The sequence below is a fragment of the Glycine max genome, chromosome 3, assembly GCF_000004515.6.
Source record: "Glycine max cultivar Williams 82 chromosome 3, Glycine_max_v4.0, whole genome shotgun sequence".
In the NCBI taxonomy this organism is placed as follows: domain Eukaryota; kingdom Viridiplantae; phylum Streptophyta; class Magnoliopsida; order Fabales; family Fabaceae; genus Glycine; species Glycine max.
In genome coordinates, this window is record NC_016090.4 from 36249716 (window position 1) to 36538073 (window position 288358).

General features: G+C 32.9%; 15 protein-coding genes, 5 long non-coding RNA genes, 1 other non-coding gene and 4 pseudogenes across 39 annotated transcripts in view; 8 read left to right on the top strand and 17 right to left on the bottom strand.

Annotated features, from left to right (window-relative positions):
- Nucleotides 1-6042: 6042 nt before the first annotated feature.
- Nucleotides 6043-10136, bottom strand: LOC102669561 (uncharacterized). Of its 2 annotated transcripts, none has more exons than XR_001387513.2 (9): nt 10018-10136; nt 9839-9914; nt 9492-9539; nt 8994-9078; nt 8502-8600; nt 8225-8292; nt 7402-7948; nt 6767-6904; nt 6043-6340 (listed from the first exon to the last, which is right to left on the bottom strand). It is a non-coding gene; the product is annotated as an uncharacterized lncRNA (long non-coding RNA). The 2 variants fall into 2 exon arrangements; XR_001387511.2 differs by having other exon boundaries at nt 8994-9362.
- A 1414-nt stretch (nt 10137-11550) lies between these two features.
- Nucleotides 11551-19261, top strand: LOC100802207 (ABC transporter G family member 15). The gene is made up of 9 exons (XM_003521122.5): nt 11551-11896; nt 13432-13511; nt 15110-15571; nt 16275-16397; nt 16489-16611; nt 16926-17210; nt 17303-17575; nt 18279-18386; nt 18517-19261. The coding sequence occupies exons 1-9, from the start codon at nt 11722-11724 to the stop codon at nt 18871-18873; spliced, it is 1986 nt and encodes a 661-aa protein (XP_003521170.1). The 5' UTR covers nt 11551-11721; the 3' UTR covers nt 18874-19261.
- A 4548-nt stretch (nt 19262-23809) lies between these two features.
- LOC121174597 (uncharacterized) lies at nt 23810-25190 on the bottom strand. The gene is made up of 2 exons (XR_005890748.1): nt 24495-25190; nt 23810-24183 (listed from the first exon to the last, which is right to left on the bottom strand). It is a non-coding gene; the product is annotated as an uncharacterized lncRNA (long non-coding RNA).
- A 7617-nt stretch (nt 25191-32807) lies between these two features.
- Nucleotides 32808-40709, top strand: LOC100813572 (ABC transporter G family member 15-like; annotated as a pseudogene).
- Nucleotides 40710-43228: 2519 nt separating this feature from the next.
- Nucleotides 43229-48370, top strand: LOC102659519 (ABC transporter G family member 15-like). 4 transcript variants are annotated; one of them, XM_041013819.1, is made up of 10 exons: nt 43229-43541; nt 44864-44943; nt 45653-46114; nt 46193-46306; nt 46429-46560; nt 46788-47066; nt 47177-47449; nt 47532-47639; nt 47896-47965; nt 48060-48370. In XM_041013819.1, exons 1-10 carry the CDS (start codon nt 43319-43321, stop codon nt 48158-48160), a joined length of 1842 nt encoding a protein of 613 aa, XP_040869753.1. In that variant the 5' UTR covers nt 43229-43318; the 3' UTR covers nt 48161-48370.
- Nucleotides 48371-51604: 3234 nt separating this feature from the next.
- On the bottom strand, nt 51605-55720 carry LOC106798087 (uncharacterized). Of its 2 annotated transcripts, XR_001387518.2 has the most exons (3): nt 54361-55720; nt 52355-54220; nt 51605-51921 (listed from the first exon to the last, which is right to left on the bottom strand). It is a non-coding gene; the product is annotated as an uncharacterized lncRNA (long non-coding RNA). The 2 variants fall into 2 exon arrangements; XR_001387517.2 differs by having other exon boundaries at nt 51605-54220.
- Nucleotides 55721-57860: 2140 nt separating this feature from the next.
- Nucleotides 57861-61356, top strand: HSF-06 (heat stress transcription factor 6). The gene is made up of 2 exons (NM_001353424.1): nt 57861-58412; nt 60620-61356. The coding sequence occupies exons 1-2, from the start codon at nt 58176-58178 to the stop codon at nt 61076-61078; spliced, it is 696 nt and encodes a 231-aa protein (NP_001340353.1). The 5' UTR covers nt 57861-58175; the 3' UTR covers nt 61079-61356.
- Nucleotides 61357-63349: 1993 nt separating this feature from the next.
- LOC106798256 (disease resistance protein RGA2-like) lies at nt 63350-65582 on the bottom strand (annotated as a pseudogene).
- Nucleotides 64395-67383, bottom strand: LOC106798088 (putative disease resistance RPP13-like protein 1; annotated as a pseudogene).
- A 1132-nt stretch (nt 67384-68515) lies between these two features.
- Nucleotides 68516-73450, bottom strand: LOC106798089 (uncharacterized). Its single transcript, XR_001387519.3, has 2 exons — nt 70911-73450; nt 68516-70842 (listed from the first exon to the last, which is right to left on the bottom strand). It is a non-coding gene; the product is annotated as an uncharacterized lncRNA (long non-coding RNA).
- A 1715-nt stretch (nt 73451-75165) lies between these two features.
- Nucleotides 75166-132098, bottom strand: LOC100803263 (ABC transporter A family member 1). 2 transcript variants are annotated; one of them, XM_003521124.5, is made up of 40 exons: nt 131762-132081; nt 131208-131287; nt 130776-130944; nt 129017-129099; nt 122818-123034; nt 121575-121804; nt 121420-121480; nt 120565-120651; nt 118010-118242; nt 117805-117919; nt 117627-117716; nt 116964-117184; nt 116775-116887; nt 115999-116105; nt 112817-112879; nt 111292-111378; nt 110334-110432; nt 110073-110257; nt 109899-109953; nt 109716-109787; nt 107128-107835; nt 106823-107001; nt 105935-106145; nt 105520-105603; nt 105167-105208; nt 104979-105075; nt 98796-98923; nt 98617-98721; nt 94830-94976; nt 94280-94537; nt 94035-94170; nt 83870-83949; nt 83666-83773; nt 81769-81919; nt 81134-81270; nt 80961-81035; nt 80552-80855; nt 78065-78198; nt 75552-75610; nt 75166-75470 (listed from the first exon to the last, which is right to left on the bottom strand). In XM_003521124.5, exons 1-40 carry the CDS (start codon nt 131846-131848, stop codon nt 75389-75391), a joined length of 5679 nt encoding a protein of 1892 aa, XP_003521172.1. In that variant the 5' UTR covers nt 131849-132081; the 3' UTR covers nt 75166-75388. The 2 variants fall into 2 exon arrangements, 1 of the variants encoding a protein (XP_003521172.1); XR_001387520.3 differs by lacking the exons at nt 75166-75470; nt 75552-75610; nt 78065-78198; ... (2 more) ...; nt 83666-83773; nt 83870-83949 and having other exon boundaries at nt 131762-132098.
- MIR10415 (microRNA MIR10415) lies at nt 76902-77069 on the bottom strand. Its single transcript, NR_161679.1, has one exon. It is a non-coding gene; the product is annotated as a microRNA MIR10415 (primary transcript).
- A 4227-nt stretch (nt 132099-136325) lies between the features above and the next one.
- LOC100814117 (AP2-like ethylene-responsive transcription factor At2g41710) lies at nt 136326-140081 on the bottom strand. 3 transcript variants are annotated; one of them, XR_413610.4, is made up of 10 exons: nt 139725-140081; nt 139469-139551; nt 139303-139311; nt 138867-138955; nt 138566-138639; nt 138445-138495; nt 138151-138212; nt 137343-137977; nt 136717-136822; nt 136326-136645 (listed from the first exon to the last, which is right to left on the bottom strand). XR_413610.4 is itself a non-coding variant. In XM_006576754.4 (9 exons), exons 1-9 carry the CDS (start codon nt 139925-139927, stop codon nt 136580-136582), a joined length of 1266 nt encoding a protein of 421 aa, XP_006576817.1. In that variant the 5' UTR covers nt 139928-140081; the 3' UTR covers nt 136326-136579. The 3 variants fall into 3 exon arrangements, 2 of the variants coding, with proteins under 2 accessions (XP_006576817.1, XP_006576818.1); XM_006576754.4 differs by lacking the exon at nt 136717-136822 and having other exon boundaries at nt 137343-137971; XM_006576755.4 differs by lacking the exon at nt 136717-136822 and having other exon boundaries at nt 139725-140080.
- Nucleotides 140082-142526: 2445 nt separating this feature from the next.
- On the bottom strand, nt 142527-149756 carry LOC100814643 (pentatricopeptide repeat-containing protein At2g41720). The gene is made up of 10 exons (XM_003520468.4): nt 149259-149756; nt 148989-149161; nt 148399-148504; nt 146608-147717; nt 146401-146506; nt 146118-146322; nt 145285-145417; nt 145063-145167; nt 143877-143997; nt 142527-142896 (listed from the first exon to the last, which is right to left on the bottom strand). Exons 1-10 carry the CDS (start codon nt 149625-149627, stop codon nt 142811-142813), a joined length of 2514 nt encoding a protein of 837 aa, XP_003520516.2. The 5' UTR covers nt 149628-149756; the 3' UTR covers nt 142527-142810.
- A 16002-nt stretch (nt 149757-165758) lies between these two features.
- Nucleotides 165759-167855, top strand: LOC100815168 (uncharacterized). The gene has a single exon (XM_003520469.5). It carries the CDS (start codon nt 165975-165977, stop codon nt 167328-167330), a length of 1356 nt encoding a protein of 451 aa, XP_003520517.3. The 5' UTR covers nt 165759-165974; the 3' UTR covers nt 167331-167855.
- Nucleotides 177197-179850, bottom strand: LOC100815698 (putative disease resistance protein RGA3-like; annotated as a pseudogene).
- Nucleotides 183268-196505, bottom strand: LOC100803795 (villin-3). Of its 4 annotated transcripts, none has more exons than XM_006576757.4 (26): nt 196087-196505; nt 195930-195966; nt 195518-195573; nt 193974-194071; nt 193332-193431; nt 192820-192888; nt 192359-192595; nt 192097-192274; nt 191838-191970; nt 191103-191262; nt 190875-191025; nt 190689-190789; nt 190449-190607; nt 189305-189373; nt 189165-189233; nt 188939-189076; nt 188705-188833; nt 187986-188133; nt 187846-187856; nt 187600-187740; nt 187396-187521; nt 186883-186945; nt 185725-185832; nt 184447-184699; nt 184121-184362; nt 183268-183826 (listed from the first exon to the last, which is right to left on the bottom strand). In XM_006576757.4, the coding sequence occupies exons 4-26, from the start codon at nt 194027-194029 to the stop codon at nt 183713-183715; spliced, it is 2955 nt and encodes a 984-aa protein (XP_006576820.1). In that variant the 5' UTR covers nt 194030-194071; nt 195518-195573; nt 195930-195966; nt 196087-196505; the 3' UTR covers nt 183268-183712. The 4 variants fall into 4 exon arrangements, with proteins under 4 accessions (XP_006576820.1, XP_040869967.1, XP_006576821.1 ...); XM_041014033.1 differs by having other exon boundaries at nt 195490-195573; XM_006576758.4 differs by lacking the exon at nt 195518-195573.
- A 10997-nt stretch (nt 196506-207502) lies between these two features.
- LOC100816233 (tRNA-uridine aminocarboxypropyltransferase 2) lies at nt 207503-210346 on the bottom strand. Of its 7 annotated transcripts, XR_005890750.1 has the most exons (4): nt 209424-210346; nt 208802-208910; nt 208637-208687; nt 208306-208461 (listed from the first exon to the last, which is right to left on the bottom strand). XR_005890750.1 is itself a non-coding variant. In XM_041014035.1 (3 exons), the coding sequence occupies exons 1-3, from the start codon at nt 210139-210141 to the stop codon at nt 207518-207520; spliced, it is 783 nt and encodes a 260-aa protein (XP_040869969.1). In that variant the 5' UTR covers nt 210142-210346; the 3' UTR covers nt 207503-207517. The 7 variants fall into 7 exon arrangements, 4 of the variants coding, with proteins under 4 accessions (XP_040869969.1, XP_040869968.1, XP_006576822.1 ...); XM_041014035.1 differs by lacking the exons at nt 208306-208461; nt 208802-208910 and adding an exon at nt 207503-207531; XR_005890749.1 differs by lacking the exon at nt 208306-208461 and adding an exon at nt 207515-207531 and having other exon boundaries at nt 208637-208910.
- A 6589-nt stretch (nt 210347-216935) lies between these two features.
- LOC102660547 (protein FAR1-RELATED SEQUENCE 6) lies at nt 216936-220124 on the bottom strand. Its single transcript, XM_006576760.4, has 2 exons — nt 219967-220124; nt 216936-219430 (listed from the first exon to the last, which is right to left on the bottom strand). Exon 2 carries the CDS (start codon nt 219425-219427, stop codon nt 217457-217459), a length of 1971 nt encoding a protein of 656 aa, XP_006576823.1. The 5' UTR covers nt 219428-219430; nt 219967-220124; the 3' UTR covers nt 216936-217456.
- Nucleotides 220125-221724: 1600 nt separating this feature from the next.
- On the bottom strand, nt 221725-225493 carry LOC100804325 (cytoplasmic tRNA 2-thiolation protein 2). The gene is made up of 7 exons (XM_003521126.5): nt 225086-225493; nt 224600-224948; nt 224402-224488; nt 223932-224053; nt 223668-223746; nt 222759-223153; nt 221725-222117 (listed from the first exon to the last, which is right to left on the bottom strand). Exons 1-7 carry the CDS (start codon nt 225379-225381, stop codon nt 222069-222071), a joined length of 1377 nt encoding a protein of 458 aa, XP_003521174.1. The 5' UTR covers nt 225382-225493; the 3' UTR covers nt 221725-222068.
- Nucleotides 225494-227071: 1578 nt separating this feature from the next.
- CHLH (magnesium chelatase subunit) lies at nt 227072-233638 on the top strand. The gene is made up of 5 exons (NM_001250974.2): nt 227072-228666; nt 228960-229042; nt 230029-231831; nt 232188-232664; nt 233059-233638. The coding sequence occupies exons 1-5, from the start codon at nt 227253-227255 to the stop codon at nt 233434-233436; spliced, it is 4155 nt and encodes a 1384-aa protein (NP_001237903.2). The 5' UTR covers nt 227072-227252; the 3' UTR covers nt 233437-233638.
- Nucleotides 233639-234521: 883 nt separating this feature from the next.
- LOC100816752 (uncharacterized) lies at nt 234522-237368 on the bottom strand. 2 transcript variants are annotated; one of them, XR_005890751.1, is made up of 4 exons: nt 237037-237300; nt 236578-236627; nt 235459-235794; nt 234522-235069 (listed from the first exon to the last, which is right to left on the bottom strand). It is a non-coding gene; the product is annotated as an uncharacterized lncRNA (long non-coding RNA). The 2 variants fall into 2 exon arrangements; XR_001387521.3 differs by lacking the exon at nt 234522-235069 and having other exon boundaries at nt 235480-235794; nt 237037-237368.
- A 3494-nt stretch (nt 237369-240862) lies between these two features.
- Nucleotides 240863-257749, bottom strand: LOC100804856 (insulin-degrading enzyme-like 1, peroxisomal). Its single transcript, XM_003521127.5, has 26 exons — nt 257346-257749; nt 257135-257210; nt 255998-256065; nt 254079-254170; nt 253929-254002; nt 253795-253838; nt 249133-249184; nt 248029-248151; nt 247822-247934; nt 247567-247729; nt 247020-247112; nt 246740-246825; nt 246384-246470; nt 246185-246288; nt 245903-246005; nt 245719-245814; nt 245449-245638; nt 245272-245333; nt 244971-245075; nt 244106-244307; nt 243823-244031; nt 243019-243143; nt 242883-242934; nt 242706-242792; nt 241638-241760; nt 240863-241470 (listed from the first exon to the last, which is right to left on the bottom strand). The coding sequence occupies exons 1-26, from the start codon at nt 257466-257468 to the stop codon at nt 241228-241230; spliced, it is 2895 nt and encodes a 964-aa protein (XP_003521175.1). The 5' UTR covers nt 257469-257749; the 3' UTR covers nt 240863-241227.
- Nucleotides 257750-273740: 15991 nt separating this feature from the next.
- Nucleotides 273741-279194, top strand: LOC100805394 (disease resistance protein RGA2). The gene is made up of 2 exons (XM_006576761.4): nt 273741-276284; nt 278765-279194. The coding sequence occupies exons 1-2, from the start codon at nt 273915-273917 to the stop codon at nt 278969-278971; spliced, it is 2577 nt and encodes an 858-aa protein (XP_006576824.2). The 5' UTR covers nt 273741-273914; the 3' UTR covers nt 278972-279194.
- A 7806-nt stretch (nt 279195-287000) lies between these two features.
- LOC100805933 (leucine-rich repeat receptor-like tyrosine-protein kinase PXC3) overlaps nt 287001-288358 on the top strand; it is a 4134-nt gene continuing 2776 nt past the window's right edge. The window contains exons 1-2 of the mRNA XM_003521129.5: nt 287001-287294; nt 287505-288358. The exon at nt 287505-288358 is cut by the window's right edge and continues 1751 nt beyond it. Coding sequence (XP_003521177.1) covers nt 287769-288358 — 590 coding nt within the window. The 5' untranslated portion in view covers nt 287001-287294; nt 287505-287768. The remainder of the gene's footprint in view (nt 287295-287504) is intronic.

The window sequence follows — 288358 nt, forward strand, 5'->3', positions numbered from 1 at the left end:
TTATTTCCAGCATTATATTTATCTTTATGTCTTGCATTTTTTATTTATTTTTAGCATCATGTTTATTTTATGTCTTGCATTTTTATTTTCTTTTATTTTATTTCCAGCATTATATTTATCTTTATGTCTTGCATTTTTTATTTATTTTTAGCATCATGTTTATTTTATGTCTTGCATTTTTATTTTCTTTTATTTATTTCCAGCATTATATTTATTTTTATGTCTTGCATTTTATTTTCTTTATTTTATGCACCATATGTATTTATTGTTTTGTATTTCAGGCATTTTATTATTTCTTCTAGCATATTTATTTTAAGGCATTTGCAATTTTTATTTATTATTGTCAATTAGAATGTACCTAGGTCCAATGTAAATAAAAAAAATGAGAATCTGCACCGACACTCACATTTATTTTTATGTTTTCCGCCGAGGACGATCATGTGATTTGAACCGTATCCGAGGAAAAGGGACCCTCACTTGATCCAACGTCATTTTAAGGGATCCGGCGCGTTTAGAATTATCTTTGCATAACAAAAAAAAAAAAAAAAAAGTCAAAACCCAAAAACTTTCCATAATCAAAATTTCAAAAAAGGGTCAATCTTTATTTTTCTTTCTTAATCAAATCTTTAATCAATCTTTAATCAATCAAAACATTTTTTTCTAATTTAAAATCAATCGAACTCACTTCTTTTATTTCTTCTATGTCTTTTCGGCCTCTTACCTTGCCTAAACTCTTCCTTTTTCGAACTTTAAAATCAATCAAAACCAACCGCTCGACTTTCTACCCCGAACTACATGATTTTGATCCCATTCGGGTATGTAGGCAAAAGACTTTGTCTTTCCAAATCAATAAAAATAACAAAAACATTTCTTCTCTTTTCTTTCAAACCTATCTCTTTAATCTTTCTACACTTGAGCATTTATTTCCAAACAAATAATTAATTTAGCATAAAGATAAAATAAGCAAGAGGTTCCTATAGAGTACTATAGACGTTTAGGGTGCTAGTACCTTCCCTTTGCGTAACCAACCCCCGGACCTTTGATCTCTTAAAAAATAGGGTTTTTTCGAGCTTTCTCCCTTTTCTTCGGAAAAATAAAAGATCGGTGGTGATCTAAAAAATGCGAGTCAATGCTAATCAATAGCTTGATATCCAAAAATCACCGCGACAGAAATGAAAATGTGAGTCTTCCACTTCTAAAGGCTTCACTTTTATATAGGTTAAGTGTGGAAGGCAAGAGGAAGATCCACCCACCACGAGTCTTCCACTTGTAATAATTCTCCCATCTAAAGCTTTGATTGAGTCAAATCATATCTTTGTTCCATTCCTTCTTCTTTATCACTTCATGTTGCTTATGTTTCTTATATATAGGCCATAAGAGAATTTGACACCATATCATATTGTGAGTGTTAACTGACTATGTCATAACATCTACTTAGTTGTCTTTGGTGTAAATCTTATTCATACTTTCCTCTAATACTACTTCTCGAATAAAGTGATATTATATAAACCTATATGTTTTGTCCTAGAATGAAAGGTTAGATTCCTTATAATGTGCAAGATTGACCATATCTATAGTTGCTCGTGCCTAAGTTCTTTGTTTAGTCATTAATTCAAATAGCTTTCTTGCATACTTGGGTAACCACCATTTATTTAGTTTCTATAATAGATAGAGCTACAACATTTTGTAATTTGGATCCAACTTACTACACCCTTATAAGTGTAAACACATATTTAATAGGAGATTTCATTTTATCAAGATGATTGCAAAAATTTAATATATATATATATATATATATACCTTGGCAACAAATTATTATCATTCATAACATAATGTAACACATGAGGTTCCTTTAATGTGTACAAAGATCCTCTTAACAATATTCCAATGCTTTCAAGACCTGGATTTTTCATGACTATACTAATCGCTTCCACTGTTTGTTCACTATAGTCTTGTACAAATAATGGCACATATAAGGCTTCCCATTGTTATTGCATAGGCTCAACAAGATATTTCCATCCTTTCTATTAGGGATGACAAAAAAAATCTTTACTTACGAGTATTCATGGGTAAAATCCACCACGGATAAAAACAAGTATCTAAATGGGTATCTGCAGATAATTAAAAAATGGTTAAAGTGATTATTTTCCATAATTCTTTAATTTATAAAATAATAATGATATTTGCGACGCTTGTCTGTTTGAAAGCTCACAAAATAATTTTGTTGATTATTTTTTACTTTTTTGAAATTTTTTTAGGAGTCCATGGATTTTCTTGAATTAATATATATCCACATATATCTAAAAAATTTGGGAGTAATTTCTAAACAGGTACCTGTGAGAGTAACATGACAAGTTCTAACAGTGTTAATTGGCCTGTCTCATTGTCATTCTTACTCTTCACTTCATTTCACTTCATTGCTAGGACTCATTCTTTAGGATAATTTATAATTGACAAGACGTATGATAGAAATAGTTTACAATCCTGCTTATTAATGCCATTACCGATCAATCATTGAACAAATATTTCACTCACTTAACATCCCTTGACATGTCAATAAAAGCAACCAATATAAGGTAAACTGAAAAATTTCAGAGGAATGAGAGTAAATTGTAAAAAACAAAACTAGAAGAATGGTGGAAACGAAAGAATTGCATTTTGGCCTCTCTATATCAAAAAATTATTAATTGATCTTAAACTATCACTTAATTTATAGTCCCGATTAATCTCTAATGATACACAATCAAGTGTTTTTATTATTTTTCTTAAATTAAAAACTTAAATGTATTACATAAATATTATTTGAGACCAGAAACACCTACTGATTTACTAATAATTAATAATTATTTCTCTATAACACCATTCTCACCTTTGGAGGAGGGAATGGAGGACTTTTTTTACTATACATTTATTTTTTTTATTTCATTATATTTCACTGTTTTTACTTTATTTTCCATTTATCATTAATTCATTTGTCACATTTATCAATTATATCTTCTTTTCTTTTATCTACTTACTAGTCGGTAACCCGTGCATACGCACGGGTCGTTTCGCTAAATGATTTTCAATGAAAGAATTAAAAAAAGGTATTATAAAAAAAAGCAAAAACACTAACATTCATATATTATTATTATTATTATCATCATGTGGGCTTTGAGTTCCTTAAAAAAAGGATGCACTTTGGGACTTTATTCTTCAACTGAATCCTATTGTTGCAACCCTTGCATGGACAAAGCACCATCACCTTCAACACCGTCGTTGTTACTGTAGGCTGTTCCAAAAATCAAATCACAAAAAAACAGTCAAAACAAGTAAACAGAATGAAGATCAGAAGAGAACTCTATCATAAACAGAAAATCCAACACACACAATACATTTCGATTTTCAAAGCAAACTCACTCATTTGATATTGTGATTCTCTTGCTCCATTGCACCCGCCAAAGATGCAACACACTTGTTGGGAATAATAACCGTGCCTATTTATTTACGAAAATAGAATTAAAATATCAAAATAACGAAAATAGAAGATGGATGAAAGTCGGAGAAAGAAAATATTAACGAAAAGAGAGAGTAATAAGGAAGAAAAAGAGATAAATGGAAGAAGAGAAGATTCAAGATTTGAGCCAGATTATTAAGCGAAATTAAATGAGAAGTTGAAATCCGCCAATTGGAGAATGACACACACCGGGAATCTCAAAGAAAAATCTCAATGTTCACTCCGGACATTACAACATAAAAAAGAGCCTTCAGCCAGAACATAATAATAATAATAATAATAATAATAATAATAACAACAACAACAACAACAACAACAACAACAACAAAATTAAATAGAATCATAATCCAGCTTCCTGCAACAACAATAAATTTTATGATTTAAAATGTAAAATTGCAGTATAATATAAACAGTATAAATAACAACATACTTTTGGAGGCTCCAATAATTGTTAATAATAATAATAATAAATCATTTCATGTATGGGCACAACAGGTACATCTCTTTTGTTAGATAGTTTGTTGCAGGAAGCTGGATTAGGATTCTATTTAATTTTATTGTTGTTGTTGTTATTATTATTATTATAATGATAATAATAATAATAATAATTATATTAATTTTCATTTTATATAATGTACGTGTTGTGCATGAACATTTTTGTTTTTGTGATTCTGATGGTTGTGTGATTATTTGTTTAAAAGGCTGCATTAGGTTCTCTTGAGGACGGCATCACGACTCGCGAGCTCCGAGCCTCACCTTTTCAGAGACGGAGGTGGTGAGATTCCGACAAAGCGATGAGAGAGAAAATTGAAGTTGCGCTTTTTAGAGAGAGAAGTTTTGTTTTGGTTTTAGAGAAGGAAGAATACGCTTCTGAAGAAGGAATATGTAAACGATAATACAAAAAAATGGGTTTTCAGACATGGGAGGAAGCGTAATGGGGAGTTAAAAATCCACCAATCAAGGAGTCACATGTGGTTGGGGCAATAGGAAAAAAATGGTGTAAAAAATGGATGTAAAACAAAGTTATTATTTATAGTATTTATTTTAGGAAAAGATATAGTATTAGAATTATAAGTTATTTTTTTATAATATTATATATATTTTAGTATTGTTATATATTTATTGTTTTTTAGTATTTAATAGTTAATATTATTAATATATATGAATAAGATAATATTAATAAATAAAACTAAGTTGTATTAGTATAAATAACTTATTTAGTAGTAATAAATATATGCCTTTCTAAAAAATTAGTCATTAATAAAATTGATTAATATTTTATACTAATGCAATGTTATGGTGACTAAAAAACTAAAAAAAATTAAAACATCTCTATTTTTAAAATTATTGTATAAAATAGATTAAAAAAACAAAAACACAATCAAACATGTCTTGAAATTGCATTTTTTAAAAAAATTGATGTAAAACCATTTGAAAGTGAGGTAAAATTAATGTAACTCAATTTTGGTCAAATTTGCTTTGTTTTTAAATTTTAATTTGTAACTATTCTGAAAAATAGATCGATAATAATTAATTGAATTTGTGAAGATTTTAAATAGAAAATTAGAATTTAGAATTCTAGATAGAAAAACACCACAAAACTAAATCTGCTTCATTTTAAAAATAAGTGAACTAAATTAGTTAAATAAATTTGAGGTTATACTTTTTCTTTAAAAAAATATTCAAGAGGTTATACTTTTCCTTTTTAAAAAAAAACTCAAGAGGTTATACTTTTCCTTTTAAAAAAAAACTGACGAGGTTATACTTTTATGTTGCACTATGAGCAAGGAACGTACTTAAGATAATATACTTAACACTTTGTGAATTATTTTAATTATTCTTATATCGATTAGATAAGTAGCTATCTCTTGTCTTGAAGGTACACGCTTAACACAATTTCAGTTGAATATTTTCCACAATTTATATTATTCATACAATACTGTTAAAAACACTTATTTGCCTCTCTTTTTGTTATCTTTATTGCATCGCTCATCACAAACTTTTCTTTCTTTTCTTCTCGTCTCTCTTTTCTTTTATACAGAAGTTGTACAAAAACAAACTACGGTTACCATTTCTCATTTTCAGCATATTTGTGTTACTGTGGTGCGATGGAAATGCGGCTTACTACCTTTTCCTTTTATATAATTCATACTAATGTGAATTATTGACTTTATCTACGTGAAATCATGAAAAACATTATAACTTCCATGAATAGTAGCTAGACTTAGCAAGACTTTTTGGTTTAGGAATGGCAGTGATGTAGTCTATATCTAACTTTCTCTAATTTGATTTTAGTAATTTCTTGATTTTTAAAAAAACTGCGGGAAACTCGTTCGTTTCCTCTGCTTTGATTTTGATTTGATCACTTATGTTTCTAGATAAAGTGAGCATAGCTCAAGTTTCTTAAAGGAATATATTACTGGTAATGAATAATTAGTCCTGATTCATATGTTGTCAAGTAAAAGGTAGAGGCAGACTTTTAGAAACAATAACATAGAAACAAATACTTTTCATGCATTTTAGGAATAGAACAAACAACAATACTTCTATCCCAATTCCTGAAAATATAAAAACGCGGACAAATTTCTTTGCGTGAAAATGACACTCACACCATACACTCCCATTGAGAAATCAGAACATAATGCATCAAACATTTCAAGCATTAAGAGTCTCATCATCATCATCTTCAATGTCCCAGCTCAAGTCTTCCTCTTGTTCCGTAGCGCTAAGCCGCTTCTGCAAATCAACTTTTCTTGCGCCACCACCACTCTACTGCCTTGTTTTATTTTCATCAATACTGCTAAGATCCTCAATGTCATCCCAGCGAAGGTCCTCCTCCTCCTCCTATTATGAGAAAATAATCGCTTTGTTGTAAAATGTTTTTTCTGGATTATTAGTCTCCTAATGCAATGTTTGACAAAATGAGAAACATAACATTAAAAAATATGGTGTTTTGACCAGTATATTCACGATATTGATTCAGAAATCAGTACTTGAAAAAAAAAATTAAAAACCAAGTTAGAGCATTTGATATCCTTGGTTTAATTGTCATTCACTTAAAATAATAATAATAAACAATATAAATACTAACCTGCCACAAACCCAGACAAAACTTTAATGTCCAAACTCCAAACCCCCAAATAAAAAGATTTTAGATAAATACAACAACTCCTTACAATAACTTTGAGAGATACTCGGAGAATAAATTAATTTCATTATCTAATTTTAAAAGTAAGAGGGCTCTATAAGAAATTAACATGTTAGTTTTACCTGGCCAAGCATTGCAGCTTCTGCTTTTATTCCACCAACTCCCCATCTAGCAACACCAAGACCATCAATCATAGTTGTGTGTGAATCAGTTCCCGCCATTTGTGTTGAACACAACTCTACCAAGGTATTCTAAATTAACTTGCAAAATTAAAATCACAAAACTTGATTCAGAAGACAAATTTGAATCACAGGATGATTTTTTTTTCATTGTATGTAAAATTAAAATTATTCTAAATATAAAAGTATCGCCAACTCTTTCACCTTCACAAATTCTTCGGCCATATTGGAAAAGGCTCGCAGAGAAAAGGAAGGTTGAATTTTTTTTAATAAAAAAATAGATACCAAGCTGCAGTGAAAGAAAAAGAAAAAGAAGCACGTACATCATATAAAATATCGGAAAATGCTCGCAGAGAGAAAAGGAAGGTTCAAAAAAATAATTTAAAATCAAATACTAAGCTGCAGTGAAAGAAAAAGAAACACGTACATCATATAAAATGAAAATTAATCCAAGACAAATTTTCATCTCTTCACATAAAAAAATATATATTATGCAGAAAAATATTAACTTGCCAAGTCTTCACAGCACGGTCAGTGATTTCATATGAGTTGTAGAAAAAGAAAAAGAAAATAAATACCTTTGGGGCGATCGAGGGTTATGACAGCGACGCCATTTTGATGAACAGAGCCCTTCACAAATTCTTCGGCCATAGCGGAAAATGCTCGCAGACAAAAGGAAGGTCGAAAAAAAAGTTTGAAAAATTAGATACCAAGCTGCAATGAAAGAAAAAGAAAAAGAAGCATGTACATCATATAAAATAACGGAAAATGCTCACAGAGAAAAGGAAGGTTGAAAAAATATATTTAAAAATTAGATACCAAGCTACAGTGAAAGAAAAAGAAAAAGAAGCACGTATATCATATAAAATGAAAATTAATCCAAGACAAATTTTCATCTCTTCAGATAAAAAAAATATATTATGCAGAAAAATACTAACTTGCGAAGTCTTCACAGCACTGTTGATGACTTCATATGAGTCGCAGAAAAAGAAAAGAAAGAAAATACCTTTGGGGCAATGCCGTTTTGATGAACAGAGCCCTTCACAAATTCTTTAGCCATAGCGGAAAATGCTCACGGAGAAAAGGGGGATTGATTTTTTTTTTTTAAAAAAATTAGATACCAAGCTGCAATGAGAGAAAAGGAAAAAGAAGCACGTACATCATATAAAATAGCGGAAAATGCTAGCAAAGAAAAAGGAAGGTTGAAAAACAGTCATGGTCACTTGACTTGAGTAATAATAATAATAATAATAATAATAACAACAACAACAACAACAACAACAACAACAACAACAACAAAATTAAATAGAATCATAATCCAGTTTCCTGGAACAACAATAAACTTTATAATTTAAAAAGTAAAATTGCAGTATGAAATAAACAGTATAAATAGCATCATACTTTTGGAGGCTCCAATAATTGTGTCCTCAGTTTTGCTAGTTTTGCCTTGAGCTGCCCGAGATGATACTCTGCACAAAATTTATGATTTAAAAGAAAAAGAAAAAGATAAAGAAAGAAGGAAATACCTAAATAGGTTTATTGTTATCAAAGCAAGCATGATGAAATTCTAGGCATTATTCTGAAAGTCATTATTCTATTATGTGCATTCACACAAATATCAAAATAAACATTTCCAACAAAATATAAAATTAAAACTTAAAAGTATACAACAACTTACTCCTCCATTGGCCAAAGCAATGGCCATGATTGTTGCAGCTTCCATGACCCATGAAAGAGGATTCCACATAAATCCTAAAAACTTCAAAACCTTAATCTTCTGCAAAATTCATACAAAAGCTCAGCATAGAAACTAAAACCTGGAAGTAGAAACCAACTTTCAATTAAGACAAGAATAACTCTCTTTCAAAGTTCTCCTTCAAAGGAAAAAAACAATTCTTTCTTATTAACCAAGAGTTCATAATATCATATCATGCCTGTGTCAGATTTTGATAACCTCCCTTTCTCTCTCTCTCAAGTCTCGCCTTCTTTTTCTGTTTTTTTTTCCTTTCTATCTTTCTTTTCCTTTCACCCCCTCAAAATGGCTGTACTTTACATTTTCCCATCAAATAATAGAGAAAATGGTATGTTTCACATCTGCTAATTCAAAGCATCTTTCCACACTGAAGAGTGAAAAAAGAAAAAGAAAAAGGAAAAAATTGAAGGGAAAGACCTTCTTCTCCTCAAGTTTGTGGTGGCCAAAGATGATCAGCCTCTCCTCAGTAGATTCTGAAAAACTTCCTCAAGTGGCACGATTTCTTGCAAAGAGATTAAAAGGAAAAAAATAATAAAAAAGAACAAAATAAAAAATACAACCGTAATCCACACAAAAACTGAGGAAATTTGCCAAAAAACAGAACAAAACTTAAAACTTCCAACACCAGGAACATAAAAACAAAACCCAGAAACACTCATCAATCCCATGCTTACTACTCTTATTTTTCAACTGCAAAAAAAAAAAGGTAGACATGAATGATATGGCGGCAAGAAACACATCATTGACCAGTGAAGCAGAACGTAGTAATATCTTGGAACATAATACCTGCCGTAGCAAAAAAATAAAGTAAAAAACATTAGCTACCAAGCTGCAGTGAAAATGTTCATATCCTTTTTATTGTTATGCTAGAAAAAAACAGCAATAGTAACGCTTTTTTCCTTATTGTTTTTTTACCTGCAACAACAAAAAGCAATAGAGTAGTAATGCCTTGGAACATAATACCTGTTGTAGCAAAAAATAAAATAAAAAACATTAGAAAAGCAAACATGCATGAGAACGAAAACCAAAGATCCATGAGAACATCAAAAACACCAAACAAACAACCATGAATTACCAGGAAAACATCAATAACAGGAAGCAAAAGTCAAAACTTCTCCACTCAACAAAAAATGGACAACAACAAAGGGACCAAAAACACAGAAAAATGAGAAGTTAACATGGATGAGAACAAAAATAAAACATGCATGAGAACAGCAGGGAAAGAAAAAAAAACTCATACTGTCAACAAATCATTTCCTTACAGCTTCAATGCAAAGGGAAAACCATCTTGGCCCTTTAACAAATGGGAATGGAAGCTCCTAAAATTATCCTCAGAACCTGATCAAGCAAAAAAAAAACTCGTATTGCCAACAAATCTAAAAGAACCTGAAGAAGCAGAAAAATAAAAAAAAGATTCGAAGAAGCAGAATGCTAGAAATACCTTGGCAGCTTTGGTTGTAGCTCTAGACCAACGGGAAATGACAGTTGAGGGAAATAAAAAACAAAACAAATATGAAATACAGTTACGATTGAGGAAGAGAAGGAGAAGATTGAGGAAGAAAGAGTAATGTGGAGAAGATTGAGGAAGAGAAAAAGAAATGTGGCGGACGGAGAGAGAAGATAATTCCGATTATTAAGTGAAATTAAATGGAGAGTTGAAATCCACCAATCAGAAAACGACACATAATTGTGACAACAAAAAAAATGATACCAAAAAAGAGAGGGGCAATATGACCAAAAAACCCAAAAAAGTGACACGTATCAAAATTTTAAATAGAAACACAACAAACTTTTCGAGATACTTCTCTTCTATTAGATAAGTATATAGAAGTATATAGATATAGATTCTTTTCATTCACATATACTTCATTTTTTAGGCATACGTTAAGTATATATTTTTGCAAAACCCACTTTTCATCTTCACTTTATCCTTCTAATTTTAATTTTTGTCAAATCTCATATCAATCTCTTCAATCAGATATTATAATTAGGTGCTTATATGATATGGAGTGAAGGAATCAAAACCTTGCACCCTGCATGGATTGCTGGTTGAGAGATCTTAAATAGCCTGACAACCAATAAAGACGATCCAGGTGGGCAACTGTCTTTATACATGCAAATTACAAACCCATACTGACTTATCGTACCTGGCAGCATTTACGTGTATAAATTATTGGTCCCATTACTCTTTTGTCTTGTAGCTTTTAGAAAACCACTTACTAAATTCTCTCTTCTAAATAACATAATATTTTTCAATTATCAGTATTTTAATTTACACTAGTATATTATTTTGTATAAGTAAACATAGAAAAAGAATATTATGATTTCCTAAATCTTCTTTTAATATATTATGATATCATATAAGAGAAATGTATGAAGTAATTAAGAAAATTAAATCTAAATCATATAATTAAACGTAAATGATTAAGATTTAAAAATAATTCAAAGAATTGTTCATAAATCTGAACCATGTATAATGAAATATAAGAAAAAATATTTTATATAAAAAAATATCTTATAAAAATAAAATAATTAAATCTGAGTCGTATCATGAAGGGTTAATTTTTAATATTAAAAAATCATATAACATTTTTAAAAATTTATCAAAATTTTGGACACCACATAATTTTAAACAATCCATCAACATTTCTCATTTTTTATTTATTTTTCTTCTAATCACATCATATAATCTATTATATCTATATTTTTCTATTTTTTTAATCTCTCCCTATGTTAACTAGCTAGCAATATTTGGGGTATCGTCCACAAATATTTTTCCACAAAATTAGTATACTCATTGCAGTTAAATGTTAAGCTATAATTAATATGTTTGACCGTACAAAAATTATTACACTGTCAATATTTAATTATATTATTCATATAGGTACAGTTAGATGTTACGCTATAATTAATATGTTTGACCGGATGGTGCTTTAATTTAAATTCGGACCTCTTGCCCATCGTAAAAGGAATTAAACACAATGTACAGGTAAAAAGCTTGTTATGCATAATATATAGAATACGAGAGCAGTACACAGAAGTGAGTAAGTGAGAGCGGAGAGAGAAGAAAACATATATATCAACACTCTCACATATATATACAAGTAGTAGTAGTAGTAGTATAGTATAGACCAATACAGAAGCTATGGTGATGATATGGGAAGATGTAACAGTTGAGAGGCCTGAAAGTTTTGGAGAACACAATAACAATAAGAAGTTAATGCTGAATGGAATCACTGGTTTTGCTGAACCTGCTAGGATTATGGCTGTTATGGGTCCTTCTGGCTGCGGCAAAACTACCTTTCTTGACTCTTTCACTGGTCTCTCTCTTTGTCTCTCTCTCTCTGTTTATATATGTATGTATTAATGTATATGGTTTTGGAAATTAGTTTCATAAAATTTTGATTCTGAAAACTGAAGGCCTTTTATATATCTATTGCCTTTTATATGTATATGACCATGTAGTTGCTGCATGTTATGCGATGGATACTGTATAGTTTATACTAAAAATGTATATTGCCTTTTAGTTACTATATTTAGTAGTTTTTGGAAAAATTATTAAATAAGACAAGGACAGAAGTTTGCACAGTAGTGTTAATTCACCTTGTCTCATATGTGTGAGAGAAATGGTTTAACATCACACTTTTTAATATGAAAAATTATTAAGGTAGTTCTGAATTGTCATGTGCCAACCGTCTCAGTCAATTTATGTAGTAATAGTCAAGTTTTTTAATTTATAAGAAAGAATTAATTATAACACTTTTTTTATATGCTTAATTAATAATACTTGGTTAGTTTAACTTAACCACACAAAATAGCTTGTAAGAGGTGAGTTTCTTCAAATTTAATGATTCTAGAAAATATATTAATATTATCTTAGATTTAGGTTTAGGGTGGAACTCAGTTCCACAAAATCAACTTATAAGAAAAATTCAAATTTTATAAATTTTATTTAAGTCATATCTTTAAACCATGGAAGACTAAGTCACCGCCTTGATATTACAATAAAAACAACTCTCAAAGAAACCAAAATTAAGACCGGCTAACTATTTGAAGATGGTTAAGATTAAACTTTAGTTAGTAGTCATATCACTAAATTAAAAAAGTCACATGTTATTTATTTTATAATCTTGTCAATTTTTTTTTATATTCATTATATATCCTCGTTTGTCATCATAACAAATGTTTTCAGTTCGGGATTCTTTCATTTATATAAATATAAGAAAACATAGTTTTCTTTTTCATCTTATTTTTTTCTTTCAAAGTATACAAATAGTAGTGCAACAACAGTGCTGTGTAATTAACAAAATTAAGTGATCTAGAGTACAATTCATACATTATATGCTAATTATTAATTCATTCTCTCAGTTACTAAAATAAAAAAATAGATTTTCTAATAGTTTTAAAAACTTAAAAACCATGTAAAATATTTGCTTTACTTACGAGAGAAATGTTACTGATGTCTGATTAATTGTTTAGTGTCACTTGATAGACTTCCTTTCACATTGATTAGTGGTGTTTACATTTTTTTTTTAATTTTAAAAAACCACTTCTAACAATAGAATAATAACGTTTCTCTCTTTTCTTGTCTGTGTAAAAATCAAAATATCTTATGAAATCGTGCATTAAAATTAGATACCAACGCTAATTAATTATGTAACCAGAGAGGATAACTTAGCACTCAACTAATGAGTTCGCATTTAATTAACTGTTATGAACTGATAATGGTTTAATTTGTTATTGAGGGTCTGATCCATTCAGCGAGTAGACAAGTGTTATCAACTGATGATAGGTGTTTGGTGTCTTTTCCTAGTGTTATTGGTGACCGGCAATAAGTGTTCACTTTTTTGTACAGGAAAACTTGCTGCAAATGTTGTAGTAACCGGCAACATTCTAATCAATGGGAAGAAGAAAAGCTTTTATTCCAAAGAAGTGGTAAGATAGCCAGATCATGCTATGCCATAGTAATAGTTTTATACTTTTATTCTTTCTTTTTGTTTTCTTTAAACTAGCTAAGGTGCCCGTAAATTCTCACAGATTTTCCATTGTAATACATGTGAAAAATACATCTATTCATAAAATTAGATATTTTTGTTGAAATAAACATAATTAACTAATAAAGCTCTCCAAAATGGATTTGTTTTAATAATAATCACACATAAATTTATAATTTTATTTATAAAATTTATTTTTTATTTATGGGAACATAATATCATAAGGTTTACAATAACTCAGTCATCCTATTTAATTAACAGAGCTAAAAGATTTATAAAATTACATGAGAAAATTATTATGTATTAAAATTTAAAAGTGATTTAAGTTTAAATTTATATATTTTAAAATTTAAACTATGAAATAATAAAATATTCTAATTATTTTACAGTTATCTTATAAATAAATAAATAAATTAAATTTATAACATTAAAATTGATAAAAAAAATATTTTAAATTTAAAAATTAATTAAATTAAATGCAAACTATTGAAATTAATATTAGAAAATAAATTTTAATTTTAATCTCAAATAGAAAATTTATATTTCATTTAGACTTTGGTAGGATGTGTTATTATAGGTGTTTAACATTACCTTTGTTCCTTAAAAAAAATGTATTAAGTTACTAACTATTAAGTTCTCTAATATAGTTATAACTATATTATTATAACAATATTAATTATAGAGAAAAATGATTATATGTCAAAAGTGTAAAATTTTTTACGCATTCATCGAATCATATTCTATCATGTATTGTAAGTTTATTAATTTTTAAAATAATTATTTTAAAATAATTAAAATGATAATTTATGATTAAATAATCATATAAAACTATTTTACAATGTCAATACATAAACATTAAACATTAAGCTCTTAGTTATAACTATCAAAAGACTAATATTTTTCTCCAATAATTTTTTTTTATCAAATTTTCATTAAGGAATAATAATACTATATGTCTTAAGTATATTAAAAATTACAATATAAAATAAAGATACTTTCAAAATAATTTTTTTATATAAAATTATTAAACATAGAATCAAAATATTATTTAGTAATAATATATTAATTAATTAAATTTAAATTATTGTTTAGTATAAAATAAAATTAACGTTATTCAACACAAAATGTTATTTATGATCAACCACAAAACATCAAACTTATCAATTTTTTAGCTGGTCCAATTTTGTAAGATCAACCGTCTATTCTTCGCTTAAAATAATAGTAGAATATCCATATGACTTTTATATAAAAAAATCCATGTGACATGGGTGGCCATCTGTATTTTTTTAAATAGTAAGATACCTGTGAATTCACTCCATTATTGATACATATTTGAAATATATTTGTTTTATGAAATTAAATTATTGTATTAAGTTTTTAATATTAAAAAAATGAGTGTTTAAACAAAAAAAAAGTATACTTAGTTATAGTCTCACAAACATTTCTCATTTTATTTAAAATATTTACAAAATTGTATTGAAAATTGATACTTAAAAATTTAAAAGAAATTTAACTTATGTATATTTCTTGAATTTTCAGTCCTACGTGGCACAAGAGGAACTTTTCTTGGGTACTTTGACTGTAAAAGAGACCCTCACATACTCAGCAAACATAAGGCTTCCTTCTAAAATGACCAAAGAAGAGATAAACAAAGTGGTGGAAAATACCATAATGGAAATGGGTCTGGAAGATTGTGCAGATACTAGGATTGGAAATTGGCATTGTAGGGGTATTAGTAATGGTGAAAAGAAGAGACTTAGCATTGGACTTGAAATTCTGACACAACCATATGTCTTACTTCTTGATGAACCTACTACTGGACTTGATAGTGCCTCAGCTTTCTATGTGGTTCAATCTCTATGCCACATTGCTCACAGTGGAAAGATAGTTATCTGTTCTATTCACCAGCCCAGTAGTGAGATTTTTAGTCTGTTTGATGATTTGCTTTTGCTCTCTAGTGGGGAAACTGTTTATTTTGGAGAAGCAAAGATGGCTCTAAAGGTAAACAGTTTGACTTTAACTATGCATGCAAAGTTGGATTCTAATTTTATTAGGGATAAGATATTTTAGTTGTTTATGTTTTTAATTATATTTAGTTTGGTCTTTTATCTCTTAAAAAAACTAGTTATTTATCTTTTTAAAGTGAATCAAAACGTGCTTTTGAAATAATGATTTTTTGATTTTGGTATATGACTTTGAATTATGTTTGGACTAATTCAAGAATAAAACTTGTCCAGTTAAATTCACTTACATGAAAACTATGGATCTCTAGTAATGTTTGAACAAAAAGAACATAAATATAATAAAAATTACCTAAAAAATGAGTTTAATGAATAATCAGGAAAAAAATCGATAATAGATTTTTTTTTTTAATTTTTCGATTGCTTATTAGTTTCACTTTTGATGTAATTTTCGTCATGTTTATAGTTCTTTTTATAATTGGAGATTTAATAGTTTTCATATACCTAAATTTAATGACAAAATTTTCACATTTTGAATTAATAAAAAGAGTGTCAAATAAAAAAATATCATTATTTTAGAAGAATCATTTTGACACTGTTAAAAAAAAAAATACAAATGACTAAATTGAACTTTTTATAAGACAAAACATCAAACTAAATATAATTGAAAACACAAAAAAGTAAAAGTATATTTTAACCTAAAATTAGCTGAAACTTTGTCTCTAATTGAATTTTGGGAGAAGTTTTTTGCCGATGCAGGTTTCCCCTGCCCTACTAGAAGAAATCCTTCAGATCATTTCCTTATGTGTATTAATTTGGACTTTGAGTTGATTACTGAAGCACTACAGAGGACACAGTTAAATTTGGTATGTATGGGATGTTGGAACCTTTTTTTCCTTACTTTTGTTTTTGATTAACAATGCTTTTGAATGTGAATTTTATTGTCCTCATTGACAGATACCAACAAATTCAACAATTGGAATGAGAACATCAGAGATCAGAAGGATACTTATTCAGAGTTACAAAAGTTCAAAGCTAATGATCGATGCAAGAAAAAGAATTGAACAACTGAAACCCAATGTAATAATTTGTTAGTCAGTGTTTATCATTCATACCTTAGTTATCTCGTATTTATCTGCATCTGAAAACCAGTTTACTGTTTGAGTACAAGATCACTTAATATAAAGCATAGAAAATTTTTGTTGCTTCATGAATCCTGGGTTGAACATCCTTTTGGAGAAAAATTGAAGAACTAACCCATTTAATAAAATTCATTAATCCATTTTGAGCAACAGACAATTTAAAGAAAAAAAAACTATATTTCCCCTTTCTTATCTTGTTTTCATTAAAAAATTGTTCTATATCTTACTGATCTCAGAGATGCAAATATGTAGGAAGAGCAAGAAATTAAGCCCTACATAGGTAGCAGTACCACATGGAGGAAGCAATTATATACATTGACTGAGAGATCTTTCCTAAACATGACTAGGGACATTGGTTACTACTGGCTGAGGATTGTATTCTACATACTGGTAGGAATTACTATTGGCACCCTCTTTTTTCATATTGGCACAGGAAACAACTCAATCTTGGCTAGAGGAAAGTGTGTATCATTCATCTATGGGTTCATGATTTGTTTGTCATGTGGAGGATTACCATTTTTCATTGAAGAATTGAAGGTAAAAATATAATGGTTCCTTTTACTCAAAAAGATATAATACAAGATTCATACTTTCCATTCTCTTTTGTATCTAATCACAATGAAAATCAGGTTTTCTATGGTGAAAGGTCCAAAGGACATTATGGAGAGGCTGCATTTGTAGTGTCAAACATCATATCTTCATTCCCTTTCCTTGTTCTAACATCACTCTCCTCCGGAATAATCATTTACTTCATGGTGCAATTTCATCCGGGTTTATCTAATTGTGCATTTTTCTGTATCAACTTGTTCTGCTGCCTATCTGTTGTTGAGTGCTGCATCATGATTGTTGCCTCAGTGGTCCCCAATGTGCTGATGGGCATAGGAACAGGAACTGGTGTAATTGTAAGCAAACCATTTTTCTCAGCTTCTGAAATAATAACATTTAGGTTAAACTATTGATTTGGTCTCTATAATTGTTCTCACTTTAAGTCTTTAACAAGAAAACTACAAGTTTTAGTCCCTACACATGCATAAAAATTAAGTTTTGATCCTTATTGCTAACACCAAATAGCATTTTCTAACCATGTGAAAAATCACTACAACAACTTTTTGGCAGTGATAAATTGTCACAAAAAACTGTGTAGGGACTAAATCTTACAACTTTTTTGTAGGTTAAATTGATCTTTAGGTCCCTGAGAAAGGTGTTCGTAGAATGGATTGGATCGGTTTTGAAGAGAAAAACCATGCTATCCAATCATTTCGATTTTGTTGATTTATCATCCAATTGATTTAATATAAAATTTTATTATGATCCGATCCAATTTAAAGTGGTTTTTTGAATCGATTTTTTCTGTCCACATTGGATTAGATCAGTTTATGAACACCCCTAGTCCTTGAAAATACAAATACAAATTCAGGAATCGGATTGAAAAAAATAATTCAGGAACTTAACTTAGTTAAAAATGATCAAATATTTCAGAGACCTGTAGATTAATTTAATTTAACCTTTCTTATATAGAGACTAAAACATAAAATGAAGGCAACTATAAAGACCGAGTGAATAGTTTAACAAGTTGATGATCAATTTATTTGATTATGGTTGCAGGTCTTCATGATGATGCCCTCTCAAATATTCAGATCATTACCTGACATTCCAAAGTTCTTCTGGCGCTATCCCATGTCCTACCTCAGTTTTGCTGCTTGGGCAGTTCAGGTACAACATGTTAACTGTTTTGGGAATTAAATCAAAACTAAGGCAAAATTAAGAATACACTAGTACACATAATTAACATAACATTGTGCTTTCTACAATTAATACCTTGTCATGTTGTTTTCAACTACAGGGACAATACAAGAATGACATGCTGGGGGTTGAATTTGATCCTTTGCTGCCAGGAGATGTTAAAGTTAGTGGAGAACAAGTGCTATCATTGGTATTTGGTGTTCCATTGGATCATAACAAATGGTGGGACTTAACAGCATTGGCTACCTTATTATTAGTTCACAGATTGGTTCTTTACTTGGTGCTTCGGTTTGTCAAAAGAGCTCAATCACCTAAACTGTGGTTCTATGCCAAGAAAAGTTTACACTTTGCAGGAAGATGTTTCTTCAGTAAGAAGCCATCTATCTCTTCCAGGAAACAAGCTCAGCATCCATTATCATCTCAAGAGGGTCTAATGTCCCCAAACCTTGCAATATAATACTTTAATATGGTGATGTTAGTCAACTGTCAGAATTTTAATGATATGAAGTGCCATTAAGCATCTCTGATTTAAATCTTTAAATCAGTTAATTTTATTTTAAGCAAAAGAGGCTATGAGAGCATCAAAGTGGATAGACTCATTCCAACTAGGTTGACACCAGGACATCTACTAATCCTCTGCTAAAAAAAGGTGAAAAAGATAAGCTCATAACATGAACAAGAGATGAGGATTGATTTGTATTTTGTAATATTTTTTTTAATCCATAGGAAATCGAAAATAACTAGTATCAAGAAATTTACAATGATTCACACACCTTATTTAGACACTTGAGTTAGATCCTTTTAGTAGTGTTTTGTAAGCAATATTTAAAATACTCTTTGAAGTTGTATAAAAAAGATCTTGGCAACAAATGAATGCATATTGTCTACATAATAGACTAAGACGATACAAAAATTACTTCATAAAATACTTAGTTTTCAATTAAAGATTTTTCATAATTATCAAATTCCACTTGCTGCTAGTAAATGGATAAAAGACCTAGGAAAAGAAATATCAACTTATAGACTTTTAATATTGATTCAACAACAATCCTGGGCTAGGTTTAATGTTTGACATTCAGATAATATATTTTTCACTACCATGAAATGGTTATACAAAAGGTAATTTAATCCTTACAGATCAAGTATTCTTTAATTAGTTTCTCCGAATTCAATTTCATGTATTTTTAATATGTCACAAAGTTAGATGGATGCTTAAGAGATGAAAATTTTGTATGTATATATTGATGCTCTAAAAAGATATGGTCCCTCATAAATATTAATGAAAGATACATTTTACAAAGGTTTTTTTCTTGATAACGCTATCTTATTAGTTGAAAGTTTTTTTTAAAGAAATTAGTTGAAAGTTAAGATGCGGTCTATTGTGAGAAAAACTATCTATCTTTCACGGTAAAAAAGAAATATTGACCGTCAGAATAATTTATTTTTTTAACAAATGGATAAGATTAATCCAGAGAGAACCGGTGCTTGACTGTCAACAAAATTAATTTTCGAAAATTTATAAAAGATAACATAATTGCCATGTGACAATTTTCTTAATTGGAGAAACACGTATTTATTTTACAATGATCTCAGTTATCTTCTCCAAGGTACCCGATCCTAAACAGTGATTTTTCTTTTTATGCTTCAATTTTCCATAATAGACGTGCAGCTATACTTAGCTTTGTGATCAAATAAGCGTGATGTATAGATATGACAAGCCAAAATGATAACATACATGACTCACTCTCACTTATGAATCAACATTTACCATAAACAAAATCTTTCCCACAATCGATATTGTTACCCATTTTTACCTGAGGATAACGGTCATCGACTTTGTCGTACGACACAATGGGTATAACCAGGGACTGAACTAGAAAAGTTTATGAGAGGGGCAAAAAATTAAACCCATAAATTTCAAATTCCTACTTTGATAATCTTATTTTCTTTCTATCTCTCTTCTTATCAAATCATATCACATATTATACTTATTCTTCTTTCTATTTTCTCAATGTATACCTCTCTTCCTATCAAATCATATCACATATTATACCTATTCTTCTCTCTATTCTCTCAATGTGTCAACTACCTTTGGTTGTCAAAAATCTTTTCCCCAAAAATAACACATGAATCAACAATAAATCATAATTAAAATTAAATTTTCTTATATAAATTAAATTAATTTATCTATCAAATAAATTTTTTTTTAAAACCTAACATATAAATGAGAAAATCTTTTTAAATGCAAGTAATATAATTGAAACTTTGCCAAAAAAAAACTGCATGATTAAACGAAATTAACGTATAATTTCTGAAATTATATAGTAGATAAAAAATTAGTGTTGCTATAATTAATATAAGAAAATAAAATACTTTATATAGCAATTAACTTAAAAGAAAATAATTATAGACATAATTAATATATTTGAACAATAAAAAGCAACTGTAGCAATATCATATACTCTATCTTTCTAATGTATAGTTTTATCAATTAACCCAAATATGATTTAATTAAAAATGACACATGTCCAATATATATATATATATATATATATATATATATATATATATATATATATATATATATATATATATTTGGGGGTTAATATAAAACGTTTGAAGAAATTAATATACTGTCCTACGAGTAAGATTTTGTGTGGTGGGGGAACATGCAGATATGTTAAGGAGAATTTGGAATTGAGCCCCCTTAGCTTACAACCCGGTTCCATACCTGGGTATAACAAGGCAAAAAAGGGTCGAACCCCAAAAACACCTTTTAGGATCTGGTGTCTTGGAGAAGATAACTAAAAAAAATAAAATCCGTTTCTCCAAATATAACCATTGCCATGTAGCAATTATGTCACCTTTTGGAAATTTTTGAAAATTAACACTTACAGATCTTCAAGCACCGACTGTCAGGATTTATCCTATCCATCTATTCAAAAATCAATTAATCAAACAGTCAGTAATTCTTTCCAACGTGTAGGTCAATTTATAGAATAAGTTAAAGTTATTAAACTCTCTTATTGAATAACCTCATACTAAATATAAAAAGTAAGTCAAAATATTAAAACTTAAAGGTATGTGGGCCAATCCTAACCCACATGACTTTATGAGTTTTTTAGTTACGTGAAATTCTTTCTCTCTCTCTATATATAATATATGTGTGTCATGGATTAGGTTCAAGCCCCAAGAGGTCGGACAAATTGACCGCTCTAGAGAACTAAATAAGGGTATATAATCACTTTTATCTCTGAATGTGTAATTTATTGATAAATATATTTTTTAAAAATAAAAAATATAAAATTTAGTTCTCGAAAGTTTAAAAAGTGTGATAAATATATCCGACCGTTAATTTTCGTCTGTCATCGTTAATAAAGTAACTTACATGGTATAAAAGGATAAATTTGTCACTAAAATGATTGCATATCATCTCTAATTATCAACATAGAAACATATATGTCATATAATATTTTTTGAATTTCTATCTTTCACTTTGCTAACAAATAAATTGCTAAAAGATGAAAATACAAAATTTAGTTCCTCAAAGTGTAAAAAGTACGACAAATATATCCGGACGTTAATAGTAGATTATGAATAATTATTATAATTTTAAAAAATTTATAATGATTGCGACAAAATATTATCAATGCGAATTTTTATTGCTTTGACGAGTTCTTCTTATTTTTCTTCAACTACAAAAAAAATCAATCCTTTGGTTGTTAACTCTTGAATAAATGTTATCGACATAGAAAAAAGAATTATTGTAAAACAATAAGAAAATCATTGTTTTTGTTTAATCAAAAACTATTTATTTAATTATTCTTTTTTTATAATAAAATATGAATGTCTATTAGTATATGGAATGACATCAAATTACAAATTATAATAAAAATTTGTTGATTTTTAAATTTTTTTTATATCATACACAATTATTTTTTATTGACTGATCATTTAAAAAATCATAACCTAAAAAAATCATTTCAAGGAGGTGAGTGTTTTTTACAAATTAAAATTGTCATTGCAATTTTTCCTAAAAATTATGTATGTATCTAATTTAACTATAATGCTTTACAATAAATATTTTGTTTTTACTTAAACCTTTCATCAAGCATAAGAGTATAAAAAAGTTATTTACGAGTTTATAAAACTAGTATTTTTTTTCTTTTAGACTCAATTTAATTTACGAGTTTGTTAAAAGTAAAATTTTGTCACAATCAGTATAAATTTTTCCAAATTATAATAATTAGTCACAATCTACTACTTTTAACGTCCGGATATATTTGTCACACTTTTGGAGATTAAATTTTATATTTTCATCTTTCAGGGACGTATTTGTCAGCGGAGTGAAAAAACGAAAAGTCAAAAAAATATTATGTAACAAATATGTCCCTATGCTGACAATTCGATATGACCTCGTTGATAATCATTTCAGTGATAAATTTGTCCATATGTGTAACGTAGGCTATTCTGTTAACGGTGACGGATGAAAGTTAATAACAGGATATATTTATCGTACTTTTTACACTTTCGGGAACTAAATTTTTGTATTTTCATTTTTAAGAAATACATTTATTAACGAATTACACATTAAGAAACAAAAGTAACTATTTACCTAAGATATAAAGTGTAAATGTAAAAAAGAGAGAAACAGGAGAAAATAGAATGGAAGAAGAATAGGAAGAGTGTTCAATTGACATAATAGACTTGGCAAAGATCATAGCAAATTAGAGGTTCTTTAGAGAAAACTCATCTCACCGCTTAGCGACATAATGAAAAAGCTGAGTAAGTTTGGATATTCATATTATAACCTGCTGTCTCTTCATATCTCACAATTTCAATCTTATTTCTCCTGCTTCTCATCGTGGGAAATTTTTTATATAATACCCATTTACTTTAAATTTCTTTCGTTGATGTTTCTTTTTTGTTAAACACATGCTCAATTTCAAACTTTTTCTCTATTTCCTTTCTCTTCTCTCAAACTACTATTTCCATTAATTGCTCCGACCAAACAAAATGTTTGTCTTAACTCAAATTTTATCTTTCAATCTTTTAGATCACTGGAGTGTTATTGTATAAGGTTTCAATTTCCGCATGCACGTCAGCTCAACCATATATATATCTTGTTGTTAGGCAATAGGATACATCATAGTACATCTGTCTTATATTATTTGATTTTTGAAGTTAAATATTTTTTCATTAAAAATATTAATTATAAAATCACGATAATAAATTTTTTTAAATACCTTTATTAAAAATTTACTGCTAGATTTATATTTATTTATTTTAAACTATAAAAAATATTTGTTTATTCATATTATAAGTAGTTAATATTTATTTATTTTAAATAAACTAAACCCCCTAAAAACACATATAATAAAAGACGTACGATAGAGACTATAACTAAAGATATATTAAATGCTACTTTATGAAGTTTAAAAGAAAATGCTACTTTATGAATAAAAGGTACCCTTTTCCAACTACTAGTACTCTAGTCTAGGATTAAATACTTGCCTAATATATAATAATATATGGCAAAATATCATTGAATTGTCCAAGATCTGAACTAAAAACAGGTGTATGATGTGATATCTGGAATGCTCAGAGTTTACCCGTACGTACTGGTATGTGGATGGGGAGCATAGTACACCACTCTTGAATTCCCAACTTCATCATTCATTTATTTCGTTTAATTGCGGTTGGTTTCATGCTTCAAACTACACTAATTGCTTGAAACCTTCAAATACATATACGGGCATGCATGGCTCTGCGGAATAATACATTGTATTAAACGCCCCTTTATACAAATAAGTCGCGTTTACTTGGCCATGTCCGTGTAATAAATTCTAAATTTACTCACTTTAATAAAATTTTAAAAATATCTCTTATTGGGGGAAAAAGCCGAACTATGCAATTATACAACTTTAGTTTCAGTAACAAAGAAAACGTATTACGTGAATGGAGAAGATGGAGATTGTTATGAATGAAGACACAGATGCAGCAAAAGAGCATGAGGGAGAAGCAAGAGAAGAAGAAGAGCACAAAAGGTCAAAAAGGAAAATTAGTAAGTCACAGTACCTTAAGGATTATGCAACAAAATGAGGCTGAGCTGACAATGATATTCTAGAAGCAGAATTGTGCCGTTATGGCTTGTCTCCATGGTAGCGCAATATTCAAATTCCTCCAAGGCATACAATGCCAAAATCTGTTAGAATTTGTATATAGAATTTGCACTAGAACATCTATATATATGAAAGATATGTAATTCTAATGGATAACAATAAAACAGTTTCCTTTTCCTTACCTTATTTCGGAGGTTCTAGGCCTCGAATCCTAGACTCTTTTTGTAGTCTACAACAACTTGGTGCTTTCATTGATTTTCATGGCAAAATCAACCTGCTTTAACTCTAACATGGAGCGATTAGAGGAGTTTATGGCCAAACTGGCTTCAAACCACCTCCCTGTCACTGAAAAGCTCGATGACTTGTTGCAACGAGTAGCTGCACTAGAAACCACTGTCCATCATTCACCTACACCTTCTTCCTCCTCCGCCATACCTATACCAAACACACACACTATTAATCCCCATAGATTGAAACTCGATGTTCCCAGATTTGATGGTTCAGTCCCCTCGGGCTGGGTATTCAAAATCACTCAATTCTTTGAATACCATGCAACCCCAGAATCTAACAGACTGACCATAGCTTCTTTTTATATGGAGGGGCCGACCTTAGCATGGTTCCAGTGGATTATGCGAAATCATGAACTCACCACCTGGCCTAGCTTTCTACAAGCTATTGAAACCCGATTTGCCCATTCACCATATAAGGACCCTACTGGTCTTTTGTGCAAACTCACACATACGGGTTTCGTGAAAGATTACCTTAATCAATTTGAAGCCCTTGCCAACACGATTGTCGGATTGTTGCCCTCTTTTCTTCTGAGTTGTTTCGTCTCCGGTCTCGACCCGAATATTTGTCGGGAGGTACAAGCACTTTAACCCTTCACTCTTGTGGATGTCGTCGGGCTCGCCCGCCTCCAAGAGGAAAAACTCTTTGAATCCCGCAGGAACCCTCGCCTTTGACCACCAATTTTTCCCCACCCTTACCAGCTATTGTTCTTGCACCCACCCCCACTCTTCCCCTATTACCCTCACCAGCCAAGCCCCCACCCCTTCCATTAAAACGCCTTATCCCTGAAGAATTAGCAAGCCGTAGGGAGCGCGACTTATGTTTTTATTACGACGAGAGGTTCACGAGGGGGCACCGTTGTGCCTCGCGATTTTTCCTTCTCGTCGCAGATGAGGAACAAGGCAATGACACTCCAAGCCCTAATATAGCCAACCTTTTCCCCAATTCTGATGACATGGTCGACCTCAAAACCCAACTTAACCCGCAACTTACCCAACATCCACTCGAACCGCCCCAAGCCCAAATTAGTTTACATGCTTTAGCAGGCCAAACCGCCCCAGAAACATTACGCATGGTGGGTCAGATCTTTCACCGGAACGTCGTGATCTTGGTGGACGGCGGTAGCACGCACAATTTCGTGCAACAACGCCTGGTGAAATCCTTGGGCCTTCAAGCTGAAACCACTCCTACCTTGTGCATGCTGGTCGGCAATGGTAATGAAGTGGAATGTTGCTTCTTATGTAGGGACCTCAACGTGCATGTGCAGGGCCACGCCTTCACGGTGGACCTCCATGTACTTCCTTTGTGCAACATCGATGTCATTTTGGGCGTCCAGTGGCTCAAAGCTCTCAGACCGGTGTTAACCGATTATAATGATTTGACCATAAAGTTTGTTCTTAACTACAACCTAATTGAACTCAAAGGAAATTCCGACAAAGCCTTGCTAGCAATTACCCCTCCTCAACTCCGGCGACTAACCCAAACCCATAGTGCTAGTGAATACTTCCATATTCGCCTTTGTTCCTCAGCTTCACCCTCTCCAACCACTCATCCCGCTATCCTTACCTTGACCCACCAATTTTCCTCCCTTTTCCAAACACCAACTGATTTACCACCCTCACGCACCACCAACCACTCGATCCATCTCTCACCCTATTCATCTCTGGTTAATGTTCGCCCATACAGGTACCCTCATTTTCAGAAACAGGAAATTGAATCCCAAGTTTCATGCATGCTCCAACACAGCATCATCAGCCCAAGCACCAACCCCCTTTCCTCACCAGTTTTATTAGACAAGAACCAGGATGGATCCTAGCGATTCTGCATGGACTACAGAGCCCTCAATTCGATCACCATCAAGGATCGCTTCCCGATTCCGACAATCGACGAACTGCTCGATGAACATGGCGGTGCACGTTGGTTCTCGAAACTGGATTTACTGAAAGGCTATCACCAAATCCTCATGGCTTCGGCAGATGTGAGCAAAACTGCATTGAGGACTCATCATGGTCACTATGAGTTCCTGGTTATGCCCTTTGGCCTTTGTAACACACCTTCTTCATTCCAGGCCACAATGAACACGACCTTTGTTCCTTATTTGCGTAAATTTATCATCGTCTTTTTTTATGATATTTTAATTTACAGCAAATCTTTCTCCGAACACCTCACACACTTGAATTTAGCTTTTCAGACACTTCGCGATTATAGCTTCTTTCTCAAATTATCCAAATGTTCCCTTGCCACTCAACAGGTCGAATGTTTGGGTCATTTTGTTTCGGAACGCGGGGTGGAACCTGTTCTGCCAAGGTGGAAGTTGTCCTTCAATGGCCGATACCACAGTCAGTCAGAGCCTTACATGGGTTTTTAGGCCTTTCGTGCTTTTACCGCCGCTTCATCCAAGGCTATGCCACCCTGGTTGTGCCACTCACGACCCTGTTGACCAAAGATTCGTTTCAATGGTTAAACACCGTTGACCAAGCTTTTCTCTGGTTGAAAGAGGCCTGTGTAAGGCTCTGGTTTTGAGACTATCGAACTTCTCCTTGCCCTTTGTGGTAGGGACTGACGCCTCTGGAATCGGTATGGGAGCGATTTTATCCCAACAACATCACCCTATAGCCTATTTCAGCAAGCCTTTTTGTCCAAAGCTACTCCACGCATCCACCTATGTTCGAGAACTAGCGACGATCATGGCGGCAATCAAAAAGTGGCGTCAGTACCTACTGGGCCACCAATTCACAATCCTCACAGACCACAAAAGTCTTAAGGAACTCATGGCACAAGCAATCCAAACTCCGGAGCAACAGACATACCTCGCGCGCTTAATGGGTTATGATTATACGATTCAATATTGCGCCAGCAAGACAAATTTGGTAGCGGATGCCTTCTCCCGACGACCGGAGATCACTTCCGGGAGTTTTTTGATACTAACAATCCCAAATTGCATGTTTTTGCAAAACTTGAAGGCAGAGCTATCAACCAATCTAGTGTTTCGGAGGTACCACCAGAAGATCTTTGACGAACCCTACAATCACTCCAACTGTCTTTTCTGGCAAGATTTAATTTTGCAGAAGGGGCACATCTGGCTACTACAGGGAGCTCCGTCCATCTCGACTATCCTTGTCGAATTTCACTCAACACCCACCGCAGGACACATGGGGGTCATGAAGACATTAACACGGGTTCGCGAGAACTTTACCTGGGCAAATATGAAAAACGGCGTTCGCCAATATGTTGCCAACTGCATTTCATGTCAACAATCAAAGTATGATCACCGACACTCTCCAGGATTATTATGTCCTTTGCCTATTCCGACGCGGCCGTGGGAAGACCTTTCCCTAGACTTTATTGTGGGACTACCAAACTTTCAGGGTCATTCGACCATTCTGGTCGTTGTAGACCACTTCTCGAAAGGAGTTCATTTGGGCATGTTACCGACACAGTACTCAGCTTCCGGCGTGGCAAGGATGTTCATGGACATCGTCGGCAAAATCCACAGCATGCCTCGAAGTTTGGTTTTAGATAGGGATCCCCCTCTTTGTGAGTCATTTTTGGTACAAGCTAAGCGGCACGAAGCTCCGCATGGGCTCAGCATACCACCCTCAGACCGACGGACAGACAGAGGTCATGAACCGTGTCATCGAGCAGTACCTCAGAGCCTTTGTCCATTAGAGACCATCCACATGGGAGCGATTCTTGATATGGGCGGAGTGGTAGTATAACACCTCTGTGCACTCTGCAACTGGAATGTCCCTATATGAGATAACCTTCGGCAAGAAACCTCCAAGCTTACTTCAATACCTGGAGGAAACTTCAAATGTGGAAGCAGTTGATGAATGACTTAAGCAACGGGATCAAGTTCTTACTAGTCTAGCAAGGAAGTTGGCAAAGGCACAACAATGAATGAAATAGTTTGCCGATAAACAACATCGTGATATGAATTTCGAAGTAGGAGGCTGGGTGTTGGTCAAATTACGACCCCGCCGGCAGACGACCGTCACCGGAAGCAAATATTCTAAACTCGCGAAAAGATTCTATGATCCCTTTCAAGTTATCCAATGAATCGGGGTAGTTGCGTACAAGCTGGAATTGCCGCCAACTTCAAAGATTCATCCAGTGTTCCATTGTTGCTTATTAAAACCATTCCAATTTCAATCCACCACAACAGACCCTAGCCTGGAGTTGCCAGCTTTATTAGAGGATAATCAACCCCTCACAATCCTCGACACAAAATGGGAACAGACAGCTTCGGGAAGACAATTACTTGTCCTAGTTCAATGGACAGGATTACTTCCAGAAGACACTTCATGGGAGAAGTGGGAGAACCTTAAAAAGGATTACAACCTTGAGGACAAGGTTGTTTTGGAAGCTCGGAGGGATGTTATGAATGAAGACACAGAGCAAGATGCAACAACAGAGCATGAGGCAGAAGCAAGAGAAGAAGGTCAAAAAGGGAAATTAGTAAGCCCCAGTACCTTAAGGATTATGCAACAAAATGAGGCTAAGCTGGCAATGATCTTCTAGAAGCAGAATCCACGAATCCTCTGTGTCGTTGTGCCATTACAGGTTGTCTCCATGGTAGCGCAATATTCAAATTCCTCCAAGACATACAATGCCAAAATCTGTTAGAATTTGTATCTAGAATTTATAGCAGAACGTCTATATATATGAAGGATATGTAATTCTAATGGATAACAATAAAATAGTTTCCCTTTCCTTACCTTATTCTGGAGGTTCTAGGCCTCGAATCCTAGACTCTTTCTGTAGTCCACAACAGAGACCTAAAAGAATGTTAGAAAAAATCATCAAGGGAGACTAGCTAAAGAATATCTCTGAAATTTATCTGTGACAAATGATATTATATTATTCACGTAGTTGACCTCACTCACTCAGTAAAATAAGACTTTATTATTATACTAGAATCGGTATATATAGATAATGGAGTTGCTGCCTTGCAGGCTAATGCAGTTACATGGTGGCATCAAAATGTTAGTAACAATACTTAAAGGAAACTGTTAGAACTTAAAAGGGCTAATTAAGTGGTTAGGCAGAACCCTATAAATATAACAAATCAATGTATATTATATTGCAAGGTTTGGGGACCTAAGACCCTCTAGAGATGATAATGGATGCTGAGCTTGTTTATTGGAAGAAATAGGTCCCTTGTTATTCAATAAACATCTTTCTGCAGAGTGTAGACTTTTCTTGGCATAAAACCACAACTTAGGTGAATTAGATCTTTTGGCAAACCGAAGCACTAAGTAGAGAACCAATCTTTGAACTAATAATAAGGTAACCAATGCTGTGAACTAAAGTCAAACTCTCTCTAAGTCTTTAATATGTATGTGCGTTTTAGCCTTTTCTCATTTCATATAAATATAAATATACATCCTTTGTTTAATCTCACTTCCATTTTTTATTTTTATTTTGTGTTTGTCATAACATTACTTATTAAATCTATTACTTTTTTTTCTTTATTTCTTTTCCTATATATATATATATATATCCATTATATTCATCCCAAAATGGAATGGAGGCTTACAACTTTCCTTTAATTTGGCTCCTGTCCATCTCACCAATCCTTATCTTCATTCAATTTTGTCTCCTCTTCTCTTTAGTGTCGGCAACTATATCCAAACGTGCATGAATATTGACTTCTTGGTTTACATTTTAAATCACATACGTGTGGATCAATCAATCCGTATGCCATTGCTGGTGGTGGTGGTGGTGTGGGGTTGTTACTTCAGATCACTAGGTTGCAATGGGTTTGATTATGAGGCAACGTAGAATTTTCTTATATATTAGTTTTCTACTTTGTTTTTTCCGTGCTGATTTTTGGATCAAGGAATTGATATTGATACCAGCTTCTCCAAGCAAGTTGCAACCATTCCTTTCCATTTGTTTGCCACCTTACATGAAACTGTTTTATATAACTAGCTATATTAAACTGTTTTATATACTTTATGATTAAAAGTGACGCTTTCCAACAGTTAGTCTAGTCTAGGATTAAATACTTTTCCCATAATATAAGAAAGTGTTGAAAGAAGGGTGTATGTATATCATGCATGCTACAGATTGATTGGAGTGTTGTTAGGTGCACCCAACACCATTACTTGTGCATCCAATAATTTAAGTGAAATGACAAAAATATCCTTTACTTAAATTTTAAAAATGAGGCTCCCTTGTTTCTGTTTGTACGATGCCGCCACAAATCAAGCTTCTTCCTCCTCCATCTGTGTCTGTTCTCTACCATGCCATCGCTGTCCTCAACTTCCATTGTCGCTGTTGAGGCAGTCTCCACCACCGTTGTGTCGTTTCCACTGTCGAGGTAAGCGTTTTTGTTTCTGCCATGTCATTTGTCATTTAATATGTCGCATTTCGAATCCATATAAGGCATACTAATTTGGTAATTCGTATGAGTTATATGAATTACTTAATCCGTATATCTTATACGGATTGACAATCCGTAAGTTATATAAAACTTATAAATTAATGAACTTGTAAGATTTATATAATTTATGAATTCTTTAATTCGTATTTTATACAGAAAATAAAAAAAACAAATAACACCGACGTACCTCCGTTAACAACTAAATCAACTACCACTAATATATTTCTGTAACACTTTCACCTCGATCGAAATGATATAATACACCTCTTACGACAATAAAAAAATCAAGACAAATCAAGAAACAAACAAATAAATGCATTACCGTAAAAAAATAAACTTAAAAGAAAGAAAAAAACACGAAGGAATATTTTTAGAATACTCATTTATTGTTGTTGGGTGCACAAATAACATGACTCGTGGAGGCAACACCCCACATTGGAATGCTCAGAATTTGCAGTGTGTACACCACTCTTGAACTTCATCATTCATTTATTTCATTTAATTGCGGTTGGTTTCATTTCATGCTTCAAAACTGCATTAATTGCTTCAAAACACTCCACGTTGTGGTATGACTCAACTACTAACTGCAATACTGCATAATTTCTGCTCATCACGTACGAGAAGTGAATTGTCCGTAGGATTTAATTATTGCAATAAACCTCACATGAAACTGATCACCTACTAATAATTACTAATGAATGCACTATGAAAATTCATGTTATTAATTACCATTTCTTTATATTATATCATCACATCTAAAAAAATTGCAAGTCTATAAGTCTACCTTTATGATATCATCGTACAAGCTAAAAATTTGAAATCCAACTAATAAAATAATTTGTTTTTAAATAAAATGAAACTAAGTTATAGCCACGACCTTAGGTTTATTTTATTATTTTAATTATATAAAATATTAAATAAATGGAACAGTATAATTAAATTATATTTTATATATAAAAAATAATTTGCTTTTAAATAAAATGAAACTAAGTTATAGCCGCGACCTTAGTTTTATTTTAATTAATTTTCTTTAAAAAATATTAAATTAAATAATATAAAATATTAAATAAAACTAAAAATATTAATTTAAATAAAATTATTTATAACTTAGTAGTAAATAATTTATGAATTTTATAAAAAACATATAAAAAAATATATGACTTTAAAGTTGTGTTTAAACAAATGAAGAAATCGTAAACTTTTTTATCACTTCAATAAAAAAGAAAAAAAAAGTTGTAAAATGATTTACAATTTTGAACTCAAAATTGTAGAATATTTTATAATTTATTCCTTTATGAGTATTTATTTAATTTTTTTTCCATTTGATAATTTAGAAAAAAAATTATACCTAAATGATGGTTTTGCCGTTCAAGGGGACAAAATCTTGAACATTGACAAACAACCAGTTAGGAAAAGTCAGATTTTCTTGTTTCTAGTTCTTTGCCTTTTACTTATCACATAATCGTGTACGTACGTACAAAGCCATTATTAATTATGTAATATAACATGCGTTGTAACTTGTAAGTACCGATATATATATAGAAAACGAGGGAGAGAAGAAAATTATACAACATACATAATACTCCTCCCATATATATAATTAATTTGTAGTAAGGCTATACTATCATATATACGGTGATGGTGATGTTATGGGAAGATATAACGGTTTCTGTAGCAGACAAGAAGTTGCTGAGTGGAATCACAGGTATTGCTGAAGCTGGTAGGATCATGGCTGTCATAGGTCCTTCTGGCTCTGGCAAAACCACCCTCCTCGACTCATTGGCTGCTCTGATCTCTCTCTTACTCTCTTATATATACTATCTTTCTATTGAAAACTGAATTCTTCTACGTACTACCAGAATATATGTTGTAGTTTGTTTTCAACGGGTTGCAGCCCAATATATATACAAGTATATAATCAAATACAATTATGAAATTGATACATAAAAGATATGAAAGATATTTGGCTGATTTGAAATATAATTTCCTGTTCATCAATGCTAGCAAATCACAAATATCTTGGAGGATAAATGTCAGCTGATCACATATGATCTGTTGATTGAGTAATGCTAGCTAATCACACCAACACATTACATATTTTTTCTTATTAGATCCTTAATCATTTATTATAGAAAATAAAAAATACTCAAAAAGTATATATAGACGAGAGATACTCTAATTAATATGAAAGAAAAATAATATATAAAAAATTGCAAAATAATTTTTATTAAATCTAAAATAATAAATGTGTTTCTTAGTTTTTGTTCTAAAACCTTGAAAGTAAAAAAACTAAAAAACGGGATGGAAGAAGTATATTAGTTAAAATATGCTGAAAACTACTCTCTTGGTCACTTTTATAAGACTCGATTACTAATTTAGGATTAAAAATTTAGTTAGTAGTATTAAATTGATTGTAAGTATATATATATATATATATATATATATATATATATATATATATATATATATATATATATATATATATATTAAATTACTCCTAATATTAATGAGACATATTTTTATTATTTTTCAAATATTTATGTTAATTTTTATTCTTTTAATCTCTCTCCATTAATATACTTAGTTGCTTTAAATTTTTTTGGTGTAAAACAATGACACTCAGATTTGAACTTATGACTTCATCATATTATCCCAAATTGCTATCATCAAGCTGACCTTGATTTTTTTAAAGATAAATAGTTATTTTGGTATCCAAATGTGTAATTCGCTAATAAATTCATTCTTAAAAGATTAAAATTTTAAATTTAGTCTCTGAAAGTGAAAAAAGTACGATAAATTTATCTGATATTAACTTCCATCCATTACTATTAATAAAATAGCATATATGACATAGAGGAACAAAGATGTCACAAAATTGATTGTTAACGTGATCATGCTGAATAGATTGGATGAAAATATAAGTTACTATTATTGGACCTAAATGTCAGTAATTTTTTGTTAGACAAAAATGTCAATAATTTTTTTTTGGAGGAAAATGTTAATAATTATTATTTTTGGATCAAAAAGTCTGTACACTTTTATTGAATCAAAATGTTAGTAAATTACGATTATTGAACCAAAATGTCAGCAAATTACTAACATTTACGTTCAATAAAAAATTATTAACATTTTGGTCCAATAATGGTAACTTAGTGACATTTTTGGTCCAATGAAAATATATTGATATTTTTCTTCAAAAAAATTACTGATATTTTCGTTCAACAAAAAATTACTTACTTTTAGGTATACTAATGATAACTCATTGACATTTTCAACTAATCTATTCAGCATGATGACGTTGACAATCGATTTGTGACAATTTTGTGTCTCCTTGTGTCACGTAGGCTATTTCATTAACGGTAAGAGACGAAAGTTAACGGTTGGATAAATTTATCACATTTTTTACACTTTCAGAGACTAAATTTAAAATTTTAATCTTTCAGGAACGAATTTATCAGCAAATTAATTATACATTTAAGGAAAAAATGACTATTTACCCTTTTTATTATGCATTTGAATAGTTAAAGTAAGATTCTCAAAATGGTCTTTATATATATAACAAAAATATTAATGTATTTCACTTACTATTGAACTTATAAATTAAAATAACTTATATTTAGGGATATATTTTTGTAAAAAGGATCAAGTCAAACATCTTTTTAGCTCTTATAAAGAGGACTGAAGAGAGTACAAAGTTAAGAGAGATTCATTAAATATAAGTTAACGGTCACACAATTTTATAATTTTCAACAATTTTGAATAAATAATGTAGAGTGTGCTAGTGGAAAAATGCGTAATTGAGTGTTAACTATTTTTTCATAAATTATAAATTTTAGTTATATTTTGTTTGGAGATGGATGAATTAGTTGGAACCATGAATATGTGGTGATCCAAAATTATTTAATAATTTATCTAGTTAAAAAGTGTGTAATTAACATATTTCTTATCTTGTTCTCCATAACCTTCAAATTTTTGGGAGCATAAAATAATTTATTGTTTTAAAAAAAAGCTTTGTAGCAAATTTTAGCAAATGTCTCAAACAAATTGATTATTTTTTAAACAGTTTTTTTTTTGCAACAATATAATAGCTGAAATTAAGAAATTTTAGGCTCCCTTTTCACCATAAAAAAGTGTTCAAACAAAAACGAATTTGAAAAAAATGAGAAAAACAAATTATAACCAATTTATATGTATTGGTTAAATTGAAACGTTAATTGTGAAGCCCTAATGTGTTTCTGGCTTTGGGTGTAGTGTTTGGATCTTATGCAGTGATACTGCCTCTGTAGCATTGTTCTTAGTCATTGGATTTAAATTTTTTTTGTAGGAAGACTTCCTGTAAATGTTGTAGTAACCGGGGACATTCTAATTAATGGGAAGAGAAGCTTGTATTCCAGAGAAGTGGTAAGAACACTAGATGATACTAAAAACAAGACATATGATAGTAATAGCTTTATGATTTATCCTTTCTCTCTGTTAACCTTAAAATATCCACGAGAGGACATATCTGGCTCAGTATATTTCTTGAATTTTCAGTCCTACGTTGCACAAGAGGAACTTTTCTTGGGAACTTTAACTGTAAAAGAGACCCTCACATACTCAGCAAACATGAGGCTTCCTTCTAAAATGACCAAAGAAGAGATAGACAAAGTGGTGGAAGAAACCATAGTGGAAATGGGTCTGGAAGATTGTGCAGATACTAGGATTGGAAATTGGCATTGTAGGGGTATTAGTAATGGTGAAAAGAAAAGACTTAGCATTGGCCTTGAGATTCTGACACAACCATATGTCTTACTTCTTGATGAACCTACTACTGGACTTGATAGTGCCTCAGCTTTCTATGTGATTCAATCTCTGTGCCACAATGCTCACAATGGAAAGATAGTTATCTGTTCCATTCACCAGCCAAGTAGTGAAACTTTTAATATATTTGATGATTTGCTTTTGCTTTCAAGTGGGGAAACTGTTTATTTTGGAGAAGCCAATATGGCTCTAAAGGTAAACAACTTGGTCACATAAACAAAAAGAGTTGAATGAAGTTAGTTGAAAATTTTGAGTCACTAAATGAAGTTTTTGGAATAGTTTTTTGCTGATGCAGGGTTACCCTGTCCTTCTAGAAGAAATCCTTCAGATCATTTTCTTCTTTGTATCAATTTGGACTTTGACTTGGTTACTTCAGCTCTAGCAAGAGCACAATTAGATTTGGTTTGAATTTTGGAGCCTTTTTATTTCAACTCTTTTTTTTTTTTAAATGACAATGCTTCTAAATGTGAATTTCAATATCCTGATTGCCAGCTATCTTCATCTAATTCAGCACTGGGAGCGAAAAAAGCCGAGATTAGAGAGACACTCATTCGAAGTTATGAAGGTTCAAGGCTAATGATCAATGCGAGAAGAAGAATTCAACAACTGAAAGCTAATGTAACAATTTCTTAGTCTAGCATTTATTATTCATAGTATAACTTTCTTTTTAAAACAAATTCTACCTTGATTATATTGTTTACCAATTACATGATCAGTTAGAATGAAGCATAGGAAAATTGTTCTATGTGATACTGATCTAGGAGATGCAAATGTGTAGGAAGAGCAAGAAATTAAGGCCAAGATAGGTAGCAGTGCCACGTGGTGGAAGCAGATGTGCACATTGACCAAGCGATCTTTCCTAAACATGACTAGGGACATTGGTTACTACTGGCTGAGGATAGTATTCTACATACTGGTAGGAAATCACTCTCGGCGCCCTCTATTTCCATATTGGCACAGGCAACAACTCAATATTGGATAGAGGAAAGTGTGTATCATTCATCTATGGGTTCAATATTTGTTTGTCAGGTGGAGGATTACCATTTTTCATTGAAGAATTGAAGGTAGGTAAAATAATGGTTTTAATTATTTGGAGGTCATCGTAATTTTACCAATTTTTCAATTGGTTCTTTAAACCTTAAATTGGGTCCTTGAACTTTTTTTTTTTAATTGGCTCCTCCAGACTAATTGCCGTTGTTAAAAATTAATGCAAATATCTAATTAGAGATATAGACAATGGACTGGTATTTTCAGAATGTGTTATGAGTCAACTCTAAGAGTTTTCGACATATTTTTAATCTTCAGAATCAAATAATTATCTAAGAATACTTTAGTTGAATTGACTTACGAATGTTAAAACTTTACAAAAATCTCTTGTAATGAAATTAGTTATGTTTACAACACATTATATAGAAGTATCAATTCACTATTTGTATCTCTATTTAGGTGTTTCTGGTTAATTTTTCATGATACCAATTAGATGAGAGATCCAATTGAAAAAAATAAAAGTTGACAAACCCAACTAAAAGAAAAAAAATTCAGGACCTAATTAAAAATTTGATACAAATATAGGGACCCACAGATCAATTTAACGTTCGTTTTACTCCAAAAGATACCAAATTCATGCAATATATATTCTTTGTATCTAATCAAAACAAAAATCAGGTGTTCTATGGTGAAAGGTCCAAAGGGCATTATGGAGAGGCTGCATTCGTAGTATCAAACATCATATCATCATTTCCTTTCATTGTTCTAACATCGCTCTCCTCCGGATTAATCATTTACTTCATGGTGCAACTTCATCCGGGTTTAGTTAATTTTGCATTTTTTTGTATCAACTTATTCTGCTGCCTATCCGTTGTTGAGTGCTGCATGATGATTGTAGCCTCAGTGGTCCCCAATGTGCTGATGGGCTTAGGAACAGGAACTGGTGTAATTGTGAGCAAATGGTTTTCTATGTTCTTCGTATGAGAGTGATTGTAACTAGTAAGAACTGGATCGTTATTTTAATTGAATTGTTTGCTGTAGCTTTTCATGATGATGTCCTCCCAATTAGTCAGACCACTGCATGACATTCCAAAGATCTTTTGGCGCTACCCCATGTCATACCTCAGTTTTACTACATGGGCAGTGCAGGTACAATGTGTTTCCCCATTTATTTTAAATTAGTTTAACGTTTTTATTCCTAAAAAATACTCAAATTTTGTGATTGATTTTTAATTTTTTTTTTCTTCGTGATTGCTCCCTACAATTAATTTTTTATTTTTTTTTGTCTTTACTCCCTTTCGTCAGGTTCCATCAAATAGTTATGTTACCACAGATTCCATCAAATAGTTATATTTATAACTGACGTAGAAAAATATAATTATGGTTGTTGATGTAGAATAATAATGATTTTTACCTCATTTATAAATATAATCGATTTAAAAAGTTGAAAACAATGCATTTTGCATCAACATGATGTGTGCCTTTAAATTTAAAATATAATCCATTTGATACAACTTGAAGGTAAGGAGCACAGACAAACAAATTTAAATTATAGGGAGCAATTACAAATAATTTTTTTTAGGAAGCAATCACAAAATTTGAGTATTTTTTAGATACCAAAAATATATTTAAACTTTTTTAATTTAACGATTAGACGGTTTGTTTTAATAAGAAGCTTGGATAGATAACTATTTTGATATATGCATGAGTAAATCACTAATTATTTAGTCTCTAAAAAAATAAATTATTATTTAATTTCTGAATATGTAAAAAGTACAATAATTCTTATTTTAATCTCACAAAATTTAACAAATATAATTGTGTCATACTTTTTATACAGAGTAAGTCAAAATTTTCTCTCAAACTAAATTATCACCCATTTACACAATCATAAATTAAAATGATCATTTAGCTAAGAAAGTTTTTTTTTTAATGTTATTTGTTGTTTGTCTTAATAATAATATCATAACATAGTCCATGCACTCACACTGGTTTTAATCATAAATTCACGTATGGTATAAGTTCACTAACTTTTACACTAATTTCTTTAAAATATATACTTATATTAGTTGATAATGTAAATTTTTTTACCATGTGACCTGAAATATACGTGAATTTCACAAATGATCCTTAAAATTTTTTTACTTCTGGTTGGGTTCTTTAAACTTCATTTTGTGGGAGATCCTTGTAGTTACATGTATGTTAGTTTGACATGTAAGCCATACATGTGCCAAGCCACATCAAACGTCCAAATGCATGAACTAGAATGTCGCCCCCTCAAAAAAAACAAACAAAACCCATTATTCCAAATCCAAAAAGATCAAAACTTTAATTTCACGTTTCAATTTCTCAACCTCCATACCATGGAATCAGGGGTGCTAGTTTCTTCAGAGCTAAAACAGGACAGAGCCTTATCCAACGAAGGAGCTGAGAGATCCGACATGGTCCTCTGGAATCTTGGCAGCAGGGGAGGCAACCCAGAGCCTCTCTCCGGCGGCAAGGATTGCTCCGGCTCTGATGCTGATGCCGAAGGGGTGTAGGGGTTGGAGACGCAGCGATAGAGGACGAGGAAAGAGTCGCGCTTGTTGACGAGGTAGTTGATGTTGAGGGGAATGGGAATGGTGGAGAAGCCTTAGTGAGTGGGATCCTCTTGGTCCCAGAAGAGCTTCTTGGTGCAGGGCTCGCCGGAGGAGGAGGAGGAAGATGACAACGATTGGTGTCGAGGCTATGGAAAAAATGAAGCAGGCCACCGTTAGTTGCGCATATTCAACTTTATTTTCTTTTTTTAATAAAATATTTTATTGAATTAATTAAATATAAAAATAAAAAAAAATCCAGATGATATGTCATTGATACCTATGACTTAACACATGTACCCTTGATGTGTACAACTAATGAACACATTCTTATATTTGGACAAAGATTTCTCCCAAAACTTTAAGTTTCACATACTAATGAGAAACAAAAAATTTCAAAGATTTTAAAAAATTTAGATATATTTTTAGGAATTTCTAACATATTTAAGTCAAAATTAAGCTCTAACCATTAACAATATCACCATTTCTTTATTTTGTAATTATTATTCAAAATAGGAAATCTAATCATAATTTTTTCATATTCAAACAAAATATAAAACACCCTAGAATGTAACATTGTATTCCTAATGTATACCTTCTCACCAGGATTGTGTCCTCTAAAGCATGGGATGTACAAAGTAAGAAAGTAAAAAATTAGTTCTAATTGTTTATAATAGTTTCTCTCCTTTTTTTTTTATCAGTATTGCTTATCGTGTCTGTTTGGATACAAGTTATAAATTTTTTTGAGAGCTTTTCTACTTAAAATATACTTTATATCTCAAATATCCAAATAGGTCTCTAATAGTCTAATACTCTTAACTCGGAGTTGATTATCAAATCCCTTATAAAACCCTTCCATGCTCATCTACAGGGACAGTTCAAGAATGACATGCTGGGGGTTGAATTTGATCCTCTTCTACCCGGTGACCCAAAAGTCACAGGGGAAAAAGTCCTAACATTGTTATTTGGTGTCCCGTTGAATCATGGCAAATGGTTGGACTTAACAGCATTGGTTATTTTGTTATTAGTTCACAGATTGCTTCTCTTCTTGGTGCTTCGGTATAACAAAAGATCATCGATATCACCCGTGTTGTGGTTTCATCGATGCCGAGGAAAGTCTACAACTCAATAAACATTGATAGAAGAATTAAAAAAAATCAATTTTCTCTCAATAATTTATCTTATTTTTAAAAAAAATTATCTAATTTCTTCTTAAACTTAGGATATATAAATTATTTAATTTGAGAGAAATGTAATTTATTTCACTTTCTTAGTTGTTTATTTTCTTATTCAAAAGTATTTGTTGAAAAGTTTGTCCACGCAAATACTTGAATAATGACCGATTAGCAAGAAGCTCAAGCATCCATATCGTCTCAAGACAACAAATTTGCAATATAATATTGTATACATAATGATGTAAACTTGGTTTTAGAATTGTAACAATATGATCTGTTATTCACATCAAGCTAATTTTTTCGCATCTCAGATTTTCGTTTGGGGATCAGATCAAATCATTAAGCATATAATTAACTATATAAGAATCACAAATCTTTATGTCCGATAAATTTATTAACTTTTACAATAATAATTTTATAAGTTATATTAACAGTAATTTTTATTATTTGATTACATAAAATTGTTTTATACTTACAATGCTTAATTATTAAATTTTATAAGAAATATATTTAGAAATTGAGGCAAAAGACTGCTTTATATTTTATATCCCAGTGATATTACATATATTTTTATCTTCTTTTGGAAGTTACTCAACTTAAAGGAAAACATGTTTAGTATATTTCCAAGGATTGTAATATCAGCGACTATGTTTAATATAAACTAAAGTGTGAATATGTTAAAATATCAATTATTAATTTTTTTCCATCAACGACAGATATTATTTATTTTATTTTCTAAAAAGAATAACTCATTTAAAGAAAGAAAATCCGAAACATCCAATCAAAGACTGAGCAAGTAATTAGCTATGTTAGATGTTAGGTTAGATTGTAATTTTGATTTTTTATTTTCACAAAGTTTTTATTTTGGTCCCCTGAGACATCTTCACCCGTTAGGGGTCTCCAATTTTCTTTATTTATTTATTTATAATTAATTTATACTTAATTTAATTAACCAATAATTATATTTATGTTTAAATAAACTCATCGTAAATGTCATGTCATCTAATAAACATTCAACTATAATAGTTAATGTTAAAAATTGACGGAGCATAAAAATTACAAAATTTAAAAATCAGGAACCAAATATTACAATAAATTTTTAGAATTTAGCCTAAGTATCAATGCTACATGATTAAACATTAAAATTCTAGCCTAGGATTAAATAGTTTTCCAATTAATAAAATGTTGAATTGTGCAAGATCTGGACCGAAAGCAGTATCAAAAGTTCATGTCACAGATTGGAATGGCCAGAATTTACTAGTACATGTGCGTGGACGTGGTGCATTCTGCACCACTTTGAACTTCATCGTTCATTATTTCATTTAATTGCGATTGGTTTCCTGCTTCAATCAACACTAAAAACCTTCACGTTGTGATAGTCATGCATAGCTGCGTAGGTCAACTAACTCTATAATTGCTACATATGCACCACTGTCAGTACGATTCCTGTATGATCTCTATCTACCTCGAAGTGCACACTTCCTCTGTTTGTGTTCTCTTCTTTATTTTCTATTCTTTTTGTGTACTCTGTTTGAGCTTTGAGTTATACTATCCACCGTCAAAATATATTGATAAAATGTATTATACACTAAAATTAGTATAACCTTATCAAATGAATGGTGTGTACTTTGTGGTGGGAAGACATATTTTTCTTCTAGTGAATAAAAGAATATCTAGTATTTAATTTTCATCAAGACATCAAGTTGACAAATTGCATTATCAACTCATGAATACTTTGTTCAAATCACGATTATAAATAAATTGTACTCTCAAGGACTTTCATTCAATTTCTGTAATTATTGTTAATCATACACAATTTTGTTTGAATCTAAGTATTTAAATAACTGTATAAATAAAATTTAAATTTAAGATTTTTAATTAAGTTAAAATAATTTCACGATGATTAATTCATGTGCTTGATAAAATATCCAATAATCAATTTGTATAAATTATTAAAAAATTACAAAAACACTCTTTGACCCATTTTTTATAATTTTTTTTTTTATTATTGGATAAATTGTATACGTGTCCTACTAAAGAATGTACTATGAAAAAATATCATCATCTTTAAATTATATCACATCAACAGCGTTGGAAGTCTATAAATCTATCTTTATGATATCATGGTACAAAATGAAATTTTTAAATCCAATTAACTTTATAAGTTCTTATATTTTAATATTGAAGTTATGAACACTTATATAACTTAATAACCTCCATATATAACTTTTATCATTTAATTATATAAGATACCATTTTATAGTTTAGCATACTCACTGTCCACTTCTGAAACATCTACAATTACAAATAATGTATGGAGATGTGAATTTCTGCCAAACATATCCAATTTCAGAAAAAAAAAAACCCTGTGATTATCCATTTAGATGAAATACAAAGTGCTCTTCAATAACTGCTATGACAAAACCTTCAACAAACATTGACGTGTTCATACGGTGCCATAATGAACTATGCAATTAATTATATATAAAACCCTAGCTAGTTCTAATAAATAAAATAAAAAATATATATTACTTGATAGATATATACGCATACGGAGGCAGAGAATATGTTTCCTACCAAAATGGATTTGCTGGCTAATGTTGCAGTGGAGAATAAGAGGAGAGTGTGTCTGGTTTGGGAAGATTTGACAGTGGTGGCATCAAGTGTTAACAATAGTCCAAAAAGGGAATTGTTAAAAGGGTTAAGTGGTTATGCAGAACCTAACCGGATTATGGCACTCATTGGTCCTTCAGGATCCGGGAAATCTACTGTACTTGCTGCACTGGCTGGTACATATTTCTCTCCCTCTCTTCACTCAAACAAAAATATACCACATACTTGGTTTAAATTTTGGATTGGCTAATGTACTAGCTCAGAATATTAAACAAAAATAGTCTAACTAGTGCATGAATCATGATCCTAATGATTTTTTGTATTTTTTTTTAAATGATAGCAACAATGTTAATTTGAACCTAAAATATTGTGTTGAGCCTGTTTAGCTAAGCTTATCTAAAAACACTTATAAGATTCAAAAAAAGAAAAAAAAATGAAATAAACTTCTCTATAAACTCAAATTAACTTATGCACATGCTATAGAAGCTCTTTTATCTTTTAAAAAAAAATTATATTAGAGAACTTTTATAAATTATGATATGCATAAACTAATTTTAACTTTTAAAGAAACTCAATTTATTTTTGTTCTTCTTATCTTTTTTTTTTCTTAAAATTGCTTCTAAATAAACTTACTCATTCAAACTATAGCAAATCTTCCACTACTGGAACATGATTTAGTTAGTGACAAACTTGTAAAGTTTTTTTTTTTTTTATAAAGGAAAAAACTTGTGTAGTCTTTACTTAGTGCATGATTTCATTAATGATTCGTTAGTAAAATATTTTTCTACTCATTTGGTTTGTGTTTTCAGTGTTTCAAATTACTTAGTCTCTTTAGAATCAAGAAAGTATTAATTATTTTTTTCTAATAATATCCTCAAGAATCATATTCTTTGCCTCTACCTGTGAAAATTAATGGTTGATTTATGAAAGACCTGTCTTGGACACTATGCCAACTACTTTATTTTAATAAATAGAAGGGTTTTTTTTATTAAAAATTACACTAAGGGTAAGAGTGTATTAAAAAATTACAATGTATGGTGCATTAATAATATTTGTTTATAAGAAATTTCTAGTTCAATTGCTTAACTAGTATTTTTTTTTGTTACAAAGTTTGTTATAGAGAGAGGTCATCTTCCAAATTCTTGGCCACTTATGTTGACACTCTAACCGATAGTGTTATGAAATATCTATAAAAAATTAACAAACTAACAATTTGATAAAAAAAAACAATAATAATAATAATAATAATAATAATAAATTTTTTTACTCTTTTTAATCGTTGGCCAAACTTTAACAGCCACAGATGGAGTTATTGTACACATAAAAAAATGCATCAATTCACTTGTTCCAAAATTTCTCACAGCATAAATTAAAATTTCCCATATGCTTTCTGGAGTTTTCAGCACACAGAAGCAAACATTTCAAAACAGAATTATGTTATATTTCCTTCGCCAATATTTTATTTTGTGGTGACCATATTCTATTCGGCTTCCAACAGGGATACTTCCCACCAATGTTAGCATGACAGGAAATGTACTACTCAACGGGACTACCAGAAGTACCGGCTGCAGAGATATTGTAAGTTTAGCAACAGAAAAGTGCCTAAAGAAAAGATCAAATGAAGATTTAAAAAAACAAACTTAAAACATGTTTGAAATTTTAGGAAAACTAATTAGGTTGAATGAAATTCTAGAAGGTACTTATCATTATTTGACACTACATGAATAATAAATCCTTATGTTTTTTAATCCTGTGCATTGTTTGATGCACAATGGACAATACAAATAAAATAATGTGAAATTTATTATGATATCTTTTTTAATATTATATATAACGATAATAGTGATAATAACGACCTCCAAGGTTTTAAATATTGATCGTGTGATTCTATTGTGGTTTTATCGTGTTTGTTGATATTACAGACAAATGTGATCGATGTGATTTCGATTGTGGTCCCAGACAATTAAACAATCTTGATGTTGCAGTCATCCAAATCATGGTTGTGTACCGTTTTTTAAAACTTTGACAATAACAATGGTAACAACAACAACAATGATGGTGTTGGTAGCGGCAACAACATTAATAATTAATGTTGACTTTTAATACTAATCTTTATTACATGGATTACAAGGTTAAACTCTATTTTTAATTGGAGAATATCACAAAAAAAAACACATAAGAAACTGCATCTAAGCTTTATCAATTGCAATCACTACATCTTATGCATAAATACAATTCTGGTTGATAGACTGTGTAAGCACTGACTAAATTTCTGACGTCATTGCAGTCTTATGTTACTCAAGAAGATTATTTTTTGGGAACTCTAACAGTGAAGGAAACCCTGACTTATGCAGCTCATTTGAGACTTCCTGCTGATATGACTAAAAATGAGATTGATAAGGTTGTAACCAAGATATTGGCTGAAATGGGTCTGCAAGATAGTGCAGATAGCAGACTTGGGAATTGGCATTTGAGAGGCATAAGTAGTGGAGAGAAAAGAAGGCTTAGCATAGGCATTGAGATCTTAACTCAACCTCATGTAATGTTTCTGGATGAACCCACTAGTGGGTTGGATAGTGCAGCTGCTTTCTATGTGATTTCTTCTCTGTCAAACATTGCACATGATGGAAGAATAGTTATATGCTCCATTCACCAGCCAAGTGGTGAAGTTTTCAACCTTTTCGATGATCTGGTCCTCCTTGCAGGAGGTGAATCTGTATATTTTGGAGAAGCAACTATGGCTGTAAAGGTAGAAAATAGTTATATGGCTGTAAAAAGAATAACTATTTTATGAAAGTTACTAAATAATTCCCTTCTTCCTGTTCAGTTCTTTGCTGATGCAGGGTTCCCTTGTCCAACAAGAAAGAATCCTCCTGAGCATTTCCTTCGTTGCGTTAACTCGGAGTTTGATAGTGTTGCAGCCTTAATGCAGTCCAAAAAGGTCAGTGTTAGTCATACATAAAACTCATGCAGTAGTTTGTTTCAATATTTCCAGCATTTCTTCAACATGGTTTTGTGGCTTCTTGTTGCTTATATATATTGCGGGTGAATTTTGGGTTTTAGGAAGCCTCATCTTCATGGAATTCTCTAATGAAGATGACAACAGAAGAGATTAAATCAGAACTCATAAAGTACTACAGGAATTCCATTCAGTCAGAAAATGCAAGGAAAAAAATCAGAGAAATCAAACAAAGTGTAAGTCAATTTGTATAAGGCCACATATTAAACTTTCTCACCTTTCTGTTGGTCCTGTTCCCTATTTATGACTTTTAGGCACATGCCAAAAAGATGGAAATGACTATTACAACATTGGCCATATTTTACTTTGACCCCTTTTTCTTTTCTTTTGGTCTTTCTTTCCTTCAGTGCAATTCACTCAGGTAACCATACTGATTGAAGGTCTATATGTTGCTATGTTACAGGAAGAACCTTTAGTTGAGAAGATATATGATACCAGCAGGCTGAAGCAGCTATGCACATTGACAAATAGATCAATTCTAAATATGACCAGAGACATTGGTTACTATTGGTTAAGGATTGTATTCTATATCTTGATATCAGTGAGTGCTGGTTTTCTTCTTTTCAACATAGGAACAAGTAATGAAGCAATCTTAACTAGAGGCAAGTGTGATGGATTCATCGTTGGCTTGATGATCTTCTTATGTTTAGGCGGCGTACCCTTTTACCATGAGGAATTAAAGGTACTCAAGGCATTTAACATAGCACATATCTCAATTTTGGTTCTGTAAGATTAAATTGAATAAATAAATAAAAAATATATCTCACTCTTTTCATGACCCTTAAAAACCAGGTCTTCAAACGTGAAAGATTTGGAAATCATTACGGCGAAGCCATGTTTGTGCTGTCACATTTCCTCTCATCACTCCCTTTTGTTCTTGCAATTTCCCTCTCTTCAGGAACAATACTTTACCACATGGTGAACTTTCATCCAGGCTTCTCTCATTACTGCTATTTTTGCATGAATATATTTTGCCTCATTGCTGTCACAGAAGGCTGCACATTATTCTTTGCAGCACTTGCCCCCGACCTATTGGTAGCAATGGGAACTGCAACCGGTGCCATTGTGAGCAAATTCAAAGATCATCCTCCTTATTTTCATGAATTTGAAGTGTTATTTACCTTATAACTTTAAGTTGTGCACACAGGTATTCATGATGGTGCCATCTAATATATTCAGAAGCCTAGCAGACCTTCCAAAATTCTTTTGGCGCTATCCAATGTCCTATATCAGCTACATTACATGGTCAATACAGGTGTAAAAAAATGTCATTAGTGATTGTATGGATGTAATTATTAGAATAATTGATTTTTTCACTAAATATGATCATTATTTTGTTCTATAATTATACTAATTTCCTAAATAAATCAGCTACAACTACCTGATTGTCTGCTTATTCTAATCACAACATATAAGAGTGGTTTAGAGTCACAACTCTACCATGCATGCTAATTCATTGTTTGTATATTTAGGCTATGATTTTGATGATGCTCTTTTGTTGTGAAACACAGGGTCAGTTCAAGAATGACCTGATAGGTCTTGAATTTGAACCACAGGTGCCCGGGGGTACCAAGATAAAGGGTGAAGAGATACTTCATGATATGTTTGGAATTCGAAATGATTACTCAAAATGGTGGGACTTAGGAGTTCTGGTTTTGTTCTTGATATGTTATAGGTTGCTCTTTTTCTTGGTTCTTAAGCACAAGGAGAGAGTTACATCATTATTACACACCAAAAGAACTATCCCAGACATTTTACTCAGAAGATCCTCATTGAAGAACAAATATATCTCTTCGAAGCAACGTCAATCCCTGCATCCTTTGTCAGCTCAAGAGGGTCTTTACTCTCCAATTTCTTAATTGTCACTTTTCCTATTAACTCTCCATGCTTAGTCTCCCCTTCCATTTTATCTGTAAAGTTGCGTATGTAAAATGTGGAAATTGTTATATTCAATGTGTCACATGTGGTGACATAATTATCTTGGTATTTCTTCGTCACATTCATTATGGTGTATGGTTTGTAGGGACTAGATTAAAAGTTTAAGGGGTGTCCATTTGAAGAGTCATTGTTGGTGGTGACATAATTAGCTCACTTTTTATAACTAGTTAACTTACTAAAAAATCTCAAGTGCATCTTGAGGATCAAATATAGGTCAGATTAACCAAACCAATAAAAAAATATTAATTAGTTCTTCTTCTAACTTTTATTGCTTTTAAGTGCATTTATTTTCTTATTTTGCAGGGTTAGGATTTGGGTTAAACAACTCACTTTCTTTATAATTGAATATAATTAAATTCCTTTGGAATTAAAGGTAAGTGTAAAACGATTTAAAAATAACTCAATTCACTCTTTTTTAAGTTATATAGGTCACTTGGTTAATTTCTGTAAAAAAAAAAAAGTCACTTGGTTAATAATCATATTATAAATATTTCTTGTTGAATATAATAATTTTTCATAATAGATATATATGATCTTAGGAATAAAAATTAATATAATTTTTTTGAATAATTAAATTAATAAAGCTGCAAACATTTATAAAAATACGTTACTTTTTTATACATTTAAAGTTTAGGAGAAACGAATGAGACCTCATGTAAGAAAATTTCTGAACTCAAAGAATATATATATATATATATATATATATATATATACACGATTTAATATATAATATAATTTTTATAGATTTGATCGTTGAATTATATATGTAATCTATCAAGATTGTCTGTATTAACTTTTGTCAAAATTAAATAACAATGAAAAAGTCATCAAATGATTAATATTTTAGTATATCTTAAAAAGTTTATATTACATCGATTTTAATCTATATAAATGGTGTGGTAAATAATTTTGGATTAATATGAAATGATATATATGATCTACAAGAACCTTCAATCCAAAGGTGAATTTTAAGAAAAAAAATTATTTAATTAAAAATTATTAAACGAAGTAATAGTTGATCAAAGTTATACTACTACAATTTAATTCATAAAATTTCAAATTAAAAAGTTAATAAGATATATTGATGAAATGAGATCGATGAAATCGTAATGCATCACAAGGTTTTAATTCAAGTATTTTTATAATATCCAAAGGATTAAGTCCACTCGAGTATAAGACACGTCACATTGTTAATGTCTTTCAATCTTTACCCATTTTTCAAGGTAAATTTGATTTTAAAAAACTGGAAGAGGTTTGAAAATGAATCGAGGTAAAAAAGTGAATCTTTCAAGAATGGTTTTGGGAGACTTTTAAAGACAGTTTATAACCATCTTTGAAGTCATCGTCGTGGAAAGTCAATTCTTTCTACAATGATTTTATGATTGTCTTTGTAGGGTGTATGGTGTCATTTTTACAACGGTTTGCTAATAAACTGTCTTAGAATTATTTTTTCAAAAAAATGCAAAAAAATTATTCTAAGATGGTTTTTATATTTTCTAAGATGATTTTATTCCAAAATTGTCTTAAAATGTCTTTTAAAAAAAAATAAAAAATTGATAATTTTAAGATAGTTCTTCAAAAACCGTCTTAAAATATTTTTTTAAAAAAAAATTAAAAAATTAAGGATTCTAACACGATTTTTTCAAAAATCGTCTTAGAATGTCTTTTTTTAAAAAAAATTGAAAATTCTGAGACGGTTTTTCCAAAAACCGTATTAAAATGTATACTTTCTAAAACATTTTTTTTAAAGAATCATCTTAGAATATCTTTTTTAAAAAAAAGTTTAAAAATTGACTAGAAATTAATATAATTCCACTATAAAAGAGTTCAATATATCAAGAAGTGGAGATGGAAAATTCTAAGAATGATACAAAAAAGGAAAATTCTAATAAAGTAATACAAAAAAGAAAAGTTCTAATAAAATAATAGAAAAATTAATCAATATGGATAATGAAAATTCTAGAGAATATGATAAAAAAACAAAATACATAAAGGGCCTAGGAAATCATTAACAAATTTTACAAAGATCTGCGTTTGCTACATCTAAATGACGAGTGTTGCTAGGTGCACCCAGCATTATTGCTGGTGCACCCAACATTCTAAGAAAATGACAAAATTACCCTTGCTTGGTTTTCCTCTTCCGAATCAAGTTGATCCGGAAGTCTCTTCTGGATCAACTTGATCCGTAAGAGACTTCCGGATCAACTTGATTCGTAACTTCCAGATCAACTTAATCCGGAAGTCTCTTACGGATCAAGTTGATCCGAAAGAGGAAAAATAAAAATTTTGTTAATTATACAAGATATTTAAAGATATTTATTTCATTAATTATAATATAATTAAATATATTTATTTATTTTATTGATTATAATATATTTATAAATATTGATTTATTATAAATAATTAATACTAATCAATCATAATCATAATTCATGCTAATCAATCATAATTCCCTAAAAGAGGATATAAATAATTTTAGAGTTAGCAATCATAATGCAGTTTTTGAAATTGCTAACTCTGAAATTATTTATATCCTCTTTTAGGGAATTATGATTGATTAGCATAATTATGATTATGATTGATTGATTAACATGATTGATTGATTCTGAAAATTGCTAACTCTGAAATTATTTATATCCTCTTTTAGAGAATTATGATTGATTAGCATGATTGATTGATTAACATTAATTATTTATAATAAATCAATATTTATAAATATATTATAATTAATAAAATAAATAAATATATTTAATTATATTATAATTAATGAAATAAATATCTTTAAATATCTTGTATAATTAACAAAAATTTTATTTTTCCTCTTCCGGATCAACTTGATCCGGAAGAGACTTCCGAATCAACTTATGGATCAACTTGATCCGGAAGAGGAAAACCAAACAAAGGTAATTTTGTCATTTTTTTAGAATGCTGGGTGCATCAGCAATAATGTTGGGTGCACCTAGCAACACTCCTAAATGACCCTGAAAGTTCGCACAAGCTAATGACACTAGTTAATGAATTGATACAATTGCCAATGTTGTAGGTAAAGGGGTTATTTTACTGAACTCTTGAGCATGCAAATATAAAAAAAGTAATTAGTCCAGATAAGTTGAGAACACAAAACAATATAGAAGAGTAGTTGTGGTTGGACTATCTACATCTAAGTTTGGCTCAAACTCAAAGTATTCAACCCATGCTAATCATTGTTAGTCTGGAGCTAAGAATTTTCAAACTGGATTTTTTTTTTTTACAAATACTAATAGAGTTATACAAGAAAAACTATGGAAACATGTCATGTCATAACTAACCTAGTAGCCTGTTTTTATATTACATACACTAAAATATCCCTTAGGGGAACTGAAATATGTAAAATGACCTACAGTCGAGATGTTATCTTATAATCCAATATCTTATAATCCATAAACTCTACTAGCAGAAATCCTTGTAGTCCCCTTGCTAGCCCAGTAGAATTGAATGAATGAAATATTTAGCAGCACCACTACCTAACATATCTCCATCTCCTACATAGTGAATATTTTCATCATTTTCCATCACCTTTACATTCTTTCCACCACAATTAACATGAAAACAATGTGAATCTGCAATAATAGAAAAATGAAGTTAGAAAATTTGTGCCAAGTTAAATAAGGTGAAACAATCGTTAGTTTTACAAGCAGGTTGATTTGGTCATTGCCACGTAAAATTGTTGTAAGAAAGGTCATTGCATACAAATATCAGGAAAAAAATATATTATCAATAGTCAAATGTTTTTAATTGTACCACCATATACACAATCATATTTTTAGTTCGTGCAAAATCTATCCAATATGCTATTTTACAAGAGTTGAACCAGAAGACTTATAATAGATTCATTAGCTAGAAAACTTTGGATCGAACAAACGAACAATCGATCGATCCCTATATATTAAGAAACAACATTTGGATCATGAATAACTAAAATTGATTTCTATCTTGCAATTGAATAATTTTACAATGAAAATAACAGGAAAAAAAAAGCTTAAAAAAACTCACCTGAACTTGCTATAAATGTTGAGAGTACGCTTGGCTTAACCCAATTGAGCTCATTGTGTGGACTCAAGTAGCTCATGACTCTAACTTGGGCCAAGCTTCACTACTAAAAAAAGATACATGGTGCTTTCCATAGAAAAGTTTGTAAGCTATAAATAATTGTATTTTTTTACCATATTAAAGGCTATAATAATTAGGTAGGCTTGATAAATCAAAATATAAAAAGAAATTTGGTAGTCCAAATAATAAAAATTGGAAAACTATAAATTATTACATGTGAGCAAATGCTCTTGCATATTCTTAATCTTCTTTTGAACATCCAACTTTACATAAATTAGACAACAATTATGTCATTATCATATTTTTTAATGGAATAATACATAAGACCACATGACAAAAAAAGTCATTTATTAATGGTCTAAATTATTTTCTAATAATACGTTTCATACCTTGCCTATTTCAAAGTCAAACAATTGATTTATAACACTAACATAAACTGCAATAAACAACTAAGGTACCGCAACTTGAAATATTTTAAAAACTCTAACATGTTAATGAAGTTTAAAAGTAGCATACAATTGACTATTTGGAAAGAAATATCATATTTGGAGTCTCACCTGTAACACACCAATAAAAAATGATATAAATATATTTGATATTTTCTCCACGTTAAGGAGAGACAAAGAAATTGTGCATAATGTCTGTCAAAGATAAATAAAAAATATCTAGTTAAAACATTAAATTATCACTATTATTCAAAAAAATGTTTAATATAAATGAGTTGAATAGTATCAATCATAACATTCGAGGATTATGTATGAGTAATATTGGAAAGTTTGAACTTACTATGCTAATCAATGTGTATGGATAACAAAACTTGTAGAGAACAATTAAGAAATTTTTGGAAGAGTCCAAATTATTTTAAGGAGTAGAAGCATGAGGTTCCGAATCAAAAGATGGTTTAGGGACCGCATTCGGAACATATTTTTTATTGCAATCTTGATATGTAGACACTGTTTCAAAGCTTTTGCAATGATGGTTCAAACTTGGCTGTTGTAACCTCAAAACATTATATTTTATTTGAGTTCTCCTTTTGTGTTGTGAAGCTTTTGCTCCACAAGAGCCTAGAACACCAGAAGTTGGATGTAGTATAAGTGGTCATGCACACAAAAAAAGTCACCATATTTTTTTTATTATAGAAAATTGTAAAAATTACAATTAGGCTAAAGGAAAATGTATTGAAAATGAAAGGAAGAAAATAACCAAGTCACTTAAAAGGTGCAATTATTAAAAGGGTACAAAAGGGAAGCTAGGCATTACATAAATATATTGGTGCAAGAGGAAAGATAAGAAAGATTCAAAAGAAAAGGAGCATAAGGAATGCTTCTTAACCAATATCTTTATCTTTCAGGTGTGATCGTATTCTTTCATATGACACGGGAATAAGATTGCTTAGATATGGAAAGACTAAACTCAGGTTTTCAAACCACAGACTAGTGACTGCCACATACATACATGGCTAGAGCCGAGGTGTTCTCCAAGGAAGCTGCATAAATCCCTTACTTTCACTGATGCAGAGATTGAAAATAAATAAGTAATGGCAAATTTAGGTAGTTGGAATTTAGCCAAATAATCAGGACAAGTTGCTTTACATTGCTTTCCTAAAATTTCAATGAACTATGGGATTGCAACAACTATTATTTGTCTAGGCATCATGGTTAACATGAATATATTGAACATCTATAAAATAATGACGCAAGTCACAAACCTATGATAGCAAGTAGCAATGTAGCATCATACCTTTCCTGCACTACTTCCAACGACCATTAAGAAACCACCATCTTCATCAAACTCCAATGCAGTGATCTCCTACAAATATGGAAAGGTTAACAATAAAGATGTCAATTGCACAAAAAAATTACCATGTAATCTATAACCTCATATTTGGTTATGATATGGAAAAAAAGGAAAGGATAAACATTTCCTGCCCATTTCAAACTTTTGAGTACCTGGTTAACATCACCACTAGGTCCAACAACATCAATTCTTCCAATTGAAGATCTCACTCGCATGTCAAAGCATTCCACAACACCATCTTCACCACCACAGGCAACTAATACATGAAGCTAGCTAAAATTCAGACAAGATTAAATTTCCAGTGATTTGATATGAAATTGCAAGGTACGCACACAAAATATACAAAGCTTTAATAATTGAAGAAAATAAAGCAGGGCAAATCAGAATTTAAGTTCCAGTATTTACCTTAGAGAAACTACATTCAATGCAGGGGAATGTGTGTTAAGGGAGGAGAGGAATCATCCTTGACAAGTTAGAAAATTAGCTTTCCAATAGTTTTTTCCACAAAGAAAACATTAACTAATGTAAACAATTATTGGAAATACAAAATCTAACTATCTATTTTAGTTGAAGCTATGTAGTTATCTAAACCAACCAATCCCTCCATAAAAGACCGCTTACAGTTTACAAACACAACAAATATTAACGAATGTAAACATAAACAAAATGAAGGCAACAACTATTGGAATCAAAATATAAACATAAATTTATTTCAATTGAAGTTATGTTGTTACCTCAACCAACCAACCAATCCCTCCGCAATAGACTGCCTACAATTTATTTACTTAAAAACACGAGAAAATATTATCGAATGCAAACATAAATAAAATAAAGCAAAACAAAACAACTATTGGAATTGGAATATAAACCTAACTTTTTTATTTCAATTGAAGCTATGCAGTTCCTCCTCTGTAAGAAGAGGTCACTTACAATTTACATTTTACAAACACAGAAAACATTTGTTAAGTAATATAAACATGAATAAAATAAGGAACAAAAACTAGTGGAGATTATAAACCTAATTGTGAAGTACTTGAAAATCAACGATCTCGAAATCCAAGTGGTGTTCGAACTTCAAGCCTAGCTCCTTGACCTTGTAGACCTTGACTTGCGGCGGATAGATGCCGGAAGCAATGATGTACTCGCCGTCGGGAGTGGCCTTGATTTTGGTGGCGGTAGTGGTGAAGCGCAAGTCTTCAAGAAGTTGCATACCAAATCAATCCGACTTAGAATTCAACGCTAGCTTCCGTCTCTCAGCCATGGCCATATCGTACTCAAACTTCAACACGTTAGGTATATGAAAAGTGTCCTTCACGTAGAACCACCTCCCAAACGTGCTCTCTTCAATAACTGGAAAGCACAGATACAAGATAGAGCTCACAACCTAGAACCAAACCTCGTCGAGGAAAACCCCAAGTGCGGTCCCAAGGAAAACCTGAGCCAGCTTATGTGATGAAAAGTCCCCATGACGGAGGAGCCATAAGAAAAAAAAAATGAGATAGATTAAAGTGTCACATCAAAGATAATATTAAGATAAATTATATAAATGGAAAATAATTTTTACTACATTAATTTTGTAAAATTGAATTAAGTTCGTGAAAAATTCATTTTATGACAAAGCAGAGACAGTAATAAAATCTCATTTTATGAGTTTAATTTTAATTTTATCGAAAACCAACTATGAATTATTTCAAATTTAACTTTTAAATAATTTTATTATACAGAACAATCATGCTGGATGATTGTATAATTTTTTTTTACAATATATCCGTGTATTTTAATTAAATTCACAATATATTATGGTTAATATGAGAGTTTACAGGTAAAAGTGAGATTAATCCAAGGATTGAGTGTAGTGGGTAGGTAAAATCCTCTAGGATTAAAGTTTTAGGATTCGAATTCTTCACCTTGCGGATAAAGTTTACTTCTCTGGTAGGACTAATTATTTTTAAGTCTTTCATTCACATATTTCACATGATAAATTATCAACGATTTCAGAATTTAATTTCTTCCGGCGAACGAAGATTTTGACTTTTCAAAAGTAAATCTAATTAAAAGTGTCATTGTAGAGGTTGTAATAGATATTGTCATATTAATATATCTCAGTTTCCTAACTAAGATAACAACAAAGTTCAAATAGATATATAAAGAAATAAAAAAGTATGAGAAAAGGGTGAAAAACTGCAAAAGTAGTTGTAAAAACATGAATAGTACGTCTTTCTTATCATTGCGATCTTTGTTTTTTTTTTTTTTTTTTCCCAGGGGTTGCCTCCTTTGATCATTAATTAACCAATTCGTTAAAGCTTCACTGTAGTTTTGGTTGCTACTTAATGGCCCGTGGCCAAACCAATTGCGACAAAAAAGGAAGCTAATCAATAGTAACCAATGTCTTCGGAATATTTTTCACTTGAAAAGGATGTGATGTTGAGATAAGCATTTTTTTAAGAATAAAAGTGTAAGATTGTTATAAAAATATTATTATCATAATATCAAGGTAATTTTATTCTATTATCTAAATAAAATTAATTCTTCTAAATAATTGTTTTCACATACTGAAGCATAAATTAACTTTTGAAAATATTTTTTTAAATCAGCTATGCTAAAATTTAAACTAATTAGTTCAATTAGTCCTTGTCTTTATACTTTGCTACATGCCTTTTTTTTTATTAATTTCACCAATAAAAAGAAATTTAGAGTGTTTGAATTAGTTCACTAGAGATTAACATTTCCTCTTTTTTTTTTAAAAAAAAAAAGTTTTCTAAGAAAACTTGTTTCTAAAACTAAGCTGATTATACACTTTGTCCCTTAACTTTATAAATAAAATAAGAATTTATTTAAAATATACTGATAATGAAAAAGTTTGATAAAATGGAAACTTTTATAATAATTATTTTTGAAGTGATATCTAAAATAATTTCTAATTTATTGACAATATAAGAATCTTAATTTAACTCACATCACCTGAAATCTAAACTCAAATTAATTAAATATATACTTGCGTAAGTGATCACTAGTAAGTCATAAAATTAAAGTTCCTACAGCATGCGATTTTGTAGGTTCATGTATGCATGGTATAAAGACTAAAGTGATCTAGGTTCATAGTCAATATAATTTTTTTCTGCACGCGGTTGGCTTTGTACAAGGAAAGAACAGTCATATCCGAATGGAAGAAAATTTTGCGTCTAAAATAGCACACAAAGTCAAACGAAGTCGCTTCCTTTCATGGAAAACCCTCAAAGCATTAGATCACATTGGATGAAGAAATCAAAGCAAGTACCCAACCTGCCAGTAAAAGCCTTGGATGGAGGAATTTGCACGAAAGATACATAATGAAACAAATCTTTATATAATGTAGAAAGTATCAGCACACCTAAATGACTTAAACTAACATTATTTTCGTAGAAAAAATGTTACTTAAGGACAATCCCACCAAACACTCCCACGTGCAAAGTTCTTCATCTTCTCCAATCCTCCATTCAAAATTTTAATTTTAACAACGCCTTTTATAATGGGGTGGTGTTTCTCCCAATTTTTTAATCAAGTTAGTCAAGTTGGTTTATATGACATTTTAAAAAAAATGATATTATTGGGTGTACGTGTCATATATATATGGTTGTGCATTTTTTAACTATATGGAAAAAAGAATGTGCATGCCATGAAGCCTCTATAAAAAAAGGGGTAGGCTTAGTGCGTACGTTTTAACTATTTATTCATAGAGAGAAAGCTAGGAAGAGAGAAAGAAGGAAAATATTGAAGCTCTTGCAATTCTCATGAACTGTGGAGTCGTGTTGGGTTTCTATTGTTGGGGTTGGGAGTTCTTAACTGCCCTTCTTCTCTTCTCTTCTCATCAACCTTATTGATCATTCTCTTCATCCTCCTCTTCTTCTTCAAAAACCAATTTCTTTTTATATATATACAAATAAGGAAGACATCAAAGAAAAAAATAGCAAAATATTTTTTTAAAAATATGGAAGGAACAAGTGAAAAGGGGTTGTGGGAATGTGGAAGGAAGTGCACTCCACCACCGTTTTTGTTGAAGACTTATATGCTCGTGGACGATCCGGCCACGGACGACGTCGTTTCATGGAATTCCGAAGGGACGGCGTTCGTGGTGTGGCAGCCAGCGGAGTTTGCTCGTGATCTCCTCCCAACACTCTTCAAACACAGCAACTTCTCTAGCTTTGTGCGCCAGCTCAATACTTATGTACGTATGAGTATGAATTATATTACACTCTATAATAAGCATATGATTACATGATGATTTTCTGCTTAGGGTTATTGTTTTAACAACTTGACCTTATATTAAAGATTTAACTTCTATGAAATACTTAAAAGGCTGGCTGTGTAAAGTGGGATGATGAAAATCTATATTGATCTTTAATTTAAAGAGAAATTTATTTATGAAATTTTTTAAGTCAAATTAATGGTAAATACACAATTGAATTTCTCACTTTAAATATGCATGTATCTTCTTGCCTTAAGAGAATTGAAACTTCCAAATAACAAGAGACCGAACTGGACAAATGAAAAAACATTTTTGGCTAGTAAGTTTTATTGAGAGAAAAAATAGTTTTCTTGAGTTCATGATGATGGAACAGGTTAACAATATTTGTTTGACCTAGATTAGGCTTTAATTAGTTTATAGTTTTCTTCTTTAATTATTAGAAATGAAGGAAGAGCTTGATGTTAAGTTTCTCATTTAAGAAGCGATGTAACCAGAAGATAGAAAATATATTTTATGTTTGTCGATCAACAATCAACACAGGATTTCAGCCTTTCAGGTAGTAATTCCATTCCTATAACATTTTTATAATATAATTAATTGTTCCATGTAAACGTACGTACGGCTAGCTTTAATTGTGTGTGAAGTCTCCTAGAAAAGACTGAATCAAGAATTCAAGATTAACATTATAAAAAATACTGCTATGAATGTTTTTATAGTTACCCACTTAATTACATATTTTCACGCGGTATGTGTATTGATATGATGTGTCTGGTCAAAGCCGATCCTGGTAATGAATTTCATACCTGCTCATCCAACATTCAAGTCAAACACATACAAAAATCAATATTAGTGGGCGTGGTGTCGTGCAAGACTTAGTAACATTTTTTCTATTAACTAAATTTGATAAAAACACATATATACAAAAATCAATAAAATTGTTAATTTAGACTTTATTGACACATATTAAATTTATCTTGCATTTACTCTATCTATCAATCTAATGGATTAAAATATATATAGATTTTTCTTAAGAATGAAAAGGCCAAATATGACCATTTGAGTTATTAGTTACTGTCTTGATCATATTAATCTATTTTGACTAATAAAATTATCTTTAGTTTCTCTTTAAAATATTTTTTTTATTATATGAACAAATCATCACCGTAATTTGAATTCATTTATTTTTAAATCTCACTTTCTTTTCAAGTGAGTTTCAACTACTTGATGTGGTTATGATGATCGACTCTCCAGGTTTTGAAGTTTTAGATTATTTTAGTGTACCCACTTTTCATCAACAAATTAAGGGAGTCCTCATACCCACTAACCACTGTAGTGCCAAGCTTGTCGCTGCAATTCAAAAGCTTAATTAAGCAGAATGATTGGAGTATGCCTATTTCCATTGTTTTTCAGAGAAAGAAACAAGGTTTCTGATTTTCTAGTTATTGATCAATCCCATAAACTCCCTCTAGGAATGAATATTAATTGCATGCTTGAATTAGATTCAATTTTTTAGTAATCAATTCCAAAATCATATTGAAAGCTAAAACAAACAAATATTAATTGCTTTTACTTCATGATGATTTTAGTTCCAAAATCAATTATGGTAATTAACTATCCAAACATGCATGCTAATATAGAAACATTAATTGTTTAGATTCCCCACCTGGTATTTGTAGGGAGTAGCTTTTCCTGGACCGTATACTAGCATTTATTTGAGTTAACATTGGATAATCTAAAATTATTTTTAAAAAATATTTGATGTAATTATATACACTTACATGTTTAATTAGTTAATGTTTCTAAAATTGATTGAGTTATAATAACGTTAAATAGATTTTCATTGAATATATACAAATTTTATGAGTTTTATTAATTTGCTTTTAGAATAAAAACATTTGAACATAAATAATTTTACATCCAAATCAAGTTTAATTTAAATAATATAAATTTCATTCAAAATAATTTTTTTTCGTTTCATATCCAATCCAAATGAGTTGGCAAGTTAAAGTTTGTATCTGCAAATTAAATTCACTGTATGTTTAGACCTAGATACTTCCATTGGTGCATAGATTATTAGAGCTTCTTCTACACATCTCTGATTTGGATTTTGTACCGTACTATATTCTTTTCCTTAAAAAGTTGACACCAAAACTGAAAAAGCATTTATCTATGTTGCAAATGTTTAGGGCTTTCGTAAAATTGCAACAAGCAGATGGGAGTTTTTCAATGACAGGTTCAAGAAAGGTGAAAGAGAACTTCTACATGAGATTCGGCGAAGAAAAGCTTGGACCAGCAAGCAACAACCAAAGGCACCAAACCAAGCAACACTCCAAGACTCTGATGAAGATCAAAGGTCCTCATCAATCTCATCATCTTCTGGTTACACTACCCTTGTGGATGAAAACAAGCGACTCAAGAAGGAGAATGGGGTGTTGAACTCTGAGCTCACAAGTATGAAAAGGAAGTGCAAGGAACTTCTTGATTTGGTTGCCAAATATTCATCACATGCAAAAGAGGAGAAAGAGGATGAAAGGCCAATGCTGTTTGGAGTGAGATTAGATGTTCAAGGAGAGAGGGAGATGAAGAGGCATAGAGCTGAGATGAGTGAAAGCGCAAGCATTATGTTGTCTCAGTCATGCAAATAGCTAGACATGTTATTATACATAGAAGCTTAAGAGTATTCAGTATAGATACTGAAAAAGTAATAATCAAATATTTGGAAGTCATATATTTGATTAATTAATGGATAGTTAGGCTTGCAAAGAGTATTTTCGCCCTAGTTTGTAGTTACTTTGGATATCATATTGGATGCATCAAGGAACTAATTAAGACACCTCAAGCATATATAGCATATGCTGTAATTATATATGTAGTGTGATTCAGAACCGATGAAACATAATTTATGTAAGCTTAAGCGGGTATCAATTAGTTCATTGTTGTCTAATGTGACAAAGTAAACTTGGAGCGAGTAGAAGTTTGCAGGGAAGGATATACGGATCCAAAAACTTACGGGGATCATTTTTCTTTTCCCTATGTTAGAATATATATATATATATATATATATATATATATATATATATATATATATATATATATATAATTTTTAACAGATAATTTTTTAATAAATAATGACTTCTACAAATTATTTACGGCTATTATACATAAAGTTGAAAATGATTTTTATTTCAAACGATAAAATTTTTAATAAAAATATGTAATAAATTTTGGTTTAATTAATATTTTGGTCCTATATTTGCATTTTTTTTGTTTTAGTTCATATAGTTATAAATTCTAGGTTTAGTCCTATACAAGCAATTTTTTATACTTCAGTCCTTATGCCTCTATTTTATGGCAATTTTACATTACCAAAAAATTAACAAGGACTAAAACAGAGAAAAAATGTTCAGATAAAAAATAAATTTAAAACGTAGAACTTTTAATTATAAAGACTAAAATATAGTTGAATGTAACCATTACCTTGTTTGTGTTGGTGGGTAACCTACATAGCTACAGATATAGGTTTCTCTTGTAAACTTTTGGGTATCACTTTGTACTCTTTTCTTTATATAAAATATCTTATTTGCAGATTAAAAAAAAGTACCTCTATAAGCTAAGGACTATAGTGTGAAAAGTTACAAAAATATGTAGACCAAAAGATTAATTAATTTTTTTTATTTCTATCATACCAAAATAATTTTTATCAAAAGAAATATTATAATTATTTCTTAAAAATTTCTACACAGTAAGAGTGAGCATGTTGTTCCTTTTCTGCTAGCCGCCACGGATCTTAAGGTGCAGCAATCGCAAGCTAATTAATCCTTCAAACACCACATAAGAGATCATGCACCAATTTTCCAAATAATTAATATTAGGATTCTTAATTTTTTAGAGTGGCAGATACTTGCTTTGTTAAATTTTGCTTTTGTGTGTGTGTATCCTTCAAACACCACATAAGAGATCATGCACCAATTTTCTAAATAATTAATATTAGGATTCTTAATTTTTTAGATTGACAGATACTTGTTTTGTTAAATTCTGCTTGTGTGTGTATCCTTCAAACACCACATAAGAGATCATGCACCAATTTTTCAAATAATTAATATTAGGTGTGTGTATGTGCGTGCGTGCATGTGTGTCTTAATTTTTTAGAGTGGCGGATACTTGTTTTGTTAAATTTTACTTGTGTGTGTGTGTTGTAGACCCAAATTTATGATCTTTTTTCACGTTATATATGTATATAGATGTAACTGAGAAATTTGTCTATTTTTGCAGGGAAGGATATAAATTAATCAAACACAATAAACAAAATCTATAAAAATTTAAATTATCACTTTTTAAAATATCTCATTTAATCCATCACAATCATCATGATGGTTGCTACCACCATCATGACTACTACTGCAGTCACCACTATAATCGTCGCCGCCTTCACCCAAGTCATCAAATGTAACCAACTTTGTCGTTATGACCTTTATCGCCATTGTTGTCACCATCTTTGTTGTTATGACCTTTGTCGTTATCGTTATTGTCACCACCATGGCGTAACACCATTGCCGCCACCACCACCTCTGTTGTCAGAATCGTCATCGTCGTTGTATAGCGGTGGTAGTGGCGACAACGACAACCCTGATGGCGAAAGTGGTGACAATCATGGTGTGATGATGATGATGATGAGTTAACGATAATTGAAATATTTTAAGACATGATTTGTTTGGTGAATCTTTTAGAGATCTAATGGTTATATTATATTTTAATTTTAGTTTTTAAATATTTTAATTTTAATCATCTATTATTTTTAATCATCATATAATGGTTGTTATTAATTATTCTCATGTTTTCATATAAGACAGTGTTCTCACTAGATATATTTGATAGAAAAACTCCTCACATATATGATATACAAGAAGTGTTTGGAATCAGAAATGTAAGAATACTTTCATTGATCAACAACATACATTGTGGTTCTGATACATATTCGTGTTATTAACACAATGCTCTAACCAACTGTGTGTCATAAAATAGACTAATGTACATCACATATCTCAATGTCTCGAGAGAATATCTTTACAAATGGTGCAACTTTAATTTCTATTGTTCCATATCAAACATTTTTTGAATGAATTGGACAATTTAGCCATGGGAAAAAATTTATATTTCATACATGATCAGAATTTAAATTCAGTTTTGCTAACCTTGCAATCTCAACCGAATATGCTTCTCCATTTGAGAACGGAGTTTCCTTTCTCTTGTTTCTCCAACGGAAAGGCATCTGATGTGAGAGATGAAGGACCAATACTCACCGCATTGTGGCACACATTTTTGACATAATTCAGGACAACCATTTATGCTCAAATAGATCAATTATAGAGTTTCAAGCCAAAAGATAAGGTGCATGCATATGAGAATTGAATTTTTATCACTAAGGTTTAGGTGACTTAAATGCAAAGTGAAAGATTGTGTTTTACTAGATGAACCTTAGTTGAATAGATGCATTGGAAGTTATTTTTTATTTTAACTTCCAAGAAGAACTTATTTATTATAGTTGATGACAATCTTCACTATAAATAGAGAAGATAATTAGTGGAGAAACACAACACATGAAGAGACAGAGTGTGAGAAGAGAAATTGTGAAACAAAGTCACTTTGTTGAGAGAAAAGTGTCTTTGTGTGAAAGTGTTATCATTTCTTGTAACTATTGAATGGGGTACTCAGCTTTGTAAAGTGATACACTATTTGGGCTGAGTTACAATCTTGTAATCATTTTTGAGATAATGAAATTTTTTTGAGACAATTTTGTGGACGTAGAGGTGTCGAACTACGTTAAATTCTTATGTTTGTTATTATTTTTCCTATGGTGTAATCTTTGTTGTATTCTCACGATCCTTTGTGAGTGTGAGTAATTTTATTTGTGGGAGCATTAATTACCCAACAAAATCTTCTAGGGTGCTCATGAGGCGATGCATGTCACTTGGAAGATTTGGAGCATCTTAAGATGAGTCATTGTTATCAGCCACTCAAGAAGCATCTTAAGATTATCACAATTTAAAATTAACAATGTCTGCAAAGTGTCAGCGATTCCTTCAATCCATTGAGGCAAAGTATCTTGCCTTGGACATTGCTCAAGATGAAAATATTTCATCCTCAATCTTTGGATTTGGCCACCATAGATCAACAACAGATTTAGCTTCTTGCATCGCATAACAAACAAAACCTCTAGTTTAGGGAGAATATGAAGAAGTAAGGACTCCATGTTCCCACATGATTGAACGTACAAAACTTTAGGAGAAGAGAATTGTGACCTTCAGAACAAAAATTTCAAATTGCCGCAACATTCAAAACTCAAAGTATGAAGATTGGTTAAGCTTGCAAATTCATCTTTTGCTAGAATAGATTGTTTTGAGGTTATAAGCAATTTTTGAAGGCTGATTAACATCACTAACTCCTTCGGCAATGTTTCAGGCTCCATGAATCCTCTTAGTGACAAAAGTTGTAAATTTTGGATTTTGCATATAGAATGAGGAAGTCCTTTTATTTTGCGGTTATTTGTAAGATTGGGACCTCGCAAATGCTCCAATTTAGAAATTAAATGAGGTAGAGTCTTAAAAGAGGAATCACTTAAATCTAAAACCCATTAGTATTTGTATCTTTTTATCCATGTATTCAAAGAGGTTCACTGTCAATTCCCATTCCATGGATGGGAAAAATTTTTCACTCTTCTGGACTTATGGAACAAAGCATGGCTAAGTGAGTGATTTTCAACAACTGATAAATGCCTTATTTGCTCAGGTATGTTGCGAGTACAGGAGTTCACAGCTAAAAGCTCCTCTTTCGCAACATACAACGCAAGGTCGTGAACCAAATCATGTACTTTGAAATAATAAAGGTGGCCTAAGTCCTCAAAATCTTCAAGAAATGATCTTGAATGTAACTCATCTATATATTGTCTTGCAATATTCTCTAGCTTTTGAATATTTTTCTTCGCCTTCCTTAAATGCCCATTTGACAAAAAGAGATAAACAATTATCCATTGAAAGGCCTTTTAAAACATAAGAGGGAACAATCATTGAAGCAATTGGGTTAGTTCATGCTGTCACTAAGATTTTGCTTCCTATTGTGCCAACTTATATCAAATCTTTTAACTCTATCCATTTTGCATGATTTTCATTCCATATGTCATCAAAGACTAGTAAAAACATCTGACCAGAAAGCTTATATCTGAATGACTTTGTAGCTGGTCAATATCTAAATTGTTAATGATTTCATGTTGAGCCAGGGAAATGGTTGGAACTGAAGCATAGTTGACAATTTTAATAATTATCTGCCAAATGTCAAAGTCACCAGAGATACACACCCACATCTTCAATTGGAAAAGTTCATCCATCCTCTTGTCATTGAACACCAACTTTGAAAGTGTGGTCTTCCCCAAGCCTCCAATGCCCACTATGGGAATAACACATATACTTTTATTTCCAACACTGTCACCATGAGAGTGAGGTTGCATCAAAAGCTTGATAATTTCTTCCCTATCATTGTCCCTTCCTATCAATCCTGAAGCATCAACATGGGAATAAGCCATTTCTCTTCTTTGCACAAGTCTGTGGTCAACATCAATCCTTTTTGACCAAGCATGTTTCCATCAGCTACTATCTTATCCAATCTACTCCTAACATGTTCGATTTGATGATCCATCCTATGACAGAAAACAAGAGAATTAGACGAAGAAAAAAAGTGGCCTACCTTCATCTTGGTGCTTCCTGTAGCTTTGACAACTAGCTTTCTCATGTTTTGGCACTCAAATCCATCCAAGATATCTTCAGAATCTCAGCATACATCGAGAATCTACCTGAGCCATTCGTGCCACCCATGCTAATGCTACTTCTTCTCAGCATTTAACAACACACCTTTCACAATTGACAGTGTCTTTAATCCCTTGCAGATTCTCATACACACGATAGGCTCGAGAAGCCTCTTCATAAGCACAAGATGCAAGTTTCCCCAGCAGTGATTTAGCAATATTGATGGCAAATGATTCAGCCATGTTCTTCAGGAAAGAGCAGAAACAGAGTTGGGATACAACTTTAAGGTTGTGATGATTGTGCCTCTATGTCCATACTAGGTCATATAATATTATGACAAGTCAATCAACTGACGTGAAGGTAAAGATCAGTCAATCTATATTAATTTGAAGTTCTTTTAATCTTTGGTGAGTCTATAAGACTTACATACTACGAGAAATTACATGGTATCTATGTCAAAATGATTATGCAATTTGCATCCTCTAATCCACATACGTCCCTAGACTGCCTCATTTAATACATTACACTAATAAATTCTAGTGTGTACTAATAAGATGATCGTAGATCGTAGTGCACCTGAAATCGATCATAAGTGACTTTGGGGGGTTGTGCATCATTAATTACTTTGTCATGTTCCACAAAGATAGTCTTCTTTAGGGTGTTGTTAGGTGCAACCAACAATTTAAGTGAAGTGATAAAAATGTTCTTCACTTAAATTTTAAAAACCCTCCCTCATATCTCGTGGTTGAACAATGCCGCAGCAGCTCCATGCTTCTTCTTCCTTCGCTCTGTGTTTTCTGTCATGCCACCGCCATCCTCAGCTTTCATTGCCGCCATTGAGGTCGTCTCCACGGTTGTTGTGTCGTTTCTGCCGTCAGAGTAAGCGTTTGATGATTTTAATGGTTGCTAGTGTATGTTTAGAATCCGTATAACTCATACAGATTGGTTAATCCATATAACTCATACAGATCATCCAATCCATGTGAGTTATATGGATTAACCAATTCGTATAACTCATACGGATTACCTAATCTGTATAAGTCATACAGATCACTCAATCCATATTAGTTATACGGATTAACCAATCTGTATAACTCATACGGATTACCTAATCCGTATGTTTTATTTTTTTTAATTATAAATATATTAATTTGATTTTGTATATAAATAGTTATTGTTTTTAATTTAATTATAAACATATTATTTTGATTTTTGTTTTTTAATAGTTAATGTTTTTATTTTTTTAATTATAAATATATTAATTTGATTTTTTTTCTAAATATTTAATGTTTTATTTTTTAATTATAAATATCTTAATTTGATTTTTGTTTTTAAATAGTTAATGTTTTTTAATTATAAATATATTAATTTTATTTTTGTTTTTAAATAGTTATTGTTTTTTTATTAAGTATAAATATATTATTTGGAATTTTGTTTTTAGATAGTTATTGTTTTTTTAATTAAAATATATTATTTTGATTTATGTTTTTAAATAGTTATTTTTTTTAATTATAAATATATTAATTTTTTAAAATAGCTATTGTTTTTTAATTATAAATATATTATTTTGAATTCGGTTTTTAAATAGTTATTCTTTTCTAATTAAAAATAGATTATTTTGATTTTTGTTTTTAAATAGTTATTGTTTTTTTAAATTAAATATATTAATATATTTATTATATATTAGTTTTTTTGTAAAAAAAAAATAGGCAAGGAGACATATTTCTTGTTATTTAATTTAATTAATTAATTATCGTCAGTTTTTTAAGTTGCTTTTTAATAAAGAAGTTATTTTGATTATGTAAAAGTAATTAAAAATATATTTTAATATATATGTATATATAATAATTTTTTTATTTATGAATTATTAAATAGTAATTGATTGAAGTATTGTTTGAATTTTGATATAAACTGTTATGCTGGTTTAAATGTGCATATTATGGTTAGAACCAGAGGTTTGGGTCGGGCTTTAGATAGGGTTATAGGAAGAGTCCTGGGGAAAGAAGTAAATCGTGATTCAGATGAAGCTTCCTAGTGGTGAAGGCCCACAACATTTGCACGTAGGCAACGAGAAGCTGTCCTTGTTGCTGAGGATGTTCAGCATGTGGATCACGCAGTTGACGAGGTCTATGAACAACTTGAAGAAGTAGCTGTTGATGATGAAGTTGCTGATGCCGAGGGTTTTTCAGGTGGGCTACATGACACATCAGTTCTGACTGCCTATGTTGATCATGTTGTCGTCATTGTTTGGAATGGAAAAGTATTTATATTTTTAAATAAATTATATTTTAATAAGTATTTGTTATTATTGTTAAAATGATTTGATTTCTTTTAGGAACATCTAGAATTGAAGCTATCCTCCCATGGAAGGAAGTTTAGAAATTTAGCAGACCTACTGCATAGATGGAAGGCTTAGTTGCTGCCATAAGATTAAGTCCTCTGATTGCATGTTCCTTGGACACTGGCGATCGGGGACTTATATCGGCATTTGCGGAAAGGTGACATAAGGAAACTAGCAGTTTTCATCTTACTGTAGGAGAGGTGACTATCACTCTCAATGATTTGGCCTCTTTGCTTCATCTGTTCATCATAGGCACCTTCCATAGCTTCGAGACTCTTCATGTTGACAAAGCGGTGTTGTTGTAGTTGAATTACTTGAGGTGAGTGCATATGAAACAAGAGCTGAGACAGTACAATATCATGGGGCATATGTTCGACTATCATGGCTACGAGACATTTATCATAGCAAATGTGATGTCAGACACCAGACTGTAGTAGCTTGGGCTTACCTGTTGCATTTGCTAGGTTTCACTCTTTTTGCTAATAAGAGTGCAACACATGTGCATGTGGTGTTCTTGGATGCCTTTCGAGACCTCACCCAAAATGGAAGCTACAAATGGGGAACTGCCGTCCTAATGCATATGTATGACAATTTGAATGATGCATCTAAGAGCAACGCCAGACAACTTGCAAGATATATCACACTATTACAGGTAATTATAATTGATTTTTTTTTTTTTGTTCTTTGATGTTGACTTTATGAACATTTTCCTTTTGTTTTGAAAATATGTGTAGTGTTGGATTTATGAGCATTTTCTTTTTGTTGCTAAGGTTATTACTATTGAAGACTATCATGAGAGGAAACCATGTGTCTGCCGCTGGAACTCTGGGAAGGCATTTCTAGTGTCGATGTCTTGCAAGCGTCTAGATAGATTGGCGTCTGATGGTGTTTGCTGGATGTGTTACGGTGATCATCGTGCAGTTAGAGAGTTCGAGCTAATTTCTTTGTTTTCTGGACATATCTGATGGGGTCTAGTTGTTGTCATACACCGACCAGAGAAGGTTGTGCGGCAAGTTGGGTATGTTTAGAATATTCCTCCACATTCTTCGGCATCAAGATTATGCTTAGAAGATATTGACGATAGATTGATGCATTTTTTTGAGTACCTTACACATGTGGGTCAGATTTGTGTTGTGCTTGGACATTGTGTAGCAGACTACATTGATTGATTCTACATGATTTCTCATCCCTTCATGAGACCGACATAACCCGGAGATCCAGCTAGACATCTACCTGTCATGCAAGATGACACATATGTTGAACCAGATATTCCTCAGTACCCGATGGCGGCAGCAACTATGGAGGAAGCACTTGCACTTGCAGATGCTTGCCAAGCAATAGCTGAAAGGTTAGAACGGTTGTTGAACCTGAGGATAGCGACAAAAGGTACAGAAGCATATAGTGTTATGGAAGACTTTCTAAGGATCGCCAGAGGTGTCACTGTGGAATGCATATGTGAGGTCGTGACGAAAATGGCATATGGGAGACACATGAAGGCATTTTGATTTTTTTAGGAAATGTTTAGACAGTGTTTATCATTTTACTTTATTTGACAATATTTTTATTTGACAAATTTTATTTGACATGTTTTTTATATTAGTATCGAACGCGTATATCATAGGTCGTGAATTAAACCATAAACCCTATATTAGACACATAAAAAAACCTAAGTTTTGAATTAACACTAAACCCTAACTTGTAACACTAAACCCTAGGCAGTAAAACCCCTCATTTGTGATGCACCACTCAACCGTTTGAAAGTAAAGTATAATGGATAATTATATGAATTTCCAATGAAAAAGTTGTATATTATTGTAATACATGATAATTACATAAGTAGTTAAATCTTCACTCTTCACTTAAATCAACATAGTATGTTTTCAACATCAACAAAATTTTACTAATATATGGAATTGGTCACTACTTTGTCTAATGATGACAATGTCTAGACCATAACAAAGCTAGATGCGGTAAGGGACAACGGTCTCTTAAAAAAACTTGTTACATATGCACAAACAATTTCAAATTATTATAACACAATTTATTTCGTAAATTAAAAAACAGGATTATGATGCATTTACCTAAACAAAATAATTGTCATGCACATGACCGATATATATTACGTGATGCACAGAACAATCTGTTGGTGATTGACTTCTAAAAGGAAAAACGTCATGCTTTGTTAGAGAGATAGAGAAACAAGGATGATATTATACCTTGATGCAATGATATATCCCTTGTCGATTATATTCATCCACTTATCCATGGTAACCTGCATGTTATTTTATGATTACATTTATTTAAACTAAATTTTAACTAAAAAAAATAGAAATTACATACCATGGATAATCCATCAACAAGTAGGGACCCCTTTAATTCCTCAGATCTGTTTATGCCACCAATGAGGTTGATATACTCATAAGACCATTTGGCAAGTTCTTTAAACAAATGGTTGTGCACCAAAGACCCTGAATCTTCACCTATACCGAATAAGACAACAATTGCACGATATCCACAGTTACTGTCAGTTTTGACATTGACAATGTTTTCAAAGAAATCATGAATTCACGGATGAAATTGATCCAACATCGGCATAGTCCTTCTTGGAATTGCTTGGTCAGATGATGATCCACTACGTTTGACTGAAGAATTACTATTTCACATAGAATGTAGAGCATTAACATACTCCTAATAAGACGAATCACGCTTTGTTGATCTTTGATGTTTGGTCATTGGTTTCTTCAGGGTAGGCAATTTCCCAAAATTTACTCTTTAGAGTAACTTTGCCACAAACATCACTTGAAACCGCTTGGATATGGTTTCTATCTCTTCTGTTATGCTAACCTCAGGCTTAGATAATCCTTGATCTAAAAAACTTAACCTTCGCCAAAACATATGGATTACACCTAAAGGTATGCTACTGACAACATATCTAGATGGCTCGCATGTACAAGGAAGACCATGAGTAGTTCTCATTACACAACCACAACGAGAACACAAGCTTATACTCAACAGAAAACTGGTTTAAAGAATACCTTGATACCATGCCAAGTAGTTTTTTTGTATAAGGTAATTTTAAAAACATGTACAAGCACATGTGTACTTGTCTCAAAAGATGCCTTAATTTCAGTGTGTTCCAGCATGATCATGTTGTTCATGGTTTCTCAAACATTACATAGGTCTCCAAGGATATTTTGTAGTAGTCTTTTTAAAACACAATGAGCAGATTCAACCCTGCATGTGAAATACACAAAAAATAATAAACAAATATAAGTATTTTTATCCATTTAAGTCCATAAATCGTAATTAAAAAATGACAATTTTCATGCTTGTTTGTTGTTATGTTTCCTATGTGCATAATCTTATTCGTCCAGACTTTAACAAATTTTTCTTTATGGGTAATTATCCATGTTTGGTTGACATAGTCAACCAACATTGACCATGGTGAACAAGAAATTTCAAACTTCTTAAGGCAATCATGTAACTAATCCTCAGAAGGACAATCAACCAAACTCTCCTAGGCATCCATCACATAATCTCATTCATTTTTTTTACCAACCAGAGATTTACACTTTGCCTTGACATTCTTGTCAATGTGAAACCTACACAACAAGTTGGTACATTCAGGGAATACAGTTTTCACTGCATTCATCAATGCTAGATGTCTATCAGTAACAATAACTTCAGAAAGGGCAGCACGTCTAAGAAAATGACCTCAACACTATTCTAGAATCCATACCACATTATTTAAATATTTTCCCTCCAAATAGGAAAAACCAGCACAGAACGTAATCCCCATTGATGTCATACCAACAAAGTCAAGTAACGGAAGTATGTACTTATTTATTTTGTAGGTACTATCTATCAAAAATACCAAATTACAGGCATTGCATAACTTCATTGCATCAGGATGACACCAGAAGATATCATGTACAACATCTTTATCTTTTAATCTATGCCTGTGAATATACTAATCTCGTTCAAAAAGCTTCATTAGTTGTTGCATTTCAGTATCATTGCCTTTTATGGAAGAATGGTATACACTTTTTACATTGTATATTTGTTTGATTGTTGTATAACTATTGGCATTATGCTCCTTCAGCATTAGTAGAATATTTCTTGATTTCACCATTGACTTTGTTATATCAACAATAATCATTTTTTCATCCTTAGTCAATTGACTAGCGTATGGATGTCCAACTAATGACTTTACCATTTCATGATTGTGACCCCCACACATTAACTTCACCATCCATCCTTGGCCTCCAACCACTAGTTTTCCACGCAGTTTAAAGGGACACCCACATTTCCTACTATCAATATCTCTTCTCACAAAATATTTCTTCCTAGACCTATATTGATCACTGCTTTCACAACCAATTAAGACAAATGAAGTCCTTCCTCTCATATCAATGTTCGTGTCTGACCTCATAATGAGTGTTAGAAAACCAATTTCATAAGCAACAGCTCAAGCCCAATTCAAAACATCATCATAGGTAACAAACACCTACAATGCTATCCAAACATCTTTACTCTTCAACAAACATTCAATAACTTAGTTTAACAACAAAAAATCATATTAATACCTGAGAAGTATTGAACGCATCAGAACAATCAACATGTTCTAATTTCACACCAGCTTCGTCTTCATTTTGTTAATTCATGTCAACTTCTTCAGACATTATACTGTCATACTTCCACTAATCTTCGTCCATTTTAACATTTTAACAAGACATTCAAAAATTTCAATCACAAACAAACGATCCCTAATCACACCATACATATACTATCACACAAAATCCTAAGTATTTTTTTTACTACATTTAATAATATAAAACATTAAAATTGATAACCCAAATATTAAAAACTAATAACATCAACTTTTTCTACTTAAAATTCATAACTATATAATACATTAAAAAATTATAACCGAACCATATGTACTAAAATAAATTATATTATTGAACTTAATTCTAATTCATCAAATTATAAACACAAAAATCAATCAATTTTAGACCACACCGACTCAAATAAATTATACATAAATTATAAGTGTAAATTATTTTACAATTAATATCATTTTCAAAATATAAAACAAATACTTACAAATTAATTATCAAACTATACTTATTTAAAAATATTTAAAATAATAATACTAATTACATTTCAAATAAACAAATAATTTTTTTACACATTAATTTTTATAACAATCATATTAATATATTTATAATTTAAAAAAATAAAAAACTAAATATTTTTTAATTTTAAATTAAAAAATATTATAAATCCGTATAACGCATACAGATCCGTATGAGTTATACGGATTGGACAATTCGTATGCGTTATCCAGATTGAATAATTTACGAATTCTTTAATTTGCAAGTCTTATACGCAGAAAATAAATAAAACAAAAAACACGATGTACCTCTATTAACAACCACCCTCAACCACCGCCACAACCACCACTTGCCGATATACCTCTGTAACACTTTCACCTCGACTGAAATGGCCACAATGCACCTCTCTTTTCACAAAAATGAAAAAACGAGAAGAAACTAAGACAATGAACAAATGAATGCATTAAAAACGTTAAACAAAAAGGTAAAAGAAGAAATCAGACAAGGATATTTTTAAAATACTCATTTATTGCTGGGTGCACAAGCAATATGGCTGGTGCACCTAGCAACACCCTCTTCTTTAAAGCAACGTATCCATTTTGAAAATAAAGGACGTGCATCATTGAATAGAAAATTGAAAAGATTCTCCAATATCAGCCTAAAATAAGAAATTGTAAATGCAATGCAATAAGGCTGACATAAATAAGAATCGGGCAATTGTTTTACTACACCTCTTTTTACTTATTCACCCACCTTTTACTTTTTTTTTCTCTTTGTATTCACCCACCATTTTAAAAATACTTTTTTTGCTTGATAATCCATTCCAATGATGACAGAACAAGTTTCCACTTCTTGAACATTGGAAATTGGAATATGGTTAGAGTATAACAAAAGGACAAGTTCAGAACTTCATATTCACGTCATTGTCAAAGCCACATAGACGATTATAATTGGAATATAGTTTGTCTAATAAAAGGACAAGTTTTGAACATCATACGTCTTTGTCAAAAATCAACCGTAAACTGCCTTTAAGTAGAGAATGCCACGTTTAGAAAAATCATTTTTCAGAATTGTTAAATTTTAACACATTCAAAATTTAATTTACATAACACTTCCAGAATTTAGTTTCCAAAATATATCAATCGCATTCCGGAAATTAAATTCCAAAACTTGTACCCACAACCAAAAATACATTCTGAAAACTAATTTCCAGAAAAATGATATATATTTGGGGGGAAAAAATGGCGGAACACAATTGCCTAAGAATTAAGAAGTTTGGAGGATATTTTTTCAGTACTCTTACAGGGACTAGTAGATGGCTGCAGTGTGCTTCGCAACAAGCAAGGAGAACCATCTCAGCAAGGGAAGATGAAAAATGATTCTGCCGAACTCTCCCTATTTTCCACCATTGGGTGTTGGAATGGAACAAAACAAATTGAAGATAATCCCAATATGGATTATCCTCAACAAAACTTAAGTTTCTAGAGCAATTAGATTGATTAAGGATCTTAGTACTGTAAATATATTTACAATTAACGGCACTATAATTATCGATTGTACAATATACATGGCCTTAGAATCTCGCTCAATGCCGTCTTAATTCTAGCCGGGGAAGTGAAAGAATGTCATCATTTTGATACATTTAACACATTATAACCAACAAGCAGCATTTTATGAAAGGAATTGTAAAATGAGGACACTTCATGGATTAGCTGCAAAATGATTAAATATTGTCTCGAGAGTTGATTGGCTGATGCTGTACTCTGCAATCCCTAATCTATTTCTGTAAAAGATATTTAGGTAGAATTTAGTCACTTTGTTTAACAAGAGCATGGAAAATAAACAACTGGGCCCTTGTATTTACCTGTTTCTTTCAAGAAGTCCAAAAACATCTGCTAGGGAAAAATCTTCATTATATGGTAACTGCAGTAAACAAAAGATGAATTACTACATGTATTAGACTAAGAAAGTTGTAGATGAAAAACTATGTTCTCCTGTGGAGAATTCTACATTAAATAGTGCTCATACAATTTGATTTCTACATTTGTGCATTAAATAGTCAATCTGCAATAAATGTTATCCTACAACTGAGATAACTAATTAAGGAGATAATTATAGCTGTATAATCACGTAAGATCTATTGTTTTGAATGACCAACAAATATGAGTCAATAATAACAAATATTCTGCAATTTGTGTTAATTAATAACTAATATTTTGCTAATCAATTCCATTGACATCTCCCCTCAAATTGATGCTGGTAAGTCTAAAAGCATCAATTTGCTGACTAGGAAATTATAGCGCTAACGTGTCAAGGATTTTGTGAGAATTTCAACGAATTGAACAGATGTAGAAACATGAGGTAAGGTGATAACTCGATGATCATAGCCTCCCGGATTGAATGACAATCAACCTCTATGTGCTTCGTTCTTTCATGGTAAACAAGATTTGTGACAATTTGAATGACACTTGTATTGTCAGCATGTAGTGGAATTGGTTTTGCTTGCGAAAAACCAAGCTTTGAAAGGAGACTGCGTAGCCAAATAATCTCAGAGAATGCAGCAGACATGGTGCGGTATTCAGAGTCTTGTTTCTTGCATTTCCAAGAGATTGGATCTTCCCCTAAGAACATACACCAGCAAGTAGTGGATTTCCGTGTGTCTGGACATCCAGCCCAATCAGAATCACTATATGCTTGAAGTTGTGTTGATGCACCAGTGAGGAAGAAAAGACCACGGCTGGAAGTACCAAGTAGATACTTAATAATACGGAGTACTGCTGAAAAGATGCAAATGCCGACGAAATTGCATGAATTTGCTAACTGTGTGGACAGCAAATGAGATGTTTGGTCTGGTGATGGTTAGGTAAATAAGACTTTCAACCAACTTATGATAGAAAGTTGGGTCACCATGTTGAAGAAACATATAGATCTATTTTTCTCGTCTATTTGTAATTTAAACCTGTTCTTTCACTTTGAACCTCTAACATAGATATCAAGTAAAAGAGGGACCCAAATCCCACTTACTATAGGGCAAAAAGGCATACCTTAAATTATGTGCTCTGGTTAGAATAAAACTATTAATGGACTTTCACCAATTGGGAAAAACTCAAGCCCCACATTGACTAGAGATAGTGTCAAGATAGAGTATATAGATGGAGGACAACTCTCACCCTATGAGCTAGCTTTTGGGGTTGAGATAGGTCCAAACCCACATTCTAAGATGATATCAGAACCTATCTTAGATCCATTCAAAAGTCTAAGTTCCACATTGGCTAGAGATAATGCCAAGATAGAGTATATAAGTGGAGGATAACCCTCACCCTATGAGCTAACATTTGATGTTGAATTAGATCCAAACTCACATTCTAAGATCACCCAATAGCTCAAGTGTTTGGGATAGTTGATTTATGACTTTGTATTAAAGCCTAAAAGACCATGTGGTCTAGAAGAATTTGATCCTTGTTGCTCCCATTCTTTTATATAAAATTTAAATTTTAGCACAAGGGTAGACTAGCACATTATCCACGCTTCATGTCTCAAAGGGCCTTCGCATAAAGGGACATGACTTCTAAACCATTCATGTGCTTTCACCCAACAACTGTATTGTTTGGAATTTGTTGGTTCATGACATCTAAAGTAAAGTTAAACCGATTTATTTAACTCAATATAAATCAAATCTGGGATTGCTTCCTTGCCCAAAGGAGAACCCCTGGAACTCCGTTGATGCCAGTGCCACCACAGGCAGCTTCCGCTTCATGCACCAAGGCCTTGCTGCCTCCACCTCCCCACTCTGTTCATGTGGTATTCTCACTCCCATTCCAGCAGATTTAGAGTAATTTTCAACAATACATACGGGAAAAACCTGAATTTATTTCCTCTGAAAAATAAAATCAACAATACATAGGTGCTAGATTAAGGGAGAAAACAGATATTAGTGAGGGCAAGAATTGAGATGAAATTAGGGTATCTAAAAGATATTTTTGATAAAGAAGGTGAGAAAGGAGAAACTCTTAAATTAGTTTATCTAAAAGATTCTATTTTTAAAATTTTCTTCATTAAAATAAAGATCCTTTTATTTTTTTAGAGCTTTTTGTGAATAAATTATGACATGGGGTTGTAGCAAACATACAATGATAGTTAATGCCGTTTCTACAATTACCAAAGAAATGGGGAGAAAATCCACGAAAGGTGGGATTTTCATATTTGTATGGCGTTTGTTTCCCCGAATACCTAACAAATTAGTTAGAAAGTGAAACTACTAACTAGTCTACTTCTAATTTAAATGATTATATATTACACAGGCATTCAGATAATAAGATTAGAAGATTTTTCAATCATAACATTTTAACGTAAAAATTTGTGGAATCTCAAAAATACCTGATATCTGATGCTCAAACCATTGCACCCTTGGCATCTTGCCCCACGAAATGAAGAGAGAATAAAAGAATCAATTTCTGAGAATTTTTGTTTAGACAGCCACCACTCAGAAAATACTGGCAATGGAATGCCACCTGATCACAACACAATAGAAAGGGGGGAATTAACACTAGAGTAGAATTTATGTATTTTTTAAGATTTAGAAATAAAAAAGGTCATTATGTTATCTAACATGTATGAAATGTAAGTTTGATTCTTTACCTTTCTATAAGTCAAAAATAAATTTGAGTATAAAGGATTTACGAAGAATTTTGCACAGTACGAAGTATGAACTATAAACAAGATATTTTAGTCTCTCCAAAAAGCTGACAGAAGTGAAAACCATCATGTGATTCGCATTGATTTTTTAATTCAATACACACAAGGCATGAGTGGAATTTGTACAGCCTAAGCTGCACCTAAGTTATGTACTCGTGAAAGCTGGAGGTATAAATATGTCTTGCCTTGAGATCCTCACCTAGTGGGATAAAGTTTTGTTGTTGTCTTGAGCTATATCTAAGTTATCTACATGACGGCTTACTGACACATAATAACAAAAATGGAAAGTGTACCAGATAATATTTGGATATTCGTGAAAAATAATTTCACACAATTTACAGAAAAGTTAATTTTTAGTATTTAATAAGGTTGATCCAAGGGTAAAGCAACTAAAGCTCAAGTTTTAGGCCATCAACAAAAAAATATTTTCTATTTAGTTTTTTAAAGTAAAAAGGCCACATATGATAACAAAAAGTCTAATACAAAACTCTGTTATTTAATTTAAAAACTAAAGGGAGACTTATGCAAATTTGAAAACAAGAGGGGATTAGTATGTAGTGGAAGTTTAAGACAATGGACATTTTTTTTCCTTTCATAACAAGAAAATAGATAATTGTATTTTTGTTAAACCAGAGGATAGAGCTTTATGGTTTATTTAATTTTAGAAGAAAATAATCTTTCTTTAGTTTCTTATTATTGATTGACCATGATTCAGAATTAGACTAGAGTTATATAGGAAGGGGAGGGCTAGGAGAAATCCTAACGACTTTGATTACAAAAACAAAAAAATATTTTCTATTTAGTTTTTTAAAGTAAAAAGGCCACATATGATAACAAAAAGTCTAATACAAAACTCTGTTATTTAATTTAAAAACTAAAGGGAGACTTATGTAAATTTGAAAACAAGAGGGGATTAGTATGTAGTGGAAGTTTAAGACAATGGACATTTTTTTTCCTTTCATAACAAGAAAATAGATAATTGTATTTTTGTTAAACCAGAGGATAGATCTTTATGGTTTATGTAATTTTAGAAGAAAATAATCTTTCTTTAGTTTCTTATTATTGATTGACCAGGATTTAGAATTAGACTAGAGTTATATAGGAAGGGGAGGGCTAGGAGAAATCCCTAACCACTTTGATATTATGTGCCCTCTTTGTGGATGTCAGCATGAGGAGGCTGGGCACCTTTTCTTTCATTGCAAAATGACTAGGGGGCTTAGGTGGGAATCCATGTGCTGGATTCAGGCTATAGGACCTTTCTCAGCTGATCCTGCTAACCACTTTATCCAATTCTGTGATGGATTTGGTGCAGGGAGAAATCTTAGTAGGAGGGGCGGGTGGTGGATTGCCTTATCTATTACAATCTGGCAGCATAGGAATTCCTTTCTGTTTCATGGCATTCCTTTTGAACCTCAGAAGGTGCTGGATGATGCATTAATTCTAGCTTGGTCCTGGCTTAAATGTGGAGAGAAAGGTTTCAATACATCATTTAACCATTGGTCTACCAATCTTATGATGGCCTTTGGTTAAATTTCTGTTTATATGTATTGGGGTCCTTGTGCTGGGTTATTGTTGGGTTTGTTTTGCTTTTTGGAAGGTGGCACTTTTGTGTCTTGTATCTGTTATTTTCAGTACCTCTGGTACTGTTCTGTTTAATATTAATATACATATTTTTGCCTTCCAAAAAAAAATAAAAAAATACAAGGGAATGTTTAATCAATAAATATCATGACATCTTATTATTTTTAGTCAAAGCATAATCTCAAGATAAATTTAAATTTAAATTAACACATGTATGTATCACCATGAGAAATATCATGACATTTTTAATCATGGTTTATCAATAAATTTAAAACTATCATGTCCAAAGGGCGTGATAATTTAAATTTGAAATAAAGATTATCATGACATTTTAGTATTTATAATCAAAGCATAATAAGGATTTGATTAACACATGTATGTATCACCATGAGAAAAAGCTTGTAAATACTAAAACACATTAAACACAACAATAATTCATTATTAAAAAATTAAGAGAATGAGACTAAGAGATGCATGACCTTTTGCAGGTATACATACACATTTTCCACCGAGAAAAAAGGATTGTTAACTTCCTGAAAATTTTTTAATGATAAGAAGCAAAGCCTTCAATGGAAGATTCACACGTACCATCTCGAAACAGTTGTTCTGATAACTGTTCCTGAGAAGCTCCATCACAGACAGGTGTACCAGAGATTAGTGTTTTTACTCTTTCTTCATTGTCAAGCCAGCGCCCAATTAAGCCTATCATTTCTCGTGTCAAGCTAATCTCCGCAATGGATGTATTTCCTGATGTGACGGAGTCAGTGCCCCCAATGCAAATTTCAAGGTCATTAAGTAAGCTTCTAGGATGAGAAGGGACATCAAGAAGTCTTTCTTGAATAGCTTGGCAGAGGTTTTGCAAGTCTGCAGAACTCACTTCAGTAGGTTTGACCTGGAAACAGGGAAACAGAGAATTACATATTTGAAGATGCTTTTGTCAAGGAAAAATGAGGAAGCACAAAGAAACTGTGCCTTTTGTTACTGTAACCATGAATACCTCTAGTTCCAGATGATTCCCAAATCTTGTTTTTAGATGCTGTGGACTTCCAATGCATCGTAATCGTCCACCAACCTTCAGAAAAACACAAATGATACAAAATAATGGGTATATGTCTGTGGGTGCAAGGAAGGGCCTCAAGAATTTGAAGAGAAACAAAAATAAGCTTGTACCATTATCCCTATTCTGGTACATAAGGCTTGAGCTTCATTCATGCTGTGAGTAGTAAGAATTACTGCAGTCTTTCCTCGCCTTGTTGAGATCCTAGATATTACATCCCACATGAACCTTTTGGCAATGGGATCCATACCTAGAAATATAGAAAATTAGTGATAATATTTTTTCAATTCATCAAGCATAGCAATATGTCTCACATAGCTGTACACCAAAAAAAAAAAAAAATTGTCTCACATAGCTAATCTATATGTAGCTTAAAAAACTCTTTTTCCTGAAATGAGGTCCAGATGCTGTGATGAAAATCACAAAGACCTAAGCTATGACCAAAGACTGGAGAACATGCCCCTTCACTTCAAAGCTCACTGGGCTTGAGACAAGATTAACAAATAAAAATGCAGAAAATATTTTAAACAAAAATTGACCATAGAATTGAAGCCAACAAGTATTGAGTTCTAGACCACTTGGAGAACTGGGATTTATAGCATCTCAAGGAACCAAATGAACTAAAAGCTTAGGCTTTTAAATCGAGGAACCAAGATTTTTTTTAATGCAATTCTAAAAATTAAAATGTATAAAAGGCATTTTCATTATGTTTAGAGAAAATGATAATTGAGAATAACTATTATTGTACCTGTGGATGGCTCATCAAGAATGACAATAGGAGGATCTCCAATCATTGCAATTGCAACAGACAGTTTTCGTTTATTCCCTCCACTAAGTGAAAATGATGGTTTATTAGCATGCTTCAATAAGTCAAATTCTGTCAACTTTTCCATAACAACCTGCGTAAATAATCATAGGCAATGAAGGACAATATATAATATATAATACATGCTATATAATATATAATATAAAACAAATGATAATGTTTGTGATGGCAGGCATATCATATGTGGATTTTCCCTTCCATCACAAAGAAGACACAGCCCATCGTTATTAAGCTCTAAAATTTGGTGTGCAAAGTATCGATGGGAATTTTTAGAATATGGGTTTGGGCCTAACTCAACCCCAAAAGCTAACTCATAGGATGAGGGTTGCCTCTCACTTACATATTCTATCTTGACACTATCTCTAGCCAATGTGAGACTTGGGTTTTTTTCAGTACACCCCCTCACGTCCAACACTTTTGGGTTTGGTGCGTGGATATCCATTAAATGGGTCTATTGGGAAAACCAAAAGTCCCACATTAGCTAGATAAGACAAAGATAGAATATATAAGTAGGGGACAACCTTCACCACATGAGCTAACTTTTAGGGTTGAATTAGGCTCAAACTCACATTCCAAGATGGTATCAAAGTCTATCCTAGATCCATTAAACAGGTCATTCACCATATTATCCACGCACCTATCTCAAAAGTGATGGGCGTGAGGAGTGTATTGGAAAAAACCTAAGTCTCACATTAACTAGATAAGGCAAAGATAAAATATACAAGTGAGGGTCAACCCTCACCCCATGAGTTAGCTTCTAGGGTTGAGTTAGGCTCAAATTCGCATTCCAAGAGAAATCAAGAAAACAAAAGCATTTAAAGCATATCTTATTTTTTTTTGAATTTGCTCCAGGTGTAAGATAAATTTGAACCGAAGTGAGTAGGCTTTGGAGAAAATAGTGAATAGGAAGTCACTTGTGCTACCATACTTTAGATCAATGTTGGCCACCACTTAGTGCTTTTAAGTTTTATGTCATAATATGCCATTATTTCAAGAGTTGAGGAATGGTTGATATGACGAGAGAGTTCTTATTTATCTTAAGTAGGTAAATTAATTCTAATTATTATTTCTTAATATATATTTCATGCCTTTTACATTTTGCATCCTTAGAGGATTCAAGATTCATGGACCATTACCAAAGTTAAAAAGAAAAAAAGAGGTATTCTTATATAAAGATGGAGAAGGGTAAAATTTGACACAAAAATTGCACATGTTTCATTCATTGCATATATTGTTTGGTTTGATAGCTGTTTTTCCGTGGATTTTAGTTCCGTGGATTTTAGTGGCACACAATTTTATGAATCATGATGGCCAACCAGTATGAGTATAAATAATTTTCTCTTGATGTAGTGGAGTTTGGTTTGCTCCCCATCTCATTTACATTGTTCATGGCTAACCCAAATATTTTTACCTTATGGTTAAGAATTTAGCTTTAAGAATGAAATTGTTTGAAATAACTGACTGACAGCTAGCATTATATATTGTTTAACTTTGTGCTAAAATATTTATTAAGAGAAATCTTCAGAGATTGAGAAGAGGACATTTATCCATGACCCTTTTCATTTAGGGTACTTAAAATAATTTTATTTCAAAAGACTTTATAGCCTATATAAGGAGGTGTAATGCCTATGACTATATATTGTAAATGCTTGTCTTTCTTATTAACTTTTTATCTCAAGAACAAGATGAAAAAGTAAGGCTTTTGTAATTTTAAAAGATGTTGGTATGAATAATAATGATTATGCACAAATGAATGTTATTTCCATAAATTATCAAAACCATAAGAAGCATGAGATAATTAGAAATTGCTTACGCATACATTGTCTATTGCAAAATCTGGAACACCTTTTATTCTAGCATAAAGCTCAAGATGTTCTCGGACAGTTAAGAATTCCAATAGAGCATCAAATTGTGGACAATATCCAATCTGAGTAAAAATAAGTTAAAAGAAAGGGTCAGATGGATCCTGGTATATCTTAATTTTGTGATTGTATGCTTAAGAGAAAAAAGAAAAAAAACATACATATCGGCGAGCAGCCTTCGGATGGGAACATATATCTTTGCCAAAAATAAAAGCAGTCCCATCAGAAGGACATTCTTCCCCTGTTTGAAAGAGGGAAACACAACTTTTAGTAATAAACCCAAAAGAAGTGGAGAGAAATGCCAAGTTCACAGCTATTCAACAGTTTGCAATTATAACTACAAAAACCTTTTCTATCAGTATAATTGTTTGAAATCTATCAAATTTGGCCTAACGTCATAATCCATCACCTCAGGTTTGTTTGAGATAGAAGAGTGCAAATAAATCACAATAACGTATATTCGTCAGATAAAAGAAGGGAAGAATGAAGTAACATTTTCATTTGCCAAATAAGTTATTTTTCAACAATGCAGATTTTAACCATTTTTGCATCTTTGGCAGATTCTCAAATTCTTTAATATCTAGGTGTTACTTAGGGTTGTAATCCTCAGGCCCATTCCTTTTGGGAGCCTGTCATTAGAGAGCTATCTAAGAGGTTAGATAGTCGGAAAGATGCTTTATTTAGTATGACATCTTTATCTCTCTCTCTCTCTCTCTCTCTCTCTCTATATATATATATATATATATATATATATGATTCATTCATCTTTATCTAGTATAACATTCTATTATCTCTCTTTTCAAGTTCCAATGCTTGCTGGTCAGAGAATCGAGAAAGATTATGAAGGATTTTCTTTGGTCTGCAGCCACTGCCACACACACTATTAGAGTGAATGTATAAAAATAACTGATTACAAACAGTTATTGCAGGGAAGTTAGACAACTAACTACTTTTCTTTCACTAACAGAATTCTGTTAGTTAGTTGTTAGTTTAACAGAACTCAGTTAGTTAGTTGTTAGTTAGTTTGTGATTAGTTTCAAGGGCTAGAGGTTTATAAATACCTCCTTTGTAACTGCATTAAAGGTTAACTTTTTCAGAATAAATAATATTATTTTTTTCTTTTTTTTCTGTTCTCAATACTTTCTCTTATTTTCTCTGTTCTCTCAGTTCTCTAAATCTGATATAGTATTAGAGCTTGTTTCTTTGTAAAAGCTCTTCTCTTCAGTTTATCGAGTTGCACCTTCACATCCATGGCTTCTGCATCTCAAGGTTTCAATTCGCATTTATTTCCGGCAATGATAGCTGAGAAATTGGATGATTCCAACTATCTACACTAGCAACAACACGTTGAGCCAGTCATTAAATCGCATAAGCTGCAGAGGTTTGTGGTTAATCCAGTCATTCCACCTCAATTTCTCACAGAAGATGATCGAATCATCAATCACATTAATCCTGAATACGAAGCTTGGGAAGTGCAGGACCAAACGTTGCTTGTTTGGCTTCAGTCAACACTCTCGAGTCTGTCCTTTCTCACGTGCTAGGCTCAAATCACTCCTATCAGGTATGGGAGAAGATTCACGAGCATTTGAGCCTTCACACCAAATCTAGGGCACGACAATTACGGACCGCAATGCGTGCTGTCTCACTCGAAGGAAAAACAATGGACGAGTACCTTCACAAAATCAAAGACTACGTCGACGAGCTTGCTAGCGTTGGAGTTCCGATACGGCATGAGGAGCATGTCGATGCTATTCTTGATTGAAAGCAAGAAACGTATGCCATCAATTGCAGAGATTGAGGCTCTGCTTTATGGCCACGAAACTCACCTTGTTCAGTACAATCGAGACACTCAAATGCTTGCGTCTCCATCCCTGAATTACACTCAAGGTTATTCGTATAGAAACTCATATAAAAACTTCGTACCCCATTGCCCAGAGGCTCTTCGCTATGCGAAGGTATGGGGGAGGGATATTGTACGCAACCTTACCCTTGCATATGCAAAGAGGCTGTTTCCGGATTCGAACCCATGACCAACAAGTCACCAAGGCACAACTTTACCGCTGCACCAGGGCTCGCCCTCTGTATAGAAGCTCATATAAAGGTAATAATTCTAGTGGCTCTAGAGGAGGTTATGGTAGAAGTAACAGTGGCTGTAATACTTTGTTTGATTGAGGTAGTGGTCGCGATGGTTCTGGAAGAGGCTGCAATGGAGGTAGATTTGCTAACTTCCAGTGTCAAATCTACCTCAAGTATGGTCACACTGCTAATATGTGCCACTTTCGTTCTGATATGAATTTTCAACCTCATGAGTCACTCACCTTTGTTGATCCAACTACACTCCAACCAATCCCTTATTCGATTGCCTCGGGTAGGACCTCAAATACTTGGGTTAATCCTAACTCTAAACTAGTTACTCAATCCTCCAACCAGACTAGTGTGATGGTCAAGCTAGCTCAACATGGATTCCAGATTCTAGAGCTAGTTTTCATGTAACTGGTGAATCACAGCATATCAAACAGTTGTCACATTTTGATGGACCTAACCAAATCTTTATAGGAAATGGTGAAGGTTTGAGTATTTCCAACACTAGTTCTTCATCTTTTTTGTCTCCTAATGACTCTCATATTACTTTCAAAGTTAATAAGTTGTTACATGTTCCTTCTATTTCGAAAAATTTGCTAAGTGTCAGTCAGTTTGCTAAAGATAATGTTGTTTTCTTTGAATTTCACCCTCACTTATGCCTTGTCGAATCACAGGGGACCAATAATGTGTTCCTTCAAGTTGTTGTGGGTGCTAATGGTCTCTATTCTTTTCATAACATCAAACTCCAAGATCACAGACCTCAACTGTTATCAACAACATCTTCTACTGCTAATAAAGACTCTATTGTTACGTCTAGTTCTGATTTTTCATCTCCTAGCACTGTTAACCTTTGGCATGCTAGGTTAGGACACCCTAATAGTCATGTACTAAAACTTGTTCTTGATCAATGTAACATTTCTTCATCTAATAAAGTGATTACAGATTTTTGTGCCTCTTGTTGTGTGGGAAAATCTCATCAGCTATCTTCCTATGCTTCCACTTCAGTTTATTCTCCTTTAGAACTTGTCTTCACAGATTTGTGGGGGCCTTCTCATTTAACCTCCTACTCTGGTTTCAAATACTATGTATCGTTTATTGATGCCTTTTCACGATATACTTGGATATTTCCTATTAAAACCAAAGCTGAAACTGTGTCTGTTTTCCAAACTTTCAAGTTATCAGTTGAACTCCAACTTAACACTAAAATAAAAAGTGTTCAATCTGATTGGGGTGGTGAATATAGACCCTTCTCTGCTTCATTAGCTTCCTATGGCATTTCACATAGGTTAATCTGTCCACACACTCATCATCAAAATGATATTGTTGAAAGGAAACATAGACATATAGTTGACCTAGGACTCACATTACTTCATCATGCCACTCTACCTCTACAGTTTTGGCATTATGCTTTTGTCACTACAGTCTATTTGATTAATAGGTTACCCACTGCAGCACTCAACTTTGCTATTCCATTTGTCACTCTTTTTAACAAAGAACCTGATTTTCACTTTCTTAAAACATTTGGTTGTGCATGCTTTCCTCTGTTGAAACCCTATCATACTCACAAACTAGATTTCAGGTCTCAAGAGTGTGTTTTCTTGGGGTACTACTCTTCACATAAAGGCTACAAGTGTCTGTCTTCAACTGGTAGAATTTATATTTCTAAGGATGTTTTGTTTAATGAGTTGAGGTTTCCATATTTAGATCTGTTTTCCTCTTCCTCTAGTTCAACTACTTCCTATTTCAGCCTCAATCCTGACCTATCTCCTCCTATTTCAGCCTCTAAACCTTCACTTTCCCAAATACCTTCCTCCAAATTCCCTTTCAGCTCCCTCTGTTCCTCCTGGTTTCTCTGCTACTGCCTTAAATCAAACCTCACCTAAATCCACTTCCTGTCATCCTCAATCATCCAATATAGTGTCGTCTAGTGAATCTATACCCATTGCACCCTCTCCCACTCATCCTCAATCATCAAATACTATGTCTCATGGTGAATTTGTGTCTGCATCAACTCCCATTCCCATCAACACTCACCCTATGCAAACTAGGTCTAAATCTGGAATACACAATCCTAGACTGCATCCTTCATTATTTCTTACTCATTCTGAACCTAAAAGTGTAAAGCAGGCCTTGGAAAGTTCAGAATGGTTTGCAACTATGCAGGAGAAGTATAATGCTCTAATGAGAAACAGACTTGGGATTTAGTTCCATTACCAGCTGGTAGACAAGCTATTGGATGCAAGTGGGTCTTTAGAATAAAAGAAAATGCTGATGGTTCAATAGGTACAAAGCTAGACTAGTTGCTATGGGATTTCATCAAGTTCATGGCTTTGAGTTTCATGAAACATTTTCTCCTGTGGTAAAACTAGTTACAATTAGGGTAGTTCTAACTCTTGCTTTCTCACAAGGCTGGGTCTTATTTCAGCTTGATGTCAACAATGCCTTTCTAAATGGATTACTTGAGGAGACTGTCTATATGACTCAACCTACAGGTTTTGAAGTTGAAGAAAAATCCTTGGTTTGTAAATTTAACAAGGCTCTCTATGGGTTATAGCAAGCTCCAAGGCAGTTGTTTGACAGGTTAAGGTCAACACTAATACAGATTGGGTTTGTAGGAAGCAAGTGTGATCCCTCTTTGTTCATTTATACACATCAACAACACACTGTCTACATTCTAGTTTATGTAGATGATATCATCATCACAGGAAATTCTAATTCTCTCATTCAACAGTTAATCTCGAGATTGAATACAACCTTCTCTCTCAAACAGCTAGGTCACTTGGACTATTTCTTGGGACTGGAGATTAAGTATCTCGCTAACAGGTCTATTTTAATGTCTCAAAGCAAGTATGTCAGAGATCTACTTCATAAAACTCAAATGGCTGAGGCACACTCTATCTCTGCTCGTATGGTTGCAAACTGCAAACTGTCCAAACATGGAGCTGACCTATTTCATGATCCAACTCTCTATAGGTCAGTAGTGGGTGCTCTGCAGTATGCTACTCTTACTAGACCTGAGATTAGTTATGTTGTTCATAAGGTTTGTCAGTATATGGCTAATCCATTGGATTCTCATTGGGCTGTGGTCAAAAGGATATTAAGATATCTCAAGGGTACTATATTTCATGGTTTATTCCTTCAACCTGCTTCTGTTTCAAAACCTATGGCACTCGATGCTTTCTGGCTGATTGGGCATCAGATATTGATGACAGACGTTCCACATCAGGAGCAGCTATCTTTCTTGGCTCAAACATGATATCTTGGTGGTCCAGGAAGCAAAAAGTCACGACAAGGTCCAGCACTGAAGCTGAATATCGAAGCTTGACTCAGACATCTACTGAATTAACCAGGACTCAAACCCTTCTAACAGAATTACATGTTTCGGCAAGTTTCGGGGACGAAACTTCTTTTAAGAGGGGTGAAATTGTAACATCCCAATTTTTCGTAAATAAATTTAAAAAGATTTTTAGTAATAAATAAATAAATAAATAAATATAGAGCAAATAATAGGCTGAGTACCCTAGGTATAAATAGTTATGTTAAGTCAGCTGCCTCCTTTTGGCCTCATTTTCGTTTTTCCCCTTCTCCTCTCAAAACCCTTTCTTTTTCCCGCAGCCCACCAAACCAGTCTCAGAAAAACGACGATCTCGAACCCGTTCACCGTTGGATCGTCGTGAAATTTGAGTATCATGTTCGCAACACAATTCCTAGCATTCTCACCGTTGGGAATTTCGATATCATGTCTGAGCTGAGAGAAAAACCCTTCGCATTGTAGCCTTTTTCTTTCCCGCAGAAACCCAGAGCTGTCTTGGTAAAACTACGATCCCGGTTTCGTTAACCGTTGGATTATTGTGAAATTTGGATATGTTGTTAGAAATTAAATTCCGCACGCTTCCACCGTTGGGATTTGCGAGATAATATTCGTGGAGGGAGAAAAAGGAATCGTATGAAGACAGTACAAGTGGAGGTTTCAATCTCTTCTCCGTCTCTCTGACGTTTGGAAATTCTATCGGAGCAGTTGGATGAATAATTGAAAGAATTTCCGGGAACCGCTAGAGATGTTGCTATCGCTGGCTGAAGACACGTGAGCCCGCTTAGAGGTAAGGGATGAGTTATTCACAGTTGGGGATTAGTGAGAACATGTGTAGGGATCCTTAGAGGATTAAATTGGGATTTTATTTTTGGGATGTTTGTTAAATTGCAATTTTTCCTTTATGATTATAAATAAAATATTGATGTCCTGATGAAAATTGCTTGATAAATTGTGCTCTTGATATTTGTATATTTGGACCTATGATATGTATATAATTGTGTAATATTATTTGAGGGGTTTTAGTCCTCATGTTGTGATAGTCTTTTATATAAATTGTTATATGGAGGATATGAAATGATAATTCAAATTGTGAGTATGTGATGAATTGTAGAATAACATGTTGCTTTGAGATTATAATATTGTTATTGAGATTGAGTATAAGTGTAAAGTTGAACATGTGTTAATTTGTGAGATACGTGTAAACATGTGATGGTGGATTGTGACACTATGAGATGTGAAATTGTGAATGAGTTCTAGTTGTGGATAAGTGTGTAGTTAACACTTGATGTGAAATTACTTGTGTTGTAAGCTATGAATTGTACAATACCCGACCAGCGTTATCTTGAGAAAAGCGTTGATGCGCAGTGTTAAAGAGAAAATGTAGGTTTCCTATTTAGGAACCAGTGTTAAATCGTAGCGCAATTGTGTTGAACGTGTTTAAAACACGAGTGTAAGGTCGTGGGTATTGTATAATTCATGAGCAGTGTCTGCATGTAAAAAAAATTATTTTAGGGGTTGGACCTGAATCAGGAGGGAGAGGCCCTGACGGACTCTTCGGAGTGTAGGCCTTGGGGGTCACCGGGTTTGAGTGCTCCTTTAAGCCTATGCTGATCTCATATGGTTGGAGCATTCTCGCAAAACATCGTGACCCTGACTGGTCTCCCTATGATCTTACTTAGTGAGAGTGACCTGACAAACCCATTGTGTGGTGTGTCTTGTTATGTACTCCTAAGCGCCCCAGGGTGGTTTTTCACTGACATGGTACCACATTGCATATAGAATTGAGTCTTAGCATAACTATTGCATATGCTTGCTAATTGATGTGTTATTATATCTTGATCGAAGTGTGGGATTCTTGTGTAATGTGATTGATAATTGAAAAGTGAATTTTGAATGACGAAGTGGTGAAGTTACGTGAGCTATGTTTAAGCAAGTGGTATCTCATTTATATAATACGTATATTTAATTGTCTTGTTTCTCTATTAGCTAGGAATGTGATAACTCACTCCCTGTGTGTTGTTGTGTTTGGATCCTGTGATGATCTTGAACTTGTGTTCGGGGGAGCAGATGAATAGGTGGATGACTATGAAGAACCTCATGCTAGAGGACACGGGAACACCACGCTCTGATAGGATGTGACATTAGGATATAGGTTCTATATTAATTGTATGAGACTTATATGACTTTCTTTGAGTCGAGATGACTTTATTATTTATTTAGACAAGTTTGAATATGATGTAGAAGAAAGTGAATGTGAGCCTTTTACCCATTTGAAAAGCTTGTATTTAAAAATGTTTTAAAAATACTTTTAATTAATATTTGAATTTTTATTCCTTTATTAATATATATGTGAGGGGTAGAGGGTGTCACACAGTGTCCATAGCTCACAATCCGGTGTTCCATAGTAGAACAAAGCATATGAAAATTGATGTCTTTTTGTAAGAGAACAAGTTTTGGCCAAACAACTCTCAGTTGTGCATCTTCCTGCCTTAGATCAATGGACAGATGTCTTAACCAAGCCACTTTCCTCAACAAGATTTGAAGCACTAAGGGACAAACTCAATGTGAAGCACTTTTCTGTAGAAAAACCTTCCCCTTGGGTTTGTGTGTGTGTGTGGTGGGGGGGGGGGGGTAGGTATTAGAATGAATGTATGAAAATAATTAATTACAACCAATTATTGCAGGACAGTTAGACAGCTAACTACTTTTCTTTTGCTAACAGAATTCTGTTAGTTAGTTGTTAGTTAGTTTGTGATTAGTTTCAAGGGCTAGAGGTTTATAAATACCTCCTTTGTAACTGCATTAAAAGTTAACTTTTTCAGAATCAATAATATCAGTTTTTCTTTTTTTCTGTTCTCAATACTTTCTCTTATTTTCTCTGTTCTCTCAGTTCTCTAAATCTGATACACACCACCCCTCTCCCTGGCATGGTAAGCCGCACACCACCTTCTAGCGCTGCCCACTCACCACCTACACCACAGAAAGGGTTGCTAGCGACCCCCCAAAATCAGTATCCAAACAGTGTCCTCTTACCTTACCCATTTAGCGGTTGTTTGAAATCCCTACCTTTTTTCTTTGAATAGAATGCCACCACTGCTCATTTTGGCCATGGCTGAAGAAAAGAGTTCCTACTTCTAGTCCTTGGGTCCCAATGATCCCCCAACCTTGCGGGTTTCATAGCAACTCGATGGTCGTAATTATCTTTAGTTAGCCCAGTTGGTTTATACTATTGTCAAAGGGTGTAAGAAGCTTAGTAAGGAATATGATCTAGCCAAAGCTGACCCAAATTTGAAGTATGGGACAATGAAGACTCCCTTATTATGACCTGACTATGGCATTATATGACTCCGGAGATGAGCCGGAATGTTTTTCTCCACTACTACAAAAATTCAGGAAAACCTTGCCCAAGCATACTCCATGAAGGATCCTGCTGCCAGCTATGAGGTCAAAAGCAAGATCTTTAACACTGAGGGAGCCTCTTGGTGATTGACTACTATCGGGAAAAAATGAAAGTCCCACATCGACTAGAGATAGTGCCAAAATATAATATATAATTGGGGGACAATCCTCACCCTATGAGCTAGCTTTAGGGCCTTAGTTAGGCCCAAATCCATATTCTAAGATGGTATCAGAGCCTATCCTAGATCCATTAAATGAGTCATCCACCATTTTATCCACGCACCAACCCAAAAGTGTCTATGCGTGAGGGGGTGTATTGGAAAAACCCAAGTCCCACAATGGTTAGAGATAGTGCCAAAATACAATATATAAGTGGGGGACAACCCCCACCCTATGAGCCAGATTTTGGGGTTAAATTAGGCACAAACCCACATTCTAAGAACTACCATGGGACCCTAAATAGGTTGTAGATTGAGTTAGATCAGTACCAGAGTTTGAAGATGAGATGTACAATACTAACTCTGCTACATTGAATGAGTTTATTGAGTGAGGGAGAATCTTTAAGTTTCTCTCTGGCCTGAATTCTAAGGACAGCCTTATACAGGTTCAGATTCTGTCAGTGGTGTTCTACACAGTGTGGGATGAACAAACTCAAAGATCAGTCATGCTGGATGGAGGCAGTTCTAGTGCAAGTGATGGTTCAGGTATCAAGAAAAAGTTCCACTAGATGGCCATCTTCGTCTGGGAAGCCTTCCATGAAGTATAATCGGGAGGAGCATTGCACTGACTATAAAAGGTAAGGCCCCGCCCTGCACAGGAGGACAGAACCAAACATTGAAATTGACAGATACTTAAGCAAAGAGAAGCTGGACGGCAATCTTATAGCTACAGCCTACCTCCCACAGCGAGATGCCAACAACTTACTGGAAAGTTGGGAATGGTCAGTATTCATTCATCAAATTAACTTACGGGGGTTGTTGTAAATTGAATAGAATCAGATTAGTGATTGTATTGCAAACACATCGAATAATATTCAATTCTCCCTTTTTAAGAATGTCCCAACAATCTGTAGCAGATGCTATGTGATAATTTTACAGGATTTGCTACCAGTAAAGATGCCAGAAAAAATCTCAATGTGTGTTTCTTTGGTCTGTCAGTTGAAAGAAACACTAAAATCTCTATGATCGCCAGTTGTCTCTTGAGAATGTGCAGTTCTCCTACATATTTTGTGGTATTCAGCTGATTGTCTTTTAGGGGGGTGTCTACTACATTTACAGATACACGAGCCTCCTATGTTGCAGGTTTCTTGTCCTTAGTTTTTTTTTTTCCTTCCTAGTCTTGAATTCTTTAGTTATTGACTATTTCTCATTCTCTCACATTTGTACGTCTCTCCTCTATCTTCAAAAATTTATAAATAAAAAAGAAAACATCACAGATTTTCAGAGGTTTTGATTAAAAACTAAGTTTTCTAGCCAAAGACAGGCTTAACACATGACATGCAGTTCAATATCACGATCAGGAATAAGATATACCACATAGCATAGAAATAGTTGTGGTCTTTCCAGCTCCATTTGTTCCTAAAAAGCCAAAACATTCTCCTTCCTGAACTGAGAAAGTTAATGAATCTACTGCAACCTTTCTCCCATGATGCTTCTCCTCAAAATATACCTTAAATTCAGAAAATATCACTATAATTTAGCATGAAGGCAATGGCTTCAAATGCAAAACATTTTTATTTACAAAAAAGCAAGTTGAAGTAAATAATCCTAGGAAATACCTTACGGAGATTGCGAAGGTAGATAATGGAATTGTCAAGGGAACCTGAAAGTACTCTATTTCTCTCTGTTTTCACATCTACATCTTCATCGAAGTCCATAGCAACAGTTTCGGAAGATGATTCTAACAGAGGTTCCAAATAGGGATTATTATGCTGGAAGATATTAATTTTTCCCCACCACTTCTTGATCATGAATGAAGTCAAATTGAGAGAAGGAAACATTTCAAGTGCAAGCGTCAACAGAAAGTAACTAAAGCTCTGTCATACAAGAAAAAAATGGATTAGCTAGAGCAAAATATTTTTTTCCCAATTTATGTGTGTTTGATATCTATCTGTTATATACGGGTTTTGTTAACATTATTGAGAAACAAAACATTTATTACACTTTTGTATTTCCTTTGTAATAAATGATTTGTTTCCTAATAAAAACCTTCTAGTTTTAGTTTCTTAAAATCAGACCTGAGGGCTGATGTTAACAAAACCACTTATATATTACTTTTCAGTTCAAAAGAAACACAAAAGCAGCAAAGTTAGACGAAAAGACTTGCACCTCAACAGCAAGATAACAGATGGAAGCCCCAGTAACATTCCAATCAAACACCCCATCACTTGTTTTATCTTTCATTCCTTGCCGTAAAAGAGCTAGTGAAGCAAGACCATCAGCGAAACAAAATCCAGGAGATATTCTGAAAAAATTCTGAAAGAGAACATAATATGCATATTATGCAGTGTTTGCCACAGTGAATGAACAAATAACAATTCAAGCAGCTAAAACACAAGTTGTTTAACATTGCCAACAGTGTTCCTTTACTTTGTGACATTATACAGTCTAAATGACATTAATATTTATCCCAAAGACATCAATTATGCTTATTGTAACAGCCGTTCCTTTTGGGTTTTTCATTTAAATAAAATAAATAAATAAATTAGGTCATCAATTCCCCATTATATAAATTAACTTTTAACCCAGAGCAGTTTTTACAAAAACACCTTCTATTCTATTTTTTCTTCTTCTGACGCACAAAATCCTAACAGAGCAACTAGAGGAGGAGATCTAGAGAGCACTAGAAACGTCACCATTGCTAACGGAATTGAACGATTACATCAAGGTAAGGGATGAGTTACTCACACTTGGGGATTAGAATGAACATGTATAAGGATCTCTAGATGATCAATTTTGGGTTATTTTTAATTCATGAACCCTTTTCAATTGAATATTTCATATGCTAAATTGAGTGTGATATCTATTATCATAAACTTCTGTGATTTTGTTTGTTTAGTGTATATTGACATAATATTTTTATTGAAGCGGGTGAATTGTCAAATTGTTATCACTTGATTTTTGTGTATATTAACGATTACGATTTTTTTTTTGTTTTACACTTGTGCATTTACCACTGTTTTCGAATTGTCAGTAAATTGCTATCACTTGAATTAAAGGTTTGCCCAAACAATTGTATTCCCTTGGCTTGCAATCAAAATTTATGTACCGCATGTATTGTACCAGTTTGTTGAAATACAATACATATCTCGCTTATGAAGGTGACCACGTACGGTTTTGCACATATATATATATATATATATATATATATATATATATATATATATATATATACACTAAAAACATTAAAAAAATAATAAATAAAATAAAGTTCAAGAAACTATTGCTTAATAGTGATTACTTTTGCTACATTTTAAATTAATTGTTGTAGAAGTTCTTTTTCATTGAAAACAATATAGTTCGATTTAATTTATACGTGTTTTGCGCTATGTAAATATTACTATTGAGTGATATGTGTATGATTCATGAGATGTGATAAACTGTTTTATTGAGATTATAAAATTGTGATTGAGATTGTGTGTAAGTGATAACCATTTGGTATGTAATGAATTGTGAATTACACGGGTGTAGAGATGTTGTATGTATTGAGTTGTGAACTATGAATTATGCAATTACACAACTGTAAGACTCTTTAAGGGTGACAAGTTAATGCGCGATGAGTTGTGATGGGTTTCGCGGTGGGAACCCGACGAGTTTAATAATTTAGGCGCAACGAGTTAAAATAATTTTGAAAATAATTGAGATTTTGTAAACAATTGAGTAGTTGTGTGTATTGCATAATTCATAGGTAGAGTCTGTATGTTAAAATATTTTTTGGATTGGACCTGAATCAGAAGGGAGAGGCCCTGGTGGACTCCTCGGAGTCTAGGCCTTGGGGGTAAATACATTCGGTTTGAGTGCTCCTTTAAGTCTGTGTTGATCCCACATGATTGGAGCATTCTCGCAAAACAAAATGACCCTGATGATCCCCCTATGATTTCACTTAGTGAGAGTGACCTGACTTACCCGTCGGCATGTCCCATCATGTACTCCTAGGCACCGACGAAATTTTTCACTGAAAAATGATACCATATTGCATGTAGGCTTAAGTTTAGTGTATTTGTTACATAATACTTGTGTTTGACTTTCATTGAGTTAACAATTGCGGTTTGATGTTATTTTTTAGAGTGTGTGAACTTGAGTGAGTGTAAATAATATGTGTGATTTTGTGAAGTGATGTTGTTTATATAAATTCAGCTCTAAGTATTATATGTTTCACATGTTCTAGTGTTTTATTATATAAGAATGTGATAACTCATTTCCGATGTGTGTTTGTGTTTGGGCTGAATGCCATTTTGGTTCAAGTGAGCCAGCATATGATGAGTTTCATGCTAAAGATGGAGAGGTTTAGTTTGTGCCAGGAAAATGCTCTGATAAATGTGACATCAGGGCATAGAATTTTATTTCATATTTATAATTCCAAGAATAATATAGTTATTTTATGTTTTCCACTTTAGTGTGTCTTCTTTTCATTCAAAATGAGCAGCCTTATTTTGAGTCGAGATGATTTTATTAGTATTTGAACAAGTTCTATTATGATTTCACTGAGCGAATGTGAACCTTTTACCCTTTTAAAATGTTATTATTTAAATGTGTTTTAAAATTTTCAATTAATTCCGCATTCTTATCCTTTTATTATACATATGTGTGTGTGGGGTAGAGGGTGTCACACTTATCCTAGTAGCTAACTTCTTTTGACTAAAAGTTCCTGCAATCCCTCTTCATATCTATAATAATAGTGACAACCCATGATAATGACTATTCACTAAATAACATAAACAATCCAGATCTATTACCGATAGAATTTGAGAGAAAATGTAAAGTAGATTTTATCATTGATCTAAATGATTAAGCCAAGTTACAATGAACTGTGTCAACTCTATATATAGAGTGACTAACAGAAAACTGACTCAAACAGTTACTAACTATGGTTAATAACTTCTAGCTAGCTTTTTGTTTTACATATATAACTAAAGAATCTTGTTTTGTTCTATTATTTGTTATTTATAATATTCTAATGAATCTTTATTTTCCTTTTTATTATTAGTTATTAGAATATTTTTTATTATTAGAAAGAATAAATAGAATTGGCAAAAATAAAAAAAAAATTCAATAAAATCAAAATTATCACGGGCGAATATTTACTCTTTTATTATCAATCAAATTCAGATGTAATGTAGGGCACAACTCCTAAAAAAAGGATTGCTTTTTGGTTTCTTCCGCCATCCCACCTAATGAATCATTAAGATTTGTTTTTAATAAAATCTTAAGTATTTGCAGGTTTCGTCGTTCCCATCACTTCTCGATTAATGGTTAGGTCTGAATTCGACAATGGAGCCTTTCTCATATCTTAAAATTAATAATCTTTTTTTTTTCGAATATTGATTTGTTTTTTCGTGAATCAATATTCTCAGTTTTTATTGATTCAGAGCTCTTAATTTGTTTACGTTATAAATTAATTCATATATAAATAGTTGTGTCTTGGTGACTTGTTGGTCATGGGTTCGAATCCGGAAACAGCCTCTTTGCATATGCAAGGGTAAGGCTGCGTACAATATCCCTCCCCCATACCTTCGCATAGCGAAGAGCCTCTGGACAATGGGATACGAAGTTTTTATAAATAGATATGAATTGATTTAGATTGATGCTTTATTACACTACCTGACAGCTCACTGACAGTTAACTGACAGCTTGCAGTTGACAACTATGACTAAGTAAAAATCATTACACTTAGTGGGAATAAGAATACTCTAACAATTACTGATCACATGTGATACAAAGAAACTGATCTATTTTTAGTATCCACTTATAATAGAAACCCTAAACATTATTTTTTTTTTTAAATTAGTGCCCTAAAACCTTTTTTCCTGTTTTTGGTTTTACAGGAAAAAGAATTAGCCCAAGTAAGGGCGAAGTACTCATGCTGCAAACACCAGAAGAAAAATAAAGGGTGTACCTTAAGAAAAGAATTGGCACTCATTGTTGATGGCATGAGTCCCATAATGAATGAGATAACCATCAGTATCAATCCAGAGAAAAAGTGGATCAAGAGAACCACATTCTGTAAGACAAGTGAATATCTTAGTATTTATAATAGTGATAGCTAACAAATAAGAAAACAAGGTCTCCTCATACCTGCGCCATGGTATGGTCAAAAAAGAAAAATGTAAGGCAATAAGTTGATGATGCGATTGCAAGTCCATATTCCAAAAGCATGAGGATTGTTGGTAACAAAGAAACCCCTCCAACAAACTGATCCAGACCTACAATAAGATTCAATAAACAATAATTAGCATTGAAAACAATGCTACTGTAAGACAGAAACCCCAAGGGGGGTAATGCTTGGGAGTATTGTGGTGAATCAGGAATCATATTATGATCACTATTATCAGTATATGTCATTGTATAATTGTGAAAACAGTTTTGTATTTTGTTTGTAAGGGCTGTTAGCCTTTGCTAACAGCACCCATTCTGTAATGAGTAACCACTGTAAGGGCTGTTAGCTTTTGCTAACAGCACCCATTTCGTGTTAGTTAGTACTTCAGGGAGTACAAGGGTTTTTCTAACTGCAACCTATCCCATATTCTACTAGAGGTGGCACACTGCTAATGTCTGTCATTTTTTCAGAACTGATATCAGTTTTCAGCCATGAGTCCCTAACCTTTTCTGATCCCACCACGCTGCAACCTATCCCATATTCTACTGGTTCAACCAGATCCTCCAATACTTGGGGTTAATCCCAATGCTAAGTCCACTGTTCCTAGTCCCAGTCAGCCCAATGCCATGCTCACAAACTCCTCCTCTCATGGTAATGATGCATCTGGCTCCACTTGGATACTAGATTCTAGAGCCAGTTTTCATGTTACTGGTGACTCTCAAAATAATATACAATTTACTCATTTTGATAGACCTAAGCAGATTTTCATAGGCAATGGTAAAGGTTTAAGTATCTCCAACTCCGATTCCTCAATTTTTGTTTCTCCTAATGACACTGCCATAACCTTTAAGCTTCATAAGTTGTTACATGTTCCTTCAATTTCGAAAAATCAGTTAAGTGTGAGTCAATTTGCCTAAGACAACTCTGTTTCACCCTCATTTGTATCTTGTGAAATCTCAGGAGACCAATAAAATTCTTCTACAAGGAGTGGTTGGTGTTGATGGACTCTATTCTTTTCACAACCTCAAGCTTCAAGGCAATCCTTCTCTGCTGATGTCCACTTCTGCTTCTGTTCCAAATGCTAAGTTTCCTACTTCAGCTGCTACTGTCAATCATACCTCTAATATTGTTTCAAATTCTGGTGTTACCTCTTCCACTAGTCTTAATCTTTGGCATGCTAGGTTATGACATCCTAATGATCATGTAATGAAAATTGTTCTCAAACAGTGTAATATTTCTCAACTGAATAAAAACATCACCGAGTTTTGTTCTTCTTGTTGGATGGGTAAAGCTCATAGGTTACCCTCTCACAGCTCAACAGGCTTCCCACTCCCTCTCTCAAGTTTGTTGTTCCTTTTGTTACTTTGTTTAATAAAGAGTCTGATTATCATTTTCTTAAAACTTTTAGGTGTGCCTGTTTTCCTTTACTAAGGCCATATCATACACACAAGCTCAATTTTCGGTCTCAAGAGTGTTTGATTCTGGGTTATTCCTTATCTCACAAGGGTTACAAGTGCTTGTCATCCTCTGGTAGAATTTACATATCTAAGGATGTTCTGTTAATGAGTTGAGATTTCCCTATGCTGATCTTTTTCCTTCTTCCACTAATTCCACAAAAAATGTTGATTCTTATTTTAGCCTAAGTCCTAACCTTTCTCCACCTTTTGTTGCCTCTATTCTATCAATAAGATTGATAAGCAGATTATTTGTCATTATTTGTGCAGATTTATTGGCCCTTTAAATTAGCATATCTTGTATGATTGTTTAGCTATAATTGTGTAATTATATCCTTAATTACTTAGCCCAGCTGTAGGTTACCATATATAATTTTTTAGCAAATTTCAAGGTTAGATATCAGATTGTATCATATTATTTAAATGAGAATTCTCTAGAGGAGAGGACACAGTTTTCATCCTAATTTCTGAGTTTAACATGGTATCAAAACCTATAGCCCATCTTAGTTCTTGCCTATTCTAGTAAGCTCGCCTGTATTGGTAGGCATCTGTGGAGGGGGGTGTTAGGAAGTCCCACATCGTCTGCCTCAGTTCTTGAGGTGCAGCTTATATATCTGTTGGACAACTTAGTGCCAAATGGTTTTAAGTTGAAATCTAACAGTTCAAGCACTCTATGATGCTGATTGGGCGTCTCATGTGAATGACAAGCGCTCCACCTCAAGGACTGCCATTTTTTCTTGGTCCAAACTTAGTCTCTTGGTGGTCTCACAAGCAAAAGGTTACTGTCAGGTCTAGTACTGAAGCTGAATATCGCAACATTGCTCAAACTTTCACTAAATTGACTTGGATTTATACTCTACTGACAGAGTTACAAGTTTCTTTCACTACTCCGGTAATTTTTGTGATAATCAGAGTGTTGTTTCTATTGTTCACAATCTTGTTTTTCACTGTCGAACAAAACACATGGAGATTGATGTGTTTTATGTGAGAGAGAAGTTTTGGCCAAGCAGCTCTCAATTGTTCATATTCTAGCTCTAGATCAGTGGGCTGATATTCTAACTAAACCTCTGTCTACATCAAGATTTGAGGCTCTGAGAGGCAAACTCAATGTGAAGAGTGTTTCCATTGAAAACTCTCCCCCTTAAGTTTGAGGGGGGGTATCAGTATATGTCATTGTATAACTGTGAAAACAGTTTTGTATTTTGTTTGTAAGGACTGTTAGCCTTTTGTAACAGCACCCATTCTATAATGAGTAACTACTGTAAGGACTATTAGCTTTTGCTATCAGCATTCATTTCATCTTAGTCAGTACTTCAGGGAGTACAAGGGCTTTTCTAACTGCACCTCAATAGGATCAGTTAGTTATAATTAGTTCTGTTGTATAGAGGTATATAAATTCTTGAATTGTAACTACCTCTAACTAACTTTTCAGATCAATAGAATCAGCTTTGTTCTTCTCCTTTTTCTTCTCTATTTTTCCTCTGTTTTTCTCTCAATTTATCGAAAAACTACCCACAGTCACACCCATTCAACAACCTGAAAACTCTAGTGAGGAAGATTCTAATATTTATTTATCTATTTATTTATTGGTAACAGAAAGTTTAGGGGTAGGGCAGGTTGAAAGGCTCTAATATTTAAATGACCAATTATGTCAAAATTTTGACTTATCAGAGACAAGATGTCCTAGAAATCAAATATTATATCACGTCATGCAAAGTCTCTTCAGTGTGAAGCACATATAATATGCATATATAAAACACACCATTATATTGTCCTGATATTTAAAATAATACACTGATGAAGCAGACAATGGTCAAGATTTGGAGAAGTTAAGGAGGCTCTAATATTATATCAGGAAGGAAACAACTGACCAATGTGAAGTATATACAAATAAAAAACACAACATGGAGCAGTTAAGGAGGCTCTAATATTATATCAAGGAAATGTTGACCTTAAAGATCAATCAAATAAATGGGAGCTAATATCCTTTATAGATATCTCTACAAACCAGGAATAGATTCTCTCATGTGAGTTCTTCACTTTTGTTTCTATCTCTCTCTTTACTTGGCCCAGTGACATGAAAATCCCATGAGAGGATCCATTCCCATGATAAACCCAATTATGTAGGTTAAACTTAATACAAAAAGGCCCACATATTTTGTTAAAGATTATAAGAGTATACTTACTCGATAGATAGTTATCTTTACTTGGGTTTTTTCCAATACACCCCCTCACTTCCAGCACTTCTTGGGCTTGGTGCGTGGATAACAATGGTGGGTGACCCTTTGTATTAAACTTGAATAAGCTCTGATACCATCTTAAAATCTTAGAATGTGAGTTTAGGCCTAACTCAACCCCAAAAGCTAGCTCAAGGGGTGAGGGTTGCCCCTCACTTATATACTATTACTTGGCTTTATCTTTAGCTGATGTGTGACTTGGGTTTTTCCCAATATGTAAAGATTAAACTATAGTTAGTAGTGAGTTTATAGTTAGTTAGTTAACTGTTAGGACAGCTGTTTAACAGCTGTCACTAACTGACTAGAGTTAGTTGACAATTGCAGTTATGTAACTGTCTACATAAATTGAGGTGTAAACTGTTCATTCCTTGGGCTGAATAATATCATCTTTTCACCTCAATGCAGTTTTATTTATTCTCTCTCTCAAGATTCATTTATGGTATCATAGAGCTTTGTTTCAATCCCTAGAATTTTCATGCCCTCCGCTTCCAATCCTTCTCTGCCAGGGAAAAATGGCACTCTACTAGCTTCTCCATCTGTTGTAACTGCAAAAGAATTCTCACACTCAATCTCGCAGAAGTTGAAGAACGCCAACTACCTCCTATGGTGTCAACAGGTTGAACATGTGCTCAAAGTCCATAGCCTTTAACATCTTCTCACCGAGCCTCAAATTCCACCGCAATACACCACCATTGCCTATCACGATGCCGGTATTACTTCACCCGAGTTCTTACTCTAGGAGCAACAAGATCAGCTCCTCCTCTCGTGGCTACAATCCACCATTTCTGGTGTGGTTCTTCCATGACTCGTCGGAAGCAAAACTTCTTGGCATCTTTGGGACAAACTTCATACGCACTTTTACTCTATTATTCATGCGAAAAAGCATCAACTCTGCAACGATCTTCATACCATCTTTCTCAATAATAGCTCAATTTCTGATTATCTGTTTCGTAATCAAACCATAATTGACTCGCTCTCATCAATTGGAGAACATGTTTCTGAATCTGAACTTGTTGATATAGTTCTTGATGGTTTGCCTGATGAGTTTGAATCTCTTGTTACGTTCATAAATGGAAAGTTTGAGTCTCTATATCAATGAAGTCGCGACTCTACTTCTTGCTCACGAGACTCATATTTCTCGCAAGAAAGCTCTTGCTTCGTTACTTGCTTCAATTAATCTTGCCGAAGCTGCTAAACCTAATTTTAGCCCTAATTCTTCTATGCAAGCGTTTTCCAGCGACTCTGCCTCTACAAATCCACAAGCTTATGTTTCTCAGGGTCAGTCTAGCTTATCGTCAAACTTTGGTTCAAGCTACAACAATTATAATGGTGGAAATAGGTTTTTCAACTCCGTTCATGGTGGTGACCAGAACTTCTCTCGTGGTGGTGGCTGCGGCAGAGGTTGCTACTTCAATGTGCAGTATCATATTTGTCACAAATATGACCTGGCTACTTTCTGCCATCATAGGCATGATGACGATTATGTTCTCACTCAACCAATGGATTACCCCAACCAATACTCCGATCAGAATCAATCTCAGACTTCAGCCCAATCAGTATCACAGTCAGAATCCTAATTCATATCCTAGTCAGCAGTCTAACCAATCTCAGTACATCAGTACTCATCTCAGTCTCAATACAACAACCAATCAGCACCTGTTCAACATCCTCCACAAGCACATCTGACTAGCGTGGTGCTGGCAATCAAAACTGACTGCTATAAATAAGAAACCCTCCAAGGTAGAAATAGAAGAGAAAAAAAATACAAAGAAAAAGTTGCATATAATGGTCAATGAAAAGATAAGCATGATAATATAAATTAGAACACTTACTACATTTGATATAACATTGTATAGCAATTACCTAAAACAATGAATAAATACCTAAACAATCTTTGTTTTTTATAAAAAGGGCAACTCAATGCACAGGACCTCTAGGTCATAAAGCAGCAACCTAATTGGACCAAGGTTTGCCCTCCCCAATTAAAGAAGAAATTTTATTGACGAGAGAAATAATACAAGTCCAAATGATAAGATTTCCTTTAGAAAAAGAAACATGTTGAGATATGGTTTTGATATGTGTTAAGATAACATTCTGATATGATTGTTTCCTTATTCACATTAGGATTGTTTCCTTATTTCCTAGATCTATTAAACAGGCCACCCACCATGTCATCCACGCACCAAGCCCAAAAGTGTTGGACGTGAGGACAACCCTCACCCTATGAGCTAGCTTTTGGGGTTGAGTTAGGTCCAAACTCACATTCTAAGAAAACAAAATAATAAAGATAGATCAAGTAAGCAAAACTTGCCAATCTCTCTGCATATTTGAGAAAGATATAAATAAATAAGCCACCATAGCACCATGAATTTTAGAGTTGGGTTCATGATCAAGGTCAATGTTCATTACCATAGCAAATTAAATATGCAGATAACGATTAATCATCATGAATAATGAATTGGAAACATACCAAAGACGTAAAAGAGAACTATGGCAAAAGAGGCCGGAAACAAGAAGCTCACGAAGTCCCAAATAAATGTAGAAGCCCAATATGACAGGACAGAAACCTGATTAGCAAGTTCAAAATAAGATTAATATTCAAAAGGAGATAGAAAAGCGTATTCATTGAATGCTTTCTATTTTGAAAACATTATATACCCCACTGATTAGTTGTTGCTGCTTAGCTTTCACTTCACGTTCCTGTACCAATCAAGAATTTACATGTGTTTAGCCTAAGACACAAGAAATCTGAGAATGTCATTAATCTTGGACACTCTTGTAGCAAGAAGTTTACTCTAGTGAATTCATGACATGTCAAATGAAAAATATGGACTTCATATAGAAAACAAAAAAATTGAAAATGAAATTTGTCAATTTATCTAAGATCGCAACAACAGAAACTTATGGGAATCTTGAATAAAGAAAATGTTCTCTTTTATAGATTGTTTCAGGAGGAAGAAAAATACTAAATTAAAAAGACGACAAGTTGGAAGCAGTTTAACACAACATACCTTAACAATTGAAACGGCAAATGAGGCAGGTATAAAAGAGAAAGCAATATTGACAATAACTGCAGCAGAGAAGGCATCCAGGTCCTACAGAATTTCATCTACAGTATCAAATCTTCAATTTTCTGAAGCGCATAGAGGGGACAATAAAACATAGATTTGGTACAAATGTAAAGGGCATTGCCATATTAACACAATATTATTTAATATTGCTGATTAGCATACAAGTCAGAAATTATGTGAAACTACGAAAAATAAGAACCATAGAAGTAGAAACTAACACAAACTACAAATGCATTGCAATATAATAAGGCAATATATCCTGAATCCCAACATATACCCATTATCAATACTAACTGGATCATGTATCATGATGCTTGAAGAATACCCACTTATGTGAAATAAAAAATTAGCTTACATGACGTTGTAAGCGCTGGCTTTGTGTCGTTGGTAAGGGGTGGTTGCGTGTCTGAATTGTCATGTTTGTGTCATGAGTTGCAAGCCTGAGAATTGCAGAATTCATCAAATTGATAAATGTAGGAGCAGCATGTTGACAGGAACAGTTGTGTAATACAGTGTATCCTAAGCTTCCATCATTATTCTGGTCATCCATCACAATTGCCCCATACCTGAATGTCAAAAACACAGCAATAAAACAAACTATTTTGTCATCATCATAAAAATTGTATTCAGTTGTTTTATCTGAGTTGATCAGTTGACAAGTAATAATATAGTTAAACTGGTTCCTTGCAGAAATATATACAGCACTATACTAGGGCATGAACCTAAGATCTTCTAGTTTGGACAGTAGGTTTCTTGTCAAAGCACCTCTAGACTGAAAATTCCTTCACAAGAAGAAAACCACGGGGCTTGAAATGTGGACAAAGCATACACTCAAATCAAGCTTTTATGAAAACAACAAACAACTTCACAAAAATAATTTTAATTTTTTAGTCTGGGCGGCAAGAAAAAATATTACACAAAATTCACTAGTAAAGTTTACAGAAATCTTCCATGATCTCAATAGAGAAGCAAATGTGAGTCACATATATAATCACATCAATAAATGAAAATAATCATTGATTCTAGGAAGAAACACTGACTCAATTTAGGTTTGTTCAAAATAGAATTTCATCTTCCTGTATAATAAAACGAATAAGGAAAAATATTATAATATCATTCTCATGGCTGCCCCAATACTAATATGGATTCTATATTGCACAAAAAAATGTTTCATAATAATTGCTTGACAATTCTTAAAAGAGATAAAAACTAAAAATGAAACAGGAGACTCAGGTTTTCTGACCTAGATTGGTAGGATTCATTAAAGCTTGACATCAAATATTCACTCATTGAAAGTAGAGCAGGTCCCAAGGTTGGTCCTGCCGCTTCCACTGCATCAGCCAATGCCTTTTCTGAATTAGGGAATCTGTACGAGCTTGGCTTGAACCTCTGAATCCACCCTCCGATGACATTTTGTGCTACCTTGAAATAAAAATCTCAGCAAAACTCAATCACGACCCACCAGCTTCATCTTTTTTAGCAGCATAAGTCTATGACTACAGATAAAAAAGAAAACATAAAAAATGGAGTAAGCAATCAGTGACAAACCTTTTCAGCAATTGGCAAAGATAGATTAAACGGAATTGGGCCTCCTCCACCCCCACCACTCAATAGAGGATTAAAATGAGAAGTTGAAAGGGTGAGTGATTGCTGATCAGGATGTGGCTTGAGCTTCAGAAATAGAAGACCAATAAACAAGAAGAGAGTAGGAATCATTAGCTGGAAAATAATTGTTTTGTGATCTCTCCGAGCAGATATTGCCCTTTTAATGAATAAGGCTTTAGAATGTTGCCAAAATGTTGACCTTGTAATGAAACAACAGCTACAGCACTGCATACCCAAGAAGTTGATAAAACTAATAACTGTGGCAAAAATTAAGCCACAGGCTCTTCCCAACATGGTAGTCATGAAACCAAAAATCTTCTTATAATTTCCAAAAAACTTAAGACAACTTATTTTTGTGGAAGGATGATCATTAGTAGGAAGAGAAGCCACCGAGTCTGATTTATGGGTATGGTTATTTTCTACAAAGCATTCAACTTCATCATAGTCACATCCTGCAACTCTCAAAAATACCTCCTCCAGGGTTGTTACAGATATACCATAGCTTTCAATACCAAGACTGTCTTTGTCACCATTTCCACTCAATTCCATATTTGAAACTGTTTTTTTCATGCAACCTTCAATTTCTCTAAACATCCTCTCAAAGGCTGACGAGGATGCCATTGGAAGCCTGAAAGAAATCTCAGTTCCAACCTGGAAATGCATATCCAGTTAGTAAGGATAAAATGAAATCAACAATCACAGTCTCATATGTATCTGGCATTGAGATAGACAATTAAATCCTTCACAAAAATAAAGGTAAAAGAGGAAAACTAGGGCTTAATGTTCTGTTAAATAAGAAGTCACCAATGTTTGCTAAACAATCAATTATCATGTTGACAAATCTAGCTTATTCAAGTCAAAAGTTATGATTTCTCTCAAGAACAATTTAACAAATAAAAATAGCAGGCATGTGAGCATTCTTCAACTTTCATTTCAACAATTAAGTGAATAAGAAATATATTTATTTGCATCCATGTTCCTCTCCTTGCATAGCATTATACCACACTAATGGTCTCCTGCCCTTTTTTCTAAAAGAAACAGACTAGCACATGAATAAAGGACACTATGGGCCCATTTGTTTCTAGAAGAAGTGATTTTGTTGTGCAAAAAAAGTAGTTTTTAATAGATTTTATGTAAACTTGTAAAGTAGAAGCTCTTTCACATTTGGTTACAATTATACTTGAAACAGTGTTTTATAACACCTTGAGAAGAAGCTCTCAGCGTCACAAATATATTATATATACAAGAAATATAGCAACATAAATCCATGAATGTTAGGGATTGAGATCTAGTACAGCAATTTCCTATCATAACTAAGGAAACTACAGAAACAAGGAAAAAATAAATGAATATTACAATAGCAATCACTACTGAAATCTAATGAATACATAATCAACAATCATAAAATTACTCTCTTATAAAATGTATGGAGGTTCTAATTACACTAATAATAGAAAGGAAAGAGAAAACTATGGTTTATCTCACCAGTGTTGGATAGATGTTGGAATCAACCATCAGAGGCCAATTTCTTTGATAATTGATATCAATAAAAAATATACCAAACAGCAGCATGTCAACACTTTAATCTTATCCAAACAGTTTAAAATATATTTAAAGTAGATTTTTAAAAAAAAAACAATTTGTTTGAAGAAGATCTTAAACAAGTGCATTCTAACCCAATGCTATCAAAGTAGTTTGGTTCACCCCATGGAAGTTTAAAAACTATTTAATAAAAAAGAAAACTAAGTAAAGAAAAAGATAGTGATGCCTTCCTCATTTCTACACTACTCAGTATTCCATTTCTTCAAAAGTCATTTTTCAGTGACCTAATGACAGGAGCTTCTGAATCAGAATCCCTTTAATTTTACGAGACACCATCTCTTTGTCTTCCAACCTACATAGGAGGACTTAGCCCCTTTGTTTTTCTGGAGAATTTTATTGAATCCATACCCATTCTCCAAACACCCAAAGTTTCTTCTTGAAAAGCCTATTTGGAAATCAGAAACAGGCTCTAAAGTTAAACCTTTACATTTAAGCAGAACCACTCATCAACATTACCAATTTGTCATGTTCAGAGTCTTAAGCAAGAAAAACTGAACGAGAATGACAATATTTTAAAGCAGTGCACTGTGTATGCAATTCATTGGTGCTGGTTAGAAATTAGAACAAAATGTTCAAATAAGAGGAAATATTTGAATCTGGATCTAATGTGAGACAAAATAATTGTTGTCACCACTTTGCAGTACTCGGAAAATTTGCTTTTCAAGGAAACTCTCCAATAGACAAGCAAAGAGACATTAAAACCTATAAGAGTTAACTAATGCTATCTTTATTTTAGGATAATCAACCTTCATCAATGCACACATACATACATACACACAAGGGACCCTGGAGAAAGAACTTGCATGGGAACTCCACCACACCAATTCATTTTCAACTACTCATGCACACTACCATTGACAAATGAATACATGTTGTATGATCTTGAAATTAACATATATCTTAAATGAACTATACTGTGAGAAAAGTACCTCGCTTACACATGTTGCAGATGGAACATGACGGTATACAATATCACCAGCTATAGAAGCAGTAGGAGCTGACTGAAAGCACAAGGACAAAAAGAAATACAAAATAAAAACAACTGAAGTCTTTCAATTGCAAAACATCAGAGTCTATAAGAATGAAAAAAAATGATCACTAAGAGAACAAACCTTCACAAGAGTTAGAGTATAGCCAACTCCATAATGATGCTTCAAGAAAAGTGAGCTGTAAAAAAATCAAACAAATAATGGGAGAGAGCAAAATATATATAGTACAGAAACAGAATTCTTCAGAATTGCTTCAAGGCATGACAATATCTGAGAAAAACTGAAAATGAAATTAACCTTCCACAGCATTTCAGAGAACCATTGGCCATGATAGCTATGCGGTCACCTAGTTCATCTGCTTCATCCATAGAATGTGTAGTTAGCAAAATTATCCTTCCCTTCTTAATTTTTTTTATTAATTGCCAAGTCAAGCGCATCGAGTATGGATCCATTCCACTAGTAGGTTCATCAAGGACTATAACCTGCCAAGTAAATCCAAAAGATTCCAGTTTTATTCAACATATGAATATAATTATGTGCTGTCAATATGGATCCTACCTTACTGCTTCCAATCAACGCAATTCCAAGAGACAATTTCCTCTTCATGCCACCAGAAAGAGTTCTCACAATACTGTTGATTTTATCTGCCAGGCCCACCTGTTTATGCAATAAAAGTTATCCAACATCCTGGGTTGGTTGGATTGTTTTGCAAGTTAACAATGCTAATAGAGTGTTAGTTATATTGGTAAGTTTGGAGGCTTGCATGATTTGCACAAGCCAATGTCGTCTCAGCCATCCTCCAGCCATGGACCCTGAATTCAGGTCATAACAAGAGCCATACAAAGTAGGAACGGCTGATCAAAAAAAAAAAATACAAAGTAGAAACGCAAACAAGTTTTCCTTGATTAGTAAACAAGCTGAAATCTAAACACAAGTTAACATTTTGCAAGTGCAATCAAGCTTTATAAGAGTATACTGTACCTCAGAAAAAAGCTTGGTTTTGACCTAAGCTCTGATACCATATTAGATTTCAGAGAGTTTGAGAGAGAGAGAGAGAAGATTGAGATTGAGAAACTGTTATTATTCAACCCAACTGAAAACAGTTACAAAGAGACTTTATATAGTTGCAGTGAGTAACTGCCAACTAACCTATCTGTCAACTAACCAGAGTTAGTTGATAGAGCTAACAGACAAAAGACTCCTAACTACAGTAAGTAAAAATACTTGAGGTACAGTATACTCTTATAAGCTTAAATAGTACACTTTAGCATAACTTAATAACATTTTTTTTACTTGAAGTTGAATTGTTTTGCAATCTATTTATAGAAAGCAAAAAGTTTATTAGAGACTTAAGACTTGGAAAAATAAGATTATAAGACTAACAATATCTCAATTGATTAAATTTTACCAATTCAATTCCCTACAAATGATCAACAAGCCTTTCTAAATCATACTTATGTTATGGGTGTTGTGGTAAAAGCAAAAGTTGTTAAAGACTTATAATTACCAAACTCACCTCATCCGCCATATTAATAACAGCATTGTCCAATGAGTGTTCCTCCACACCCTTTAATGTCGCAAATAGTTCTAAATGCTCTCTAACCTGGGTAAAGTAAATGGAAGAATTCAGCATATCATACATTGTAAAATAAAAAAGATGTTTTCAGAACACAAAAAAAATGCAACGTTGTAATCTAATCAGATATCATAGTTAGAGAGGGGGGGTGTGAATAATTATATTTTTTTTTGGAAGGCAAAATTAGGATATTATTAATAAACTAAACAGTACCAGAGGTACTGAAGAAAGCAATTACAAGGCACTAGGTGCCACCTTCCAAAAACAGAAATAACAAAACCCCAACAGAGCCCATCATAAAGGACATCAATACAGATATCGATTAACCAAAGGCCTCCATAAGATTGGTAGACCAATGGTTATAAGATGTATTGAAACCTTTGTCTCCAACTTTTAGCCATGACCAAACTAAAAATAAAGCATCCTCCAAAACTTTCTGCGGTTCAAAAGGAGTGCCTTGAAACAGGAGAGAATTCCTATGCTGCCATATTGTAATAGATAGAGCAATCCACCACATGCCCCGCCTTCTGTGATTACTCGTGGCAACAAATCCATCACAGAATTGGATAAAATGGCTAGCCGGATCAGCTGAAAGAGCTCCTATACCCCGGATCCATCTCAAGGATTCCCACCACAGCCCCTTGGTCATTTTACAGTGGAAGAAAAGATGCCCAGCCTCCTCATGCTGGCAGCCACAAAGAGGGCACATAATATCCTGAATAGGAATGCTTCTCTTGGCCAAGTTTCCCCTAGTGGGGAGTCTATCCAAAAACAACCTCCAAGAGAAAACCGCAGCTCGAGGGGGGATTTTAAAATGCCACAGGATCTGAAAATTCCTCTTGGAAGGGGCAGAGCTGATGGATGGCATCAGGAGCCTATATGCTGACTTAGTGGAATAAACTCCACTAGGGTCAGCTTTCCAGAACATGCTATCATGAGCCTGATTCTGGATGGATATGCCTGAGATTTCATCCATGAAGAACCATATTTCAATGCACAACCTTATAGTACAGTGCATCTTAGTGTTGTTTATAATAGGGAAAACAACCCCATAAAACCTTTAATACAAGCAATGAAGGACCTAGAGATTTGGGGCACTGTGGGTAAGAACAATGGCAACATGTACATGGTAATCATAGCATGTAATATACAAAAAAAGGCATAGTAATAAATATGCACATGGGTCAGAAATCTATAAGAATATGTTGCTTACATCATTATGACAGCTATACAGTAGAGAAGATGCAAAAGAAAAAACAGCTGAAAGCCCACCAAAATGAAATAAAAACAAAGAAAATACTCCTAAATGTTCAGTATAAGAATATGAATTAGCTGTATAGTACAATACAGGTAATTAGTTATAAAGGGCAATGATTAAAATTCTAGAACCATCATTCAACAAATATGCAGATTGCAGATAGTCACAATACAGAGAATAAAAAAATAAAAGCATATTTCAACTCACTGTTAATTCAGGAAAGAGTATATCATGTTGTGGGCAGACACCCAAAACCTTCCGTATCTCATCCTACAACACAAGACATTGCATTTAGAATGAACACAAGACATTGCATTTAGAATGAACACAAGACTAAGAGCAAATGTTCAATAAGAAAGGGGAAAGTAACCAAAAAAAAATAAACAGATACAGAAACTGGATATCCATGTCTGGCTAGTCAATTGAGGAAAATATTGCAAAATCCAAATTGGGACATATTCGCCTTTACCAACATAAATATTATATACAGCCTTATTAGAGTAGTTTGTCTCTTCCCTAACATACGTGTAACAGATATTTTATCTTAGTTACCCAGTAGTTAGTCTTTACCCATATGTGTTTACTCTTTCTATATTTCCTAGTTACCTTATCTAAGATAGAAGATTATTTTATCAGATGATTCAGATCACTATCCCTTTCATTTAGCAATCCTTCTTTGTATAATTTCATATATCATATATCTATATATTGTTTTAAGACTGAAAGCTTTTGCTCATCAATCAATAATAATAAATCAGTTTCTGCATTTCATGTACACCCTACTTTGCATCGTAAGCTGAACCAGATCTTGTTCCTTCTCAAGTACTTGTCCCTCACTTTGACTCATTTGTTCCCTTCTCCTGGTGCCCCATAGTCACAGGATGATCTTCCATTGCTTCAATTTGGTAGCACTTATGATTGCTGTCATCCTGCAATTCCAGAGATTATGTCCATTGTTGATTCTCATGATTCACCTCTTACTCCAATCTCTTGACCTGTTGTAGTCCCATATAAGCCTTTTGTTGACTTACCATTGCACTTCATGAAGGTAAACATTTTACCCTTAATTCGCATCACATTTTTAACTTTTTATCATTGACTGTCTTTCCCATTTTTTTTTGGAAGGCAGAAAATATATATATTATTAATATGTAAGCCAGTACCAGTGGAACCAGAGATAAAATTTACAAGGCACCAAGGTGCTACCCTCCAAAAAGACCATCCAACCTAAGCAGCAAAAACATACAAGCCCAACCCCAACTAGGCAACGAAATTCGTTATATTAGAAGACCAGTGGTTGAAACTAGTACTAAAGTCTTTATCATTAGCCTTTAACCATGACCAAGCTAAAAAAATAGCATGGTCCATGACTTTATAGGGATCAAAAGGTTTTCCTTGGAAAATCAAATGATTCCTATGCTGCCATATAGAGCTAGTTAAGGCAATCCACCACCCACATCTTGTACTATGGTTCCCATTTGCCCCAAAACCATCACAGAATTGAGAGAAATGGTTAACAGGGTTAATGGAAAGGGGACCTACTACCCGGATCCAGCTCATAGATTCCCACCACAGGCCATTTGTCAGACTACAGTTGAAGAACAGATGGCCCACATCCTCCTGTACACAACCACACAAGGAAAAGGTCCCATTGTGACTTTGTTTTTGTTATTTCAGTTCATCTATTACCATTCCTAAGAATGTTCAAGAAGCACTATCCCATCCAGACCAAGCATTCACATTGGATTAATATTTTACCACAACCAAACCAGTTATCTATCTCCCTATGATAGTAATTGGAACAATTGTTCAGATTCTAGGGTATATCACCCCACAATATGCTTGTTTATATGAATAGGGATTATACTAATATCACTGGATGGGCATGGAGGTTAAAATTTGCTGTATTTGCATGGAGGTTAATCCGAGACAGATTACCAACTAGAGTAAACTTGCAGAGAAGACACATTCAGGTTGAAGATTCAACATGCCCATTCTGCAGAGGGGAGGAGGAAAGTGCAGGCCACTTATTTTTTCAGTGTGGTAAGATAATTCCAGTATGGTGGGAGTCCTTGTCTTGGGTGGGCATGTCGGGAGCCTTCTCAAACAACCCAAGGCAACACTTTATCCAACACATATATGGAGTTACAGCGGGAATGAGATCTAGCAGATGGAAGTGGTGGTGGTTGGCACTGACGTGGACCATTTGGCAGCAGAGAAACAATATTATATTCTCAAATGGTACAATCAATGCAAATAAAATCTTAGATGATGCAATTTTCCTGATGTGGACGTGGCTCACAAATTTGGAGAAGGATTTCAACATGCATTTTAATTTCTGGTACTCTAACATCAGAGCAGGATTCCTCAAATGAGGAGGACAGAATTTCAGAGCAGATTTATGTAATGTTTTCATGTAGATCAGATTATGGTCCCATAGGTATACCAAATGTCAAGGGACCAAATCTGACCTGTATTATGTACTTTTAGTACCACTGGTACTCATTAATATAATACTATTTTTGCAGAAAAAGAAAAAAACTAATATCACTGGATACAGAAGCAGATTGGGCAAGTGGTGCTAGTGATAGGAACTCCACTTTAGTTTACTGTGTTCTCTTTGGAGGAAGTTTAATTTAATGGAACAGCAAGAAGTAGGTAGACTGGTGTTGCTAGATCAAGTATAGAGGTAGGTAGAGTATTGTGCTATGGCTTATACTACTTGGAAACTTTAATGGATAAAACCACTTTCTCCAAGAGTTGAAGTTCTGTGAGACAAGTCCTATAGAGCTTGCTTGTAATAATCAATCAGCTTTGTTCAAAGTTAAAACCCAATCTTTCATTACAAAACTAAACAACAGAAGTTGATTATCATTTTGTTAGGGAGAAGATCCTTTCGGGCACTATCAATACTTATTCTGTGAGTTCCAAGGATTACATAGAAGACATTTTCACTGAGGTCTTAGAGAGAAGATCCATTCAGACACAATCAATACTTATTCTGTGAGTTCCAAGGATTAGATAGCAGAGATTTTTACTGAGGTCTTACAGAGTCCTAGAACTGCATAACAAGCTGGATGCATATGTTATATAAATACATATGCTCCAACTTGAACGGGAGTGTTGGTTGTGTTTGCAATTATGTGTTGTTCTTACCTTCCATTCTATGATATGTTTTCATAGTTTCCTTAGATAGTTTAGGCTGTTACTGACTCTAAACCCTAACCTCTAGGAATTTGATTCTGTTTCCCTTTGTATATTTGTACACTCAACACAAATATTCAATTGACACACATACACCGCATTTAATAACCACTTTCACAGTCACATAAGACTCTAATTACTGAATAGTCTCCTAAATTCCTTAACACATACTATTTAAAACTTACAATATCTGATACAATGTTCTTTCCAAACACCAAAGCATCCCCAGAAGTAGGAGGAAGCAGACCAACAAGCATTGAGATTGTCGTGCTTTTCCCAGCTCCATTATGTCCTTGAAAATTGAAACAAAATCGTTGAGCAAAAATGTTTATACTAAATTGAACTGAAAGGTTCGAGATACAATTATTTAGACTAATTCAACATAGTAGCAGTTAGCCGTCATTGATGTGACAGCTAAATGAGCCCCAAACTGAATTCTAACAGCTGTATCAAACTAACTAGATTGCAGTAAGATCACCCCTGCACAGGCCCATAGACATATTACAACGTGCATGCTCAAGGGGGCTAGAATAGCAATACAAGTGTATCACAACAGTAACAAGCTTAAAAGCTTATTAAATTGTAGCTTGAAGGGATGTTTTAGTCTTTTAGAATATAGAAACAATATCTAATAATATCTTGATTACATCTAGAGTAACTTAGATTATCCTAAATTATCTCTCTTTGAATTAATTTTCATATGTCCTTACTATCTCTTAAGAATAGGTTGCATGTTTTCTAATATTTCATGATTTGTTTCCTTATTAAGTTAGGATTATGATTTAGTATTAGCATAAATATCGGCTAATGGTTTATGTTTTGTAACAGATACAACACATTATATCATATCTAGTTAATACCAATTTCAGAGTTTATTCAGTACTCTTTCCTCTATTCCCTTTATACCTAAAACCCTATAATTTCAACAGTAATTATGTGGGGACAAAAAAACTGCACTGACCTAGAAGGGCAAGAATCTGGTTTTCATACAGTGTCAGCTGTAATGAGTTAACAGCACAGCAATCTCCTTTCTTCGTAGCATAAACTTTATGCAAATTCCTGATTTGAATGCACCTGAAAATTTATCAAATATCAGAAAGAGATAATGTATCTCTGCTAAATTGATGCACTTGAATTGTATATCATATACCTGCCATCAAGCTCCTGTTGTTTCATCTCTAAGCTTATTGCTTCTATGCCAGATTTGGAAGTATATTCCCCTGAAAGATTCCCTTCTGACTCAGAATTTTTATCAGATATTTCAACTTTAAAACCGGAGGAACAATGTTTTAGAATTTTTTTCTTCCTCCAGAAGTCCTTTTGGAAAATAAAGCTCCATGGGTATCTCAGTCCATACTCCCTTGGAAGAACCTTCAAGATGAGCAGAGTTTGAATGGTTTTATCATTCACAAGACAAAATGGAAAGAGAATACTTCACAGTAAAAAAGAGAAAAGGCTTAAATATATTTGAGGTCCCTAATAAATGGCCGATTTTTGTTTTTTGTCCCTAATAAAAAAAAATTGTTGCATTGGATCACTGATATATCAAAACTTTTGTTTTGAGTCCCTATCAACACTAATATATCCAATCACTTGAATAGTCTAATCCAGAAGATATATTCAAATAGAGCAATGATATTTGAACACCCACTTTTTTTAAACACCCCATCAATACCTCTCATTTCTCTCTACTCTCTCTTCATATCACCCATAATACCTATACTTTTCTCTCTTTTATCTCTCTCCCACTAGGTGTCTAGTAGCACAATGGATGTCCATAAATAATTTTCCATTCAAATAACCAAAGACATGCCTTGTCAAAATAAAGTCCAGTCGCACAATATAGCAGTGTATCAAGTATCATCATCAGAAGACATGCCAAAAAGTTCACTCCAGATGATTCCTGAAAGATAAATATATTCGATTTGAGGTAAAAAAGCAAAAAAAAAGGTCAAATTAGTAATGTTAAGGGCATTATCGCAGAAACTCACCCGCCATATGTTGCTCCAACGGAGTCCAACATGAGCACGCTCATAATCAGCAAAGTTGATCGAACCCAAAGCAAAGGCTGTAGGTGAAAGTAAGGAAGCAATAACCTTCAAGATTCTGAAGGCAGGCAACCTCAAATGAATGAAATCTAGACTCAAATATGAAAATTTGAACTACAAAAGTAATAGTTAAAGGACAAGAATTCACATTGAAACTCCCTCCTCGTTGACAGTGTAATAAGGGAAAAAGGCTCCAAGAAACGCCAGAGTTCCAACAGCTACAGCTGTTTTGGCCCGTTTGAAAAACGTTGATATAAAGAATGAGAGCATGATTGCACTAAGCCCAAAAACGAAAAAGTATGCAAACACCAGTGTCTTATCACTATACTTGAATAAATTATCCATTGTGCAAGCTGTAAGGATCCCAGAAGAAATTGCAAACTGTAAAGAATAAATAATAAAAAGATGAGAAAATGACAATTTCTTGATCTAGAAATGGTAAGAATCAACTCATTCATCACAACATTAGTCATACACTAATTTCCAACTTACAACACAATTTAAGTTAGGAGATGAAATAAAGGAATTGAGTTTCAACACAAATTAATGGAGCACTCAAGCATTTTCTTGTAATTTGAGGAGTGCTAGAAACACAGTATTACTAACACTCTTATCTATTGTTTGGAATTTAATCAAAACTACAAAAACAGGAGAGAAAGAATCAATAAATATGATGTAGGACCCACAAAATTGTGATCTTCAACGAATTTCAACTAATAAGAAAGAATGAGTTCAAAGAGTGTGTCACTGACATTTCTCCCTGTACTTTATATCTCATATCTCACCAACAATGATGGCAATAAACCAACAACTTAAAAGTATTTAGATTTTTTAGAGGCAAAAAATTATTCCTTTTTTCAAAAAAGATTCATTATAATTTATTAGAAAGTATAACATCCAGAAAAAAGTTATGTACCAGAAATCAGGGACAAATCCAAGGGGGGGCAAGGCCCTTTGTGTATATATGAAAAAAAATTAAAATATTAATAATGAAAAACATATATGAAAATATGTATTTGAGATGATATTTGCTTTAAAAAATTTAGTAGTAGATCATATATCTAATTTTATCCATAAATTAATAATACATATTTTAAAAAATTATTATTAAATAATTATTTATTAGAACTTAAATATTTAAATAATTATGTAAAAAAAATTTTGCCCCCCTTTGATACACTCTTGAATCTGTCCCTCCTAGAAATAAGATCGTAATTACAAGCTTAGGGTGATTAGGTGCTCCTAAAGTAGCCAAAAATAAGATAAATGATGTATCATAAATTTAGTTTGCTTTTGAAACAGCAAAGAAATTTTATTGAATCATTATAGAGACACATGATTTATTTCCCACCACATCGTCTAGAGTGTTTCACAGTGTTAGAGTAATTGGTATTTTGTAATGGTTATTGTATTTGTCTTACTCTCTAAAGTTTTTTTTGCTTTTGTTGTACCCTAAAAGGGGCTATGTATAGGGCAGGCTCCCTTAGGCCTGAACCTGTCACATCTTTCCTTTCTATTGTACTTCATCATATATTATTAATATAAGTGGGTGCCAAGTGAGAGAATAACTCTTGAGCACTTTTGATCTAAACCTTCCCTCTTTAAGTCACAGCTCCATGTAAAAGTCCCCTACCTGTAATATTGAAACATCTTTTGATTCCTACATAGTTTTCTTCCTTCTTAGATTTTGAAAATGGTTAACATAATATAATATTTAGGAAGGAACATAATATTATATATAAAGTTTGGATAAAATATTTTATTATATAATATATTTATGAAGGAATATAATTATATAAAAATTTAAATAAAATATTTATGGTTTATTTTTATTTATTTACAGTTATGTTATATATAAACAATAATTTATTTATTATATAAATAATTATATGTTTGGATTATATTATATACACAATATATATGTTAAAAATAAGAGATTGTTTTTTATATACATAATATATACAAGAGAAAAACAACAATCATACATACAAATGCTTAGATATAATATAGTATAACAAAAGAAGGTTTAAAAGGAAATTTGGAATAGCTCCCGCAAGTAGTATATGGCTCCACAAGAAGCAATTAGGTGAGGATATATTGTGTTGACAGTTACAAAAAAATAGAGGGTGGGTAACGCTTTGGCTTTGAGAGGACTGCAACTTTTATTTGTGTTGGAAAAGCCACCTACATTGTGGTAACCCCTAGATAGAAGGGGTGTGTTGAAAGTTTCACAAGGCAAGTACTCGTGGGCAAAAGGGGACATGTTAAAGTCCCACATCAACTAAAAATAGTGTCGAGATAAACTCTATAAGTGAGGAGCAATCCTCACCTTACAAGGAGAGAAGCTAGAATCAGACAGGGTGAGAATGCTTAGGGAGGGTCTTCAAGAAATGTGTAGAACAAGCTCTCTTCTAAACTTCTATGGTACGAATTTTAGTTGGGGGTTCGTGTAACCTAAGTGTTGTGTTTGATTTAATGATTTTTAGTTCCCAAACTTTTTAACATTTATGGTTTTGGTCCTTAAACTCTTCGGCAACAAATCAGCATCCCCAGACTTTTTTTTCCATCCAATGTTTTCATCCTTTCCGTCCATTTTGGCTCCCCACCCATCTAACTCATTAATCCTGACAGAGTGTAAGACTGTAAAAAAAGGAAAAAAAAAAAAAGAAAAAGCTATAGCAGATGGAATAACAATAGATTTACCTGCAAAGCATATGTGATAAACCAAGAAAGGTGAAATATACCATCGTTCAGGCCCATCATATAGAGTCCTTCTTTAATCTTCTGTTCCTGAAATATTACATCAATAAATTGGGAGGTACGAACATAACAAAAGAGGATGGAATTTCATATCTCACAAATAATAATAAGAATAAGAAGAAGAACCCAAGGGGAATTAGAAACAAATCGGGCCTAATGGAAAAAAACCCAAGTCCCAACTCAGCTAGAGATTCTGCCTAGATGAGCTAGCTTTTGAGGTTAAGTTAGGCCCAAACCCACATTCTAAGGCCTAGCTCACTCCCGGAAAGTAGCTCAAGGGAAAAGGATTGCCCAAGTCTTATAAGGAGTATTCAATGTAAGACATTTTAATACACCTCTTACGCACAGAACTAGACATCTAGTGTATGAAATTTGCAAGACTGGACATCTAAAAGTGGCGCAAAACTAAGATAGGATAGGCTATGATTATGAACAGACTTGGCCTAACTCATTCCTAGAAACTAGCTTGAGCGAAAAGGATTGCCAAGTTTTAGAAGAAATATTCTAGCCATATTCCTAGTCTATGTGAGATATTTAATACAAATTTTTATTTTTTTTTTATCAGCAAAATATGATATGTATATAAATATAAGAGTACCAGGGGTACTATAATTACAAAGTTTTAGAGAAATCCTAGTGGATCCTCATGTCAAGTTACTTTCAGATTGATATGAACCACCCTATATAAAAGAATACATCATCAAAGCCCCATGGCTTGTGAGAAATTGGATAGAGAAATTGGATAACCAAATAACATAGGTAAACCAAAAGGAAATATTAAACAAAAGATAACCAAACCTTCTCATACACAGAATAACTGATTAGGCGAGAAATTGGATAGAGAAACCCCAATAAGTACCTGCACATACAAGTCTCCGTTAAAAAGAATAGCTTGTTTGAGATATAATCTAATAATACTCTAAACATAATACAAAGGTTTAGTACAAGCTTACAATATTCCCATGACTCTCTTTATGATTGACTGGAACTGATCATCAGTGTACTCTCGAGTGGGAAATGGAGCTATTCGTATGCGTGCAGGGTTAAACTGAGTCCAAGGATTTTTCAATGAGAAATTATTGTCATAGAAGCCTGGAAGAGGAAGCTCTAGATTTTCAGCATTGAAATTGAAGTCAGACTGCTGCGCTATTAATATTATGAACGAATCAACCATTTGCTGGAGCTACAGAACCAGAAAATATAAATGCATTAATAGTGTAACAAAGTATAGATATCAAGTTAACAAATAGAAGCGACAAAGATGTAAACTTATAACATAGGGAAGCAAGCAAAGAAGGACAGAAGAAAGCAAGATTCCCTCATTCCCACAAGTTGAATCGACCCAATGTCTTTCCCTTTAAGTAAACCAATACCATTTCTAGCTTTTCATCCTCCATTGCCGCCCATATCCTGAAATAACACTCCACCTCATGAACCCAAACCTTGACATCTTCATCTCCACCAAATGTGGGTATCTCTAGCCTCCTCCATTGTTCTTGCAGTCTTGCTGCACGTTCAATCTAAGACTCTCCCCTCTCCCCCTCAGATTCCTCTCTACGAAATGCAGCAGAACCTATATACCCACCTTGCATACTTGCATCCATCTACTGAATCAGTTGCAACATTATTGCTTCCGGCCTCCTAAGTGCCTCTTGATCAGAATCTTGGGTTCTGCTTAGATTTTCCAAGGTCCTCTGTCCATAGAATTCCATTTTCTTGCCCACCATCGAATTCATCTTCTGGTGTATTGCCTAGATTGAGCTCTGATGCCAGTTGATAAATTGGTCAACTAATCAAATTAGGGTTCACATGAAGACGAGTGAGAGAAAACAGAATGAACCTTTTATTGCTAAAGGGCTGAGAATTATGAACTGTGAATTTTCAAAACTGAATCAAGAGTAATTTTTTTCCTTATTTATATTACATAACTGTCTAACTGCCACTATTTAACTCTAACTAACTAACCGTATATTACAGTGGCCAATGGGCATAATTCCCCTCTAGGCTCTTACTCCTTCTACAATACACTTTAGTAATTGGGTTTCTTGTCCTAACACGAGCAAGATATGGGTCTTTCCAACTACTGCAATATGCTGATCATGCACTAGTTAATTTCAAAATACTTAATAGAGGTAATAAGATAGGGGGAAAGAGACAAGAACAAATAAGAAATTGAATGAGAATAAAGCATCATACAGTCAAAAACCCACTGAAGCTGTATTGCATTGTTGGTACAGCACTAACACCAAGTTCCAAGTCATTAAGAAAAGGGCCATTTGTATCCATTATTGTTGTAACATCTGGAAAACCGGAGAAAGCCCATGTATGATTGAGGCGTATGCTATAATCAAATGATTGAGGACCTTGTTCATAAAACACAACTGCTCCTTTAATTTTGGGATTTGAACAATTCCTAAACAGGTAGAAGGGAAACAAATAAAAGTAATTAGTAAAACAACCCATATTCCGGCTTCTCAAAAAATTTCAAACGGCTCAAATAAAAGCATCATTTTGATATTTCATGACAACAGCTAATAAAATTACTGTAAAGACATTACCAAAGCTAAACAAAGTTATAATCTAAAAGAGGTAGTCATGCGAATAATTTCCATTTTTATAGAAAAAAAATATTAGAGAAAAAAAAAAAGCAACTTCAGTACGGAGAAAGAAGAGGGGGAAAAAAGTGACTAAATTAAAATAAAAGCATGCATAAATTAGTACCCCAATAACTAAAAATCCAAATTTAAAGTAACAGCACAAGCTTTATTTATTTGATAGGAGAGGTTGTTTACAAGAATGAAGCAAATAAGAATCCATACTGACGGTAACCCAGAATACTAATAAAGAATAAATAATCTATGAAGCAACTTAAACCTCAATATCCCAGAACTCTAAAGTATGTAGATAAGGTAGAGCGCACAAAAAAGAACAATTGTACAGCAGCACAAAAGAGCAACTGGGAAAAAAATCAGAAGAGAATAAATATTATTTTGTGGCTGTCCAAGGAGACTGTATCTTACAACTGAGTGATTCAGTTAATCGATAAGAATAAAACCTAAATTGCCATCCACAGATGCAACCTAAATATATATAAACCATATAATAGCCGGCCTATTATTATACTTGTTAAAGATATGATTTTATCTTTACGTACATATGGAAATGGGGAAACATTGTATAGCTGAATATTAGGGATTAAGTTAGTGATTTCTTCCCTTAATTGTATCATTATTTATGATTATGAATGTTAGAATCCCTAATTACTAGCTGATTAGCAATCACATTTATTTGTATTTATTGTAAATATATTATATATACAGAGCTGTGTCAGTGTGTGATCTGCTTGAGACACAATTTTATGGCATCAGTGATTTAGGATTTCTGCCTCTTTTTCTTTTTCTTTTCCGCCTTTGGGCCTGCTGTTCTTCATGTGTGCATAGTACCCACTGCTACTGCCAGCCACCGCCACAACCTCCGATATCCGGCGCGACCCCACCACTGGCTTCACTTCCCTCCGGCGACCCACAGTGGAATAGGAGTATATTTAGTTGATAGAGACTTTTCCTTTCTTAGCTGCTATGTATAGGCTTAACTACAGTTTACTGTGCTTTCATAGTTAGTTAGTTAACTGACTAGAGACAGTTGACAGTTACAACAGTGTAACTGTCTATATAAACTGAGGTGTAATTGTTTCTCACTTGGATTGAATATTATAACCTTTCATCTCAATTCTGTTTTTGAGATTCTCTCTCTCTCTCTAAGATTAGTTTATAGTATCATAGAGCTTCGTTTCGATCCCTTGATTTTTCTTCCATGGCTTCTGCTTCCATTCCTCCTTCCCCTCCTCCACCAAGGAACAGTGGCGCTCTGCTTGGTTCTTCAGCGGTTGTCACCACAAAGGAATTTTCACACTCCATTTCGCAGAAGTTGAACAATTCCAACTACCTCCCGTGGTGTCAACAAGTTGAACTAGTGCTCAAAGGCCATCGCCTCTATCATCTTCTCACTAAACCTCAAATTCCACCACGATACCTCACCATTGCCAATTGTGATGCTGGTGTAACTTCTCCTGAGTTCTTACTTTGGGAGCAACAAGATCAACTCCTCCTATCGTGGCTACAATCCACCATTTCCGGCGAGGTTCTTCCGTAACTCGTCGAATGCAAAACCGCTTGGCATCTTTGGGACAAACTTCACAAGCATTTTTACTCCATCGTTCGTGTGAAGAAGCGGCAACTTCGCAATGATCTCGTAACATCTTTCTTAACAATAGTTCTATTTATAACTATTTGTTTCGCATCCATCTGGTAAACATCTTTCTTTCTTAACAGTGCCAGATCTGTCATAGGTATGGTCATGAAGCATCTTACTGTTATCAAAGGCACAATGATGACTATGTTCCTACTCAGCCTATGGAGTATCCCAACCAGTATCCTGATCAGAATCAGTCTCAGACCTCAGCCAACCCCAATCAGTATCAAAGTCTGAATCAGAACTCTAACACCTATCAGAATCAGCAGTCTAATCAGTACTCTGCTCAGCATTCTCCACAGGCTTATCTGACTGGTGTTCCTTCGGCCCCTTCTCCAAAATGGTATCCAGATTCAGGGGCTTACCACCATGTCACAAATGTCTCCCAGAACATTCATCAGACCACTCCTTTTGAAGGCAATTTACGGTCTCAAACAAGCCCCTAGAGTTTGGTTTGACAAATTAAAGGCTACTCTTCTTAGGTTTCGGTTCAGGTCAAGCAAGTGTGACCCCTCTTTATTTGTTTACATAGATTCCAAAAATACTGTCATCTATATGCTTGTGTATATGGATGACATTATTTTTACAGGGAACAACCCCTCTTTCATCAAATCCCTAGTCACCAAACTCAAATCTGAGTTCTGTCTTAAAGACCTAGGGAGTCTTGACTACTTCCTGGGAATTGAAGTCAGACCTCAGCCCAATGGTGCCCTCATTCTCACACAGTCAAAGTACATTCAGGATTTGTTGGGGAAAACAAAAATGGATGAGGCCAATCCAATCTTTTTTTTTTTTGGAAGGCAGAAAATATATAGTATTATTAATAAGAGCAATAGTACCAAAGGTACTTAAGTGAAATTTACAACAGCAGCTATGCTGCCAGCCTCCCAAAAAACACATATAAACCCATCACAAGTCTCCACCAACAGACAAAAACACCCCAGATTAACCAAAGGCCTCCACAAGGTTGGAAGACCAATGATTAAAAGGGATATTAAATTCTTTATCTCTAGCTTTATACCAGGACCAAGCTAGGAATAAGGCGTCATCCATCACTTTGGAAGATACAAAAGGAATACCCTGAAAAATCAGTAAGTTCCTATGCTTCCAAATAGCAAAAGTTAAGGCAATCCACCACCCACACCATCTAGAATGGTGTCTCCCTACATTAAAACCATCACAAAATAAGCTGAAATGACTTGCTGGAGAAACAGGGAATGCTCCACTAGCATGAATCCACCTCAAAGATTTCCACCACAGGCCAATAGTTTGAGTGCAATGGAAAAAAAGATGGTCAGCCTCCTCCTGCTCCACATGGCAAAGAGGGCAGATAGCCTCCTGCAGGCCCATATTTCTTCTGTGGAGGTTAGCTCTAGTAGGGAGCCTATCCTTTATAAGCCTCCAAGTGAAAATGGCAGCCTTTGGGGGGATTTTTAATTTCCAAATAAGCTGAAAGTTCCTCCCATCTGAGGCAAAACTATTTAGATTTGACAGAAGTCTATAAGCTGATCTAGTAGAGTACATCCCAGTAGGATCAGCTTTCCACAGTAAGTTATCTTTCAGATGACACTGAATAGGATAAGCACTGATCTCTTCCATGAAAGCCACAGCTACTCCCTCCTCATGCTCGAATAAGTGTCTCCTCCATTTCAGATCCCATCTCCAATTGTTCTGGTAGAAGCTACCCATGTTTGAAATGAGATCATTTTGCTGCTTACTAATAATGAAGAGCTGAGGATATTTCTGTTCCAAGTTGCAGTCCTCCCCCAGCCAGTTGTCTTTCCAAAATCGAATTTTATCCCACAACCTGCCTTCCAAGCCATGTTTTGATGAATAATCTTGAAGTCATTATGCTGATATATCTTCCTGAGGTCCCTCCACCAATGAGAATCCCCACAATGAACTCTGCCATTCTGCAAGACTGGCCATCCTCCATACTTGGAATTTAGAACCCTGACCCAGAACTGATTCTGTTTAGAGTATAAATCCCAAATCCATCTTCCCATGAGAGCTGCATTAAACTTAGACAGATTCTTGATTCCCAAACCCCTTTCCTTCTTGTGAAGACATATTTCATCCCATTTGACCCAAGGGATCTTCTTTTGATCATGCTCCCCCCCCCACATGAAATTCCTTTGCAGAGAAACCAATCTATCAGCTATTCTTTGAGGTAGTTTAAAGAAGGATAAGAGATAGATTGGTAAAGCATTCAAAACAGAATTTATCAAAGTGACCCTGCCAGCCATAGATAAGCTTTTCTGATTCCATTTAGTGAGTTTAGCTTCAAATTTGCTGAGCAAAGGCTGCCATATCACCTGACTTGAGGATTTGACCCCAATTGGGATACCCAAGTAGTGAAAGGGGACACCCATCTGCCTACAATTCAAAAACTGGGCAGCTTCATGAGCCCAATTAACAGAATCCCCAAAGATCCCAAACTGGCTTTTAGCATAGTTAATTTTCAGACCGGAGGCCATCTCAAAGCCTCTAAGCATTGCCTTCGAAACAAGAACATTTTCCAAAGAAGCTTGACCAATAAAGACAGTATCATCAGCATATTGGAGGATATTAATAGGCTCTTTTTGTTTTCCCACCAAGTAGCTTCTATAAAGATTTTTCGAAATGGCCTCTCTCATCAATCCAGTGAGACCTTCACCCACTATATTAACAGAATTCTGTTAGTTAGTTTGTGATTAGCTTCAAGGTCTAGAGGTTTATAAATACCTCCTTTGTAACTGCATTAAAAACTAACTTTTTCAGAATCAATAATATCAGTTTTTCCTTTTTCTGTTCTCAATGTTTTCTCTTATTTTTTCTGTTCTCAATGTTTTCTCTTATTTTCTCTGTTCTCTCAGTTCTCTAAATCTGATACAATCTCTTCTCCAATGGTTGGAGGCTGCAAGTTAACTAAATCATGGTATGAGCCTTTTCATGATCCCACACTATACAGGTCTACTGTGGGGGCCTTGTAGTATGCAACCATCACTTGGCCAGAAATCAGTTTTTCTGTTAACAAAGTCTGCCAGTACATGTCAGACCCATCAGAACAGCATTGGGCAGCAGTAAAAAGGATCCTCAGGTATCTGGCAGGCACCATCAATTTTGGCTTGAAATACTCCACTGGACCTCCATTTGCATTACATGCCTACTGCGATGCTGACTGGGCATCTGACCCAGATGACAGAAGGTCAACCTCTAGTGCAGCCGTCTTCTTTGGGTCCAATTTAGTTTCTTGGTGGTCAAAGAAACAGTCTGTTGTTGCCAAGTCCAGTACAGAAGCCGAATATCGCAGTTTAGCTTTGGCCACAGCAGAGGTTACATGGATTAAATCCCTTTTGTCTGAACTGCACATTCCCCACCACTCTTCTGTCATCTTCTGTGACAATATGAGCACTGTTGCCCTTGCTCACAATCCGGTTATGCACTCTCGTACCAAGCATATGGAACTGGATCTTTCTTTGTCAGAGAAAAGGTTATGGATAAGCAACTTCAAGTCGTCCATGTTCCTACCATTGATCAGAAAGCTGACATTTTGACCAAGGCTTTAACTCCTCCTAATTTTGCTACTTACAGATCCATGCTCAGAGTGGTTGAAAACTTTACTTCGACCCTCTCATTAACTTGCGGGGGGTATAGGAGTATATTTACTTCGACCAGTTTATTGTGCTTTCATAGTTAGTTAGTTAACTGACTAGAGTCAGTTGACAGTTTCAAGTGTGTAACTGTCTACATAAATTGAGGTGTAATTGTTTCTCACTTGGGTTGAATATTATAACCTTTCACCTCAATTCTGTTTTTGAGATTCTCTCTCTCTCAGATTCGTTTAAGCGGCTCTATCTTCTCCAGCACATTTTCCAGTCATCGCTGCAACTCTGGTGACTTCAATCCTTTATTACAATATGGTATCGGAGCCAGCCTATCATTCCTTTCTCCTAGTATACACCTTCCACTCCATTTCCTGGGTTGGGCCTCTCTCAGCTAGGCCTACATCCCTAACAAGATATCTCAAAAATTATCCTACATGGGTTTGTCAATACCCTTCATCTTTCCTAGTTGTATAACAAGAAGTATTTTATTTACCTTGTATCCAAATAACATACCATTCTAGTAGGATTTTATTGCCAAAATAGCAAAAGGATTTTACCTTGCTTGATTGCAGGTACCATAAGCATCTGAACGGATGTAGGTTTCCAACTCTACCTCATCTTTGTATACTCTACTAACTAGCTGCATATAGGATCCAAATTTTAGTTAGTTTGAGTCGATGAACAGAGAACACACTTATCTACTTAATTCAAAAAGGATAAAAGTTCTAAGAGAACTTGCTTGAAGATGCATTTAGCTACATGAAGATACTCCAAAAATAAAAGAAGGGGAAAGTGGGGGACAAAGAAATAAAGCTGACTTAATTTTAATTAAGTAGAGCAATGACTTCTGTATGCATGGAATCAGCCTTGTGAATTTGCAACTGACTTCTTTCATCTATACTAATAATAAAGGGAATACCCACATTTGGTGTACACAATTCATTACACAATTTTGTCCTTGAACCACTTCTTAAACTTCCATTATTCTTTTCTAAGCCACTGTAACTGCCCACTACTCTTTTAACCTCAGGAACATTTTTCTTCTCTCTGCTTCTTTTATTTTATTTAAAAAAGTTTAGAGTCCCCCTAGCAAGTTAAAATAACAATCATTGAATTTTTTGTCAAATTTTATTCCTCTCTCAGAAAAAAAAAATTAAAAGGCTGGTTTAATGCTCTGAGAAGCCAAACTTTTCTAAGAAAATAGCAGCTACTAGTTAACAATTTATTTTTATACACTAGTTAACTTGTTTCAGATACCTAGATTATTTTTTTACAATATGACATGATGTGTACTGGATACATTAACAAAAATTTATAGAAAATTTTATATAGATGCAAAATATTGGGTAAAGAAACAGACATGGATCATTTATCATTAATTCATAACTACTCCAATTCCTCACACAGCATGAGGAACAACATGGCTGCAAAAGAAGCTTTAAGACAAGCTTTTGGAGTAGAGGGTTAGAGGATCTATGCATCACCCACCAAGTTTTTGGAACTAATACTCATCTATCCTCGATTGAATCAAAAGAACAAATTCACCCACACAAGATGAGAAATTAAATAATAATTCATAAACTTTTTTTCTCTCCTCATCATGTGGAAACTATCTCTTTAGGGGAAAAAATATTAACAACGGATACTTTTCGGATACATATTTGGGAGTATTTGAGTCATATCCCAACCATATCTCAATAAAATTATATATATATATATATAAGATACTTTTCAGATACGTATCCGAGGAGTATCGGTGTCCAACACAGGTACAACACCTATAGTCCTATACTTTTCCATTTTATGGAGTATCCAGGCTTCGAAGTACAAACTTAAAGAGTGCAAAACATAAATTGTATCTTATGATAGATCTTTCTGATTATCACAATCTCAACCTTTTAATAACTTTTCTTAGAATTATTAGCTTAAATGCACTTGAATACCCATGTTGGAAAATACTTTTTCATTGAATTTTGTATTCCAGAAAAACCCAGTGAAGGCAACTAAGAAGTCGATATTTCTCTTACAAGTCACAAGTGGCAAAAAGAAAGATAAGAAAGGAACAACAGGCACAAATAGAATAGTTAAAGACACATGGCTAAAAAATTGAACAGCCAAAGAAGAGGTTTAAGTGTGCAATTGTGCATGACACTGAGAGAAACTGCATTCAAGCACTCAACCATAGTAAGGCTCAAGCTTGGAAGGGGGGTACATTTCATCAATTTGGAGGAATCAAAGCAAAATATTTCACCCACATATCATGGATAAACTAAGCTTAGAAAATCAAATAGTATAAGACAATGAATGAATGGGTACCTTCAAGAGTGGAAATTTTATTGAGACTACGTCTATCAACAGCTTGGTCTCATTGGTATCTGGCGCAAAAGCTAAATACTCTCCCCTATCCAACAACGATTGCAAAACTTGTTGAAAGTTGGGGGATATACCATTGCCCACTTCCACAAACATATCTTTTTGAATGTGCCTGCTCCATTTCCACATAAACTTTTACTCCTCACGAAATACTAAATTTGAAAAATATTCAAAATTTCCCTCCATATATTTTCGAATCAAAATCTCTCTCACAGAAGTTATTTCCATTTACTTTTTCTTTTACTTTCTAAATATAAGAGTATTCAAAACTGAAAATTTCTACTAAAAAAATTAAATTTATAACCTTTTTCGGTTCTCCATACAACAGGGGGAAAAGTAAAACACAAACAGAGAGCAATGAATAGAAACACTCACGGCTGAACTGGATGAATTTGTGTATCCACTTTGGTCCTTACAGCTACTAACAGCAACAACACAATCGTAGGGAGCAAAATCTGCCATGGATTGAGTGATACGCATCAGAAATTCCGGCATTCACCAATCCATCTTCACAAAATCGAAATGGACATGGAAGAGAAACAAACAAGCAAACAAACTAACACACACACATACAAAACTCTAAAGGACTAAACACATAATTAAAAAAAATGTTAATGCCTATATAATCTACAATAGAAGAAACATTACATAACCGAATAAATCTTCAAAAATTACCTTAAAGCTAAAAAAAAAAAGTCAACCTTTAAAAAAAAACAAAAAAGAAACTCATAAAAACAGAAAATTTAAGCAAAGATAATCGCACAAAAGAAAAATACGGAATCGGCCAAATTAAGCAAAGGATCAAAATCAGAAAACAACAGAAATAGAGTGAGAGAGTAAGGAGCAAGTGATTGAGAAACATGCAAAGGAAAGAGAAGGTTGAAATTGAGAAGAACAGAAAAATTGAGGAAAGGAAAAAGGGAGATGACCTCGGCGGCAGTGACGAAGGGGTGGCGAATCTTGAGGAGCCAGTTCTTGCGGAGCATGACCTTCAACTGCCTCCACGCAGCTCCCATGGCTGCGGCGAAACCCTAGAAGCAGACGCGATAGGGTTCTAGTTCTTAGGGAATGCGACGGATAAGGAAAAAAGCGAAGGAAGGAAGGAAGGAGGAAGAGGTGTGCAGTGTAGTACTCTTCACGTTGAAATCGCAATTTGGCTGTAGTGGCAGAGAGAAAAAGGTGCGCAAGTTTATAATAACTAAACGGAAAATACCAAGACCCACCAACGCCTCCAATTATTTCTTTTTCCTATTATTAATATTATTTTTTTCGAGACTCAAAGAATTGTAGAGGTACAATTACCATTAATAACAGTATTCCTTTTGAAATATGACTTCTATGCTTAACTAAACTTTGTTGGTTTTATTAATTTATCATTGTCTATGTGTGAATTATGCCGTGCCAAAGGAAACAAAATAACGGTGTTCTGATCGGATAAGTTCAGGGATATTTAAATAGTATTTATTTATTTACTATATTTGTGAGTTTCGGAATAATAGAGGGAAATTAATTAATAATTAATGAAAGTGTTTTTTAGTAGGGTAAGGCGGTGGGGTAGCGTCTGTTACTTGTCACGACTTCGAGACTTGGCGCGCCGGTGACGTCTTCTCTTCTCGCGAGAAACAAACAAACCAAAGAATAAAAGCAGTGTTATCTTCTTACAGTCTCAGAGAGGCTGCTACAAAAACCAATAAAGATATTTTTATTTTTTATTCGAGATTCTTTTTATTTATTCACAGGTTTTTTTCTTGATAGATTGCACACGTTGACTGGTTCTTTTTTAGTTTACTACAGCATTTACGAATTTAATAGCTGATGTTTTTAATTTCATTTTTTGTCTTAATCTATTTATTTAGTTTTTTAATCTATTTCAACTTTTGGGGCATAAGCTTGTCTGTTTGTGCAAATAAAAGAATATATATTTGCATTACATTTCAGAATAATAACAAGCTTCATTAGTCATTAGTTCCGATTGGTACAACTTCATACCACCGTGGTCAGAAAAAATTAATAATAATAACAGACTTCAAATACACTTCACACCTAATATATTTTTCTATTTGCTCTCAAACGACAACTTTGTTAATTAAATATCTATCATATATTCATATGCTATCATTAGTGCATCTGTAAGCCAAATATGTTATACCGAATCTTAAATATGCTTCGGTCATTAATTAAAACATATATCAAAAAGTGTTTAATTCAGTTCATTAAACATGTCTAAATATTATAATTTTTTTATATTATCTTTTATTCTTATAGATAAAAAAAAATACGTGTTAGGTAGAAAACAAAAGATTTTTGGAGCACTGGGACAGGAAAATAATAACACATTTTTGTTTGTTTAATATTTTGGTAAAATTAATTTTGAGAAAAATAAAGTTCTGAACTGTGTTTGATGGTGATATTTTAAAAACAAATTTGAAACAGTTAATTGTTTTTTATAACAAGATAGTATGACTTTTTAAATATAAAAAATATATTTGCATTTTATAAATTTCAGATCTAAAATCAACTTTATTTATAAAAATGTTTCTCTCAAAATCAGTTATTCTTTCTTCTTCGATAACTTCAATGATTCTAACTAGTATAGAATTAATATTTTCCACATTAAATTTACTAAACACAACAAGTATTGTAGAATTGCAAATCAAGGTTTGAGGCAGCAAACGGCCTTTTCGGTATGTAACCAAAAGTGAGAACCATTAATTGGTTTGTACCATTAAGAACATTCAACAAAATAAGCCCCACAAGTCCTTTTCTATATGACCATATGACCCATCTGGTGAAATGACTGAAATCATCAATATATTTATAAGCATTTGGTGCAGGTTGTAATGGTCCACCAAAAACAAAAACTATTTTTTTTTATTATTCTTGTTACTATGTTAGATTAGATTTCCCTGTTGCTTTTTATGCATCATTTATATTTTTATTAAACTGTACATATGTTATATAATTTAGGATTACTGATTTTTTAGTAAAACATACTGTCAAAAAAAAAAAAGTCTTTTATTGATAATTTATCACGTCTGATCGGTTGTTTTATAATACCGTGATGATTAGAATTTGGAGGGGATTGGATGAGAAGAAACAAACATTCTCCAATTTGTCAATCTTTAGTGCAAGTTGCATTATGAGTATGATGTCCCCTCCTTATCTTCAAACATTTCTTCTTTTTTTTTTAATCTTCAAACGTTGAACTCTAAACGAGTCTTAATTTTTTGTCTAAAAAAAAGAAGATGGGGTTTCATTTCTTCATTTTTGCTAACGATAAATTAATGATAATAAAAAAACAGTGAGAATATGAATTGTATATCCATTAAAAACGCTTGAATTCTAACTCAACATCTTATTTATTATAGCACGGACAAAAAAAGACCAAAATAAATATAATACCATTGACACTAAGTTTTACTACTGACTTTTTTTTATTTCCTTTATATTGTAACAAAGTCTTCTAAGTTAATAGTATATTTGAATATAATAAATTTTGCATTCTTTCCAATGGACGGGATACAAAAATTGACTATTGAATGTTCTTAATTAATCCAAGGCAAACATATTCCTGATTTCGTCAAACGAACCTCATGTTCAATATTATTCAGTGCAAATATAATGTAGGGGAGTCTAAAAAGAACTTTTATAAACTAGTAAAATTAGACTTTGAATCACTTAAGTTTAATTTTAAATAAAATCTTAGATTCAAATCTTGAAATAAGATATTTTACTAACAATGATTAGTTAAATTCTTTAATAGAAATTAATTATCCACAATGTAAGTGAATAATTCCATACTTGACATCTATAAATTGATAACGCAACAAAAAAAAGAGCTTTAATGAAACTTATATAAACTTTAAATCGATATTTTGAAGATAGAAAAATTGAAAAATTTAAATTTTCGAATTTGAAGATAGAAAATAATTACTATTGATTAGGATCACAGCTAATTGTTGAGACTCACATAATCACACTTCTTATTTTTATCTTTTTATTTGGTAAAACCATGTGAACAAAAATACACATCTATCTTAATTATATAAGAACTTCACTAAGCTTTTTATATCACTATTTACTTTTGGTCTTAGCAAGCTTTCCACATCACATCTTATTTTTATCTTTTTATTTAGTAAAACCATGTGAACAAAAATACACATCTATCTTAATTATATAAGAACTTCACTAAGCTTTTTATATCACTATTTATTTTTGGTCTTAGCAAGCTTTCCACATCACATAAAGATTTCTCTTGGAAAAGAAAGTTGTGTGGGCTTGTGGGGCGGCTATAAGTTCATAGAGTGGGGGTTGAGGCGTGTAGCATACGACCAATTGAGGTTTGGTGAGTCAAATTTGGCTGTCTCCCAATTGCATATGTTTGGTAATGGAAATTGGCACTTGCCGAGACACTGCACAGTGCAAGAAAATGAAGAAATATTGGCATTTTGGCGATAAATACATAAATGAGAGTCATTGAGAACATCTAAGAGATAATAATTATCTCATCTCACTCCGATCATAGATACAATTATACAAATACAGTGTTTGTTGTACCAAAGCTAAAGCGTGAACTAAAATGTGCAATTCTGCTTTATACTATCTTTTTTGACACTTCTACTTCTTCCATCAAATCTCACTTGAATTTGAAGTCCGAATCACCTTGCTTTCTCTCCTTAATGTGCTTTACTTGACGTAGATGTGATTATTATTACTTTTTAAACTTAAAGAATAAGACAAACTTATAAATCTGGCGATCTGTGAAGACAATTTAAAAATGCTCAACGAGATTATTATAATTAAAAATATTTTAATTTGATAGATTATTAATACTTTTTACTTTTGTTTTGGTACTTCAAAAACATTGACGATTAAACAAAACGATGATTAACTTCACACAGTCAAGTTGAAATTATTTGTATTTCTATGTTTCCTAATATTTTCCTCCGTCCTTTGACAATTTTGACCCCCACCCCCAATTTAGCTGAAATATTCCTCACGATATCCATAGCATGTAGGAATGGGTATTGCTTTTTGCTCCTTCAATTTTGTTATTCGCACCTCTCATGTTCATTTAAAAAAAAAATCATTTTAGTGATGTCTTTATACATATATTTGGTTTCGTTGTTCCAGAATTTAAATTTTGAATGTCTATTTATATACTCTGAAATTAAATTTTCCGAAGTCTATTTGTTAGTATATTCTGAAAATAAAATTCTAATAGTCTACTTACATATTCCAGAATAAACCTCCGGAAGTCTACTTATATATTCCAAAGATTAACTTCTAGAACTCTATTTGTTATTATACATTCTAAAATTAAACTTTCGGAAGTCAATTTGTTAAACATTTAGAAATTAAACTTTCAGAAGTCAATTTGTATAATAAAATAGTGCCTGAAAAAAACCATACGCTAATCAATTAAATTAATTACCACGTCCTTGCATAATTCCACCTCTTATTCTGTACAGAATATTCCGCGTAAATTCAAAATTTATCTATAACTCTGACTGCATATACATGAAAGAGATGTCAACTGATACATATCTGACTTGAAATGAAAAGATTCGTGCTAATTCTATATTTATCATCGATGTAAATATTTTCTTTTCTCTGACCTCTATAACCCATGTAATCTTGCAAAAAAAGCCATGGGAGCATTCTATTAGACCTGGTTGAGCACTTCAGACCTATATTCTGTTCTTTGAGCATTTCTTCTTCAATTGGAAATTAAAATTTCCAATCATTCATTCCTCTGGCTGAAACATAGTGTACGTTGAACTGGTCTCCAAACTGGTCTCGGTCTTTGTAACCTGCACATCAAACACCAAGTGCTCTTGCTAAGGTGAATTTACAAGAATGTGGCAAGTAATTCTTATCTTACCATATCAATTGTTTCGTGTAACTGACGATTTTGAATTGAACAATTATTGTCCCCGCCACCTTATTATTGTCTGATAAAGTTATACTGCCATAGGGTTGCTCTTCCTCTATAAATTGTTAAATGATAATTAGAAAAATTTTGGCAACCAAATTCTGGCTCAGTAATTCAAAACTTCATCCATAGATTCTCACGTTTTGTCGACACGAAGAGAAAAAGATCATTTTGTGACAAGGTTTAGAAAAAAAAGTGATAATAAGAACTCATAATATTGTTTAGCTTAAACTTGCATTCATCATATTGATCCAAAAGATAACAAACTAAATTTTCTGACACTACCATTGTTGGCTTAATAGATACACACACCTAAGATTTTTGTGAATTATAGGAAATAATTCAAATAAGATTTTAGTGAGAACAAATTGACACACACACACACACAAACTCATGCAGATCATTTTTGTTTTTTTATATTGGGTTTTCTTTCTAATTCAATGAACTCTTCGTTTTAAATATCAGTTGGACATGATCTATAATATGGATAATTATTTGTTCTACTATTTTGGTGCTGTTTAATAAATTATCCTGTAATTTCAATCTTCCAAAAGAAAGTTAATCATTATACCAACCTCAGCTGTACGAGAAAGGCCAGCAGGAAGCATGGGAACAAGAGATGTCCAGAGAACAGGATCTACCAATGGATCAACAGTATTGTAGGCTGTTAAAAGTGGTGCGGACAAGAATGGAGTCAATGGGTAAGCATTTCTTTGAAGAGACATTGTTCCACTCATTCCCATTGCAATGTTGAGCCGATCATTGCCCCCATCATGATTTGATGGTTTCTCAACTGCCTTGCCATGATCCAACTTGTTGATTGTATTTTTGTTTTCATTCTCATCATTATCAGTACTATTTTCCTGTCTCTTTGATGCTTTCTCTTGCAAGCTCTTGTAAGCAGCAGATTGTGACAAGATACTTAAGGCAGAGAGTGAAGAACTTCTATGCTTCTTCTCATTGTGTAGCCTGCCTAACTGTGGCATCTGGTAAGGTTCCATAGGTTGAACTTTCTGCTCCAATTGCTTAAGTTCGCTGCAAACATCTCCAGCAGAACCAAGTTTCTTTTCTTCTGATAATCTTGTCCCAGCATCAGAATGTCTACTCTTATTAGATCCCCACCATTTGATGTGACTTGTTAAATCAATCTTTCTGTCTAAGCAGAAGCCACTTACATATTCACTTTCTGCTGCAGAATCATCCCCTGCACCTTTAATGTTGTAAAACAATGAGATGATAGTGACCTAGCAGATAAGACAGGTGGAAATAGTTGAATACTATTTTTATTTTTCCAATAGCCATAGGTGGTGCACAAAGGAACGTGGTTCATATAACTGTTCAGCAGAAGATTAACTGGAACTTTAAAATTTGATTAGAACATACCATAATGCATGCTATTGAAGTAATCAGATCCAGACATACGGCCATATGTAGGATCCCATCGACTAATTTTGGTAGCAACACATGCAAAATGAAATGAAGAGTTAAAGTTAGCAGTCAAATCTATATTAGAATCAGTGTACTTAATGACAGCTAAACTAGATCATAGAAAACTGTAGCTGTGTAGCAGAGCAGAGAAGAACTAGCTCCACACACACATACCCCACACAGACTCAGAGATGTGGATATATAGATAAGAAGAATTTAATTGCAAAAAAAATATTGGTAGATTCACACCTGGAGAGTCCACGATATTTTGCTAGTCCTCTTGAAAAACCACTGCTCTTCCTGCAGAAAGCATTACGCATAAGCAGCAGCATAGATACATGTTAAAAAACATTTTGAAGTATACACACACCGCCGTAAAGATGCAAGGTACTCTTCTCTCGACACATTCTGCATTTCTTCAAGATCTCTTGCATAATCCGTCACCTGCAGCACACAAATCAAAAGTACAACAAAAAATTACTATATTCATCACAAGAGAGTAACTAACAACACCCTTTTCCTATAAAGGACCAGATTTATTGTCTCCACTGTCAAAACCTAGTTACCAATAAAATATTTCCATCATATGCTAATGCTACTGATACCTTGGGCAAAGAAGGCATAATAGAAAATTAGATTCTATACCCAATCAATAGTTTACATAAACTTACAGGAAAGTTAATGAGAGTCCCAGGACCCCAATATTTGAGAGCAGCAAGATCATATGCTCTGGCCGCCGCTTCCTCGTCATCATACGCCCCTGTCCAGAATCCATCAACAACAAACATCATCATCTTAAGAAAATATGCAGCACCAGCAAGTTCAACGATAATGATGATAGGGAAGAATAAAACCCTGTTTGGATAAACTTCATGAAAACGGAAGAAAATTAAATAGCAAGATGAAATAAAATCAACTAATGCACTTTAACTTCTATAGAAGCTCTTTCATTTAATTTCCTTAAAAGTTGAGGTGCATAAGTTGATTTTAACTTAACAAAATAAGTTTGATTTATTTTCATCTCCTATAAGTGTTTATTTAGAAGTTTATCCAAACACGCCCCAAAAGAAAAGAACAAGTGAAGAAAGCACCGCATTTCGAACTCACCCAAATAAACTGGCGCCATCAACCACGGACCGTTGTTCAACCAACCAACCAATTCACGAACAACAGAAGAAAAAAAAAACGAAACACGTAAGCAAATTCAGCCTTACACATGTTGAAACCCGAAAAGAAGAACAATAGAAAAGAACAAAACCGAACCGAACCGAACCTTGCTTTCCCTTCTTATTCTGATTTTGGTTCCACGTACTCTTATCCCAAAGATGCGCTTCATAACGACCAGTCCACCTATGCCTAACCAATTAACTCACCAAAATTGCGTTAGAAACGATCCAAACACAGATTCATTTCAACCTACCAACCACTTCACGAGTTGATTGTAACTTTCGTAAAAAGCTCAATTCATTTTATTTTCTTATTTTCTTTTATTATAAGTTTATCCAAACGGGCCCTAACTAACTAACTACCTCGTGACGCCGCGATATATGGAGCTGCGTTTGCCGGCGGCGCACGGAGGCATTTTGCTGATGCGCTCTTTCGCCGTGCAACCTCTTTCCTTCTTGGCCTTCTTCAATCCTCTGTAGAGCAAGAGCTGGTCGTTCGCCACCGCCAACGCCGCGGCCTCCGACGTCTCCGCGGACTTTCCCGGATCGGAGGAAGACGAAGCCATGATCGAACCAAACCCTAACCCCAACCCTAATCTGAGAGACAGAGAGAGAAAAGTGTGTGTGATTTGAATTTGGGAAGATGAGTTGTTGTTTTTGATTGGGAGTGGAATGGAGTGAAGTGTGGGAGTGGGAGTGAGTGAGAGGGGGAAAACTACAAAGGAGGAAGGAGGAGTGAGGGGTGGCTGGGGTTAATTACCGGAATGCCCTTCTTTGGTTTTGAAATGACGATTGTGAAATTTGGTACTGTGAGCCGATGTAACGGCTAGGACCCCGTGAGGGTAGTGATGTCATTTCGAGGCGCTTTGATTAGTATGACAATTGTGCATGTTCGGTGCCACTTGTTGTCTGCTCCTGATTCCATTTTCCTTACTCGCCATGCTATTAACCTGCCACCAAGGACTTTACAAAAAAAATTTAATTACTATTTTAATTAATTTGGGGATATAATTTTTTAAATTCTGAATTTTGAAAAATTATTTTTTAAATTCCTAACACAATAATAAATTGATACTTCCGACAGTTTTTTAAATATTTTGTGACGAATTCTTTAATATTTTATGATTATTTTTAAATACAAATTCAGATTTAAGTGACTAAAAAATAAAAATTAATCTAAGATAACTAAAAATCGCCACAAAGTGATAATTTATTATATTAAAAACTAAAAAAATATAATTTTCAAAATTTAGGAATTAAAAATAATATTTTTAAATTTCAGAAACTAAAAAAAAATGCATGCCTCAAATTTAGGGAATAACCAAACAAAAAAAATAATGTTCTTTGTTGTTTTATATAAAAAAAATAGAAAATGAAAATGGAATAATTTTTATGTGAGCACTATAATTATAATAATACAGATGTTGTACTAAAACGTTAATATAGTCTCTTATGAAGCTGCCTTTCCTCTTTACCTAATTTGAAAATGATGAGACAGTAGAAAGCCTTTGCTAGTTAAGAACTAACTTGTTCGAGAATTACAAAAGGAAAGAACAAAATAGAATACGCTCCGAATAAAAGTTTAGAGACGTGAAGATTAGACAAAATTGAAATCCCAATAAGAAGATGGTGTTCAGTTGAATTGAATTTGGTGCGTAGGTTTGAAACAAGCTGAAAGAGTAAAAGTTGTGATAAATGTTAAGTTGCTACTTCCACATTCAAACGTTGTAAAAACGGTATACAGTCTTTTAAAAGAAAAGAACACGCCTAAAGATAAGGAAAGTAGTAGTTTATTATCCACCCACAGCATACAATATAAAAAAATTAAATAGAACCTATGATTTTTTTTAAAATAATAAATATTGATTTTTTTATATTATAAAAAATTTCCTTTTTAAGAAAACTTTTTATTTATATTTTTTATCATATGTTCATGGGCATTCAATAAAAAAAATCTGATAATAATAAAAAAAATGTATAACTAAATAAAAACAATTATTTTAGAGTTTGTAATTCTTTAAGTTTCATCTTTCATGTAATGCTAAAACATAGCAAATTACTAGAGTTTTTGTCTAGTATAAATGAAGTCATTGGAAAAATCAAACCTACAGGACACCAAGGACCGGTTGATCAGAAATTCCAGAGAATGATTCTGTTTGATTATTATGTGGGGGAATAATTTTGACTACTTTTGGCAAACCGGTTTTATTATATGATTGCATGCAAAACTTTAGTTAACGGTTTGATGTAAGGTAACGCTTGGTTTTAGAAAAAATCTCTCACATGGTGACTTTTTTTTATCCTTTTGCGGTGCCAAGTTCCCACATCTGAGCAAGTGTTTCTTACTTTTACAGACAGCTTCCCTTTTAATAATCTTCGCACAAGGGATAAAGCAGTAAAAATGCTATTATCCACAAACTAATTACTATAAGACAACTTTTGCTCTTTTCAATTACAAATTTGTAATTTTATCAATTACAGTAGCATTTGCTAATTATTGGATGAAAATTTGAACCAACAGCAAACCTCGAGCTATCGCTCGGGATGCTACTACAAGACTAGTTATCAGAACCGGCCAATTCGGGAAACTTTTGATTTTTTTTAACTGCGGAGTATGTCCCGTTTATTATTGTATCATTTTAGGTTTAATATAATTTACATTTTTTTTTCCAAAAAAAAAAAGAACTGACCAATTCGGCAACTAATTTCTTCTATTATGCAAAAAATTGAAAATGCTAACCATTCTTAGTATTTTAAAAAATTTCAACGGTCTGTTTTTAATGTCTTATGTGAGTGACATCTTCACAGACATGAAAAAATTAAACTAGTCACTCAAATTTAAGTAATTTTATTTTAGTCTTCTAAATTTAAAGTTATTTTTTTTAATCTCTAAATCTGCAAATCGATCTTTTAATCCCTCTGCACAATATAAGCCAAACAGGAAATCCAAGATTCACAGATTGTGCAACTTTTAAATACTAAAATTTGATTTTTTTTTTCTTTTAAAATACGATTTTTTGGCAATTAAAAATTGATAGAATAAGTGAATAAAAAATTTAAACAATTTTTTAAAATCAGTTAATGTTGACGCTGGAATTAAAAGGTATGTCCAAGAAATATACAGTAGTTTTCGTTAAAATGCATTGTAAAGTTTAAAGTGCGAGCGAGCCATCAACAGCAACTATATTGATAGCATGAACTGATAAGGTTTATACACATTCTTTAGTGTAACCCCACTTGGACTTTACATTTTACAGTACAGTCCGAACGTACTAGTATATACACAGGAAGGAAAGATGAGATGAATTACAAATTGCAGGCATAATATGAAAAATAATCTATATACAGGAGTAGCGTATGATCCAATAAATTAAGTTGAGTTTCAACTTCAATCTTTAAAAAAATCTCACAGGCAGAACTCCCACAGCAGTTGGAACAACGTGTCACAGCTAAGCAAAAGAATGTGATTCCATGACAAGAGATTCACAGGGCTGGCTTGTAGAAATTTGATCCCCGAATTCTCTTTTCAAGGATTCTGTCCAAGTTGATTACCAGGATAAATGTAAGGTCTGAGTCGCTAAATGTTATGACAATGACCACAAACTACAACGGAGTAAAGCAGAAGAGCATAGATGAAAAATGAAAGATGAACTATCATTAAAGTTGATAATAAAACCGAAAACATCAGGGCTTTTATGAAAAATGACACCAACAAAAGCATGCTCAAAAAGCCATGTTAAAACAAACCACATCACTTCCTCAAAATTGTTGTCACGCACCTACATTTATTTGCCAGGAGTGGTAGCAGGAGAAAGAGAATATGTTCAAGATGTCTATTAACGAACATAAGTGTAATTTTGTGGCTTCGGCTGTGAACTTAAGATCAAGTCAACATCATAAGTGTAATCCTAAATCTTTCTTCTGGTTCCCAAGGGATAAATTTTGTAATAAATGGAATATTTACTATAATCAAAGCATAGACTCGATGCCCACTCAAAGCAACCCCATCAAAGAAACATACTGTTGTCAATTCTGGATTTAGGTGCCTTGAAGTTCGTCCCCGTACATGGTGGTAAAAGGGGCACAAAGAGTATCAGTGAAATCTATCTGCTACCCATTTTGAGCATACAAAAAAAGTAGAAGGAATATTTTCCTAGCTGGATAATTCAAATTCCTAGTTTCAAATCCAGCTGGCAATTTCAATCTCCTCCTTTCCGAGCCTTTAAAAAATCATTCAGTTAATAGAACTCAAATGCCATTTGACACTGAGCATAATATACTACATGTGCATTGAAAGAAGAACTAGAGATGGTGGTTGATAGATAGCTTGGGTATCCCCCTCCCCCCCAAAACAAAAAAAAAAAACCTGGTACATGCCTAAGCAAAATCACACAGGTTGATTAAATAATGTAAACCTCTTCAAATATTCAAATAGCAGAGTTTATTAAAAGAATGAAAGCGCATGCATATGAACATAAGGAAACACAATCCTCAATACAACATAAATATTCATACCAAGTCTTTCTCTTATGACAGCAGCATTTTCATTGCCACAGCATTTTTGTGAAAAGGAGGATATATCATGGTACATTTCTTTTGATGGATGAATTCCGGCATCCTCCATCCATTGCAATACCTGCATCAGGATTTCCGTGATTTTCCAGATGTGGTTTATTACAACGTGAAATACTCAAAGAAATTAAACATGGCCAAATATCTAGTACAGTCATGAAAAACAGAAGTTGACAGTTCTGTAAAAGTGCAAGGTTCTAATTCATGTAATAGCTTTGTTCAAATTTACTACTTGTTTGCCAACTTTCAAAGTAACTTGTTGGATTGGAATAAAATGGTTTTAGTGTTTTTAGGGTGTTTGTAGTTATTTTACTCTTTTGTTATCTTTTTTTTTTGTTACACCTTATTATATATTATATATTTAAATAAATAAAAGATCCTCTATGCTTGTAGCAGAAAAAAAAATACACTGTAATACTTTTGAGATTAAGCTAGAGCTTGAAGAAGTAAAGTCTTGGAGGATTTCTCTTGATACAATGTCTTGAAGATGGCCAAGGAGTTCTCTGTTTTTTTCTTGTTTGATGTTTCTTGCTCTTTTTCCATGTATTGCTAAATCCATTTAGCTAGAACTTCATGGTTTCAAATAGGCTACTATATGTCACTATCCAAGATAGAAAATTATGGTTTGATCAAGTGGAAACAATACATTGCAACATATATCCTCATGTAAATGATACTTGACATTCACTATATTACTTTTCACAAACTAATACACTTGCTAGAGGTGTAACAACTCTCCATAAGCACGGAACTAGTATGGCATTGGAGGGCGGATCTAAAAAAAAGTATGGCATTGAAGGCACTTTGGCAACAAGAGATACCATTTATTTGAACATTAGGATTATTTTCAAGTTGGCAGTTTTTTTTCCTGTTGATAGTGTTGTTGGGCTGGGCTTGTAGTTATTGTCCTACACTGGTATTTCACCTAGACATTAAGTATTAACAGAAATTTTAGTATCAATATATATACTTTATATCAGTGAAATATACTTTTAATATTTGTTCCAGCTACAGAGTTATGAACTTCTCTGCATGCAACAAACCTAACAATCTATTGTTGTCAAGTTGGCAACATACAATTTTTATGTATCGCCATTAAATTATTCTTAAAGAAAGAGCAATATCTTACCTCTAAATACTTCCTCCAATTTCCAGATGATAAAAGGTTCTTCAATAATATAGAGTAAGTGTTTAAGTTAACATCGGCACCTGATGCCAACATTTTGAAGAATAACTGCACACAAGAAAAATAAAACAATAAGAAAACAGGGTATTGTAAAAGATATCAATGTGGTGGGAAATCATTAATGTTCTTGGTAACATAATATCTCTGGGAGAAGATTTGACTTACCTTCAACATAGTTTCAATCTTTCCACTTTTTCCTAAAGAATGCAGGAACTGATTCAAACATCCGGATGAAATTACAGGAAGTGAGGGCTCTATGTACTTGATCATATCAACAGCTGTCCTCCAATCTTGTAATCTTATGGCAAAAGACACACTCAGTTAGACAGGAATATAACAGCAAGAAACATTAACTGAAGAAAAAATAACATGCTGTAAAATATAGTTATCCAACCAAAGCAATTTGAGTAATTGGCATCTGTCCTTTTGTTTAATGCCCACTCTTCTCATTAAATCCTTTGAGTTTTAGCGAGTAAAAAATGTATCAAAGTATAAAATTGAACTGATATATAAAAAATGTCATAAAATGTAATAATTCATAATAAGACCGTATTATTCCACTTCAAGTTCCACCAATGATAAAATTAACAAATAAAAAAAATTTAATATTATTGTGAAGAAATATATTTTCTGCTGAACAATAATATCCAAAACATGTGTGAAACAGTGGGTAATATGAAAAGTTATTGAATTATGTTAAAATAAATCCTTTCTACTGTTCTACAGCATATACACCAATCAAAGTGGCAAATAATAAATTCTAATTATGAAAAGAATTAGCCATAACAATTTAGCATCAGTTTGAAAAAGTGCCATGATGTCTTGATCAGGAAGATACTAGCTAATTTCAGCCTCAATTAGCTTAAGTTGGACTTAACAGAGGAGACTATGGTAGTAAGTTGGACATTTTTAGAAGGTTCATGAAAGCCCATGAAAAGCAAAACAGGGAAAGAGTAGTGCATAACTTTTTAAAAAAAAAAATGAAAATCTGAACTTACATGCTACAGGCAGATACCATTTCAAAAAATATGGTATCACTGAAAGGAATTTCTTTTTCTCTCATACTTTCTGCAAGACTAAGAACCCTTCCTGGTTGGCCACCTTTATTAAAAGATCTCATTAGAGCTGCACAGGCAATAGTATCTAGCTTGATGCTGCTTGCTTCCATTTCTTCAAAGAGTGCATAAGCTTTCTCCCAATTCTCTGATATAAAATATTGTTATTTAGGTATACATTTACAAATAACATCCAAATATTTCAGTTGTTAAAAAATTATTTTACCAGCTGCATTGTACGCATCAAGCATGGCGGTGTATGTAACCACATCAGGGTAGCAACCAGATGATTTCATCAAGTTGAATGTAGACTCTGCCTCTACAATTTGGCCCTAAAACATTATCACAGAAAAAAAATGTGAAGGAAAAGTAAAAGAAGTCTCAAATTTCATGGATTCACACCATTGAGATGCATCTTAACCTATGTACTTACCTGTTTGCTATAGGCGCATATGGCGGATGAGTAGACCTCTTTGGACAAAGGAAGTTTTAGATGCATAATTTCTTCCATAAAAGATAGGGCTTCGCCGTATTTTGACATCTTACAACAACCACTTATCAACACAGTGTAAGTAACAGAATCAGTTTTAATTTTTTTCTTCCTCATAGATTTATACAAGCCTATAGCTTTGTCATATTCCCCTACATTCATACAGCTTCCTATAGCTGCATTATATGCAACTGTGTTTAATTTAATTCCTCGCATCTCAGCTGCTGTTAGCACTGTGTCAATCTTCACCTTTCGACTGCATCGTCCACAGGCAGCCAAGAGTGTGCATATTGAGACAACATTTGGCTGAATTCCTTCTTGTTCCATTTCTCGCAAGATTTTAATTGCATCTGCCAGCAAACCATTAGATCCATAGGCATCAATCAGCGCATTGTAACTGACAAGATTTGGCTTCAACTTGTTTCTCTTCATCCTATCAAATATTTGTCTAGCTTTATGGGGCTTTTGTGACCTTCCATAAGCATTAAGGAGAGATGTATACGATACAATATCAGGGCGGAAGCCATTTTGTTTTATCTCATTGAAAAACAAATGCGCCTCATTGTCCATACCACGAGCAGCATATGCACCTATGAGTGCATTATATGAGACTATATTAGGTTTCAGCCCTTCTGCAATCATCATATTAAATGCAGCCTCACAATTTTCAACTTGCCCACACACAGAATACAGGTGAATGATACTAGTGAATGTAACAACATCAGGGGTACATTCCGACTTCTTCTCCCTCATGGAATTAAAAATTTCAATAGCTTTGTCATATTGCCTAAGTTTTACTAGACAATGGATAACAATATTAAGTGTAGTTGTGTCAGGACGAATATGAGTTCCCTTCATTAGTTCAAAATAAGACAAAGCTTTTGAATACTGAGCCCCACTTTTAAATGCAGATAGAATAATATTGTGAGTAACAAGATCAGGCCCAACACCATTCTCTGTCATTTTCTTGCAAACATTAAGTGCTTCTTTCCAATTCCCACTAGATCCACAAGCGTTTATTAAGTTGTTATAAGTTGACCGACTTGGTGGAATCTGCAAAAATATGTCAGTGTGTCACAAACAGCACTTATAGTTAACATACCAACAATTGAAGTGCTTATTTTTTAAATTCTTAATTTACAACAGCATAGGGTCTGAAGAAAATTAAATGAAAAGCTGGCTAGATCACATTGATCACAAAAATCCCATCACCAGGATTAATCACTCAGTTCTAACATGCACTGTGACTTCATGACCAGTTAGTGTAGCATGCAGGTAACTATATGATGCATAGAACATATCAACACTAACCAGAACAAAACCTATATGGTTCCCACTTTCCAGCATCGCCAGAGAGAAAGACACTATATTCTACCATCAGATGGAGCAAATTTAATTTATATGTATCTAAACCAAAAATCTCAAGTATACGATGTAATGCAGTCGTGCACACTGCACAGATCTTTATTAAATCATTAAGAACATGGATTGCAAGAGGCATGAATCATCATAAACTGAATCCTGCAAAAAAATACTTATCTAGTGACCATAAAACAATATAGCAAGTAGTGAACCTGAAACAGTCATACAATATGCTCTCTCTTTCTCCCTCTCCCTTCACCAGACATGCTTAACTACAATGTAACACCTTAACAGAAGGGGGAAAAAAAAGTCGATCACATCAAGTCGAACTCACTAAATATTGATTAGGAAAGAAAAATACAAAGTACACACAGCTGCACGCAGCATGTCATCCATGATATTCATAGCCCAACGCCACTGTCCAGCCCGACCATGCGCATTAATAATAGCATTGTAAGTCTCGACATCAGGTTTACACCTTCAAACCACAACAAGACAAACTCAATGATGTCACAGAACAATTCAACCTCCACAGCACTAAAGCTTTGTTTGGATAAACTTCTTTGTAAACACTAATAAGAGAAGAAAATAAGAAGGTACTAAATTGAATTGAACTTCTCTCGCAACTTTGTAAGCTAAAATTAACTTATGCACTTGACTACTTTTATAGAAACTGGCTCATTTAACCTCTCCAAAAAACTGATATGGCGTGTTTGGATACAAGGCTAAAAGTTCTTTTGACAGCTTTTGAGAGCTTCTTTACAGGAAAAAAAAAACTCTATATTTCCAGTATAGAAGCTCCCAAATGCACTTGTACCTTGTATCCAAAGAGGCCCTTATATAAATTGATTTTAATTTATAAGAGAATCTCAATTCATTTTGTCTTCTTATATTCTTCTTCTGTAAATACTTAGGTATAACTTTATCCAAACAAAGCCTAAATCCATTAATTCACACTATACCTCCATTCCTGCATCTCAAAAAACAATCCACGCGCCTGGTCCGTTCGATTGTGCCTGGCGTGCAACCTAATCATCATATTGTATATATCATTGCGCGCACGGTAGTTCTTCTGGTTCTTCAACCACCGGAACACGCGGTTACAGTGTTCAATGGACCCTCGCTGCGTCAACTCCTACATAATCAAAAAAACGAAAACAACACAATGCAGAACAGATTAAAACCAAAACGCTAAAAACTCGGGCGTCACGAGAATCGGAGATTCGCAACACCTTGATAAGGAAGGGGAAATTCTTGCGCGCGAAGCGGCCAACCCAGCGGTTGAGCAGGCCGTCGACGTCGTCGTCGTCGGAGAGGTTGAGGGAGAGGACAAGTTCGGCGACCTCCGACACCGTCCAGTCCATCTGGAAGCGGTTTCCGGCGACGCGGAGGCGATATCGGGCGGCGATGTCGTCCTTGCGGAGGCCGGATATTTTCGTGGAGACCTCGTGCTGGCCTCTGTCGTAGTCCACGAAGCCTTCCTTCGTTTCCTTGAATGCTAACTTGTCCGACTTCTTCTTGCACGAAATGGAGATTCTCCAGCGACGAGTTGACTCGGTGGCGCCGGCGAGTTGGAGACAGTGATTTGCGGTGCTGGCCATCGAAGAGGACGCGGGAGTGAGCGTGGTTGGAAGAGTGAGTTGAGGATAACCGCGCTTGCGGGAATGAGATTTTTTTATTTATTTTATTTTATTTTTGTGAGAAATCTTTTGGTTTGTCATTGGGCTTATGCTAATCGGAGTGGGAATTTCTTCCTGCACCAACATAACTTTTTCTACACCCCGCAAGTGTAGTAAAAAGACCAAAATATCCTTCAATTAAAAATCAAATACATCATTTCTCCCTACACCAATCACCCACGTCATTCACCCCTCCCTGCTACGCTGCAACACCATACACCATTGACACCTCCTTCCCCTCCCTGCTACGTTGCGAGTCCATCCCTCCCTTTCGTCGTAATCAACCTGCATTATTTTATTCCATCTCTCTTGCCACACATCTTTGTTTTTTACTACGTTAAATCATATGAATTGACAATCCATATGGTACATGAGGGAATACATATGAGCATACGAATTGTCAATTCATAAGAACCATATGAATTGTCAATCTGTATGAACCATACAGATTTTCAATTAGTATGGAATAAACAAAGGCAAAAAAACTTACCAATGACAACTTAGTACTACTCGCAACGATGGAGGAGAGGAAACTCAGAGGATGACAAGGAACTACCGGAGGAGAAACTAGGAAGAAGTCATGGACAACAAGCACACACCATGTACAATACCAACACTAGCTTCGCGAAGGAGAAGCAGGAGACCAACAGACGCGTCAAAAATTTTAAATGAACAATGTCTTATGGATTGTCAGTTCGTAGGCTATACAAATAAAAGAGAAAAGAAAAGAACGAAGAAGAAAAAAAAGTAAAAAGAATAAAGTTGAAAATTTTTAAAATATATTGAGTATAGAAGAAATTTGTTGGATATAAGAAGAATGATCCTCCAAAGTGTGAATTGAGAATAGAGTAATTAATTTTCTTTTGAAAAATATTTAGTCCAATTATCTTAAAATAATAATCTTCCAACCATTGATATTATTCATTCATTTTCTTTTTCATCTCATTGTTTTTCTTATCTCTTTTTTTTTATCATATTTATTATTTTTCTTTTTACTTTTTCTTTTTCTCTCTTATTTCAACCCATTTTTAAGTTACGAATTGCATCACTCTTTTTTCAATTAGCAAATAGATATTACAAACTAAAAACCAAGAGAAAAAGTTGTGAAAGGAACATTTGATAACAAAGAAAAAACAAAGAAAGGCTAAATTTTACTAAATGCTGCAACTTAGTTAACTTTAATGAAAGAGTACGAGAGAATTTAAAATTAAGCTAATTTGATGAAAATTTTCTTTTTTGTGTAACCAAGATACGAGGTATTTGGGGCTTTTTGTTTAGTAACCAAGATAGGATGTAAAGTGACACATCCAGTTATGATTTCATGTTCTAATAAAAGATTAAACATCAAATATTAGTTAAAGGACTCAATTAAGTGTCCAACCACTTGTATTAATACCTTTTGGTGAAATTTTCTCACTGAGAATATTGGCTAGTTATAGTTCTTTTAATGAAAAAAAAAAATAAAACTAAACGATATTTTTTTAAAATTTATCAAAATATGTAAGTTTGTACAGAAAAATAAAAGCCTAAAACAATAAATAAAATTGATCTAATGTTTCTGTTGAAAGTTAACGTTAATAACTTCTGAAAATAAATCCTAAAACAAATTATCACAAAATCATTTTTTAAATTTAACCAAACGAGACATTGACTTGGTAAAACTAAAGATTTTAACTACAAATAGAAATAATACAAGTTATTAACTAATATTTAGGTCTAGTTCAAGTCAAGTTTAGGCTTAATTGTATATTTTATCACTTAATTATTATTATTTTATAAATTTTATCACTTTTTTTTTTGCATTTTATCAATGTGTTTTCAATTTTTACATATTTTATCGATCCTCTGAAGGAAGTGTTGACATGTTCGTAGAAAATAATTGTTTTGTCACCAATCTTTGTGAAACAAAGATATTTTATTAGAAATGTGATAGTATAATATGCAAAAAAAAAAAAAACATCAATAGTCAAATGTGTGGAAAAAAACATAATATGCTAAAATACAAAAAATAAAAAATTTGAATAATAAAATTCATGAAATAATGATAATTGAATGGTAAAATGTCAATTTAAGTTTAAAGTCTATTGATTAAATACGTTTATTAAGCTTAAAAAATGCTTAGGTGGTGGTTGTTTGAGATAACTTAAATTCTATAAAATAATCAGTTATTTATTTTTTAAAAATTAATCTGACCATCTACTGGGTCATTTAAAAAAAATAGGTATAGCAATATTAAAATTGATCATAAATGGGATGTTAGACTAAATACTGTTAACAGCAGAACAAATTTTCATTATAGATGTATCTAGGCACCACCAGTAGCATCAAGGTTTAAAAGTACACAAAAAGATGTGGTGCTCTAACTATTGTTAATGTGTTGTGTACTACTATGGTGTTTTTTCTTTGTTTTTTTTTTTTTTTGTTATCATATTGTAAGTGTTATGGGACATTTTCAATTAATGATCTTTTTGACAAAAAAAAATGTACCCGGCATTAGGCTATAATTTGGTAGAAATCATTTCAGTTTAGAATTTGTTCGTTTGTGTTCTGAAAAGTTTTTTAATTAGTGGATGTCAAACTTATGTGAGTTTGAGGCAGAAAAAATAAATAGTTAATTTATTGTTTCTCTCAAAATTTAAAGTTAATAAATTCTAAAAGTAAACTATAAAAAAATTATACTATTAGAAATATTTTTAAACTTTAGCCAAACGAAGCCTTAACTAGGTAAACTATTCGGTTTAGGGGAAAAAAGTGAGAGGAACGAAAAAAAGAATGACTAGAGTGAGATAATTTTTGTAAGTTTGTTTGTTAGGAGTAAATATACCTAGATGTAATACCCATACGTTGCACAAGTTCTTTTATATATAAAAATAAATTATGATTTTTTATTAGTTTATAATTTATTATGAACAATTTATTGTAAATGATTTTTTAAGATATTATGTCTAAAGTTATGTATGTCAATTGTCAATTTTTTATGAGGTTATGATTATAAAATAAAATATATCAAATATTATATTTTATTAAAGTAACTTATCACATATTTTCTTATAAAATATGTATTTACATTATAAAATATAAAACAATTAGTTTAACTCTATAATAATTAAATATAAGTCTAATTTAATAAACATATAATAATAATTTTATATTTAAATAATTCCACACTTATATAGTCAATATGAAAGAAAGGAAGAAAATCATGATTAAACATTACTTTTTCATTTTTTTCAATGGATGTTTTAATATAAAAAATAATAAATTAAATTATATACTCAATCAATAATAGATAATTTGACAAAAATATAGAATTACAAATGTTGAATTGGTTTAAAATTAAAGTTATGCTACTTTTTGTTATACAACATAGTTAAATTTAATTAATTTATATAAAATTGAAGAAACAATATTAAACTTTATTATTCAAAAATATTTTGTATCATTAGACCTATAAGTTACTACTGATAAAAAAAAAAAAACGTTTAAGTTACTAAAATTAGAGGAAATGCATTATAAAATATTTTTCCATAAACAACACATTTTATTTCCAATAAAAATGGTTGTATTCAAGCATTCAATGTTGGAGGTCTTCACCAAAGGATACTTCGTCATTGATTTTTATTTCTAATTAATCACAACAAAGGCCAAGGTTGGCGACCTCGGATATCGTGTAATTCATATGGAATTGGTTTCTAACGACACAAAGGTGGTAGTATGCAATCTTTTATGTCACCATTTTCACTTACACTTCTTTTATTTTTAAAATTTTCACTCTTTACACTCCAAACATCATAAAAAAATGAAAATGACATGTGATATGTGTATCATTAGAAGGTGATATCCTCTAATACTCAACAGTTGAAAAAATCATGTGAAAACTACATAGACTAAAAGGAAAAAATAAATAAGATGAACTACACTTGTCATATAAAAAAGGTATGTAAGGAAAATATTCTAATACTTTTATTTTTTTCTCTTTCATGATTCTCAAGTTTTTTTTAACTGTTTTCCATGATTAATTAATGTTATTCCATAAAATAGATTAAGCAATTCATTAATCTAACATTATGTACACATTAATAACATATAAGATAATAACTTGATTTTGGTAGAAGATTTGGTTTGAAACCTTATAAAATATTCTTAGCAATTTCCTAGATTTAGCTGCTAACTACTGTTACGTAATTACCCTTAGATTAATTTCATATATTTATAGTATAATTTAAATAACATAATTGGTAAGAGAAAGATAAAAAATATGAAGTATAAAGAATGAAGTAATGGAATATGATAATGTTTATGCTAATAATGTATATGTAATATGAGACTTAATTAAAAATTTAAAAATATTTTTAGGGACCAAAATAATAGTACAAGATTAAGTTAATCATCAAAATATCAAGAAGTGGTCAAGCTTGGGGACTAAATAGATCTATTCTTTAAAGGTTTAAGGTTTTTACTTTTTGTACCTCTCTATTTGCTTCCTGCACCTTTTGCTATTGAGTGACTAGACAAAATTGTCCTTCATGGGTTATGACTAGTAACCCTAGCACTCCACCCCCAATTGTTTGTCCCTTTTTGCCCCAACCCCAACACCCTCACGACGGGAAAAGTCTGACTTGGTGATGATTTACATTCCCTACAAGAACCTTAATGAAGATTCATCTACTCTTATACTCAAACTCGGTGTCCACCACCACGGAAACCACCTTCATTGCAACCAAATCACTTTCCCTCAATGATTCCTCTACTCTCAGTTGCATCATCCTAGCCAGCGCCCAATTCAACTAGGACTTGCAACTCTCTCTCTTTCCTGGTGCTCTATATTTAGGTCCCTCCCCCTTAACAAATTAGTGTGACTAAATCCTTCTAAAATTGGAACTAGATCCTTTTGATTAGGTTCTTTGTGCCTCTTTGTTGTTACCCTTTTGGTGCAGATGAAGGGTTATGGCTTTATAAGCAAATGTTCTATTGTTACCTTTTTATCACTTGGTTGTTATCCAATCACTTCCTTCTTCTTGGCTTTCACTATTTTTCAAAAGTTTTTTCTAGAATAAGCAATCCGGAAGCCTTCAAGCTTTGTTACAAAATGACCATTCTAAAATCGTAATTGGTATTCAGAACAGTCTACCTGTAACAAAAACAATAACATTCTCGAATGTTGTTGTTTCTATTCCAAATAGACCATTCCAAAATTCTAATTGGTGTTCGAAATAGCCTATTTGGAATATAAATAACAGTTTGGAATAGTTATTCTGGAATGTTGTTGTTTCTATTCCAGAATCCTTATTGGTATCTTTCGGATACCAATTAGGATTCCAAAATGGTCATTTCGTACACAATTCAAAATGTTTTGCCATCGTTTCTCTTCTAGAATGCGTAATCCACAAATTAATTTTCACAATATGAGAAGGGTTTGGAGTGTCCTCCACAGATTTTTTGTGACAATTTCTCTTCCAAAATGTTCCAAGCTGATTGAGGAAATGCAAAGTTACCATATGAGAAGGGTAGTTAGGGATATTTTAAAATTGGGAGGGTGCAGGAAGCAAAAAGGGAGTGCAGGAAGTAAAACCTAAGGTTTTATATTTATAGTATTGACCACACTTTAAAGATAAATTTGTTGGACTAATTGAAAACATTATAAAGTAACTATTTAAATAGATTTTCAAGTCATACTAAAAGTTTTGAAAAGGCCATATTGAATTTAAGGAAAAATTATATTTTTTACCAAAAACTGTTAGTTTTGTAAACAAAATAATAAAATTTGTAACTTTTCTAATATTTATTTCTCTTAATCATTTAACTTATCTTATATCTCCTAAAAATATATATATTAAGTAGGTATAATAAATTCACTCTCTTAAAATATACCATTGTTATCACTTTTGATTCATTATATTTTATAATTATTTTATTTTAGTATATTATGTTTGAAATATTACACTATACTCCTTTGAGTTTTTAAAGTATCTCGATCATTTTCATTCTTTCTCTTTTGACTTATATTAGAATAGTTAAGATTCCGTCAATCTTTAAGATTTTGAAATAATTAAAGGTGATTAAAAATTTTCATTATTTTTATTTTATTTTAAAAAAATTAAAAAACTAAAAAAACAAAGACTACCTCCTTCCTCCTGAAAGAAAGAAATCTGTGAGTCTCTCTTCCGTGGTGTCCTCTTTCCCTCTTTCCTGGCGTCACACCGCCATCACCTCCCTGGCCACCATCGTCGCGGGCCACCGCCACCAACACCTGCGCATTACAGATTGTGTCTCTCTCTACTTAACTTAGCAATGGGCAGAAAGTAAAGTACGAAGAGTATTTTTTTAATCTTGGATCCCCAAAGACAATACAATGATCATATTTTGATTCCTACTCACCCAAATTGAAAAGAAATTAATATTATCAAGAAAGTAAAGTACGAAGAGTATTTTTTTAATCTTGGATCCCCAAAGACAATACAATGATCATATTTTGATTCCTACTCACCCAAATTGAAAAGAAATTAATATTATCAAGAAAGTAAAGTAGCAACACGTACGTAAGACCTGGAACGTTTTGTTTAGTCTTGTTTTCTAATAAGAAAACCTTAATAAGCTACAAATTAATCATAAGGATGATCATTGATCATATGATTCATGAATGACGAATTCCACTACCACGAAACCTATCCTCTATGTCTTTCTTTATGTTTTGCTTATTTTCTCTCACACACATGGCTTTGCAAACAAAGCATTATCCCAAGTAATTAAGAACGAGAGAAACGGATAACATTGCATTGATCAAGCATCCGGGAATAGATTCAAGGACCCACCAACAAAAGAATGATAATTAAAATCGAATATAGGTTATACCCTGAAACCATTTTTATTGGCTAGGAGTAGCCTTGACCAAATAATAGTACAAAAGAAATTGCAAAATTTCACTTGCAATGGAAAAGAAAACATCATGCAACATGTAAATCAATTGACATAAATTTATTTCAATTTAACTAAAGATTTTGAATTCAAGTTGAATTAAATATTTGAAATAGTAATTTTATTGTTTATAATAATTTTATTTGATTCAAACATAATTGTCTTTGGGTAAAAAAAATACATATGATAAAAAAAAACACTTGGATAAGAGAAAAAAAAGAAGACAAATCGCTGCAATTTTTTAGCCCTCAAACGTGCTCAAATACTATAGTATATGACACCTTAATTTCTAGCTACCTTCTGAAGCAATGGTTTATAATTTTCCACTATTCGGTGCTTGTTTGGTCGGTTTCAAACTCACATGAGTAGCCAATTTGACTTGGCGGCTGCATAAACAGTGTTAACAGGTCATCAAATTGCACAAGTGCTTTGCACATTACAGAAACTTTCAGCGGAAATAATTGGTTGGAAATTACTTGTTGGTGAAGGTTGTGAATGAAAGCAGCCATTGGATGCACATGGACTCAAATTCTAATTACTCCCAGAATTCCAGGGAAATCAATTTGTTTATGTTTTACTTCATTTGACAGATCACACTTCATTCTAATCCGAATGTTGCTAGTGATTTATTTTTCAACTGTCATATGAATGGTTGACGAGTTATTCAAGTATTTTAAGACCTAATTTACTTGTTATAGTCACTTATTAAAAAAAGGTTTCATTGAAGTTATTTGGAAGAGTTTTTTTGCTCCCTTATAGTTAAAAGGCTCTCTTGTTTATTCATTAGCATAAATATTACCCAACGGTTATGTGTATCCACTTCAGTACTTTTATGAACAAACTCTATTGCTCATTTAAAATATTCACCTGAGATTTCAATTCATCGTCTATACATTTTGTTTTAATGAATTTTGTTGGTCCTACAAAATATGAAGCCAACAAATCTCGGCTCTGCTTGGTAGGAGTTTTTTTTCTTCTTTAAAAAATAAAATAAAATGGCAAAACATAATTATTCTATTAGCTAATTTATCTCTCTTCCTAGGTAAATTGCCAATATGATAAAGGAGGAGGATTCTTACAATTTCTTTGACTCGGTTAGTTAAAACAAATTTAATTTGTTCTTACTTAATCAATCTATTTTGTTTGGTTTTCAGACGTGATGATTCAAAGTAAATTAAAAAAGTAAAACTAAAATATTCCTTTGTTTGATTTTCATTTATATCTGATTGTAAATTAAGTTGTCTCAACTTTACGCTAAAACTCATTCTAAAATAAAAAAGGAATGAAAGATTACTTTAACAAATTCAATTTACAAAATAAAATTTATTTAATCTTAAATTTGTAAACTTTAATATAAAGATTACTTTAATTATATCTGATTGTAAATTGAGTTGTCTCAACTTTACGTTAAAACTCATTCTAAAATACAAAAGGAATGAAAGATTACTTTTACAAATTCAATTTACAAAATAAAATTTATTTAATCTTAAATTTGTAAACTTTAATATAAAGATACATTTAATCTCTTAAGCTAAGTTAGTATAGTGAGAAAACTTTGTACTAGTCTGGTCATGAGGACTTGCGTAAACAACTACATTATTTTTAACTTTTTAATATATTTTTATTATTTTTTATTGTGATCCAATCAATTAATCATGTATTATTTTTTTTATATTTTTGCTATCATTTAGTCAGTGCAAGTGAATTAAACTCATATATGTTGACAATGTTATCTATCACTCTCGAGATAAAACTATGTTATTGTTTTAAAACAGCTGATTTGTTTAAAAAAAAATTAACTGCAAATCTGATGATCCAAATCGAATTATTATCTGTTTTCCATTGAGTTAATTCGGTTTAAATTAAACAAACAAAAAATACAGAAATTTAAATGAAATCAAACCAACAAAAATCAATTAATTCAGAGTTTATTTTCCTTCAAAATCCAAACCAAACCGATCTGTCAACATGCATGCATGTTAACAAGTAATAGTTAACTTGATTTCAAATTTTCATCTTGCATAATCACATGAACAAAATGACATGGCCGGTAGCAGCAAAGGGATGCAACATGCAAGTACCAAGTAGCCTAGATGTCTCGCTTTCCAAGGGAACCGACACTGCATGGGACAGTGACAGAAGCTTGAGTAAATGTTTACAGTAGCAGTATGAATAATTATGAGTTGTGTACTAGTACTTCTATACAAGAAAGTGTTCATGACCTGAACCTCTTATCACGTGTATTTTGTTTCTTGAAACCTTCCATTGCAATTGCATCTAAATTGTGTTGTGGAAGTGGGAAAAAAAAATCCCATGATGCCAATAGCTCTGGGGCCCTCCACCTTCAAACTTCAATACTCTCATTTTTTTTCTTCTATAACATTAAGGTGATCTTTATACTTTGTTTTAATTTTCATATCTCAATTTAATTGCTTTTTATTTCTTTTCATCTTACCGTACCGAACCCATTAACTAAGTCTACCTACTAATTCACCCTTCCCATCCATCCTCGTGTATGCCCACAATAGCGATTAATTACGACAGGCTTATGATTGATTACAACCTTCTCTACAAGTACAGAATTATAGGAGTATTTATTAGTTGATGATAATAACAGCAACTGTCATTTCCCTCTTAGTGTTTTTAACTTAAAATCTTGATAATCAGTCTTCTAATCAAGAATAATGGTTAAAAAAATTAAAAGATAAATGTTAATCAATAGCTTAATACATTAATAATTAAATAACTAAAATAAAAATTATTTTTATTTTGATGCGTAAAATTATATTGTCATAATGTTTTTTACACTTTCGTATAATCTTTACTACAAATATATTTTTTTTTAATTCCTTAATCAATATTTTTAAGAACACCCTGATTAGCAACTCTCAAATTAAAGAGAAAAAATTCTTGTTGTGAAAACATAGAAAAGTGCAAAAAAAATCATGATGATTAACATAATTTTAATTTTATGCATTCCAATAAAAAATATTATTTATTTTCTTAACCATGATTAACATTTGTCTTAACAAAAAAAAATACTTAATTTTATACTTATTAAGATATTAGTTAAGTGTATTTTTTTAATTTCATATAAAAAATTACATTTTCTAAACTATCCTTAATCATACTAAAATATTTTTTTTACTTATATTTAGTATAAATTTTTGTATGCCTTAGACATATTTTTTAATTTTTATAAATATGGTTAACCTTGATTTTAGTCTTTCAAAAAAAATTGTTGTCTTTTATAAATTAAAATTTTAAAATATTATTTATTATCATTCAGTAATGATGTAACAAGAATTTAAATTAATGATAAAAAAACTATTTTTAATTTTAAAAGTTTATAAAAGTTTTTTTGAATCCAAAATTTATAAAAGTTAACACTAAAGTTTTTTTTTAATAATTAAAATCAAATCAGTGATTTTTATAAGGATTAAAAATAAATCAAACTCTAATTAATTTCAATTATTAACCCTAATTGTTTTTGAATTGTGTTTTTTCTTCTTCTTAGGAATGAAATGATAATTCAAAACAATGAAGCAATTTAAAAATATATACAAAACCATAATTATTTTCGGATTTTGGCACCGACAAAGCATATCCTCATTCATGGATCTTTTGTCTGAGAGATTTTCATCTAAGGTTTTATTTTCATCCTCCATCAACATCATCAATGTGCAATTTTATTTTATTTTTTAATTTCTTCCCTTACTTTTACCTTTTTTATGCGTTATATTTTTATTATATTTATACATATATAATCACATGCCCATATATAACTGCCTTGCTGGATATTTTTACTACAGTTTAATTTACTGATCAATAATCGGTCCTCGTGTTTCATGAAAATATTATATTATTCTTTCGCCTTGTATTCTACGTAATACTGTTACACTCCTAATGTTCTTGTTTGTTTTTTTGTTGGGTACATAATAGTGTTTTTTGTATTATGTACCGTTCTACGCACTATTTAAATATAAATGTTGTAAAACAACAATCTAACCAATAAAAGCACAAGCTGTTGGTAGAAAATTAATTATTTTTAGCCGAATATTTTTTAAGCTAAACATGTTTATTAACAGTATTTTCCCTTAAAAAACAATTAACAATATTACTATTGTTAGTATTGTATAACATGAACAAAGTACATATAGCTGTGGATTTTTTTACAACCAGTTAACTTATTACAGAATTTAATTAAGTTAAGTCTCATTTAGTTCATTTATCAAATTCGTTATAAATAATCATGGTTTGCAACATATTTTAAAATTGAAACTAGGACATCTGCATATTTTTCTTTAAAATATTGTTTTATAAGGCATAACAAAAAAACTAAAGAGTATTATAAGTATTTATTACTATATGATCTAAGTAATTGAAACACCTGTTAATTGTAATAAGTAATAACTCCTGTACAATTGCAATAGAAAATTGATGAGCATAACTTATTTTATAACTTAACTCCTTCCAATTGACACACACAGAAAAAATAATTCAAAATACCATTATTTATAATTAAAAAAATTATCCTCACATGTGAAATATTAGATTTTGTTCAACAAAATATTTCAGTTAAAAATGTTGTTTGATTATCCAGTAAATAATTTTGTTAATAACTTTTAGCATTTGAAATGATACTTAAAGTAATATTTTTTAAAAAATTAACTTTTTTTTTATATTTTTCTTTTTTATTTTTAATATATTTATTAAATTATCTGATTATTTAAAAAAATTATGATTTTATTAATTTTATACTATTTTAAATTTTTAATTACTTCAATTGTTAGTTTTATTAAACACTTACAATATAATAAGTTTTTTAGTTTTCAATTTGTTTGTTTAGCATGACGCTAACTTTTTTGTTATAAAATTAAGAGAAAGAAAAAATATATTATTTTAAAATTAAAAAATTACGACAAACTTTAGAAACCAATTTGTTAAAAAAATTATAAATAATTAATATAATAGGAGATAAAACATGATAAATCATCACAATTAAGGAAAACAAAACATGGGATGGGTACGCAAAAAGTGAGCGATAAAAAGAAAAGTGAATAAAACAAAAATATATAATAAATAATGCGATGAGATTTTTTTTGGAAAGGATGTAAAAGAAAGAAAATATTAAGAAACAAAATCAAAATTGCAAGTACTTTTCTCTTAAATGGTAATGTAATAATGTTATACACTTGTAATACTGTATGCAATTCCAACGGCTTCCTAATTTGTCGGCAGAAAAAATAGACAGTGCTTGTTTTTTTAACAATTATACAAAATCAAAATACCTTTGGTATTTACTAGTAGTATTTACTGCGGGGACACACCGTACACATTACATAATTTATTACTACTAAAATTCAAATATTTACCTTTTTCTTATAAATGTATTATAAAAAATTTATATGTAAACAATATTAGTATTAATTTGATAGGTTGTGTTTTGATAAACTAATTACATGGAAACAATAATGCCATTTGCAATAAAAATTTAAACACATAGTTATTCTCTTAATGAGATATTATTAATGGTTCCATAAAAAAAAATATATTATTAATTGCAGTCTACCATTTTTTTTTTTGAATGTTTTAGATGGAATCGGAGTAAAATTGAATTGTGACACTTGTACATGGGATTTTAAGAGGAAAATCCTAATAAATATTTAACTCTTGGCTTAGTAATGTATCTTCGGGGATTGACAAGTAGAACAGATTGGACATATAAAACGAGTTAGATGGTTAAGAAAAAACGTAATGGAGGAAAAGTTATAAATTCAATTTTTTCTACTAATAAAACTAATCGTTACCAGAAAAAAAAATAGTACAAACTAAAATATCAAATGAATTTATATTATCTGCAGTTATAAGAAGAAATATAAGGTGAGTTTTTCCAATTTATATATTCAGTTTTTGAGCTTATAAGTTTTTAATTTTTAACTTTTGTTTATATCTTTATTATATTATTAGAACTTTCTAACTCTTTTTATTTTACACTTTTTGAACATTCTCTTTTACTATTTCTTTTCATTCTCATTAAATATGATTTAATACTAATATAAAATCATCAGAATTATAGTATAAATTTATTCATATCATTTCAATTCATTTAATAAAATTATTTAAAATAAAACATTAAAAAGTTATTATAATATTCTTAATAAAAATAAAATTTGACTAGTCAATTTTGATGAGTTTCTCTAAGACGATTATTTGCTGGTAAATCATTAATCTAATTTTCAAGATGATAAGTTATTCAAAATAAATTAAAATATCAAAAATACTATATATATATATATATATATATATAATTACTTAAATGTGTGTTTCACACATTACTAGCATAATAGTGAAAATAATTATCTCTTGATCATTACAAATTACTATTATTTTATCTTTATCATTCCCAATCTACTTTTTTTATTTAATAATTAATTTATTATATATCTTTAATTTAATTAATTCATCAGCTTTTTTTTATAAAAAAAATTAACTTTTGAGCTTTTAATTACTAATTTATTCGTTGATTTGGTTAACCTAGCATTGCGGCGGGACTATCAATAATTCATCACGACTAGCATTCTGTGCCTTTTGTTGTTGGTTCTATAGAAGTTATTGATTTGAGCTTGGTGTTGTTCTGTGAATCTCGAGCAGTTTTATAGCATTAATTCAATGTTCTGTTTCTCAGATTAACATACCACTGCCATGGCATGTACTTCTATTTTCTACCGTATAATCATTTATGATCATACAACTATTTTTTTTCTCAATTGATGCATTCTAATCTCACACAAAAAAGAAAATACTTTGACCCCCTCAAAATATTTATCATTTTAAGTTATTTCATACAAATAAAAGAATTAGATAAAAGAAAATAATAATTCTTATAATAAATCAAATAGAATAATATTAATATTATATTAAAAAACTAAAGTAAAATTTATTAGAAATATTAGTGAAAAAATTAATATTATTTTAAGAATTTTTTTTAAATGCATTTATTTTAATGAAAAAAATACCTTTTTTAACCTAGTGTTTTTGTTTTCCTGGTTATCCTGGGACATCGTCACAAGTTTTGATCTTTTAGACTTCAATAAAACCAATACTTTCATGTGGTATATTTATAAAGAGATGAGAAAACTTTCAAAGTTGCATATAATTATGTTAGTTATTATAAATAGAGTGAACATTCGACCTCGTTCCTTAAGTGTAGGGTAATGTTAAATTGGCTTTTAAAACTAACAAAAATTTAAAGCAGTCTTTATAGTTAATGTAAGATGTCAACTAATTTGGTCTTTTTTATCATTTTCCGTCAAAAAATGGCATTAACATAACTTATACCACATGATAAGTGCCTTATTGTCATATATGTTAAGGGGCAGGCAGGGACCTCCCCCCAAACACTTTTGGCAAGGATCCTACCCCCTCCCTCCTTCAACACTTTTTTTTATATATAAGAAAAAATAAAAAAATAAAAAAAATATTAATAAGAAAATAGTTGTTGATTAGATAATTTTTTTATCAGTAATAATTCTGATTCCTAATTTTATACATAAAGTTAATAGTGAATATTTTTATAAAATTAATTATTTATTAAATATTTTTAATTAAAAAATTATACTTAAATAACTATGTAAAAAAAATCAACTTCCCTTTCAAGTATTTTGGGATCCGTTCCCATATGTAACCTGCACGTCGTAAGGATCAAGAACGGTCTTTTAACATTTTGTGAGTCTTAGACTAAAATAGTTGATAAGATTTTATTATATACAATTTTTCTAAAAGATAAATATATACCTTTTAAAAATAGACATTTAATTTAGTAAAAATAAATAGACATTTAATTTGATTAAAAATAGTTCAGCTTGGTGTGCGCACACAACTAGGGTACAAAATTAATTTCTAATATATTATTTAATTATATTTTACGACAAATAATTTTATGGGGTTAAAAATCATCAAAAAATGTTTGTAGAAAATATTTAAAATACATTAAATAAATGATAAATAACAAAATTTGTCTATGAAAATATGATGTGATGAGAACTTGGTTCTTAGAAGATAGAAAATACAAACTTAATTCTTAGATATGCAATAAATATGACAAATTAGTCCAATTATTAAATTTATGAAACCATTTTATCGTTAGTTGTAATGTTAGATGATCAATTTAAAAATAAATTGTATTTTATGAGGACCAATTTGACATCAATTTACAAAATATAAGGACAAGTCTGCTGTAAGATTAATTTATTATACATTTTATACATTCGATTATTAAATTTAAAATTTTCATCAATCAAAAACTAATTTGTTCACACCTCATATTTTGAGGGAAAAAATTGATTTTTTACCCTTAAATAAAGCACATCATTAGTTGGGTATGCGTATATATTATTAATTAAATATACACTTAAATATATTATTAATTAAAGTTATTTGAAATTAATATATACTCTTAAAACATTTCCTTAATTTTTTTGGAATAATAATAATATGTTTTAGTAAAAAGTAATATCAATTATTAAATACATTTTTTTTAACATTTATCGCTTATACCTATAGTTCTTTGTCATTTTTTTATTACAATTTTGTTATAATTGTTTTATGTTAATTGAGTCATTAATATAACATATTTTATAATTTAAAAATGTATAAAATTTATAAATGAATACCAAAGATAGTTTTTATATAATTTTTCCAACGATAAAATATATATTATAAATGAATTTTAAAATATATCATACAATTATGTACGTTCTATCTTAAATATTAATATTATCTAATTTATCTCACATATAAAATAAAACAATATATATATATATATATATATATATTTATTTATTTATTTATTGTATCTTAATATTTATCTACTTTTTAATTTGATGCTACCATAATTAAGGTCTTAAACTCTTAACTGTTATCCTAAAATAATATTTCTATAATTTTTTTTTTAGATTCACTATGAATCTAATCATAAGGTCATACACGTAAAATTCATCATCTCCTCCAAGAATACATGGTATGAATTTATGATAAAAGAGATAATTTATGTATTATTTAAATAAAAGCTTATGATAGTCCTATCTGATCATTATCATATTACTGTCTGTAATTTTTCTGTTATGAATAAAAGCAGTCCTTTTGAGATACACACGTTGAAATTGTCGTTTATTAAAAAAATGGGATAGTAGTAGTAGTAGAGTATATTGGTAGGAGATGTGCTTGTGCAAGTGAAAAAAGATAAAGAAAGAGGGGGGAGTGTTGAGTCCGTGGTGGCATCAAAATCTGTGTGAAGCAAATGACCCAACAGTCTGAGAACTCCACCACCACCACCAAGAAGAAGAAGAAGCAATGCAACAACCAGCAATGACAAAAGCAAAGTCAGACAGCGACAACAACAACAGCAGTGGCATGGGTATGCTCCTGGTGTTATTCCCCCAAGACAAATCCTCAACCTCAACCTCAAACACCGACATTAAACCCATGTTCAACTTCCCTTCCCCCTCCAAATCTCTCTTCTCCAAAGCACAATCCACTATCTCTATTTGCCTCCTTCTCCTCTTCACAACGCTCCTCCTTTTTACTCTCTCCACCCTCCCAAACGCCCTTCCCACCCCTCCCCCTCCCCCTCCCACTCCTAAACCCACCCCACACCACTTCGCGCTCCAACGCATGGGCACTCTCCACCGAAGAGGCACCAAATCCATGACCGACCTCCTCATCTGCCACGTGGCAGAGGAAACACCACTCGAAGACTTCCGACTCTTCCTCCGCCTCCTCCACCGTTCTTCCCTCACTTCCTCATCCGACGTCGTTTTCCTCTTCCCTTCACCTTCCTCTTCCCTCAAATTCACCCCCGTTATTCAACAAGAGAACACCGCATTCTCTTCTTTGCTACACCTCCACGCGCACCTCAACTCCACGCGCTGGCGCCAACACCCCAAATCCTCCTTCGACCCAAATCGCTTCATCTCCAAACCTCAACTGCAACAAAAACAACAAAGAGAACCCCTGTGGGGTCCCAAAACAAGAACTAACTTAAACAGTTCCCGTGACTCACTGAGTTACGGATCGGTGCTGAGTTTTGACGCCACCGAACTTGACCCGGAGAACTCGCTCTCGGGTTTCCTCGACAAAGTCCCACTCACTCTCCGGCGATGGGCGTGTTACCCGATGCTACTCGGCCGAGTCAGACGCAGCTTCAAACACGTCATGCTCGCCGACGTGAAAAGTCTCTTGATTTTCAAAGACCCGCTCGGCCGAGTCAGGAATCGGAGCCCCGACTCGGTCGTTCTCTTTACCAAAACGGAAAAACACGGGAAGAGAACTCAGCGTGCGGTCGTCTCATCCGTTATAATGGGTGGCGCTCGCGGCGTAAGAAGACTCTCCGGCACGGCGGTGGTGGAGATCGTCCGCGCCGCGACGCAGCACAAGAAGAAGAAGAACTCGGTGACCGAGTCGGCTGTACTGAGTCAACTCGTTGGCGGGAGCGAGTTTGTGTTGAAAAATAAGAACGTTAATTTGATAGCTTCTTCCGAGTCAATACCAGAGGTAACAACTGCAAGTGCTTCTTCTTCTGTTTCAAAGACGTCGTTTTCGGATTCTGCGATGGTTCAACGTGGTGTGAGTAATCACGACCTTAATTATGTCATCATGAGGCAAATTTGTTCGTCTGTGGTGGATTCTTCTGTCTATAGCGATTGTTAGTTAATAGTTAGGATAATAATAAATAAGAAAAATAATAAAACCTTTAGGGAAAAAAATAATAATAATGATAAGGAAATTCATGTTATTATTATTTATTTATTTATTTACGGAAGTTTCGCATTAGTCTGACCAATTTTGTTCCTACTTCTGTATATACTCATAACTCATTCATCTTGGAATTACATTTTTGTATTCTTCATTGGAAAAGTTATGGATCAGTGTGTTCATATGAATGGAGCTGACACAAGATTTGACCATGCAAGACGATGCAGCCAAATACTCGGTATATTTGTTTAATAATATTTGATCAAGGTTTAATGGAATCAGGGCCTGTTATATAATTTTTTTTCTGTCTATAGCCATTTAAATAATTTGATTTTGGACCTTGATTTAGGGCCCTTGTATTTGTTTATTTACCGTTTAGTAGTAGTTGTTTGGACCGAAGATGATGTTGTGCTTTGTCAAGCATTTCAGAAAGTTTAGTGTCATTATTGTTTTGTTTAAAAAATGTTTTTTCATATACTATATTATTGGTACGATAGAAATTTAATTAATCATTTTAGTAGAAAAAAATCTTTCTTTTTTAATTATTTTTTTTCCATCCATAACACTTGAAATCTTACTCAATCATCTTGTCCCTTTTTGTTTTCCCCTTAATTAACTACAAATTAGAAGATTAATTTAATTATGAGTTTGAAGCTTATAGAGATTAGTTTGTTTCCCCCTTTAATAACATGTCTCGGTTTTAGAGCATATAATTACGAAAACTACGTCGAAAGAAATCAAGAGCAGAAACTGCAAAGCAAAAAGAAAATAAATCTAAAAGTTTTTGTGAGGCTAGGATGAACAGAGAGCTGTGAAAGGCATTGATGAGTGCATGTGCTTGTGGGCTTCTTGGCTACAGCAATGAACGCGTTGGCAATTAATATGAAAGCAATATTTTCAAAATTCCAGCTTCTAAAGACTAAAAGCAGAAAGGGCAGGAAAACGTGCTTATTACGTTGTTCTGTCTTTTGCTTTGCTACCCAAACGAGGCTTTTTACTTCGTGCGGCGTAAAAGCAAAACTTGTAGCAGTAGTATTTTAGGTTTAGTTTAATCAAGAACGTGATGGATTTCTTCAATCCTAATTTTGACTCATAATTATTTGGGAAATGGACGATTTAGGAAAAGATCATAAAGTGTGCATTTGGATGTGTGAGCTTTTGTATTCCTTAATCTAATTTATAATCAATTGGGCAAATGGAAGATTTGGGAAAGATGAGAAGTGTGCCTTTGGATGTGAAGGAGTTTGTTACTCCCAATATGGTCCCTTTCTTTTTTGGTTAAGAGGTTGCAAAATTGAAGGGATCGTAGTTGTTGACTTTACACCATTTATGGTAGCTTGTGAACAAGGCTACTGTCTAGTGGCATTTTCCTTTTTAATTAGGGTTAGTGTGCTTTGTTTGATGAGTGTGAGATCACTGAGATGCACTAGATATATATATGTGAGGTTGTGAGGATGGCGCACGCCTGAAAAGGGATGAACTTATCTGCACACACAAAAAAGTGTACTCCCATGTTTGCTATTGCTCAACAAAAGTGCTTTCTGTGTAGTGTGTAGTCTTCAAACTTCCAAATTAATACTATTTGAATTTTGAACAGAATATGATTCTTGGGGACTTTTTTTTTTTCAAAACTATAATCAATAATACCAAAATCAAGTATACTACCAAACACACTTAAATGGCCATTGACCAAAAAAGAAAAAAAAAACAAGAAAACTTAATGGCTGGATTTTTAAGTGTGATGTTTTTTTTTTTTTCTCTCAGATTGTCCAAAATTAGAGAGATTACTTGATATTCCCTTTCCTCTTTCCCAAGAGGAATCAAACGTCCATTACTATTTTTTTTTGTTTCTTGATTTTACATACAAAAATGTTTGCTTGGGTGGACATTTTACCTTCAACTATGTAAGAGACGTTGACAAGCTAACTAGCCAAGCATTGTTTTGTGGCTATTCTTAAAATTTGGTTTTAATCTTGACTCCAACCTAAAAGTTATTATATGAAGTGAAGATTTTTCTTCATTTGTATATATTATTTTAGTCATATCATTACTTCATGGGAAATCTAGAACACACTCCTTCACACTAATTATTATGACAAATTCTAATACTATCTTAAAAATTTGTGTTTGAAGTCCAACTTAACTCAACAAATTTGTTCATCAGGCCATATTTACCTTCCACTTCTGTATATTATTTTGATTATTTCAATAATTAATATGAAATGTCCAATAATTATTGTTACATTGCTTTGTTAGAGAAAAAATTACAACTACAACAACATTCGTAGAACTTTTATATGTTCATTTTATTGCCAGTTTAGTAGGTAGGCTTTATGTGAAGAGAAGGACACGGATTGTGAGAGGAGAGGAAAAATTGGTTGATTTTTCTTTTACTTTGGATGTTTATGAAATGTTCCATCATCTGTACCTTTCCAGTGAGAAAGCCAATTAGTCACAGAAACCAATAATTGGCTTCTTATTGCATTACGGTTTATACAACAAAATGTAAAAAAAATAAAATATAAACATGCACTCAAATTAGAAAATTCACGTGTCAATTGCTGGATTGAGTGTGACAGTTGTTTTTCTTTTTCTTTCGTTTTTTTTTTTCTCTCTATTTTTTCTTCAATTTTTTTTTTCATTTCAGTGTTTAAGTAAGATGATAGATCCATTTGGACCATTTCAAGAAAAGGATTAGTTGGCTGATCCATAAGTAATGCAAAGGAAACCTACATATGAGCCAGCAAGTATCTCTGTAGGATAAAATTACACTCACATGTTTCTGATTCAGTTTTCTAATTTTAACATAAAAATTTGACATTTGTTTATAATTATTCCATCTCCGACCAAATATTTTATTTGGATTAGATGATAGACTTTAAGTGTAATTAAATCCCGATTAAATATTAATTTCATGTTTGATCTAAAGGATTGAAGTTTATAAAAATACGTTAAGGTATCAATCACTGAAAAGTCTAATGTTTTAATTACAATCATGTCAAACGAAAAAAAATCGTCTCTATTTTTTTCATATGAAAATCAGTGCATATTAGAAATATACTCCAAAATTAAACGATATAACATTTTATTATCCTATGTTCAAAAATAATTTTCCGCACTCATACTCCATTTAAGCAATTGAATAATACATAGTAATCCCACTGTGAAGTGTTTTTTTTTTTGAATGGGTACTTTGTGCATCCCACATTTATGTGGGTGTCTTTTTCCTAAGGACAAAGCCAGTTATACGTGGTTACATACCACAAGGAAAATAAGGTCTTAATGTTATTGCCAGAACACGCGCGCATATGTGTAGGACATGTGTAGGACACATTTACGTAGTTTCCTAAATAAACTTTTTATACCATTAAAAAAATTTAACTTGTTAGGAGTTTATGTGATAAATTTTATGGTGATTTTTTTTCCAGTTTGCTACGTCACTTTAAAATAAATTATTATCAATTTCTAATCTTATTTATGAATTATTATAATTATTCTAAGTAACTATGTCGTTTAATTTTAACTGTATTAATTTGTTATGTAAGTTTTTGAACTAGAAAATGATATTATTTCTCGTATTCCACTCAGTGTTCTAGTCAATGAAGTGAGTCACTAATAATAATATAAAATTAATTATTTACGAGAAATTTCAATAGAAAATATTGGCGTAAAATTGTCATCATCGTTTATTATTTGTTAATTTGTCACATGTCTTGTCATACTAGTTGTTAGTTGTTACACTAAAGAAACACACGTGAGTCGTCGACGTATATGTTTTTTCTTGGACATCTACATATGTTATTATCAGTCTAATTAGTTCTTTGTTAGGGATTAATGTTAATGTGGCCAACAGAAAATAGATCAACGACTTGTTTTTGCATTTCTTTGGTGCTTTAGGTAATAGGAATTTGATATATATATTATATATGACGATATGCTTATCAAGATTAGAAACGAATATATATATATATATATATATATGATTTTATCAAGAATTATATGAATATATATAATATTTTTATTAATTTTGTACAATAAGAAAAATTTTAATTACTAACGAGCAAAAGCCATCAATAGTTATGATTTTTATTACTATTTTTCATAAAAAATAACAGTGTTGGAAAAAAAAACTAATGAGCAAAAAGTAATGTATCTTGCACATTTTAGTACTTTTATTTCCTTTAGTTGCCTTGTTTCTTTTTTCTTTCCTTCCTCCACCTACCAAAAATAGAAAAGAAAATAAATATGCATACAATTAATAATCTTTTATAATTATTAATTTTATATCATTGCAATTGTTTGTATATCCAAAAGGGATTAGATTTGAAGAAAAAAAAATTAAATAGCAAATTTGATTTTCTATATTTATTAAGTTTAATTGCACTTTTATCTCTAATTTTTTATTTTTTTGTCAAATTTTACTCTCAACAAATTAACTTATTACACTTTAATCCAAACTTTTAAGAAACTAACAAATTTTATCCTCCATCAATTTATTCTTAACATAATTACACTTTTTATTCTATTTTCTTTTATAAATTTTACACCTAATTTTTTTTTTGGAAAATTTTACTCCTAATTTTTTTTTATATTTTTGAAAAATTTTATTCTAACTTTTGTGCTTAATGAATAAATGACATGAGATAAAATTCACAAGTTTCTTAAAAATTAAGAATAAAATTCACTGATTTAATTTGTTTGGGATAAAATTTACCAAAAATACAAAAATTAAAGTAAAAATATAATTAAACTTGTTTCCAACTCTTGCAAATTTGATCGACCTAATCAAAATGCATGCGTGTTAATTAAAGTTTCAATCTAAATAAGGCGTAACGGTCTGGTAAACTACATCCACATCTGACATCTCCAAAAAAATCCCACGTAGAACACTACCTGCCAAAATCTTTGTATAAATCAAAACATTTATGTGTTATTATGTCTTTGCCAATGTCACTAATAAAATCAATATTGGATTGTTTTCCCAAACAGATACGGGAATTTTAGTTAACAAATCAAATCAGGTGCTTCTGGATTTCAAAATCCCAGATTACTGAACTTTCGAATTTAACGTGAGAAGGAAATCTTCTTTATCTAATGTCATTGAATTGCCAATTTATGAACTCTTTTTTGTTTTTTGGGTTAAGTGGTAGTATGTTTCATTTTTCAGTTGCGTGAGCCTCTAGAATAAGTAAGTTTAGTTTAGTTTAATTAATTAAGCTGTTACCCTTTTTAGTTACAATGTGTCGTCTTAATCTTTCACCGTTACAAGCACGAAAATTTTTAGTGTTATTATTAAGAATAAAAAACAAAACAGGGCATATACACAAGATTGGCTTTAAAACTGTGTCCTTGTGTACCCGCGCGAACATAGGTCCAAAGCAAAAGGCAACAATGAAGTGAGTGCAAGCTTTCCTAAAGTTTGATTTAATTGAACTACAAAGAATTTGGTATTTTGTACGTAACATTATCTCCTTTTAATGGTAACTTTATGACCATAAATTGAAGAGTAAATTGTATTATATTTTCCTATTATGTTCTCATAATATTTTACGAAATAAATATTAAATGATAGCATGCATGAATATACTTAATATCATTAAAATAAAAAATAAAATATTTATTTTTTTCTTCATAATCAATTATCAATAATCAATAACAAAACAAATACTTACTTTAAGGTGCAATAACACTATAATCGATTATGCCTAAATGATAATTGATAGTAATTGATCATTAATGAGGGAAACACAAGCGTTTTGTAATTTTCATGCATATGAGCGAGGAAATAAAAAAAAGTGTAGGTATGAGCTTTTTATTTTTCTTCCCACCTATTTTTGCACAACCAAATAACTCCACTTTTTTCTTCTTACCTATTTCTTCTTTATCTCTTATTTTTCCACCATTTGTCACCTACCTAACAAGCTGTTAATGATAATTTTATGACCATAAATTAAAGTGTAATATTATGTTTTAATATTATATTCTATTAATATTTTATTAATTATATACTATAAAAATAAAAAAAACAATTTTTTTTGGGATTAAAACATAAATAGGGTAAAAATTGGAACCAAAACCTAAGTTTATAAATTACGAGAATTAAAAAAATATTTTTTCAAGAACATAAGGATTAAAACAAAAATTAAAGTATATTATAAAATATAAATTTAAACTTTGAATTAATCAATTACATATTTGTTAAAGTAGCATTTTTTTTTATCAAAACTGTTCTTTATGTGCTGCGTGTGTGTGTATATATATATATATATATATATATATATATATATATATATATATATATATATATATATATATAGAGAGAGAGAGAGAGAGAGAGAGAGAGAGAGAGAGAGAGAGAGATGTCACAATTAGTATCACGATCTTATGAAAGGGTCATTATAGTACCATTGAATGATATGGTTAAATGTGTGAATCAATAATTATAATCTGTAGGCCAATTAGGTTAGATTCATGCACTCATATTCAGCATTCCACGGGTGGCTCATGAAGCTTAATGATAAACTATTTTCCTAGAATAGCAACAAGTGATGAAAATTTCAGCTACCTTCAACAATACATCTCTGATCTCTTGTGAACCTTGCAGCTGTGGTGGCTATAGTCTCTAGGCCACCTCACCTTTCTCATTAAATTTTCTGTGGAAGCATCTCACTATGCTTGTGTTGCCAACCCTAATTTTAAAGCACCGTTTGACCGGATTCAATATATATTGTAGGGGTGATTATGATTTATGAGTTCTGTCCATTTGCCTAACTCCATTTAAACTAATTAAAAATACTGGGTTGAGTTGCATTGATAAACTAGAAATGGATAAGCATCAAACACTTAATATGTAACCCTCCTATTTTTGTAGTTTTTTGTATTTTGTTTTTTTAATATTTTAAAACACTTAACATGATGCAGTAAAAGAAAACACTTAACATGATGATCCAACTTTATTGTTATTGATCCTAAAAAAAACTTTATTGTTATTGGATTGGGCCAGATTTATTTTCTTAATAAGCCTTGTATATAAGCTTAATTTTTTTTTGAAGAAAGTGTAAAAAAATAACAATCTCTTTCCTATTTTTGTCTCTCCTGTAATGCTATAGAATTTTGGTAAGAAGAAAAAATATTTATAACTTTTGAATTGTGGGGCTAAACTATCCTAAAATCTTATTTTAACTTATATCCTTTCTATTAATTAATTATAAAAGTAAAACAGGATATCACTTATATTTTTCTTTTTCTGCACTTACGAATTAAAAAAAAAAGGTTTGAGATTTCTCCTTCCCTTTTTCTTTTCTTGAACCAAATAAAAGATTCTTTTTCCTTTTCTTCCTCACCATTAAAATCTCTTCACACTCTTTTCTTTAAATCAAACACACTGTAAAAGAAGTTACTAATAAGTATTCATTAAAAATGAGACTTTAAGAAAAAACAAGTTGGTAATAGTCAGCTTATATATGGACTTGGTCGGTTCTCTGGATAAGCCACTTATTATTTCATTGTTTTATTAATTAATAATGCACACAAAATTGAAGTGGGCACCTCTTACTTTATGCCCTTTGGGAAAGTTCCAAATGAAATATTCCCCCGAAAGCTCTTTCAATATGCAACACTTTAAAGGAAATGATGTTTTTTTGTCCCCCAATGTCAAATAATCGAATCCTTCATTTTCATTGTTAGGTGAAGCCACTTCAATCAACTTTGTTGTAGTTATTGGGTCATTGCTTAGCCACTAATACTACTAGTTCTACCACCCAACGAAGCAAGCAAACAAACTTATGAGGCAATGATCTTAGAACCAAATCTTGAAGGCTTTGACTGTGGGACGTTTTTAGTTCTTTTGTTGTCACAAAGGCTACGCGTGTGTACTATAATCTTTTATATTAATCAAAATTGTGACATACGAAAAGGTTAAGATAATTAATATAATAATATATCCTCCGTGATTGATTAGTGGATGACTATAGAAAAATAATTTTGGGTTTATTATTTGTTGGTTCCTAAACTTTTTCAGATTTTTATTTTTAATTTCTAATTTAAATTTTGGCCGGTTAAACTTTTTGATTTTTTTATTTATGAATTTTCTTTATTGAGCATAAGTGCGTAACAAAGAAATTAAATAAAGTTTTTTTCTTCTTTATTTGCGAATTCATGATTCATCCATAGCTATATTACAAAGGTACCATTGGGCATTGGCAATTCCTAACTCCTAATATGTACAGAACATCAAAACTTTTCCGAATCCGGTTTTTTAAAAGTTAAGAACCAGATTTTTTTTTTCTGACCCGAAGGGGTCAAAGCTCCAAACCCCTTAAAATAAGACTAAATGACTATTTTGGTATTTTATTTTATTTATTTGGTTTAAAATGGTCTAATATGTTTTAAAAAGTTTATTTAGTCATTTATCTTATTTATAAGGTTTAAAATGATCTTTTATATTTTAAAAAATTTACTTTAATACCTCATCTTATTTAAAAGATTCAAAATTATATTTTAACTATTTAACTACATTCAATTTTTTCTTTCAAATAAGACCAAAATAATCGTTATTTTTGAATATATTTAAATAAATTTTCAAAATAACACTAAGCATACAAACCATTAGACAATTGTTTCCTTCACCTCCATTATGGCTTCCTTAACCTCTCTAAGCTTTCAACTTAAATCTTTACATCCTTGAAAGACTAATCTGAAATGTAATTTTACATTTCAGATAAGGTGCAGGAACTGATTACCATTATTAAATATAGAGGTGCAAGAAGTAATTATCCTTTCCTTTACATAGTTTTTTCTTGTTGATAAAATTTCCCCTAAAATATGTTTTGAATATATCTAATAAATACTTGAATTTTGTGTTTGATCTTTAATAATTTTTTGTTAAATCTCTAATAAAATAATAATTTTATTCTTGATTCTTGATATCTTTTTTAGTCCCTAATTTGTGAATTTTGTATTTATTTTTTGATAATTTTTTTATTTGTTATTAGTCTTTTCATAATGACTAATATCAAATGATGTTGTTTATGTTATTTTCAATTATTAAATTAGCTACAAGTAGTTGAAACAATTCGAATAGTTACTGGCTGGCACACACTATATATATGCTGTGAAATGTAATTTCTTTCTTATCCAGATCAATTTTCAATCTATTCTTTCTCTAGAATTCTCAATATTTACATAGTATTGTACTCATCAGTCATCACCATGGGATCAATAGTACTGAGGCACGCAACTAATGCTAATGCATCACACAATGATGGACACCAGACCTAAAATGGATGAATTCTGAATAAATTAATGACAATTGTTCTATCCGAAAGTTAAATACAAAATATGTAGTTCAAAAATAGAACATGATTTTATCTATGTACGCAAAGAGCATGATGTTAACAGAACCAAAGCAGCACATAGCATATTTCTAGTTATATGCAGACACGCATAGTAGACAACCCAATTAAGCAGAGAAGAAGAAATAGTGGGGTGAGGTTTCAAATTCAAAGGAATATGATTTAGTCAAGGGGATATAGCTCATTTGATTGAGCAAGGTACATGAATTATTGTAAATCACATGATATTATTTTCAATTCCTATAGATAAAAAAAAGGGAACATGATTTCACATTAACTAAAAAAGGAACATGATTTAAGATTAACTAGAAAGGAAAGGATGAAAACAAATAGATTTAGCTAAAACTAGTGGACAGCATACAAAAGCTGAAGATGGAGGGTTCTGTATAGCGCCCCTCTATGATCATGAGAATTTATATAGAAGATGCCTTTTCTTTCTCAAATTAATAGTTGAAGTATTCAAGAGACAAATGTTAATTTCTTTTGCCCCATGCCAAGTATTTTTTTTAACAAATTGAAATTTTAGCAGCAAAGTAATATTTCATTCATGATCAGAATTCAAATTGCGGTCTCCATGGTGTGCATTTCAGCTTTACTAATCGGGCAATCTCAACTGTAGATGGGACAACATTCAAAAAATTAGTTGCCCTTCTCTTGTTTCTCCAATGTGACAACAATCACTTTAGAAGAACCAGTACTCACCACATTGTGGCGCACATTTTGGACACAATTCAGGACAACCATTTATGCTCAAATCTTCTAGGGTGCTCATGAGGCGATGCATGCCACTTGGAAGATTCAACAGTTGAGGACAATTAACAATTTGGAGCATCTTAAGATGAGTTATTGTTGTCAGCCACTCAGGAAGCATCTTAAGATTATCACAATTTAAAATGAACAACGTCTGCAAAGTGTCTCTTGCCTTAGACATTGCTCAAAATGCAGATATTTCATCCTCGATCTTTGGATTTGGCTACCATAGCCCAACGACAGATTTAGCTTCTCGCACCGCATAACAAGCAAAGCCTCTGGTTTAGGGAGAATATGAAGAAGTAAGGACTCCAGGTTCCCACATGATTGAACGTACAAAACTTCAAGAGAAGAGAATTGTGACCCTCGGAACAAAAACTTCAAATTGTCACAACAACAAAAACTCAAAGTATGAAGATTGGTCAAGCTTGCAAATTCATCTTCTGCTAGAATTGATTGTTTTGTGGTTATAAACAATTTTCGAAGGCCGATTAACATCGCTAACCCCTTCGGCAATGTTTCAGGCTCCATGAATCCTCTTAGTGACAAAAGTTGTAAATTTTGGATTTTGCATATAGAATGAGGAAGTCTTTTTATTTTGTGGTTATTTCTAAGATCGAGACCTCACAAATGCTCCAATTTAGCAATTGAATGAGGTAGAGTCTCAAAACAGGAATCACTTAAATCTAAAATCCGTAGGCATTTGAATCTTGTTACCGATGTAATCAAAAGATCTTCATTGTCAGCACCCTCTCCATCGATCGGAAATAATATAGTTCTCACACTTCTGGACTTGGGGAACAAAGCACGGCTCAGTGAAGCATTTCCAACAACTGATAAATGCCTTACTTGCTCGGGTATATTGCAAGTAGGGAGTTTACTACTAGAAGCTCCTCTTTTGCAACATATATCGCAAGATCATGTTTCAAATCATGTACTTTGAAATAACAAATTGGGCCAAAGTCCTCAAGAAATGATCTTGAATGCTACTCATATATATATATATATATATATATATATATATATATATATATATATATATATATATATATATATATATTGTCTGGCAATATTCTCGAGCTTTTGACCTCCACCAGGAGATCGAAGTAATTCAAGTGATCCCCAAAGATTAACAAAATAGGGGCCGGTAAAATGTCTTTTTTCTCTTGTTCTAAGTTCCATATCTTCATGCTCTCTCACAAATTCCCATCTTTCTAAATCAAAATTTGAGAACAGAGAACTTCCTAAAGTTTGCACAGCCAGCGGAACCCCTCGTGCATTTTTTCACAATTTCTTTTCCTATCTCCACTATATTTGGATTTTTTTTTCTTCGTCTTCCTTTAAATGCCCATCTGACAAACAGAGACAATCAATTCTCTACGGAAAGACCTTCTAAATCTTACGAGGGAAAAGTACTCATCATTGAAGCAATTGATTTTCTTCGAGTTGTCGCTATGATTTTGCTTCCCATGGCACCAACTTTTATTAAATCTTTCAACTCTATCCATTTTCTACGATCATCATTCCATATATCATCCAACACTAGTAAATACTTCTTTCCAGAAAGGTTGTATCTAAGACGACTTTGTAACTGCTCAATACCTAAGCTGCTAACATTTTCTTGGTGAGAAGGAGCACTAGTTAGAGCTAAAGCAGTAGCAGAATCAGAGTTGATGATCTTAATATTTATCTGCCTTATGTCAAAGTCATCAGAGACACACACCCACATCTTCAGTTGGAAAAGTTCATCTATCCTCTGATCATTGTACACCAACTTTGCAAGTGTGGTCTTCCCCAAGCCTCCAATACCCACTATGGGAATAACACACACTTTTATCTCCATCACCATCACCATGAGCGTGTGGTTGCATCAAAAGCTTGATAATTTTATCATTATCATTATCCCTTCCTATCACCCATGAAGCATCAAAATAAGAATAAGTCAAATCTCTTCTTTGCACAAGTGTGCGGTTAACATCAATCCTCTCAAGACCAAACTTGTTCCCATCATCTGCTATCTTATCCAATCTACGTCTAACATGTTTGATTTGACGAGCCATCCTAAGACGGAAAACAAGAGAATTGGACGAAGAAAAGAAGTGGCCTACCTTCATTTTGACCACTTGCTTTCGCCATTCGCGCAACCCATGCTTGTGGTCCTTCTTCTCCTCAGCATCAAATAGCACACCTTTCACAATTGACAAAGTGTCTTTGATGCTTTGCACATCCTAGTATAGATCATAGGCTCGAGAAGCTTCTTCATAAACAGAAGAAGCAAGCTTCCCTAGCAGTGATTCAGCAATAACGAAGGGAAAATATTCGTCCATGTTCTGCAGCACAGAGCAGAAAGTAATTAGGATTGAATTTTGTGTCGTGGTCATTGGTCTCCTCCTCCCTATATATTTATTCATAAACACTTTGTTTTCCAATATGAACAGTGAGGTGACCGATGACCATAATGGATAAATCGGCACATGATTGACCACTGACCAACATCATTTGAAAAAGTTTCTGGTATGTCATTGCTCCTCCTCCCTATTCATGTTTACTTGCTTTTCTATATGCCAATCACCATAGTGTATATAAACCGTCACCTTCCAAATACATCTATGTGCATGTCAGGGACAAAATCAAATCAAATTACATATGAATAACATTTTAATCGATGTAAATTGAGAATTGAGATATGTGTATTTGTCATTATCAAAATAACTTGTTATGCTTTTATAATTTTTCAAAGCCTCGCAAAAATAAAATAAAAACTTCAGTGACAACATTTTGCTATGTAAATACTTTTTTTTCTTTATAAAGAAATCTAAAAAAATGATTTATACCTTTTAAAAATATATTCACTTTAAAATTTTCATATTATAATAAGTCTCACGAAAATTTATTGAGACTGGTATCTTTGAAATGTCGAAGCGTATAAAATAGTGAACGGATAAAAAATGTTTTTAATAAAATATCTATGTTAAAACTCATATCTTGCAAAAATTTTATGTGGTATGTGTGTTGGATGTGTGTTCCACATACGGGTGGAAATGAGGCGAGTAGCTTGTCGAGGGCCTTCGGCTCGGTCTATGTAAGGCTCGGTTCGGCTTGGCTTGTTTACTATAAAGGTCAAGCTCAAGCTTTTTAAAAAGCCTTTTTAAATAAAAAAAGTCAAGCTCAAACCATAAAAAAAGCTTGTTAAGCTTGACAAGCCGGCTTGTTTAACTAATAATAATAATAATAATAACTTTATTTTATCAAATCTTATCTTATTCAGATTTTATTATATCTAGATTTTATTCTATCTAGATTTTATTTCGTCTAGATTTTATTTCATCCCATCTTATCTTATCTTGTCCAGATTTTATTTTATTTCGTTTATGGGCTTGGACTTAAAATAGATTTGTAAGTTTTGGGGCTGAGGACCTATATAACAGCACTAAGGTTTTAGTTTAGGGAGTTTTTTTCGGAGAGGAGAATAATTCTAGGATTTTAGAATTCAAGTTTTTATTATTGTTCATGCACACTGTTCACGTAGAATAAAATTCATTTTCTGCAAATCATTTCTAATCCATACATTTTTTAATATTATGCTCTTTTTATTTTCTTTTCATATACTTTGTGCTTTAACGACTTGAATTCAATATGATTTTGTTTATCAATTATTTTTGGATTTGTACATTACTTATACGGAATTTTATAAGTTTCTTTTTTTAGTTAGTATTTCACTAGGTTTTAAAATAATTAATTAATCAAAGACGTCTTTAAGTAGGCTTTTAAATAGGCTCGTGGGCCAAGCCAGACTTTTATATAAGCCGAGCCGAGCCTTAGAAAAAAACTTATGACAGGTAATGAGCCAAGCTCAAACCTTACGTATTCAACTCAGGCCGAACTTAAGCCTAGTAAAGCTTGACTTGGCTTGGCTCATTTCCACCCCTAGTTCCACACTCCAAAACCCAAACATCGACCAAAGAGATCTAACTTCGTTGAGCAAAATGTGTGAATTATTATAAATCCTTAATATTTATTTTCGATCCCAACAAATAAAAAAAATAAATATTAATACTGAAAGTAATCATACTTAATAAATGATCATATAACAAAGTCAACCAATAAATATTGTATAGGAAAGAGCAGAACGGGAGTTGGTAATGAAGTTTGTGAAATTGTGGTTCACAAAGCACTGAATGATGCGATCTAGAGACATTTTAGACTTGATATCTACTCAGTGTTACTCCCAAGTCCAGAGTGTGTCAGCATGTTATATTGAGAAGTTATAGTAGGCACTAATAAAGAAGACAGTAGGTCAACTAAAACCGATCATAAGGTGATGGCATATTGATCATTCGTGCATGATTGATTACTGAAACTGTAAAAGTTGATAGAACAAAAAGTAATCAATCATGCATGGCAGCATGGGTAACCTCATGCTTTCGACAAACCAATGGGATCTGAACCATCCCTTTTTTTAATCGGCCATGTTAGTTGGTTAGTTCTTGCGTCACAACTCACACCAACATCAAGGTCTTGAGTTCCTGTAACTGTCTCCAACATTGGCGAAGGATACGGTACTGGCTTGGAATAACAGATGTCTTATTTGGTAACAGAGGAACAACACTGCAGCTGAGTGGAAGATTATAGCATGTCTTACCACATGGATACCATGGGATTGGCACCTAGCATGTGTCTTGCTGTTTTCTCTTTACACCAATGATTCATGAACAATACATGACTCCATGTACTCCCGCCAATTGTTATTTTTAATTTTTACATATACTTAATAAAAATGTAGAGACATGCTAACCAACAAGGTCCAATAAAATTGGTAGATATATAGCTAGATTCCTTAAACATGTTGTCAAGGGCTTTCGATTCTTGACATGTGTATGAGAAGGCCTTTTGAGAAGAGGCAAAATCCACTTCTTTACGTTTTGAAAGGAATTAGTTTTCAATTATCGGTTGGAGGATATCTTTGGTGGTGAAAACCTTGAAAAAAAAAGGTAGAAACATGATTGTTTCAAGACATACACTAATAGTGAATAAAAACTTATATCATCTATAATAGGTGAAAACATGCTTGCTGGAAAAGGTAGTAACCATTCACCACCGGTTTTAGTCATGTGGCATTTGTTGCTACTGGCAATGTTGGTGTTCCCATTATGGTGACCGGGAATGTGTTGTTGGTGATTATAAAATGTTTGTTGTTGTACCCTCTAAAAGCTAGAGATTGGACGCTAAGAGGGATGCTTTTGGCTAACAGCAAGTTCATGAGAGGTTTATTCATCTTAGCGTTGGTGAAAGCGGTATTACAATGGATAAATTCATAATAGTTGATGGAGCCATTAAAAGAAACTCAAAGTCAAAGCTGCAATGGACTCTGCTAGCTTTCCAGTATCATTTCAACAAGATTCAAGTACCTTAGATGTCATAAAATGAGTATTTCATGCAAACAACTTGATAAAAATTTTAAGTGCTCACTAATTAAGAATCAAATCTTAATCAATTATGTAACCAACAAATTCTTAATCCTTCGGTCAAAAATAAAAAATCTTAATCCATTAGGTAAGCAATAATTAGTAAATGTAAATGCCCTTTATCATTTAATAAAGCCACAAGAACCAGTTTAGTTTAATGAATTAGTTGTGAATATAAATTATGCTTCATTGATTTATGATATATCATGGACGGGGGATTCTTTAAAAATGCAGCAACTCCAACCCTGCAAGTCAAAACATCAAATCCCACTGGCAAATAATAAGCAGCAAAGCAGGCGCATGTACATAATTCATAGCCATAGATAACAAACAAACGAAGTTTCATTCTTTATATTGAGATTCAGTATAACATGCAATACATATACACCCACCTCCCTAACCAATAGCAACAAGGGATAAAAACAAAAAAAGCCACATTTTTAAAATACAAACTTGACAAAATGAAAGAATTGAACCTGTCCACTGTGTTTATTGCTACAATAATATGTGAACATTACATGAGGAAGAAGAGGCATGCTCAATTTAAAAAGAAGAAAACTAAAACTCACTCTCCAAGGCAGCGTCACATTCAAACTTGGACACTAACCATATATAGCTAAGTCCATTATGGGCCAAAAGCAAAGTGCTATGCATAGGAATCCAAGTAGGGTATATATAGCAAAAAAAGCCACACTACCCAACAGATAAGTGCATCTCAAGATATATTAGGATGCAAAAGCAACATATATGTTGCTTGTTGTGTCTGAGTCTAGAACAAATCCACTTTTCTTTTCAGCATGTCTTGCTTCCATCTTGGCAACTTGGAGAATGCATCTTTGGCCATTCCAAATACAGCTTGGAACTCTTTGTCTGACAGATAGGCCTAGGCAACATCAAGTGGAGATGAGAAAAAAACATGTTATCATCAACCAAAGCATAAAAATTCATAGAATCATATACCGTCCTTTAGGATTTCAAATATAACAAAGGTCCCTCGATATCTAATATAATTATTAAGACTTCCAATTAACAAAAAAGGTTGGGGTACTTTGTTATTTAATAGAATTCATGGGAAACTATAGTGATGGTCTCATTAAAAAATTTAGGTAGGTATACATATTTTTTAAACTTCCATTAGCATATTAATAACATTCAAAGTATGCAAACCAAGACTAACCTCTCTCCGTTTAAGATCAATTCCAGACACAACACTACCAGATTTGGTCTTTAACTGCTCATAACTGAAGAAATTTTGATTATTATTTTCACTGTCATTTCCTCCATCCTCCACATTTTCTTGTTTTGGTTGTTCTGAATCCCCATTGGTACCAGTTTCAAGGGCAACAACTTCTGTCTCCTTGACTTCTGTAACTTCTTCAACAATTTCCTTTTCAGAAGGGGCACTTTCACTTTTAGTATCTGGAATTGAACAAGAATTCAAACTTGTCAAATAATCACATGCAACACATTGGACCTATAGCCAATAAGAGCTATTTTTCTCACCAAAGTTGCTATTCTCCACTACAGGACTAGTGCTAGCCACAGGAGAAGTTTCAGGTGAAGTTTTCTTCTTTTCAGCAGTAAGAACTGAAGAGAGAGCAGCTACTGCGGCGGCTCTTTGTGATCCTTGACCTCTTCCAGATGGCCTAGGAGTATAAACTTTGGTTCCAGATGATGAATTAAATGCAGAGTTTAAGGCTGCTAAGGCTTCAGCCCTTTGTCTTGGTCCTCCTCGACTTAGCCCATTCGACTTATCCTGTGTCAGTCAGAGTAGAAAAAAATTAGAAAGGAGAACCAATTTGTTTGTTTGGTTTATCCAATTATCATCTATGACACAATTAAATATTAAAATTTTATTTAAAAATAAGTGCTTCTTTATCCATTTAGGCTTTAGCAGATGTAGTTGGATGTCTAGGAGTTTGGATGAATGTCACAAAATCTAGGATGTAGAAGGGCACTACTACTGCTAATTTTCTTTAATATGACAGTATGCTTTAGGTGAATCTATTATCTTTAATCTATTTATGAAAAACTGGCAAGAAAAAGACATGTCTATAACTTTAGTATAACTTCCCTATACAATATAAAGTGGGATGCTAAGACTTCTAGTGTATCTGTCCTACTTGTATTCATAGATGAAGTATTATTGTTCTGGCTATGATCCACTTTAATGTTGCACCGAGTGGATTGTATGGTGAATGGGTGATCAAGTATAATTGCTACTTAGATGTTGTTAACTAGGATAATTTCATAAGGTAAAACTGAAAGGATCCTAATAGCACATGAGACAAAATTAAACTTCCACAAATTTATACAATGTCTTTGCAGAGGCATTCACTCCTTGTTGGAAGCTTGATGCTAATTTTTAAGAGAAATAAAGTCATTCTGTTAGAGGTTTCTCATTGACGCTAAACTACAACCCCATAATCAATCATAGAGGAATAATTTAAACACGTAAGTTGAATCTATAGCTCTTGAGTCCCATGACATGACTTAACTTTCCAAAATGAAACCCAAGAAAGCCCTTTCATTATGCTCACCAAGTGAATTTGGACATATTAAATTTAACATACCTATACTTAGCCAAACTCAATTATTCCATTACAGGTCACAACTATGAACAAACAAAAAAAGGAATACAATGTGATATATGGGTTGACTGCCTTGTCATTACCCTATGCCCTCCTTTCTTATCAGGAGAATCTACTAATGATTTGAAGTTCAGTGACTGTAAAATAAAGAAAAAAAGATAGTAAATAATTTATAAACAAGTTGCTGTACCGCACTGGATGTTGCCTCAGGAGATGAATTGAATGCATTATTTAAGGCAGCCAAAGCTTCTGCTCTTTGTCTTGGTCCCCCTCCTTGACTTGACCCATTAGACTTTTCCTGTCAACATATAGCGGAACCTAGTTAAGCAAATAATTGCAATAATAAATTTAGATATTAAACCTAACACCAACAGCATTGCATCTTCGCAAGTTTATACAATTAGTAATTTTGAGAAAGAAAAGAAATATCGAAAAGTAGGAATTTGGGAATATTTTTGCTTGAACTTGAAAAGACTGGGAAATCAGAAAATGGAAGAACCAAAGTATCAGAAGGTTTTATTTATTTATTTTTAAAAGGTGTTTTGCTATTGTATTAATCCTAGATATACTTATTTGATACCGATAGACGGAGATTTTTCACGTATTGGTGCTCGTACATGAATAAGGATCTCCTTTGTTGCATTTAAGCAAGACATTGTTTATGATAGAGGTTTAGTTTCAACTGTGTTTTAATATGAAAAGAAATTGTAAGATTTTACATGTTTCAATTCATGGTTATCAAACTCTTGAGTTAACTTGTTAACTCTTACGAGTTTATGATTCTACTTACATTCTGTGAGTTGACTTGTGTCTACTCATTTTTTAGTGGAGTCTCGAAAGATTTGGTAGACTTTTGAATTTACTATCGAGTCAGCCGATCAGCCAGTCAGCAAGTTAAAAAAATTGGATCAAAACGCAAATCGTTTTAGTTTGTTTTCTGTGCATTTAGGGTTCAACATACCTTTATTTGGTGTGATGTTCCTGATCCGATGAACTCTGACCTCTAACAATATCAAACCCTTATTCTCCAATAACACCAAACCCTCAATGGGAATTCTCTACCGCTATCATCACCTCCACAAGTTATTATCTAGTAGTGATACATTACTAGACTTGGTTATTATTATAAAATTTATGGTTTACTATTTTTCTTTATTATGTTGTTGAAATGTTTAATTGATATGTTATTTATAAGTATTTTGTTATTATTTTTATATGAAGTAGACTCTTATGAGTATATGAGTCAAGTCCATGAGTCAAAAATATGGTGCTCTCACCAGTCTAAGTATACCCTCGAGTTTGATAACCTTGCTGCAACAAGTTTCTCATGAAGAATAGAAGTTCATACCTCTACAGGATGGCCAATTCCAAAGAGTAATGTCACCTTTTTCTGGAATGAGTTTCCTGGAACCTGGATTTCATTAGGAAGATAATGAATAGGTATTCAACAAATAAAGTCAAGAGCCTGTTTGGTTATAGGCAATGTTATCTGTTTCCCTTTTTAATTTTTGCTAATAATTACAAAAATTCCATCTTTTTTCACTTTGTTTCCTGTATTCAAAGAATTGAATAGGAGATGGTGAAAACACTTCAGCGTTTAGTCTTCTTCAAAAACCTCATGATCAACATATAGCAATTTCACAAATCACACATAGATCTGATACACTTTCTATCAGTAAATATACTAATAGCACTTAAAAAACCTCATGATCAACATATAGCATTATACTGTTTTCAATCAACATAAACATACAGAAAACTATAACTTTACCGGCCACAATGATTAAAAAGTGTGAGAATGAACATTTTTTTTAAGAAAAAAGGAAAAAAAAATGGAGTTCCTTAAGGTTTTAACACGTACCATAGCTTTTGTATGATCCCAAGAAAAGTATGTTGTGAAAAAGCAAGGTTCATTCCCTTCTGTTACTTTGTATAGTGGTACATGAGGAGATAGTCCCTCCAGAGATGCAGCCTTATCTATGTATTTCTGAGAGAAAATTTCTATTGTACATCAAGTAAAAGGAAATAAGGGAAATGAAGGCTCTAATTTGTTGAGCATGTTTACCTGGGCAATTTCAAAAGCATTTTGCTTTTCTTTTGGGTCCACACACTGACCAATCCATACAAACACTTCTGCGTGTGTGTCAAGGATCAGGATATCCTCTGTTAACAAATCATCTTGGGAAAAGTTGTAAACCTCCTCTACCTGAAGAGTACAATATAAGAATAGATTTAGAAGACATACACTGCTGACAGGTTTCCTAGCAGCAGTGTGGAAGTTCACATAATGAAGTTGCAGTCACAAACTCACCTGTAACTTTCCTGGTACATCCATGTAGCAAAGCAAGATACAAAATTAATAATTGGTCAGAACATTCAAATATCAGCAAATAAATATGCTATTTTATAACAAAAATTTATACAGAGAAATACTATTACAAGAAATTTTACCTCTATTAAAAGAGAAAGTGAACAAATGGGGGTCTCTGACAATGTCATTAGTGACTTTTTTGTTGTTGTAACTTTGTTTCCCTCCAAGTGCAAACCAGAAAGTTGAGGTTTCTGTTCCTTCTTTAGCAAGCTTTAAAGCAACTCCTGGCTGGACATGGATGTGTAATATGTTAACATATAACGTATAATGTAAACAACAATGAATTAACCATAGTATACTGGTGAAAAAGAAATAGGTGGAGGCATAGCCACATGTTAGCCCGTTGCAAGTGATGCACTTGGGGTACAATCCCAAGAACATAGTCATCCCAAGCCTATTTGAATGACTTTATCCTGATGTAAAAAATTCTATATAAATGTAAGAATAATGCTTAACAACAGAAATATGAAAGCCATTTCCACAAATTTGCTAAGTTTTCTTGTTAGAAGAGTTCTTCCCTGAAGGGTAAATCAATCCCAGTTGCCAGAAACTAGGAACTCAATATTTGAATCATATAAGATTGAGACAACTTGGTTATGGTTTAACTTATGATGGTGCTTGAATAATGCAATGGAACACCCAAAACATCTAGCTAAAACCCTTTAAAGTTCAGCTTTTTTTAATATTCCTTTGATGCAGAAAAGAGGTGAAACACAACTACGGAGAGGATAAAAACTCCTTCAAAACAGGAAGGAACAAAGTACAAAAGAGAGCAAGAAAAAACATATAGCAAGGCTACCCTTAAAAATTCAGCAACTTTTGCAGCAAGCTGCTGCTGCTCAAGGGAACATTGATTCCCATGCCATGTAAAAACAGCTGAGCCAGATTGCAGGACAAAACACTCGGTAGAATTCAGCAATGCTGCCACCTGAACAAGAATAACATAATTACGGTCGGCTAGTAGAGAAAGTAGCCCTACCAAAATAACCACGGTGGAAAAAATTGAATAAGTTAACTTTTAAAGGGAACATACTGCATCTACTTGCACCACTTTATTATTATGAGTGGATGTTCCAGAAATTCGAATAAATGCAACACTCTCTGCTGTGTATGTCTCATCTGGCAAACCTTTATCTGCTATCAATTTTTTGTAACCAGAGCTCAAGCCTCCCTGAGTCAGACATAAGTCAGGTAAGTTAATTAATTTCATACAATCTATATATCTTAATAAAAATAGCATTGGATTTTGCAAATGATACCTTGAGGACCACCATTGGATGGAAAAGAACAATAAACTGTGGTGGCTCTTTACCATCAAATATGCGACCCTGCAAGAAACTACTACAATTATACAGAGTTTCCAAGCAATATCCCCAACATAATATAACATTACGGATACCTGAACAGGTCTACCCTTTAATGAGTTGAACATTGTGTTAGCCAATCGAATAGCCATTCTTTGGTCCTCCTGAAAAAATAAGAAATACCAAGTCAAGTTGTTATATCATGTGTTTTGCAGCTGGACAACAATGATTTGGATTATTTTTATTAGTATGAAAACAATGTGCAAGCTAAGTATTAGTGAGAAATTCGTTATGTATCAAGATGAGTCATGGAAGATATATAATTGTTAGAGAACATAATCAAGATATTGAAATACTGTACTATATAAAGAAACTCAATTTATAGATGCACAGATATGTACTATTTACGAGAGTTTCATACTGAATAAATCTGTTATATACACTGACATGAAACATTAATTCCAAAAGAACAGAATGATAGGATTGTAAAAGTGAAATCCATACTTATATTTGTTTGAAAAAGGGATTTCCTTTACAGCCATTTTTTTTTCTCAGCACATATTCTTTCTAGGAGTCTTTACGAGTAGTAAATTCTATTATTTCTATTGTATTATTGGGTTTATTTGAATGCACTGTGTTTTATTCTTACATAACTTTTTAATTATGCTCTTTGATCCAGACTTGGTATCAAGCCAGTTTTATTCTTTTTATAGATCCCTGGTCTTCAACAATCTTATTTTTCAGCCTAAGTAATTTTATTTACCAAAGAATCAAGTTCCATCTTTTATGATTCAGATAAAAAGATACATATTTTCATCCCAAAAAGTACAGAAGGTCATATCAGTTGCAACCAAATGCAGTAGTTCACAGACACAACACACAACACACGTCATATTGCTAGCTTGATATTGAATGTCATCCACTTTGACAGTCATATAAATTATGCTTATTGAAACCGCATATTTTGACCATCTTTATCCAGGATACATCAATTATTGCCATTTAATAAAGCCAAGATAATTCAGAGTCTGCTCCCCAGTAGAGCTGTTCTACATACCGAATGTTATCACATCCACAGATCCACACACAAGAAAGCACACTAAGAAATAATGTTTTTGGCCAAGCATGGAAATTCTAGGCCAGTCTTAACAATAAGGTAAGAGCTGTAGAGTGAATGTAAAAAAATTATTACAATTATCACAACATATTTTGTGCTCAAATTAGAGGGATTTAAATTACCTCAGTGCTGTCTTTTCCAAACCAACAACACAAGTAGTAGTCCTCCTTCCTCTCACTAGAGTGATAAGTGTACAGTACTATGTAACAATCTCCACTATAAAATTTACCGATATCCTCCTTAGGTAATGGAGTCTTAGCACTTCCATTGATTTGCCATACCTGTAAGTGCCAAATAACATTAATGTTAGCTGGCATAACTTAATTGAGCCAAGAAACTAATTAAAAAAATTATAAAATCACCTCCATCTTTCCACCTCCTTCAAGTAGAGGTGGAATTTCCTCAACAACTGAGGTAGTTTTTGTCACCCCTTTCACACCCATACCTTGTTGCTTAAGCAAAGCTGACAGTACAAAAAAAATAACATTCTTATGAATGATTGATAAAAAATCCAAGCCAAATTACAAGTGAGAAGAAATAACGTCCACCTGCAACTTTTCCTCTTCCTTCATCAGCACCAGTAGTAGCAGATCCTGATGGCCAAGAATCAAAGTTGGACTTAAACGAATGTGTCTCATAACCTTGAATAATTCTGGTAATCCTTGTAGATTTCGGCCTTTTTTGACTTGTGAGAAACTCCTGAACATATTAGTAACATTAATGACTTCACTTCAAACCAACATATGAAGAAATGGTGGAACTTGCAATAGCATTACCTCAGCTGCTTGACATGCTGCTTTTCGTTCTTCAACTTGTGTTACCCGGCCAACCCAGACAAATACCTCAGCTCCACAGTCCAATAGATAGCATTTGTAGTTCTCCAGCAGTGATTTTGAAAGTTCACCTTCCACAGGCTTGGCCTCACCATCAGCAATACTGCAGGCACAAGGTCATATCCTCCAGATCAAGAAACTTAAATGCATAGTGCACATATCATAAAACAGAAACAAAAAAAGAAAAATCTATATACTGCTAAAAGTATCAAGGAGGATTCTTTTTAAAAAAAAAGAGATTTAAGATTATAATATATCTAGCAGAAAATAATCATGGTCCTAGTATATAAAAGTAAACAGCAGGGACATGACATCTTCAACTTCAGACATAATGAGAAGAATTCAAAACCCCCAAGTTTTAATCATTATATCTTTTTATGTCTCATAAAAAAATACATTCACAATCAGCGCAAAATACATAATGCACTTCTTCGGCACCAGCATCTGCTGCCTAAAATGCAATAATAAACCAAATTTTATATACTAAGGTGATAAAAAGAAAAAGCAGGATAAGATATGAAATTCACAAAAGAAAAGAAAAAAAAATCCTGAAGGTAATATTGACCCAACAAAAATTATCTATATCCCTTTTTAAAATGTAAGATAAGTATAATTGATCATATACAGTTTTCTACTCATTTTATTGAATTGCAATCAAATAGATTTATGGAGCTATACCTATAGAGTTGAGCAGGAATGGTCTCTGGAACAATATCATCCTCACTAATTATCTTCTTCCCAATGGGAGCAAAACCACCAAAGAGAACCCAAAATTCACCTGAGTCTGACTCAGTATCCAGCTTTCCATCATCTGCAATGTGGGATACCTTTTTATAGTCACAAACAAATCAAAATACACACTTGGAGAACATATATTCAAAATCACATGGCAAGCTTTTCATCAAGTTACAGGAAAACATGTGCCTTGTGCCCTTACCAACAATTGCAACGTCGCATTTTCCCTCATGATACTTTTCCTTCAACAACTGAATAACTTCCAGAGCCTTGGCTCTTTCCTGGATATTGGAGTTTGCACCATTGAATTGATAAATCTTATTCTGAGTGTCTAGGATGAATACATCATCATGATTCAGTGAAGACCGTGCAAAAGGAACCTGCATAAGGAAAACTTTGTATCACATTTTTAGTCAATGAATGTGCACTGCATTTGAAAAGTACATGAATAGAGAACACTATGCCTGTTTTATTCTGACAACTCTTTTTCCTCTGCATACATACAAACGTGTTTCAAACTCCTCTTCTTCAGGTTTTTTAAATCCCGATGCAACACCTCCCTCTAATGGTATTATACATGGCTTAAAGTATGACAAAAACTTGTCGGATTCATGCCCTTGAATTTCCCTGTGTTGCACTGCACGTCCTCCAAGAGACGCATCGAGTTCAACAGTTTTAATGGCTGCTGTTCCAGCCTCATCCTACAAGGAAAATCACCATATCAATAGAGATTATTGGTTCAAGAATTTCCAAACTTTGAACCATCATACATAAACCAACTTTAGAACCAGAAAGAGAAAACGAAAGGGAAAAAGAGTGAAACCGGAAGAAACATAAACACAAAACTTGAAACAATAACTTTTCTTAAAAACTGAATGGAACAAGAGAGAAGTTGGAAGTAGGGGAGGGTGAAGTGTAAACTTACCTGACTTGTATCCTTTCCAATCCAGAAGTGAATATCATACAAATAAGCACTTCCTTTGCCTTGTGTTGTCTGCAAATAAACTTGAAATCAACACCCAATATTTTTAAACAAAAAGTAGAAATATATCTCTCCACTTAATATTGGAATTTTATTGAAGACTTTCATTTGTAAGAGTAGGGATTCTGCTAAAGACTTAAGGGTTTCCTTATTTATATTATTATATATACCATACAAGCTGTGCTGTTCCCCTAGAATCATAAGTTGAAATTAGTCACCCTTTTGAGATCTATGTGGATAGAAGTTACTTTCTCTATTATTCTGTGCATGTGCTTTGATCTAGAGTTTCAATACCATAATTGACATTATATTGTTTGTTTCAATCTCACAAGTACTAAAATGCAATTTATGGTATTGTTCTCATCCCAAACAGGAAAACATAAACTGTTTCCACAACATTAAGCCTCTAGTTTAGCAATGTATAAACACGAGGTAATATTGGATACAGCTCACACCTGCAAGATGATGTAAGAATCTCCCATGTAGAATTTCCCATAATCAGGTCTGGGCAATGGAACTGGCTGAAAATCCTCAATCCTCCATATTTCAGTCCCTCTACAAAAAGTTAAGTCTAAAACTCCTCAAGTAGATAATATATTCAACTTATAATAATATAACTAGAACAATAATTCTTAAATTTGAATATCAATTACATAGTGCTAGTTTTTTTTTTTTTGCACAGCAAAAATCGATATATAATTTTATATATAATGTAGTACTAGGTGTACTGCATACAAGATAGAGAGTACAAGGCAAAATTGCCTAACCCATCTGAAAATTGCAAGATAACGTTATCTGAAACAAAAATCAATCCCTAAGACAACTCCTCCCTCAAACTAGTGGACCATTGATTAAAATGAATATGGAAATCTTTGTCCATACATTTTAACCAAGCCCATGAATGGAATAAAGCTTCATCCATGACTTTTTCGGAGTTGAAATTCTGGTTATTAAAAACCATTGAATTTCTATGCTTCCAAATAGTCATGGATAGTGCTTGATCATTCTCTCAGAAGTACTGTTTTTTCTTTATTATTAAATGAAAAAGTTATAATTTTCACGATTTATTTTATAAATCATCCTTTTATTAAGGATACACTTTTTGACCAACTCCCTGGAATGCTGGATCCAACACTTTTGTAGCACTAGACATGGCTGAAAATTCCTTCTAAAATACTGTCTTTTCAGCTAACACCTACAAATTCCAAAGTAAACCACTGAATGAGAGGAAACAGAGTTAAGAATGTTTTAGCAAGAGAAAATCATGTATAGTTGTCAAGCATGAAAACAGAAGTAGCAACAATTTCAGTAGCATTTGGTAGACACATTAAAATCGGATAAAAGGTGTTGTATTCTACTTTTGGTGCCTTATAAAAATAGAATAAAACAGGACATGGTGTTAAAAAATGGTATATTTTGGTTCGACCAAAAGGGGTGCAGCCAAGGAAAATAGAACAGAATGTAAAGTTTGATTGGACACACTGAGCAGTGTCATTATGCTGTATATCAGAAGAAAGCAAAACTAACTACTTATAACCAGAAAAATCATCTCCACAACTTAAACACTTACCTATCAGTGGGAATATATCAGTTAACTAGAAAGTACAATTTAGTCCTATCAAATAAAGGTTACAGTCCTATACTTGCACTGAATCTATAATATAACTAATTGGATTTTGAGTTCATAAGCTATCTTACTTCAGGACTACCATCATATAAGGCTTTAGCCTGCCATTCTATTTGGCATCATAATGTTGAGAACCAACTATCCCAAAAGCTCAAGATGTTAGGTGAAGGATCATGAACGGGTTATATCTAGCACACCCTCTTGCATAAGTCATTTGGATTTGAAATGAAGACCAGAATGATTGGAGAAGAGGACTGATGAGAGAAGACAGCAGAGAAGGAGGTGCAGTTTGCTGGAAAAACGACAAGGCAAAGGGAGACTAGTAAACCACAGTTGAAACATGGATTGAAGATTGCCTCCCTCCAAGCTGATACCATGTTGAGAGTAAACATAGAAAAAGAGATAGAGGCAACAAATTGTGTTTTAACTACACAGCATAGGCTGGCTGTATAGAATTGATGAAATCAATACAATAATACAATTTCCTAATTACCATAATTACATGATTTGGTTAGACACTAGCTTATACAATGAATCTGAATACTAATGCTCTCAGTCAATGAGATGTCCTATTTCAATTTTCTAAAATATTGTTCAAGATATTCCTCTAGTACAACCCTGCTTAGTGAAAGTATCCCTCTACATAAGCAATTTATATGATTAAATCCAACTTGTCACATTGTGTACAACTACAATGTATTGCTCAACTACAACCCTGCTTAGTGAAACTGGGAGCAGCATTATCAGATTGAAGTGCTCTATATGTGAATTGCAGCAAAGAGTTCAGCAAATATATTTGCTCATTCACTGCTTGCTCCACCATATACCATGCCTCAAATTAAGTCCAAGTCATTGATAGCCAAATGGATTCAGCATTCCAAAATTTGAGTTTCTGAAATCTGTGAAGTTATCTAAAGAGCAGAAAAGTAATTTACGAGTGCGATGGCTATGCAACGGATAAGAATTGTTCACTTAATAGATTTTACCAAAGATCAAGGAATTTTGAGCACGTACTTGATCTGATTCCGAGCTGAGTAGATGACAATCAAATAGTAAACACTGCAACTAAGCTGAAACACATGAAGAAACTTAGACCATAATGTAAGGGATCGACTTGATTAGTTGCTACAAAGTTGAATACTAAGTAAGATCTAATGCTCATTTAGCCAATTCTCAGTCAAACTAAAAAGCTAACAAAAAAGAAGACATTGATCAAAGCTTGATTAAACAAAACAAAAACAATGCAAGTCATCACAAATGGATAATACAGTCGTGAGATCACCAAAAGAACAATCAGAGATAGATGATCAAAAGAGCTCAAGACTGTGAACCAATATCAAAACAAGAGGGTTGTGCCCAAAAGATCAAAACCACTGTGATCACAAAAACAAAAAAGGAAAAAACAAGAAGAACCCATCAAAGTTACCACAATATGGGACCAATGCAGATCAGCAGCCAAGACACTGAGTCAGAAAAAAAGATTAGAGCATGAGATCAAGGCAGAAAAAGTAAGAGCATTTCAGTTGACATTTGAGTATGAGAAGAAGAAAAAAAGGAGCAGTGATCAGAGAAAATAAACGTACCTGAGATCTCAATGCGTGATGATGGTTTGGTTTGGTTTGTGAGTGTGTGTGTGAGAGAGAGAGGGAGAGAGAGATAAGAAGAAACAAGGTATGGGGAGGACAAGGTTGCAGAGCTGGCAATAAAGAGAGAGAGAGAGAGAAGAAGATACTTGTTGGAAAGAAAAGTGTGAAATATTATTGCTGTGACATCTTCTCTCTCTAGCTTTTTTTTCTTCTTTCTTTCTTTATAGCCTTTTGAGATTTGAAACAATTCAGAGTTGCAGAGAGAAGAGAAGGGGTATGGATGAATTATGACGAAGATGAAAATGAAACCATTATGACATGAAAGGCCAAAGGCCAAGTTGGTGAAACGAATGAAAAAGAAAAACCAAACAATGAATTTTTTGTAGTATGAAAAATATAAAATGAAAAAGAAAGCAAGAAGCTAGGAGAGAAGGTTTTTATAGTTGTTTGTTACATAAGACGCATGAAGCACATAGTCGTTATTTTAAGGTAAAGATTCGCGCAACCGCTAGTTTTGGCCTGCTAGTTGCTTACATGGATTCTTTTTTGGAATTTCCTTTTCTCGTCTATATTTTCTTTACTATGTGTTACTCTTCTCTGACTTCTCTGTCTCTCCATATCTGTTCTCACTGCTCAAGTCATAGCACTGATACATCATTATTTTTCCTTAGTATTTCTTTTATGAACAAATAATTCATGTATTCATACAATAATATTTAATTTTTATATTATTATTATGTAGGATAAATATTGTGTTGGACACCAAAAATATTATTTTACACCTGACAAGAAAAAATCATATAAGTATAATAAATATATGATGTGATGTGAAGAGAAAAATAAAAAATACTTATGAATTACTTCATGTTTAAAATGATAAGATACTCAAATATTATTTTTCTATTATGAATTCATCTATTGATATATGATAAATTTATTAATTTTTATCATAAATATTTTTTGATAGGAAAAAAAATTATACACGTGTCTATTAAAATTTTTTTCTTTAACAGATTCTAATTCTACGTTATTTATTAAAATTTTAAAAATAATAACGACTTACTTCATTATTATTAAAAAAATGAATTCAGCAAAAATAGTACAAAAAAGTGAATAAGTTAAAATTATTTTATTTAATAAATTTTAAAAAATAATAATAAGAAGTATCACTAACATTCCTAGGACACAATAAGCTGATAACCACTTAAAGTGTTACGTATTTGCTATATAATATTATGTATTGACAGTTGGACAGATTACTTGACGTGGTTAGAAAGAGTCCACTCCGGTTTCACCTTTCTCTAGAATTAGAACATTTTTTTTTTCTATTCCTTATATATACTCCATCGGATATCCGATTGTTTTGAAATTAAATAGGGTAAAACATTCATCTACAATTTAATGATTCAAGTATAATTAAAATGGTCATAATTAAATATATATATATATATATATATATATATATATATATATATATATATTAAGATGTTATATAATTAAGTAAATCATATTATATGTCATGTAAAATACAAATTAAATAATAAAAAGGTAAAATAATCAATTTCAAATACCACATTGAGAACTTACTGAAATACAACAAAAAGTGAGGCATAGAAATTTATTGTATTGCTTCATAAAGAAAAGGAAATAAATGTCTTAGTGCGTCAAAATTTGTCAAAATGAGTAAAAGTTAAGATATTGAATTGAGGATTCATGTTCACAACATATATAAAAGTTAAAACCGTACAAATCATCTTATGTCTTGCACGAGAGTCTCATGTGTAGACCCTTACAACTTTATATTGAATCTTCATTTTCCTGAAAATATATTATTAATTGAGTTGAACATAGGAAAAATAATTCTAACTAATTCACCTCTAGTTTTATTGGGTTTGGACTGGTTTAGTCAATTCTCCACCAATTCTTTAGCTGGCAAGTTGTGTGAGATGAAAAAGCCGGACTGCTTCACTAAATTTCCAAATGAATTCTGAGAATCTCTAATACACAAAATTTATTATTAAGTTGAATGATAGAACCCTGATGCAGACCCAATTAAATGAGTATAAATGTCTTACACAGATTAAATGAAATTAGATAGAAAGTGTTTTATTAAGAGAATTTAACTCAATTATTGGATAAAATATATGATTTATTATAAATTCTTTAATACTGGCTTTGATTCCTATAAACATGTTGAAACATAAAGGAAAATCTGGGGTGCAATTTCACCAATTTAAAAGGGTCCGGAAGAGTCTAAAAATAACTTTGCATTGTCAAGTTACATCAAAGGTATATAGAAGATAGAAGGTTTACTTTGTTGTGACATAGAATTGCCTATCTAATTTGCATATAAAGACGTTGGACTTCTCAAAGCAGCAAGAGGGACCAGCACTCACCCAATAGAACTCCCATTGTCGCTCCTCAACCTTTCAACAATCATGTCATCATCAAATTAGATGAAATTAATTGCTCATTGAACAACGACAATAAAAAGTTAATGAAAGAAAAAAAGATAAAAGCAGGGTTCAATAAGTGTGGTAGGTTATTTTAAACCTAATAAAACCTACTGAATTAAATTTTCATGCGTTTAAAGTTTTTACAGATTTGGTAAGTGAGAGTGATTTGTGGAGCTGCTGAAGTGTACTGATAATGTTTTATGAGACAGAGTAACCCTACAGTAGGCTGAGAAAATTCATATATAAAGAGAGAAAAATCAACTTATTTGATGAGTTAGTTAAGTCATGCTTAATTTTCTTTATTTAATAAAACTTTTTTTTAGATATTGAATTTCATTTACGACAAAAGTAATAGAATAAGGAGACACTTTTGATAGAATTTCATTAATTCAACCGTTGGAATGAGAGTTCACAATAAAGAGTCATGTATACAAAATTTTATATAATTTAAAAATTATTTAATATTTCATCAATCAACTTTATTTTAACATGCAGTATGCAATATACTTTTCTAGATATAAGTAAATGTTGGCCACAAAGTTTTGCCTAAAAAGTTATCAGGGAGAATAAATATAAAAATAGTCATGCACTCCAATGTAACATTATTTTATATTTTCAATGTAATACCATTAAACTCATATAAAATCCTTACCATAAAATAATTTGATCTCTTCCTATATAAATACATTTAGTAAAATTTAATTATTTTAAAAATATATCTTTTTATTTATTAATATGTTGCGAAAAAAATAAACTTTTATTAGCTTGGTGCATATAAATTAAACTCTCTCTATATTACTTCTATTAGATCAGTATCTGTTCCCAAAAGGAAAAAAAATTCTTAAGATCAAGAAAATTAGTCAAACAAAAAAGAAATTGAACTTTTGCTTGTCCATGATTCAACACCAATTATATCCATTTTTACATTCTTAGTGTATTGAATGCAATTTCTTTTTTTAGATCAATTGTTTATGAACGAAAGTTAATAACCTACCTTTCAAAGGACATGCTAGTTATTAGTTATTAACTGATAAGCCTGGTACTGTACGATCTGGCTAACCAAAGTGTCATATATAGCTGTAGAAATAACCAGCATTTTACTATGTCTGCAATTTGCACATTACCTTTCAGCATGAAAAACCACTGTTTCGAAAAATTAAGCAATATCTCTAACTAATTTATCCAGTTAAGACAAAATCAATGTAATTCTTTTATAATTTAATTGTCCTTATTAATCTTTTAGACAAGTTAAAAGATAGTTATGTTCTATTTGTTTTTAAAATGTTGGTTAGATCAATAAATTAACCTCTCTAAGAATAAAAGGACTGGAGCATATATTGGCATGTAGGATACAGAGGTGAGTGATTCTTGAAAAGTGGAAAAAAAAAGATGAACAAGAAAAGATGAAGGGTCTACCACGAAGTTGAGAAAGATACCTCCAGACCACAAAAATCAAACGGGGTCAAAGAGGCAAAGAATGTAGCTCTTTATGTTAAAAGGAATACATCAGATAAAGTCATAAAGTAATTTGATGTGTATTGACTAAAGACTGCTTAATTATACAATGAATTATCATTTCAATCCACAAAATTTCTTGACATTGGACAAACATATGAATCTAAAAATCAGTTCATCGGTCATCTAATTGCAACAGTAGTAAAGCTAGTGAACGAGCAAAAAAATTAAGAAAAGGTAGATAATCTTGTACTGTCAAGTGTCAACTACACATTGGCTGGCAAGAAACTTTTTGCTGTCCATCTGTATTCATGTTTAAGCTCACCCTTTTCTTTTAAATTTCAATAAACACATGAAAATAGTGTATGACCTTAGGATTTTTTTGGATGTTGCTTATATATTTGCTTTGCAATATTCCCTCTCCTTCAGTGACATGATTTATCAAATCAAATCAGAATTTTTTTAGTCACAAAATGTAAATGGAACAAAGAGAGACTCTAGTACTATTCCACATAGCACTAATGACATGTTGAAGTTATGCTTTAGTAGAGACCTATCTTAAAAATTATTATGCAAGTATGAATGGCAATCAATTTTACTTAATCACAACTATTTAATTAATTTTTCTTTTGTCTTAACTCTCATGTTCATCTAAAGAAAGAAATTTTAACTAATCTGAAATTTGATAAAAAAAAATAAGTAGTAAAATCTAACAATAAATTATTTAATTTTATCAACAATCGAATTTAGGTAGTATTAACGATTTAATTTTAATTTCAACACATTAATTATTTGTATCATTATCTTATTATTCAATTAATCAGCGTGTAATAGAAAATCTACATTGACAAATTCATATTTCAAACTATAAAATTGAACCACCAAATAAATGAACCAAGAGACTATAATAAGTCACTTATGCTTAAAGGGATGAATTCCCTTCTTGGCACAACTCATAATTTAAGTAAAAGAAGGGAAGGAACAGAAAAAAAACATCGAAAGATATAAACTACTGGTGGCATGGGGCTTTCTCATTATTTTTTGTTGTTTTTCTTAACTTTGCCGTTAAACATTTAACAGTGTTATTTTCTGAATGTAAGGTAAAACTTCTCATTGGTTTGGTTTTGTAGCACGAATATTTTTACACTATATAAATACAAGTGTCGATGATATGCCTTAACACCAACTCTGAAGTGTGATTTGCTTTTTGCAGGTTCAGGTCGTGGTACAAAGAAATTAACTGCAAGATGTACGAATTATTTGACTTTCATGATATTGTTAAAAAAATAAAAGTCAAAACAATACAATGGTACGTTTTGTTAATAGTAAATCGGAACAAATTATCTTTTCAAGCGTGCAAATCAATCAATAAAAATTAACCTCAGATACTCGAAAGGTGAGTGTCATGTATGATCATGTGAACGTGATAAATTTCACTTGGAACAAGAAATCACATGAGGATTTTAGTAAAGTAATCAAAATTAAAAAAAAAAAAAGTTAGTGAAAAAGGAAGAAGTAGTCACATGAGACTGGATTACTACATACTACTCTTGATAGAACACTTTCCCAACAAGAATGAGTTGTTTTTGTTAGTTTTATTTATTTATATATCTATATTGGGCGTGAGACCGATCCTTATTAGAATATTTTTATAATATATTTGATTTGATATGGAACATACCGTGCGTGCGACATATCTCTCTCATCGTGCTTAGATGACAATCATGAATACTAATTATTATTGTCAGAAATTAATATATAGTGCGAAAGGTATCATCTAATGATACATGAGATTAATTTGTTAATTAATATTTCTATAGTTTCGTGGGTCAGCATACATACATATATAGCACAAATCATGGTTCGATGTAAGAGAGGGACAGCAGAGCAATGGTTCATGGGGGACACTAGGACTACATAAATTAATTTAAATATTATAAAAACAAACTTAATAAACATAGATTTCTTGATAAGTAAGAACGGTCACGGGTCGAATTGGTGAGAGTTTAAGAGATACTTAGATATGAATCGATTAATGGTAATTGTTTAAGGTTGGATAAAAAAATTTATATATTATTTTACAAATTGAATTGAACTAATTTGATCATAGTTAGGTTGACTCGGATTAAATCATCAAATCAACCAATAAAATTATGAAAACATAAAAATATAAATTTGTAATGAAATGAAACAAAAACTAATGAATAATCTCAAAAGTAAAAATTAAAGAATTACATAATATAAAAATTATAGAATTACAAATATAAAATAAAAATTCGAAAATGGTATAGGTTGTAGTTAGTTCAGGTTGATGGGGTTCCACATGCCAAAAACCAAATTTTAAAATTATAACCAAATTGATAGTTCGAACCAGCTCATGTTTTTTTTTTTCTTTAGTTTGATTTAGATGGATCAGGTCATCTAGTCGACCTACATTCATATATTTTTTTTTTACCTCTACTGATGAGCATAAAACGTAACATACATAGTTACGATTAATGGTTTTTTTTTTTATTTCTCTTTTAAAAAAATATTTTTAATTTTCAAAACAAAAGTAAAAAAATTACTCTCACACTGAACTATCTCATCACATGTTACATCATCTCAGATGACTCACGCCTTTGAACTGGAACTACAAAATAGAAGAAGAGTCTCTCAATTGTTTAATTTTTACTTTTTTTTTTGAAAGAATATTTTTTAAAAAATCCAATTCTCAATAAATTTTAGATAAATTATTAATTACTTAGTGACATAAAATCATTTTAAAAACTAATTTTTTTATAAAAAAAAAAAGAAAAACATATCAAATAGACCTGAATCCTTATATTGAAAGGGAGAAAGGGTGTTGAGAAAGCCAGCTCAGACACACATGTACACTGTCATTTACAAGACGTTTTGGACGACATGCAGTGTGGGATGATGTGTACAGGTTGGTATGGAGTGCCTTCAAATTTGGAACTTCTGATACCTCTAAATCAGACATTCTTATTGCCTTCGTTTCAAAAACTGGCCGTTCTTCATCCTTGTTTCGGCTCTAAGTTTGTGGAATATGATTATTACAGTTAATAGATTGTTATCACTCCTAGCTAAATGATCTTGTTAATTAGTCCCTTGCAAATTAAAGTATGTATGTGTTTGTAGATATTGATGATCAGTTTCTGGATAAGACTTTTCATGGTAAATTTCAATATTTTTTTGAGAAATCTTTGAATAATACTTTTTTATTTTTCAAAATTATATCCCATTATAAGAGATTTAAAATGTAATATATTATTTTTTATCGACATGTTAAATTTTGATAACCAGAAATTCAAATCTATCATATATTTTTTCTTTTTTCATTCTTTATCATTAAACCAACCTTATATCATTAGTCTTCAACTTATCACTGCAGACCTTTTCTTTACTTGTCTCTGTCACTCATTTGATTGTATTTCAACAAACTATATATCTAGATTTATATATTACAAGCATTTATATATACAAGGGTGCAAGGTGTTGATCTACGTACGCTTGACTAAGAAGAATGAGAAATATTGTTGCCCAAGAGTTAGCAGAATTTGCTTACATATCTAAAGAGAGAATCTGGATTGACAAGGTCCACGTCATATCCTCTCGTTTATTTTCACATATGTACAAACTTTACATGATTCGTTGTAATAATATTTCATTCTCTTCTCTCTTTTCTATGTTTGTATATAAGAAACATCAAGTTACTCAAACAATAACTTTAAATAATTAATTTTTTTTAATCAAATGCTTGAATGAACAACTCAAATTTAATTATTAGATTAAAAAAATGAAAGAAAAAAAAATGAAAAGTAACACTTTTAAAATTATCTTTAGAATAATTTTATATTTTCTTTTACATACATATATAGCCTACTAAGTTCCTAAAAACGTGTTTAAATAGAGTCTAATCAGGATTACTTATAGTCTAAACTCGAAATATAACACCATAGCTTAAAGACATAAGTTATACAATTTTAATGTATAACATACATCTTTAAGAACTCATATAATTTCATAAGAGAAGATTGAGTTGCAAAACATGTAATGTATGTTATTGTCTATGATTTATGTGATCCTCTTTATGATCGAGTTTGATTTTGATGTTTTCATTTAAAAAATTATAGATATACGTGTCCTTAAAAGTTTGACATTGATCTCATGTCATAATTTAGACCTCTACAACTTAATATGTTCTAAAAAATTACACCTCTATGTTAGGTTGTCAAAACAGAGAAAGGTCTCCAACTTCAAGTCTAAATTCATCCACGATTTTGGCTGATTTAGCTCACAACCTCTTCATGAGAAATGTATATAAGTTTTTTATAGACACCAAGATCATCTCAATATCATTGTTGGAACTCGGGTTATGGCCTAAATAAGGAGGAGCTGCCAACCCCAAAATTAATTAAGATTTGCATCAAAGCCTAATTAAATCCAAATATACAAACATATAATAAAGTCATAATAAATGTATTAAAAATGATCGATCAATTTACTACTGACTTCACTAATATACTACTAACTTATTTCCCATTAAGAAAACATGAACTTTTCCTTTCAAAATTTAACAATGAATGAGTATTTTCGTAGTGACAACTAAGTCAGCTTTAAGAGCACTAACTGAGCAGATCATGTGGATTGTGGCATTTTTGCTTTCCTCGTAGTAGCAACAATGGCCTACTGACCGCAACTCTAGCCTCGTGCAGAATGCAAATAAGATTTGCTTTTTTATTTGATTTTTCATTTTCTATATATTTCATAAGAAGATAAGGTAAAACGCAAAATGTTGCGTCCGGCTTAATAGGCTGCCTTTAATGAATTTCCCTCCACTTCCAAGCCCATAATCCCTACTGATGCAATATTTACAAATCCTCTAATTTTATAACTGCATGGAATGGGTCACTATTTTTTTTTTCAAAACTAAATTAATGACGAGAAGTATTTGTGACGATAATTAATCTTTATCCAGAATTTGACTAGCCCATTTTAGTGATATCTCTTCTTTAAATCATATTTTTTTTATATTTATAATGTTAAAACTCAAGATTTTACTTAAAGAGATCAAATTTAATTTAATTCATGACTTATTGATAGAATGAGTCACTAAATTGATAAGTATTATTTTTTAAAAAAAGTTGATAAGTATAGTTTAATGCAATAACAATAATGAACTAAATTTTTATAGGGTGAGAAAAGGAAACATCATTTTATTTTCCTTTAAATGAATTTCTATCAATTCAAATATTTTATTATTGTTATTATTATTATAAAATAATATATTGCTAGATCATTATAAATGGAAAAATATTTTCTTCAATATTGGAGAGGTTTAATAGAAGAGAGGAAGAGACGAGTGTTGCTAGGTGCACCCAGCAGTATTGCTCGTGCACCCAGCATTTTTAATTAATGCCCAAAATGTCTTTGGCTTGTTGTTCCTTTTTAAGATATTTTTTCTGGCTGAGTGGTGATCCGTAAGTAGATATTTCACATATGGATCAACTTAACCCGTATGAATTATATGAATGAAGTTGATCCATAAGTATATGAAGTTCATCTGTATAAAGCATACGGATGAAGTTGATCTGTATGCTTTATATGGATGAACTTCATCCGTATAAATCATACGGATGAACTTTATCCATATTGGTTTTTTGTTTTAATTCCTTAAAATTTTATTTTTTTCAATTATTAATATGTTAAATTACTCATTTGCGCATTTACTATTATAAAATTTAATATATATTAAATTTTGTAATAGTAAATATTTTTTATTTATAAAAAAAATATACAGATTAAATAATTCGTATGAGTTATATCAAAATTAATTATCACAAAATTTATTATTTAAATTTACATGCATATTAAATACACATTAGAAATTTTAGTGTTATGTATAATAACATTATTTATTTTATAATATAATTGACTCATTAGTTCAGTTGGATAAAGCGCTGTGCTAATAACCTGAAAGTCACATGGTTTGATTCTTGTTTGGACCATTAATTTTAAATTAATTCGTCACAAATATTTTTCAACAAAAATTAAAAAAAAAAAATTTGAATTGGGCTTATACGGATCAACTCAAATGATCTGTATGAGGCCCACGGATCATCTCATATAGCTTTTATAAAAGGGCAAAATTGGAAAAATATAAAATTGCTGGGTGTATGAGGAATTTCGCTGGGTTTGCATAGCAGTGCGCGAAAGAGACTCATGGGTCTTGTAGGTGTGAGAGTCCAACACATTATAAACACCTTAAGTTAATGACATCATATAATTGAAAAAACTCCTACTAATAAATCATTTTTTTTACTGTATACTGATTACACTTATTTTCCGCCTAAACAAACTCACCCTTAATGCCAAAGGGAAGTATTTTTCTTGCTATTAGTGTTACCAGCACCAATGCAAGGCTTTGCACTTGCTTCCGTATTCTACTGTCTCTGTACGTTAGATACCTAGTGAGCAGAGATACTTGTTTTAATGTGAACACTGACATAGAGCATATATCAAGAAAGAGAGATTACTTCCTTCAGCTTCTTTTATCCTTATGCATTTCTTTATCAATAAATTAAGCAAACGGGGGGGGGGGGGGGGTATTTTAAACCTTATTCATTTTATAATCTTTTTAAGCCCTTTTTGGGGCAGGTGTGCCTTTTGGTTTCTCCTGCCCAATTTTGAGAGATGATTTTTAATTTAATAAATCCCGAAACCATTTGGTGAGGATCCCCCCCATGTCTGTGGTGGGTTTAAAGGTAACACCTATGGTTCTGCGAAAAGTGCACCAGGTCCAGCAGCTTGTGGGGGCATTTTCAGAGATCAGAATGCTGCAACTCTTGGTTGTTTCTCGGTCAATGTTGGGAATTCCTCATGCTGAATTATACGGAGCTATGTTTGCAAAAGTGATTGCTTTCGAAAAAGGATGACATAACTTTTGGCTTGAATATGACTTAGTGATGGTTATCTCAGCCTTCAAAAATCACTCAATGGTTCTTTGGAAATTACGAAATAGATGAACGAACTGCATAGTACCAATAGGATGAATTTTACATACTCTCGTATTTACCATATTTACCGGGAAGGTAATTGAGCAAATAAGCTTGCCTCTCGCAGTACTAACATACAAGGTTTCTCTTGGTGGGATTGAATACCTACTTTCATTATGGATGATTTTTTCCTTAATAGATATGAAATTCCATCGTTTAAGTTTAGATGATAGTAAGTTGGTTCATGTTCCTCATGCTTTTGTATCAATGGTTTTTTACTAAGACAAAAATACGTGCTATAGCATTACAATAACGCATGTGATCCCAAGTAGGATGACACCCCAAATACTCAAGTGAGGCATGTCCTTAAGAAAAAATAGCACGGGACAAACTTATCACATTTTAGACTTTGCTAAATCATTTGAGTTATGAATCCTTACAAAGCTTAAAAAATAAAGACAAAAGCACCTTCTTTTGGACAAGTATCCTTGATTCCTTTCCTTCAAAGTTTGATTTAGATTATACCTCCCTTCCTGGTTAGGATTACGCAAGGGTTAGGATTACGCAAGAGGATGATGCTGGTTGCTCTAGAACTATTATAAAAACCCACAATAAAGCCGTCATTCCACACAGATCATAACTTCCTAAACCTAAGCCATACACATTGGTAATGGATCCAACTCAACTCATTATCATATTAGTAATGATCCAACTGTTCAGTGTACAGAAGGAGCTCAAAGTCAAGTGTTTAGGAATGGGTGGATTTTGCAATTTGTTTACCATTACAGTAGTTCCAATGTCAATGGAACTAAAGCTTAAGTCATCCTCAGATGACCCCAATGCGTATAATTTAGTTCCTCTATAGTTTGCTGTGCTATTCTGGAGCCTTCATGGAAACTGAGCTTTAAATATCAATCATCCACTGGTGATTGTAACAAGCAGCGTTGGTGACATGTTTTTATGATGGTGCAGATGACAGACATCTATGACCAACCATGGTATCATTTTTTAGTTTTTTATCAGTCAGTTCTCATTTTCAGGCCCCAGTTTGTTATGAATGACGAATCCTCATCCCATCAAGAGTGTGCCAGGTGTGATACCTAAGAAACCAGTTCCCCTGCTACTTCATGAAGTTGATATATTTTTTTCATTTTCACAAATCATGAATCTGGCTGATATCTCATGTGATAAATTAGTGGTGAGAATCTGGGCTTTTAGGACTAAGTTGATTTTGACTTATACGGAGCAAATTTGTTTCCTTGCATCTTTTTTTCTTAAGATAAATATTCATTTTTAACTCTATTGGAAAAATATTAACTTACAAAGTAATTAACCTACATTATTACAAGTTATATATAAAACTGTCTCTCTATATATTGCGATCAGTCCTCTCCAATCTTCTTCCCTTCAAAACTTGTTTGAAACTATCTATAAATGACTTATTAAATGCAATGACTCCATCCCTTGTTCAACAACAAGAAAGCAAAAGAACAAGTTTTGCGTACATAAATTGATATATGAAGAGTGGAACACGACATAAGTCAGGAAGGTTGCCAGCACCCCATCAGTCTTTGGAATGATTGAAATATATACAGAAGGAATGTACAATTAGAATGAGTAGAAAGTTAAAGACAATACCTGTGGCAGTCTTGCATGTCAAAAATGGTTTGCAGTCTTCTCTCATGTAACCTACTCTTCACATTCATATTAATTTTGATCAGCTAAGTTTGTTCTTTTCCCTTCCTATTCTTGAAATTGTAATTAAGTCATGCATTCATGAAGAATTGAAGGAAAGCACTCAACAGAGAACAAATGGTTGGAACGCTATGTTAGTCAAATCCACTTTAGTTCCAGAAGCCCATATTCTCACCATCTCAATTCTTCTATGTGAAATCCAAGCTTCATGAAGAAACTGAAAAACAATGAAGATACTTGAGTTTCACTACCAACCCTGTATTGTACCTTTTCTTGAACATGAATCTTAATTAGCAAAACACGGGCCTCCATTATTGAATGTTTGTACGTGATATTCTATCTTGTATTTTGGTGTAATTAAGTTATAGCATTCTATAACCTTCTTAAGCTTCCGTCTTCATTTGAAATCCAGGAGACCATAAAAAATCAGCAATATTTTTGAGACCTCCCTAATGATGCATATAACTATAAGCATCGATTACATTGTAATGCAGTATTATGAATATTCACATTTCACCCCCATAGTACCAAAAATCTCTCAATGCCTTGGAAATGCATTTAGAATACATCTTTTACCAAACATCCATATGAAAAAAGCATCGAAACAACAAATCAAGTTTACTAATGACATCTAGAGTTATTTCCAAAAGTAAAAAATGGAATCACCACATAAAACCACAAATCCAAATGCTAATAGTATTGCATTACAAGTAGAAGCAACCTGACTAACCTTGATCAGAACCCTCATTCTTTTCCTTCTTCTTCAACAACTTAGGCCTGGGCTTCACGGGCTTCAAAAACCCAGCCTGTAACCTGACCATCTCCCTCAAAACCCCAACCAACCTCGCTTCAATCTCGACCCCATTGGGCTCGAGCACGCGCAGTGCCCTAGCCACAGCCTCCATGGTACTCACGCACCCGGCAGAAGGCTCCTTCCTTAAAACCAACTCGGAATCGTAAATGCTCCCGCCGCTGGAGCTCTCATCGATGCCCAAACAAACCCTAGTTGCGAATTTAGAAAGGAACTCCTCGCTGGCGCTCACCATTTCCCTCGCGTGCTGCCACGTGGCGTCGAAGGCGATGAGGACGAGGCCAGAGGAGGGGCGGAGGGAGGAGATGTGGAGGGCGGAGGCGGAGGAGGGGAAGAGGTAGAGGGCGGGGGGAGAGCGGTCGAGGAGGGGGGAGAGGCCGCGGCGGAGGCGGCGGGCGGTGAGGGAGGAGGCGCGGAGGAGGGACTTGGTGAGGATGGGGGTGGTGGAGAGCTTGTGGCGGGCCTCGTGGGGGTGTTGGATGATGAGGATTTGGGTGGTGGTTTGGATTGGAGGAAGTGGAAGCGCGTGGCAGAGACAGACGCGACTGGGACGGTCGCAGTTGGAGCAGATGGAGCGGCGCTGACGATGAGGCTCCTCCGGTGAAGGGAAGTCTGCTTCTGCTGCTTCCACCTCCATCCAATGCTATGCAGTGCAGTGCACAAAATCACTTCTTACATTGCTTTTTGGTTAAGAGTCATAGAAATAGAGAAAAAGATTTTCATTAAGTGGTATGAAATCACGTGAGATTCATACACGTCGTTGTTTTATGTGATACGGGATTCAATTATTTTAAGTAAGTTTCGAATCCAAACGAACAAGATGATTAAAAAAAAAAAAAACTCAAAATCACTGGTTACATTAAAATAATATATTGCTAGTTAACCCACCTGATCAATTTAATAAATTTAAAACAATCGTTATCATGACTTAATAACAACTTACATGCATCCACTCAATTTATGTTAACGATCATTCTAAAATAACATACAATGTTCAGAAACAATATACCTTGCATATTTCAATAATGTATGCTTTAGAAAGTTTTTGACTAAGACAAAAATACATGCTATAGCATTACAATAATGTATGTGATCCCAAGTAGGATGACAACCCAAATACTATACAAAAGCATGAGGAACATGTACCAACTTCCTATCATCTAAACTTAAACGATGGAAGATCATATCTATTAAGGAAAAAAATCCTCCCTAATGAAAATAGGTATTCAATCCCACCAAGAGAAACCTTGTATGTTAGTACTGTGAGAGGCAAGCTTATTTGCACAATTACCTTTGGTACGTACCAGAGATACAGCAATTCAATATAACAGTGATTATAATAGAAATAGTAGATTGTGAGTATAAAGAGAGCTTTATTATGTGATAATGATTGAAGGTTACAGATAAGGAAATATATTCCTCAGATCTGACACAGGCCTAGCCCTTATAGAAGGTTGATACAACTTTCTATCCAATCTTCGCTAACAGCCAAAATCTCCCGTACCCATATCAGTCTCTCTCCCCTCCTTATATCTTCGAAGCAAATGCGCTGGATTGCTCTCTTTCTATGACACGTCACCCCTTGCTAACAACCTTAGCCACCAAAGACCTTTCTACCCTTCCTCCTAGTATAAACCAGAAAAGGTCTGACTCCATTCTGTGTTGAGTGAATCAATTGCTGATGTGGATATCCTTCATTCCCTTGGACCCTATCAATACTTCCTTCTTCAGAATTGACCTTGTCCTCAAGGTCAAAATTTGGGAATTGACTTCTCATCATTAATTCTTCCTCCCAAGTAGCTTCTTCCATAGTTTTACCCTTCCAATGGATCAAAAATTGTCTCACTTCTTCACCCTGCTGCTTAATTTTCCTGCTAGCAAGTGCAGCCTCAGGTTCACATGCTTCAACTGGGTCTTCTAACAAATCGGGAAGTTCCTTATCCTCTTGATAATTACCCACAGCCTTCTTCAATAGGGAGACATGGAATACAGGGTGCACTCTGGACCCTTCAGGTAATTTTAGTTTGTAGGCTACTCCCCCAACCCTCTCAACTATTGGATAAGGCCCATAGTACTTGGCAGCTAGTTTGGCATTGATTCTGGTAACTACAGACTGCTGCCTGTGAGCTCTTAGCTTAACAAATACCCATTCTCCACACATAAAACTTCTATCAACTCTCTTCTTGTCTGCCTGGCTCTTCATTCTCTCTTGTGCCTTCAGCAATTGAGTTTTTAACTGTCTCAAAGCCTCATCTCTGTCCATCAGATCCTTCTGAACACTTGCTACCCGAGTCTCTCCCTGTGCCCAGCTTGTCAATAGTGGTGGTGGCCTTCCATATACAACCTCAAATGGTGTCTTGTCTGTCGATGAATGGTAAGTGGTATTATACCAATATTCAGCCCAATGTATCCATGTTACCCAGGTCCTTGGCTGATCAGAAATAAAGCACCTCAGATATGTTTCCAAACATCTATTCACTACTTCTGTTTGGCCATCCGTTTCCGGATGGTATGATGTGCTCATCTTCAGCTTTGTTCCCTGTAACTTGAACATTTCCCTCCAGAAGTTACTCACAAAGATGGGGTCCCTATCACTCACAATTGAAAGTGGAATGCCATGTAATCTAACAATTTCTTTACAAAAAATTTCTGCTATACTCCTGGCTGTATAGGGATGTTTTAAGGGAATAAAATGTGCATACTTAGACAGTCTGTCTACTACCACCAATATTGCTTCAAACTGTTTTGACTTGGGTAAGCCTGTAATGAAATCTAATGAAATATCTTCCCATATTTGCTCAGGTATAGGGAGTGGATGGAGCAAACCCCCTGGAGAAGATGCCATATATTTTTGCCTCTGACAAGTGTCACATTGTCTAACAAATTCCTGAATCATGCCCTTCATTCCTATCCAATATAGATTGGCAGCCATTCTTCTATATGTCTTGTAAAAACCCGAATGTCCTCCCTGTGGCGTAGAATGAAATTCTTGTAAAAGAGTAGGAATAAGAAGTGATTTGTTGGAAATCACTAGTCTGCCTTCATAAAGAAGTGTGCCTTGTCTGTAACTATATCCTGGCCATGATAGAGGATCTAATTGGATTTCAGCAATGATTTTCTGTAATTTACCATCTCTCTGCACCTCTGCCTTGATCTGTTCTTCTTGTATCCAGGTTGCTATGGAGCTCATGGCGCTCAATTCACTGTCTTCATACACTCTGGAAAGTGCATCAGCCCCCTTGTTGAGCTTGCCCTGCTTATACACAATGTCAAAATCGTACCCCATTAGTTTAGCAGCCCAATTTTGTTGCTCAGCAGTCATTATTTTCTGTTGCATCAGCTGTTTTAAACTCCTCTGATCAGTGGACACTACAAACTTCCTTCCTAGGAGATACGGTCTCCAATGCTGAATTGCCAATACTACAGCCATTAGTTCCTTCTCGTATGCTGACTTGGCCAGGTTTCTAACTCCAAGAGCTTTGCTGAAGTAAGCCACTGGTCTTTTCTGTTGCATCAATATAGCTCCCAGACCTGTACCTGAAGCATCACATTCAATAACAAAATTTGTAGAAAAATCTGGAAGAGCCAGAACTGGTGCAGTTGTGAGCTTCTGTTTTAGTGTATCAAAAGCTGCCTGTGTCTTCTCATCCCATTTGAAACCATCCTTCTTAGTTAATTCTGTCAAAGGTTTAGCAACCTTACCATAGTCTTTGATAAACTTTCGATAGTACCCCGTGAGACCCAAAAATCCTCTAACCCCTTTGACATTCCTTGGTTGAGGCCATTGAAGTACACTAATAACCTTGCTAGGATCCACAGCAACCCCATTTTCTGAGATTACATGACCTAAATACTCCACTGTTTGCTGAGCAAAACTACATTTTTTCTTGTTTACTACCAAACTATGAGTAGACAATAAACCCAACACTTCCCGTACGTGTCTCAAATGAGAGTCCCAATCTTGACTGTATATGAGGATGTCATCAAAAAACACTAACACACTTTTTCTGAGCAGGGGCCTGAACACATCATTCATAAGGTTTTGAAAAGTTGAAGGGGCATTTGTAAGCCCAAAGGGCATGACAAGAAACTCATAGTGACCTTCATGAGTTCTAAACGCTGTTTTCTCAATGTCAGAATCCTTCACTCTCACTTGGTGATAGCCTGATTTGAGATCTAGCTTCGTAAAAAATTTGGCTCCATGCAACTCATCTAACAATTCCTCAATAACAAGGATAGGGAATTTATCGGGAATTGTTACCTTATTGAGTGCTCTGTAATCAATACACATCCTCCATGTGTTGTCTTTTTTCTTCACCAGGATCACGGGGCTAGAAAATGAACTTGTGCTGTGGCGAATGATACCGGCAGCAAGCATCTCCTGGACTTGTCGCTCAATCTCATTTTTGTGGTGATGAGGATAACGATACGGACGAACATTCACTGCTCCATGTCCATCTATGAGATTGATGGCGTGCTCTTTCTTCCTTCTTGGGGGTAGGCTCGAAGGCGTTTGGAAAACGTGTGCATACTCACCTAACACCTCCTCCAACTCCCGGTGTTGGTTTTCTGACAACACAGATTCACAAGTTGTTTGGAAAACATTGGCATACTCGCCCAACACCACCTCCAACACCCGGTGTGGGCTTTCAGTCCTAATGGATTCACAAACCACCTTAGGCTCGACCCCCTCAATTCTCCACACATCCCCTTCTTTCTTGGGCCTGGGCTTACCCACAATACTTTGTAATGCTATCATTGGATTTTTGCACCCCTCCTTATTGCTAAGAGTAACCCATCTTCCTTCCTCCCAAAAACTCAGTGTATGTTGTTTCCAATTAATAATGGTATCTCCCAATGTTTTCAACCATTCCATGCCTAACACCACATCAATTCCTCCTAATTCAAACAGTTGAAGATTTGGCCTTAATTTGTGACTGCCAATGTACATCTCTAGCTCCTTACACCTCCCCTGTGCTTCTATTTGAACCCCATTCCCTAACTTGACTTTCATTTGTTGGGTCTGTTCAATTGGCCAATCCATGTGGTGAACTAGCTTTTGTGAAATGAAATTATGGGAAGCCCCACTGTCCACTAAAATGAGAACTTCTACACCCTTAATTATCCCTTGAAACTTCATGGTTTGATGGTTCTCATGAGCTATGTGATGTAAATCCAACATACTCATCTCTCCTTGCTCATCTTCCTCCCCTCCTTCTACTTCAACAGCCAAGACCTTAGCCTCTCCATCCTCTTCACATTCATCATCCACTATTAACACCCTAAGATGTTTTTCGGAACATTGGTGGCCTGGATTAAAAGGCTTTTTACATTTGAAACACAAGCCTTTTCTCTTCCTCTCCATCAGCTCATTGTAAGAGAGATGTGTGAATCCCCTATCACGAGGCCCAGTATGTCTATTATCTCCTTGGGCCTGTTTGTCACCTCTTAGCCCACTTCTCATACTGCTACTTACACCCCCTTCCTTATTTTTCACCATCACCCAATCTGATACTCCTTTGTTTCCACCATGAGAATTGGACCGATAAGGCCCATTTTTAGGCCCACGCCCAAATCCAGATCCATTTCCACCCTTGACCTCTTTCTCTACTGCCCGAGTCACTTGTAACAGCTTCGTTCTACTCATTTCTCCCATTGTTGCCAAAGTGCAAACCCTTCCCCTAATCTCCGATTGCAAACCATGGAGGAAGTAACCCTGGAATTGCTTCTCTGGTAATCGCGGAATCTGAGCGATTAAATACTCAAATTCTGTGATATAGTCCTCTACCGATCCCTCCTGTTTCAACTCTGTGAGCTGTTCGTACACGTCTCCGTCGCCATGACCACCGTATCTCTCGAGTAACCCTATTTTCAACGATTCCCAAGTCAGATCTTCATCTTCTCCGATGAGGGAGTTGAAGAAATGTATGGTGGGTCCGTCCATACAAAGTTGGGCCAAGCTCACCTTCACTTCTGGCGTGGTGTTCTGAACTCGGAAGTAAACTTCAGCTCGCGAAATCCAGCCGGCGGGGTCTTCTCCTTCGAACGAAGGTAACTCCACCTTCTTCGCCGATTGATGAAATTCATTCATCTTATCAGCTGGTGACCCCTTTGGAGTTTCCGTCTTCTTTTCTGGTGTCTCTTTGTTCTTGCTTACTGCACTTCCAGTCCCTTCATCATCCAGCGATTTTCCGAAATGTTTCTCCAACATCGCGATCAGATTCGCGTGATTCTCCTTTACTTCTTCCTGGAAACTCACCAAGGAAGATCGCACCACCGAGATCTCACCTTCCAACGCGTTCACACGTGCTTCCATTCTTGTAAACGCTGCTATCGTGATTTTCCTAGCCGGCATTCACTGGTTTCTCCGACGATGTATATCCGGCAGGTCGGACCAATTTGGTACGTACCAGAGATACAACAATTCAATATAACAGTGATTATAATAGAAATAGTAGATTGTGAGTATAAAGAGAGCTTTATTATGTGATAATGATTGAAGGTTACAGATAAGGAAATATATTCCTCAGATCTGACACAGGCCTAGCCCTTATAGAAGGTTGATACAACTTTCTATCCAATCTTCGCTAACAGCCAAAATCTCCCGTACCCATATCAGTCTCTCTCCCCTCCTTATATCTTCGAAGCAAATGCACTGGATTGCTCTCTTTCTATGACACGTCACCCCTTGCTAACAACCTTAGCCACCAAAGACCTTTCTACCCTTCCTCCTAGTATAAACCAGAAAAGGTCTGACTCCATTCTGTGTTGAGTGAATCAATTGCTGATGTGGATATCCTTCATTCCCTTGGACCCTATCAACCTTCCCGGTAAATACGAGAGTATCTAAAATTCATCCTATTAGTGCTATGCAGTTCGCCCATCTATTTCGTAATTTCCAAAGAACCATTGAGTGATTTTTGAAGGCCGAGATAACCATTACTAAGTCACATTCAAGCCAAAAGTTATGTCATCCTCTTTCGAAAGCAATCACTTTTGCAAACATAGCTCGGTATGATTCAGCATGAGGAATTCCCAACATTGACCGAGAAACAACCAAGAGTTGCAGCATTCTGATATCTGAAAATGCCCCTACAAGCTGCTGGACCTGATTAGGGCCGACTCAAGGTCTAAGTAGTCCAAGTAAGGACTTTAGGTCCCAAAAAAAAAGCCCTCAATTTTTTTTAATACTAATATACCTAAAAAAAAATTATTATAAAATTATATTTGAAAATAAATTTTAATTAAAATATTATAAGTAACTGTTAATCCTTTTATTGATACCGTAAATAACAATTAATGAGCAACAACTCTTCAACAATATTATAGCTTTATTTAGAAAAAAAAGATTTAATAATTAATAGTTAAAGAAGCCCAAAAGTTTTTCTTTTATTTATATTCTCTTTATTATCTTCTAATTCTGCTTTAGGTCTCATTCTTAAATTTGCTTTAAGCCTCTCAAATCCTTGAGCCACTCCTGAACCTAGTGCACCTTTCGCAGAACCATAGGTGTTACCTTTAATCCACCGACGCAGTGGAGGAGGAATCCAATCAACTTGTATAATAAGATAAGGTGATCTTGGATACAAATCCACCAAAAAAGCTTTCAAGATTTTGAACTCATTGATGATGTCTGAAGACATTGTTCCTTTACTCAATTCAGGCTAAGTTGACATTAGCAATAACCATGTCGATGGCTCTTGAATGTTGTACCAGTTTATTGTCGAACCCGGCTTTGTTTCTAGAGTGCCAAATAGCTGCAACAATGTTAACTATCGCAGCAACAATGACACCTTAAAAAGTGATATTAAGAAAAGAACATTTAAAAAATTCTTAAGTTTATCAGAACTACTGCCAAGAAATTATTTTACAGAAACTTTTTTACAGATTAAAATCAAAGTTAATCATATTTACATGAGTTAAAACAAGATTTTATCCTACAAAACTTCATTTCAATCTATCATATAATTACTTTTCTCTACATCCACCTGAGATGACTTCCTCAATAAGGTTGTCCATGTTTCAAGTTTCTCCTTTAAGTTACATAGGTTATCCTTCACAAAAGAACTTGTATCCTCAAATTCTGCAGCAACAGCAGCAATACTGTTGAATTGATTGCATAACAGTTCAAGCCTCTGTCCATGAGGTTCAAAATGCTGAACACCATAGCTAGTTTTGGTATAAGCATACTTCCTCCGAATATTTTTCCTCCACCTATCCAAAATATATTTACAGGGGACCTCCTTCACTCTCTCTTGTGACAGTACAGCAAGTGAGTGCCTACAAAGTATACCTCTGAACTCAAACAAGCGACAACTGCATTTTACATCACAATCTACCCTGTTATATATTACTTCAACCACGGATTCCTTAGGTTTATCCTCTATTATCACATCCTCAATGACATTATAGCAACAAACAGAACCATCATCAGAGGCAACAGAAACATTACAATCTGCCTTTCCAACAAACTCGTGTTGAACCTCCAGAAACTTGGCATGAGTGTATGCAGATTGAAACTGCCTCTCAATTGGAGATTTGGTAACACAAGCCTGACTGTTATTAGATGAATGTATGTCAGCTATATACTCCTTCTCAGCCTTATATTGCAAAGCATGATCGTACTGATCAACAAATTGCTTCAGAGTTGTTTGCCGGCTTACATATCCATCAAAAAATGCATGCATGCTTTCACTGTGTGGATTAATAGACATTCCAGCCCAAAACTCACCTCTTACAAAGGAAGGAGCCCAGCAATGTCGCTCGAGGAACAACTCCTTCAACCATTTATTGTCCTTGAGGTCAAAATCCTCCACAATCTTCTTCCATTTCCCCTCAAATTCACTTGTTGTGGGTGCATCATATACAACATTCTTCAAACGATTTCTTAAGGACTTATAATTAGCATGTCCATGGATTAGTTGGGGAAGTTTTTCCATTATATTTGATAAGCACCACCGATGTCGAGTGGAGGGGTATACAGTTTCAACTGCCTTCTGCATTGCCTTGCAGCAATGATCTGTTATGATTCCTTGTGGGGGCACACCAGACATGCAATGCAACAATGATTGAAACAGCCAAGTAAATGACTCTGAGTCTTCACATGATAACAGCCCACAACCAAACAGTACAGATTGCCCATGATGGTTAACTCCAACAAAAGTTACAAGTGGCACTTTGTAGCGATTAGAAAGACATGTAGTATCAACTGTCACCACATCACCAAACGATTCATATGCAGCTCTACTCCTTCCATCTGCCCAAAAAACATTCCTCACACGGAAGAAATCATCCAAGTCAATTGCATAGAAGAAGTTCCCATCCTGTTCTTGCATCCTCACCAAATACTTCTGAAGGGCTTCACCATCTCCATTCTCCCCAATCAAATGTCTTTCTTTCTGAAGGTGGTTTCTGCATTCATTTTTGTATGATATCCTGTTAACACCCATGTCAATAACTTCTTGATCCAATGTCCTTTTACCCCTCATCTCAATATCACTTGAGAGTAGATGATGTGAACCCAATTCATGACTATGACCAAGAGTAGCTGCATTAATTCGGTAGGTTCCATCTTTACGTAAAGTCAAATTGATCCTAGCTGCACAATATTGTTTCCTTAATGCATCACTTCTTGTTATTTCAGAGCATACAAGTATTAAATATTTAACTTTGCCATCATGTCCCTTCTTTGAGGTTCTAGTCATGATGCCGAAGCCCATTTGGTGGGCATATTTGGTGTAGTAAAATCTCGCCTCAGCCTCTGAACTAAATACCATTCCAGGCCGTGGCACAGGACAAGCATCATTTTCATCAAAACTAATGGGTTCAAGCTTAATTTCTTCTGGTGAATGAGAGATCAAGTTTTCCTCACTCCCACTAGAATTAATGTCTAATGGAGCGTGTGAGTGATATAGTTCACCCATTTCCTGTAGGAAAAGCAACAGTGTCAAAACTCAAAAAACCAGGAATTTAGAAATGTAAGCATGCAATTTCAACAATTCAGTATTTTTACTTGAAAGAATTTAAAAATCTATCCGCGATTATGATTTCAGCCACGACCTCAAGGTTTTTAGGGTCACCGCGGCTGCAATTACAGCTAATACGGTCACATTTGTTCACAATTTATCGCAAAATCAAGGATTGTGATGAAATTGAGACCGCAACTGCAATTTAAAACAACCATGTTTACTTGAATTATACTCAGACCTTCAAAACAACTTTTTAGCTCATGAATCCACATGGAGAAGGGTGAAGGCTACAGTATATTAGTATTGAAAATATAAACTAACAATTCTATAAAGCAAGAGCCAATTACATAATCAACTTAGTTAAAAAGAACAATCTACAAAATTTGCAGAGTTTGCCCTACCAAGACATGCAAAATTCTTGAAGTGACAATCATAGCGAAACTGAAAATTCGTTTTCACAGGAAGAGTAAAAAGAGAGAGAAGTTCATAAATACCCAAAGCTCGAAATGCTGTTTGTTCTGTGCCCTAATTAATGTTACTCTTGACTTCTTCTGAAGTGCGATCCCAGTCCTGCTTCTTAAAGCAGTGTTTTTTGTTCGGGAAGGAGGAGAAGGCTTAACGCACCGTTTCTCTAAAGGTTTGGGGCATTTTGGGTTTTCAATTATTTAGTCTTGCTCAAATTTTTTATTTTTATTTTTGTATACACTGTATTTGGTGGGGGAAGATATGAAAAGAAAAAATGGAGGAAGGGCATGAAAAAAGGAAGTAGCAGCAAACCTGAGTTTGGTGTATAGAAATAGGGTGGAAAAAAAAAAGTTGTATCTCACTCAAATTTATTTTCATGCAAAAGCGGTGAGAAATGGTGAAGAAATGCAAAACTACTCTATAATCTAATTTTGAATGATGACATAATTAACTTTGAACAAAATTATGTTACTAATTGGTACTCACATGTATCTTGTACGGTTGGATCAACTCACAAATCATATGTCTCATATTTCGATCCAATTTTTACTGTTTTCTTTATACAAAAACATACACGAAGGGGGAAGTGTGAAAATAGGAGGGGCAGCAAAATTGAGTATGAGGTATACAAAATAAGGTGAAAAAAAGAAAAGTGTTGGATCTCACTCAAATTTATTTCCACGCAGAAATGATAGAGAAATGGTGAAGAAATGGAGAGTGGTCTGTAGTTGAATTATTCATGATGACATAATTTTGTACTACACCGTATTTTACTATCTTCAGAGTTCACCGTTTCCTAAAAACAAACTGACTCACCGACCTCATTGATTGTCCCATTATTTGAGACCATCCTATTTCTATTTATTCTTTCTTTCTTATTTCTTCTAAGTCAAATACCTTTGAATTTACTTTATTTTTCATTTATTTCTTTCCACCTATTTTTATCTTCCTTATTTATTCTATTTCTCACCTATTTCTTTTCCTCGTATCAAACAAAACAATTAGGTATCGCAACCCAATATCTTCCTTATTTATTCTATTTCTCACCTATTTCTTTTCCTCGTATCAAACAAAACAATTAGGTATCGCAACCCAAACTAATCAAGACACTAATATTTCAAAATAATAATCTATTTAAAAATGGATTTCTCTCAACTTCCCTGAACGTATACTCTTTCATAGTACTATTCAATAGTTATATATATATATATATATATATATATATATAATAAATACATAATAATAAGAGATACAACTATTTTGGCTACGCAAGTTAATAGACTATTTTATCTTTCAACAAATTCGATAAACACTTCTTAGTTACAACAGTTATTATAAAAATAAAAAAAACTTTTCAATCACGACAATTATTTACATTCCTCAATATTTTTTATTTATTAAAAATAAAAAAAATGAAAAACAGGCTCAGTGCCTATTCTTCCTCTTGTTGCTATGTAAAGGAGTTTGCGGTCATTAAAAACCAATAATTTATTAAAGCGTCGGCAACAAAAATATGAATGAAATTTGCAGTGCTTGTCTTTGGATGTAAATGTCATAGCCGTCCCTCTTGATTTATTGAAGTAAAATTAGACAAAAAAAATGTTCATAGTTTACTATTTGATCCCATCAACAATAAGCCTGTCAATTTCGTAGAAAAAAAAAAGGCATTGGAAAAATAAGCTAATCCAAACACTAGGCTATAAATTGACAATCTAAAACATATGTTCCACCTGAAGACATGAAACATCTACATGGGGAAAAACAATGCCATACATACTAGTCACAAGTTGCAAAATAATTTCTTTACTGTTGTCTTGGTCCAACATTTCCCATAAAATACAATAGACGCAAATAAATGCTAAAGCAATATCTCAATAACCTTGATGCCTCCAACGAGTATTCGGACTCAACTTTATCTCTCTTAGAATTGCCAAGGATACATAAAAATTAGCTATCTAATCTATCCCTGCTTAAATATGCTCTCAAAAATTAGTGAAGCTCAGTGCTCTATAACTCTTTTTTGTATTAGCCAAAGGCCAACGGAAACCTCTCACTCACTCAAACTGTAAATTAAATTACCACAACCAGTATTTATCCCTTCAACATAGAGCCTCAATGTAAAAAAGTAGTCCTATGTTTCATCTTCACCATCTGAGAGCAGGTAATCTTGAATTTGTTCCCTGAAAACAAGAATATTGCCACATAGATGTCATGAAGAAAGGTCGACACATAAAGTTCCTACCATAAAATTTCAAGCATACTTCAAAGAAAACCATAGTCACAATAAAAAAATTGAACATAACCCAAGCAATTAATTGTGCTTCCACTGAAGAAAAGCAACATTACATTAAAGTATGTCATTTCCATAATTGTAGCGTAACCAAAAGCCTGAACACATGAAAGAACCCCTTACCAGGAAAAAAACCCCAAAGACTGGACTATGTGACCTAAATTAAAGTATGACATTTCCATAATTGTAGTCAAAGAATTTGATTTCTAACAATTTGATTCAGGAATTTCATTTCCTCAAAATTTACTCAGTCATGGACTCAAAGCTACCAAAAGGATCCATTTTATTGGACTATACAAGCAAAGCCAAAGAAACAGATAATCCAAAATTTTGATATTCATATAATTTCCTTTACCATACTTTCATTTAACAACATATACTAGCAAAATTAACTAGAAAACAGATTACATTGATATGATACTAAAGTTGGTGTTTTCAACAAGGCCAGTGGCCAAGGTCCAAGTGGCTTAATGAGTTATTGCTAAATTTGAAATAAATTCAACTGATGTTGATAGCAAATCAGATACTCACCTTAGCAGACTCAAATTACCATTGTTGGCTTGCTTTGCTCGGCCAACCACCGACTGAGGCAAATCCATATAAAATTGTTCCATTGCCATGGAATCACTTGGAAGTATCTGAAACCGACAACTTGAACAGCAGGTATTATAAAAAATATCACTACTTCTGTGGCTATCAATATTACTCCAATCAGTAATCTCACTCTTGTCGAGTGGGCTGTTGCAGAGAGGACAGAAAGATTCTGAGGAAACAGATTCATTGGATTTGAGATTATATCTCTTCTGGCGTCTTCGAGTTGCCAAGGGAACATTACCATCAATGATCTCTGGAATCCTGTTGAATTGGAAGGGAGTAAGTTTACCAGCTGTTCTTACAATTGTGCTCTCTCGTGATGGGTTTTCTTCCTGCAAAACAGGTATTCAACAAGTGACTTTCTGATTAAGTTTAGGTTTCTATTAAAAGGAAAAGTAAATGAAAAACATAAGCTTCTTCTATATCTCAACACGTAAGGGTGAGCTCTTATAATTTTATATTGAATATGCAGACTGGCAAATCACATTCCATAAAAAAAAGCAGGCATTAGGCCACATAATGTGCAAAATTATACCCAAGCAATAAACCTCTTGACCTTGTAGAAGAATAATGTGTTCTATAAGTACATTGCAAATCCAAATTCAGAGCCACAATAAGTATGCAAGATTTGTCCTTTGATTGTATTTACAGACACACAAATGCACATTTTCACTGTATATATGGGATATATAAAGTGAGAGACTTGATGCAAAAGACCGAGTGAGGAGTCATAAAAAGCCAATGGCTCAAATTAAACCGCCCACAGCCACAGGTCAGAACTGACTTTCCTTATATCATTAAATGTCTCCACTATATATCAAATGGTTGAGGCACAAAAAATTATACCTGCAATAAAGCCACAAAAGATGATACCAAGCCATTAATGCTAGAGCACAGATCTGTAGACAACTTTACAGTCTTTAGACTGTCCTACCAAAAAGAGACGAGACACATCTATTCAGCAAGATTTATATAATTCAGCCGGACAAACATAGAAAAGATCATACAAGAAAAATAATGCGGAATTTTACAAAACATAAAACAGAACAAACAAAAAATGCCAATTTTTATTATCTTCAATGTTTATGACATATGTAGAGGACTACAAACCCATCAAGGTGGCATAGCATGTTGATCTCTTGAGCAAAACAATCACGCAGAGGAAGTACAACAGGAACTTCCCATCTAGCATCAACATACTGTATATCTGCAGGTAATGAGTATCCTTGACCCTGTTAAAACAAGGACATGAGAATCGATTACACAAGGTCATTCCTTAAAACAAAACTTCTTACTGTCTAAAAGTCTCTTATCCACTTCACACAAAATGTTTATATGAGGAGTTAATGCAACAAATGAGATGCACATAAAAGTATGTTTATAACTTAAACAACTAACTCTTCTAATAAAATTCTTTAAGTTAAACTAGACAAAGTATATGAGAAAATCCAAAAAGCAAGCAATGTTGTGAAGTGGACAACATTCAACTTGGCAAGCTGATTCACAAGTCATGACAGAAAAATCTTAATTCAATCCTAACAACAGTAATGACCGTGACTCAGTCAAATCCAATAACAAACCTTCACAGTGGCTGAAATGACATGGCAAGCAATCCTCGAAATGCATGACCCCAGAATGATCCTGTTATACCCAAATTCAGAAGCAACCTGTACAACCATAAAGAATTTCAAACAAACTCACTCTCAAACAAACACGTGTTTACAAGCTTCAACCAGAGATAATTCACAATAATATGACAACAACATCCAGAAACAAACCTTTTGTAGCGCCAACATTCGCAGACAGAGCAATACATCCTCCCTTCCCGTTGGATCAATCACTGTGTTCACTACCTTGGTTATCCTCTCCTTCCCATCACCAGAATCCGAGGAATAAACGGTCTCAATAGGAACAATATGCAACTCCTTCCTTGGTGGGGCCAAACTCGACACAACCTCACTAACAACCTCAACCGCTTCCTCCATTTCATTAGAAGGAATCGGCAACACGGCACTCTCATCAATAAACACAACTCCAACACCAAACACCGGCAACGACCGGTCCCTACTCGCATCGAAGTTCCTCTGAGCCCTCTCTTGCATGTCATGAACAAATTGCAAAGCTACCCTAAACAAAATAAAACACACTTTTTATCCTCTGTAAAATGTAATAATCAAATTGAAACTAACCCAACATTTCAAATCAGGAATTAAAATAAATCAAACAAATTTAGCAACAAAAAAGGGGATTGGGTTTGTGTTGACCTGGATGAAGGGCCACCAGAGAAGGCAACGAGGACCTTGTCCGTGGGAGTTATCATGGCATTTGAAGTGACGGCGAAACGAAACTTGCCGAACAAGTTGGTTTTGAAGCAATCGGCGCAGAAACGACCATCGTCGATTCCGCCGTAGCCCGAAACGGCGTCGTTGAGCTTGCACTTGATGCAGACATTGCTAGGGTTTTTTGAATCGGCTTCTTCGGACTTGGGTGGTTGCTTACATGTTGCGTCTTCGTCTTTGTAGCAGCCACCGGACTGGCACCCAGAGCCGTTGCACGCCATCGACGGTGATCGCCCTCACCTCGTTAGGGTTTTGCGGGTTTTAAATTCCGCGATTTTTTTTTTAAATTATGATAATATAATATTCGTAATAATTATTTTATTCTTACATCATTACTCAGGGAAAAAAAGAAATCAAAAAAGAAATCTTGACCAAGTACAATGTAACAAAATTATTTTCACCAATCTAACTCAAATAATACATAATTATTGAACTTTAAGTTAAATATTTGTGTCAAATGACTTATTATATTATTAGTAATGTATAACGTTCTTAATCTCTCAATGAAGCTATGTATATAACAGGGGATAGACTCCCTAAAACTCTGATTCTTTCTACAATTGTTTTTTTTTTCTTTTTACTTGATTCATGATTTTTGCTTTTCTAAGCTTTTTCGTTAGAATTTTTAGAATCCTAATTTTTTTGGAATAAACAGATATTATGCGTCTTTGTGTGATAAGATAAAAAAATTTCGTTACTTTCATTACTCATTAAAGTGTTAGACATATAAAAGGAAATATAGGATGAAGTCACAAATATGTTTCTTTTAAATATAATCACATAAAAAATGACATAAATTGATATATTCAAAATAAAAATAGGTATTTAAATGAGTTTTTGGATGAACTTAACTAGTTTCTTGTTTTTGAGGTTTATCTCAAATTATTTTCAATCACCAAATCTATTGACTTACATGAAATAAGATAATTAACATAAATTTATATCTATTTTCATCCAAACATTAAAAGATGTATGGACCATTCAGTGACAAACCATTCTGTATCTAACATGACAATCCCGTGATAATCTTAATTCTTCTCTTGATAGTTAGCTTGACTACCTACCATTTATTTTATAAAGGCACGCAGTGATTTCTGATTATTGAAAAAAATGAATTAACCAGACCATGTAATTTCCAAACCAGAAAACAAATTTTCTGTCTAAACTCATTAGGCACACAGTTAAAAAACTACTGCAATTTTAACATTAAATTCGTAATTTCAACTACAAGAAAAATACAAATGCAAATAATTTACAATACCATTGAGTCCGAACTCGATCCTTTATGATTATTGTCATAGAATAATTATCATATGAATCAAGGAAACTGATATGTGGTACGTTTACTAGAAACGTAAGACCAAGTACACTACTTGGCCCCATCGGGGTCACATAAAAGATATCTAAGCAATGCTTTTCAATTTGGAACACAAACTCTAAAAGCAAAGAATATACTATATATTACAAAAAAACAAAAAATCTCAGACTTTCTCTCTCATCCTCATCAATAAGATATTCACTCATCCTCTCCCTCCTCTACAACTACTTTCGGGGAAATCCACTTCCTCCAATCAGATTTCAGGAGACTCCATCGCATAAGAGCCCAACAGATAGAAAGATATAGCAAATAATACTAACAGATAGTGCAAACTAGGACATGCCATCCACCTTGTCACCCTCTCGCATTAAACACTATGACACTAACAAAACAAAAACCTCAAAGTTTTTTAATGAATTCCAATAAAAAAACCCATTTTGGCCACGTGGTCTTCATTCTCACCACTAACCGTAAATAGCAACTATTTTTCATTTCAAGCTCTTATTTTTCTACTCAGTTTCATCCACACAAACCAATTAAAATCCAACAACCGCTCATCATTCCATAAAAACAAACATAAGAAGAAGAAAAATAACACACATTTGAAACTCAAACTGAAATGGGTGCATAGCTTTGGGGCAAAAACTACACAAAACTCCTCATTGCCCCCAAGTTTTTTCTTTCAAAGCAATTTTGCACTTTTTTGCTTTCATTGTCTTCAATTTGTAGTAAGAGGAAATTGTTGTTTCCTACTTAGCTTGATTATTATTATCAATGGCTTCTTTAGTATCTTCACAATTTACACTACCAAGTTCTAAACCTGACCAGCTTCATTCTCTTGCTCAGAAGCATCTTTTTCTCCACTCTTTCCTTCCCAAGAAGGCCAATTACAATGGTAGCAGCTCAAAATCCTCTCTGAGAGTGAAATGTGCTGCCATTGGCAATGGTCTATTCACCCAAACCACCCAAGAAGTTCGTAGAATTGTTCCAGAGAATGACCAGAACTTGCCAACAGTTAAAATTGTGTATGTGGTCCTTGAGGCTCAGTACCAATCATCCCTCACTGCTGCAGTGATAGCTCTCAACAGCAAGAGGAAGCATGCTTCCTATGAGGTTGTTGGTTACTTGGTTGAGGAGCTTCGGGACGCGGCGACGTACAAGACCTTCTGCAAGGACTTGGAGGATGCCAACATCTTCATTGGGTCCTTGATTTTTGTGGAGGAGCTTGCCCTCAAGATAAAGGTTGCAGTGGAGAAAGAAAGGGAAAGGCTTGATGCAGTTTTGGTGTTTCCATCAATGCCTGAAGTGATGAGACTCAACAAGTTGGGTTCCTTCAGCATGTCACAGCTTGGGCAGTCAAAGAGCCCCTTTTTCCAGCTCTTCAAGAGAAAGAAGCCTCAGTCTGCTGGCTTTGCTGACAGCATGTTGAAGCTTGTGAGGACATTGCCAAAGGTTTTAAAGTATTTGCCAAGTGATAAGGCTCAGGATGCAAGGCTCTACATACTGAGTCTGCAGTTTTGGCTTGGAGGGTCTCCTGATAACTTGGAGAATTTCCTGAAAATGGTTTCTGGATCTTATATTCCGGCGCTGAAAGAGACGAAGATCGAGTATTCGGAGCCGGTTTTGTACTTGGATGTGGGGATTTGGCACCCTTTGGCTCCTTGTATGTATGATGATGTCAAGGAGTATTTGAATTGGTATGGAACCAGAAGGGATGCAAATGAGAAGCTGAAGAGTCCGAATGCACCGGTCATTGGTTTGGTTTTGCAGAGGAGTCATATTGTGACTGGTGATGATGGACACTATGTGGCTGTGATCATGGAGCTGGAGGCTAGAGGGGCTAAGGTCATTCCCATTTTTGCCGGCGGACTTGACTTTTCAGGGCCAGTGGAGAAGTTCTTCATTGATCCGATTACAAAGAAACCGTTTGTGAATTCTGTGGTTTCCCTCACTGGCTTTGCTCTTGTTGGAGGCCCTGCAAGGCAGGACCATCCAAGGGCGGTCGAGGCTTTGATGAAACTTGATGTTCCTTACATTGTTGCCCTGCCACTGGTGTTCCAGACAACAGAAGAATGGCTCAACAGTACTCTTGGTCTGCATCCAATTCAGGTTGCTCTTCAAGTTGCTCTGCCAGAGCTAGATGGAGGCATGGAGCCAATTGTTTTCGCTGGTCGAGATCCTAAAACAGGTAACCATGATGATCTCTTTTCTTTACGGCCTACTATTAACAACTTTTTGTAATTACTATTATGATGCTGGTGTCTTAAGTTTATCTTTTAAGCATTTATTTTAAGAGACGAATTCAGGAGAATTTTCTTTTCAAAACTAATAAATTAAATTTAGAGTTACTCTTGGAGTAACTTGATCCTTCCTCAATTAACATTGCCATAATAGCATGAATATTGGAATCATTAGAGATATTGAATTTCATCCTTTTGCGTACTTTCTCTGTTGTTTATTGATTAATTGGCATGTTTTCAGGAAAATCTCATGCTCTTCATAAGAGAGTGGAACAGCTCTGCATCAGGGCAATCAGATGGGCTGAATTGAAAAGAAAATCAAAGGTATTTGCCATGTTTTGAACCTCCGAATATACATATCCAGTTTAATCAAACTTTAACCAAGTCTGCTAGATATTTGCAATGTTGTAAGCAATAATCATAAAGTTGTACCGTTAAAGTTCTAATGACAACCATCCTGTTCACATACACATTCATTTTCCCCCCTCTGTTTGGATAAATATTCAATATGGAAACAATCTAATGAAGATTGAAGCTGATACTCAATATGACTTTTCTTTATATTTTCTCTGTATCTATTATGAAGTCAATTTCAATGAATTAGAATATAATTTCTTAAATGTGTTTTTCATTTGACATTTACTCAAAGGAGAAATGACTTGCAAGTAATGTCTGGTGGAGAATTCTATTGTTTCAAAGCATAATTCATAGTCTTTTACAGAAAAGTGCAATATCTAAATTCTATTAAGATTATGAATTTATGCTTATTTTGATCTGGATATGAGTATTTTTGAAGTCTTATCTTTAACCTCATTATTTACCAACCAAATATCTAGAGAAACAGAGAAGTCTCAAACAGTAGAGAATAGGCCGGGAAACAAGGTTTCCTATTAATGAAAGGAAATTTATGCTATGCTGTATATTGTACTCTTGTATTTGACTTGTCACATGTTGCAAGTTTCAACCTTGAATAGCTAGCTCTCTCTCTCTCTGTCTCTCTCTCTTATCTTTTTTCCTTTTTGAATAGAAGAAAATTAATAAAAAAAATTTCTGCCGAACATTTTGTTGTGGAACAATTTTAATGTTATTCATATATGCATTTTTATTTATTTAGTGTCCAAAGATTCTCCTATCTTATTATCTTCCATCTTTGTTGTGCAGTAATCTGTTTGTATGCACTACACTGCACTGAAGTATAACTTTCTTACATTCATCAGCATTTTGTATTTGCATCATTTTCTCATCAATCCTCTTTGCGCTGTTGACTTTGATCATTGAAATTCACATAATAACTATTTTCATCCTTGCAGGAAGAGAAGAAACTAGCAATCACTGTCTTCAGTTTCCCTCCAGACAAAGGAAACGTGGGAACTGCTGCCTATCTCAATGTCTTCGCCTCCATATACTCAGTTATGAAAGAACTAAAAAAAGATGGTTACAATGTTGATGGCCTTCCGGAGACTTCAGAAGCTTTGATTGAAGATGTACTTCATGACAAAGAAGCCCAATTCAGCAGCCCAAATCTGAACATTGCTTACAAAATGAATGTTCGCGAGTACCAAAATTTGACTCCCTATGCCACAGCACTGGAGGAGAATTGGGGAAAACCCCCTGGCAATCTGAATGCAGATGGAGAAAATCTTCTGGTATATGGGAAACAGTATGGTAATGTCTTCATAGGTGTTCAGCCTACATTTGGCTATGAAGGGGATCCAATGAGGCTGCTTTTCTCCAAATCTGCAAGCCCTCATCATGGATTTGCAGCATATTATTCCTTTGTTGAGAAAATCTTCAAAGCTGATGCTGTACTTCATTTTGGGACACATGGTTCCCTTGAATTCATGCCTGGAAAACAGGTGGGGATGAGTGATGTATGTTACCCTGACAGTCTGATTGGGAATATTCCAAATGTATATTACTATGCTGCAAACAACCCTTCTGAGGCCACCATTGCCAAGCGCAGGAGTTATGCAAACACCATTAGCTATCTGACTCCTCCAGCGGAAAATGCTGGGCTATACAAAGGTCTTAAGCAGTTAAGTGAGCTCATCTCCTCATATCAGTCCCTCAAAGACACCGGCCGTGGGGCACAAATTGTGAGTTCAATTATCAGCACAGCTAAACAATGCAATCTTGACAAGGATGTGACTCTGCCAGACGAGGGTGAGGAGATCCCACCTAAAGAGCGCGACCTTGTGGTTGGACAGGTGTATTCCAAGATCATGGAGATCGAGTCTCGTTTGTTACCTTGTGGGCTTCATATTATTGGTGAGCCTCCCTCAGCCTTGGAAGCAGTTGCTACACTGGTCAACATTGCTGCACTTGATCGTCCTGAAGATGGTATTTCTTCTCTTCCATCAATATTAGCTGACACTGTAGGAAGAGATATAGAAGATGTGTATAGAGGAAGTAACAAAGGAATATTGAAGGATGTAGAGCTTCTTAGACAAATAACCGAGGCATCACGTGGAGCAATCACTGCCTTTGTGGAGCGCACTACTAATAATAAGGGTCAAGTTGTTGATGTAGCTGATAAGCTTAGTTCAATCCTTGGATTTGGCATAAATGAGCCATGGATACAGTACTTATCAAACACCAAATTTTACCGAGCTGATAGGGAAAAACTTAGAACCTTGTTTGTGTTCCTGGGAGAATGTTTGAAGTTGATTGTGGCTGATAATGAAGTGGGAAGTTTAAAACAAGCCTTGGAAGGTAAATATGTGGAGCCAGGGCCTGGTGGTGACCCAATAAGAAATCCAAAAGTCTTGCCAACAGGAAAGAATATTCATGCCCTGGACCCTCAATCTATTCCTACAACTGCAGCGATGCAGAGTGCCAAAATAGTGGTAGATAGGTTGATTGAGAGGCAGAAAGCTGAGAATGGGGGAAAATATCCTGAGACAATTGCACTTGTATTGTGGGGAACTGATAATATTAAAACATATGGTGAATCCCTGGCTCAAGTCTTGTGGATGATTGGTGTGGAACCAGTGGCTGATACCTTTGGCAGGGTAAACCGGGTGGAACCTGTAAGTCTTGAAGAGCTTGGAAGGCCTAGGATTGATGTTGTTGTTAATTGCTCAGGAGTGTTTAGAGACCTTTTCATCAATCAGGTATTACTTTTGTTGCTGTTTTTCCATTAATGGAGACCAAGACCAATTAAGTATTCCTTGTGTTCCATCATATTGTCATTACTGTTCAGAATTGCAACTTGCACTCCTCATATTTTAATATTGTTACTAAAAGAGTCATGTCATAGGAAATATTTCTGAGTTCCAACTTTTTTCTTCACATCTCAATGATTAGTATCCTTCATTGAAAGCATAATGGTTGCTACATCTGAAACTCTGATGATGACTGAGTTCAAACTTAAAAGATTTGCATAAGAGCTATCTTATATCTTATTTTATTCCGCTGTTTGTTGCTGCATTGCTTTGGTTGCTCATTAGTTTATTTATTCATTATTCAGATGAATCTTCTGGATAGAGCAGTGAAGATGGTTGCTGAATTAGATGAACCAGCAGAGCAAAACTATGTAAAAAAGCATGCATCAGAACAAGCTCAAGCCCTTGGAGTTGAAGTTCGAGAGGCAGCAACAAGGATCTTCTCCAATGCTTCTGGCTCCTACTCCTCAAACATAAACTTGGCTGTGGAGAATTCTTCATGGAATGATGAGAAGCAGCTCCAAGACATGTATCTTAGCAGAAAGTCTTTTGCTTTTGATTCTGATGCCCCTGGTGCTGGCATGACTGAGAAAAGAAAAGTCTTCGAGATGGCTCTGAGCACAGCAGATGCCACATTCCAAAATCTTGATTCATCAGAAATTTCCCTCACTGACGTCAGTCATTACTTTGACTCAGACCCGACTAATCTGGTACAAAATCTAAGGAAAGATGGGAAGAAGCCTAGTGCATACATTGCTGATACAACCACAGCCAATGCTCAGGTATAAATTGTTCCAGTGAATCTCCTATTTTCAAGCTTGGTTTGATATTTCTCCAAACTAGAGAAGATCCTCAAATCAGATTGACTTCGGCCCTGTTTGGGAAAACTTTTCAATAAGTACTTACAGGAGAAGATAATAACAAAGTAAAATGAATTAAGCTTCTCCATAAGCTAAAATCAACTTATGCACTAGAACTTGTACAGAAGCCTTCTCCTTTCTTCAAAAATCTGATTTTAACATATATATGTTAATTTTAACTTATGAGGGAAGCTTAATTCATTAACCTTGTTTTCTTTTCCAACAAATATTTATTGAAAGTTTTATCAAAAATAGGACCTTTGTATTATAGATCTCAAAGAATTTCTTATGATCTTCTGGATCCATGTTCCTTCAGGTACGTACACTTTCTGAGACGGTTAGACTTGACGCAAGAACCAAGCTGTTGAATCCAAAGTGGTATGAAGGCATGTTGTCTACTGGATATGAGGGTGTACGCGAGATCGAGAAGAGACTCACCAATACAGTGGGGTGGAGTGCAACTTCAGGCCAAGTTGATAACTGGGTGTATGAAGAAGCCAACACAACTTTCATTCAAGATGAGCAAATGCTGAACAAGCTCATGAGCACTAATCCAAACTCCTTCAGGAAACTGGTGCAGACATTCTTGGAAGCCAATGGACGTGGTTATTGGGAAACTTCAGAAGATAATATTGAGAAGCTCAGGCAGTTGTATTCAGAAGTGGAAGACAAAATTGAAGGCATTGATCGCTGAAGTTAATAGCTATTATTGAAAAGAGCACACAACAGTGAAGAGAAGAGCATCCTTTAAATGTGATTTTTGTTTTCCTTTTCTCATTTTTTGAGATCAAGTCTCCTTTGTGCAGTTCTGAACTCCAACCCCGGTGAACAAATAAAGGTTCAAGTTCATAATTGATTTCTTAGATTATTTTCTTGAATGAAAAGAATTTGGTAATGAATATCAACTTATTGAACTTAATAACTTAATATCTAAAACATAAACTTAAATTTCCACATAATATCTACTAAATAAACTTAAACTTCCTGCGGTCTAGGTGCTTCTTGTGAAGCCTTGAGAAAGTCTTTCAGTTTGGGATCAGAAACTCATGTCATATTCTGCAAAAAATTACTGAACTGTGAAAAAAAGCATTGTGAGCTTGTTTCTAGAATTTGGGAGAAAGGATAGAAGCTTCTCTCTTCGTTTTTGAATTCTGGTTTTACGTCTTTAGATGTTTGGGAACACAATTGAAATCTAGAAAAAAGTTTTTTTTTTTTAAATAAGCCTGTTTTCTTGCTCTAAAAAATTTGTAACGTATGATTTTTTTCAACCATTTTTTTCTTTTTCAGTTATTTTCATACTCTTTAATTATATTAAAGTTGATTTTGTTCACATCCAAACAAATTTTTTTATCTTAAAATCACTTATTGGCAAACTTATTCAAACAAATATGATTCTAATTATAATCGATTACTAAAATAATTTATTTTTACAGTTATTTTAAACACACCCTAAATATCAAGGGTTTAATTTAGTTGATTCAACATGCATAAATTTTCTCATATGTGTTGAATTCTTACACTTGACTAAAAAATGAACCCTAAGTAATTAATTGTCAGAGAGTCTTCAGGTGATGTTATTGTGATGTTTTTCTATTATGCTTTAACTCTCTGTCCATAAAGAGCATTGACATGCATATAACGGGTGCTTGCAGTTATAAATTCCACTCTTTTATTTTCTAGCCATTTCATATTTTCCCAGTGAGGATGTGAGGAGTATAATAGGAAACAAAATATTTTCTATTTACGTATAATTAATATAAATACGCATCCGAGCAGAGATTTAGGAAAATCGTGCCTCACCACCGCCGATTTAAACAAAAAGCCATAATTAAAACACCCCTTCCTATTATATTACAACCCATACAGTGTTTAAGAGTCCACTGAAACAACTGACATCCATGGAATTTCTCCAACAATTGAACCAAACAAATCTGCATCTTGATATGTTGAAGTGCTTTCATATGTGAATATAGCATAGATTTGCTCATTATAGTCTTTATCATATGAATGTCAAAATGATTTACAGGGGTTTCTTTTACAAACAATTTATCTAAGGGGGTCTGTTTTCAAATAATTTTTTAACGGGGTCTATTTTTTAAAAGTGTTCCGCCATTTCTGTTGGTGAAACTCTTATTCCCCTTATTCCGTATTCCTGTTGACGAGACTCACCTACAGTAACTCAAAGGGTTCCGTCAATACTACTGGCGAGATACCCTTATTTTCCATGCATCCATGCACCATCCATCTAGCATGCATGATGTAGGTTCCGCCAACATCATTGGCAAGATGCAACCCGTGAGGGTTTCATGAAGAAACCGCCAGTCCAGCTGGCAAGATGCATGCAAGAGGCCCATTATAACAAATTATATCAATTTAAAAAAAAAAACAATCAAAGTTAAAAATATATTATATCAATCATCAATTACAATTGTATTTAATTTTTTTCCGTTAAAATCAATCATCCGTTATTTTAGTCTATCAAGTAATATATAGGTCTCCATTATTTTAATTTCTGGACTTTTTTTCCTTTAAAAAAAAGGTTAGGAATTAAAGTAATTGAGACATATTACATCATAGACTAAAATTAGAGAATATTAAAAAAATAAAATAGGGACAATCTTTATTTTTTTGTTTTTTGGGTACATATTAGAGACAAAATTTTGTTTTAATATGATATAATACTACTATTGTTTAAGAATTCATTTTAATGTTGTACCTTTTGGTGCATCAACAACAATTTTCAACCTTCGAACCCAGCTTAAAGAAGTTTTTTGATTGTTTGTACCTAATGGAAGAGAAGTCACATGTTTTTACACAAAAAAAAAAAGAAAACTCACATGCTGATTGCATTGTTGGAAGACATCATACAATGATACAAATGGATGTAGTTCGACATAAATAAATTTGTGTCTAACCAATTAGTACCATAGAGGTGATCAGTTAGGGATTCACATGGCAAGTACTCAAAAACCAATATCTGATGCTTTCTTTCATGACAAAATCCTTTCAAAGACACAAGATTTTGATGCCGGATTTTTGACAAAAGATTAACCTAAGCACAATAGTAGATGTTGGAGAAAGAATCAGCATGTGAAAACAAAAAGGGATAAAGAGCATTTTATAGACACTATTCAAAATGATTAAATTAAAAATTTCATCCTTACACTAGACACTATTTTTCATTCCAATCTATGCATGAAAAACTATATTTTTGGTCCTATGAATTAGGGGTAACTCCTAGGAGGCTAGGAGATGACCCTTGGTCTCAATTTTCATTATGCACATTTTTGGTATTACTCAGCTTAGTTATACTTATGAAGCATGCAGTTCCTCATATCCATTTGTTCCCCTAAAAGACACTAAGATATCAATGTAACACATGACATGACAAGATAATTATGCATGATGTCAAAGAATATACATACTTGATGTGTGGGAGGCTTCATATTGTTGTTTAGTCTTGTATATCAATACCGAAATACACATCAAGGGAAAGGCCAGTGTGGCTCCTCCAACTATGCCTAATATGATTGCTAGATGGTTATGTACATTGTGCTTCTTCTGATGAACTACAGTGACTTGTGGTGCCTCAATTGGAGGCAAGCAATAAATTCAAGTGCCAAAGCTTACAAATTCAAAAACAAAGCATTGAAAGAAAGAATAAAATCAATTAAAATCAAATGTAATTTCAACTTAACAGTGAATACCAAAATACCAGAGAAAATGATGTGAACTAAATCCATGCACGAGTATACAGATTGAAGATATATTGAATACAAAAGTGCTTAAGAATGTAATATGAACTAATCAAATGAAGATATAATGAGCAGCGTACCTAAACAGTGGAGATATTCCAAACCAATGACAACCTCTGCCGCATAGAATCTGGATACGTGATTGATAAGGTTAACAAAAAAATGTAACAATCTGTATTAAAAATATAAATATGTCCATCATTTTTATTAGATCAAATTAGAATGTTGATGATGATGTATGTAGTTAGTAGTCAATTCCATCAGTTATTGGAAGAATCATTCAAGTGCCAAACCAGAAGGGTAGCATAACCAGTTATCTATTAATCTGCCATGCTAAAGGAGTCAATAATCAATGTTTAAAAGAATAGCGAATTGTTTTGTTGGTCTTTCATATTCTTAGGCCTTTGCAACATACAACTTGGGTTTTGATTAATTAATCATTGAGCTCGACCCTCTATGTACGTCTTTGAAAAACCTTTCGAATCAGAAAAAATTAAAATGGACGAAACAAGCAACAAAGGTTATGGTATGTTACTTACTGGAAAATGAAACACAAATGGACCCACGCGCAACAGTGATGGAAAATGACCTTTCACAATGACTGCATGTGAAGGACTACGATGACCTGGCATGTATAATCATCGACGAGAACCAGGACAGTGGTGGAAAGCCTTCACGACGAGAACCAGCTTCGAGAGACAAAAGGTGCAAAATGAGTCAGGTAGGGTATAGTGCGACTACGGGAGAGGGAAAAAGATTTAATCCAGTTCAAAGGCGGTGTTTATAAAACTCATCTTTGAATAATTCAGTTCAACGACGGTGTCCAGTAAACCCGTCTTTGTAATGCGAATACGACAAAAACGTCGTTGAAATACATCTGGTATTTACTAAAGCGTCACCGCCTCTAAAAGGACATCATAGAATACCAACTTTATAGTAGTGATTCTTTATCTTTTTCTTTTTACCGCGATTTTTTCTATTAAGGACAAATAAAACTCTAACTTTGTGAGAGTTTGATGCATATTCATCTAATCATAATTTTTCATTCCTTTTCCATTGATAGTGAATTTAGTCATATTTTTTTTCTCTAGAAAATTGCATATTTTTATTTTTCTACTTTATATTACTATTATTATTATTTTCTACATAGGAAGGAGAAATCTCCATTGGATAAAATGAAGGCCAATTAAGAGGAAGAGGATGAGGAAGAAAATAAAAAGTGAGAGATCACTGCATCTTTGCAAAGTATAAAAAAAAAACCTATTTTAAGTAGGTTAATTGACCTATTTTAACAATCTTATTACAAAATAGACTTTTTAAATGAATTGGCTTTCAAGTTGGACAAACTTCAACTTTTAAAAAGGTTGTTCTAAGTCTTTAGAAAAGCCTCATATCTAATAAGTAAGCCATATTGATGCTTTAGATTTAAGAAATATACTAGACTTAAGTTTCATAAAACCTAATTTAGTAATTTAGAAAATGAATAAGCAAAAATTGAGTTGTCATATATTACATGGACTAGTATATGGGAGACTGTTATGAACAAAACACATGAGGCACCACAATTGCAAGCAGCACCAGCAGAAGTACAATTAGAGCAAGCCACAGACACGAATCAAAGGCAAAGGAGGGTTGTTATGAATCTGCTATGAGACCAGCCAAACCAAGGGGAGACAAGCACTCACCTGAGGAGCATTCATAATAGACTAGGAGCAGGGCTGCTAAGCTGGCACCATAGGATTGGGCACTTAGAATATCCTGTCGGGAATATATCTTTCTGTTAGGATATTTTGCAAAATCTGTTATTGCTAGCCTTCCTTGTAGGACCTGTAGAAGGAACTAGAATAAGCATTTGGTGCCTATAAATGAACAATCATTGTAATAGATATGCAACCAGAAATATAATCAGAAATTCCCTCTCTTAATATTCCTTTTCTGGAGGTCTCTTAATCCTCGAATTCTAGGAACCATAGAACAGAATTTTTGTTCTGAATTTTTTTTAGTACTAATATACCTCAAAAAAATTTATTATAAAATTATATTTAAAAATAAATTTTAATTAAAATATTATGAGTAACGGTTAATCTTTTTATTAGTATAATAGGTAACAATTAATGAGCAACAACTTTTCACTAATATCATTCCTTTATTTAGAAAAAAAAGATTTAATAGTTAATAACTAAAGAAATTTAAAAAAATTTCTTTTATTTATGTTCTTTTTATTCTCTTCCTATTCAATTCTAATTTTGTCTTTTATGCTCTCTCTCTTTTTCATAGGTCTATGTCTTGTGACTTGCTTCTCGAGTTTATTTATTGGTGAAAAGTAAATAAAATATCTCATTTTTAAATTTATTTTAAATCTCTCAAGTCTTTGAATTATAACCCATGCATTGTCTCACTTCCAAGTGAGTGACCTGCAAAACATCAGCCACAATCTGGAGTGTGCGCTGACCCATGATTGCTGGCGTCAAAGACGTTTCCATTGGAGAGCCATGAGAAGACAAATTGTAGTAGTCACCTAATTTTCGGATAAATGGTGACTTTCATGACTGAAAGTGTAATAAATGACAATTTAATATTAAAAGAATAAAAATTTTAATTTAATCCTCTAAATATATAAAAAGCACAATAATTATTTCATGTCATATAATTTAATTTTTAAACTTTATAATTTAATGTCAAAATAATATACCAAAATTTAATGACGAGACATATTATTGTAAATTTTTATACATTCAAGGACTTAAGATTATCTTTGGTAAGATATTTTAGTTAATTTTTAGTTTTTTTTACTAATTAAAAAAATTCATGTAAATGTTAGATAAACAAGTTTTTTTAGTAGTTTCTCAATAGTTTTTAACATTTTTTAAAATGTTATTTTTTTATATTTTCTTTCATTTTTATCCTTAATATATTTATCAAATTTTTTGTTTATTTTTTAAAATAAATCATAATTTTATTATTTTTTTATTATTTTACATTTTTCAACTACTTCAACTGCTAGGGTTAAACCCTAATAATTTAATAAGTCAATTTTTAATTTTTAATTAACTTTTCAGCTTTAAGTTAGTTTTCCAACTTTTCAATTAATTTTATTGAACATAGTGTAAATCAAGATTATTTTTTTTCACGGATTAAATTTTCACCGTCTTACACTTTCACTAGTGAAAGTGATCACTTACCCCTTAATTTTCAAAAAACCGACTTGTCCAGCTAACAAAAATAAATAATCATTTCTTCAAAACAAGCTAAATGAAACACACATTGGCCTGTTTGAATACACTCTAGAAGGGCTTCTAGGAGCTTCTCTATTGGCATAAGCTCTATTCTGTTTAGCTACCAGTGTTTTGATGGCAATATTTTTAGCTTTTGGAAAAGCCGAAAGCTCTTGGTAGTGTTTGGCTTAGCTTTTTTTAGTTTTTCTTCTTTCAAGAAGAAACTAGGTCAAACACTTTCAACATAATCTCTTAAAAAAATAAGAAGCCTATTTTTAGTAAAGAAAATGTAGAAAAATGAGCTTTAAAAAACTCCATATCATATATAACATTTTATAGCTGACATTCCATATTATTTTTTCGGTAAAGGTTTTCATTGCATATTATGTTGTCGGACATTTTTTGTCATTACTTACGTCTTTTATGACATTATTCTGAACCCATTCTGGACTTGCCATGTAGATCATGGTCCACAAAATCTACCTAACTGCTTCACCTTCCAGCTGCTACTATACAAGGCATTTCATGTCTATGAATATGAATCTAAGCTCACTTTATGCATCTTTTATACTCACTGACTTTGGCATTGGAGTGCCTATGTAGATGTATGCAGATTTCGCTTCTCACCAAAGGTCGTTGCCTCGCACCATAATCCTCTCCATAACGCATCCACCATATTTGGAAACACTTCCGAACAATTATCATGTGATTTTTTTATGCTTTAATTCTTATAATTATGTAAATGTCATCTTGAAGAATTGATCATGACTCAATTAGTTATTAAATTCTATTAGTGTATGTCAGATCAAAAATAATTTTAATGGAAGCAAAAAACTTTCATAAACCCACCTTAAAGTAGGCCCAGTAATACAGATGAAATAATATAATAGTTTTTTCTGGAGCAGATTTCAATCTGATGTACAATTGAGTATTGAAATTTCGAACATAATTTGTGAGGTAACAGAAATGGTCCGCTACGAAAGGTAAGCAAAATGAAAGCACAGCAATCTCGAATGGAATTTAAATCAATCAATCTAGAAAAGGACAAGATTGCCTATCTTGAGCTCAAAATATTTATGAAATGGCCATAAATATTTAATATGCCACAGTTGCTCAGAAAAGCATGTAAAAAAAATATAAATACAAAATCTTACAGAAATGTTTGGCATTCTTTATTACATGGCCCTCATAATTGTCTAAACTGATTTTTAACTTGTAAATCACAGTAAGTCGGTGCATATAGAGCAAATAAAAGTGTTTATAACCGTATAACGATTATATAATATTACAAAATGATTTGATAAGCCACTCATACCAGAAATGAGATTCATATAATTCTGCTCATGTAAGTTATCACTCATTTCAAATCCAGATGAATAGCACTTAGCACGTCCATGAACTGAAAAGGGAACATTTTGTCCAAGCTATTATGAGAGTGCCCAATATTACAGGTGATATTTCATTTAAATTATTTCTGTAACGTGTGGAAGTTTATAAACCTGGAGGATGCACTAGCTATAATTTCATCTGCCCAGAAAGTCCTTTAAATGAACCATAAAGAGCCTGTGATCTTCTAAAAGTAAAGATATTGTCTATTTTAGCCAAGTGTGGTTCTGAGGCTTCCGTTTTGTATTCAGATGAATGACGGTTCCCATGTACTCGTACACTTAAAGTTTTCTTTCGAGGTGCACCAACTTTGACATATTCATTGAAGAAATCTATCAATTCTTGAAGAGTGAGCTGCCTTAATGCTTCAACCTGTTCCAAAGCCATAAATAGAATCACTAATGCAATTTAAATGTAGTACCTAACCCATCATTAGTTCGTGTATTCTGTGTCTCAGCACTAATTTCAATTTTCAAGTCAAACTTATCCAACTTTAAGTCCTAATTTCTCCCATGTAATGAACAGAAAGAAATATATACCTCATAGTCTGTCCTATCAAACCTCAAAGTACCATCATTAATCTCTCGCCAGAAAAATGATGACTCTTCCCTCAAATTTTTGTGTTTCTCTAGCTTCACATCTATCAAAGCATTTACATTACTCTGCATACAAGCAGTTCAGAAGTCGCATGAATAAAGTATTTCGAACACAATTACCAACACAGATTATAATGATTTGTTAAGCATAAACTGTAAAGGCTCAAGATTGGTTTTCAAGTAACAATATAAGTCCAATCCCAGCTATATCCTATAGCCAAGTTGATATATATGAAATTGATGACTGAATCAAATATTTTGATTCTAACTCCCCTAAATTCATCTCATCAATATTCATGGAACATTGATCATAAAAAAATAGCAATATATCCAGCAAGCATAAATTTCTTCCAGTTGAGTTAATGTTTCTGTTCCACTGAAAATTTGATATATATTGTGTTTCAGCTTCAAATTTGCAACAAATTCAGGTTTAGCTTCAGTCTAATAATAAATGGCTCCTAAGAATATCATAATTTAACACATTGACTTGATGACTTCCTCTTATACAGTAATGATTCTTTAACCAGTTTGGGTTTACACCATTGTCCTGCATATGGATTGGCCACATGCAGTGCTCACAAATCCCCTGTACATTGATAATTGATAGTAAATAGTGAAATGTATTTGGTTTTGCTTTTTTTGGGAAAATTATCTTCTTTTTTTTTCTTGCAGCTTTGTGATTATTTACCGACATTAGTAATTCCCAAACATGCTACAAATGATGTGTAAATATCGTGGTCCTTGCTTAATGCTTATAAATGATGATGTACATAATGTCCTATATGTACATACTTGCACATTCCCATCAAGTGAACATGTAGATATCCTTTATTATTCAAATTGAATCTATGTTTGTACTTCTTCTGGTGAGAATTTAACTCAAAACTCACACAACACAAGGAGTAAGTCAGGCATATCTACCAAAAATATGGGGAAGAAGCATTCTTTATTGAATCATTATTAGGAAACAATTCCAGAAAACAAAATAAAATATGAATAGAACTATCAAACCTTGAATTCATCAATTGTCATCTCGTGGAGTTTGGTCTCAAACATTTGGAGAAATGCCTCGACCCTTTGCTCAATGTTACCAGGAGACTGGATAAGCAGGTAAAGGCTTAAGCTTATGTCATAAATTAAAATTTATTTTAGATTAGTTCTAACTTCCAAATAGGAAAATAGTAATACCTTTACTGTGGATTGGATAATAAACTGTAGTCCACGTATGCCACAATCATTCCTACACAAGTTTAAAATTGTAGTTAAAAACAAATTCAAGTGTTTCAAGCTGAATACGTAAATGATGCTACAGATCAACATATACCTCTGCATGAGCACAGTAATGTACCCCAGCTGCTCAACTGATCGTAGCTGATGAAAGGTTGGTTGCTTTGCAACAAGGGCAAAAAGCTGAAGTTTAACATTCAGCTTAAAGTCATCTCGCCCAACCTACAGATTTAATAGGAGGGCTGTATAAGGAACAGTGGCTTCATAAATATGAAGGAAAAAAATCTAATCAAATGGCAACGCCAAAAGGTGGGAGAAAAATACAAGTCTAAATATATAGACAGAAAAACTTGGAACTATTGTGGCCTACAAAATAATGAAAAATGAAAATTCATCTAACAGAACTTCCATCCAGAGCAACAAGGTCTTTATAAAATTAAAATTTTAATTGGAACTGCCAAAAATACCTATATATTCAAAAAGAAACATCAAAAAGAAGGAAAATCAAGAATGACAAAATTCCAGGGATATATGATCCTGGATAGTGGCATTGCGTGCAATGGTAACACTTTGATGTCCAGTAATTAACATGAACAACTAATATAAAGGTTATGGTTCTCCTCAAGAGTCCATTTTTCTGACTAGACTAAAGAAACTAATTAAAGCAATATACTGTTTTAGAAACAGCATAGCTGCTTAAAGCCTAGGATTCATCAAAGTTACTCAGTTTGTTGGTTGGCACTGATTTGGAACTCTGTTCACAGCCAAAATAAATTATGTAGAAACAGGCATAATGTAGCAATTAGCTTTTCCAGTCCAAAATGATATTTTGATGGATTGATGCATACCAGTCTGGGGAGCCACACATATCTTAATACAAATTATCAACAAACAAATTTACCTGTATATAGTGCACAAGAGCAGAATTCTCATCTTCAGGATTAAGACATTCTGAAGGGTAGAAGTAATTCATGCCACTTTCAAGTTTAACAACCCGATTTTCCAAATGTTGAGATGAGAATAAAGGCTTGCACAGAGGTTTTGAAAAATTAAAGAGAACATCTTCTATGTGCTTAACAATTGACTGTGCTTCATGGCTTTCAATGTTCCCTGTACAGAAAATTTCACTCCAATTGAAATAAATGTAACTTGCCAACCATAAAGAGAGAGAAAGGCCTAAGAACCTGCTATATAAAACTCTAAAAAGGTCCTGGAGAGCATTGCTGGTACAAATTTAGCAAGATCTTCAACTTGAAGAGCAGGAAGTATGTCTAGCTGTTCTATCCAAGGCCAGGTTTGATCTTGTAAAATCAAAGAGCAATAGTACATAGCCTGCTGATAAGGTTGTTGGTACTTCAAATTCTGGTATTCTTTGGTTACCATTTCCTGATAAGATGGCATATGAAAAGATAAATGAATAAATTAGCCTAAATAAATTAAAAATCAAGACAAATTTTATTTTAATAATGTTGGCATGGATAAATTATAAATCAATACCGAACATGAGTGCATACTCATTTGTTAGCATATTTTCTTAAGAACCAGAAAATCATTCTTTCAGAAAAAACATTATTAATATATATTTCAGTAGAATAGACGAATTTTTAAACTAAAATATCTCTAGTCCCAACTATAAAAGGTTATTTCATTTCATTAGAAAACATATTGAGTGATTTCAAATTATTTAATAATTATTTCTAATTTGGTAACCTTTTTCACTAAAAGTGCCATAAAACTTTCCTAAAGCAAATCATTCTAAGGGGACCAGCAGAAGCTAGAAGCTTGCAGCACAAAACAATCCAATGAAAATAAGAGGCACAAGCATGAAACATGAGAGGCACACCTTAGACAAATGAAATTGGCAATGGATTTAAAGAGTTTAAAGGATGAGAGTAATTGCCAATGTTTGCTGGAAAAAGACAGAGTACAAAAGAGAAGAATCCAACAAAGAATCACCCTTGCCCCATGGTAGACAACATAAAAAATCAATTCAATCTCCAAATAACAATGGGAAAACAAATGCCATGTGAGAAGAGTCTGATACAGTACCTTGATAACTGAAAACCTGTCAGTTTTCACTTCAAATGTCACAATCTTTTCAACTATAGTTTCAAGTAGAATCCTTAACTTGTGATTGTAACCACGGAGAGTCATCTGGAAAGAAAAAAAATGACATTTTAATGATGAGAATGAAGTACCACATTTATTCAAAGGCAGGCAGGGGGAGGAAGAGTTCCTCTGTTACTATTTTCATCCACACAACTAAACTCATCAGTATATTTCTAACATTTGTTTAATGATCTAATACAGAAATTGCAATGTTGCAAATTAAAATATATTGAAAGAGTACCTGGAAACCACCATCTGTTTGATTTATGCTGTAATATAAACCAGCAACCTGAGCATAATAAGCTGAAAAAAAGAAAATCAGTAACAACTCCTTCAACTTGTATTTAGCAAATGAGTTTACACAATAATGCACAAATAACTTTCTAATAGTAAAGTCCACGGAAAGCTAGCAACCTACCATATTCATTCAAGTAATCCATCAATAACTCTGTGAAAATATGCGTCAAAACTTCAGCCTCAGGAGAGTTTCCAGAATATGGGCAATTGAAATCAATCTTTACATAAGCCTTGGGTGTAGAAAACAATGTATCTGGCTTATACCATAAGGCTGAATAAGTAGACCTGCTTAACAAAACTGGAAACTTTACCTGTTTCAAAGTATTAATCGTATGATCAAGAGAACCATGGTGAAAACCATAGATATATATAATTGAAAAATATATCATACTTTTTCTTGCACAATTTTAAGTGACAAGTCAGTTGGAATGAATTTGTTAGGAGCTGGAAGATGCATATTTTCATCTGGAGCAGAAAGCACCCACCCCTGCAAAATACAAGCATTTAAGGACTATCAAGTTCCATCCTTTCATCCAGTTCAAATATCAAGCATAACTGTTCATAAAAGCACAGACCTGAATTGCAGAGCCAGTGATTTTTTCAAGGGAATATGCAGTTCCATACCATGGCTCTACCTTATCCGTAAGCCCTTCAAATTTTTTAGACTCCCAAAAGATTCTGCTCGAGAATGAGTTAGCTTAAATTTAATTATAACAAACAGCCCCACTAATACAAATTCTCAAACACCTTAATAGTTTTTTCTATGTTGAGTGAAATAACAGCTAAGCTTTTAGGAGAGTTAGTCCTTCACATGCTTCTTATACATAAATTTACAGTTTTAATTTTAGTACACCTACCGAACATTGTTTGGAGAAAGCTGATCTAGTACCATTTGGATAACACTTGGGCTAAATTTAGAAGGCAAGGATGATCCTGTCAACCAATCTTTTACAGGATAAAACTGTAAAATAACAAAGATCAATTAATAATATGGTTTCCATCAAGAAGCTCCCCTTCAAAGTTATTTACTAATTTATGCAAAGAAACATGGAGTACCTTCATATTTGATGCAATATTAACAGCATAATCACTAGGACGAATTTTGTCCTGATAATGAAACTTGGTCTCACAAACCGCTGAAAGCTTGATGAACATAGAAAATTCCATTAGAAGCTGTTTAAACCAGTTGTGGAAACAGAAAAGGCGAGAGCATAGATGAAATTCATTATCATCAACGAAGATTACAATGGTAAGAGTGCATTTGGCCTAGCTTTTTTTTTTTAACTTATTAGTTACTAGTTACCTTTAAGCTAAAGTTTAAAAAAAGGACCTTTAAAATTGAAGTTAAAGTTGTTTGAGTATTTTTCATTCTTTCTCTTAAAAGTTAATTTGAAGTTAAACTAGATCCATACCTCTTCAAAAATCCATTTGCAAACACCAGACTGTTGTAGAAGCTCAATGTATTTGAACAACAACCCAATGATATCTTGTATGTGCTCTAGAAATCAAAGCAAAAAGTACAAAAATGAGTTTACAAAACCAATCAATAAACAAAACAATGCATAACAAACCTTGAATTTAGCATGAATAGTGCATGCTTAGAAGTTAACATGGTAAAACTTTGTGAAAGAGGAGAAATATGTACAACAAATGAGAAAAAAGATAGAGGAGAGAGGGAGAAAGAAGACTAACCGTGACCAACATCAGTAAGATCAATTACAACTTTAAAGAAAGAAAAGTCCAAACCCCAATCTGATTCGCCCGCATACAAGGCCGTAGCCCATCCTGCAAATGGAATTTTCTTCTAGGGGGTAAAATGAGACAATTCATAACACCAACAAAGGTCCAATACAAGTTTCCTAGATACGAATCATCAATCATCATCTTCTTAATCCAAGACTTCTGTATCATTTTCACTACTATTTATAGTTTTCATTTTTGGAAATTAAAATCACAAAAGTAGCCCTCCAAAAAAGCTTATGTCTCTGTTCAGAGGGATCTTTGGGAATCAACACATAGTGCCACTATATTGCCAGCTATGGCCATTACTCAGCCTACTATTTGGTCCACTAGGGCCACAACACTACGGCTGCCCTTGTAGCGGGCAGGGGGCGCACTAGCGTGCTATTTAAAACCCCAGCATGACCTCATATAAAATAGAAGGATCAGATTTCAAAGGAGGTAGACAATAACCACAAAATTAATAATTAAATATACAACAGATGGAGTGTATACCCACCCAATTTTTTCAAGATGTAATATAAAGACCCTTCTCCTTCATGACCAATTAGATGACCAAGATACCTGCATGGCCCTTCAGTGTAATGATGAATTTCAGGGGTTACTGGCCATACAATTCTCAATTTATGACCTTGCTTTATTGGGACAGTCCTGACAAGAATCTAAAACAGAAAGCCAAAATAAGAAATAGATTAGAATCAACGGTGAAGAAATTAGTTAGATTTTACCATTAAGACAAATAAAAAATGTGTACTTGCAAATGCTCTGATTTGCACGGCTGAACACGAGCACGGAAACAACTTTTGTTGATGTTTCTAATATCCTGGAACTTTTCTTCTACAAGGTTTTGAATTTTATCAAGGCTTTCTGAAAATATCCATGCACACATAATTGGATTGTAGCCATTCAAAAAGAGAAATAAATAATACAACCTATATATTGTAAACAAGACATTTGTTACCATTTGTGTATATAACTAGATGCATTAGATTAGCAGAATAGTTTTCTTCATAGAATTTGAGAAGCTCGCTCCTTGTATCTAATCCTTTTGCTTTTGGTCTAACTTCCAAAGTGTCCCAGTTCCCTAACAAAACAGCTATTTTAGATGCAGTAATGATTGTGATGAGAAGAAGATTGCAACCATGATAACTAATTCAAATATTCCAGTTTCATTTGGACAAAAATATTTCTTACAGAACAAATTATAATGAAGTTAAGCATAGTTTTAAGCACTAATCACCAAAGCAAGTTATATGCAGAATCATATCAATGACATAATACTCATGCACATACACTTGAAATGCATGCTTATTTAAAAAATAAAAACACACTGATATTTGGAACTTCAATTTTTTATAAATCAACTCCAGAAAAATTTTAAGGAAATATCCCCCAGCTGGCTCAGAAGTCAGCAGTTTTTGTCCAAAAAAAAAGTCAGCAGCTATCAATGTGATAAAAGAAAAGACAGATCCAAGAAAATTTAAAATCATATACTGCTGTCTGCACATCCAAAATATAGCCATGGCAGTCCCCATGTACCATCAAAGAAGTTTGTAGCAAAATACTCCATTGTTTATCCCAGTAGACAAATTTTATTTGAATTTGAATACAGAATAATGCATTTAAACAGATAGAATTACAAAGAAAAACAGATTCTTGAAACTAATGAACTTGGACAAGGAAGAAAGCACATGACGATAAGCATTACAAAGCATCAGTCTGAAAATACTCCCTAATATTTTTGGTTTGACGGAAAAAAATTCCACATGTTTTCATTCTTGGACAAGGCAAAAAGATAACTTGGAAGAACAGAATCTAGCTCTTGACATTCATCATCATATTTATGAACTATGACACAGCCAATTATTTTCATTATTAAAATAATAATTAGGAAAAAATATCAATATTACAATATTTTAAAAGATTTTGGACACAAGCAAGCATAGCTCGCTATCAGTTCTTTCACTAAATAAATCACACAAAAACACAAGCAGTATGGTACAAAAGTTCAAAATTTAGTTGTTTGAGTTTGTAAAAAAATAAAATAAAAAAATCAACCACTGACCTGTACTAAATTTATGATACGGATGATCTTCATCACTGAGATGTTTCTGAAGCTGTATAGATTGTAATGGGGGTGGGGGGGGGGGGGGGGGGCAAGAAAGATTATAAATATTTCTTCAAGAGAGGCTTAAAAACACAATTTGCAATCCCAGTAAAGCACCCAATGATCCACATACATATTGGAAGAGAGAAACCACAAGTATATGAGGAGGATAAACAAAAGAGGAAAGGAAGAAAAACAGATGAACTGCAAAGGAAACAAATCAGTCCAACTTCTTTGAATAAAAGAAATAAATTATGAATCTATTCTTTGGTTTAGTAAATGCATGTTGAAGGTTATTAAGATTAGTCGATCTCAATCCTAGGTTGAGATTTAAGAGACAAGACAACCAATCCTACTGCCCTTTCCTCCGCTTTTCTATCAATCTGATTCAGCTGGAGAAGCAACAATAATCCTTCCATATTTCCATGTCCTATGAATCGTCAGTCCAAATATTTTTCATGAGACCCTGGCCTCAAGTATCAGTAACAAACTGACTTTCAATGAATTTCAATGTTTCATCACTCTCAACAACTCAGCACCATTAGTAAAAGCTACACAACACATCTGGAAATGGAAGAAAAGGACACGACTAACTATTTCAACAAGTAGATCCTTAAAGTAATAATACAACAACAACAACAACAACAACGCCTTATCCCACTAGGTGGGGTCGGCTACATGGATCAACTTCCGCCATAATGTTCTATCAAGTACCATACTTCTATCCAAACCATTAATTTCGAGATCCTTTTTTATAACCTCTCTTATAGTCTTTTTGGGTCTTCCTCTGCCTCGAATAGTTTGTCTTCTCTCCATCTGGTCTACTCTCCTCACTACAGAGTCTACCGATCTTCTCTCTACATGCCCAAACCACCTAAGTCTATTTTCCACCATCTTCTCTACAATAGGCGCTACTCCAACCCTCTCTCTAATAGCTTCGTTTCTAATTTTATCCTGTCGAGTCTTACCACACATCCACCGCAACATCCTCATCTCCGCTACACCTACTTTATTCTCATGTTGGCTCTTGACCGCCCAACACTCTGTTCCGTACAAAATCGCCGGTCTTACCGCAGTCCGATAAAACTTTCCCTTTAGCTTGATCGGTACCTTTGCATCACATAACACCCCCGATGCTTTTCTCCATTTCATCCATCCTGCTTGAATGCGATGATTCACATCCCCTTCAATTTCCCCATCATCCTGTATTACAGACCCAAGATATTTAAACCGTGTGACTTGAGGGATAATATGGTCTCCTATTTTCACCTCTGAGTTAGAAACCCTCCTTCTTTTGTTGAACTTACATTCCATATACTCCGATTTGCTTCTGCTTAGGCGAAAGCCATGTGTTTCTAGAGCTCGTCTCCAAGTTTCCAACCTCTCATTCAACTCCTCCCTCGACTCTCCAAGGAGGACTATGTCATCTGCAAAAAGCATGCATCTCGGCGCTATCTCTTGGATTTGTTCCGTGAGGACATCCAGAATTAAGGTAAAAAGGTAAGGGCTAAGGGTTGACCCTTGATGTAAACCAATTGTGATGGGAAAATCGTCTGACTCTCCATCCTGTGTCCTAACACTAGTCGATACCCTATCATACATATCTTGGATAGCTCGAATATATGCAACCCTAACCCCTTTCTTCTCTAGAGCTTTCCACAAAATCTCTCTAGGCACTCTATCATACGCTTTCTCCAAGTCAATAAAAATCAAGTGCAAGTCTTGTTGGGCCATGCGATATTGCTCCATCACCCGCCGTAGTAAATAAATCGCTTCCATGGTCGACCTTCCCGGCATGAAACCAAATTGATTCTCAGTAACTTGAGTCTCCTTTCTTAATCTCCGTTCGATCACTCTTTCCCATAATTTCATGGTATGACTCATGAGCTTGATTCCCCTATAATTTGCACAATTTTGTATATCCCCCTTGTTCTTATAGATTGGCACTAACGTGCTTCTCCTCCATTCCTCCGGCATGCGTTTTGACCTCATAATTTCGTTAAAGAGTTCGGTGAGCCACTCAAGACCTCTATCTCCAAGAGTTTTCCACACTTCAATAGGTATGTTGTCTGGCCCCACCGCCTTACCATTACTCATTCTTTTCAACGCTTCCTTTACTTCCTGTTTCTGAATCCGACGATAGTACTTATAGTTCCGGTCCTCTTCTCTTGTGTCTAGACTGCTAGAGTCATATCCATATCCATCATTAAATAAGTTGTGGAAATACGCCTTCCACCTTTCCTTGATATCTTTTTCATGCACTAAGACTTTGCCTTCTTCATCCTTAACACACTTTACTTGATCCAAATCTCTAGTCTTCCTCTCTCTACCCTTAGCAAGCCTATATATAGATCTTTCTCCGTCCCTGGTTCCTAGAGCTTGGTATAGTCCGTCAAAAGCTTGGGCTCTTGCCTCACTCACCGCCTTTTTGGTTTCATTTCTAGCTATCTTATACTTATCCCAAGTTTCAGAATTTCTACACCTAGACCACTCCTTGAAACACTCCTTTTTTACTCTAACTTTGCTCTGAACATTTTCATTCCACCACCACGATTCTTTACCCCTAGGTCCAAAACCTCTAGATTCACCCAACGTCTCTTTAGCCACTTTAATAATCTCTTGGGACATCTTGTTCCACATATCATTTGCACTTCCTTGTGATTGTCCACACCAACCCTCCCATATCTTTTGTTGGAAGATTCCTTGTTTCTCACCCTTCAAGTGCCACCATTTGATCCTTGGTGCTACCAGAGGACTTCTTCTCTTTGCCCTATCTCTAATTCTTACATCCATAACCAAAACTCTATGTTGGGTAGTCAAGCTCTCTCCCGGGATAACTTTACAGTTCAAGCAATACTTCCTATCAGACTTCCTGATAAGGAAGAAATCTATCTGAGAACATGTCCCTCCACTTTTGTAAGTGATAAGATGTTCCTCTCTTTTCTTAAACCATGTATTGGCTATAGAAAGATCCAAAGCCTCCGAAAACTCCAAGATGGATTTACCCTCCCCATTCATCTCCCCTAGGCCAAAACCCCCATGCACCCCCTCAAAACCTCTAGCCACGCTACCTACATGTCCATTGAGATCCCCTCCTAGGAAAACTTTCTCTCCTTGGGGTATATCCTGAAGTACCCCTTCTAGATCCTCCCAAAATTTTACCTTAAAGTGTTCTGCTAACCCAACCTGAGGTGCGTACCCACTAATAACATTAAAGGTGTCCTGTCCCACTACCAATTTTAAGACTATGATACGATCTCCTACTCTTCTTACATCCACGACATCCTTCTTCCACTCCTTGTCCACAATAATCCCTACCCCATTTCTTGATCTGATTCTTCCACTCCTTAAAGTAATAATATAAGGGGAAAATATTATAACTGATGATAGACTTCCTCACACATCCTGAGCAGTCTAAATAGTGCACCACAATTGACAGAACAAGTGTATCCAGTATTCACACACATGACACATGTACTGGATAACCATGTTTAGCACAAGATTGCAATAAATGAGCTACTTACAGCCTTGAAACTAAATCTACAGTATCATAGACCATGTCAGAATAGTTGTTTGTTTTGTCTTATTTGTATTTCCTAAAAGTTACTTTTTGATGTATTCTGAAAAGGCTATGTGTAGGGCAGGTTTCCCTAAGTCGGAACCTGCCACCTTCTTTTCTTCTCTTGTACTCTATTTCTGATATATAAATATAAGGGCTGGTGCTATGTGGAGTGAGACACTTGAGCACTTTTATTCAAAATTTTATTCTCAAGTGACCAATTTAGCATCTCATAGTTGTGAAGAGCTACATAGATACAGTAAATGCTTTGAATATCATAGTCATCAATCTTGGATAGTAGCATGTAGCCAACCCAAAAAAACGCTATAACAGTACTGCACATAGTAGGATGGCTGCTATTCTGAATTTTTATATATACAATTTTTTTTTGGGAGAATTATATACATAAATGTTTTTATATATACATAAATCTCTACAATTAAGAAAAAGAATTACTCAAATTCATAATGTATTCATAACTTACAATAAAAAATCATAGGTTTTTAAGCAAAACATACAACTAAATAACAACAAAACTCAAGAAAACAAACAAATTTGAAAGGCATTAATATTTCAAATACAATACACTCAATAAAAAGTGAGGTTGGGTGTTGCACAGAGAAAAAAACAGAGGTTGAGGGTTCAGAAATCAGAGTTTAGAGAGATTGATGAAGGGTGGCTGTTGTCAGAAATACCACCAGCGATGGGTGGGTGTTGGTAAAACAGTGTGGGTGTCACAGAAAAGATAAAACATAGAAGCACTGGAAACTACAGCAAACTGGGTTTTCCAAAAAGCCTCACTCTAGCTCCACTATGACCACTATTTTTGCTGCCATTACAACTGCTAAAACAAAACACGGATATTCAAACTTATAGCAGCCTGTGGCCACTCCAAACCACTACCGTGTGCTATTGATAATTATAAATGAATGTTAAAACTATATTGGGCCTTCACTCCATGTTTAATACTACTAGAAAATCTGTTTCATAACAATACTGAAATCTCATTTCAAACAACCAATTTAACCCCCTAAAAATTATTTAAAAGCAATAGCACATACCTGGTTCATTCTCCATGCATCAGATAATAAATTCTTCTGGTTTTCTGTAAGAAAGAGAGCAGAGGAAAAGTATACAGATAAGAAACAAAGGAAATAAAACAAAAGACATCAAACAATGAAGAAGACTGGCTAACCAGAGTCAACAGCTTTAATTTCCCTCATAGTGGCATCGGCAGACATCAATGGTTTATTGAAGAACTGAGCGAATCTGGAAGACGAACCATACCCCAAGCTCAGAATTTTTATTAGGGAATAAAAAAGGAAATCATAAAAGCAGGATCTACCTGTCCAGAGCCTCTTCAAAGCCATCTGTGTTAACATCAAAAAAATAGTTGGTGTGTTCAGAAGATGTAAAAGCATTGGTGCTTCCTCCATGCTGTGCCAGGAAAGCAGACCACAGCAATCAAACCAAACAAAAGTTGTTAGCAAAAAAAAATGTAAGAATATTTAAAAATAAATAAATAATAAATCAATGGAATCATTTCAGCTTTCTAAACTCCATTTGATAATGATATTTGATACAATATAAAAAGAATAGAAATTCTTAACATTCTTAAAAATACCTTGCAGAGTGGAAGGCCAGAGAAAATGCATGAAACTAAAAGCATAACATAACTTAAGCTCAAAACATATGGCAATGATCATAAAGTCATATGGAGCTTTCCCTCCATTTCATTCCCTTTCCCCTTCTCCCAGACAAGCCCATGGGAAAACTTGAGAGCCCAAGAGACCATATTCCTACCCCTTCACGGCAAGAATCAAAATCCAGGTCTTGAGTCCTAAACCCTCTAAATTTAAAAACATGCCAAATTCATAATAATGTGATTGAATAAAAACAGTGAAGACATGACAAAATCTATTTACAAAGATAAAATATCTATACAGTTCATTTTGTCCTAGAAATGTTTTAAATTTGTGGTTCTGCCTGTGTGGTTTATAGAATTTTATTTATGAAAAAGAGTTATGAAATTAAAAAATTGAAAAATGAATAACTACTGACTGCCTTATAAATAACATGTACTCAGGAAACACACCTCTGTTTCTTAAAGCTATACTCACCTCTCAAGATAATCGAGTACAAATATTTCAAATATCAAGTTAACTTATCCAATAAATTTTAATCATCAATTTTTAGCCTTGAAATATCCCACGAGGGTTAGATCATTTTATCCAATAAATTCTAAGAGGTTTAGATTATTTTCTTATCAAATAACCATTTAGATCATTTTCTTATCAAATAATCATTAACATAGCAGTAGCATGAATTCAACTTTCAAGCAAGGTATCAATAAGTTTTTGAAGTAGGAACTGGACATAGAATTTCAGTAAAATAAAAGGAATACTGAAGTATTTTACTGAATTTAAATTTATATGTTTTTTTATTTTTACATGAAGTTTCTTATTGTATACTATAAAGAGTGCTAGGAACATACTCTCTAACACTCTTTCTAACAAATTTTATTGGTTAAAATTTATTGAAACTACAAAATCAGGAGAGATAATCATTAAATAAGATGTGAGACCCATGAAACTTTTTCATTTCCAATAATAAGAAAGAGTGTTCTTACTTCCTAGCATTTCTCTTATACTATTTTAGTGCTAGAATTCCTTTCAGTCCATTCTGGATATCAGCAAATTTTCTCTCTAATTACAATTTTGTTCTTAATCAGTTAATATATGCATTTTTTGTCCTCTCAGTCTCACCATCTTCCCCTTTAAGATTTTCTGATTTCAGCAATCATAATAGAAGAATTGAATTTTGATTATTTGCACCTAGTAAGGGGGTGTTGCATATTTGCCGTTAACAATTAGGATTTGATTTGAATATTTTTTGTTTTATTTTCCAGTTTTCCTACTTTCCTGAAATTAGAGATGGTAAATCATGTTATAAATACTCAATCATGCTGAGGCTCCTCAAGCAATTCAGGAGACGTTCCTCCATTTTCAAGAAATGCTTTTGACAAAATTTCAACAGCAAGTACCATTTTATCAACAAGTACCAATAAGATTAGGATATATGTCAACAAGGATTAAATATTTCCTTTAACTATTTCATAGAATGATGGATAAATAAAATTGAAGATCTGAAATACATAGGACAAAAAGGTTAAAAAAATCTGTTGACAATTTCCATTAGGGGTAGTAAGAAAATTCCATTGCTTTTTTCACAGCTTAAAAGGGAGCAGACATCCGAACATTATACCTCAGTAATATACTTGGAGTAGCTATCTTCAACTGGGTATTTTTCACTCGCATAAAACAGCATGTGCTCTGTCAACCAAAAATACAAAATAACCAGAATAAATTTTTTTAAATGGATTTCATTTCAACACAAAAAAGGAAAATATAAATAAGTAAAGTTTCAACATCCCACCCATTAGCCATCAAAATATAGTTCTTGAAATATATAATAAAGTCCAGATGCTAGAATCTATTATCTTTTTTTCTTTGTTCCTAACAGCACTACATAAAGGTCTATATCTCAAAGTATCAACCTAAAGTCCCAAACATCACGAGTAGCAAGTGCCCCAACAACTAGCTCCTCTTTTTGGTGTCTACAATCTATCTCCTTAATATGAAGCCCGGACTCTCACACGAACACCGGACACCTCGACTTGGCTAATGTCTAAAATATAGGACACAGGAGCACGACATTCACGCACAAACAGAGAGATTCTAATTAAATGAAATATTAGTAATATATAACAAAATATCTAAAATTGATGATATATTCATCTTTCTAAACCAACCTTCTATATTTTTTCAAGTGTATTAGTTGTGTAAAGGTGACGGCATAAGTATTCAAGCCAACAAAAAATAATTTTTGAATCAAACACCTAATAAGAACACCTAATAAGAAGTGTCGAACAAGTGTTTGGGTGTGTTGGTGTCGGAAATATGTCCAAAGACCCGGTGACACTTACAAGAGAGGTGTCAATGCTTCATATATATGCATTTCATAACAAGTTTTACACTCTCACAGATGAGCCAACTCAAATCCTGTCCTTTTTCCCTTTCCTGTAATACAATGTCGGTTAAGTCACAAGGTTTTAAATAAATTGCGGTCGCAGTTTCGTCACAATGTGGCCCATGTGGTCACAGTTGCGGTCCCAGAAACTCTAAAAAAACCTTGAAGTTGCAGCCGAAATCGCAGTAACTTACAATTTTAAAACCTTTATGATTACAATTTTGAAACCTTTACGATTACAATTTACAAGTGCACATCAATCTTCAAACAAGGAATCCTCTTCAGACTCATAACACAACGACCAGAATCCCACACAAATCGAAACCGATACGCGACAGAGCAGAGTCAAAGTCAGAAAAGGTGAAAAAATACCGAGGAAATGGGCGAGGCCTTCGAGGCCAGCAGGGTCGCTGAAGTAACCGACGCCAACGTCCATTGAAGCAGCACACTGCAAGTGCAACAAACAAAATCAAAACCACGAAAACAGAACAGCAAGTGAGCGAATTGAAATGAAAAAAAAAAAAAGATAATCGGAATCGAAATCGAAATCGAAATCTGAGATCGAAGAGGAAGAATATTCGACCTTATCGGTATCGGGATCGCTAATGAGGAGCACTTGGAGCGAATTGCGGAGCACGACTCTTCTGTAATCCCTCTTGTCGATGCGCGCCTTCACGATCTCCACGTCTTCCTTCCCCACTGCCATCTTCTCTCCTTCGCTCTCGGCCACGCAAAAAACCCTAATGCGTTCTTCTTCTGGCTGGCTGGCGTTGGAAGGTGATGAATGATGATTGCTTTGTTCTGTTCCCTGCGCTCGAAATTCGAATTGGGAAGTGTACTGCCGGATATTGGTATTTTCCGGTAACGGATAAAACTAAGAGGAGACGAAGACCACGATCCTTTTATTTTTTTCAAGTCACTTTTAAGCTGTTTCGTTCTATCCAGAGTGTTAGGTAGAGGTATGGTCAAATCTGGAGGGAGGCAGAGCCTGCTCCTTGCTGTGTAGGTAAACAGGTTAGGATTTAGGAATAATCTAATTCGTTAATTAACTACCTAGAAAGTAATAAGTAAATTTATTTTATGTAATATCATGCAAATTTAATTTTTTAAATAATCATTATAAAATTTAATAATTTTACTATAAATATTTATCATTTGAAAATTATAATATCTGTTGAAATTAATTGGAAAAAAATTATAAATCTCATGACATATTTAATAATTCTTTTTTAAAATTTCGTAATCTTCAATAAATTTTAATTGATAAAAAAGAATATATTTTAAGAAGTATTGTGCTAAAAAATGTATTGTTAACATTTTTCATAAAAAGAAGCACATTGAAGAAGGTTGAATAGCGTGTAAAGTTTAAAAACTTTGCAAAACAAAGATTCAAAAAGAGGTTTTAAATGTTTGCTCCAAGGAAGATGTGAAGGATAGAACATAAGAGATTTATATTGGTTGGTTAAACCTAAGATATGTTTAATTTTTCTTCAATTTTAAAAGGATTTTACTAATCAACTTAGTTACAACAAATATTTTTTGTCACATTTGAATAAAACCAACAACAATCTCAATTAGAGAAATCCAAATATTATTTAACATTAAGTCATTTTTTACTTTCACAAATAAGTATTTGAAATATTACAATGAATCAACTCTCAATGTGAGAATATGAAAGTTTAGCACATTATACAATAGCTTTCCAAAGCAAAGAATAAACTTATTTGTTGTTTGAACAAAGTGTTTCATCTATTGACTTTTATCAAAGTTTAGAATGTTTTGTTTAATATGATCGTTCGCACTTGATATCCTAATATTTTCTATGAGTCTTTATATAGGCTTTGAAGATTATATGTCTATTGTGAAAGAGAAGAACCATTGAATTTTTCTTGTTATTGGTCATTATTAAATGCATGGGAGTTTGATACATCATAACTTTTGATATGTCTATTTTAATTTGCACATGATAGAGATAGTTTAAGTGTCCTTTCTGTCCTAAATAGGTATTGACACTCTCTCAAAACCTTTGTTATGATTTTTTTCCTCAATTCCACTTCATTCTTCTCTGATTACTAAACCTCAATGTATAGCTTGCTTTTGATAAGAAGTTGTACTTATACTTAAAAAACCTTCTTTTTTCCATTAATCGCCTAAAATTCAAATGTTAGATCATAAAACACATGGAATATCATACTGAGGTTTATATGAGAAAGAATATACCAGTCATTAACCTTAGCATTCAAGTTCTATAGAATAAAGAGCTCAACCACATTTTCACTTGTTGGACCAAAAAAACTTGAGTGAATATATAAGATATGAGTGTAAGTTTTCTTATAAAAGTGTTGGACAAAAAACAACACAATGGACGTTGGATATTTAATTTATGAAAAACTTTAGACTCATTTTTTTCATATGACACTTTGTGTGCTTAGTGTTTTATGAATGTTTTAGATAGTCTTGTTTAGCATGTTAGACACTAGCTTTTTAAAACAATTTTTAAGTGTTTAAGGTAAGAACAAATTATTATACCTATAAAAATTAGTAAGAACAAATACAACTATAAAAATTTTGAACACATATTTTCTTGCATAACTCAACAAATTTAATCAATTTCTCAAAGTTTAATATATGCTATTATCATCAAAACTATGAGATTTTTAGAGACTAGATATTTTCCATGTTTTTTAACATTGTCTTATGTCGCACTTAAAAGAGAGACCACACTTTATCTTATTTGGTAGAGAGGAAACTAAGAAAAAAGGCGGATAAAAATAAGTAAAAAATAAAGTAAAAATGAAAGTGTTTGCTTGAAAAGAAACAAAAAGAGTTGATAAAAAAATAGAGAAATAAGTGAAAATAGGTAAAAAAATAAAATGATACGTATAGATCCCACAACTTTTAAGAATGTTTCTACCCTAACCTAACAAACCAACTAGTTTTCATATCTCTTCCTCTCAATTTCTCTACCAAATAAAGGCTTAAGGTGAGACCACCTCCTTAAGCCCGGCATGAATTAGATTTTTAAAAATCCAACTTATTTTTAATTAAATAGATTGAATTTGAAATTTATATTCATATTTTTTTAGAAAAATGATTTACGCTTTTTTGAAACAGTTTCAAAAAGTAGTTTTATAGTTGAAAATTAGTTTTAAAACCAATTCAGTTTTAAATTTAATTTAAAAACATAAATGAATTTTAAAACCAGATTTTGATTTTGAAACCGATTTGAAACATAAACTGGTTTTGAAAAACGGTTTTAAAATTGGTTTATACAATTGTTTAGTTGTTTAGTTTTTTAAAGTACAAATTGTAGTTTGGTTCGGTTGGGTTTAGTAATTTTTATTTTTTTAATTTATTAATACAATGTAGAATTTAATAACTAAATTTACACAATTGTTATGCTAAGTTATTTAAAAAAAAATCCTATTTTTCAAATTCTATTTAAACTAGTTTAATGAAAACAATAGTTTCTTACAACTAGTCAATAATATTTACATGCTCTTTCTGTAACATTAAAGTGAATTGTGGACCAATTGATAATTAGCACTATTTTTTTAACAATGATACACCATTTTCTATAACATGTGAACGTAAAATGTACACCTCAACAATAAAGCAAAGAAAAAATTATAAATTAATTTAATACTCATTATTAAGACTAAAACACAGACACATAAGAAATTTAAACTAAGTTAATTGATAGAGATGACAAAACTTTTTAAAAGAGTTTTGGAGAAAAATATTTATTTGTTCTAATAAACTAATATTAGTTATCAAATATCAAATATTAAATAACCGTAAAATAGTTGTGTAAAAAGGTCATGTAGTGTATATATACTTGAAAGCTGGTTTTCGGTTTGTGCCAAGACGGTAGGAGAACAAATATGGGCATAAATTCGTGCATTAATCACTACAAAAGAAAAACATCATTTAGGCTCCAATCCCCTCAATGGGGACTACAGAGAGACTTGTATCATCATCCTTAGGATTGCACTGCATCAAAAGATCTACTATCTTTTCTTTATCGCATTTCCTTCCTATCACATCTGAATCCCTCACAAGGGAGTATGTCATGTCTGACCTGATTTCTTTGCTGTCTTTTTTTTAATTTCTGTGTTGTTTCTTTTCTTTAATTTCTGTGTTGTTTCTTGAAAATTACACCGTTTTAAAATTAAATCATAAAATTAAATATTAACACAACTAGATAGATAGTATGAAGAAAGTTAAAAAAAATGACAGTAAAGAAACCAATTTGGTGTCATGTCTCTCTTATGCACAACACGTCTATCAACATCGATTGGTTGAAGACCAAACTTATGCCTATCTGCTGCAACCTTGTCTAGCCTCTTGCTGATATCTTTGATTTGTTGAGCCATCTTGTAACGAAAAACGAGTGGATTAGAAGTTGATAAGAAGTGACTTACCTTGTCTTTGGTGGTACCATGAGCTTTGACAACTTGCTTTCGTTGTCTCTTGCACTCAAATTCATCCAGCATATCTTCTGCATAGGAGAAGACACGTTTGAGCCGCCTCAGACATTTCCGCAGCTCCTGGTTCTGCTCCTGCATCTAACAGCACAACCTTGACAATTGAGAGAGACCGTATAAGATCTTGTAGATGGTGGTATAACCCTAGCACCCGAGAAGCTTCTACGAAAGTCGGAGAAGCAAGCTTTGTTATGAGTAACTTTGCGATGTTGAAGAGAAATGATTCAGCCATGGTTATCAAGATTCCAAACATCAGAGGTTGGAACGCAAAAACACTTGTTGCCTGGTCAACTTCCTTGTTCACTGGGGCGAGGTTAGAGGTGTTAATCATACGTACGCTCCTAAGTCCTAAAGTTCTTGCTTTAAACTATAATAATAAGAAACATTTACGTAACCTTTTCTCTTTTTAATTAGTTTATAACATGAATTTCGTACTTTAGAACCTAATAATGTTGCATGCCACCGTATATCTTTGACTTTGTGCCATGCGATTTACTCCCTCCACCTCTAAAATAAATAAATAACACATTGTTTTGGAAGTTACTTATCCTTTTTATTATAAGATTTTCTTAAAACATTTTTTGCATTGATTATTTTTATTAATTATTTTAGTCCATAAATAATAAATATTATGAATTTTCTATTTATCTTTCATACGAACATTGGAGAATTGAAGAGTTTAATTTTAAAATTTAAAACCCCACTGTTATTATTATACATTAATCATTTAGGTGAAAAGTAATTAAATTAATTATTTAGGTGAAAAGTAGTTAAGTAGAAAAAAGTGGTATAATTAGTTACAATAATTTTAAGGATAATTTTAAAAAATATTATAATTATAGATAAATTTAGTGCAATTGACTAAATTAATTAATTTTTTTAATATGTGCAAATTAATTATAATTAATGTCTTATAATTAGAGTATCTCCAATGAGAGTGTTTACATGAGTTAATCACTCAAATTAGCAACCTTAACATTTGAGTGAATTTCATGTAAAGCATTTAAATCTATTTGAAATTATAAGATCCCATAAAATTATGATAAGTATCTTGTCTAAATAATTGTGTATTGTAGATGCTCTAAGGAACGAAGGGATTACTTCTTGTTTAGTGAAACATTTAATCCCTTGAGGAGTGTAAGGAAGATATGAAATATTATAAACTTATTACTAGTAACTAGTTTTTGACTAATGCAATCCCGTATTAAAGTTTGTTTGTTTGTGTAATTATTTGATGATTTTATATTAAATAATATAGTTGTACAATGAAAAAAAATCATTTAAATTTTTTAATTGAATTATTTGTTCTGACATATAATAAATAAGACATTAAAAAATATAATTCAATTTAATAAAAGTAAGATAACACATGTTACTGTAAAGCAAATATTGTTGTTACAAAGAGTTGTAAAATGTATGTAAATTGTTAAAACAAATATCTAATTCTTCACATATTCCAATCATATGATAATTCAGCATTGTATTAGAAGTATACATGTAACTAAAAATGTTTATTAGTATGCAATTATCTAACCATGATCCCTACTGAACAAATGAGACTAATACTTTTGAAATAGAGTGAGATTGTAAAATAAAGATAAACAATTCTATTGTATATAAGAATTAGAAATATTATTGTATGAGATTATTTGAAAAAACATAAGGAAAACATAGATGAAATCAATAAAAAAAAACACAAATTGATGAATATAAAACACAAACCAAACTTAACTGTTGCAAGTGAATGAAAAAAGAAACTTACCTAAATTGTAAGTAATTTAACATTCTTATAAACACAATTAAAAGAAGGAAGGAATAAAATTTGAAAAGATAACACAAATCAAGAAATATTATAAAATCAAATTTATCATAAATTTATTTACTTAGGTACCTAAGATTTTACTAAGGTTTAAATTGTGTGCTAATGCAAGAGAAAAATGGAGGAATCATGAGAGATAATGCAAAAATCTAGCATAAAAGGTTTTTATTAAAAAGAAAATAGTGCAAAATCCAAAAACTAACTTAATTTCTATTTATATTTATATTAGATTACAATGGAGAGACATTAATTATAATTGAAGAACTACGCCTTCATGTTAATTTTCAAAAAATTAAAAAAACAATGGAGAATAGAACACTGAAATAGTGTAGGAAAAAAAGGCATTTACCTTTTTAATTATATTAGTTGTTACAATAAATTTATTTATGCATAGTGATTACTATAATTACCCTTTTAAATTTCTAGAAAGGCACTAAAGTATTGAAAGATTTTTTTATTTATTTGAAAACTTCATTTTTTTTCTATTTTTCGTTTGATATTTTAAAAAAATTAAAATGTGCATGAGTAGTAACATAATATTTAATGTTATTATTTAGTACCAAAATTAACATTCATTTAAATTTTAAAAAAATAAACATGTATAACAATATGAAAAATAATTTTAATTGTCAAAATAGAAATTCAAGTATCCATCAATTACTCACATTACTTTTTTTTTTTTATACAAAGTCACGTTAATTTTAAAATGTAAAATTTAATTTATATTGGTTATTTATTTGTTTAATTATATAGATTTTATTAGATTCCAAAACTGTCCCTAAAATAAATAAATTAAAATAAAGAAAGGATCATTTTTTTTATCCAACATATTTTGGTGTAGGCTGTTAATACACTCCAACTAAAATTGAAATGTGAGTATATTAGCAAATCTCATATATATTGTTTAAATTATATATTTTGATATTTATTTTTGTCATATATTTAAAATATATGTACATAGATAAAAATATTCATTTTTAATTAAATATTTATAAATGTATTAAATATAATTGTAATAGAACTGAGTAAGATGATCAATTGCATTTTTAATTAAATAGATATTTTCTTAAAATATATTAAGTCAATTTAAATTTATTATTATTTATTCTTTCATCAAATAACCATGCAAAATACCTATATCAAAAGTATAAACACAAAAATGTAAATATAATAATTTTCCATATATAATTATTTTAATTTGAGTATTCATTTTCGTAATATTGGATATTATTTTAAAGTGTTCTTTATTTTGTGAGTTTATAACGAATATTTTTAAATATTTAATTTTTTTGAAATTGTAATTTTTTTTAGTATATTTGCATGATGATTATTTTAAAATGATATTTGTTTATGTATTTTGAAGATAATATTTTTAATTATGTTATATTATTTAAATTTTGAGTTGGTTAACCTCATTATGAAAATAATTGTTTTGTTCTGATCAAACAATAACATTTGTCTATTATTATTATTGTTTGTTATTACTTATTCTTTGACTTTAATCTTCATAAATAGTTGGTTAACCTAAATACTTGTCGTTATAATTTAAAAAATTAAATAATAAACATTAAATATATTTAGGTTGAAAACAAATCATTGATAATATTTAATATTTATAAAAGTAAAAACTAATCATTTATAAATAAATAAAATAAATGATAAACATTTCTATATGAAAATTGAAATAAAATTAAGGTATGTTGTTTAAGTTTTTTCTTCCTTATTTGGAGATTTGGTTAATAATTAAATATATATGAGCATGCTGAAGGCTAAGATCAGTGAAATAGACTATAATTATGTCAATTAAATCATATTAACTTCAATCAAGGTGCATAAATTTAATTTAAAAATATATATTATTATCTTAATTATAATTATTATAATAAATATAAAAAAATGTGAGGAATTTAATTCTTTATTAAATAAAACAAGTTCGTTAAATGAAATAAGGATAAACATATTTTTGAGAAATAATATACATACGATTTGAACAAAATAACCAAATACTAAATAATTGATATTTTATAAATATTTTTTGGTAAAGAATTATTGATTATAAAATGGAAGAAATATCTAAATATATGCTTCACTAAAAAGAATCAAATATTCATAATTTTAAAAGTATACTTACTTTGTGAAAAGTGGTTGAAGCTAACCAAACAAATATATATCTAATGAAAAAGTTTAGGGTAAAGAAAAAGAAAATTATTTTAAAAAATATATATCTAATGTAAGCCGCCTATTATACATTTTGCATACATGATCTTGCTCTCTTCATTGCAAAAGATGATTGTCTACTTGTAAATTCCTTCATTCAAAGCATACCTGAGAACATTCAGCATCTATCTTTTGTTGAAAAAGATTTTCATGGAAAATCACTCACCACAAAAGCAGTAGGTGTGAGAACCGTACTTTATCCTGGTGCTGGAGCTTATAAAGATTTTCATGGAAAATCACTCACCACGGAAGCAAACTTTGAAGCTTATAAATACTTGAGGATTTTGCATTTAACGCATTCTACCTTTGAAACTTTGCCTCCTTTCATTGGGAAGTTAAAACATTTAAGATGTCTTAATCTTCGAATAATAAGAAAATTAAGAGACTCCCTGATTCCATTTGTAAGCTCAAAATTTGCAGTTTTTGTTCCCTATTTTAATTTTTAAATATTTCATCGTAACTCATGCTCATACTGGTGAAACTTACAAAACTAAATAGGCTGCAATATGGTAAAAATTGTGGAGTATGTGTCCTTTGTCACCTAAACATCTCAACTTTGATTTCAAACATTTCATGGTTAAGTTGTAAGAAGCTGAGCATCCGAAGAAGGGTCAATTCTGAAGGATTATTGGAAGAATAATTCATGGTTGATGAATTATGATGTACTTTTTGAAAGTACATGACCCACGTTGATATGCTACCTAGCTATGTTGCATCTTAATTTTGTTCTTTTGAACTAAAAAAAAGAAGAAAGAAAGAAGCATTCATGAAGCCATGTAGCTCTGCAGTTAAATTAGCTATCTTAACCTTTCGAGTTTCAATTTGCAGTCTGCGGAATCCACCATAAACACGTCGGTAGGAGCTTGCTTTGGTTATCGGAGTGTTAGAGGTGTATACTTGGCAGTGCTAGCCTTTGTTTTGCTTCTATTCCTTGCAACCAATGCAGATTAATGTCTTGGTAGTTAAAAGTCTCTCAAGAAGAGAAGGCCCTGTTTTCCATTCTACATCACTTGAAAGGATTCAATTGAAACATTCTAAACATTCTTCTGGCTTTATTGCTTTAGTATGAATTAATTATATATATTTGTAGAGTTAATATCAATCTTTTTTTTTTTGTATCAACAGGTATTAATGTTACGAACAAAAGAATAACTATGTGATTCCTAACATTCGAGGTATAGGATCCTCCTAAAAAGAAAGAAAGAGAAGAAGGGAATTCTATTATTTTTCTCTACTTTCTCATCACGATACATCATTCATTCTTATAGGCACTGCAGCTAGCTACTGGATAGAGACAAAAGGTTCTAACAGAATTCTAACAAGAATGACACTACCAGCCTTAGTGGAGTCTTCAATAACAGAAAAGGAATAAACCATTCCTGAAAAAAGGATAAATGACAGATAGTTTATGTTTCTGTGGCCAATAAGGTTTTGCTAGCTTAGCACCCTGTCTGCCTGCTGCATAATGTCACTTGTGCCTACTTGTTGTGTGTATTGTTGCTGCTAGATTGTTTTCTTACATTTCCCGGCCCATCAAAAACACCTTGTCCTCAAGGTGTTGGGACTTCAAACCATGACTACCAAAAGTAATACCAGGGTCCCAAGGTCTGTTGCGATAAAACTCACTCAGTTTAGCACCTGTCCATAGTGCAAAGATAATTGGTATGCACTTGTGTGAGACCATGATAGTCCCAAAGAATCCAGGTCCCAACTCAAACAGCGCGATGTCTTGATGTTCTCCATGCTTGGCGTGAGGAGCTATGGTATGGCCACAACGAAGGATAGCGCTGAAGAGATTGTCGGAAATGGGAATGGTGGCACGAACGTGACCGAAAGTGGGAAGATGCAGAGTAGACCTAGGAAGCGGACCCGACAACGGTGGAAGGGATGGTTGCACGGGTGCAGGACATGAAGGTGAAGTCGGCATGGGAAGCAGAGGCGGCATGGATGGCAGAGTCGGCATGGGTGACGAAGTCAGCGTGGGCAGTAGAGTCGACAAGGGTGTGGGGCGCGACTGTATGAGTGTGGGAAGTGGAGGTGGAGTCGGCATGGGCGATGGAGGTAGCAGTGGTGACTGCACAGAGGAAGAAGGGTAGTGGTGGCTGGTTCTCGGAGGCAGTTTTAGGAGAAGGGCATCCAGTGTGGATCCGAGGCGGCATTGAGTTGCAGCAAGTTTGGTCAAGGCAGCCTCGAGGCAGTCCTCGCAAGCGACAGAAAGTTTGGTGTCCGTCATTCGAGGTGTGTGCTGAAATGGAAGGGAAGGTAGTTGCTAATGGAGGGTAGTGTGGAGAGGAAGCAATGAGGAAAGGAGGTTCAACAGGTGGTGTGGGTTGTGGTAGTCGAAGTTGGTATGACAGCCATGGAAGGCAACCATGAGAGCTTTGTGTGGCAGGTGGTGTGGGTTGCGGTAGTCAAAGCTGGTATGGCAGCCATTGACTCTCAACGAAAGCATCAAAATGTTACGAACGGAAGAATAACTCTGTGATTCCTATCATTCGAGGTCTAGGACCCTCCCAAGAAGAAAGAAAGAGAAGAAAGAAATTCTATTATTTTTCTTTGCTTTCTCATCACGATACATCATTCATTCTTATAGGCACTGCAGCTACAGAATAGAGACAAAAGGTTCTAACAGAATTCTAACAAGAATGACACTACCAGCCTTAGTGGAATCTTCAATAACAGAAAAGGAATAAACCATACCAGAAAAAGGATAAATGACAGATAGTTTATGTTTTTGTGGTCAATAAGGTTTTGCTAACTCAACACCCTGTCTGTCTGCTGCATAATGTCACTTGTGTCTGCTTGTTGTGTGTATTGTTGCTGCTAGACTGTTTTCTCCCTCCTAACATATTAGTTGTTAGTTTGTTAGCGGATGGATTCAAAGCCATTACCTATCTCTCTCTTCTTTCATTCTTTACCATCAAGTCAACCTTATATATGTATGGAGTCATTTCTTCCATGAACTTAGGCTCTGAGGTTTCTATAGGGCTTCCACATCAATAATTCCATTGGTTTGACGACAAAATCTTATATTAAGATCATACTACATGTATCTATAGCATTTATAGTGATTTTGTTGGCCAAGATTTGCATCTACTACAGAAAGAATACTAGCTAGTACATAATATTAATTTTGAAATTTTTTATTATGAATCTAGCCTTATTTTATGTGCCAAACAAAGCCCTTCTTAAAATACTTTTTTTTAATTTTCAATTTTTTTGTCATTTAAAATAATTTTTAGGTTATATTTTGTAAAATTAGTTGAAAACTACATACAAAAATTAGTTGGTAATTGAAAAGCTTGTACCGAGTAACTTTTAACCTAACTTATTGAATAATAAGTATTTGTTAAAATTATTTATTTAAGTAGCTAAAAATAAAAAATGACAAAAATGGATATATGTATGTGATATTTTTATATAAATTAATTTTTGTCAATAAAATATAATTATAATTTACATCAAGACACTACTAAAAAAAAGACCTTCTACATCGGTTCTAATGACTTTTCTACATCGGTTATGACGCGTGGTGGTAACCCGAGGTCGTTGAATCACAACATCGGTTTTATGACCATCTTTGAAGGCCGGCTTTTCTACATCGGTTGTCTAGCTACAATCGATGTAGAATGGGTAGCTTTCTACAGCGGTTCTAAGGCTGAAACAGATGTTGAATGAGTAGGTTTTTATATCGATTATCAGTCAACCGATGTAAAAAATGAAAGGTTTCTACATCGGTTATAGTTCAACCGATGTAGAATGACTAGATATGGTAGCGTGGCTACATCGGTTATCAATCAACCGATGTAGTATGAGGATATTTTCTACATCGTTTATCACTAAACCGATGTAGAATGTGCACGAATGGAAAGGTTTTTACATCGTTCTTCAATCAACCGATGTAGAATGAGGATATTTTCTACATCGTTTATAGTTGAACCGATGTAGAATATGGGGATTTTTTTTTAATTTTTGGAAATTTATAAACTCAGGTTAAATTAGTACAAGAAAAGCTATGAATTGAAATACAGTACAAATAATGAAATTCAACAAAATATTGAAAAGCTATGAATTGATCTATCTTGCTCACTCCTTTTAAGAATGTTTGTACCAATGATGTAAATAAAATAAAATAAAAAAGACTGAATTTCTTTTTGACAAGGCTCTAATTTAAATCATGCTCCAAAGTTCAGACAAAAGTTTGATCTGGTCAAACCTACTTTTCATGGAGATCTTTGATTTGTCTTTCCAAATCACCATCAAGAACAAGTTTATTCCTTCTCCTTAGAGCAATTTAAGATTCATTTTCCATCAATTGCTCCCCATTGTTATGTCCAAGTAAACCAAGTATCAGAAACTATAAAATCTCAAGTAAAATTTGATGTCAAGTTGTAAACGTACTTATGATCATCTTTGTCACTGTTACTTCCAGAGGTAGGTGCAAAGCCTTTAATAACATCATCAAGCTTGTCTCTACAGAAGAAAGAAACAAAAATAAGAGTAGATTCATTGCAGATAATTCTTTGCAGTGATTAAGAATAATTATGAATCAATCAATCAACAAACATAAATTGAAAACTGGTCCCACATTCTAAAAATGGTCATCCTATAAATAGAGTAAAGTGGTGATCCTATAAACGGGAAGGTAAAGGAGCATTACTTGAGAACAGAGTTGAGCATTTCATCATCAAAATCGCCTTTTGACAATTTATCCTCACTGGTTTGCCCATGTAACTGTCCCCTTGATAATTTGCCACTCTCCATTTTCTTCCTAAATTTATATAAACATTAAATAATAGTTAAAGGGAGGACAACTAGGAGAGACTCATCCATCTGGACAGCACAATAAAATTGCATTTGACAAAGTATTGAAATTCAGCTATGTATAAAATTTGAAACAATGTAAGGCATTTTGAAAGAAGTTACACATGTCAATGAGTGAATATTATTTTACAAACAGGCAGAAGTATTAATGGCATGGCTTTGCAAAACTACAGACCAAACACATTACCTTTTTACCAGTGATACCAATGTCTCATCATCAGATTCATCCATCCTTTCATTTGAACGATCCATGAGATCTACACCCTTTGGGTGCATTTTTCCTCCAGAACTCTTCAGAGGAAGAGACAAACCAAGCTGCTTAAGTTTTCGAGAGACTTGGGCAGTAGTGAATTTACCATCCTTATCCAATGCATTGGCTATCATGTAACTACATCTTCTGTGGTCCTTGAATCTGCAGAAATAACAACCCAGCTATTAACAGCAAAATCAAAAGCTAAATTGAAATGCTATTTGTCATCCTGAGCAAAATAATATAGAAAATTCATAAACATTGAATTTTCTTATTTAACTATCCATTCAGCAGTCATCAAGCAAAGAGCAGAAAGAGATCAAATGCAAGGCAACCAAGTGGTACTCACTGCTCATATAGAACTTTGATTAGAACTTCCTGATCTTTATTGAAAGCCTGGACTCTTTTTTTTTTTTTTGCCTATAAATATGAAATTGAACACAAACTTAGAGAAGACTTAAACACATTCGATGCATCAAAATGTATATAAAAAAATTGTCAAATTAAGATGAACAATAATGACAACATTTCATTTCCTAGAGGAAACATAAATTTAATAGAAGAAAAAATACCAGTAATAATTAATAAGCATAAGAGTTCAGTATAAACTTACAGGTGCTGAACCAACAGGCTTCCCTCCAAATTCACGGATTTATGATTGGTAGCTCCTGTTATTTTGTCACCATCTAACTGATTAGGGCTAGTAGACAAAGGTCCTTCAACATCAGCATCACACATCTTTCTCCTAGGTGCAACTGCTAGTCCTAACCTTTTTAACATATTGGAAATTTGAGCTGGTGAAATTTTACCATTTGGATCTAGCACTTCAGCTATACGGTGACTGCAATGTTGGTCATCTTTGAATCTAGAATGTTTGAAGTGAGGAAGAACCATTGGTGAAAACAAAGGCCAAATCTTATATGCTAGAGAGAAACAAAAAAATGAAATGTTATGAATCAATCTATCATGCTGACTCTTTAAGTATGCTTGTACCAATGATGTAAAAATATAAAAGAAAAAAGGATAAATCTTATATGGAAGACAAAAAAAAATTGAAAGAGAAAGCAAGGTTTCGAGGAACTTTCAGGGGTTTAAGATAGGGAGAGATGGGTATGAGGGAGAACGAGGTTTGAGGGGAGAGAGCGAGGTTTAGCTATGTTGTGGAAAGAGAGAGCGAAGGGCACAACAGAGAGAGGGGAGAGAGCGAGGTTCAGCTATGTTGTGGAAAGAGAGAGTGAGGTTCAGCAGAGAGAGAGGTTAGTGTATGGGCCACGCGCGTGAGGAACAAAGACGGGCTTATCAGAGGACCGTCGTTGTCTTGCATTAAGGTAACATTCTAAGGCGGTTACAAATAACCGCCTTAGAATGTGCGACTTTAAAACCAAAATTTCTCCCCCTAATTACAAAAATGCCACCGCGTCCTATACTAGAGCGGTTCTTTAAGAATCAATGTAAATCTCGCGTCTTAAAAAGCTACTTTTGTAGTAGTGAGATTAAGTAATTTGTGGCGGCTATGTCACGATTTATTTAATGCTTTAAAAAATAATTTTTGATGACTTTTAACAAAAAAATATCTAGTAAAATTTAATAATAATAATAATAGTAGTAATAATAGTAATAATATTGTAAAGAAATCCATAATTATTTCATATATTGCAAATATGTATTGCGTTGATCCTACCAAACAACAATGAGGATATATTACTCAATTACATTGAATCTTTAATTTAGAATATGTGTAATTTTGATCTTTATATTTTATCAAGTCAAATTAAGACTATATTTATTAAAATTAGTTGAAAAGTTAGATAGTTAAAAAAATTGGTTTATTAAATTAGAATTGTTTGGTAAAACTAACTATAAAATAACAATTAAATAATACATCATGATTAACTTTAAAAAATAATAAGAAAAATAAATAAATATATCGAGGATAAAAATAAAAAAAATATAAAAATCTACCAAACAATTAAATGAATTCTTCGGTTAATAAAAAAAATTACAAACTAGTTAAAATGTCTTATTAAATATAACCTAATTAAACATGAATATATCATTAGTTTTTTTTTTTTACTAAAAATCTTTAAATTCTCATTTCTTTTACTTAAATTTTAATAAATAGAATTGATTAAAGAATTTTAAACCTTCAACTGAAAAGTGGTTAAACAGATATGAAATTAAACTTAAAATATATTTTTTAAAATTCCTACTTGAAATTATAATTCACATCCAATAAAATTCATCATATTTGATCAAAGTATAACTAAATTTATCACTAAGGGAAAATAATTAATACGTGCTAAATGTGTCGAATGGCGGTTGCTGGAATCAGGAAGTTCTATAAAAAGAGGCACACACGAATCAATAGAAGTGGCTTTTAACTACTTTTGCAATATGTGAATAGTTGTTTCCGTTGATGCACAGTCCCAAGGCTATACCAATATTCAGAACTCTACCTCAACTAAACTCGATCAAGCTTACGTACAGAAGTTAAGACTAAAGATCCAACACATTACAAATTAATTATTTGGGTTTTGAGGTGAGGTTTGAAACAGATTCAAAGCATGTTTTGAAGATCTGAGTCTTAAAGTATCGGATGAGATGACATGGTATTTAGTTCAGCAAGTTTTAGCACATATGCTACTGGAGGAAAGGTTTTCATTCTCTTTTTCTTTTTTTCTTTTTTTTTGTCAAAGGAAGGAAAGTGGAAAATCTGAGATATTTATAGTTAAGGGTGGAAGGTCTTGGTCATCATCCTCAAATATTCATTCTATGTCAAAATATCATATAATAATACAATTGTATAATTTTTTAATTTTGAATGGTTTTTAATTGTTTCAGATCATCACACAACCAAAGAAGACTTAAGACCAACCTTAAACAAGATTCTTAAACTACTAATAAAGTGTATATATATAAAGGGTAGACATGCATTAACATGTCTTTATTTATGAGTTATAATAAGATTTAGGGTCTTCTTAATCATTATCTTTTTTACTAATTAATAAATTAAAATTATAATAAATCACATTTTTACATATTTCAATAAAAAAATTATCATCTTATTTTCTTAATCAGCCTTCGTAAGCATAATAGATGCAATAAATTCAAATTACAATCATTTTCATTTTTTTCCCATGTCTTCCTAGATAGATATTTCAATTTCTCATACGGACTATTTATTTTTTCCGGCTGCTTTTTTCTATTTTTCTACTTGTTTTTTTTTTCATTTTTATCTTAATTTCTTTTTTTTTACCAATTTTAAATTTTCTTAATTTCTTAAATAGTGTAAAATGAATATTTATTTTAAAATACACTTATTAAAATTTGACATCGAAGATAAGCATAAATTACTAAACTAAAAACAAGCATAAATTTATAATATATATACAATTTTATGAGAATAAAGGAAAAACTCGAGATTATGTATATAAAGTGATATGTCCAGAAAAAACAATAGAAGAAATAAAATTATCCCAGTGGACAGTAGGTACAGAAGTTGACTTGGAGACAATAGTCTTGTTCTTCAGATCTCTGGTTTTTGGTTTCCTGGCCATGGCGGAATCATTTCTCTTCAGCATTGCAGAGTCACTCCTTTCAAAGCTTGCTTCGCAGGCTTATGAGGAAGCTTCTCGTGTGCTGGGTTTGTACGACCATCTCAAAAACCTTAAAGACACCCTATCATTAGTCCAGGCTGTCCTGTTGGACGCTGATCAAAAGCAGGAGAAGAACCATGAGCTGCGGGAATGGCTGAGGCAGCTCAAACGTGTCTTCTTTGATGCCGAAAATGTTCTAGATGAATTTGAATGCCAAACACTGCAAAACCAAGTTATCAAAGCTCATGGTACCACCAAAGACAAGGTAAGTCACTTCTTATCAACTTCTAATCCACTTGTTTTTCGTTACAAGATGGCTCAACAAATCAAAGATATCAGCATGAGACTAGACAAGGTTGCAGCTGATAGGCATAAGTTTGGCCTTCAACCAATTGATGTTGACACACGTGTTGTGCACCGGAGAGAGATGAGAGAGATGACATACTCCCATGTGAACGATTCAGATGTGATAGGAAGGGAACAAGACAAAGGAGAGATCATAGAGCTCTTGATGCAGCAGAATCCCAATGATGATCATAAAAGTCTCTCTGTTATCCCCATAGTGGGGATGGGAGGCTTGGGAAAGACCACACTTGCAAAGTTTGTGTTCAATGACAAGGGGATAAATAAGTGTTTCCCATTGAAGATGTGGGTGTGTGTTTCTGATGACTTTGACCTTAAGCAACTCATTATCAAAATCATCAATTCTGCTGATGATTCTGTTTTTCTTGCTGATGCTCCTGATCGCCAAAAGAATTTAAACAAAATGGATCTGGAGCAACTGCAAAATCAATTGAGAAACAAACTTGCTGATCAAAAGTTCCTACTCGTCTTGGACGACGTATGGAATGAAGACCGTGTTAAATGGGTTGGCTTGAGGAATTTAATTCATGTAGGTGCTGCTGCAGGTAGTAAGATTCTAGTTACTACGCGTAGTCATTCCATTGCTTCCATGATGGGCACGGCTTCCTCTCATATTTTACAAGGTCTTTCTCTGGAGGATTCATGGTCTTTGTTTGTCAGATGGGCGTTTAATGAAGGAGAAGAGGAAAACTATCCTCAGTTGATAAATATTGGCAGAGAAATTGTGAAAAAATGCAGAGGGGTTCCTTTGGCGGTGAGAACACTAGGGAGTTTACTATTCTCCAAATTTGAGGCAAATCAGTGGGAAGATGCGAGAGACAATGAAATTTGGAATTTGCCACAGAAAAAAGATGACATTTTACCAGCCCTCAAATTGAGTTACGATCTCATGCCGTCCTATTTGAGGCAATGCTTTGCTCTATTTTCTCTTTACCCTAAGGATTACAACTTTACTAGTTATGGTGTGATTCACCTTTGGGGGGCACTCGGATTCCTTGCATCACCAAAAAAGAATAGGGCTCAAGATGATATTGCGATTCAGTATTTGTGGGAACTATTCTCAAGATCTCTTCTTCAAGATTTTGTAAGCCATGGCACCTATTATACATTTCACATACATGATTTGGTGCATGATCTTGCTCTGTTCGTTGCAAAAGATGATTGTCTACTTGTAAATTCCCACATTCAAAGTATACCTGAGAACATTCAGCATCTATCTTTTGTTGAAAAAGATTTTCATGGCAAATCACTCACCACAAAAGCAGTAGGTGTGAGAACCATAATTTATCCTGGTGCTGGAGCGGAGGCAAACTTTGAAGCTAATAAATACTTGAGGATTTTGCATTTAACGCATTCTACCTTTGAAACTTTGCCTCCTTTCATTGGGAAGTTAAAACATTTAAGATGTCTTAATCTTCGCAAAAATAAGAAAATTAAGAGACTCCCTGATTCCATTTGTAAGCTCCAAAATTTGCAGTTTTTGTTCCTGAAGGGGTGCACTGAGCTTGAAACCCTGCCCAAAGGTTTAAGAAAATTGATAAGCCTCTATCATTTCGAGATAACCACAAAGCAAGCTGTTTTACCTGAGAACGAGATAGCAAACTTGAGTTATCTTCAATATTTGACAATTGCATATTGTGATAATGTGGAGTCTTTATTCTCAGGGATAGAGTTTCCTGTTCTTAAACTACTGTCTGTTTGGTGCTGTAAGAGACTAAAGTCTTTGCCACTTGACAGTAAACATTTTCCTGCATTAGAGACTTTGCATGTTATAAAATGTGACAAGTTGGAATTGTTCAAGGGCCATGGAGATCAAAACTTCAACTTAAAGTTAAAAGAAGTAACATTTGTCATAATGCCACAGCTAGAGATTCTACCTCATTGGGTTCAAGGATGTGCTAACACATTACTATCCTTGCATCTATCATACTGCCTCAATCTTGAGGTGCTTCCTGATTGGCTGCCAATGCTAACTAATCTAAGAGAACTGAATATTGATTTTTGTCTAAAGCTGCGGTCTCTTCCAGATGGCATGCATCGCCTCACTGCCCTTGAACATTTGCGAATCAAAGATTGTGATGAATTATGCATAAAATACAAGCCGCAAGTTGGAGAGTGTTGGGACCAAATATCACACATCAAGCAGATTACGATTGATGAACAAAAAATCTGGAAGAAGAGGTAGTGGAAAAGAGGAAGAAGAATTCGAGGAAGTTGAAAGCTTTAATAAATGTCGAAGGCCTTTTCTTTTTTGTGGTTTCTGTAATGCAGATTGTTGTTCTTGAGCATTTTCTTAATCTGTTTTGATTTATGTCCTCCACATGATTGTGCCAGTCCACTATAGATTGCACTTCGGATGTTTCTTTGATGTAGACCAGTATGATGATATCTCTTTTATCTTCCTCTTTTTTTCTTTTTTTTTTTCTTTTATGGATACTTCAAAAATATTTTGGTTTGACGGAGGGGAAGTTCAAATGTTGTTGCAAATTATATATTGATAATTCAGCTTCCACTTATATTGATTGACATCCTGATGATGATCAAATTATACTTTTATCAAATGTTGTTGCAAATTATATATAGAGATAGAATCTTTAGGTAATAGATGCACTTAAATGGAGCACATTAGCATCAACAATTTTGACTGGTGTGATTTTTCCAAAAATTTGGATAGCATTCCATGCGATCCATTGATTATTTATGTATGTTTTGTCTAGCAATTGTAAAAGCAAACAAAGATTGAAGGTAATGGCGAAAAGCATGCACTGAAGTAGTGAAGTAGGTATTTATATATGCTTCTGTCAATGTTCTATATTGTCCCTGACCCTCATCCCTTCAGACTTTTATTTCTCCACATAAGAAGGCATATTTTGTTGTAAATGTATCTAAGCGGTTTCCCCCGTTAAAAAGGAGTATCTTCTATTTTCGTCTTTTCTTTCTTTTTTATTCATTTTGATCTCTGTATGATTTTATCCAGTGTTACAGATTAATGCATAACCCCACTCCACCAGCTACAGAAAAGTGAATATCATAGTGAACACGTCTCGGAAGTGAAAAATATCAAGGCATTAAGATGTGCTAGCATTGTTTTCCGTCATTCATCACCTGAAAAGATTAAATTTTGAACATTCTTCTGCCTTTAGTGTTTATTATTTGTATTTGTAGAGTCAATATCAACATAAGCAGCTATTTTTTTCATGAACTTATGTATCTAGGATGAATATAATGCCATTGGTTTGAGATTAAAAAAATTCTTATACATTGACAATGAGCCGAGACCCACTCACCCACCTATATAAATTATCCTGGTTCCGATCAGGATCATACTCCATAGCTTTTGGTCCTAAAATGTTGTCTCCAAATTAAAGATGAGAGGAAAATTTATAAAAGAAATCAAGACATGCATAATAACAAGTTAATGTGGATACCACACAGAAGAGCACGCAGTAAGCAAGAGTGTTAAGCAAGAGTATCAGCAATATCAATAGGTATAAAAATCTTGATGGAGAACAATTCAATAAAATGAATCGAGCTGGTGGAAATTCAAGAGGATTTCTTTAGGAATTTGTTAGGTTTAAAATCTTTAAGGTATGATCACATCAATAATTTTAATCAAATGTCAACTGTTGAATGCAGATTGAAAAAGTATTTGATGAGGAAGAAACAATTTTAGTTCAAAGGTTGCTTCTAGGGAGGATAATGTTGAGGTTGGATGAGTGATTTATAATTTAATTTGGAAAACAAATGAATATATTTTGGCATTGATTTGCAATATATTTTGGAATTAAATTGTTAGGAGTATTTAATATATTTCAAAATTAAATTAAAAAAACATTTTCCTTATTTAGACGGATATTTTTTTTTGTCAACGTTTGAAGAAACTCCATGACTAAGACTTGTAATGTTATGTTACATAAAAAATGCTTCCAATAGCCTTGAGACGTGTCTTAGAGACACAACTCACCTAAATTTATATATATATATATATATATAAAAGAATGCTTCGAGTATAAAAATGTATTTCATGAGCCTCATTTAGGACAAAACCAAAACATATTTTATTGACCAAAAAGGGTCCACTTGGATAATATTTAAACTAACCCTGCATAGTTGCATTGTCTAATTATGGATAATTAATTAATGCACCCCTTTTTTTGCTTGACATACCCCCAAAATACCTAATATTTCCTCCTTACCCTTCCTCTCCCAAGTTGCACCTATCCTATACCTCCATGACCACTACAGCTAATCTCCACCCAACCACTAAACACCATCGTTGCACCCAAACACCACTAATGCACCAAACCCACCATTGTGCCGCCACCCAATCACACATGATCGACTGCAACCCACGAACCTCCACCTATCCAGTAGCACTACTCCCATATAGTTAACAATTGGGCAATTCATAATACATTTTGTATTACAAATTACTCAATTTGTAACACATTTATATGTATAAGTGAACATTGTCCAAAGCTGTGGTCTCTTCCAGATGGCATGCATTGCCTCACTGCCCTTGAACATTTGCAAATCAAAGATTGTCTTGAATTATGCATAAAATACGAGCCGCAAGTTGGAGAGTGTTGGGACCAAATATCACACATCAAGCAGATTACGATTGATGAACAAAATATCTCGAAGAAGAGGTAGTGGAAAAGAGGAAGAAGAATTCGAGGAAGTCGAAAGCTTTAATAAATGTCGAAGGCCTTTTCTTTTTTATGGTTTCTGTAATGCAGATTGTTGTTCTTGAGCATTTTCTTAATCTGTTTTAATTTATGTCATCCACATGATTGTGCCAGTCCACTATAGATTGCACTACGGATGTTTCTTTGATGTAGACCAGTATGATGATATCTCTTTTATCATCCTCTTTTTTTTCTTTTATGGATACTTCAAAAATATTTTGGTTTGACGGAGGGGAAGTTCACCTTAGAGCCTCCCTGTCACTGATAGCTGTTCAAAATCTCTGTTTATTTTGCCTGATTTTAATTTTGATAATTCAGCTTTCACTAATGTTGAGGTTGGATGAGTGATTTATAATTTAATTTGGAAAACAAATGAATATATTTTGGAATTAAATTGTTAAGAGTATTTAATATATATTAAAAAACATTTTCCTTATTTAAACGGGTATTATTTTTTTTGTCAACCTAAAGAAACTCCATGACTAAGACTTGTAATGTTATGCTATATAAGAAATGCTTCCAATAACCTTGAGACGTGTCTTAGCTAGTCGGAGACAAAACTCACCTAAATTTAATAAAAGAATGCTTTGAGTATAAAAATGTATTTCATGGGCCTCAATTAGGACTGAGGTAACCTCTGCATGATAGACTCAGGATAATTAAGTTGGTTGTGGTGGTGTGGTGGTGGTGTTGAGTGGAGGTGGGTTTCAGTGGTCACGGAGGTTTAGGAGAGAGGTGGCTAGGGTTTGCTTGGAAGTGGAAGGGTAAAAATAGGATATTAGAAATTTTAGGAGTGCATCAAACAAAAAATGAAATGCGTTAAGTAATTGTCCAAATTATGACGCCTTTCTCTTTTTAATGCAAAATTATGACTCCTAAGTTAGCAACAATGCATTTTAACAAAAGGATATACTTACTTCTTTCTCTCCGTGGCCTGGTAGTGATGGGACAAATCCAAAACAAGCACATAACAAGTCTAGTTTTGAGTTGTAAATTATTGATCTAATCTTATCCTATGTAGGAATAGGATGAGTAGGATTTAGATTGTTTGAGCTAGCATGTTAACTTGATTTTCTTAATGTATTCATATTATTAGATTCCAAAAATGTTATGTTTAAATAATTTATTTAGTTAATTTGTATTTAAATATTAATATTAATAAAAATAAATAAATACTTATTTTTAAAGTATAATAAGATTTTGATAAAAAAAAAAAAAAGTATAGTAAGATAGCTCTGGTTGAGATGCGTTTTGAATTAGGCACTTGCATAGAAGACTCGGTCATCTTATGAGAAAGATTCTGGAGATGTTAGAAGCAGAGATAGGGATCATCTCATTAGAGAGCTTCAAACTTATAAGAGGCATCTTTAACCTCACTTAGGTCGAGACTAATATCCTTTTATCCCAATCATGACTCGTCTTAGCGTCTAATAAGCCTTACATGAACAAATAAGAAAAAAAAATCATGACTTAGATTAAGATAATAATGTTTTTTTATATAAAAAAATAATAAAAGTATAATGTGTAGTTTAGTTCAGTTTATTTCGATTTTCATAATTGAAAACCAAACTGAAAAATTATATATATTTCATTGTTGTGGTGGCAATAGATATTGTAATCAAAGGTATGTAAATTGTAATAGATAATTTGGTGGGGGAAGCTGAGAAAAATCCAAATGGGAAGGCTTAGATGAGGGAGACAGAGAAAGTGATGTTGATGAGGTAGGGAAGTGAGACAAGAAATGATACAAGGTTCATGATGCATGTCTACTAAAGGGAGAGCCTGCTCCAACCACTAGAGACTCCACAGTGAAATCCCAAATCACTTTCTCTCACACCCATCATCCAAGCACATGCAATTGGTAGAAGGTGGGGGGAGTGGAGTCACCTCTTTGGAAAGTGAAAAGGGATTGGGTTGGAATTGGATTGCATCCATTCTTTACTTGTACTTAGATCATACCATTTCAATGGAGGTGGCTAACAAGTAGGGTCCCTCCTTTTTTTTTTTTTTTTGTATGCCTCCTTATATATTCTTACAAGTTTTTAATCTTTGGATTGATTATGCAACTAATCATTCATTCATCTCTTTGTCACACTAATTTTTTTTTCTTTTCAATACTATATTTTGTGATAATCATATTAAACATGGATTTTTCTATAAACTTGACGTAGGTGATGAAATAAGTTACACCATTGAATAAGATTTATCCTTATTTGAAATTTGTATTAACTTTCATTATTGCAACATCACACACGTTTTACTCATAATCATAACATTAATTTGCTTTCCACATTAATTATAATTTTGTTTTAAGACTTTTCTTCTTAAAGCTGATCATTTTTTTTTAGAAAAGGGAAAAGGTAATCCTTTTTAACGATTTAATAACTTTCAACTACTCAACTCTACGTACACACTGAAGTGTTAATTATTCATTCAATTCAATAAAATAAGACAAAGAAGTAAGTAGTACGACTCAATGATAGTACTATATTTAATTAAGCATTTCGCTTATAAATACAATATTTCAATCTAAATTGAAACCATATTTTAAGCTTTATATGGCAGTGCATGATTGTATAGCAGATGCAATAAATTACCACCTGCTCCAAAAATCAAATGCTGATTGTTTCATGAAGAGGCATGTGGGGAATAAGGTGTATTATTATATACTACTAACAGGGTATTACATTGCCCTGACACTTGCTATTTCTTTTTTGGCAATACATAAATACAATTTTTTTATATACCAAAATTATTTTAAGAGTTCAATTATGATGTATTATTAGTATAAATAATTTTATAATGTTAACTAATCATAATTATTATATTTGGGATAATTTTTATCCTACATAAAAATTCAGCAGAAAAAGAAATCCTACATAACTATAACTAAATGCGTTTTCTTTTTTTTATTTTAAAAAACTATAACTAAATGTAACACTATAATGTGAATCTTAATTAAATTATTGTTTTATATTTTTCATGCAAAATATGTTTTTTGACCAAAAAAAGTTTTTATGTCTTTAAAAAAAATGTTAATAAAGTATACTTACTATAACAAAAATGCAAAAAAAAAAAAAATCAATGCTTAAATTTCTAAGTAATTTAAAGCATTTAATAAAAAAATACATCATAAATTGTAAAGTTACATTATTATTTTTTAGAGAGATTAATGTATGCTATAATTTAATCTACGTTAAATTAATTTGCAAATTCCTGAACTATTTCACAATTTTTAACTACGTCTTTGAATATATTTTTTTTCTCCTATTGGGTCTCTGAACTTGTATGAGTTTTTTTAATTAGGTTGTTGTCAAACTTAATTAAAAAAGTAAATATAAGTTTAGGAATCCTAGTAACTTAATTAAAAATGACAAAAAAAAATTGCCTATCTCTAAACTCAATATAGGCTTGGGTGTGCAGTGTGCTGCAGAGGTAAGAATATTAACTTGTAACTGAGAATTTTTTAATTAGATTTCTAAAATTCTTTTTCAATTGGTCTCTAAGCTTGTATTTTTTAATTAGGTCCTCATAATTATTGATATGGCCTAATTGAAAAACAAACACAAATTTAAGAATTCAATTTTAAAAAAATAGAGACCTAATTAATTGATTTAGAATTTGACTAAAATATAAACAAAACCTAGACAAAAAAAAAATATTTTTATCATAAATTATACTTAAATAATATCCTAATAATTTTATTTTAACTTCAACCCAGTAACCAGTTATTCCTAATTACTTTGCCAAATTGCTTGTTGATTTCACAGTTGTATCAAATGAAATGGTGCACTTTTTATTATTATTATTATCATCGAATTTCCCTCTCTTTTCCTCTTTCCTTCCTCTCCCTCCATCATCCTTAGCTCACTGTCATGCCTCCAACCTCTCTGTCAAAATGGCATGCTCTAAGAAAGTTTTCGCCTCAAGTTCCCTCCTTAATAGCTACTGCAACACGGACTTCATCTCGGAGGCGTGCGAGCTGTTCGACAGAATGTCACAAAATGATATGAGTTGTTCGATGATGATGTGGGTTACGGTGAGTTTGGTAGAAAATAATTGGGAAGAAAATAGAAAAAAATTTAAATTTTTATGTAGCTTTCACAGTTTTATCTCTTTATTTTAATTTAAATATTTTTTATTTTTATTTTCTCTCCGATCAAACGACCCCTAACATTTAGAGGGATTTCAGTTATCTAAATAGAAAAAAGTACTTTACCGTCAAAGAAAAAAAAATGAAAAGTAATGAAATTAAAAAAAAATAAAATTGTGCTACGACATCCATGATGTTGTCCTTGCCTTTTCTTAACGAAAGTTAATGTAGGGGGAAACTTTGTCAAGGAAGAATGTGAATTTAGCAACATTGTTCTAAAGTTTCTTTCTATATCATAACGATGATAATGTATAGTGGTGGCCACCCTTCTGTCACACAGACATGATTTGGACCTACTTGTCTGAAAGATGCCTCTAATGCTTGCCCATCTTGGGCCCCACTCACCATATGAAATAATTCGATATTTGGCATACTTTTTTTATTTTGTGTTGAATGATACAGAAAATTAGCATATCGTGGCTTCGTAGTTATTTCAGCTGAAGATGAGATGAGTTTTTTTATAAGTAAAAATAAGTTCTATATGAGTTAATTTTTAGAAACTCATCAATATAACTTCTCTAAAAGATGAGATGACATTTATAAATTAAGTAATGGAAAATTCATTTTAACTAATGAAAAATTTCATTTCATTTTTTTCTTCTTATTTTTTTCTTTTAGAAGTTCTTCTAGAGAAGCTTACACCCCTGCTCATATTAATAAATGTAAAGTACTTATTTTTAAGGTGTCCTGGCTTCAATTCTCGAATAAGAATATTGGTTTAGATAAACAAAAGTATCTATTTTTTTTCATAAAAAATACCTGTTTCTGAAGGATAAATAAACATATAAAATCAATAAAATTTAACTGTTATTATGCTCTAATAAAATAATATCATCCATGTCTGTGCAAGAATTTTCAATATAATTGGATCGTTTGCTTTTTCTCCCCATTTTTCCGATGCCTTTGTTGAAATTCAAATATCGGCCTTTAACATCTCTGGTGAATGCGATCGTTCGTCGTTATCTTGCTTTGCCAGAGAAAACAGTAACACTTTCCCCTTTCTCCGCTTTCTCTGCATACATATGGTCCACAACTATGTTCATTGATTTTGACTATGTTGAAAGCTTTTGTCTACTAGATCACTATATTATAATGCAATGAAAAATAATTACATATACATCCTAATTTTGGACGTAGGTGTGAGAATAAGATAAAGATAGGAAAAAAATGTGAAAAATATGATATATACTATGGTACGATAAACAAAGAAATTAAAAAATAAGATGAAAAAGTAAAAATATTATTCCATCCCTTCCATCATAAATGTTATATTTGAAAAAAAATTTATCTTAAAATAAGTATTATATTTAAATTTTTAATGTAATATTAATTATTTTTTTCACTAATACTCTTAATAAATATCATTCCAGGTTTTCAATATTAATACTAAGATTACTTTTATAAAATTATATATTTTTTTCATTTATTTATTGTAGTTTTTTTCCTGTATAAAATAACATAAGATATGATATTCATTTTAAAACGAAGGGAGTATATAAATATATGAACATGATTGTTGTGATAAAATAACCCTTCGTAAAGTATACAGCGGTAACTTGAGTAGTAATTATTAATGGTGGTAATGATAACATGGAGGGAACAATTAAAGGACAAAATATGCTTTATAAAGTAGTAATGCCTTTTGACACTAGTGATTTTTTTAAAACATGAATAGTAATTAATGTTGTACCTAGTTAATGTGATGTATTATCTGCAATTTAAAAATCACACACAGAGAATTAAGGTATAACATAGAATTATGGCACTTGTTGGAATGCATATGGTTTGTCTCACAATGCTTTGCACAGCCATGTCACTGTGATATTGTTCTTCGTTATTACTATACATTTGCAGAGCCTTTTATTCACTCCATTCAAGAGATTTAGCTTTCCCAATGGCAATATTGCAGAGTCCAATAAGCTATTAGAGTTTATGTTCAGTGTTGTCTTCAAGAATAAAGATAAGCCTCTGCTCAATCGGAGGGTGGAAATCAAGCACCATAAGGAAGACTAACTGGACAGTTTGATTGCTCAATCATGCATATACCCTATCTATCAACAAATAAAGTTTAGGTGAAGTGTAGGTAGCAAATACATCTAATTACCTTATAATTGACATTCTATATTATATATAAACTTCGAAGTTTGAATGTTTTGGATAATTGGATTAATAAAATACTGTAAGAAGTTTCACATAGAATTGAGGTAAGTTCAAAATACATCCAAGTACCTTATAATTGACATTGTAACTTGGTGGTGATGAAATCAACATGGCTACTATAACTGAGATATAAACCGAATATTACTAATTATCTTTCTGATTTAACATACACCAAATTCCTTTTACCATGCACACTTGTTAATTAGTACTCTATTTGTTGTTAATTATAAAATCTTCTTTAAAATTTGTGTCTTTTTTTTATAATTTTTAGATGTATTAATTTTTTATCTTACATATTCTTTCTTAATTATTCTCTCTCAAAATATTAATGAAAAACAATTAAGTTGATAGTGAGATAAAATAAAATAAAATATTAAAATAATAATATAAATAATTAATATATTTAATATGATAAAATAAATTAATTATTTTTCGTGTCTCGTAATTAAAAACAAAAGAATATTTTCCTTTCATGATTATTGGACTATTGGAGACGCTGGATTAATGAATGCTAGAAATGTAGGCAAGTGCTAGCTAATTAGAAAATTTTGATCATGCAGGTGATAGTAAGATCCATGAATGAGACAACAGATAAGAGGGGAGCTGGGTAAAAAAGAGAGACAGCTCCTAAAAATTCAGAATCTCTGTGGAAATTTGTTTAGGTACATTTATTTAACAAAATAAATTGAAATATATTCTGAAAAAGGCAAGTCTCATTCCTATGCAAAATAAGCCTATACGTGGTGAGAATCCTAGGATTAGGTATTGTGATATTTGCAGCACAACTTTATTGCCTTCTCAAATCCATGATTATTTTTGGAAGAGGCAATAGGGCATAGCAAATTGATTTCCCATCAGGGCCCTTTTCCCCTCCCTTTGTATGACCAACGAAACATTTGCTAGGTTCTGACATCCATCAACCATCCCTTCTTTGCATTTGCTGATTTGCTTTAAATGTGTGACAGCAAATTAAATGCTACATATTGAGTGTTCCACAAATCTGAAAACATAGAACTTTTTTTTTTTTTTTTTTTTTTTATCATTCTTCTGTATCTCCTTACTATCAATACTTTTTATTCATAACATTTTAGTTAAGTTGGGTTCAAGAAATTTACAATAGTCATCACAAATATAAAATATTATGATTTAAGGTGGGTACTTATAAATTATTTATTAACAAAATATTTTCTTAACAAAAAAATTCAAACTCACATTTCCAAAAGATAATCTTATCTTTATCAGCCAAACAACTTTTATTAGTTATTTAATATTTTTTTCTAACCAAGAGATATTTAAAATTTTTTATTTAACACTCAATTAATCTTTTTTCACAAAATCAATTTATTTTGGAATAAAAGTGTTATTTCCAGTTGATATAATACCATTTTCAAGTTCATAATCGAACCTCAGATCTTAGTTAAATAATTCAAGTATCAACTTATTTGTGTTAAGGAATGATACTACTAAATATTTAATATCAATAAAAAAAATCCATTTTTCTATTTAGATTTCATTTGGGGTAAAAAATAAATTATTTTCATTTTCATTTTCATTTTTCACCAAGGTCTGCAAGACTAGAAGAACTTTTGAAAACAAAGATTTGATTTTTGAGGATGAGAATCGATGGCGCCCGATACAATGCAATGGCATTATGCTCCCAAACAGAAAAAAAAAAACGCTGTGTTAAACTGTGCCCCACATGGCAATGAGAGACAGGAGTTAAATTTATGCAACTTTCACTCAGTGATGAGTGCCCATTTCTCGTGATGCCTATATCTACATGGGAAGGAATTTCATTCTCTCTCTCTCTGAGACATAAGAAAACACCTGGTCCGTGAACCCTGCGATAAAGGGTTCAACTCTTTCTCTCATTTCATCACTCACTCTTCACTCAAGACTGAAGACGTTTTTCCTCTGCTTCGCTGCAGTCACTTTCTCTGTTGCCTCTGCACTTTGTGTTTTCTTCTGCTACCACGTATGGCATTTTTCATATGCAACTCACGGTTCATTATGCTTACTGTTTTTGTCTCTTTTACCCCTTCTTGTTTTCCTTCCCCTGAAAGTGAAAGCTTTTCGTTTTCTTTTTTTTTTTCTCCCCACTTTTTTTTTTTTTTGTATTTTGCACAAATCTCAAGTGGGTTTTCTTCTAAATGTTGATTATGTTTCTGGGGTTTCTGCATTTCAGGGCTGGTGAAAGCTTCTAAAGGTTTTGTTTTCCCTTGAAGTGGTTCAAAACCCTCATATTTAAGAAAAAGGAAAGTTCACTGTGAAAGAAAGTTTGCACTTTTTTTTGGTGAAAAGAACAAGCAGCAAAAGTTGTTAATGCTGTGGTAGAGTGTTGATAACAATTTTTTGGCTCTTGGAGAAGAACACTGTTGAGTGGAGTGTAAACACTAACACTTCACTTCAGCAGAGAAGAGAAGAGAACAACAGTGTACACTGTACAGTGATGGAATTTCTATGCTTGTTGTTGTATATACTGGTAGCTTGGTGTCTTTCAAGTTCTGAACTTGTTGGTGCTGAGCTTCAGGACCAAGATATATTACATGCCATCAACCAAGAGCTGAGAGTCCCTGGATGGGGTGATGGCAACAACTCAGATTACTGCAATTGGCAAGGTGTCAGCTGTGGTAACAACTCAATGGTGGAGGGCTTGGATCTGTCTCACCGGAATCTTCGAGGTAACGTAACTCTAATGTCTGAGCTCAAAGCTTTGAAGCGGCTCGATCTTTCGAATAATAACTTTGATGGATCGATTCCTACTGCTTTTGGAAATTTATCTGATCTTGAAGTTCTAGATTTGACTTCAAATAAGTTCCAAGGTTCAATTCCACCTCAGTTGGGTGGTCTCACAAACCTCAAATCATTGAACCTTTCCAATAATGTGCTTGTGGGAGAGATACCAATGGAACTTCAGGGCTTAGAGAAACTGCAGGATTTTCAAATCTCTAGTAATCATTTGAGTGGTCTTATACCTTCTTGGGTGGGAAATTTAACCAATTTGAGGCTTTTCACTGCTTATGAGAACCGTTTAGATGG

Coding starts and splice junctions, on each gene's coding strand:
- LOC100802207 (XM_003521122.5), top strand. CDS start 11,722: ATGGTGATGATATGGGAAGATGTAACAGTTGAGAGGCCTGAAAGTTTT. Junction 15,572..16,274: donor AAGCAAAGATGGCTCTAAAG/GTAAACAGTTTG, acceptor TTTTGGGAGAAG/TTTTTTGCCGATGCAGGTTT. Junction 17,211..17,302: donor TTTTCATTGAAGAATTGAAG/GTAAAAATATAA, acceptor AATGAAAATCAG/GTTTTCTATGGTGAAAGGTC.
- LOC102659519 (XM_041013818.1), top strand. CDS start 43,319: ATGTTTCCTACCAAAATGGATTTGCTGGCTAATGTTGCAGTGGAGAAT. Junction 46,115..46,192: donor AAGCAACTATGGCTGTAAAG/GTAGAAAATAGT, acceptor CTTCCTGTTCAG/TTCTTTGCTGATGCAGGGTT. Junction 47,450..47,531: donor GAACTGCAACCGGTGCCATT/GTGAGCAAATTC, acceptor TTGTGCACACAG/GTATTCATGATGGTGCCATC.
- HSF-06 (NM_001353424.1), top strand. CDS start 58,176: ATGGAAGGAACAAGTGAAAAGGGGTTGTGGGAATGTGGAAGGAAGTGC. Junction 58,413..60,619: donor TGCGCCAGCTCAATACTTAT/GTACGTATGAGT, acceptor GCAAATGTTTAG/GGCTTTCGTAAAATTGCAAC.
- LOC100803263 (XM_003521124.5), bottom strand. CDS start 131,848: ATGGGAGCTGCGTGGAGGCAGTTGAAGGTCATGCTCCGCAAGAACTGG. Junction 94,977..98,616: donor GTGCCAATTCTTTTCTTAAG/GTACACCCTTTA, acceptor GTTCTCTTTCAG/AATTTTTTCAGAATATCTCC. Junction 94,171..94,279: donor ACCTTCGCAATCTCCGTAAG/GTATTTCCTAGG, acceptor TCTGAATTTAAG/GTATATTTTGAGGAGAAGCA.
- LOC100814117 (XM_006576755.4), bottom strand. CDS start 139,927: ATGGCTTCGTCTTCCTCCGATCCGGGAAAGTCCGCGGAGACGTCGGAG. Junction 138,496..138,565: donor TACCTTGCATCTTTACGGCG/GTGTGTGTATAC, acceptor TGCTTTCTGCAG/GAAGAGCAGTGGTTTTTCAA. Junction 136,646..137,342: donor GCCTTTCTCGTACAGCTGAG/GTTGGTATAATG, acceptor TTTGATGTGCAG/GTTACAAAGACCGAGACCAG.
- LOC100814643 (XM_003520468.4), bottom strand. CDS start 149,627: ATGGCCAGCACCGCAAATCACTGTCTCCAACTCGCCGGCGCCACCGAG. Junction 148,505..148,988: donor TTTGAGATGCAGGAATGGAG/GTATAGTGTGAA, acceptor TGTGGTTTGAAG/GTGTAAACCTGATGTCGAGA. Junction 146,323..146,400: donor TGATGCGTACAATGCAGCTG/GTAAAATAATTT, acceptor ATTTTATATCAG/AGAATTGGGAGAAAGCTTAT.
- LOC100815168 (XM_003520469.5), top strand. CDS start 165,975: ATGCAACAACCAGCAATGACAAAAGCAAAGTCAGACAGCGACAACAAC.
- LOC100803795 (XM_003521125.5), bottom strand. CDS start 194,029: ATGTCTAGTGCTACAAAAGTGTTGGATCCAGCATTCCAGGGAGTTGGT. Junction 192,596..192,819: donor TTGGAAAGGATACAAGTCAG/GTAAGTTTACAC, acceptor TTTTCCTTGTAG/GATGAGGCTGGAACAGCAGC. Junction 189,374..190,448: donor TTGGAAAAGACAGCACTGAG/GTAATTTAAATC, acceptor TTATTTTTTCAG/GAGGACCAAAGAATGGCTAT.
- LOC100816233 (XM_006576759.4), bottom strand. CDS start 210,141: ATGGAGGTGGAAGCAGCAGAAGCAGACTTCCCTTCACCGGAGGAGCCT. Junction 208,688..209,423: donor GAATGAGGGTTCTGATCAAG/GTTAGTCAGGTT, acceptor TGTGAAGAGTAG/GTTACATGAGAGAAGACTGC.
- LOC102660547 (XM_006576760.4), bottom strand. CDS start 219,427: ATGGGTGAACTATATCACTCACACGCTCCATTAGACATTAATTCTAGT.
- LOC100804325 (XM_003521126.5), bottom strand. CDS start 225,381: ATGGCGTGCAACGGCTCTGGGTGCCAGTCCGGTGGCTGCTACAAAGAC. Junction 224,949..225,085: donor TCTGGTGGCCCTTCATCCAG/GTCAACACAAAC, acceptor TATTTTGTTTAG/GGTAGCTTTGCAATTTGTTC. Junction 223,154..223,667: donor CTTTTGTGGCTTTATTGCAG/GTATAATTTTTT, acceptor CCTGTTTTGCAG/GAAGAAAACCCATCACGAGA.
- CHLH (NM_001250974.2), top strand. CDS start 227,253: ATGGCTTCTTTAGTATCTTCACAATTTACACTACCAAGTTCTAAACCT. Junction 231,832..232,187: donor GAGACCTTTTCATCAATCAG/GTATTACTTTTG, acceptor TTCATTATTCAG/ATGAATCTTCTGGATAGAGC. Junction 232,665..233,058: donor CAACCACAGCCAATGCTCAG/GTATAAATTGTT, acceptor ATGTTCCTTCAG/GTACGTACACTTTCTGAGAC.
- LOC100804856 (XM_003521127.5), bottom strand. CDS start 257,468: ATGGCAGTGGGGAAGGAAGACGTGGAGATCGTGAAGGCGCGCATCGAC. Junction 244,308..244,970: donor ACAGGTTTTCAGTTATCAAG/GTACTGTATCAG, acceptor CCATCTTATCAG/GAAATGGTAACCAAAGAATA. Junction 242,935..243,018: donor ATTACTGTGCTCATGCAGAG/GTATATGTTGAT, acceptor AAACTTGTGTAG/GAATGATTGTGGCATACGTG.
- LOC100805394 (XM_006576761.4), top strand. CDS start 273,915: ATGGCGGAATCATTTCTCTTCAGCATTGCAGAGTCACTCCTTTCAAAG. Junction 276,285..278,764: donor TGCTTCCTGATTGGCTGCCA/ATGCTAACTAAT, acceptor TCAATTTGTAAC/ACATTTATATGTATAAGTGA.